Source organism: Oncorhynchus tshawytscha, linkage group LG15 (genome assembly GCF_018296145.1).
Source record: "Oncorhynchus tshawytscha isolate Ot180627B linkage group LG15, Otsh_v2.0, whole genome shotgun sequence".
Classification (NCBI taxonomy): Eukaryota; Metazoa; Chordata; class Actinopteri; order Salmoniformes; family Salmonidae; genus Oncorhynchus; species Oncorhynchus tshawytscha.
The window spans coordinates 9,552,617-9,840,974 of NC_056443.1; the positions used below are offsets into that span (position 1 = coordinate 9,552,617).

General features: G+C 43.3%; 2 protein-coding genes and 1 pseudogene across 7 annotated transcripts; 2 read left to right on the forward strand and 1 right to left on the reverse strand.

Annotated features, from left to right (window-relative positions):
- Window positions 1-8,613: 8,613 nt before the first annotated feature.
- LOC112215044 (dedicator of cytokinesis protein 4-like) lies at window positions 8,614-151,822 on the forward strand. Of its 6 annotated transcripts, none has more exons than XM_042298076.1 (52): window positions 8,614-8,797; window positions 46,874-46,957; window positions 51,526-51,566; window positions 51,867-51,922; window positions 52,373-52,493; window positions 52,891-53,039; window positions 53,495-53,579; window positions 64,008-64,159; window positions 71,441-71,522; window positions 71,670-71,730; window positions 71,934-72,066; window positions 72,543-72,631; window positions 84,753-84,878; window positions 90,231-90,355; window positions 90,993-91,155; window positions 93,244-93,350; window positions 102,125-102,278; window positions 104,176-104,273; window positions 104,486-104,569; window positions 105,406-105,506; window positions 107,818-107,899; window positions 108,237-108,407; window positions 111,572-111,764; window positions 112,158-112,294; window positions 114,695-114,829; window positions 115,307-115,405; window positions 115,784-115,878; window positions 116,031-116,106; window positions 116,223-116,323; window positions 116,430-116,488; window positions 116,609-116,757; window positions 116,950-117,035; window positions 118,344-118,370; window positions 118,654-118,810; window positions 119,315-119,408; window positions 119,554-119,702; window positions 120,337-120,423; window positions 120,529-120,633; window positions 120,940-121,081; window positions 123,493-123,659; window positions 125,227-125,313; window positions 128,892-129,068; window positions 131,528-131,611; window positions 131,745-131,864; window positions 132,056-132,180; window positions 132,847-132,967; window positions 133,158-133,239; window positions 138,419-138,528; window positions 138,761-138,833; window positions 140,551-140,670; window positions 141,904-141,965; window positions 149,320-151,822. In XM_042298076.1, exons 1-52 carry the CDS (start codon window positions 8,761-8,763, stop codon window positions 149,785-149,787), a joined length of 5,988 nt encoding a protein of 1,995 aa, XP_042154010.1. In that variant the 5' UTR covers window positions 8,614-8,760; the 3' UTR covers window positions 149,788-151,822. The 6 variants fall into 6 exon arrangements, with proteins under 6 accessions (XP_042154010.1, XP_042154011.1, XP_042154012.1 ...); XM_042298077.1 differs by having other exon boundaries at window positions 114,698-114,829; XM_042298078.1 differs by having other exon boundaries at window positions 52,373-52,469.
- Window positions 151,823-199,863: 48,041 nt separating this feature from the next.
- Window positions 199,864-208,554, reverse strand: LOC112215046 (extensin-like). The gene is made up of 3 exons (XM_024374060.2): window positions 208,458-208,554; window positions 200,691-201,561; window positions 199,864-199,933 (listed from the first exon to the last, which is right to left on the reverse strand). Exons 1-3 carry the CDS (start codon window positions 208,552-208,554, stop codon window positions 199,864-199,866), a joined length of 1,038 nt encoding a protein of 345 aa, XP_024229828.2.
- Window positions 208,555-288,064: 79,510 nt separating this feature from the next.
- LOC112214932 overlaps window positions 288,065-288,358 on the forward strand; it is a 776-nt pseudogene continuing 482 nt past the window's right edge.

The following is a 288,358-nucleotide window of genomic DNA, read 5'->3' on the forward strand; positions in this document are numbered from 1 at the left end:
TGTGTGTGTGTGTGTGTGTAACAATAGGGAAAGGCCGTGGCTAGTTGGGTGTGGAGGGGTCAGGTTGACTGGACCTGGGAATGGTTTCAACTCTCTTACAGACAGAACCAGTAGTGAGTGTTTTAACGACAGCCATCTGGCTCAGCAAGTGTGTGTGTGTGTGTGTGTGTGTGTGTGTGTGTGTGTGTGTGTGTGTGTGTGTGTGTGTGTGTGTGTGTGTGTGTGTGTGTGTGTGTGTGTGTGTGTGTGTGTGTGTGAGAGAGAGAAAGAGGACTGGAGACTGCAGGTGGGCATGGTGCTCCAGGTGGCTCTGCACCTACATAGAAGCATCCAAAATTGCACCCTATTCCCTATGTAGTGAACAGGATGAAAAGTAGTGCACTACATAGGGAATAGGGTGATATTTCGAATGCGCATTGATATTTCTCCCACTGAGCCTAAAACAGCAGGGGAGATATGAGGCTCGATATGACAGCAGCTCTTAGTCACAGACACACAGTCATAGGCACAGCCCGCCGAGCTAGGGGCTCACACTGATACTGTCAATCTGGTAAACCAGACAACCAACAATCCAATCTCAGAGAAAAACTTTAACATGCATTTTCATGTGGTCTACTTTGTGTGCTAACCCACCTTTTTCACTGAACTTCCTATTTGTGTTCCGCACCAAATGCACTGTACTATATCAAAACTCCAGGTGGGCCAAATTACATAGAGATAGACAGGCCTGTGTAGGCTACTCCTGGAGACTCTCTGAAAGACATTTAGTCAGACTGTTCAGTGCTCACACATTGACTATGAAAATCTCATATGCTCAGAGACTCTATCCACTTGTGTGTGGGTAACGGGACGCAGTGGGAGTGAGTAGAGAGGGACAGTGGACACATTCCAGTGCTAATCTCTGTGTTCTAGGCTGCCCAGGGAAGCTTCGTGGCAGTGAAAGGAGAATTTGTCGCTGCAGACAGGATTACAAGCACACACAGACACAGACTTACAAACGCGCGCGCGCACACACACACACACACACACACACACACACACACAGTGTAACGAGCCTCAGTTCAGCCGTAAAGCCAAGCTCCGGTGAAAGAAGCGGCAGCTGGAAACGTGTTAGCGCAAAGGGGGAAATAATTGGATCTAAATCCCTCCTCTCCTCTGCTCTGCTCCCTCGCAGCTACAGGGTTTTTGATGGTAAACGGTTCCAGTGTATCAGAGAAACGTGTGAACGAGATAAGACAAGAAACACCTGCATTTTCAGTCGTTTGATTCAGACAGGATGCCGGGAATTCATGTGACAAGATTTCCACCACCACCGCCAAAAACCCGAGTCATGTTTCCTTTTGAACACTCTCTATTACATGTCAAGTCAATGGGAAAAAAGGGGAAACATCCTTGGTGTATTCCATGTTGACGTTTACCATCTGAAGGCGGGAGATGTGGAAGCTATATTTTTTTAATCGTGCATGTAGATGATGTTCTGAAGTGTAGGCTGCATCGGAGGGGAGAAAAGAGACTGACATCTGCTCAGATCTGTAGAGGCACACTCTCCCGTTGTCCATGTCTCTGATTGCGTGCGTATAAATGGGCAGAAATGTTGACTGGTTTGTAGGCTTATCTCACACTCACACATGCTTTTACACTTCCTGATTCAATTACAAGCTGTGGTGTGGCCTAATCTCAGACATGCGTTGCATTCTATGATCCAGTTGGAAAATGAAGGGGGGATACAGCAGGGCTGCATCCGATATGGCACCCTATCACCATAGGGATCGGGTCAAAAGTAGTGCACTATAAAGGGAATAGGGTGCCATTTCAGATGCAACCTAGGTCTGGATAGCATTGTGATGTGTGTACCCATATGAAAAGAAATCCTATATGAAGACATACAGTGCCTTCAGAAAGTATTCTTACTCCTTGACTTAATGCACGTTGTGTTGTGTTACAGCCTGCAATTTTTTCTCTCTCACCTATCTACACACAATACCCCATAACGACAAAGTGAAAACATGTTTAAGCACATTTTTACAGTATCAATACTGTGTCAATACTATGTAGGAGCACCTTGGCAGCAATTACAGTCTTTCTGGGTAAGTCTCTAAGAGCTTTCCACACCTGGATTGTGCAACATTTGCCTATTATTCTTCCAAAATTCTTCAAGCTCTGTCAAATTGGTTGTTGATCATTGCTAGAAACCCATTTGCAGGTCTTTCACTGTCTTTTCTTCGTAAAAAACTACAGTGTAGATTTGACCTTGTGTTTTAGGTTATTGTCCTACTGAAGGGTGAATTCATCTCCCAGTGTCTGGTGGAAAGCAGACTGAACCAGGTTTTCCTTGAGGATTTTGCCTGTGTTTAGCTCCATTCCGTTTCATTTTTATCCTGAAAAACTCCCCAGCCCTTAACTATTACAAGCATACCCATAACATGATGCAGCCTCCACTATGCTTGCAAATACAGAGTGGTACTCAGTAATGTGTTGTATTAGATTTGCCCCAAACAAAACACTTTGTATTCAGGACAAAAAGGTGATTGCTTTCCCACATTTTTTGCAGTATTACTTAGTGCCTTGTTGCAAACAGGATGCATGTTTTGTAATATTTTATTCTGTACCAGCTTCCTTCTTTTCGCTCTGTCAATTAGGTTAGTATTGTGGCGTAACTACAATGTTGTTGATCCATCCTCAGTTTTCTCCTATCACAGCCATTAACCTCTGTAACTGTTTTAACGTCCCCGTTGGCCTCATGGTGAAATCCCTGAGCAGTTTCCTTCCTCTCCGGCAAATGAGAGGAAGGACCCCCTGTAACTTTGTAGTGACTGGGTGTATTGATACACCATCCACAGTGTCATTAAGAACTTCACCATGCTCAAAGGGATATTCAATGTCTGCTTTTTTTTACCCATCTACCAATAGGTATCCTTCTTTGCAAGGCCTTACAGATAAGTATATGTGTGTGGAACAGAGATGAGGTAGACATTCAAATATATATTATTGCACACAGAGTGAGTCCATGCAACGTATTATGTGACTTGTTAAGCAGATTTGTAATCCTGAACTTATTTAGGCTTGTCATAACAAAAGGGTTGAATACTTATTGACTCAATACATGTCATGTAAATATATACAGTATATAATGTCTATATATAATATATAAACACAACTTTGACATTACGGGGTAATGTGTGTAGGGCAGTGACAAATTATCTACATTTAAAATTTAAGCTGTATTACAACAAAATGTGGAAAAAGTCAAGTGGTGTGAATACTTTCTGAAGGCACTGTATTAATGGGTATTTTCTGGAGGATTATGGTTTTAGCAGGTATTACTTCTATTGAGCAGACTGGCTAATCCTTATAGGCTATTTGTGCCAGTACTGTAATGTAATGTGCTGTCTAGGTACAGTAATACAGCCAGCCTTCTCAGTACAATTAAGGCCTAAACTAAGGCCATCAGTTTTTCAGATGAAAGATCTCCATTAAAATCCTTAGCACTAAAATAGGTACAGCCCTAAAATAGGTACAGCCTACATTTAACCCTTTTACCGTGGAGCTGTTTTCATGTTGCTTAGAAAGGTCAGATACTGAGAGAGAGTGGGGGACTATAAGGTTATATCTGCATTTTAGTCCAAATGTAGCTATTGGCATAGCATTTTTGTGTTCAATTCTCTCTACCTATATAGTACTCCGAATTCATGTTGTTTAGTTAAACAGAATACAAGATAGAAATTGCAGACACTATTCAAACCAATGAGGGTTCGGAACTTTAAAGCCAATTATCTCAGAATCATCTTTTAGCAGATAAAGTCCCAAGCTCTCAACATGCACAGCTTAAATCGTAAATGGGCTCTTTTCTGAGATATATTTAGACAGTTCTATCCTGTGGTCAGAAAAAGGAAATTGCCAACTGTTAGTCTGTTACAGTAGGGCATACAGTATGATCGCCTTGGCAGACCAACACAGCATGATGTGAATAAAATGAAAGACAGAACTGCTGTAATACAGATAGAGTACTAGTCTCTTGTGATTACCTGTGATTACCTTCCAGCAATGACAAAGTCAATCAACACTGAGCAGCTTAAATTTGCTGAATTATCAAGCAAGGTGACTGGTATGATGCCTGAAGGAATTCTCTAGGAGAAATGGAAGGACATGACAAGGACGCTCCTGGGGAGAGAAGGAGACTTGAAAGGTTTGGTGCCATTTAAATATGTGTCACTGGCCATAGTCTGTCTCTACAAACTCATGGTAGAGTACAAATGGTATGGTCTCTGTAGAAAATAGTGAATAGAAGTATAGTATAATATTATGAAAAAATAGAGTAGAATAGAGTAGAATTCTAGAATAGTAGGAAAACAGTTATCTTCATCTCTTTCCTTTCCTATCCTTCCTTCCCCTCTCCTCTCCTGTTCATTCTTCTCCTCTCCTCTCAGCCAGAGCAAATGTCTCTTCTTGTTTTATGAATTGTAGATGAAAAGCGATGGTGGGTGATTTGCAGAAATGAAGCGCTGAGTGATATTTCAGGGTTCTATCTGGGTTACTGGGTCTGTGTGTGGTTCAGTGTGGTTCAGCCTCAGACATCATCTCTCTCTCTCTCTCTCTCTCTCTCTCTCTCTCTCTCTCTCTCTATATATATATATATATATATATATATATATATATATATATATATATAATCTCCCTCTCTCTCTCTGTCGCATCCTACGTGAACTATTCAAGCTATGTAACTGTGTCTTTCCAGGGACCATATGGCACCAAGCTAGGTCTAGGACACTGTGAGCCTGCAGTGTCATCTCGGTTATAGTCCACACGACCACGTGATCAGTGGAAAACACCGTAACCCGACTGATCTTTCTCTCTATTTAGTATTCTCTTCATCCTTTTTTTACTCTCTCTGTCCATCCTCGCTTCTCTGTTGTATTCCTCTGTTGACCCATGTTTTTCCTCACCATTCCTATCCCTGTGGTGGTGTTCTCGATCCATCTCTCTCCTTTATCCCCCATGTGGTCTCTCCATCTCTCCTCTTCAAAGAGCACTGGCTTACTCAGTTCACATGGGATACTCACAGTGGTATAGGACATGCTATGTCCTTGTGAGACTTGATGCTTTGATAAAGCCAGAGATGCATTATATACAATATAATACATATGATGGCAAATACCAAAGGCATTATTAATCATTTATAAATCACCTGTTATAAATAAATAGTCAACAACTTCTAAATGTCTTCACTCATTTTTATTCATGTTTTTACTTCTCCCTGGCTGACCCGAGAGGTGTGATGGAACTACATGCTGGAACCGGCTAGACTTAAGTTTCCTACCCTTAATGAAAGAGCACTACCCACCCAGATCTCTTTTCTTTACAGGGAGGGAGGAAGGAATACAACAAGAAGTTAAAAAAAACGTTTTAAAAAAAAAACTTTACCCCTAGTCTCCTCTTGTGATTATTTAATCTCAGATGGAGTTTTCCGTGGGCCCATCTCTCCATGCCCCATCGAGACATGGAAGAGACCACGGTGGCGTGTAGGGTGAACGACTTGTAACATGGCGGAAACACTGTATAAACTGTAGTCTAAACCCAGCCAGCTAGCTAGCTCAACCACCCATTTCATTTTTTTTGTTGTGCTAAACACACTTGCATTTACAGCAGTGGGGTGAGGGAAGCTAGGTCCATAAGGGGAAACCAACCAACCCACAGCCCACAGCTTCACAGTAGAACAGAGTATGAGTGAGGAGGCTACTGTGCAGCTGTTTAATAAACAACATCCATGGTTTAAGTTGCAAAGAGAAGCAAACTACACAGTTTGCAGCTGGAATTACTATTAGAGGCTATTTCAAAGGGGTTGGCGCTGCCTCTGAACTGACCTGAAACACAGAGTTGGAGGGAGGGAGGAAAACTGGGTGAGATTAGGAGGTCAGAGCTTTAAAATCATACAGATTGACTTAGTTAATTGCAGGCATTATGTGAGCTACAAACCCGACGGTGCCTTGAATTTTTGCCTCTATACTGGAGTGTCTTGCAGTCCTCAACACACTCATGCATTATTTTTGTGCTCACCCTAGGAGCAGAAGAGCTGTAAGAGGACTGGAATGCATGTCCTGCAACAGCCTTCTCTTCCATGCCTGGCATGTGAAATATGGGTTATGTCAGCCAACACGTACACCATCTGTAGTCAATGCGCAACCTCTGAATCTGAAACACCCTGGTGCCACAACACTTGGGATCTCTAGCAATATCACTGTCATATTGTTAGACCCATAGAGATTCTATGATTTACTTGTGCATTTTGTTTTTCATGTATATGTAATGGTATGGTTAGGCCATCCTTAGACCAGGGGTTCTCAAAGTTTTGGGACCCCTTTGGTGAAAGCAAATTCATCAGGGACCCCCTCATAATCAGAGCACAAGTGAGTGAGCTAAAACAAAAAATAGCATACAAGGAGTTCTACAATGACTTTGGCAGTGCATGTCAGGACGAACCCAGTCTTGGGCAATGGGAAATAACATTTTAAGGCACATTTCCTGCAATTCTACACATTTTGCCATGAGGCAGAGATAGAACCTTGCAGTTTTAAAGTTTACATTACAGTGCATTTTTGTTATTATTTTTTTATTGGGGAATTACAAGAAGTATTGAGTTGACAAATGTGATAATTGGTGGAGTACTGTGGATATCAATATCCCTATGAGCCTCCCAGGCCTTTGTTGCCCAGGGTTAACTGCACTCAGAGACATACAAATGGTATCCACAAGTTCAGGACTCTGGGGAACTAGGTAACGGGCCTTATTGCCAAAATCCCGAAGTATCCCTTTAAGAACATATATCGTAGATTCATAATATAATTGAATCTCTTCTTGTTTATTTATTTAAGTAGGCGAGTCAGTTAAGAACAAATTCTTATTTACAATGACGGCCTATCCCAGCCAAGCCTAACCCGGACGACTCTGGGCCAATTGTGCGCCGCCCCATGGGACTCCCAATCACGGCCGGTTGTGGTACAGTTTGGAATCAAACCATGTTTGTAGTGACGCCTCTAGCACTGAGATGCAGTGTCTTAGACCGCTGCACCACTCAGAAGCCTATAGGCCTATCTTCTCCATTGATGGAGACCATGAGACATGGTAGGCAACCCTTTGACAAGGCCTACAATTTGACAAGGCCTACAACATATTGGCCTTTTTCTCGCTCTCTCACTCAGACTGTCTGCCTGTCTGGCATAAATCTAACTAGCCTACTGCATCAGGCTCACATCTACCGATCCAATGACAAGGCAGTATTCCACAACTCACGAATAGCAAAGCGCTCATGTATGTATTCATAGAGCCTCACAGTGGAGGTGTCATAATACCCATAAAACCTAGCGGTCAAACAGGGAAACGGTTCCAATCATTTATCCACCATTCATTTCCCCCTAGGGGATTTTAGAAACACTTCAACTAAGGGCTGTGTTTCTTGTAGGCTTACCCTGGCATGAAGTTTTGATAAATATGTAAATCCCGGTCGGACAAGGTGACTTTAATTAATATATTTGTCACTATTTACTCTCCGATTCTAAATGCTAATTAGCATCACAGTAGACATCATGCAAAACTACAAATCCCTGCAAGCTCCCGCATGTCATTTCTAGCTAACACCTTTACAAACAGGCACTGTGTCAATTTAAAACTTGCACAAGACATTTCACAGAATTGTCCATTAAAATAAATGTTGCCAATTTATTGTTTACTACATTTAGCTAACGTTAGATAGTTAATGAAGAGATTCTTACCTTTGCCTCAATTTGGAAGTTTCATCCAGAACATCATGACATTTGTAGTTCTTTATGATAGCCACATTAGCAGCTGATTAGCATTTCATTTTTGGGTGGTAAATACAGGTGAATATATTGATAAAAGTCACCTTGTCCAAGCGAGATTTGCACGGTCATCAAAACATCACACCAGGGTAAGCCTACAGGAAACACAGCCCTTATTTTACATTTTTCTAAGGGTGCATTCGTAAGTTCACTCTGGAGTGCCAGAGAGTGTTCAGTGTGATCTGGGCGTTCGTAAATTCAGAGTGTTGTCAGATTGTCCATTCGTAAATTCAGAGCGTTTCGCTGATCCTACTGTTCTGATCTCACAATGGCAGTCAAGCACCCAAGCTAACTGGCTAAAGTTGGCTAGCTTGCTAGCTACTTCCAGACATAAATGGCAGAACACGTCACTCTGACCATTTTCTCGCCCTAGAAGAGCTGGTTAGGCTGTTTTCATGTTATCCAGAGCGTTGGTGACTGTAACTGTGCTGCTGGCTACAATTGAATTATGCTTTTTTTGTTATTCTGCGCTCTGGCACACTCTGATGAGAGTGCTCCAGAGGGAATTTACGAGCGCACCCTAAAATCCACGATGGGAAAAATGAATGGTGGAAAAACAATTGGAAACATTTCCCTGTTTGACTGCTAGGTTTTATGGGTATTATGACTCATACTGTGGTACTCTATTTCATCCATGTATTCATTATGGCTTTGTGGGACTCTGAGTCCTTTTTTTTTTCTCTCAGTTTGTTTACGTCATTCGGTTTTACTACAAACCCCACAATGCAAAGCTCCTTCTCCTCTCAATCCACTATGAAGATACAGTAGCCGCTCTCTCTCCTGCAATCTGAACAATGACTTCAGAGCAGAGGAAAGGATTTCAATAGCCTAGAATGCGTTATACAGCACGAAATATCTGCATTGAGCTGCTGTTCTCACAAATTACTTTAATGTACCAATCGTAAATATGTGGATACCTACAGAACACGAGAAATACGGCGTCGGTAAGTTTATTGGTTATATGTTTTAGTTTATTGGTTATATGTTTTAAAAATGCGGCGCTCTCGTTTACACCAAAAAAATGTAATTAGTTTCAATCTAATAGGGAATATGCTGCTGTTTCATTTTGTTACACACTATCAACATAACGACGACCACTTGTCTTTTATCTTGTAGTTTACTAACGGTTACTAACGCGTGCTTATTTCATAGGCACCACCACTTCCACGCATTTCACGAGTCTTTGCTCTTTCCATGCATTTGTAGGCTATAGGCTATGAATACATTATGGTTTTACAGCTATAAAAATGAACGCGCCACGCATGACTCGGGGCAATGGAACCTCCGTGATCAGTGCATCTCTTTGCACTCTGTGCCCGCTTAATCGCTTTGTTGGTTGTTGTTACATTGTGTCTGATAAATGAATGGTAGCAAACAAAATACGATACTCTGTGCAAAGCATTTATTTAGCACTTTATATGCGTGTATTGTGTTTACTCCTCATTGAAAATAAAATAAAGTGTCGATACGTTTTTTAAAAAACAACGTTCGAATGGAACATTGTTTGTGTTTTTGGTATTTGGAAATTCCACTGAACCTTCAACCTTGTTTATCTAGTCTCTCTCAGTGAAAATAGGGAGTGAAGCTGACCTCCTAGTGTGCATTGTTCTGAGCGGCATTGGGTGTCATCGCCACAGATTAAACGTTGAAGTGAAGCAAACACAATGCGAGTGAAATATATGCTATGGGATTCAAAAATAGTGCTATAATATCAAATCGAAGTGGGGGATATTCACTGTGCGCCCACATTCTGTCAAAACATCCTATTGAGATGCGTTCCCTTATTGACCAAAACCAGTGTTGCAAAGCATATTTATTGGTTGAAGGAGTGCATGTTTGGGATGCTTTATTCATCCCCTAACTGCTTGAAATCTCACCATTACAGAAATATTGCCATATTGTGTTATGTAGGCCTATCAGTCACACCTCTAGGTGCCTGAAGGCCTACCTTGTCTTGACCTGAAATCATGGGAACACAGTGATTCACTGAACCAGAAACTGGCCTCTGCCCTGTATCTGTTACAATTGGTTTTTGGTCACTAACTGGCCCTGCTCTTTTTTCCCCGGGTGTGTGCATGTTTTTCTTCCCTCCCTGTCACAACTGAGCTAAGAAGCCTTTGGTACTGTATCATTTAAAGACTCAAGTTAGAACCCGGCGCTTGCGGTTCAATGCATTGCCTCATTTCACAATTTCAACCTCTTTCTAAGTTCAGTCCATGGAGACAGGTGGGAGGAGGGTTGTATAACATTCAATGTATTCTCAGTGCTTAAAATGCCTTCATTGTCTTAAATTGCAAGTGAGGCTTTAAGTGGATTAAGCAGTTTGATCCTATTTTCAATAAGACTCTTTTAATTAGCTCAGATTTAGAGCCTGTGGTTGGGTAGTAAGGGGACTTCCTCCCTATGACGGTGGTGATTCTGGAGAAGAAAGACTGTTTCCTTCTTGTGCAACTCTGGTCATAAGCCCGCTGTTGTCTTTAAGTGGACCAAGAAGCAACAACACTACGTTGAGTAAATGTCGTGATTTGTCAATGTTTTGTAACTCAGGTTAAGCTTATGCACACATTGTTTGAAAATGGACAAAGAGTGCAAAAGCAGCATACAGCAAATGACATTTGGATATATGTTAATGATGTAGAGAGATGTTTGATGGATGTGAAGACATAGCCCTATGTAGAAGTACTGTAGTTGATCGTTGGTTGTTTGTTTGGATGCTTTGGGCTGCTTTGTAGGTTAAGTGGAGAAATCTGCGGAGTTCAGAGAAGACCATGTGTTTTCATCATCAAGACTCGCTCCCTTGTTTATAAATTCCTTCTGCCTATCGGTACACAGGGTGCTCCTTCCATTGAAGAGGTTTTCACTGTGTTTACCTTTTACTGAAACAGATAGTTGAGGTAAACATGCATTTAGGCCTTTCAGTATGTTTTCCTGCGTCTTTAAAGTCCTCGTCACCATGGTTTTGAATGAGAAAAAAAAAAATCAAAAATAGAATGCAGACATTCATTCGTTTGATTCAAAAGGATCCCGGCGCGCGGAACACATTGCTATTCTACAGCTATATGACGCCCAACCAGCTAATTACCCTCTGTGATCATCATTGATCACGATCACTCACTGAGGCTCAACAGAGAATGTTATTTGAGAATATTCATGTTTCAGTGAAACAGCTGTCTTCAAAACCCTGGTTTTAACCGTTTCACCCCCGGGGTCTTTAGTCTCAAGATGTATGGATGTCCATTATGTCTTTGATGTTCCAGTGGCATTGATATAGTAGCCGGCTGTATTTGAATATGATTGATATAGTATGCACTGCAAATGTGATATCCTTGAGGTCCTGTCAGTGAACATTTTAACCCCCTTTAAACTAGGGCTGGCTTCCCAAAATGGGTTGAGGTTCTTGGATCCTTGGTGCGAACCATTTGATCTCTCGCCACAGAGTGAAATTTAGAATTCCAGCTTTTAATTGGGAGGTATTGGGCTTTGATGTTGATTTGCCTTATGCATGGGAGGAGAGCCAAGGAGGAGGAGCGCCCTCTATCTATCTACCATTGATGAAATATGAATGTCCAGCAGAGGAAGACAGTGCAGCATTAAGACTCCTATTAGTACACCATTTAAGTGACTACAGGTTTGTAACCATAAGCAGGGGTGCTGTAAAATTGGATTCCTAATGGACATTGAGGCTACGGTGGCATTGCATTCTGCCAAGAGGAGAGATTTTCATAGCAAAGAGGGTTGGAATGTATTTCAGTTAAACATGAGGTGGGAATTTGAATAAAAATGTGTACATTGAGAAAGGATGGTAGACGAATGGAATAGCAGAACTGAATGTGGGGAATATTTTCACTGGAATTCCCACCTTTGGAAAAATCCACTGCATCTGGTTCCATTTGAATGCTGGAATCCTGGAATTTTCAGTGGATTATCCACCATCAGTTAAACACACAACAGCTAAACAATGTAGCTTCACAGCCTTGGAGAGAGAACATTGCCTCTGTTTCGGGAGATTGTATTTGCTGCACATGGTCTTAAATGATGATTAACAGGAAGAGAAGGGGCCTTTCTCTCCTTGTTAAGACTGATATTGCAGCCAATCAAGCATGTCATTGCTCATCATAATTTAATGAGCTGCGTTAGATCGTGTGAGTGTGTGTAATGAATATAATTTTCCAGCGAGCATTCTAACAAAATACTTTATATTTAGCATATAACCACGGCCTGGTGTTTACTTTTATAATCTCAATGTTTACCCACAGCAGCCTATGGAAACACATAAATAATCCTCAACATATAAACACCCTCAAGCGAATGATAGAATAACAGAATGGAGCGGTTGGATAGTGAAGAGCTGCCCTTGAATGGCCCTGGCCCTTGTGCAATGCATGTAGTAGAGTGGAGGAGTTTGAGGCCTGCTATGTAGTGGGGGTCTGTGTCAGGCCTGGGGCTGTCCTTCTCCCCTGGCTGCTGTCGCCTGCCCCCCTCTGGGGAGGATGTCACTGGGCCGAGGGGTGGGTGGCGGGCCCTGCCTGGCGGCGTGTGTCAGGAGGCCTTATTGTTGGACGTACCCACCCTACGCAACACCCCCTACCCCCGTGGGATTAGCAGGTTGTTTGGCAGGGTGAACGGGGCCTGTGGTCCCATTCCTTCATTATATTACACACCCTTGCCTCCTTAATGAACACCGCCCCGGGGCACAGGGAGGCGTGGCCCCACAACGCCACCCCAGCTTGTAATTGCTTCTTCATCCGCTCCCCTCTGCTGTCTTCATCCATTAGGCTTCATCTACTAGCCGCGGCCGGGCCAACACAGGCAATCATTTAGGGATGATGATCGCTGGAGGGAGTTGCCCTAGTCAATATTGGAACTCCCTGGTGAATTAGACAGGCACAGTGGGATCAGAGAGAGAGATAGCGAGAGGGGGGAGGAAGGGAGAGGGATGGGGAAAGGGAGGGAAAGAGGGAGCTAAACCTCTGACATGTTAGCCTAGCTGGTGTGAAAGGTAGACAGGGGCAACTAGCCATGTATATTTTATTCCTCCGCTCCAACAAAATATTTTTGTGTTTATTTACAATGACAATCATGCACAACACTTTATCAATTTAACATGGTTGGTGAATACTAGACTGGATTGAAAGATGCTGCTTTTAGCCTGTTTGTGCTATCCCATTACTGCAGCTCTATTTACTTTCAGTTGAAAAGACAAGAAATGTCACTCTATTCCATTTATTATATAAAAACACACAGAAAAAAACGCTGCTACTTTCCGGGTCTTATTTCTTACAAAATCAGCATGTTGACCTTTTCACCCCCTGTGGCGATGCAGCCTAACAACTGGACTGAGAGGGCATCACTATAGCTACATACTGTACATAGTACATGCATGTATGTCCTATTAATGTATTACTTAATGTACATTAAAATGACACTACTGTAAAATAGATATATTTAAAGGACAGTGCTGTGAAATAGATATATTTAAAAGCCAGGGTTTAAAAAAAGGGGTGATATTAGCCTATTCATTGTTCTGCTTCCCCTCTGAGTGATTTCATGTATTCCTTTCAGGCCTATAGGGCCTACTTATTGAACTGGACCCTATATTTAAACCATACTGATAAAAATCCTACTTTAGGTACATTGTAAGGAAGTAGCCTTCCAATTCCAGAGGTCTATCTACTGTATGGTCACCGTGGTTTCCCTGATACCAATCTGTGAACCCAGTAAGAGGTTAATGGGGCGTGTTCTATTATGAATTCCCAGGTCACGCTCATCAACACTGCGACAGTGGAGGTGGGGGGAGGGGGGGGAAAGAAATGACAGGCTGTCACCAGCGTTGTCAGAAACGAATGCTATATTCGAGACGACAATCATTGGGATTGATGTGTGAAAGGAACTATTGATGCGTTTTGAGTTTTTAGTGCACATGCTCATTTTTAAAAGGGGCAAAAAAGAACAGATTCCCTAAGAAATTGATTTCCTGGGGGGGTTGAGTTATATAGTGTCCAATGGCTGTGTAATCTCAGTCTTGCTGTATCGATCATGGGCTCTGCTTGTGTCTCAAAATGGCACCTTATTCCCTTTAAAGTGCAATACTGTTGACTAGAGCTCTATGTGCACTATAAAGGGAATATGGTACCATTTGGGTCGCAGCAGCCATTGAGACTCTGTGACCCACACAACACACCAGTCACCGTCTGAGAACCTCTTGTCCTCAGTTATTAAAAGGAACAATAAGAGGTATGTTATTCATACATTATTAATGCTTTATAATGAATTGTTATTGTTGTGGTTGCGTTGTGGTTGAACCAGGCTTTTATGTGCGGTGATGCTTGTGTTAGAGGTGTTAATACATTAATGAATGCCTAATAAAATGGGTTGTTGTGGTTGGTTGTACGAAGGTTGAACCAGCCCTTTCTATGCAGTGATGGTCCTGGTTGTGTTCGAGGCCATCGAGAAGGCTCTCTCCTCTTGGCAGGCAGAAAACATGTCAGTGTCAGGAGTGGGCTGGGAGTGGGCTGTTTGCAGAGATTGGAGGTTACTCTCCCCCATATCTTCTTATCTCTCTCTCTCTCTCTCTCCTACTCTCTCTCTCTCTCCTACTCTCTCTCTCTCATTCTGCCTGTCTCTCTTTTCTCTTTCTCTCTCTGTCTGTTGATCTGTCTGTCGGGTGGTTCTCTCTGTCTGTTGATCTGTCTGTCGGGTGGTTCTCTCTGTCTGTTGATCTGTCTGTCGGGTGGTTCTCTCTGTCTGTTGATCTGTCTGTCGGGTGGTTCTCTCTGTCTGTTGATCTGTCTGTCGGGTGGTTCTCTCTGTCTGTTGATCTGTCTGTCGGGTGGTTCTCTCTGTCTGTTGATCTGTCTGTCGGGTGGTTCTCTCTGTCTCTATCTCTCTTTGTTATTTTCTATCTTTACCCACCGCTCTCCATATCCGTCTTTCCATCTGTCTTTTTTTATCTGCTCTCCTCCCATTTGTCTATTTCGCTCCCCCTCTTTTGTCTCTTTCACTCCTTCTGTTTGTCCATTCTTCCTCCTCCCCAGACACTTCCGTAATGTTGTTGTGGTCTCTCTAGGGCAGAGAAACAGACAGAGCGACTGAGGATGGTAAAGTAGTAAAACCTCACTGGCTCTCTGTGTCGTGTCTACCTCTTCCACTATCTCTATGCATTTACCTACAGTATGTCCCTGTCTCCCCATTCGGCTCCCCAAATTAATATGGATGATCATATCTGGGCATGGAGCATGTTGCTGCTGCTATCACAAGACACACAAAGGCTTCCGTTGAGTACAGAACCCCACCACTGAGCTGGTGCCTGGCCACAATTAATTTAGGTGTTCATCTACATGAAAGAGATAGAGATCACTACCACCACAGTTGGTTGTAATCAAAGCGTATAGAACACTGTCTCTGTCTGTGTCCCAATTAAATGACACCCTATTCCCTATGTAGTGCACTACTTTTGACCAGAACCCTATGGGTCCCCTAGGATACCATTTGCGACGCACAAAGTCTCTCTTTCTGGGTTGTGTTTTGTGTTGGTAAAGTACAATGTATCAGGCCAGATGGCTTTAATGTTTCCCTGGCTCTCCATGTCCTTGGCTCCTGTTTTGTCTGTGTTGTTGAAGGGTGATGTTTGAATGCTGCTCTGGCTCGGAAAAGCAGAAAGTATGATCCATCGTCGTGGTATGATTGTACTCTAGGCTGTTCTGCTTGCCCAGCTCTCATCACTCTTTCATGTGAGTGATAATGATGTCTCTCTCTCTCTCTCTCTCTCTAAGCATCACAACTATTATTTTACCCTGCTGATTTAAAACTCTTCCCTCTCCCTGTCGCACGTACAGTATGAATAAATATATTTGGCTGCCAGTGTTTCACTTGATACTACCTGAGCTGCTAGTGAGGTGTTAGAATTCCATTCCATTAGATCAATTCACACAACACACAATATACTGTGTTAGTTTTCCGTTCACGTCACTTGCATGCACACACACACACACCACATGAATCAGCTCGATGCGGCTGGGCAGATGATGGTTTGACCTTGGCTGCTGTAAGCCATCATCTTACCTGTCAGTGTGTGTGTGTGTGTGTGTGTGTGTGTGTTAGAGGTCGACCGAATATGATTTTTCAATGCCGAGGACCAGAAAAGCCGATACCGATTAATTGGCCGTTTTTTGTGTGTGTTTTTTTTTTAATGTATTTGTGATAATGACAATTACAACAATACTGAATGAACACTTATTTTAACTTAATATAATACATCAATAAAATCAATTTAGCCTCAAATAAATAATGAAACATGTTCAATTTGGTTTAAATAATGCATAAACAAAGTGTTGGAGAAGAAAGTAAAAGTGCAATATGTGCTATGTAAGAAAGCGTTTCAGTTCCTTGCTCAGAACATGAAAACATATGAAAGCTGGTGGTTCCTTTTAACACGAGTGTTCAATATTCCCAGGTAAGTTTTAGGTTGTAGTTATTATAGAAATTATAGGACTATTTTTAAAATTTTTAATTTAATTTTTTTATTTCACCTTTATTTAACCAGGTAGGCTAGTTGAGAACAAGTTCTCATTTGCAACTGCGACCTGGCCAAGATAAAGCGTAGCAAATCGACACATACAACAACAAAGAGTTACACATGGAATAAACTAAACATACAGTCAATAATACAGTAGAACAAAAGAAAACGAAAAAAAAGAAAGTATATATACAATGAGTGCAAATGAGGTAAGTTAAGGAAATAAATAGGCCATGGTGGCGAAGTAATTACAATATAGCAATTAAACACTGGAATGGTAGATCGGCAGAAGATGAATGTGCAGGTAGAGATACTGGGGTGCAAAGGAGCAAAATATATAAATACCAGTATGGGGATGAGGTAGGTAGATAGATGGGCTGTTTACAGATGGGCTATGTACAGGTGCAGTGATCTGTAAGCTGCTCTGACAGCTGGTGCTTAAAGCTAGTGAGGGAGATGTGAGTCTCCAGCTTCAGAGATTTTTGCAATTCGTTCCAGTCATGGGCTGCAGAGAACTGGAAGGAAAGACGACCAAAGGAGGAATTGGCTTTGGGGGTGACCAGTGAGATATACCTGCTGGAGCGCATTTTCCCTCTATACCAGTTGTATTTAATTAACCGTTGACTATTGGATGTTCTTATAGTCATTTTAGTATTGCCAGTGTAACAGTATAGCTTCCGTCCCTCTCCTCGCTCCTCCCTGGGCTCGAACCAGCAACACAACGACAACAGCTACCACATCGAAGCAGCGTTACCCATGCAGAGCAAGGGAACCAACCACCCCAAGGCTCAGAGCGAGTAGCGTGCGCTAACTAGCCAGCCATTTCACTTCGGTTACACCAGCCTCATCTCGGGAGTTGATAGGCTTGAAGTCATAAACAGCGCAATGCTTGACGCACAACGAAGAGCTGCTGGCAAAACGCACAAGAGTGCTGTTTGAATCAATGTTTACCCGCCTGCTTCTGCCTACCACCGCTCAGTCAGATACTTAGATACTTGTATGCTTGTATGCTCAGTCAGATTATATGCAACACAGGACACACTAGATAATATCTAGTAATATCATCAGCCATGTGTAGTTAACTAGTGATTATGATTGATTGTTTTTTATAAGATAAGTTTAATGCTAGCTAGCAACTTACCTTGGTTTACTGCATTTGCGTAACAGGCAGTCTCTTTGTGGAGTGCAAGGAGTGAGAGGCAGGTCGTTATTGCATTGGACTAGTTAACTGTAAGGTTGCAAGGGTTGGATCCCCCGAGCCGACAAGGTGAAAATCTGTCGTTCTGCCCCTGAACGAGGCAGTTAACCCACTGTTTCTAGGCCATTATTGAAAATAAGAATGTGTTCTTAACTGACTTGCCAAGTTAAATAAAGATTAAATAAAAGGTGTAAAAATAAAATATATGTTTTTTTATTTTAAAAATCGGCAAATCGGCGCCCAAATATACAGATTTCCGATTGTTATGAAAACTTGAAATCAGCCCTAATTAATCAGCCATTCCGATTAATCAGTCGACCTCTAGTGTGTGTGTGTGTGTGTGTGTGTGTGTGTGTGTGTGATCTGTTTCCTTGCCCTGCCTGGTTCAGGGTTTGGCTCAACACACACACACAACCACAAAGCACACACACATCCTCCCTCAGGTCCTTTATATCCTGTCTTGGACATCCACAGACAAGCCAGTTTAACTTCATGTTAGTTTGACATTCAAAGGGGTTTTATTGTAATTCACTGTTGGTCCATGGCTGTTTTTCACCCAGCGAAAAGCTGAGTGGGTATTTAGACCAATTGAAAATCATTTTATCCTGGTGCGTTGGTTGAAATGGCTTCGTTCTCCTTAAAGTGAGTAGGCTACACACATGGTACTTAACAATCTACATAGGTTGTTCTGTCACACTCGTTGATGGAAGGATCGGATGAAGGCGCAGCGTACTTAGAGTTCCACATGTTTAATAAATATGCAACTCACCAAAAACAATACAGAAGGAAACTAAACGTGATGTTCTGGGCTGCTCACAGGCAGCTACACAAAAACAAGACCCCACAAACAACAGGGGGGAAATGGCTGGCTAAATATGATCCCCAATCAGAGACAACGATAGACATCTGCCTCTGATTGGGAACCATACCAGGCCAACAAAGAAATAGAAAACATAGATTGCCCACCCTAGTCACACCATGACTTAACCAAATAGAGAATGAAAAGGATCTCTAAGGTCAGGGCGTGACATGTTCAATGTTCCCAGTTGGCTTCGAAGAGACCAGAATAGAATAACAGTGTATTCTGCCATATTCCCAGTCACCTTGCCATGGTTAAATGTGGTGGTTCACACTTTCAGTTTCATACGAATGATACCATCTATCCATTGTTTCTGGTTAGGGTAGGTTTTAATATTCACAGTGAGTCCGACATCTATACACTTTATGAAAAACAACGTTTCAGTGTATTAATCCAAATTATTTTCGCAAGTTACCCAGAACATATCCCAGTTCATGTGATCAAAACAATCCTTAAGTGTGGATTGCGATTGGTCAGCCCGTCGTTGAATAGTCCTTAGCACGGGTACAACCTGTTTGAGTTTCTGCCTATATGAAGGGAAGAGCAAAATGGAGTCATGATCAGATTTGCCCCGAAAAGAGGGCGGGGGAGGGCCTTGTAAGCATGTCGGTTTGTTAGCTGTGGTCGAGTGTTTTACCCACGCGAGTACAGTCAATATGTTGATAGAACTTCGGCAGCCTAGTCCTCAAATTTGCAATGAGTCGTTAAACAATGAGTCGTTAATCATGAAACACACACCTCTGTCCTTCTGCTTCCCGGAAGAGATATTTATTCCTGTCTGTGCGATGAACTGAGAATCCTTCTGGCTGGATTGATTTCGACAGAATAGACAGAGAGACATGTTTCCGTGAAACAAAGTATGTTACAGGCCCTGATGTCTTTCTGGAAAGAAATCCTTGCCCTGAGCTCGTCAACTTTGTTATCGAAAGACTGAACATCAGCAAGTAATATACTCGGAAGCGATGGGTGGTGTGCTAAGTCAAACCAGCAGGCCGCTCTGAGTGCCTCTCCTCCACCTCCGCGATGGCCTCTGGAATCCGTTTAATATCCCTGGGGAGAGCGAACAAAGGATCTGCTTCGGGGAAGTCGTATTCCTGGTCGTAATGATGTTAGTTCTGGTAAGTTACCGCCGCTCTGATATCCAATAGTTCTTCCCGGCTGTATGTAATGACACAAAACATTTCCTGAGCTAATAATGTAAAAAAGAATACATTAAAAAAATGAAATACCGCAAAGTTTCGTAAGAGGTAGTCAGATGCCATCTCCGTCGGTGCCAGGTTCCTCCAATCCTCAATGGGTGTTCCATGCCATTTTGGGAATTTCAGATTCTCTCCGACTGCCTAATTTTTATTTTGGAGATTGTTAGTTCTTAAAGATGATCTTATAAAAAAATATTTTCTAAATACTTTGTCTGGTTTTAGTCATTTAGGTTTAAGCTGAAAACGTTTTACCATCCCGAAAAGTATTGATATTGTCACTGGGTGGTAGAGGTTTTGCCTAAAAGAGTCTGTGTTTAATTTATTGAGTTGACTATACCGCCGACTGTTACCCACTCCACTTAGTCTCCTACTTAACCTGTCTTTTGGAGCTTTTTTCTGTCTGAATGTTTATCCAACTAAACAGAAAGCCTTTAAACCATTAAGGCGGAAACCAGAATTCTGTTAGGCTTTTCCTGAATAATAATAACCCGGTTCTCTCTCAAGTTGTTTGTCTGGGGACGCTGTCTTCTCTTCCTCCTCCTTCTCATCATTGATTGAATGGGGCCTTTTTTGCATTCTTTCAGCATCAACACCAAAGGTTGGCATTGCAAAGCATTCTGGGATGCCCCTTTGTTTCCTGGCCTTTTTACTGGCTGTGAGGATTCCTTCGATTTATTCATTAGGCAGCTTTTGTATCCTTGTCATTTAACAGTCTTTGTGTTACTCAACCATGACCTATTAATTTCAAAGCAAGAGTGGATTGTTTGCTGAATATTTTCTTTTATGAGTAAGAAGTAACTTATTGAGTAAGAAGTAACTTATTCAGCAGTGGCTGACCCAGACATCCCTGTCTGGCCTCCAGTATTAGTAAATACTGTACTGAGTTGCCTCTGGTCTGGCATTTCACGTTTATACAGTATGTGGAGTGAGGGTGTAGTCTAGATCACATCTCTGTACTGTGCATATCTGATGAAGAATCTAACATGACACTTTCTTTTCACAAGGTAACTACACCAAAAAGAAGCTGCCACAGTCCGGCCTGTTATGATATTGCATATCTCTCAGACAGGTTACAGTCCAGTTCAAACGAACCTCAGACTGGAGTCATTCCTAGGGCTGGTGTCTCTTACACTTCACTTCCCGACCGATGGGCCACTGAAACCAACTGCAGTGGGACGGCTGCTAGTGAAGTGGCCCGCTTTGCCCACAAGCCCTTAACCCCACGACCCCTTTCCTCTCTCTCATTCCTTTTCATCTCCACCTGGTCCCTTTATTTGACTCCTTCACTTCCCCTCAGGGGTGAACATTTACTCCTAAGTGTCTGCGGCGAAGTGCAGTTCAGCAAAAAGTCTGCGTAATGTATACCCTTTGTGTGGGCGAGTGGGCTGGAAAGGACTGTGGCAGTCCCGCTGTGAGAGCTTTTGTGTGGGACCTTAATGCAAAGTGTTCATGTGATGACAGATGGAGACCTGGGGCTATAGTCAATGCAGCAGGAGAGGGAAGAGATACTGTATGCACAACACTGGAGAACACTTAGCCTCTATACAGCCACCTTTCTGTGTGTCAGTGGATAGGGCATAGGAGGTTTGGAGAGAATGAGAATATGGTTGGTTCCCATGGAACCTACGCCGAAAGCAGCATTGGCTTGGATAATCAGCGAGCATTCATACTTTATAGTCTGAATACAATTCTACATTTGATGGCAGATGCCAAAATGTGTATTTTCATCTTTCAATTTTGTCATCTTGAATAAGTCAATAAAATGTGACTCACCACCTGGATTTGGTCTTACGTAGCAACATTTGAAATTGTGTTTTTTACATTTGATAAAGTAGAGACTCAGAGCTACAAAATGGTATATCATCCACTGCATTTTTGAGGAACAATGTGGAAGTAATTCTGCTTTGAAAGTTGATAAACTTGTAAACTCACTTTTGAGAAAATGGCCTTGAAATGTTTTGGTATTTTAGTGAAGAGCTCTTCTTTGTCTACACCCATTCAGCATCGTTCTCACCCTCTTAAGCTTTAGCCCCAGCCATCTCAATTTGCTCTCGGAGTGTTCAGAGCGCACACTTGACGTATGGATAACATGAAAACAGCATAACCAGACTGCTGGCATAACCAGACTACTTTTTTGCAGACGTTTACTGATACCAGCCTTATTCAATGGGTGTTGTACACTTTAGCTTAAGATATGTACTGTAGCTAGCTAGCTAGGTAAACAATGAACATAGCTAGGTAAACAACGCGTAAGATCACACACGTCACATAACGTTAGCTAACGAGCCAGCTAGCTAATGTTAGCTAGTTAAACAACAATGAACATAGTGCCAAATCATGTCGTTACTACGCTGCATGAATATACCGGGAGCTAACCAACCAGGTTCAATGTTAGCTAGCTAACATTAGGCTCTAACTAACAAAGCAAACAGCTCTGGGATATGAATGATAATGTCAGCTAGGGAGCCAGCCAGCTAACGTTAGCTAGCTAGTTAACAGTACACTTTAGCTTGAAATGAAACCACTTTCTGTCAAAATTAGAAATGTTTAATATCTGAAAATGTAGCTAGCTATCTTACCTGTATACATCATCATGCATGATGTCAGGGATTCCATGCCACGGTTGCCCATGCCACGGGTGTGAAGATGTAATCCAGAGACAGGTGTTTTCTCCATCTCTTTAGATATCATACTTTAATTCCACTGATTTCAAAATTTGATCCTCCAGAAAGTGGAGAGCAAACCTTATGCAGCTCCATTACACGATACTTTAAAAAAAAGTAGCGTTCAACAGGATTTCCAACACAGACTGACCAGCTCAAATAGACAGAAGCCTTCTGTATGCCAGACCAATCCAAACTCCTCTCTAGGCATGTCCAGCCCACTCATTATCTCAGCCAATCATGGTTTTATTTATTTTTTATTTAACCTTTATTTAACTAGGCAAGTCAGCTAAGAACAAATTCTTATTTACAATGATGGCCTACCCGGGGCAAACCCTAACCCGGACGACGTTGGGCCCATTGTGTGCCACGCAATGGGACTCCCAATCAGGGCCAGTTGTGATACAGCCTGGAATCGAACCAGGGTCTGTAGTGACACCTCTAGCACTGAGATGCAGTGTCTTAGACCGCTGTGCCACTCGGGAGCCCCCAGGGCAAAGGTGAGTACCTTTAGAACTCTACAGATATTTTCTCTCCCACGCAGAGAACATGGTATTACCTGGTATTTACATGGTAATAACAGTGTCATTATTTTTTGTCCCTATTCAATTCTATGGACCCTCTCCAGAAGATACAGTAATACACAGTATGAATCTTTCTGGTTAATACTGAAGTCAAAGGCCAGGATAATAGCTTGATGATTGGATTGATATGAATCGGAATCCAGGCCATTCTTTTATTTTTTCATCAATTTACCTAAGGAATGTCCCCACTCCACTCCAGACATCCTCATCAGCACCTGCGGTGGTGTTTAAATCTCTCCTGGTTGGTTTTGACCTGGAGTCGTGCCATGATTCTCTTTGATGTTGGCCCTAATGCAGTGCAAAGGCTACTGCATCCCTCCACTCACACCACCAGTGCCACCAAGAAATAGGCCTATCCTATCAACAAGACAGCAGCAGAGAAGTGCAGAGGCTTCCCCTGAATGGATCCCCCATCCCAAGCCCAGTCAGTGTAGCACAGCTCTGACAAAAGGCCACACAGCAGCCTGTCACCCTGCCAGGCCGGATCCTACCTGCAAGACTGAGAGGATTACAGAGAGGGGGGGGGGGTCTGAGCCATCTGTAGCCCAGTGTTGGGTTTCATCCCCAGCTGGATCTGTGGATGAGAGGCTTGTGATGTGTTGCACATATTTGAGTGTGTTGGAATACAGAGAGACAGAAAGTAAGTTAACCACTTCTGTCAGTTGATCATCAAGGCCTTGTCCTATGTGGATACATTTTGCAGCTTTTTAAATTTTTTTATTTATTTCACCTTTATTTAACCAGGTAGGCTAGTTGAGAACAAGTTATCATTTACAACCGTGACCTGGCCAAGATAAAGCATAGCAGTGTGAGCAGACAACCACACAGAGTTACACATGGAGTAAACAATAAACAAGTCAATAACACAGTAGAAAAAAAGAGTATATAAATTGTGTGCAAAAGGCATGAGGAGGTAGGCGAATAATTACAATTTTGTAGAATAACACTGGAGTGATAAATGATCAGATGGTCATGTGCAGGTAGAGATACTGGTGTGCAAAAGAGCAGAAAAGTAAATAAATAAAAACAGTATGGGGATGAGGTAGGTAAATTGGGTGGGCTATTTTACCAGTATTGATGGACTCAAGGTGTGTACAGCTGCAGCGATTAGTTAGCTGCTCAGATAGCAGATGTTTAAAGTTGGTGAGGGAGATAAAAGTCTCCAACTTCAGCGATTTTTGCAATTCGTTCCAGTCACAGGCAGCAGAGAACTGGAAGGGAAAGCGGCCAAATGAGGTGTTGGCTTTAGGGATGATCAGTGAGATACACCTGCTGGAGCGCATGCTACGGGTGGGTGTTGCCATCGTTGACCAGTGAACTGAGATAAGGCGTAGCTTTACCTAGCATGGACTTGTAGATTAGTCCCGTATCATCCATATTATGGGATCGACTGCCGAATTAGCCAGGCACTGCGTTGGCATGAGGGTTGTGCCTGTTTGGCTTTGAGGAACACTGAGGAGCTCATTAAAGGTTTTTAGACCAACCCATCCATGGCCCCCAGGGAGCTGTAAAGATGGAACGACTCACATACACAAATTAGGAAACATTTCTTTTTTGGTATACGCTCTCATGCACCTCGTATTGGGGACTGTGAAGGGAGTAAAACAAAGAGGAAATTAATCACACCAACCAACCTCCCCTTTTCCTTCCATTCCATTTCCCCCAACACCTCCACATCCTCAGCCTTCTACAAAGATTTTAACTAGTTTTGTTTAATTACAGGCAGTTTGAGGGTGTAAATGGCTGCCACTGACCCAAATTCAGGTTGGAAACTGGGGCACAGATCTTTTTTTTTTTTTTCAACCTCACTTTACTTTCCTCTATTGATTTTGCCTGGCTGTGTGGGCCCCGGTCAGCATGAATAAATTAGCAGAGCTTAACCACTTTGACTCACGACAGGAGCAGCAATAGCTGCCGCATCTAAGTCGTCCAACTGAGGAAGTGGGTCTACTCAGGCATAACTGTTTTCTTTCCTTCCAATTTTAATCAGCAAGTAAAGTACAAGAATTGAAAACTCGTTCATTTCTGTTTGACTAGACGAGCTATAAACTTGAGAGTCTTTATGGAACTAAATGAGAAGCCCAGTATTAGTTTAAATCGTGATATGCCCGTGGCTGGACTGTAATTGGCAAGATTAAGATAATAGCAGCAGATGTGGGAAGTAGCTGTTTCACCGCAACTCAAAGCAGAGCCTTGAGAGATGAACTCATATGACAGCTGAGTAGCAGTTAATCATGACTATGTTGTGAGGTAGCTGGAGAATGCACACTCTCTTGGCTGTGCTGTGTTCTCCTGTCCTCTCCCCTCCCCACCCACTCTGTGGCTACTGGCTATGCCTCCTGTCTCTTTGGCTGGCTTTGACAAATTGAGTTCCATTCCTGAAGGAACTCTCATACTGAGCCAATGGCGGTCTTCGCGGTTCCGTCGTGGCTCTCTCGCACAGTTCCCCCGACCCCTGGAATAATCCGGCATGATCCACCAACGGCATGCGCCGGCAGCAGCGGGCGGCAAAATAACTCAGACAGCTGAAGCTCTTAGCCTCAGAGGAATGCTTAACCACGTGCACAAGCTCCCGATACCGAGGGCTATACTGTTGGGAAACCAGCTTAACCGTACTGTCATTTACTTTAGCCCTTTCACTGTTTCTCTCTGATACTTCGTTGAATATTATTTTGTTCAACAATAGTCCACTGTGACCTGAGAGCCTGTACTTGGTGTGTCCATGATGACCATGTGTCTCGAATCCCATTCCCATAACTGATCTACTTTAGGCCAAGGCTCATGTCCACACCACACCTCAGAGTGTGTTTCAGTGTCAGTGGGCTGTCAATGGGCCGGATGGAAGCCAGGGTGGCGGTTATTGGTTAGTCTAAATCCAAGCAAATGGCATAGCTGACTCTGGCATGCCTAAGGCTTAAAGGGCCTCTCCACAACCTTAGCTATTGAGGAGGAACACATTTTCCACTTGGGGGAAAAATGGAACACCACAGCAGCATGGATGGACTCGTTTAGTCGCTTGGTAACATCTTCTGGCAGGCAGGGAAGTGGAGGGGGGAGGGAATGTTAGTGTGACAGACAAGATAATTACATTAATTCATATGAGGGGTTTTGGTTTGGATGACACTCATTTTCACTTTTGTTTTTCACCGTCACCATATTGTATAGGCTCTGCAGTGGACTAGCTCTGAAGACACCACAGACACAGACATATTCTTAATGTAAGACAACAGCAGCATTCTCTCAGTCCATTAAACATGGTTGTCCTTCACTTCTCCTCCCACTGCTCTGTTGTAAATGGATGATTATCTATTCCAGCGCTTGTGGCTCTGGGATGTGTCCTAAATAGTGCCCCATTCCCTTGTATAGCGCCCTACTAAAAGTAGTGGACTATATAGGGAATAGGGTGTCATTTGGGATGCAGACGTTGCAAAATTGTGTTGTGTTAGTGCCACTGTGCTCACGGGCCATGGCTCGCGCTCCTTTCTGACGGGATGAATGGCTTAATGCTAAAACAAACAAACAGTGTTGGCACTCCTATAACCAGATGTATCAGATTATGATAGCTGGGGGTACTGGAACGTCTCTGACAGCATGGTGGGTGATGTAATGTTATAGGCTGCTGTGGAACCGGACACCACGCTCTCAATCCTGCTTGACCCAAATACAGTACAGATTTAGGTATACATACTAATACTCTGTTTACTGAGTAAACGTGACATCTTCAAAATGCCTTTTCCCAGTATTGTGTTTTGATGTAATTGAAACAGGCAGACATGAATAACCGTGTAACTAATGGTTATGGATGGAGACCGTCATGAAAATAAAATAACAGTCGACTATTGAAATAGGCCCACATGATATTTTATTAACTTTATTTTCATGTAGATAAACGTGACCTAATAGTGGGAGTATTTACTACGGATTATAAGCAATTGTTTTGCTAACTTAGTCTCTCTATTAAACTGTCTACATCTTCTCTTCTTTCCAACTTTAGGTACATATGGACAACGCGCCAAACCTTTCAAACCTGGCATGGTAGAATTTGATAGTGAATCTTTTCTTAATTTATACACGAATCAACGCTGATAAATAGGCTATGGACATGTTGCGTGTTTTTGTTTATATTTGAATGATAGTATGGAATGGACAATCGCATAGCTATCTCTCGCCCCTTTTAAGGAAAGGATAAATATTTGCTCTTGTGTCTGACATTCGCTGGCGGCTTTGATTGACGGGTCCTTTTACGGGTGTGTGTGTGTGTGTGTGTGTGTGAGTTCGCTGATTCTCTCTATAGGCCTATATACCCATTCAGATTCCTAAAGTAGCATGTCTGGACTCCATCTCTTTAATACGAATTAAAGGCTCCTGTCATGATTTCATATAGTAAAAGGCCTCTTTTCAGTAGCTTAGGCTACATTATTTATCTCATTACGGAAATCTTCTCTTTGAAGAACATATGCCACTGCCATCGAATTACCACAGCAGCAGGGTTTGTGACATTATGCTAATATTTTGGGACATTTTGAGAAAAAAACATCGGACTTCACGTGAATGGATTTGTGCGTCGAAATAGGAACTTTATTTGATTTTTTTTTATTTGCAGAAAGACCAACAGACAAGGTCAATAGAGGCATATCTCACACAAATTACAATGAACCTACCAGGTACAACCCCAAATCCGTAAACATGGGCACCCTCATAGATATCATCCTAACCAACCTGCCCTCCAAATAAATCTCTGCTGTCTTCAACCAGGATCTCAGCGATCACTGCCTCATTGCCTGCGTCCGTAACGGGTCTGCGGTCAAACGACCACTCCTCAGCACTGTCAAACGCTCCCTAAAACACTTCAGCGAGCAGGCCTTTCTAATCGACCTGGCCCGGGTATCCTGGAAGGACATTAACCTCATAAGTAGAGGATGCCTGGTTATTCTTCAAAAGTGCTTTCCTCACCATCTTAAATAAGCATGCCCCATTCAAAAAATGTAGAACCAGGAACAGATGTAGGCCCTGGTTCACTCCAGACCTGACTGTCCTTGACCAGCACAAAAACATCCTGTGGCGCACTGCATTAGCATCGAATAGCCCCCGCGATATGCAACTTTTCAGGGAAGTTAGGAACCAATATACACAGGCAATTAGGAAAGCAAAGGCTAACTTTTTCAAACAGAAATTTGGATCCTGTAGCACAAACTCCAAAAAGTTCTGTGACACTGTAAAGTCCATGGAAAATAAGAGCACCTCCTCCCAGCTGCCCACTGCACTGAGGCTAGGAAACACTGTCACCACCGATAAATCTGCGATAAATGAGAATTTCAATAAGCATTTTTCTATGACTGGTCATGCTTTCCACCTGGCTACCCCTATCCCGGTCAACAGCCCTGCACCCACCACAGCAACTTGCCCCCCCCATTTCTCCTTCACCCAAATTCAGAAAGCTGATGTTCTGAAAGAGCTGCGAAATCTGGACCCCCACAAATCAGCCGGGCTAGACAATCTGGACCCTCTCTTTCTAAAATTATCCGCCAACATTGTTGCAACCCCTATTACTAACCTGTTCAACAACTCTTTCGTATCATCTGAGATCCCCAAAGATTGGAAAGCTGCCGCGGTCATCCCCCTCTTCAAAGGGGAGACACGCTAGACCCAAACTGCTACAGACCTACTGTATATCTATCCTACCCTGCCTCTCTAAGGTCTTCAAAAGCCAGGTTAACAAACAGATCACTGACCATTTCGAATCCCACCGTACCTTCTCTGCTATGCAATCTGGTTTCCGAGCTGGTCATGGGTGCGCCTCAGCCACGATCAAGGTCCTAAACGATATCATAACCGCCATCGAGAAGAGACAATACTGTGCAGCTGTATTCATCAACCTGGCCAAGGCTTTCGACTGTCAATCACCACATTCTTATCGGCAGACTCAACAGCCTTGTTTTCTCAAATGACTGCCTCGCCTGGTTCACCAACTACTTCGCAGACAGAGTTCAGTGTGTCAAATCGGAGGGCCTGTTGTCTCTATGGGGGTACCACAGGATTCAATTTTCTGGCCGACTCTTTTCTCTTTATATATCAATGATGTCACTCTTGCTGGGGGTGATTCCCTGATCCACCTCTACACAGGTGACACTATTCTGTATACATCTGGCCCTTCTTTGGACACTGTGTTAACTAACCTCCAAACGAGCTTCAATGCCATACAACTCTCCTTCCGTGGCTTTCAACTGCTCTTAAACGCTAGTAAAACTAAATGCATGCTTTTCAACCATTCACTGCCCGCACCCGCCACCTGTACAGGATCACTACTCTGGACGGTTCTGACATAGAATATGTGGACAACTACAAATACGTAGGTGTCTGGCTAGACTGTAAACTCTCCTTCCAGACTCATATCAAACATCTACAATCCAAAATCAAATCTAGAGTCTGCTTTCTATTTCGCAACAAAGCCTCCTTCACTCACGCCGCCAAACTTACCCTAGTAAAACTGACTATCCTACCGATCCTCGACTTCGGCGATGTCATCTACAAAATAGTTTGCGACCTGTATGCTCTCGTCAGCTGGCCCTCGCTTCATATTAGTCGCCAGACCCACTGGCTCCAGGTCATCTATAAGCCTATGCTAGGTAAAGCTCTGACTTATCTCAGCTCACTGGTCACGATAACAACACCCACCCATAGCACGCGCTCCAGCAGGTACTGTATATCTCACTGGTCATCCCCAAATCCAACACCTCACTTGGCCGCCTTTCCTTCCAGTTCTCTGCTGCCAGTGACTGGAACGAATCGCTGAAGCTGGAGACTTCGCTGAAGCTGGAGACTTACATTTCCCTCACTAATTTTAAACATCAGCTATCTGAGCAGCTAACCTATCACTGCAGCTGTACATAGTCCATCTGTAAATAGCCCACCCAATCTACCTACCTCATCCCCATATTGTTTTCATTTACTTTGCTGCTCTTTTGCACACCAGTATCACTACTTACACACCATCATCTGCTCATCATCAACTGCTCCTCTATCACTCCAGTGTTAATCTGCTAAATTGTAATTACTTTGCTACTATGGCCTATTTATTGCCTTACCTCCTTATGCCATTTGCACACACTGTATATGGACTTTCTTTTCTTCTATTGTGTTATTGACTGTACGCTTGTTTATTCCATGTGTAACTCTGTGTTGTTGTTTCTGTCACACTGCTTTGCTCTATCTTGGCCAGGTCACAGTTGTAAATCAGAACTTGTTCTCAACTAGCTTACCTGGTTAAATTAAGGTAAAATAAAATATACTACCCACCATTGCGACCTGTATGCTCTCGTTGGCAGGACCTCGCTTCATATTCGTAGCCAAATCCACTGGCTCCAGGTCATCTATAAGTCTTTGCTAGGTAAAGCTCCACCTACAGTCAATCTCAGCTCACTGGTCACCATAGCAGCACCCACCCGTAACATGCGCTCCAGCAGATATATTTCACTGGTCACCCCCAAAGACAATTCCTCCTTTGGCCTTTCCTTCCAGTACTCTGCTGCCAATGACTGGAACGAATTGCAAAAAATCACTGAAGCTGGAGACTCATATCTCCCTCACTAACTTTAAGCACCAGCTGTCAGAGTAGCTCACTGCACCTGTACATACCTCATCTGTAAATAGCCCATCCAATCTACCTCATCACCACACTGTTATTTATTTATTTTGCTCCTTTGCACCCCAGTATCTCTACTTGCACATTCATCTTCTGCACATCTACCACTCCAGTGTTTAATTGCTAAATTGTAATTATTTTGCCACTATGGCCTATTTATTGCCTTACCTCCGTTATCCTACCTCATTTACACACACTGTATATGGACTTTTTCTATTTTATTACTGACTGTATGTTTGTTTATTCCATGTGTATATCTGTGTTGTAGTTTGTGTTGCACTGCTTTGCATTATCTTGAACAGGTTGCAGTTGTAAATGAGAACTTGTGAAATAAATAAATGTAAAAAAATTAAACAAAATGGACACATCAAAAACAACACGAAAAATGAATGAAAAGTGAAAGAAAAGTGAAGACCAGCAACAAAGTGTGGCGGAATAGTGAAATTGCACGTTTACTTTGAGTCTGATGGCCTATGTGTTAAGTTGTGTCAATATGAAAATGTGACAACCCTCTCCAATCTGACATTTCTGAATTTATATACCAGGCAAATATTTAGAGGTAATTATAACTGAAATGCTACTGATAATAACGAAGTGGAATGGTAATGGTGAACTTGCACAAAATACATTATTTTACAGATAGTTCATCTGTGTTTTTCTACCTACTGGCCAGATTCACTTTGGCTGAACAAAGACAATTCTCATCGCCCCACAATGGGAGTGAGTGCTGGAGATGCAGCTCTGGGTTGAAGTTGGCCCTAACCATATCCCCAATCATAATCTTTTAAGGACAACTCCGACACTTTTCAACCTAATTTTCATTATCTCAAAAACATTAAGGGCACCTTTCTAATATCGAGTTGCACCCCGCCTGTTGCCTTCAGAACAGCCACAATTTGTCGGGGGATGGACTCCACAAGGTGTCGAGCGTTCCACAGGGATGATGGCCCATGTTGACTCCAATGCTTCCCACAGGCGTGTCAAGTTGGCTGGATGTCATTTGAGCTGTGGATCATTCTCGATACACACAGGAAACAGTTGAGTGTGAAAAAACTGAGCAGTGTTGCCGTTTTTGACACAAACCGGTGCACCTGACACCTCCTACCATACCTCATTGAAAGGCACTTAAATATTTTGTCTTGCCCGTTCACCCTCTGAATTGCACACACAGAGGATCCATGCCTGAATTGTCTCAAGGCTTAAAAATCCTTCTTTTAACCCGGCTCCTCCTCTCCGTCCTCGTATTCCTACCCTATCCCATCCAGCTCATCCAGACCACTGTTGTGCGACACACGCCTGACCAACCCCTCTCACATTACTAATGTCTTCACCCGACCCTTTCTTATGTCTTCCACCTTTTTTTTGTATATATATGTTCATACCTTTATTTAACTAGGCAAGCCAGTGAAGAATAAATTCTTATTTTCAATGACGGCCTAGGAACAGTGCCTTGTTCAGGGGCAGAACGGCAGGTTTTTACCTTGTCAGCTCGGGGATTCGATCTTGCAACCTTTCGGGTTACTAGTCCAATGCTCTAACTTCTTTCTACCCTTCCAACCATCCTCTCTTTCTCCCCCTCCTCTTCTCAACCTCCTCTCTTTCTATCCTGGCCATCATTCGCTCTCTCTCCGCCCTTCTCTCTTTCCACTCTGACAACCATGCTATCTTTCAACCTCCTCTGTCTCTCCCCAACTTCTCTATCTCCCCCTCTTTTTCTGCCAAACATCCAACCATCGAACAAGTCATTCAGCTACGACTGATTCCTACAAAAAATGTATATCTCTCTCCAGTCTCTACCACTGGTTCTTCTGCTCGTCTGTGTCTGGGCCCAGGCTTTATTTGTATGGATGAAATATCTTGTGACCCTGGATGACTGAGTGTTTATATGGTTAGCATGGTGGTTCCTGGGCCTGTTCTCATATTGTTGTGAGCCTGGGATGGTTGCAACACTTGCTTTTTGAGCTCAATCTAAATCACAGGTTGGGATATTGTAGTCAGAGGCTGGCTAGATGAGTTGATAATAAGGTATGCTCCACTGGCTTGTTTGTGTAGCACATGCCATCTGGGTCTTGTGTGTGTGTGTGTGTGTGTGTGTGTGTGTGTGTGTGTGTGTGTGTGTGTGTGTGTGTGTGTGTGTGTGTGTGTGTGGTGCCTGCTTGTATACACTGGCTACTGTCTTCTTTGTAGGGACTTCCTCTGCCCTGGCTGTGCTCTGAGCCGAGCACCGTCTGTCTGTGTGTGTGTGTGTGTGTGTGTGTGTGTGTGTGTGTGTGTGTGTGTGTGTGAGCGTGCACTGAACCCTAACGCACATCTGAAGACCAGGCGTGAGTCCGGCTCTCCCACTGTGCGCTCTTCCTTCTGTAGCTCTGCAGTGACCAGAGCATTTCATACACTCACTGCTCTCATATTGCTCAGTACTCTACTCGTACACTCACAGCACTGTGATGCTTCGTTTGCACTAGTTAACTTCTATTGAGGCCGAATTGTCTAAATAAGCAATCGATAATGATTAAACCAATAGACATTTTCTGTCGGCTGATAATGGTGATGTTGATGCTTAGAGAGAAATACCTGATTCATCCTTTACCCCTCCAGTCTTAGAGCTGATGAGCTTTAATCGCGCGCGTGTGTTTGCATGCGTGCCCACACACACACACACACACAATATCACTTCTCGTTCTGCTTCCTATACAGAATACATGTTCACTGGGGGTAGCTGAGGTGCATTAGAGGCTATATATCCTTGCCCCATTCCCACAGCCATTCAAAGTGACAAGTTAGTCTGATCTTTATTGAAAGCTCTTTTTATCGACGTGCTAATGAGATGCAAATGGCTATAGTTTAAAGGGAATCCAAACCTCTGGGCCCCAGCTCCATTTTGTCCTGAGAATTCAATCCATCTCCTCTGCCTCCCTCCCTCGCTCTGATCTGCTCTGCCTCCCTCCCTCTGTGCTCTGATCTGCTCTGCCTCCCTCCCTCCCTCTGATCTGCTCTGCCTCCCTTTATCCCTTCCTCTCTCTCTCCCTACATCCATTTATTCATCCCTCCCTCTGTTCTACTTCCCCTCTTTCTCCCTCTCTTCCTCTCCTCTTGCCCCTCTGTCTCTTCCTCCCTCGCTCTGCCCTCTCCCTCATCCTCTCTCCCTCTATGAACCATAGGGCTAAGGGTGCTAATCAGATGAGGCAGTGATGCGGTCCTGGGGGCCCAGGGGCGAGGACACTAGCCAGCTTTGACTTGCTGTGCCGTTAACACACACACACACACACACACACACACACACACACACACACACACACACACACAAGGTGGTGGTGTTATTGTGTGTTTTTCTCATCCTGAAGTGGTGTTGGTTGTCAGGGCTTATCAAAATGGCTAATCGGTGTGCGTCTGTTTTTATATGGAATGAACAATGTAACTGCCTGACAATATTTCAGAGGCTACTGTCATGCAACAATCCAGCAGATTCACAAAAGAAAACCATATGGTCTTCATGGCTCAGTGCGGATTGAAATATGTTAGGCAATCCGCTGACACCACCCTGTGTGGGACAATTTGGGGTAGAAATATTTTCATATTTTTAGCAGAAGTGACGAGCACCGTTTTGTGGTGTTGTAATAATCCATTTTAACAAAATGATATCATACCACTTCAGTTGAGAACCCAGCTTCCACACAGACATTGTCTGCATCGTAGGGAATGAGATGATTGTAGCGTAGACAGTCTAAATTCAAGTGGGAGAAAAGGTGCAGCTACTCAGAAGTAGTGTTTCATCTTCCCTAAGGAGAGAAATAGTGAAAGTGTACAGCCTTGCTATTAAATAGTCATCGAAAACAACACTCTATTCTCCCCAGACACGCGGTTTCCACACAATATTCACACGCACGCACACACACACACACACTCCTCACAGCATATATCCCATCCTGACCAGTAACATCAGTCCTCTCGTGTGTTTAGCTCTCCCCCATTTCCTTCCCCCCCTGGTTCAGTCCAGGGCTTTTGTGTTGTGGAGGAGAGTCGAGTGCTAGTGAATCACTTTATATTAGACTGATACCAGACGGAAACAGAGAATGGGGGAGACAGTAGAATGATATGCATGAGGTCTGACAGGCACTTATCTCTCCTCCTTTCCCTCTCTCTTCATTCCTCTTTTCCCTCTCCCCTCTACACTCCCTTGTTTGTTGTAACCCCACTGGTGTCTGGCTGTACAGACAGGGCCAGGAGTCGGATGCTGTTTGTGTGTCTGGTCTAAGATCCAATAACCTACTCTCTGTCTGCTTTAGGGCTGTCCCCAACTGAAAGAAATCTTGGTCGACCTAGAGCCATCTGGTCTTTTGACCAATCGATTGGTTGAAATAGAATTTAAAAAAAGTGTATTTCTCCATAGTTTCTTCTTAACTGACTTGCCTAGTTAAATAAAGGTTACATATATAGACACACCTTATGTGTTTTAATAAAATCAACCATATGCTCTGAGCTTGTCTGATGCTTTAAGTAGGCTTGGTCGGTATCCAGATTGTCACACCTTCATACTGAGCTTGTGCTATACTGGGATATTCTGTAATACTGGCACTGAACACAAGGGGCGCTGTTTTCAAACCCCACTGATACTTAGCGTCTGCTAAATGACTAAATGTAAATGTATTAAAAAAAGTTCAAATAAATAGTTGCAACAGTATTGACTGACGGTATACCGCCTAGCTTTAAGCGCACTGTTTGATTAAATAATTAAGAAACACAAATTATTTGAGGGAGCCAGGGATCAAGATGTCAGACCCCCCTGTCAGACCCCCCCCAACTCTCTCTCTCCCTCCCTGCCTCCACTGCTGCAGATTTTACCCTTCCACTCCTGAAGTTTTTTATTTTACCTTTATTTTACGAGGCAAGTCAGTTAAGAACAAATTCTTAGAAACAGTGTGTTAACTGCCTTGTTCAGGGGCAGAATGACAGATTTTTTTGTTACCTTGTCAGCTCGGGGATTTTTATCTTTCAACCTTTTGGTTACAAGTCCAACGCTCTAACCACTAGGCTACCTGCCGCCCCATTACTGCCCCAAGTTTCCAGTAATAGGCTACACCAGTGGTTCCCAACCAGGGGTACTAGGACCCCCTGTGGTTTCTTTGCCTATCAACAGTGGATACTTAAGAAGACTCATGAGACCCTAAGCCTAATGGTAAAATGCACAAGGGGGATTTCAGGGGCACTCCGGGCATAACAAAATTCAGTTGGTGATATCGTAACCGAAAAAGGTTGCGAACCACTGGGTTACACAATAGGCCTTGTTGTAACTATATTTGAGAAGGCCAAGTAAAATGCAGGAGAAAGCCAACACGGGAGAAAGCGCTCACTGAAGATTCAGTTCAGTTCAGATTCAGTTCAGCACCTTGGAGAGAGCCACTGCAGCGGCCACTGTCAAGCATATAAAACCCATCAATGTTGTAGCATGCAACTAGAAAAACTAAGTTGGGCTAACTTACTGTTTTCATGTGGTATGTCGTATTCGTCGTCGAACGATGAGCAAATTGCTGTTTGCAGACTTTGCATTCCACTTTTTCTTGCCGTCATCCTGCCCGACTGCAGACCGTTTCTTTCATTTTGTCTTAACTAGGTCTAATATGAGTATCTAGTAGTTACCGTATGTACCGGGAAGCAAGTCTTAGGCTACAATTAGGCTCATTTGCACGTGCCGTCTGCAAAACAATCAAGTGAATGCCCAGTTTAATGAAAGGGGGATGTTTGGCATTATATGTTAATAGTAATAAACCAAACAATTTGGGAAAACATATTTGTTATAAAATGTTGCACTGTCGTTCTTACATAATATAACCATATACAATTTCAGTAGGACATATGTCTTAAGAGTGATGGACTGTGCCATCCCCGCAGCCTCCACAATGGATTAGTGTGTCTCGTGTGCCATAAAAAAAAAACAACATATATACTTGCGACTGCTCTACAAAAAAAAATCTCTGTCGAACAACAGCCTATCGACCAAACAAACCAGACGACTAAATGGGGTCAGCCCTAGGCTGCTTGACCACTTCCTGTCTGACTTGCCTCAAACATTCGAGTAAAACAAAGTGAAGAGGAAAAGTTAGTGCGACATTTCTTAAAGTCGCAAAGGGAAAATGTCACTTCAAATGGTCAACCTCACACTCTCTTACGAAGACTTTCATTATCCTCAAAACGTAGCGCTCCACAAAGATTACTCACAGGCAGGATATCTCTTATTATTATTTTATTACAAGTGTGTGGGATATTTATTTTCTCCGAGCCGTGATTTCTTGGCTGAGGCTGAAGCTGCTAAACAAGGCATCTGTCATCTCTGTTACTATGTCACTCAGACAATGGGGATTAGGGAAAGAGAGAGGGGGAGGGGGGAGAGTGGGGACAGTTCCTCACATGCCCAGTCAATGGCCCCTTGCTCACTTGTGTCTGCTGTACACGTGTGTGTGTGTGTGTGTGTGTGTGTGTGTGTGTGTGTGTTGCTCACACGTGTGTGTTTTTTTCCCTCTCTGACTGCTAGGTATTTACAACTCAAACGCCTGCTCATTTGATATCCTGTGTGCACATAATGTTTGTGTTCGCCCGCAAATGTGTATGTGTGTTCATACACGTGCCGTGGGAAGAGCAGGTTATGGATGTCATTTCATTTGAAGCGCGGGTGGAGTAGGTGGTCACTCACTCCTCCCCTCACCTCAGATGGAAGGATGGAGGGATATGGTGAACAAAGATACTACGATGCAGCACGCTTCATATAACCTCTACCCTCCCTCCCACAGAAAGACACTACGATGGGGCATGCTTCATATAACCTCTACACTGCCTATACCCTCCCTCCCACAGAAAGACACTACGATGCAGCACGCTTCATATAACCTCTACCCTCCCTCCCACAGAAAGACACTACGATGCAGCATGCTTCATATACACCTCTACCCTCCCTCCCACAGAAAGACACTACGATGCAGCACGCTTCATATAACCTCTACACTGCCTATACCCTCCCTCCCACAGAAAGACACTACGATGCAGCACGCTTCATATAACCTCTACCCTCCCTCCCACAGAAAGACACTACGATGCAGCACGCTTCATACCTCTACACTGCCTACCCTCCCTCCCACAGAAAGACACTACGATGCAGCACGCTTCATATAACCTCTACACTGCCTATACCCTCCCTCCCACAGAAAGACACTACGATGCAGCACGCTTCATATAACCTCTACCCTCCCTCCCACAGAAAGACACTACGATGGGGCACGCTTCATATAACCTCTACCCTCCCTCCCACAGAAAGACACTACGATGCAGCACGCTTCATATAACCTCTACACTGCCTATACCCTCCCTCCCACAGAAAGACACTACGATGCAGCACGCTTCATATAACCTCTACCCTCCCTCCCACAGAAAGACACTACGATGCAGCACGCTTCATATAACCTCTACACTGCCTATACCCTCCCTCCAACAGAAAGACACTACGATGCAGCACGCTTCATATAACCTCTACCCTCCCTCCCACAGAAAGACACTACGATGGGGCACGCTTCATATAACCTCTACCCTCCCTCCCACAGAAAGACACTACGTTGGGGCACGCTTCATATAACCTCTACACTGCCTCTACCCTCCCTCCCACAGAAAGACACTACGTTGGGGCACGCTTCATATAACCTCTACCCTCCCTCCCACAGAAAGACACTACGTTGGGGCACGCTTCATATAACCTCTACACTGCCTCTACCCTCCCTCCACAGAAAGACACTACGTTGGGGCACGCTTCATATAACCTCTACCCTCCCTCCCACAGAAAGACACTACGTTGGGGCACGCTTCATATAAACCCTCTACCCTCCCTTCCACAGAAAGAAACTACGATGCAGCACGCTTCATATAACCTCTACCCTCCCTCCCACAGAAAGACACTACGATGCAGCACGCTTCATATAACCTCTACCCTCCCTCCCACAGAAAGACACTATGATGGGGCACGCTTCATATAACCATATAACCTCTACACTGCCTCTACCCTCCCTCCCACAGAAAGACACGTTACCTGAGAATACAGGCCTCTTTTTCCCCTCGTTCACTCTCTCCACCGTTCCTCTCGCTCTTTCTAATTATCCTCACCCATCCCTTTTTTCTCTCCTCTTCAGATGTCGCTCTATATCTTCGTCTTTCTCTCCTCCCTCTGTCCTCTCCTCTCAGGTGGATGTGATGAGGCGTAGGCACCTGTGTGTTTTCAGTTTGCCACACCGTTGATATGCAGTACTTTGTGAAGTTACAGCATCGACACCATCACTTTTCAGTGTCAAAATGCAAAGTGAGTGAGAGTAGAACACAGAGAACTCAATGCCCCCTTCACACACAAACAGTGCACACACATACAATGCCCCCTCCACACCCCAGCCAGTCCACAGAGAGAGGCAGTAGGCAGGCAGATTAGGCCTGAAACTGAGAATGAGGTGAAGTGGGATTGCTTTGCATTGGACTCGCTCTGACCTATATTCCCCTTTAATCTGAGTCATGTATGATTTTCCTCTGCCTGGCCTAGTCATTAGGCAGGCTGTCACCATTTCACTGGTTTCACTGCATTATTTAAGCAATATGGGACCTCTGATCTGGTCAACAAAGATGAGATGTTACACTGTCATTACTGTTTCATGTTCGCCGTGACATTATGCAGGTGTTAAACAATCTGTTAATAAAAAAAAAAAAATGTTACTCTATTGTCATGTATGATCTGAAAAAAATCACCCGCTACTGTGCTGATTACAATCAGTCTATGTGGTTTATTGCAGAGATTTGGGAGCCATGGGAGCTCTTTCTTTACAAGAGGCTTTAGTTCCGTGCTAATCAAGCACTGGGAAAGATCTGCATGCTAAAAGCAGCCACAGCAGAACACTCAGTTCCTCTCAGACTTCCTTTTTAATGAGCAGAAATATAAGGGGCTCGAAAAGGGTCTCACAGGATGCTGCTGAAAGGTGGCGGACACACACACACGTTATCATGCACATGTAGACAAACACACACACGCACAATTAGCACCTCTCTAAGAGCACACTGCTCTCCGGGGCGCCGTTCAAACTCATAATCTTGCATTTTATGAATACATTCAGACCAGAGCGAACAAAGCACCAACCAAGCGGAATTTCCATTTTACTCTTTGTGAGGTCTTGCATGATTTACTTCCATTGACATTTGTAGGAGGAAGCCTATTGCGTGGCTTACATTTGTATTGATCGAACATTATGCATCCCTTTATGATGTTCTTTTGCTCACAGTTATTTGTAGTAATTACATTGTTTTTGATTTATTTATATTCCGTGCGTGGCCTTGCCACCACATGGAAGCTATACACTTATCTTTTACGAAAGCTCATTGTGAGGTGTTGCGATTCGAGGGAAGGCTATTGTTGCCAACGAGCGCTTGTTTCCCCGAGCCTGCTTATCGCTGTTATCTCGACATACAAAGGCATCGAAAGGACAACTGGAAATGGAAAAGGTGAAATGAAAGCCGTTCCTCATGAGCGATTTCGCCATCTTAGCTTTTGTTGGCCTGTCTTTTCCTCTCTAGCACAGATAGAGAGCGCCTATATATATATATCTGTAGCTGACGCATTGTGGCGCAATGTGGGTCTTCTCAGTATCGTCTGGATGCTGTGAGGCAGGCGTGTGTGTGTTAGTTTGCTGTGAGACGTGCGTGTGTGTGTGTGTGCATATACTATATGCTGTGAGGCAGGCGTCTGCTGTTGCCTCCTCTCACGCTGTCAGCCCCTGTTGATTCCACCTGCTTTAAAATGCATAGCGGCCTCTTCCGGGGTCGAAGCTCATCCCCAGGAGATCACCTTTGTCAAAGAGAGCAGAGCGCCGAAGCGCATCGCCACTTATTTAATCCCTGTCTCGGTTTTCACAGCGCTCTGTCAGATGACCAGGCTTGGCCCAAAGCTTCGTGCCCCTTTGTCTCACTGGACTGTGGTGCGCGTATACACACACACACACGCATGCACACACATACATTTCTCTGCGCCAAAGCTGCTTAGTGTGTTTGGAGGGGCTGAGGGCTGTAGGCATGTGTACTTAACCACGGGGGCTGAGTCATTGCCTTGAGTCAATAACACAGTGGAAAAGTATATTAGGAATGGGTATTTAAAGACGCATCTGTTCTCCGCATTGAAAAGAATGTCCAACTGTAATGTTTCCCTAGAACTGGGATATAATGGGTTGGGACCCATTCAAACAACGTGGTTAATGCTGGGTTACTCTGTCATGTTTATTCGCATAGCTAGAATAGAGAGTATTTTGGTCCAGAAAATTGCACAGCAAAGCGATATGAAGACGGTCTTAGACTTGGACAGACAGATGCTGTCTTTGTTTCGATTGGGGCTCCACTGTAATGCATAAATAATTATTTTTCTCTACCCGTGTCGAAGCCACAATGGCATGCCTGTACCAACTACCAGCCCTATGCTAGAGAACATTAAGGATCTGTTCAGAACGTTGAATAAATCACTGATTCTATAGGGACTTTGGATATTCTAACTCTGACAGCAGAGTTCCCATTATGAAACCCAACCGTTTCATGGTTATCACGGCAAACCCAAGCAGATGGCTGTGGTTTGAGATGTAAATTCTGCAGACGCCAGAGTATAAATAAAGCAGGACTTAACCATCCTCTACTCGCAGCCTTACATATAGCGATGGAATAGAAAAAGGAGGAGGGGAGAGGGAACGAGAGGAGGGATGGATAAGAGCAGGGGAAGAGCGAGGGATGTCACCTTCCATTTTGAATATCACTTACTGCTGATGAATTGTTTTGTAACTTCCTGCAACTCATTTGCGGTCCCGTTCTCTCCATTATTTATTAACCTGATTACATTACATTACATTATGTTCCAGTATGTGTGGTTGGTAGTAGGAATCCAACAACTACACATCTGAATAATGCAAAATGCATGCTGGCTCATTTCTGGCAGCAGGGTCAATGGACCACCCGTGTCTGTGGCGACGAATTAGCATATTAATGATGTGTTGAATAATTGATGACGGAGGAGTGGATTACGAGTGTGATTCGTTGTCGGAACACAAATCAGAGAGAAAGGGGGTGAGGCTGGGCTGTTTAATGCACTTTTTATGGAACCTTTTGAAATCAATTTGCTTGTCTGGTTGGAGTCAACTGAAGCTTGTTTTTCTGTTTTCTTTTGGCAGATACTCTCAGTGGTGTAAAGTACTTAATGAAAAATACTTTAAAGTACTGCTTAAGTCATTTTGGGGGGGGTATCTGTACTTTACTTTACTATTTATATCTTAGACAACTTTTACTTCACTACATTCCAAAATAAAATAATTAACATTTTACTCGATACATTTTCTCTGACACACAAAAGTGCTAATTACATTTTGAATGCTACCAGGACAGGAAAATTGTCTAATTAATGCACCAAGAGAATATCCCTGGTCATCCCTATTACCTCTGATCTGGTGAACTCACTAAACACAAATGCATAGTTTGTAAATTATGCCTGAGTGTTGGAGTGTACCCCTGGCTATCTGTAAATTTAAAAAAATAACAAAATGGTGCCGTCTGGTTTGCGTAATATAGGGAATGTTTTATTATTTTTGCTTCTCTTTCAATACTGATTATATTTTAGCAATCACATCACCATAATCACATCCACCATGGTTTTGTGCGTGTTTATTGTTGTCAGTTGTCTCGTTTATGTGATTCTGGATCTTCGTTTCTCCTTCGTTGGAAGATTATCCTTGAGTAAAGTTACTATTATTACTCATCTCTGTGTCCCGCGCCTGACTCCGCCTTACCCATATCACCCCGACTCTGACACACATTTACTTTTGATACTTAAGTATATTTAAAACCAAATAGTTTTAGACTTTTACTCAAGTGGTATTTTACTGGGCGACTTTCACTTTCACTTTTTCACTTTTTAGTCATTTTCTATTACGGTATCTTTACTTTTACTCAAGTTTGACAATTGGGTACTTTTTCCACCACTGGATACTCTCTCTACTAAGAACTGACTATGTATGTCTCGTTGTCTTCTCGGAATATTCTGTCTGGCACATGAAACCCAACCGTTTCATATTCTTTTAAAGTAACCTTTCAAACGTTGTTGTTGTTATGCCTGCCACACTCAATCAGGAGCTACTTACCTTTTCCACCGGGCATGGTTTGAACACATACCTAGCTAGCTGGAAACCTGATATTGCTTGATAAATTCAGTATAACCTGTGGAACCCAGTGCCTTTGAACGCAACTCAACAAACTACGCCAAAGCCTGTTTGAACCAGTGGTTTGCATCATGTTCCTATAAGGAGCTTAGAGGGAGACCGACAAAAAACAACTGTAGGATAATTTGACAGGCCTAGACTTCAAATGGCAGCATAAAGCACATGTAAGCCTAATTCACACAAACACTCTCTGTACTGATCTGCCTGCTTTTCCCCATCCACACAGGGCAGAACACTGAGAACACAGTACACAGTCAGTCTTCTCTCTGGCTTTGGGGGACTGCTTTAGGATTAGGGCAAGGTGAGAATGGCAGTCACACGTGGGTAGATTACTGGGCGTCAGTGTGACTAAGTCTCCACTTTGACTCAGGAATGGAGGATAGTTACCTACTTCCCGTTTGGACATACAGTTGAAGTCGGAAGTATACATACACTTATGACTTGGAGTCATTCAAACTTTTCAACCACTCCACAAATTACGCGTTAATAAACTATAGTTTTGGCAAGTTGGTTAGGACATCTACTTTGTGCATGACCCAAGTAATTTTCCCAACAATTCTTTACAGACACATTATTTAACTTATAATTCACTGTATCACAACTCTTGTGGGTCAGAGGTTCACATACACTAAGTTGACTGTGCCTTTAAACAGCTTGGAAAATTCCAGAAAATGATGACATTTCTGATAGGCTAATTTGAGTCAATTGGAGGTGTACCTGTGGATGTATTTCAAGGCCTACCTTCAAACTCAGTGCCTCTTTACTTGACATCATGGGAAAATCAAAGGAAATCAGCCAAGACCTCAGAAAAAAAATTGTAGACCCCCACAAGTCTGGTTCATCATTGGGAGCAATTTCCAAATGCCCGAATGTACCACGTTCATCTGTACAAACAATAGAACGCAAGTATAAACACCATGGGACCACGCAGCCGTCATACCGCTCAGGAAGGAGACGCGTTCTGTCTCCTAGAGATGAACATACTTTAGTGTAAAAAGTGAAAATCAATCCCAGAACAACAGCAAAGGACCTTGTGAAGATGCTGGAGGAAACAGGTACGAAAGTATCTATATCCACAGTAAAACAAGTCCTATATCAACATAACCTCAAAGGCCGCTCAGCAAGGAAGAATCCCCTGCTCTAAACCCCCATAAAAAAGCAAGACTACGGTTTGAAAATGCGCATGGGGACAAAGATCGTACTTTTTGGAGAAATGTCCTCTAGTCTGATGAACCAAACAAATAGAACTGTTTAACCATGATGACCATTGTTATGTTTGGAGGAGAAAGGGGAGGCTTGCAAGCCGAAGAACACCATCCCAACCGTGAAGCACGGGGGTGGCAGCATCATGTTGTGGGGGTGCTGCAGGAGGGACTGGTGCACCTCGCAAAATAGATGGCATCATGAGGAAGGGAAAATATGTGGATATATTGAAGCAACATCTCAAGACATCAGTAAGGAACTTCAAGCTTGGTTTCAAATGGGTCTTCCAAATGGACAATGACCTCAACCATACTTCCAAAGTTGTGGCAAAATGCCTTAAGGACAACAAGTCAAGGTACTGGACTGGCCATCACAAAGCTCTGACCTCAATCCTATAGAAAATTTGTGGGCAGAACTGAAAAAGCGTGTGCGAGCAAGGGGGCCTACAAACCTGACTCAGTTACACCAGCTCTGTCAGGAGGAATGGGCCAAAATTCACCCAACTTATTGTGGGAAGCTTGTGGAAGGCTATCCAAAACGTTTGACACAAGTTAAACAATTTAAAGGCAATGCTACCGAATACTAATTGAGTGTATGTAAACTTCTGACCCACTGGGAATGTGATGAAAGAAACTAAAGCTGAAATGAATCATTCTCTCTACTATTGTTCTGACATTTCACATTCTTAAAATAAAGTGGTGATCCTAACTGACCTAAGACAGGGAATTTTTGTGGATTAAATGTAAGGTATTGTGAAAAACTGAGTTGTAGTGTATTTTGCTAAGGTGAATGTAAACTTCCCCGACTTCAACTGTAAGCTTTACATCTCAAATCTGAAGGAGCTGTTGTCATATAAATCCATGGATCTCAGTCATAGTTCTGTCCAGTACTTTTATTTAAGTTTGTGACTTTTATCCCAGTTCCTGAATTCCTGTGTGTGTGTGTGTGTGTGTGTCTTTTTTTCCAGTTTCCTGCGGTCTTTACGTAATGTCTAAGTTAGTTCAGCACGAACGAGGCTGCCTGGTCAGAAATAGGAACAGCCATTTGCCCACGAGTAGATGTGTGTCACAGCAGAGCAGAGCACAGCTTGTCGTGACTGAACTCCTGCCTCAGACCATGCCGACTGGAAACATGGGCCCTGACCCTGTTTGACAGGTTCATGTACACATATCATACCAGTGCGTCTGTGGTTTTGCTATATTTGTGTGTGAAGCTTTTTTTATACCCAGTTCATCTTTTTCATTACGCTGTGGTGTGTGTGTGTGTGTGTGTGTGTAGGTGCCAGGCTTTGGACTTCCATTTGTGCTCTATCTCTTCTCTCGGTCCCCTTCTTTCGTTCCTGTGTGTGTGTGTGTGTGTGTGTGTGCGCGTGTGTGTGTGTGCGCGTGTGTGTGCGCGTGTGTGTGTGTGTGTGTGTGTGTGTGTGTGTGTGTGTGTGCTGTCCTCTCTCTCCTGCCTTTAAGGTGGCACTTCTTCCACTCCCCTGGAGAGAAAATTAAAAAATCTATTCCCGCTGAGTGAACACCTTACAAGTGCCAACATCTCTGGAAAAGAGCCATGGCAGTTAGCAGACAGACAACAGCTGGGGGATGGGTTATGAGGAAGTGATTCAGCTCTATCAAAACTCTACTCCAAGCTGCATAATTTAGTACACTGCAGCTGGAAAACTCGACTTGTAAAACTCTTGCATTAGACTTGATGTGTTTACCCTCCCACCCATGTGCCCCATGAAATGAAGCTCTCTCCAAACACTTTTCTCTGCCCAATTTCGTGATATCCAATTGGTAGTCACAGTCTTGTCTCATCGCTGCGTCTCCCGTACGGACTCGGGAGAGGCGAAGGTCGAGAGCCGTGCATCCTCCCAAACACAACCCAACCAAGTTGCACTGCTTCTTGACACAATGCCCACTTAACCCGGGAAAACCAGCCACACAAATTGGTCGGAAGGAAACACTGTACACCTGGCGACCGTGTCAGCGTGCACTGTGCCCGGGCTCGCCACAGGAGGCGCTAGTGCACGATGGGACAAGGACATCCCTGCTGGCCGAACCCTACCCTAACCCGGACGACGCTGGGCCAATTGTGCGCCGCCACATGGGTCTCCCGGTTGCGGCCGGCTGCGACAGAGCCTGGACTCAAACTCAGAATCTCTCGTGGCACGGCACCACTCGGGAGGCACTTGACTCTTCCTCATTTCCATGTTGTAGTACTAACCCTATTAGTCCCCGTCCCCGTCCCCCCGAGTGTGTCAGTGTGTGCCAGCTTGGAGAATTCTCTGACTGCTGCTGTTATCATGTCCTGTCTCTCAGAACCACAGAGAATGGAATCTGTCGACACTCCTCACTACTAACCCAGCTATTAGATGCTGCTAGACCAAAGTGCTCTGTGCTGATCGACAGAGATGTTACTCTCTTTCTCTCGCTCGCTCGCTTGTTTGCTCCCTCTCTCTCTCTCTCTCTCTCTCTCTCTCTCTCTCTCTCTCTCTCTCTCTCACTGACAGTGCTTCTCATCAGCGAGAGTCCTACTCTAAGCCTCCTCAGGTGTTGCCTCCCTCCTCTACAAGAGCGCTCCTAGCAGAAAGACCCAGGATGACATTATATTCCCAGATTATTTTCCCTCCACTTCAGCCTGACACCCAGAGGTGTACTCAATCTACCAGCAGTCAGCAGGCTATTCTCTTCTCTCTTTCTCTCTGCCCAGAGAACACTAGAAACAAATCACCGCACAGCTTCAAAGTCAAGACAGTTGTGCTCGGATTCAATTCTAGTGACATGAAAAGAGAGTGATTTTTTGGGGGGGACTGTGTGTGTGTGTGTGTCGATTTGGTGTGTGTGTGTTACCTACTTACGCACTTAAAAAATACACAGGTATTAAAATATGTATCTTATATTGTGTTTCAGTGCTGGCCAGTTTCCGAGGGACGGTCCAGCATGGCTTGCCATTGGAGATTGGGGACACGGTGCAGCTCCTGGAGAAATGTGAAGGTAACTGATAACCTCTACTCATTTCACACCCATATAAACCATGATCCCCCCTTCGAGCTTCACAGACTCACAGATGGGCTGCTACTGCTACTTGGGCTGTATGTTTCCACATTTCCTTCCCCAGTCTGTCCCTCTAGGAGTATTGTGTTGTACATGAAATGTTAATAGAGTTTCTTCTTCTTTTTGTTGTTGTACTTGATGTGATTGTGGAGGCTTTCAGTTTGCCTCTGTTTCCTGTGCCGCAAGAGGGAGAAGCCTTTGGTTCAGTCTTCCCGCCCACATTGAGCTCAGAGTGTGTGTGTGTTTGCTTGCCTTAGACACAAAGACTGAGAGCTTGTGTGTGCTTGCTTGCGTGTGTGTGTGTGTGTGCACAGGAGAGTGTGTGTGTGCTTGCTGGTGTATTGCGAAGGAGTGTGTGAGCCTCAAGGTCAAGGCCGAGGCACTCACACTCACACACCAAGGTTAATTTTTGACATAGTTTCAGGCAGAGCAGAGCAGGCGCCCGACACACATTCCTGTTTCTACCCAGCTTACTTACACAGCATTGACGCAACCTTCCTCCCTTCTCAGAGCGGCACAATCTCACTTCCTGTTGTTGCTCAAGGCCAGACAGACAGACGACAGATCCGTCTGAGATAGCTGATGATGCATTCCAAACTCACCCAAGGAAATTATCTGACATCTAGCACACAGCCATGCATTCTCCATAGACAAACATTGGCAGTAGAATGGCCTTACTGAAGAGCTCAGTGACTTTCAATGTGGCACCGTCATAGGATGCCACCTTTCCAACAAGTCAGTTCATCAAATTTCTGCCCTGCTAGAGCTGCCCCGGTCAACTGTAAGTCCTGTTATTGCGAAGTAGAAACGTATAGGAGCAACAGTGGCTCAGCCGCAAAGTGGTAGGTCACACAAGGTCACAGATCTGGATCCCAGAATGCTATAGCGCGTAAAAATCGTCTGTCCTCGGTTGCAGCACTCACTACCATTGTTCCAAACTGCCTCTGGAAGCAACATCAGCACAAGAGCTGTTAGTCGGGAGCTTCATGAAATGGGTTTCCACGGCCGAGCAGCTGGACACAAGCCTAAGATCACCATGCGCAATGCTAAGATTCGGCTGGAGTAGTGTAAAGCTCGCCACCTTGAACTCTGGAGCAGTGGAAACGCGTTCTCTGGAGTAGAGGTCGACCGATTATGATTTTTCGACACCGATACAGATTATTGGAGGACCAGAAAAAGCCGATGCCGATTGATCGGACGATTTTTTAAATGTATTTGTAATAATGACAATTACAACAATACTGGATGAACACTTGTTTTAACTTAATATAATACATCAATAAAAATCCATTTAGCCTCAAATAAATAATGAAACATGTTCAATTTGGTTTAAATAATGCGAAAACAAAGTGTTGGAGAAGAAAGTAAAAGTGCAATATGTGCCATGTAAGAAAGCTAACGTTTAAGTTCCTTGCTCACAACATGAAAACATATGAAAGCTGGTGGTTCCTTTTAACATGAGACTTCAATATTCCAAGGTAAGAGGTTTTAGGTTGTAGTTAATATAGTATTTATATTTCTCTCGATACCATTTGTATTTCATATACCTTTGACTATTGAATGTGCTTATAGGCACTTTAGTATTATCAGTGTAACAGTATAGCTTCCGTCCCTCTCCTCGCCCCTACCTGGGCTCGAACCAGGAACACATCGACAACAGCCACCCTTGAAGCATCGTTACCCAAGGGGAACAACTACTCCAAGTCTCAGAGCGAGTGACGTTTGAAACGCTATTTGCGCATACCCCGCTAACTAGCTAGCCATTTCACATTGGTTACACCAGCCTAATCTCGGGAGTTGATAGGCTTGAAGTCATAAACAGCTCAATGCTTGAAGCACAGCGAAGAGCTGCTGGCAAAACGCACTGTTTGTATGAATGCTGTTTGAATGATTGCTTGAGCCTGCTGGTGCCTACCATCTCTCAGTCAGACTGCTCTATCAAATATTAAATCATAGACTTAATTATAACATAATAACAAACAGAAATACGAGCCTTTGGTCATTAATATGGTCGAATCCGGAAACTATCCTTTTGAAAACAAAACATTTATTATTTCAGTGAAATACGGAACCGTTCCGTATTTTATCTAACGGGTGGCATCCATAAGTCTAAATATTCCTGTTACATTGCACAACCTTCAATGTTATGTCATAATTAGTTCGCAACGAGCCAGGCGACCCAAACTGCTGCATATACCCTGACTCTGTTGCAAGAGAAGTGACACGATTTACCTAGTTAAAAGAAATTCATGTTAGCAGGCAATATTAACTAAATATGCAGGTTTAAAAATATACACTTGTGTATTGATTTTAAGAAAGGCTTTGATGTTTATGGTTAGGAATGCGCACCGCATCGATTATATGCAATGCAGGACACGCTAGATAAACTAGTAATATCATCAACCATGTGTAGTTAACTAGCGATTATGATTGATTGATTGATTGTTTTGTATAAGATAAGTTTAATGCTAGCTAGCAACTTATCTTGGCTTCTTACTGCATTCGCGTAACAGTCAGGCTCCTCGTGGAGTGCAATGAGAGGCAGGTGGTTAGAGCATTGGACTAGTTAACTGTAAGGTTCCCCGTGCTGACAAGGTAAAAATCTGTTGTTCTGCCCCTGAACAAAGCAGTTAACCCACCGTTCCTAGGCCGTCATTGAAAATAAGAATGTGTTCTTAACTGACTTGCCTAGTTAAATAAAGGTGTAAAAAAATATATTATTTTAATTCGGCCAAATCGGCTAGGCCCCTTAGTTCCAGTGTAGGGAAATCTTCATGCTACAGCATACAATGACATTCGAAACAATTCTGTGCTTCCAACTTTGTGGCAACAGTTTGGGGAAGTCCCTTTCCTGTTTCAACATGACAATGCCCCCGTGCACAAAGCAAGGTCCATACAGAAATGGTTTGTCGAGATCGGTGTAGAAGAACTTGACTGGCCTACACAGAGCCCTGACCTCAACCCCATCAAACACGTTTAGGATGAATTGGAACGCTGACAGCGAGCCAGTACTAATCACACAATATCAGTGTCCAACCTCACTAATGCTCTTGTGGCTGAATGGAAGCAAGTCCCCGCAGCAATGTTCCAAAGTCTAGTGGAAAGCCTTCCCAGAAGAGTGGAGGCTGTTATAGCAGCAAAAAGGGGACCAACTCCATATTAATGCCCAAGAGTTTGGAATGAGATGTTTGACGAGCAGGTGTCCACATACCTTTGGTCATGTAGTGTATGTGTTCGGTTTGGATGAAGGGAAGAAATAAAATATGTACCATTCCACACAACTCAAAGGCAAGACAGGGTGAAGGCAAGACAGGGTAAGACAGGGTATCTATTCTGTACTAGAGAGGAGATAAGTTACTATAAAAAGGGCTTCTGCCAGTGCAGTGTCATCAAGTTGCTACTGTAGGGGATAGGTAACATATGACCGCTTCTTCTCTGACACTCTGGCCAATCAAAAACTAGAAAGAGTTCTAAAGAAAATGCCTAGCCGAGGTCCTTCAGGAGGCAAGACTACAAGTCAGTGGCAGCAGTGAGGCTCATTCTCACCTTGTCTCTAACACTCTCACCTCTAGCAATGTCACAGACAGGTGTTGGACCAAGGAGCACATTATGACCTTAGGTTACTAGTACTACTGACACTCCCTGGTACTACTTACAGTCCCTGGTGCTACTGACACTCCCCAGTGCTACTTACAGTCCCTGGTGCTACTGACACCCCCCGGTGCTACTTACAGTCCCTGGTGCTACTGACACCCCCCGGTGCTACTTACAGTCCCTGGTGCTACTGACACCCCCCGGTGCTACTTACAGTCCCTGGTGCTACTTACAGTCCCCGGTTCTACTTACAGTCCCCGGTGCTACTTACAGTCCCTAGTGCTACTTACACTCCCCGGTGCTACTTACACTCCCCGGTGCTACTTACAGTCCTTGGTGCGACTGACACCGCCTGGCTCACCAGCCTGGCCGGTGGCCACAACAAATACTGTAACACCGTACCTGGTAGGCTGCAGTAAACAGTGCAGTGACAGATACGGCCTCCCGTGATGAAGTGTTCCAGCTGGGCGTTTTGTTTTACAGCTCGGCAGCTCTACGACTGGTGTGGTCGGAGCTGAAGTGGCGATGCTTCAGTAACCCGGGGCCTCTGTCCCAAATGGCAACCTATAGCCCATAGGGCTAAAGTAGTGCACTATAGGGACTAGGGTGCCATTTGAGACACAACCCCAGTCATTTGTTTGGCAGTGATAGGCAGACATTACTTAACCAGACAGGTTTTTCTCTCCTACTCTCCACCCCCATATCAGATGCTGTAGAGATGGAATGAAATTGATTATTTGGTGGTTGACATTTTAACTGAGAGCGCAGAAGAGCCAATCTACAGAATCATAATAGGGCTGCTATCTATTAGTTCAGTGGACACACACACACAATTTGATAGAAGGAAAGATAGCGGATCTGAAAGTCACGGTGACACAATGAAAATGTGATTTTTTTTGTTGTTGTCTCCTCAGGCTGGTACAGAGGGTTCGTCCATAAGAATCCAAATGCCAAGGTGGGTGAGACTCTTTTGTGTGTTATTGAGGCTGTCAGTGCAGCTGCTCTTTTCAGATTCAGAAATATCAGCTCTCTGCTTGGTTCTGAGGGCTGTGCAGCAAGCAGGTCAATATGGAGAGGCTCATAGTTTAATAATGTCATGTTGACACATGCACACACACACATACACACATTTAATTTGTATTGATTATATGCATCATTTACACTCGCTAACCGAATGTGTTAATGGTAGTGCAGTTTAATGATACAGTTAGAATGACATTCCCCATTCATTAGCTTGTTTATTCTCTCCCCTCAGGGTATTTTCCCATGCACTTACATTCACTTGAAGAACGCCCATATCAAGAACAAAGGGTAAGTAATGAGTGCATTGTGTGTGTCTGTTTCCGTGTGTGTGTGTGTGTGCGCGTGTGTGTGTGTCTGTTTCAGTGTGTGTGTGTGTGTGTGCATGTGTGTGTGTCTGTTTCAGTGTGTGTCTGTTTCAGTGTGTGTGTCTGTTTCAGTGTGTGTGTCTGTTTCAGTGTGTGTGTCTGTTTCAGTGTGTGTGTGTTTCTGAGAAGGCAAACAGCCTTATTAGATCAGCCAGTCTGGAAGGTGAGGGAAGTTTGTGTAATTTCTGTGGAAAGAAAACGTTAGATAAAGATTAGATTAACGTCATATTAACAGAACAGAGGTTGAGTGCTTCTTCTACCAGCCTCTCATAATGACACTGCATTATTATCTGTGTGTGTGTGTGTGTAGGAGGGGGGTGTAATACTGTTGTAATTTGATGTCCTTTTCTCTTTCTCTCTCTCTGACCCACAGGCAGTTTGAGACTGTCATCCCAACAGAGGACTCTGTTATCACTGAGATGACAACCACCCTGAGAGACTGGGGGGCCATGTGGAAACGGCTCTACGTGGTAAAGACTGTTCAACACACACATGTAGGAATGCATGCAGGAATTCGCACAGACTTGCATGAATTTACACATAAACACATGCATGCAAACACGCACGCACGCATGTATGTGCATGTCCCTGTGTGTACCACACACCTGCAGAGAGGAGAATAGACCTGGGAATACCTTTCAACTACTGGGCAATGTGTTTCCCCTGCAGCAAACAGTGGAAGCTTTTTTTCTGCTTATTAATTACTAATCTTGCTTGTGTTTGTGTCCCTAATAACTATATGTGCATGTTAGACAGAAAGCATTTATTTGTGATTTTTTTTTATTGAAGGCTGACTTTCTGGACCCAATTTTTTTACTCTGAAATCTCTCGCTCTCGCTCTTGCTCTCTCTCTCTCTCTCTTGCTCTCTCTCTCTTGCTCTCTCTCTGTAGAAGAATGAGGGGGATCTGTTCCATCGGTTGTGGCACGTGATGAATGAGATCCTGGACCTGAGGAGACAGGTTCTGGTTGGTCACCTCACCAACGACCGCATGAAAGACGTCAAACAGCACATCACTGCCAGGTTGGACTGGGGAAACGAGTGAGTAGTGGAGAGAGAGAAACATTCCTGCCTCCCCAGTCCCCCAGTCCCTCTGTCTTTGAATGTCACACTCCCTCCCCAGGCACATGCTGTGCTCAATCGGTTTCCGTTCCCCTTCAAACAGACACACCACACGTTCAAACAGACACACACACACTTTTCATTTTGTATCAAACAGACACACACAAACACTTTCCACTGTGCCTCTATCTCCCGGGCATAAGGGATAAAACGACACAAACGACAGATGGCTCCTCCTGCCTCTCCTTGTCTTATACCATCCCATGCTTTGAAAGACTTATCTAATCTATCCCTGGGAGATTGGAGAGCGTGTGTGTGGGTACCCATCTACGCCTCTATGTCCTTGTGAGACATAGCAGACTTGCAGTTCTGTCAAGTGTGTCCTTTCTGAATGGTTTGATGCACTGTCCTGTGTGTGTGTGTGTGTGTTCCAGACAACTGAGTTTGGACCTGGTACCCCGCAGGGAGTTCAGTATGGTGGACCCAGATGAGATCAGCGTCACAGAACTCTTCAAACTGGTGAGTTATATGCCCAATACCAGGAACAATTGTCTGAACACTGTTCTGTTGTTACTCTGTATTTCCCATTGTTAGGTTTTAAATGAACCGAGTAAAAACTCACGGACGATTAGTAAAGCTCAAACCAAAGTTTATTCACCCAAAGGCCCAGACAGCTGAACTGACAGACATGTTTCCACCAGCACAGGTATTTAACCTTTCCTCCTCTGCTGAGTCTCCTTTACACATCTAAACATCCAATACAACTCTGTTGCTCGACAAAACTTTAGTGATATCTGTTTTTCCTCACTTCGTCTGACCTGACCTCTGCCCAAATTCCTCACTTCTCACGGCTGTCATGTTGACTTGTACCTGACTGCGGCCATTCTCCTTCCCGTAGGATCCCTGATGTCTAACAATAACATATTCTGACAGAATGTAAAAACGTTACACATTCCCCTCCCTCAGTGACATGAATGAGGATACTTCATATTTTCAAGTTTAGAAGTCAGAACCCATCACTATCCTCACCAATCCACTGTCCTACTATACCTTTCTCTAGCATTAGCCACATAGCCCTTGTGACTGCTGAGTGCGTGGCAGTATTCTTTCTGCGATTCAGGTGTGTCTTTTACTCTTTAAGGCTGAATAAAGGCACATGAGTCTCCCTTCGCCTTTCCCTTCCTCACTCTTCCTCCCCAGGCAGCGCTTTCCTGCACAGCCCCACCCCACTTCTGTCTCCCACCCCGTAACCATAGCAACCACACACCCCTGCCTGATGCTCCTATCCTGATGTGAGATGGCTTTTCTTTTCCCACACAATGTAATTGAGGCACTTAATCCTTTTTTGATAAACAAAGAAGGTACATGGGGATGAGAAAGAGGGGAGTGGGGGGGATGAGAGAAATAAAAGCCTAATGCATCTCCATTACAGCGTGTAGGATGTGGAACATTACAGTAATTCCTTAGTAACTGAGACGGAAGATACAAAGGGGGAAGAACTAAACAATTACTGTTGTCGTCATGGACGCAAAACAATAATAACATCACCATCATCATCACAACAGCAGCAGAGAACCCGTTTCATTTGTTTGGTGACAAAGGCAGATCGTTATTTGTGTCCCTCCGCATTGTGTGGCTTTATTAAGTTGCAGATAGGGCTGTTGCGGTGACTGCATTACCGCGACACCGGCAGACATGAGTCAGGACTGCAGTCAAATTCTATGTGACCGTTGTGTCTCGGTAATCACCTCTTATGCACTCTGGACATGTGTTAGTAGCACCCAACTCTATAATGATCATCAGGTCGCTAATGGCCGGGTACTCAGGACTCTATTGTCCCTCTAACCACTCTGACATCAATGCAAAAATCACATCAAAATACATGAAAACAGTATCGTGCTTTTACAACTCACCTCACTGTGATGATCAATTTGAAGAAAGATGTTCAACAGCAGGTTAAAACTGAGTGTAAAATATGGTCATTGTGGATGTTGTTTCAAAGCCTAGCACAACGAAATGGAAAGTTCTTTCTATGGTGATGATTCATTCAAAACATCCATATGCGTATTAGAGCTTATGCGTAAGGCCTATATATGAGTCCACCCCCCCCCCCAAAAAAAAAAAACAGATTTAAGATATATTTGGTACATAATTTCAGAGATACCCTACATTATATTGAATTTGTATTTGAGTTTGAATAGCCTAGTAATAGGGCGCTTTTTATATTTTCATAATGAATAGGCTAATGCATTACCTTAAGCTACAGAATATCTCACCACCGCGTTTCCATCTCCTCCCCTCTCTCCTTTCTTCAGCGCCCAGAGAGAGGAGCTGTCAACAGTTTAATGAAATACAAAAGTATGTGGACACCCATTCAAATGAGTGGATTTGGCTATTTCAGCCAAATCGAGCACACAGCCATGCAATCTCCATAGACAAATATTACTGTAGAGCTCAGTGACGTTCAACATTGCACCGTCATAGGACGCCACCTTTCCAATAAGTAAGTTTGTAACATTTCTGACCTGCTAGAGCTGCCTCTGTGTTATTGTGAAGTTGAAACATCTAGGAGCAACAACGGCTTAGCCACAATTTGGTAGGCCACACAAGCTCACAGAACGGTACAGCCGAGTGCTGAAGCAAGTAGCGCATAAAAATCGTGTGGCCTCGGTTGCAACACTCACTACCGAGTTCCAACCTGCCTCTGGAAACAACGTCAGCACAAGAACCATGGCCGAGCAGCTGCACACAAGCTTTAGATCACCATGCGCAACGCCAAGCCGACGCTAGAGTGGTGTAAAGCTTGGACTCTGGAGCAGTGGAAACACGTTCTCTGACAGTCCGATGGACTAATCTGGTTTTGGCAGATGCCAGGAGATGCTACCTGCCAAATGTAAAGTTTGGTGGAGGAGGAATTATGGTCTGGGGCCCTTTTCCATGGTTTAGGCTCCTTAGTTCCAGGGAAGGGAAATCTTAATGCCGACAATGACATTCTAGATGATTCTGTACTTCCAACTTTGTGGCAACAGTTTGGGGAAGGCCCTTTCCTGTTTCAGCATGACAAAGCCCCCGTGCACAAAGCAAGGCCCATACAGAAATGAGCTTGGTGTGTAAAAACTTAACTGGCCTGCATAGAGCCCTGACCTCAACCCTGACCTGTTTTGTTGGGAACACCTTTGGGATGAATTGGAACGCCGACTGCAAGCCAGGCCTAATTGCCCAACATCACTGCTCAACTTGCTGAATGGAATGATGAGCAGGTATCCACATACTTTTGTTCATTTTTTGTATGTTTCGTTGGGAAAACATTTTACTATTGATGTTCCTGAACAGATTTCACTTGATTTCCCAAATTAAGCACTGGGTAGCTGCAGGAACAGGGTTGGAGAGGCCATGGTATACATGGGACGAACCAGCGGGAAAGTGGCCTCCATTCGCTATTCGAGTGCATATGGTCTTTTCCCTCTTTTCCTGCCCATATGATAACGGGCCATATCTAAATCTAAACAAATTTGACATATTAATAAAGACAATATTAAATTGAGAATAGTCTGATGGGTGAAATAATGATCTCTTGATTAGAGCTGGAGAGAATAATGTGTGGTCTGAGGTAAGGAACAGAGTGCAAGATGTTTATGTGACTTTCTCAAATCGTCAACAGTCTATAGTCGTATCATGCAGCCCATACATCTTTTGATTTCTAAGGAACTCTAAGGTTGGTATCATTCACAATTAAAGTTGTCAAGCACCTCTAAATCTAGCATATAGGACCTGTTTCAAATTCACCTTTACCACTCAACATAGCTACTTCGTATGTGCACTCTAACTCCGGAATGGGAAAAATATCATTTCTATGTTACTCAGCTAAGTTCAATTATAATCTTCTTACTATAAAATCATATAATATAAAATAATGGCATGGGACTTATACGCTTGTCTTGTCAGCTAAATGAACAAGCCTACAGCCTATGGCACGAAGCATTGTCAGATAACAAACAGTAGGCCAACATATTCCAATCTTCTAAATTCACTTTCTTCATGTCATAATGTTTCTCTAGACCTGCCTAAAATAAATAATGGATGTATTGTGATGGTGTATATTCAATTGATTTATTATATATGTTTTTACTGTAGATGATCCAAAGGGCGCACGCATCAGCAGCTTGTGTGTGTGTGTGTGGATGCCTGGAGATGCTTATGATCGTGTTTATGTTAATTAACGGCCAATTACCGTGAGAACGGCAGTGTTTTGCGTGACAATAACCGGCAGACAAAATTACATGACAGCCACAAACAAACATAATTTGTTCAAATCAAATCAAATTGTATTTGTCACATGCACATGTTTAGCAGATGTTATTGCGGGTGTAGCGAAATGCTTGTGCTTCTAGTTCCAACAGTGCAGCAATAGCTAACAAGTAATATATAACAATTTCACAACAAATGCCTAATACACACAAATCTAAGCAAAGGAATGGAATTAAGAATATATAAATATGTGGAGTGGCATAGACTAAGATACAATAGATGTTATAGAATACAGTATATACATATGAGATGAGTAATGCAAGATATGTAAACATTATTAAAGTGTCATTGTTAAAGTGATTAGTGTTCCATTTATTAAAGTGGCCAATGATTTCAAGTCTGTATGTAGGCAGCAGCCTCTCTCTGCTAGTGATGGCTATTCAACAGTCTGATGGCCTTGAGATAGAAGCTGTTTTTCAGTCTCTCGGGCCTCTGCTTTGATGCACCTATACTAACCTCGCCTTCTGGATGATAGCGGGGTGAAAAGGCAGTGGCTTGGGGATTTGTTGTCCTTTTTGGCCTTCCTGTGACATTGGTTGCTGTAGGTGTCCTGGATGGCAGATAGTTTGCCCCCGGTGATGCGTTGTGCAGACCACCGTCTGGAGAGTACTGCGGTTGTGGGCGGTGTAGTTGCTGTACCACGCAGTGATACAGCCCGACAGGATGCTCTCAATTTTGCATCTGTAAAAGTTTGTGAGGGTTTTAGGTGACAAGCCAAATATATGGTTCAGTGTAAACTGTTATATATTATTATTAACAAACCTATATGTAAAGTTGCAACCGATTTCTGTCAACATTAAACTTACTTTTATCCTTTTGTTAAACCTAATAAATAACTATAAGTCGCCTCTTCACTCTTGATGTTGAGACTGGTGTTTTGTGGGTACTATTTAGTGAAGCTGCCAGTTGAGGACTTCTGAGGCATCTGTTTCTCAAACTACACTCCAATTTACTTATCCTCTTGCTCAGTTGTTCACCGGGGCCTCCCAATCCTCTTTCTATTCTGTTAGAGACAGTTTGCGCTGTTCTGTGAAGGGAGTAGTACACAGCGTTGTACGAGATCTTCAGTTTCTTTGCAATTTCTCGCGTGGAATTCCTCAGAACAAGAATAGACTGATGAGTTTCAGAAGAAAGTTCTGTTTCTAGCCATTTTGAGCCTGTAATTGAACACACAAATTCTGATGCTCCAGATACTCAACTGGTCTAAAGAAGGCCAGTTTTATTGTTTCTTTAATCAGAATAACAGTTTTCAGCTGTGCTAACATCATTGCAAAAGGGTTTTCTAATGATAAATTTGGATTAGTTAACACAACGTATCATTGGAACACAGGAGTTATGATTTCTGATAATGGGCCTCTGTACGCCTATGTAGATGTTCCACAAAAAATAATCAGTTTCCAGCTACAATAGTCATTTACAACATTAACAAAGTCTACACTGTATTTCTGATCAATGTGGTGTTACTTTAATGGACAAAAAATGTGTTTTTCTTTCAAAAACAAGGACATTTCTAACTGACCCCAAACTTTTGAACGGTAGTTTGTGTATGTATGTATGTATGTATGTATGTATGTGTGTGTGTGTGTATGTGTGTGTGTGTGTATATATATTTATTTATTTATTTTATTTATTTATTTGTTTATTTATTTATTTATATATGTAAATATAAATATAAATATATATATATTTTTTTATATATATATATATTTTTTTATATATATATATATATATATAACCCATTTTGTACCAAGTACATTTTTTATTTTTACCTATCCACATTTCTTCAATTAGGTTACAAGGAATTAAATACATTTCCTGTACATTTCAAAATATTAAGTTGTTTGCATAACATGAAATAAAGACTGCAAACCCTTTCTTTACCTAAGACTTTCACATTAACTGGTTACAATATTGTAACCAAATGGTGACCAGCTCTTTAATATCACATTACTTACGCAGATATTATTTCAAAATCCTGTACAGTCATTCTGAAAAGTACTTTTTCCTCTCATGGCTAACTACCAGGAGGAGCTTATATTCATGAGCTCACCTTGAGTGACAGCTCTTTGAAACGCCTATGCCAAGCAACTAGGATGCAGTGTTGCAGTAAAAATCCCCTCAAGCTAAATTGGTGATGCACAAAACAACTCAAGCGACATTGAAATTGCATCAACAATATATATATATATATTTACTTCTCCCATTTGGCATGTCCTTTGTGCTGCGTTTCTCAGCAGCACTGACGGATGTGTTGACTTGACAACTGTCAGAGTTTTGAACGACCCTTCCCCCCACCTTTTGTTCCATGCTAACTGAAGACCTAGTTAGCCAGTATCTAGCTAACACCAGACACAGATAAAATGGGAAACATATAAGTATATTTGCCATAGGTAAATAGGGTAAACTTTTCATTATATTTGCTAACACCCTACAGTAAACATTTGGCACCAGTAGAGTAGCTATCTAACTATATAAACCATGCCCATCTGCAAACATGCCTTAGGTAAGAGAATATATCATGTTACCAGTGGAGAATTAAAATGGGCTCCCGAGTGGTGCAGTGGTATAAGACACTGCATCTCAGTGTAAGAGGTAGCACTGCAGTACCTGGTTCAAATCCAGGCTGCATCACATCTGGCTGTGATTGGGAGTCCCATAGGGCAGTTCACAATTGGCCCAGGGTAGGCAGTCATTATAAATACGATTTTGTTCTTAACTGACTTGCCTAGTTAAATAAAGGTTACATTTAAAAAATGCTCACCTTGTCCCCTTAATAATGAATCAACAGGAGGGGGCCAGTAACTTTATGATCACATTTTATCAATGTAGAAGCAACAGTCATTTTTCATACTTTGATCAGATTTCCTTCAAATATCCTCCAATTTCTTTATGATTCAGTGCTGGCAGTGAACATATAATCATAAAAGAAGAACATATTACCTGGAATGACATTCACGCTCACGGGTGGCCAAAAGAACAAACAAAGTCACACCCCCAATAGGCCACACCTCCAGCTCTTCTGATAGGCTGCTGCTGCTACATTTCTCCCACCGCTAAGCAAAGCGCTTGAGGTGTTGAAAGCAATTTAGAAGCTTTCATCCAACTCAAAAACTGATATTGATCTGTCCAATTATTAATTTGAGTTCAGACACAAACGTAATAGAATACGGTGAACGAACCAAAGCTTAATTTTGGATCATACCACTCAGAAAAAGGCACTTCAGATGAACAACAGTGCCGTTCCTCTTTTTACAGTGAGTGTTAGAGAAAGAAACTAAGGTGCACTTGTCCAACAAAACACAAATGATTTGCATCAGAGCGTGAGTGTTCGGTTCGATGATTTCTTCAAGAATACTTGGTGGAGCATGGCGCTTGGTTCGATTCCCAAGGACCACCCGTACGTAAAATGTATGCCCGCATGACTGTAAGACACTTTGGATTTAAAGCGTCTGCTAAATGGTACATTCATATATATTATTACTTTATTGTGATCCGATCTTGGTGATTAAAAGCACCATTTATTCCACTATATTGTGCCAACCTCGCTACCGGTATTTCAGATGTGTGTTTAGGACCACTGAGTTTGTAGGTCAGAGAGCCCAGAGCAGAGCAGGGACAGTAGGGCTCACTACACTGTCATACTGAACAGTGGCGATGGGATAGTTCAGGTTTACCTAGGTCAACATACCGTCTCCAATTAGCACTAGCATACATGGAGAGAGTAACCAGTGTCACGCTATTGTGCCGACCCGAACCGTACTGGTGCAGGATACTTTATTTTCAGATTGTCCTTTGCCGCATGTTTCATGTGATAAAGGCATAATGGAAGGATCCTTATGTACTGTAGCCTTGATTATTATGTGATCTCAGTAGGCTGTATTTAACTCTCTCTCTAAAGCCCAGGGACATTTAGACTGTTACAATACTTGTTTCTGTTTCACGCTACTTGCTAGAAAATATTAAATGGTGAACCTGGTCCCCTGTAGCAGCTGGTTCGTGAGTTCGATTACCAAAAACCACCCACATGTAAAAACTGTGTGCACGACCGTAGGTCACTTTGGATAAAAGCATCTGCTCAATGGTTTGATTGTTACATATATTATGAACAATACTTGAACGTTTTGAACGGTTGAGTTACAATACCACACTACACCAGTTCCCCTCCCGTATTAAGTGAGGCAGAAACAGTCACGCAATGCATTGCCTTCCCGCGGTTGCTTAACGTACTGTGTAGTTGAGACAGAGAAGAAAGCTGCTCATGAAACTCTATCAGTTGTCACATAAGCCTATTCATTCCAGATGAAATCGAACTGGGACATTAACCCTGTTACGTGAGCCGCAGAAAACATAACGTCTCGATGCCTGCTTGTGCCCCCTCTCCACGCCTCTCTTCTCCTCCTCCTCCGTCCCAGCATCTTCCTCTGCTCCGCCTCTTAGTCCTTATCGCTGAAAGAAAAGTGAAGATGAATGCAGGGCAGGCTTCGGCAGGGACAATAGCAACCATCTGGTGGAGTGAGTGGGTGAGTGAGTGAGTGGGTGGGTGGGTGGGTGGGTGAGTGAGTGAGTGAGTGAATGGGTGCATGCAAGAGTGCAAGGAAGACTTGGACTGGGTCCTAGCTGTTTGCCACCAGTCCTTCTTTTGTCCTTGTACTGGGCACCAACACAGAGACAATTACTAAGGAAGATGAGAGTTCATTCTTTTTCTGTCCTCAGTTTATGCAAACTTGTGCAGCGAACTGTGAATAATTTGTATTAAGGCGTCAGCATGCTTCAGTTCGGCTGGCGGGTGAACCGAACGAGTGTGCTGGCATACTCCCTGAACAGACATTCGCTTGAAAAACAAGAAAAAAGCGTGAAGAGTTCTCTTTGTCCATTTTGAGATACCGTAGACGGTATACACTTCCTCAAAATAGTCAGAAGGCAACTCAAGGAATCTGTCAGTAATTTTATGGTTTTTGCTGAGGTCTTAGTTCGAGCAATTTTACATCTAACTAAGATGTTTGGTGCAGTATTTCTAAATAAGAAAATGTTAATGAAAGCTAGTCGACTCTCGTTGAATGACATCAAAGACTTTACTGAAGAATGCCTACGGTTGACCAATCACCGACGAAGGGGCGTAGACTTTGGCAACCGACTTCAGCTTGCCTCAAGAAAACATGTTGTGTGCCCGAACCGAAAAAATACATACCAAAGTCCAAAACAAACCGAAACGTCACAAAATGTCGTGATAATCTATACACAAACTCTTCCAAACTGTTTCGGCTGGGAAGCATGCGGACGCCTTTACAGTCCTACACTGCTGTGTCAGATAATAATGTAGAGATATACTGTAGATCTGGTTGATTTAATACATTATTATCCAGTGCTTAAGAGCGGATAAGGCTTGATGCTGTGGGTACATTGTGCTACTGTTCCTTCTATCCCAGTTTGACATGGCTGATTGTGTGTGTGTGTGTGTGTGTGTGTGTGTGTGTGTGTGTGTGCGCAAATGAAAGAAATATAATTCCTTTGAAGCACTCTGCGTTGTGACATCCTTCCTATAAAGGTGTAAATGGCATGTGTTGTGTGTGTGTGTGTGTATTTCCTCATGTGTGTGTGTGTGTGTGTGTATTTCCTCATGTGTTGTGTGTGTGTTATTTCTACAAAGAGGGCAGCATATTAACTGAAACAAATTAGATTTGGGCGACTATTAAGGAAGCGTGCTGTGAACGTGCAGCCTCTGGAATTAAATGGAATACGTAACACGTTTTTGGGAAAATAATATGCATAGCTTTTCCACAGCTTGACTTAAAGGGCCATTCAGCAGTTGAAACAATAAAAAAGCATTTTCCCCGCCACTGTTTTGGTAAAAAGTTGATGGATGGGTCGGGAGAAATGATCTATGGATGTTCACAAACATTGGAGTAAAATAAGTGTTCTGATGGGGTGTGACAGTTAAACTAAGCTCCTGAGGCATTTGTAAGTTATATTCTTGAAGAATCAATGGGAATCAATGGATGTTTCAACTGCTGATTGCCCCTTTAATGGGATTTGGAGCGAAAGGGTGAAAATGCAGCATAAATCTGAAATTACCTCGTTCTCTTTACCTGCTCTACTCAACCAGTTATAAAGCGCTTTCCTCAACTGAGATGAAAGGCAAACGCCAGAGTAGAAAGAACAGCTTAAAAAGCCAATGCTGCCATTTATTTTCACAGAGCTACTGTAGGTCCACTTTGAAGTATTTAATTCAAGTCAAATTAGATCATTACATTTTTCTTTATGAAGGTCAATGCCGAATAAATCAGTTCATTGAAAAAGGGAAAGTGATTCAATTGTGTTCACAGGATAATCTCTGCACTCAGAACCAACGATAAGGCTGTGTCTAGATGCTATAATAAAAGACCTGTGTTTGAACTGGCTGATGACCATCAGGGTTTTGACATGTCTAATCCTGTGTGCACACATTGCAGAGCGCTAGCCTACTGTCTTCCTGACATCCCTAGTTCCGATAATAAACAACCAGGAGACCCGTGTTTCCGCCGGCTGATGACCATCAGGGTTATGACATTTCCGACCCTTTTGACCATAACGCGCCACCAGACTAGACTGGTGTTTTTGCGCCGTCCAGATGATCTCTGATCCTGTTTGCCCACACCACAGATGGAGCACCGTCACCGTAAGAAGGAGACTCCGGTGCCGGCCAGCACGCACCACCTCTTCGTCCACATGAAGAGCCTGATGAGCTCCAACCTGGGAGAGGAGCTGGAGGTGTTCTTCCACATCTACGACGGCAGGGAGAACAGGCCACTCAGGTAAACGGTGCAACCTCTGTGACTGTATGTCCTGATACTAACACGGGTATACAACTTAGAACCAAACACTGTATTGGCATGCGTTCTCAGTGATGTGCTACTATGGATATGTTGTTGACTTTGAAGTGTGCGCTCAACGTGTAAATTGTAGTATGTGTGCCTTGCATCTGCTGGCGGCTGCCCCAAATCAAATTCAAAGGGATGAACACATTTTGTGTTGTGTTTTATTGCATTGCATTATATATTTAAGTGGGTAGGGTAAGTAGGGTCTCATGATGTTGTTTTGAAGGGAACAGGATTGACTGACCTCTGACCTTGTGTTGGGGGTCTTTGCAACTAACAATGGAATTCCATTTTGAACCAGTTCCGGCGTCTAGCAACCAGTCTATCGGTTGTGTTTTTTCCCTTGGCCTCCGTTGAGGCTACCACACTTGTAGCCAATCCTATCGGACTGTAATGCTGCGTCACAGTGAGCTGGTGGCATGGTTGAAGTGGGTAAGACCGTGTTCCTTTCATCTGACTGTAAACACAAGTCTGTCTCCAAGCCACGTCACAGGGTTTGTTTGCGGTTGGCCGTTGCTGGTGGTAGTAGTTATGAGGGAGGCACACGGGTGCTTACGTGTGAAGGAACACCACACACACGCACTTGGATAGATCCACGCGCACGCGCCTGCCCACACACACACACACACACACAGTGGCCCGTTGGTGAGAATGTTGTGTGAATTAACGTCACTGTTTCCTATGAAGAGTTGAGTGAGTCAAAGGGAGGAAATTCCATTTCAACTCGCAAATGAATCCATTCATCAGAAAAAGAAAGGGAAGTGTGAGAATAGAGGCTCAAGCGTCCTCTTTCTGTACAACAGTGTCTGACGTCTGTACCCTGGTGGCTAACATGATAGAAACTAGGCTGATGGTGATGGGATGAATGTTTCAGCATGTGCAACAGAGACGAGAAGCCAAGTGTATCTAGTCAACCATTATTCATACACAGTTATTATTAGGCATCGATAGACTGATGTCCCAGAATTCATTGTAGAGTCTGTTGTCCAGATAACTGTCAATGGATGTTGCACTGTTGTCTCATCCTCCCGGGAGCTTTTCATCCTATAGTTAGTTGCGACACTTCTTCCCCTTGTGAGTGTTGCTGTGACTAATATCACATGAGAGAACACATATTTTCACCTTCTCTGCACAAGGCTGTGTTGATGGCGTGCTTTGTCTGCCTGAACGTCGAGAGTGTGCACAGGGGAATAAGAGCAGGTTCTGAATAAAATACCTACCTGCACAGAGTGCCAGTGGGACTCACTTTAAAAAGGGGCCTATTTAAGTGTGCTCTCTTGGCTCTCTAACTCACAGCTCTGAAGTCCATGATAATGAAGGCAATTCTCACTTTCCCAGCAAGCAACTTTGTCGCAGAGTGTATAATTAGCTTCAACGGTATTATCTTAATTTTCGCTCCAACCAGCTCTCTCTCGCTGTCTTGCTCGCTCTCTCTCTCTCGCGCGCTCTTTCTTTCTTTTAAAAAGCTTGCCACTAAGCACCTGTGCCCGGTAATTGGTCCTTAATTGTAATGCCATGCCGTTTGAAATGCATTAAGAAGTAAGAGTGCTTAGCACTACGTATATCATAGCTGTCGCTCAGTTGCTTAATAAATATAAACGTAACCCCCCCGCAAAACATAGTCAGAATCGTTTGAAAGACTATATCATTTATGTGATTCTTACCTTGATATAGACTTGACGGAATTGTGCATCTTTCTAGCCCAGAGACATAAGAAACACGACGCATCCAACTTATCCCAGCCGACTGTCACGTTATATGAATTCGTTTCTCTCTATGCAAGCAGCACTTTATCTTATCTCGCCTTAACTAATTACTTTCTCTCCCTCTCTCTTTTTCTCTCTCTCTCTGGCTGGGGGCTGTGGGCTGGGGGGGGTTGTTCAGCTGTCTTCAGCTGTCTTCCTCCATTGTCTGGAAGCTCTGAGTGCCCGCTGAGTTCATCTTCCTGCCACCTATGTTGTCTTGAAGGGGAATCTGGCCGCATCCCAAATGGCACCCGCTACTTTTGACGTTGGGCTCTGGTCAAAAAGTAGTGCACTATAAAGGGAATTAGGGTGCCATTTGGGACGTGAGCTCTGTTTTTTTTTATGGCTGTTTCCAAGGCTTTTTTTCCCCCTCTACCTGGCTGACAGCCAGTTAATTAGTCCTTATGGTTGTTGTGTTGGTTCGGGGTTTGACTGGAGCCAGATGGGGGTCCGACCTGCTCTTTCTCGAGGAGAAACCATGCCAGCACCACCAGCTCAGCAGAAGCCCTCATTCAGAGTCAGACATGGCATCTGTGTTATATCTAATGACCCTAGCATGGATGCAGGCGCACACACACACACACACACACACATTCACGACTCTGAAGAGTGGATGACACTGACAAGCCATCCAGACACCGCTCTCTCTCTTTCTTTCTCTCTACTGAGCAGTTCTGTCAACATTCACTCAAGCCCCTCTCTCTCTGCTGTCATAGAAACGAATGGGTTCCCTCTCCTCTTCCACGCTCTGGTCAGTTTTAACAAGACTAGGGATGGATGGATGAGTGGAAATGGGGCACTAGCTGCTGTCTACACAATCATCTATTGTTAGAGCAGCCAGTAAAACAACAGCAGTCTAATGAGAACTGTCACAGATGGTGTAGTGGGGACACATTCACTGATAGCTTGGATGTTGATTGGTATGCTTGTGATTGGTTACAACATTTTCTTCCAATGTGTCTAGGTCAGTGGCGGTTCTAGATTGTATGGCTCCCTGGGAACCCTCACCCCCACATATCAGCCCCCCCGCCGCCAACACAAAAAAAGCACCATTCTGCACTAACGGTCATTTTTATTCAGACATTGGAACAACACAAATGAATAATCCTAACTGTAACGGTTTTCGTCGTCGGATGAGGAAGAGTAGTCGGACCAAAGCGCAGCGTGGTAAGTGTTCATGTTTTATTATTGAACTGAACACTAATACAAAATAACAAGAGAATAAATTAAACCAAAACAGTCCTGTAAGGTGCAAACACTAAACAGAAAATAACTACCCACAAAAACTCTGTGGGAAAAAGCTACCTAAGCATGGTTCCCAGTCAGAGACAACGATAGACAGCTGTCCCTGATTGAGAACCACACACGGCCAAAACAAAGAAATACAAAAACATAGAAAAAGGAACATAGAATGCCCACCCAAATCACACCCTGACCAAACCAAAATAGAGACATAAAAAGCCAGGGCGTCAGGGCGTGACACTAACCTTTAAAACTATATAAATATAAAAATATATACAAAAGTAAGACTCATAAATATCAAAAAGAAATAACAAAGACAAATAGAAACAAATATGTGTTGATTTGGCACTTGAGCATCAATACATTACCCATCCCCCAACACTGTCAACCAAGAGTCAAGACTAAACCAATTCACCTTGGTGGTGTGAAGACTGGTTTTATGTTATTAACAATTTGGCACAAACCAGAAAAAAATCCAACAGTATGTCTGTGAAACTATATATTCACAGTATTATGAATGAATTTATGAGTTTATTTGGTAGCATTTTGTAGTGTGACTGATTTTACTAATTGCATTAGTACTGTACAAAGTTAGAGATGCGCTATTTGATAGATTCCCCCGCTCCCCCTACCTCAGGCTTCCAGTGGGGAGACCTGAGGTCAACCTAACCCCGCCCCCCTCCCCATCTTGTACTTCTGAGTGGGAGACCTTCCCAGGCAGTAGCCTTACTAGCTCACAAACTAGAATCAGGGCGCCCACTCCGACAAGGTTAGTTGACCCACAGTCCCACACGGTGAAGTGATATCATTGATGTGGCGTGCAAATGAGCAATAGAAAACCGATCGCGCAAATGTCACCATTCCCAAATAATTTGCACGGGCACCCCGTGCCGCCCCCGGCTAGATGCCGCCATGAACGGCAGCTCATGTCGCCTATACCTAAATCCGCTTCTGGTCTGGGTCCTCTATGAGACACTCTCCCGCAGTGCTTCACTCTGTGAGTGTGAGTGTGTGGGCCATATTGTGTGGCTATACGGTAGTCCCTCAGACTGATTCAGACAGTCCATTGTGGAGGGATATCCCGTCTCCTCTTCCCCTGGAGACTCTGTATAGCATGGTTCATTTACCTAGCCTTCAACACACACCAGCCAGGTCATTCTGGCCCACGCTCATGTCTGGATCTCTTTCCTAATGCAATCATCGATACCAGGGGAGAAACAAATAAATGCTCCGAGCACTGCAGAGGGACTATGTGATGAGCGGGAGAGAGAGAGAGGGAGGGAGAGAAGCCATTCATTATATTTAAATGAATCTGCTGATAGGCAGTGATATGGTCCCACTAGGGACCTGCTAGTGGCCTGAAGCAACCTGATCAGCAGCCTTGCAGCTGTGTGTATGTCGTGGGGCTCAGGGATCTGTATGCACTGGAGCGGCTGGTAATTGGAGGATGAGGTTTCAAAAATGTAGTGTTAATTAGAGATTGGAGCGGGTGGGTGTGAGTGCGTGTGTGTGTGACTCCCATGCTTAATGCATAGGAATCTGTCAATCTCCTGGTTGGATTGCTGAATTAACAGGCTAGCTAGCTAACGGCCCGTGTAAGGCTATAGCTGTAGCAGCGAGGTTGGAGTTGGCTTTCTGTCCCAGCATTACAAGGCTCTTTCTCTGCTTATCTGAGGGCTGTGAAAGTCACCTAACAGGATTAGCTGGCCATTGGCAGCGGGATGGGACAAGTATGGCAGGGGATGGTGTGTGTGTGTGTGTGTCCTCTGTCTGACAGTCACTCTCCTCCCTATCCTTTCAGCATGGGAGCATCTGAGGCCAGTTCTGCTATGCTGTAGTTGGTTAAATGCACATTTTGTAGATGTTTTTGGCATTTATATATACACAATATGTATAGTAAGCATGCTATGTACACTACTGTTCAAAAGTTTGGGGTCATTTAAAAATGTCCTTGTTTTTGTCCATTTAAAATAACATCACATTGATCAGAAATACAGTGTAGACATTGTTAATGTTGTAAATGACTATTGTAGCTGGAAACGGCTGAATTTTTATGGAATATCTACATAGGCGTACAGAGGCCCATTATAGCAACCATCACTCTTGTGTTCCAATGGCACATTATGTTAGCTAATCCAAGTTTATAATTTTAAAAGGCTAAATTGATCATTAGAAAACCCTTTTGCAATTATGTTAGCGCAGCTGAAAACTGTTGTTCTGATTAAAGAAGCAATAAAACTGGCCTTCTTTACACTAGTTGAGTATCTGGAGCATCAGCATTTGTGGGTTTGATTACAGGCTCAAAATGGCCAGAAACAAAGAACTTTCTTCTGAAACTCATCAGTCTATTTTTCTTCTGAGAAATGAAGGCTATTCCATGCGAGCAATTGCCAAGAAACTGAAGATCTCGTACAACGCTGTGTACTACTCCCTTCACAGAACAGCTCAAACTGTCTCTATCAGAATAGAAAGAGGATTGGGAGGCCCCGGTGCACAAATGAGCAAGAGGACAAGTACATTAGAGTGTCTAGTTTGAGAAACAGACACCTCACAAGTCCTCAACTGGCAGCTTCATTAAATAATACCTGCAAAACACCAGTCTCAACGTCAAGAGTGAAATGGTGACTCCGGGATGCTGGCCTTCTAGGCAGAGTTGCAAAGAAAAAGCCATATCTCAGACTGGCCAATAAAAAGAAAAGATTAAGACGGGCAAAAGAACACAGACACTGGACAGAGGATCCCGGAGTCACCTCTTCACTGTTGATGTTGAGACTGGTGTTTTGCGGGTACTATTTAATGAAGGACGGAGGGATTTATCCCTTTTATACCACAGTTACCAGAGAAAACAAAGTTAAAGCAGACATTTACTTCTAGAAATAACATTTTTTAGTTGATATTTCAATTCATACTTTCTCCTCTTTTGGTTGCTAGAGATGCAACCCAGTTGTTCATTCTGTATGTTCTGTTGCCATGCTCACTGGCAATGTTCTTCTTCCTTGTTTGCTAACTAGTTACGGCTAACACAGTCAGAATTAAAGCTAAATAGCGGCATTTTGCGTATGTTACTTCTATAACAATGAGCTGATGATGCCCAATTTTGCCTGGCAAAGGGCCTTCTCGTCAGGACACGTAACACTGTTCATTACGAGGAGATCACATTGCATATCAAACACTAGGCTAGCAGCTAGCTAAATAGTTTGTTGCTAGCAAACCTTCCAATATGACGGATTAAAAAAGATCCGTTGCTGAAAACAGCTGGTCAAACTAGACATTTCATGTGGGAGGATATGACAGCATAGCGCCACTTGTGTCCTGAAATTCATGTTCATCACTCACCACGTTAGGTTATTCTCCCCAACAATATGTCTCTGCATAAACAAATCAATTGCTAGCTAGCTTAGTTTTTCTTCATTGGACCTGCGTTTACAATGTATCCAGTTTCGGTTGGTGTGCGGTTTAGCTTTCTGTAACTTTGTAGCAAGTACGGTCTTCATATGTAGGTGCATATTGCGATGTTTGCCATTTCACTGCTTTTCTTCCATGATCTATAATGTTTTTATGAATTCCCCCTTCGTCGCCTTGCCATACTGCAAAATTACAATGACATCCGACATTGCAGTGTATCCCCAATGTTATTGCAAAGCGCTTTGCTTTGTTCATTCTAATCTACACTCCGTCATTTTCCTTTCCGTTGGTTGAGAGTCCAAGAACTGGGTTAGAATCGCTCCTGAAGAATTCGCTAAATTCTATGAATATTTCAACTAGTCTGGTAGAAAGGTAGCATCATTTTCTTCGGACATGGAATTGAAGATTATTTTTTTTCTGTGTTGCCGGATATGTTGCGTACAATCTCGTCATGGTGCTATGGCATTAATTCTTCTTCTTCTAGCGTTATTTGCCACAGGGCTCTCTCTCTGTGAATACGGAGGAGCTTACCTCTGGGTTACCTCTTGTTGTACTCTTGTAGACTAATACACTACATCTGCTTGTACTCTAGTACACTACATCTGCTTGTACTGTAGTACACTACTAGGACACTACATCTGCTTGTGCTGTAGTACACTACTCTCGTGTGGGAGACGTGATCTAGTAGCTTGCTCGTTGTTTAGCCAACTCCCCTCCTCTGTCATGTTTACTGTCATCACCAACATATATTTTATTTATGGCGTGACAATGAATAACCTCTCTTCCCCTCTTCTTTCCTATTTTCTCCTCTTTTCTGCTCCTCCAGTGAGAGGTTCTTTGTCAGACTGAATAAGAACGGAGTGCCCAAGTCGCCGGAGAAGACAGAGAGACAGTGCACCCTCTTTGTGGTGAGTACTGAACTCCGCTGTGTCTTCTATGCACCCTGGGGGGTATAGAAGTCGTAGTCGTTCTGCACATGACGCTTTGTCTGTTATTGTATTGAGGATACTACCATCACCCTTTGATTAAAAATGTATGTGTTTTTCTCTCTTCAGGATTTGGGGAGCAGCGATCTCAGAAAAGACGTCTACATTGTTGTTCACATTATGAGAATTGGTAAGTTCCCAGTGCCCTTAATTAGTCAAACACTACATTTATATTGCATACATTTAAATAAAAATGAACACAGCTCTAACACAGTAATAACATAGTATTACAGTATTGCAGTAATTATAGTTAAGTGGTAACACTCTCTAATATAGTAACTACAGGGCACTGATGTACAGACATTGACTGTGTTGTCGTTGTGTTGGTTGCAGGGCGGATGGGCGCTGGGGAGAAGAAGAACCTGTGTAGTATCCAGTACAGACGGCCCTTTGGCTGTGCTGTGGTCAGTATCGCAGACCTTCTCACGGCAGACTCTAAAGACGACCACCTGCTGAAGGTTTACGCGTGAGTCACCTTCCATCATATCGAAAGTGCATTTGTACACAGAAGCCACAACTCACAATACACTTCAGTACCCTCTCACAGACAATGAAATAATGTAGCAGATACATCGTTCAGCTTTCACAGTGGACGGATTGTGGGGCAACAGTGTTGACCAGCTTACACACACACACACACAGACACACACACAGACAAACACACAGACACACACACACACACGGGTACTATTACAGCACTCTAGATACATACCCAAGGGATGATTGAAAAAGCCGTTATGGACTATTAGTAATGGTTTGACCTACATAGGGGCTGAAATGGGTGGACAATAGTCCTATAGTACTTAGCCCAGAGTTTTGACGCTTCTCTACCTCTGTGTTTCATTGGATTTATATTATAAAGTTGAGGAATGTTATTGGGCTAGTGTTATCTCGTTGACCCAAATCATGCATGACACACCACGTTTTGCCTTCGTGTTCCAGATGTACCACGGAAAGCGAGTGGTATCAAATCCACGAGAACATCATCAGAAAGGTCAACTCCAGATACAACCTATCAGGTTCCAACACGGGTAAGGAACAACCTCCCTTTTGTATTTCTCACCTCACAACTAGCGGAAATATTATACCTCTGAAATTCTGCCGAACTGAAAATACACGAGATGCGATGGATGGGAGTTTAATGGGAAGCCGATTAGCTCTCTGCTGTACAGTTCCACTGTAGCTGCGTTTGTACCACGCTGCTCGGCACAGCTCAATATGCATTGAACTGATATAAATAGCAATCCCCTCCATATGAAACTGACTGTCTGCCGTTCTCCCTAGCAACAGGTTGATGGATAGGAGGAGAACATTAGGTTTAGGCTGTGAGAGGAAATTGCAAATCGGATGGAAAGAAAGTGGATGGAAGACGGTTGAAGACATGTATGAATCTCTTCTCAAATAGGCCTAAATTATATATTGTGTGTGTGTATACTTGTCTGTGCGTGCATGCGTACGTGCGTCTGTGCGTCGTCAATGGTTCATTTCAATAGCTACCTCGCCTTATTCTTATATAGCTTGTTTACAACAATAAGATTAGTAGCTAACTGGCCTCTATTCACTCCACAAAACACTGGGAAGGTTTGTAGGATTTGGATCTCCATCAACAGAGTCTATCTCACAGACAGATCTGCAAGTCTGCTCCTATTTCAGCCTCAGCCCCTCAAAAGACCAGCGGTAATTGCATGAGGTGCAGTCACAACTCGGGGATTTGAATAAGCTGGTAGTGGAGGGAGCAGCAGCAACACAGTAATTACGATGACTGACAAAGTCATTTAGCATACTGCGCTATCTGCTGCGAATTTACATGACGTTTTCACCTGAGAGTTAATAACAATAATGAATAATAATGGTTGTCTGTTCTGAAATGTTTTAAACGTGTATTCTTCCATATATAGACACATCCTGTGTGTTTTAATCAAATCAACTATATGCATTGAGCTTGTCTGATGCTTTTAAGCGAACTGTTTGATTAAATAATTAAAGACACACAAATGACTAGAGGGAGTCCGACCGCAATTGATTTGAGTGTGCAGTGCCTGGCTCAGACTTGCTGCGCTGTGTAAAAAAGAGAGACTGCGAGTGACTGTGTGACTCGCACCCGTTGTCTCTCTCTCCTCCCTGCTGCAGCAACCACCACAGAACATCTACAGTGTGTATCGCGCTGTCCGTGTTGCTGAATCTGCAACATAATTACAGCCATTTCTGACTGAAAAGTATTGTTTTCCTGGAAAAAACATTCCCGATTCCCTCAGCCCTTGATCTCTTTAGTGAAACATGTATGCATCGCATGCACATGACCAATAGGGTCTGACCTATAGCATATCATAATCACATCAATAAATTGGTTAGTACAAACTCTGAACACTGTAACACATGGCAAATCAAATCGAATCAAATTTTATTGGTCACATACACATGGTTAGCAGATGTTAATGCGAGTGTAGCGAAATGCTTGTGCTTCTAGTTTCGACCGTGCAGTAATATTTAACCTTCCTAGGGTACGTGGGACGCTAGCGTCCCATCTGGCCAACATACAGTGAGATTGCAGAGCGCCATATTATTATTTTATTTTTTTCTTGAATTTTACCCCCTTTTCTCCCCAATTTCATGGTATCCAATTGCTTTAGTAGCTAGTATCTTCGCTACAACTCCCGTACGGGCTCGGGAGAGACGAAGGTTGAAAGCCATGCGTCCTCCGATCCACAACCCAAACAGCCGTACTGCTTCTTAATTAACACAGCGAGCATCCAACCCGGAAGCCAGCCGTACCAATGTACCAAGGCCCGCCACAGGAGTCACTGGTGCATGATGAGACAAGGACATCCCTACTGGCCAAGCCCTCCCTAACCCGGACGACGCTAGGCCAATTGTGCGTCACCCCACGGACCTCCCGATCCCGGCCGGTTACGACAGAGCCTGGGCGCGAACCCAGAGTCTCTGATGGCACAGCTGGCACTGCAGTACAGCGCCCTTGACCACTGCGCCACAGAGCACCACATTCAAATACAGAAATGCTCATTATAAAAATTCAGAAAACAAAACATGTTTTACATAGGTTTAAAGATTAACTTCTTGTTAAACCAACCACAGTGTCATATTTATAAAATGCTTTTCGGCGAAAGCATACCTAGTCCAGAACATACCTAGCCCAGAACATAGCCCAGTTGACAAATTATTACAAACAGTAACCAGCCAAGCAGAAGCGTTACAAAACTCAGAAATAGAGATAAAATGAATCCCTTACCTTTGATGAACTTCATATGGTGGCAATCTGAAGACATTCATTTACTCAATAAATGTTCCTTTTGTTTAATGAAGTCTCTTTATATCCAAAAACCGTTAGCGCATTTTCTTCAGTAATCCACAGGCTCAAATGCAGTCAAAACAATCAGACAAAAAAATCCAAATTGTATCCGTAAAGTCCATAGAAACATGTCAAACGATGTTTATATTCAATCCTCAGGTTGTTTTTTTAGCCTAAATGATCTATAATATTTCAACCGGACAATAACGTTGTCAATATAAAAGGTAAACAAGAAATGCACATGCGCATGAAAAAGCTCTGCAACATGGTAGGGCCACTCGTTCAGACCTGTCTTACTCCCTCACTTATAAGAATACAAGCCTGAAATGACTTCTAAAGACTGTTGACATCTAGTGGAAGGCATAGGAACTGCAAATGGAGTCCTAAGTCAATGGATACTGTAATGGCATTGAATAGAAAACTACAAAACCAAAAAAGGTTTTCGCCTGCTAAATCAGTTCTGTTATACTCACAGACACAATTTTAACAGTTTTCAAACTTTAGAGTGTTTTCTATCCAAATCCACCAGTTATATGCATATCATATCTTCTGGGCCCGAGTAGCAGGCCATTTAATTTGGGCATGCTTTTCAGCCAAAATTCCGAATGCTGCCCCCTACCCTAGAGAAGTTAATAACAAGTAATCTAACAATTTCACAACAACTACCCTATACACACAAGTGTAAAGGAATGACTAAGAATATGTACATATAAAAATATAGATGAGCTATGGCCGTGCGGCATAGGCAAGATGCAGTAGATGGTAACATTATATAAAGTGGCATTGTTTAAAGTGACAAGGGATAAATTTTTTACATCCAATTTTTTATTATTCAGATGGCTAGAGATTTGAGTCAATATATTGGCAGCAGCCACTCAATGTTAGTGATGGCTGTTTAACAGTCTGATGGCCTTGAGATAGAAGCTGTTTTTCAGTCTCTCGGTCCCAGCTTTGATGCACCTTTACTGACCTCGCCTTCTGGATGATAGCGGGGTGAACAGGCAGTGGCTCGGGTGGTTGTTATCCTTAATGAACTTTTTGGCCTTCCTGTGACATCGGGTGCTGTAGGTGTCCTGGAGGGCAGGTAGTTTGCCCTCGGTGATGCGTTGTGCAGACCTCAATACCCAATGCGGTTGAGGGCGGAGCAGTTGCCGTACCAGGTGGTGATACATCCCGACAGGATGCTCTCGATTGTGCATCTGTAAAAGTTTGAGTGTTTTTGGTGACAAGCCAAATTTCTTCAGCCTCTTGAGGTTGAAGAATGCGCTGTTGTTGATGCGCTGTTGCACCTTCTTCACCACACTGTCTGTGTGGGTAGACCATTTCAGTTTGTCCGTGATGTGTACGCCGAGGAACATAAAACTTTCCACCTTCTCCGCTATTGTCCCGTCGATGTGGATAGGGGGTTGCTCCCTCTGCTGTTTTCTGAAGTCCATGATCATCTCCTTTTGTTTTTTTGATGTTGAGTGTGAGGTTATTTTTCTGACAACACACTCCAACGGCCCTCACCTCCTCCCTGTAGGTCTCGTCGTTGTTGGTAATCAAGCCTACCACTGTAGTGTCATCTGCAAACTTGATGATTGAGTTGGAGGTGTGCATGGCCACGCAGTCATGGGTGAACAGGGAGTACAGGAGAGGGCTGAGAACGCACCCTTGTGGGGCCCCAGTGTTGAGGATCAGCGGGGTGGAGATGTTGTTTCCTACACTCACCACCTGGGGGCAGCCTTGCGAGGGTTAACACGTTTAAATGTTTTACTCACGTTGGCAGTGGTGAAGGAGAGCCCGCAGGTTTTGGTAGCAAGTCATGTCAGTGGCACTTTATTGTCTTCAAAGAGAGCAAAGAAGTTGTTTAATTTGTCTCGGAACAAGACATCGGTGTCCGCGACGGGGTTGGTTTTGTTTTTGTAATCCGTGTGACAGCAATATGGATGCGGTGGTCTGACAAACTCGAAACGCGGGAATGTTTGGAATAAATTTGACTAGTTGTGGAAAATACTGGAGATCAAGAAAAAGAAGGTATGGAGTAAGCGCTGCATGCATATTGTGTGTGCTAAACAGGTGCTGGTAGATTACAATATACTTTTTTTGACCGTTTGGAACAATGCTAACAACACTAAATAAATTATAAATTATAGCTTTTTTTTTTTTTGAATGCAATTTCTGGAACGGTTTAGGCCTATTTATTGTTTACGCAAATTATTCAGTGGTCGCTTTGTTATTGTTTTTTTTAAACTAAAATGCTTGATTTAATTTCAAATCACAAATGACTGGTATGCTGTGTGATAACATGAACGAGTAAAGGATTGATTGATACAGTAGCCTATATAAGTATTGAAATATAGGCCTAAGTAAGTTATGGTATTAAGACTAAACAGAATGAGGGCCTACAGCTCGATGGAAGTTATACCGGGCTGCTATAGTAAGCCTACTAATGATAATGACATTACTTATTATAATGATGATATTAATAATAATAGTAATATTAACAAGAAGAAGGAGAACAAGGAAAAAGGAGGGTTGTTATTATTAGAAATATAATTTCTTGGACAATTTGGAACAGTGTAAACAACACTAAAGAAATTATAAATAATACCAGAGAGGCTGTTCTAATGGAAAAAAGTGTAAAGCTTTTATTACAGCATAGCAAAGATTAAAAACAGCCGTGAAATTGTCAACTGCAAACTTTCAGCAAACTTTTGTGTAAGTATTTGTATGAATATAACAAGATTCTACAACTGAGACATAAACTGAACAAGTTCCACACACATGTGACTAAAAGAAATTGAATAATGTGTCCCTGAACAAAGGGGGGTCAACATCAAAAGTAACAGTCAGTATCTGGTGTGGCCACCAGTTGCATTAAGTGCTGCAGTGTATCTCCTCCTCATGGACTGCACCAGATTTGCCAGTTATTGCTGTGAGATGTTACTCTTCTACCAAGGCACCTGCAATTTCCCGGACATTTCAGGTGGGAATGGCCCTAGCCCTCACCCTCCGATCCAACAGACGTGCTCAATGGGATTGACATCCGGGCTCTTCGCTGGCCATGGCCGAACATTGACATTCCTGTCTTGCAGGAAATCACATACAGAACGAGCAGTATGGCTGGTGGCATTGTCATGCTGGAGGGTCATGTCAGGATGAGCCTGCAGGAAGGGTACCACATGAGGGAGGAGGATGTCTTCCCTGTTACGCACAGCATTGAGATTTCCTGCAGTGACAACAAGCTCAGTCCGATGATGCTGTGACACACCGCCCCAGACCGATCGACCCTCCACCACCAAATCGATCCCGTTCCAGAGTACAGGCCTCGGTGTAATGCTCATTCTGTCGACGATAAAAGCGAATCCGACCATCACCCCTGGTGAGACAAAACCGTGACTCGTCAGAGAAGAGTACTTTTTGCCAGTCACGTCTGGTCCAGCGACGGTGGGTATGTGCCGATAGACGATGTTGTTGCCGGTGATGTCTGGTGAGGACCTGCCTTACAACAGGCCTATAAGCCCTCAGTCCAGCCTCTCTCAGCCTATTGCGGACAGTCTGAGCACTGATGGAGGGATTGTGCGTTCCTGGTGTAACTCGGGCAGTTGTTGTTGCCATCCTGTACCTGTCTCGCAGGTGTGATGTTCCGATGTACAGATCCTGTACAGGTGTTGTTACACGTGGTCTGCCACTGCGAGGATGATCAGCTGTCCACCCTGTCTCCCTGTTAGCGCTGTCTTAGGCGTCTCACAGTACGGACATTGCAATTTATTGCCCTGGCCACATCTGCAGTCCTCATGCCTCCTTGCAGCATGCCTAAGGCACGTTCACGCAGATGAGCAGGGACCCTGGGCATCTTTCTTTTGTTTTTTTTTCAGAGTCAGTAGAAAGACCTCTTTAGTGTCCTATGTTTTCATAACTGTGACCTTAATTGCCTACCCTCTGTAAGCTGTTAGTGTTACGGTTTTCTTGCGGTGAAAGAGAGTCGGACCAAAATGCAGCGTGGTAATTTTGATACATGTTTAATTAACGAATAAACACAATAATACAAAAACAAGAAACGTAACGCAAAAACCTAAACAGCCTATCTTGTGCAAACAAACACAGAGACATGAACAATCACCCACGAAACACTCAAAGAATATGGCTGCCTAAATATGGTTCCCAATCAGAGACCACAATAATCACCTGCCTCTGATTGAGAACCAATTCAGACAGCCATAGACTATGCTAGAAAACCCCACTAAGCCACAATCCCAAAACCTACGAAAAACCCCAAGACAAAACACACCACATAATAAACCCATGTCACACCCTGGCCTGACCAAATAAATAAAGAAAACACAAAATACTAAGACCAGGGCGTGACAGTTAGTGTCTTAATGACCATTCCACAGGTGCATTAATTGTTTATGGTTCATTGAACAAGCATGGGAAACAGTGTTTAAACCCTTTCCATTGAAGATCTGTGAGGTTATTTGGATTTTTATGAATTATCTTTGAAAGACAGGGTCCTGAAAAAGGGATGTTTCTTTGTTTGCTGAGTTTATATGGATGATTTATTAAGCAAGGCACATTTAACAGTTAGGCTATTGATTATAGACCTAATTAAGTTGGCGTTTCCTCTCTCCTCACTAACTCCGCTGCTGCCTCTGCCGCATTGTTCTCAACACCAATATGCTGGTTAACTTTGCTATTATGCTTTGCTATTAGAAACGGAAATGCGCCAATTCAACAGCGCACTGAAGTGTTTCAGAACCTCGGACAGCGACCACTACCCAACGCGGGAGAAAGCACTTTTATTATAAAATAATATCATTTTTATTTGTGTTGCACCATTGTTCTTACATAATATCACCATATACAATTTCAGTACCATATCTTAGACTGATGAACTGTGCCATCGCAACGGCCTCCACAGTGGATTAGTCCACTCGGACAGGTGTCTTGTGCACCATGATATATATATATTTTTCTACAGCTCGAGTAAAGACATTTTGGTCGACCAACAGCCTATCGACCAAACAATCGGCTAAATGGGGTCAGCCCTAATAGCCCGGCGCCAGTTAAAATCCCAAATGAAAGATTGGCTTTGGAATGAATTAAGATGTTATTTGCTCAGTTGAATTGATAAGCGAGAAATTGGAATTAATTCCCAGACAAAGTGAACTGGGGAATGATGCTAAGTAGGAGAACAATATCCTTACAGAGATACACTTTAATCAACCATTTACTGCACTCTCTCTGACTCAATGGAGTTAAATTAATAAATTCTATAAGATGATGTTATAATCCTTATATCATATGCATATTACAGTAGTATCTAGTAGTCTGTTATGTTGTTGTTGATACCAGATAAGACATGCATATTTGATGTAAACTAAGAGGATGGGGATTCAGAATGCTTTTAAGATGTGTTGATTTTTCAGGAGGTTGCAGAAGAGTTTAGGCGGTTTAGACATCGAGGTTATTCGTGGCAGTTTCCATGCAAGATGATATGGTCCAATAACACTTCAGTGTTCAGCTCTGCTGTATTTAGAATCATCGGTACCCATGCAGTTGATAGAGGTGTGTAGCAACGTATGATACTGTATGCTTCAATACATCACTGAAGGGGAAAGGGGGATACCTAGTCAGGCTGCCATAATCAACGTCCACGTTATTGACGCCCGGGGGGGGAGTTGTTGGGGGCTGGGTAGAACGGCAGATTTTCCCACCTAATAGGCTCAGGAGTCGACCCAGCAACCTTTTGGTTACTGGCCCAACGCTCTTAACCGCCGGGCTACCTGCCACCCCGACACTTATCATGGTGTTTCTACACTGAGTGCTTCTCTTTCCATGACATGGACTGAAACCGGGCGAAAGCTACGATCCCTTATTCATGTCACTTTTTAAATCCACTTCAATCAGTGTAGATGAAGGGGGGGAGACAGGTTAACACTAGAACCGCTGGGCCTCGAGGGACCCAGTTCAACAGTGTAGATGAAGGGGAGGAGACAGGTTTACACTAGAACCCCTGGGCCTCGAGGGACCCAGTTCAACAGTGTAGATGAAGGGGAGGAGACAGGTTAACACTAGAACCGCTGGGCCTCGAGGGACCAAGTTCAACTGTTTAGATGAAGGGGAGGAGACAGGTTAACACTAGAACCGCTGGGCCTCGAGGGACCAAGTTCAACAGTTTAGATGAAGGGGAGGAGACAGGTTAACACTAGAACCGCTGGGCCTCGAGGGACCCAGTTCAACAGTGTAGATGAAGGGGAGGAGACAGGTTTACACTAGAACCCCTGGGCCTCGAGGGACCCAGTTCAACAGTGTAGATGAAGGGGAGGAGACAGGTTAACACTAGAACCGCTGGGCCTCGAGGGACCCAGTTCATCAGTGTAGATGAAGGGGAGGAGACAGGTTAACACTAGAACCGCTGGGCCTCGAGGGACCCAGTTCAACAGTGTAGATGAAGGGGAGGAGACAGGTTAACACTAGAACCGATGGGCCTCGAGGGACCCAGTTCAACATAAAGAGCGGTCATTCTGACTGCAACATTCTAACAGTGTAATTCATATATTTCATATATGCCATCGCAAAAATAATCATTTGGTTGTGTTTATGAAGGCCTTGGGTGACATTAGAATATGATTAGTATTTTATTTCAACTAACACGATAGTACTTTCATTAGTTTATGCAACTGTAGGCTATATGTAAAAAAATATATACTGTATATAAGAATAAAAATGGCTCAAATTCAAGTGATCAATCAATTTTATTAGAGGAGTGCCATTGTTACAACGATGAAACAGAAAGCATATGTATTGGAACATGGTAGTAGCCTTTTCATTATATGGACAAAATAAAAATAACCCAACCACCAAGACACATGGTCAACAGACACGCAGTCAAATGATGAAAACGCAGCCTAAGCATCATTATCAGTGCCAAGTGGCCTTGATAAATAGTGAAACTCGGCAAAAAAAAGCTACGAAGGCCTCATAATGAATATGAGTGTAGATATGACAGCAGTCAAAAATAGTCAATTATTGTCAGCTCATGTTTGTGTGCATCTTCACGCAAATGACATTCATTGGATTTAGTGTGTTGTCCCTTGTCCTAACAGTTGACACAGTTTTTTTTTTAACTTTCAATAGCTTGACGCACTTTGACATACCTTTGTTTGGTTGTAGTCTCCTATTGTCTCTTTGTGTCTTGTCATTCTTCCACACTGTTGTACCACAACAGTTGTGCAGCTGCCTTATTTTGGGCAGAGGGAGGGAGCTCCTGACTCACTTTGTTCATGGTGCCGGCCAGACTTGTTTTCTTTGCAAGCAACTTGTTCGCCAATTAAAGCGAAGTGAAGCAATGGTCCATGGGGACATTTTTTTTGCCTGCTGTCCAAAATGGATATTTTCCCCGATATTGAAAGCCATTCAGCATGTACAGTTACGCTCACTGTGTAGCCTATTCCAAGTCGGCCAGAGGAGACTGATAAGACAGCTGTGATTGGGTGAACTGATATCGGTAACATACCATTTTAAGATTAGGCCTATAATTAGAATGGATCAATACAATAGAATGGCCCCGCCCTGTTCTTCATTCACAGTCGGTGTTTACGTCGCGATGCGTCGTTCTCGTCCTCTTGCTCATCAACTCACCCGTTCTCCCCATTTCTCCCCACACGCACATCGCGTCACATCACATGATTGAAGTAGAGTTGATGTGGTGGAGTTATTTTGAAATGCACATTTTTTTCTGACCCTGGCCTCTTAAGTTGTGTTAATCAGAAGATCCAGGCGGCTTTCCATCGAATACCTTCCAGGTTGCGTCATCGATCATACTCAGTGCCGGATCAAGCTTCCCCTTTCCTGTTTCACAGCCGCTGAAAAGTGAAACGGGGACAGTTCAAACTGCATCACAGTAAAGCTGTGTGCGTTTCGTCTGAATGATGATGAATGCAATATGGATTGAGACAGCAGTTGCTGATGAATTATGTCAAACCAGTGCTGTTTGGCTCATTGAGGAGCGAGGGCACATTCATTAATTATGATTCGGCATAAAACTTTGACAGAGCCACAGTGTACGGAGTAGTTCCACGGAAACCCTGCATGTTGAAAACCTTTTTTAGTAACAGCATGTTATGCATAAAAAGCAGATGAGTCATTCCCGAAGAGGTAGAAATGCTGACTTCTACAGAACAAACCCCATTACATTTCACTTGGATTTACTTGACTGAGAACACTCGTTTCCCCCTGCTAATTCTGTGTATTTAAAGCCATCCCACCAGTCCTACTGTACAGGTATGTATCCGCTTCATTTCAATATCAACTCCAGCCTCTTACCCGTTCTGCTGTATTGCAGCAGGCTACTATACGACTGCACTAAAAGACAATCAAGTTGAGCCTCTCAGCCCTGTAGCCAGGTGACTGCACGCCTACACTCTCTTCTCCACAGGTCCTGCCCTTATAAATCATTGATGCAGGAGGCGGTGGAATAACTTGCATAATTAAAGGCCTTAAATTCATTAGTCTGGTTGTCAGGGGAACAATTAAAATGAGCGGTGGTGTGCAGTGCTGTGCTGCGTAGCGGGGCTCGCTGTGTAGATCTTCCAAACTGCCGACCAAAACCAGCCATGGAGGAATATTAGCTAGCTGCTGGCCAATTTAGAGGGAGAGACGAATGAAGAAAATATGAGAAAATCTGAAGCAGAGGAACGAGCGAAATGATATTGGTTTGAGTAACCATAGAGAGAGAATGAGAGGGAGCGAAAAGAGAGAGAAAGAATAAGCAGGAATAGAGAGATGGAGAGAATATGGAGAGAGAGAGAGAGGGTGCGGAGTCAGCAAAAGTGACAGAGAATGAGGCTCCGCAATGGGCAGAAGCAACACAAGGCTGTGTGTTGTTGTTGTTGAACAGCGGAAATGCTCCATCCTGTTGCTCCCTGTGCTCCTTGTGTTAAGTTGGTGAAAAGCCAGTAAGGAGGACAGAGGGGAGAGAGTGTCAAAGTGGTGGCAGGCAGGCTGGCAGCCCTGAATACTCTTGTGTGTTACTGTGTAGAATAGCAATGAAGCAGGGGTTTGCCTAATTGTGGCCCTGGAGTGGCTGTGAGGCTGTGCTGTGCCATGGGCTTCATCCACATGAAAGGGAGGGCAAGGCGGACATGCCCTAAGCACTGTGGAATCTCCCCCCAAACTTAATGGGTTTCTCGTCTTAGATTATTGATCAAGCCTTGACTGTGCCATGTTAAAACATAATGTGACTGTGGAAGGATTTCAGTGTTGTTACAAGACTGCTGCCTCTGTATTCCTGTGGTTTGAGCTGTGACAGGCGAATCTGTTCGAGGAATGTGTGTGTGTGTGTGTGTGTGTGTGTATGGATATTGTAGTTTGGGGGAATTAAACCCTTGCCATCTTGGGCCACAAAGTGCCGTAGCTTCTCCTTTTAGCAGGCCGGCGAAATATGTACCAGTTTCTAAATTCAAGAATATATTGACCTGAAACATTTCAGAATGACAGGATCAGTGGTCTGGTTGACCAAAAGCCTTTTCCACTTCCTTGAAAACCGGAGCAATATCTAGCATGGCATCAAGGAAATATGGAACGATATGAAAATGAAAAAATACTGAAAATAGAAGCAGGGGTTTTATTCCAAGGCCACAGTCTGCAATTGTACATCTATTGGTTGTTTTCCAATATATTAGATGGAGACGACACCGACGCTTTCTCTTTATTATTTATTCTTAAAGCATACCGTAGTCTGACTCATGTGTGTGTGTGTGTGTGTGTGTGTGCACGTGAGTCACATCTTACTACATGTCAAGTATTCAAGATGCGTCACATTAATTCTAAACATTTGTGTGGGCTTCTTCTGTTCCCAGGCCTGGCTGTATCTCTCCAGTTGCTGCACGGGGACATAGAACAGCTGAGGAGAGAGTACATGGTGTTGTTCACCAGAGGAGTGTCCATCACCAAGAAACTGGGCTTCTCTGACATCATCATGCCAGGTAAGAAACCACCCACGCAGCTAACCTCTTCTTTGGTCAAAACATAACGACGTCTGTTCTGCACTGCTTTTGCAGGTAAATCCACACGCGTGGCCAATGTACACCGCCAGCTTCACGGAAATGGTTCGCTACCACAGACGGCGAGTCACGTGGCCTGCTACAGTAGGCAGACAGGCATCGAGGCATTCAGTTACTGATCGATTGAACGTTAGAACGGGCAAAACAAGTGACCTAAGCCGCTTTGAGCGTTGTACGGTCGTCGGTGCCAGGCGCGCCAAAGCCAGTATCTCAGAAACGGCCCGCCCTCCTGGGCTTTTCACGTACAACGGTGTCTAAGGTTTACAGAGAATGGTGCGACAAACAAAAAACTGTCAGCGGCAGTCCTGTGGGCACAAACAGCTTGTTGATGAGAGAGGTTGAAGGAGAATTGTAAGAATTGTGCAAGCTAACAGGAGGGCCACAAACCGACAAATAACGGCACCGTACAACAGTGGTGTGCAGAACGGCATCTCTGAACTTTTCCTGGAAAAAGGTTAGGTCCGTTGATAACAATTGAGCAACAATTGAATGCCAGGCCTAATAAACTGTCTGGTGAGTGTGTATTGGCATGAATGACTGTACACAGTAAAGTGTACAGTAAAACTTACTTGCAAAACAGACAAAGCCATTGTTTGAAAGAAGAAAAAAAGTGATGTGAACGTCCATTCACATTAAAAAGAAACCGATTGCTGTGTGTCCCCTAGTGTTTTGCCTTCTACAGCAGCTCAAGATTTATATTCACAATCTTTGTCAGAGTCTGCTCCCACTTTCACTGTGCCCCTGGGCTAGGGATTTTAGTGTGTGTACGCTCCTGTAGGCAAAGGATTATAGTCAAGTCTCTCCAGGCTGTGTGTGTGTGTGTGTGAGAGAGAGAGTTGATCTCTCTGGGTTGAGTTGAACCCTGGAAGCCATTAGATAGAGATGTGGAGAGCTATTTGTGCGCACACACACACACACACACACACACACACACACACACACACACACACACACACACAGTGGCTGGAAGAAGACAAATTCTTCTCGTTTCCTTTCTGTGGCTAACTATTCTCTGAAGTGGATACGGACCTGTCTTCTCTCGTGCAGATGTTGCCTTGCTGCATTGTGCTACCTCTCCAAAAACCCTATTTATAAAATGTGTACCACTACTTCTCGGCTATCTCCTTCCCAAGACTGCCCTACAAAGGCTGCCTTTGAGCGTATACATGTGTCCTTTCCTGTAATTATTCTCTAGGCTGTGAAGTTAGACAGACCTCCTCAGGAGTCTGTTTTCATACGAGGCAGCTACTAGCTACTCTTGAATGTCTGTGTGTGTGTGTGTGTGTGTGTGTGTACACTTGTCTCAGTACAGGTTGAACACTTCACTGGCTCAGATAGTATTGTGTTGCTGTACCCAACTGAACTAACACTTCCCACCAGCTCAGAATGTAAGTGGGGGGGATGTAATTCTCCTTATCTCACAAAGTAAATGAAGAGCGTCTGGTTTAACTGTCACACCTTGTGGTCCGGGGTACCGGGTGATGAGGTAATAGAATAGCACATGAATGTGTTATCACTAGATGACTGTGTGTGTAGCATCCGTGTCACCCGTCTGAATCATACTGCAGGAAGCACCTGGCGTCTTGAATGCTATAGTCGCTTAGCCGTACTGTGACCATACATCCACTCTACTTACAGAGCCCCACACACTCCTAAAAGTGCAGGCGCAAGTGAAAACCAAGCACGTTGATTTATTCGTAATATTTGACGTGTTATTGTCAGCTATACGAAATATGCAGGGAGGGTGCCGCTATACGCCTTTTTTCCAGCCGTTGGGATGTCGATGTTTTTGTGGAGTGTTCATATTCAGAACCGTCAAACCCGTCTGCCCTGAAAACAGACCTGTGCCCTGTGCCAACCCTGTCACTTCCATGTCTGCCACTGGGGTGAAGAGGTCACCCTATCCTTGCTGACAGTGTGATGTGTCGATGCCTTCTCTTTGCTGTAAAACAGACTTTTCTCCTTAACGTATTTAACTCTAACATGTATGTGTATATCATACATGTAAATGACCACTGAACAGCAGGAAAAAAAATTCCAGGTTCGGTTTACGTGCAATCATATTAACATCCATATACTTAATCCGAGTGACGAGGAGGATTATTTAAGATGCTCTTTGAAGAGGTATGGTCTCAGATGTATTCGGAAGATGGGCAGGGACTCTGCTGTCCTAGCTTCAGGGGGAAGCTGGTTCCACCATTGCAGTGCCAGGACAGAAAAGAGCGTGGTCTGGGCTGAGGGGGAGCTTCCCTCCCGTGGGGTGGGAGGTCCAAGAGACCTGAGGTGGCAGAACGGAGTGTACTGCTTTGATGTTTGCAGAGAATGACAGGGTGTTATTCAGAGTCACGCCAAGGTTCTTTGCACGCTGGGAGGACTGTACTCTGGAGTTGTCAACCGTGATAGAGAGGTCTTTGAGCGGGCAGGCCTTCCCTGGGAGGAAGAGCAGTTCCATCTTGTTGAGGTTGAGCTTGATATGACGGAGCCGAGTGACTAGGTGTATAGAGAAAAGAGGGCCAAGCCCTGGGGTACACCAGTAGAGAGAGTACAGAATGCAGACACAGATGCTCTTCACGTCACCTGGTAGGAGCGGTCTGCCAGGTAGGATGCAATCCAAGAGTGTGCAGTGCCTGAAGCGCCCAGCGCCCAGCCCCCAGAGGGTGGAGAGGAGGATCTGATGGTTCATGGTGTCAAAGGCAGTGGATAGATCTAGGAGGATGAGAGAGAGTCAGCTTTGGCCGTGTGGAGAGCCTCCGTGACACAGTCTCGGTTGAGTGACCCGTCTTAAAAGTCTGACTGGTTAGGATCAAGAAGATAGTTGAGAGTGAGAGAACTAGAAAGTTGATCAGAGACGGCACGCTCAAGTGTTTTGGTGAGAAAACAAAAAAAGGGATACAGGTCTAAAGTTTGATGTCAGATGAGTCAAGTGTTTGAGGGGAGCAACTCGGGCCATTTTGAAGTCAGAGGGGGACGCAGCCAGTGGTCAGGGATGAGGGAAGTGAGGAATGGAAGGTCTCAAGAGATGGTTTGGAGAAGGGAGGAGGGGTTGAGTAGCCTGGTTGTCAGGTAGCCAGACCTCACTAGTCGCAGGATATCATCTGGAGAGAGAGGAGAGAAAGAGTTCAAGGCATATCGTAGTTGTGTGAGGGAGACAGGCGGACTTTAGAGGCCGAGTGAATGAGTAGGGGATGTAGTCAACCTTTACTCTGCAGAGAGGGAGGAGGATTATTATATGTAACTAGGCAAGTCAGTTAAGAACAAATTCTTATTTACAATGACAGCCTAGGAACAGTGGGTTAACTGCCTTGTTCAGGGGTAGAATGACAGAGTTTTACCTTGTCAGCTCAGGGATTCGATCTAGCGACCTTTCGGTTCCTGGCTCAACGCTCTAACCACTAGACTACCTGCCGATTAAGGAGAGAGGAGAAGGTGGAAAGGAGTTTCCTAGAGTTAGAGGCAGAATCTTGACATTTTAAAGTGACTTTAGCCACGTACAGAGGAATACATAGGAAGAGAAGGTAGATAGGAGTGAAAGGATGATAGGTCCTCCGGAAGTTTCGTTTTCCTAAATGTTTGCTCAGCTGCCCGCAGCCCTGTTCTGTAAGCTCGCAATGAGTCACTCAGCCACAGAGAAGGAGGGGAAGGCCGATCCGGCCTGGAGGAAAGGGGACAGTGCGAGTCATAGGATGCGGAAAGGGAGGAGAGTAGGGTCGAAGAGGCATAATCAGGAGACAGGAGGGAGAAGGATTTAGCAGATGGGAGAGAGAACATAGGATAGAAGAGGAGAGGAGAGAGAAGTGAGAGAGCGAGCGAAGATTGTGACGGAGCATGAGCATCTGGGTAGGGGCTGAACGGTTAGGGTTAGAGGAAAGGGAGGCGGAAAAAGAAGTAAAGTAATCAGAGACCTGGAGAAGGGTTGCAGTGAGATTAGTACGCAAACAGCCTCTAGTAAAGATGAGGTCAAGCATATTGCCTGCCTTGTGAGTTGGAGGGGATTGAGAAAGGGTGAGGTGAAACGAGGTAAGGATGGGAAAGAAATGAATCGATGGCAGACGTTGGGAGGTTGAAGTTGCCAAGTACGAAGAGCGGTGAGCCATCATCAGGAAAGGAGCTCATCAGGATGTCAATCTCATTGAGGAAATCTCCAAGGGCACCTGGTGGGCGATAGATGACAATAATGTGAAGCTTGAGTGGCAGTGACAGCATGGAATTCAAATGAAGAGACGGACTGGTGAGAGAGGGAGGAAAGAGAAAATCTCCACTTAGAAATGAGCAGACCTGTGCCACCACCGCGACAACTAGATGCTCTCGCACTGTGAGGAAACAGTCAGATGAAGGAAGAACAGCTGGAGTAGCAGTGTTCTCTGGGGGATCCAGTTCTCCATCACGGCCAAACAAGTCAAGGGATTGAAAGGCAGCATAAGCGGAGATGATTGGCAGTTCCAAACGCTGCCAGGGAAGCCAGAATATCACATGGGTTGCGCGCGCAGGGGACACTAAATTAGAAGGGTTGCGGCCAAGGGGTGGGGAGCATCTGTAAAAGTCTACAGGGAGAGGTCCGAACAGATATGGAAAACACACACATAGTTGACAAAGCTACAAAAGAGTACAAAGTTGATTTGTCTGTAAACAACTAGGTAAGATACTCAAGTGAGAGAGTGGTGTGGCGCCTTCCTCAAACAACTCGGGAGAAGCGTCTTTGTTTCGTCGACGTTAAGCCGCTGCTAAGAAGCCAGGGGAGACTGAAGAATTGACAATAATTGCTCATTGTCTAGCAGAGGTGGAGAATACACCACCTCGTACTAATTGCTGACTGCCCTAGGAGAGGTGAAACCGCTCCCCCTACAATACAGCCACTGATTACCAAAACAAGTAACAGATTGCCCTGCCATTGCTCTGCCCCTTGATCCTGGTTGTGTCAACAACTATCTGAAAATGATGAGCAGTCAGCAGTTCACACACCAAGTAGACCACTGGGAAGACAGGCGGCACCGCTTAAAGTAGATGGCCCCAGCTGGCATAAAGACAGTACTAGACCACAACAGACAAAGATTTTTAAAAAAGTGTATTTCTCACTCCTGGTAGTATCAGCAATCCTCTAGCTATAGAATGAAGCAAGTGACTAATGTTTTTATACTTGAAAATATAATCAACTAAACACTAGATGAGTATGCCTGTTATTTCCACCGGTAAAAAGAAGGAAGCGTCGGTTCGGTTGACCTGTATCCAGAGTGCAACATTCTTTCTGCTTGAACCACTCTGTTCGCCCTCCTGCAGGAGAGATGAGGAATGACCTTTACGTGACGCTGGAGAAAGGAGAGTTTGAGAAAGGAGGGAAGAGCGTTGCCAGGAACGTGGAGATCACGGTCTACGTGCTGGACATCGACGGCCAGGTCATGAAGGTAAGATCATCCATTCCTTACGGTTTTCCATATTACAGGCATGATTGTGTTCTCGTCGTTGTGTTTTTGTGACCTGGTTCAATCAGACTGAGCGAGGCAAATGTTGTCTAATGCTGAAGGCCTATATGGGTACAGATGAACAGGTATTGGTTGTGTGATTTATCTATCTGCCTCAGCTAGATGTGAGATGAGGATGGGTTTTGGCACATGGTGTTGGTCATTGGTAGGGTACTAGTTTTCTCTGTAAAACACTGTGGTTTCCTGATCAGACAGGATGCTGCAGCCATACGCAGAAAATAAATTTGATTCTGCTGCTGCTAGAGCTCACCCCTGCATGCAACCCTGTCACTCTCTCAGCCAGAGCGAGAGACTGAGATTGCTGTGCGTCACCGGTCCGGTACACAGTGTGTGTGTCCTGCAATCTCCCTCCTCCTCTCTCCATCTCTTGCTTTCATCTCCACTGCCTATTAATGCCGCTCTCACCCCACTCTCTCCTCACTCCTCTGCCCTCTCTTATCTACCCCTCCGCTCTTTCCTCTTTCCTCTCCCCCTTATCCCTCCCCTCCCTCCCTCCCTTCTCTCCCTACCTCCCTCTCCCCTCTCTTTATCCTCCTCCGTCTTTCTCTCTCTCCTCCAGAGTTATGTAGCGGCTGGTTCAGGGGAGCCTGGTGGGGATGAGTACCACTCCTTTGTGCTCTACCACAACAACAGTCCCCGCTGGGCTGAGCAGATCAAACTACCCATCCCTGTGGACATGTTCAGGGGCGCGCATGTCCGCTTTGAGTTCAGACACTGCTCCAGTAAGACACTACTCCACCACTACTCTGGGATAATGTATTGTGGGGGGTGTAAGAGGGTTGCGTGTGTGTGTGCGTTTGTCTGTTTCTTTGTCTGTGCCTCTGCGTGTGTTTCTGTGCGTGTATCTGCCTGTGTGCGTGTGTGTGTGGACTCCAATATATACTACTGACATTGGGAATGTAGTCAGAGTGAACTCTTATCTCTCTAAAGGAACTTTTAATTTGGGCAGCACAGCCAGTGATATTATGGTTGTGGTGTGTTTGCTGTTAACTAGGTGCTCTTTTAGCCCACTATCGAGGCTAGCCTGCCAAGAGAATAGATGACATACACAACTGAAGCACAAGTCAAAAAAACATTACAATAACTTTACCCACACCGCCGCCGCAACCTACTGTATCTCACACACATCTAATGCTAATATCTTACATTTGGTGGCGGCTCCAGTGATTGCAGTTTTAGAGGTTCTTCTTGGTTTCTATGGTAACATCTATCTGTTGAGACTGTGGGGTCAGTGTTGCCAACTATTTGTCATTGATAACTGCCATTTGCTCCTTGATTTGTCGCTAGAAGTCCCTAGATGACGTTATTCCGTTGCCACGACGATGTCACAGCACAAATTTACCTTGCTGCGGCACATCTACGGTCCCTGATGTAGTGTTTCCCCCGCTCTCCCACCTGTGCTTCTCTGCCTGTGTGGAGGGGTCTGAAAACTCTATAAAATATAGCGCTAAATTAGCAACACTGTGTGGGGCAGAAGCCGTAAGGTCAGAGGTCACAGTTGGGTCAGAGTTCAGGGGGGAGATTTAAAGAGATCTGTGGGCGTATTTAGATTGAAGAGAGTTGCAGCAGATTTCAATAGACATAATATGTACATAAACCTTTCAATTGACATTAGCATCGGACTGTCATGATATTGTAAGCTTATGAAGTATGCCGGGAGGGTGCCACTGTACAGTACAGTGTGACTCAGCTATTCACAAGCATGTGCGGACAATAATAAATAAATACAATTATCGCCCGTACATTCATTATATTTTAACTTCAAGACAAAAGCCGTTTCTGCTAGCTAGCTCATAATGTTCGCATATAAAAAATGAAGGGTTACCCCTCCCATATGAATATACTATCTTACAGCATTAGAACAAACCAGGCTTCAATTTTATCAAGATCATATAAATCATAAAATTGCAACTGACAATGTGAGTAATTCACTGGGGAGTGGACATCAGCTGTTTAACGTGACTCAGTGCAGCCAACCAGGCAGAGTTGACCTCTTTTGTTGCTTCTTAAAGCTATGACAACAATTTCTAAATGACATAGGCTGTTACTGCAATTTAAGTTAACTCAATAAAACAAGTTTAAAAAATAAGGATATGTCTATGTCTATATATTTCAGCTGTTTCAAAAACATTGCTCTGTTGTTACGATGTTTACTGTAGGAGTGTTAGGCTCAACGAGACAGTTCTATGTACACTGCCCTGCTTGGAGGGGGGACAACTGTCAGACAAATGTCGCGCGCTACCTCCTACGGTTAGTGGTCGAGACGTGAGCATTTCACAGCTTTACATTACAGTAATTAGTCTAGTCTCTGCCCCCCCCCCCTCCGATACCTCTCGAGAATCTCCTTAAACTTTCAAAAAAGGGCTTGTGCCTCAGAATCTCCTCATATTCCTCTTCCAGGCCTGTAGTTGAGCGAGTCTCAGTATGTCACCCTCTCCCACGACACCGAGGAACAATTCCCACGTGACGTCCACTCCCTGCTCTGACACTCGCGGGTGTTGTTTTTAAACCCGCTACCGTAATAAAGGCACCATTTTCCCTCACTTCCTCCAAGGCTCTAAACACAGCGATAGAGCTTCCAGGTTTAATGGATGCATAACACAGGAGACTGCCGAGGGGAGGATGGCTCAAAATAATGTCTGGAATGGAGTGAATTGGAATGCTATCCTCCCCAATTAAGGTGCCACCAGCCACATGTGATGCGTACGTCTTGCACTCTATAGCATAGCTGTCTGATTGTAGAGTACTAGAGAGTAGCGGTGATAGTGTGTTTCCCGATAGTGACGTTGGATGTGTGCGGTGTTCCACAGCGAAAGACAAAGGGGAGAAGAAGCTGTTTGGCTACTCCTTCATTCATCTGATGCAGGAGGACGGACGGACATTGCCGGACGGCACCCACGAGCTCATCATTCATAAGGTACTGTACACACACGCGCGCGCACACACACACACACACACACAATCACTTCTCACCTGTCCACCATGATAGTCGTCACTTAGGTAGGCGTTTCACATTAGTGGAGGATGAGTCGATCCACACTGTTTCATGTAAAGCTCTGTGAGACCTTGAGGGAAAAAAAGCGCTGTAATAAGCCAGTCCCATTACCATGATTGATTGTGGCTGCTTGGCTCCAGAGCGGTGGCCAGGTGAGTCAGATGCTTCAGCAATGAGGAGGCTAGCAGGATGATGAGTTATATCTGTTTATGTAATGTCCACTAACCATGAGACATGGGCAGAGCTGTGTGTGTGTGTGTGTGTGTGTGTCGGGAGGGAGGGGGAGGGGGAGAGGGGGGGTATTTTCTGTCCTCACGCATGCCCAAATACACACGTGCGCACACACACACACACACACATCACATGCTCACACTGCTATTTCCCGCTGATACTTTTCCAGTTTATACTCTGTCATAAACAGGCGCTTGCCATCCCAGCTTGTTTTCATTACTACCCCAGTAAGCTCTCCACTTAACCCATGGCCTGTCCAAAGCAAACAGCATTTAAACCAACCCTCAGGCATAGTCAATTAAACACAGCTCTGCGTTATGGGGCCTGTTGCCTGTTTTGGGCTGTAGCTCTGGGTAATTGTAGGTTGAGATCGACAGGGCTAGGGAACATAAGCTGCAGAGATTACAGAGCACACAATAGTTCTCTGCAGGCTAGCAAGGAGCTGTTCTGCGAGACGGGGAAGGCTAGTTAGCACTGAGGCTGTGGGTTAAGAGAGCGATAGGAAGGGGTACAGAGCACTGTAGGTGGTCTGTTAGTGTTATAAAAAGAAAGGCATGGTAAGAGAGCATGCACAGGTGTTGGATAGTCTGAACTCTTCGGAGACAGAGAATGAGACACAGGCAGGGGTAAAGAGGTTTTGGCCTGAAAGAGAGACAATATAATCCAAGGTACTGCAGAGAGACAGACAGGTTGTAGGTTGTCTAGACCAGTGGTTCCCAAACTTGTTGTAGTCCCGTACCCCTTCAATTATTCAACCTCCAGCTGCGTACCCCCTCTAGCACCAGGGTTAGCACACTCTCAAATGTTTTTTTTCCATCATTGTAAGCCTGCCACACACACTATACGATACATTTATTAAACATAAGAATGAGTGTGAGTTTTTGTCACAACCCAGCTCGTAGGAAGTGACAAAGAGCTCTTATAGGACCAGGGCACAAATAATAATATAATAATAATCAATAATTTTGCTCTTTATTTAACCATCTTACATATAAAACCTTATTTATTCATTGAAATTTGTGAATAACTCACCACAGGTTAATGAGAAGGGTGTGCATGAAAGGATGCACATAATTCTGCAATGTTGGGTTGTATTGGAGAGCCTTAAATCATTTTCCATACACAGTTTGTGCCTGTATTTCATTTTCATGCTAGTGAGGGACGAGAATCCACTCAAATCAAATCAAAATCAAATGTTATTGGTCACATACACATGGTTAGCAATGTTAATGCGAGTGTAGCGAAATGCTTGTGCTTCTAGTTACGACCGTGCAGTAATATCTAACAAGTAATCTAACAATTTCACAACAACTACCTTATACACAAAAGTGTAAAGGAATGATTAAGAATATGTACATATAAATATATGGATGAGCGATGGTCGTGCGGCATAGGCAAGATGCAGTAGATGGTATAGAGTACAGTATATACATATGAGATGAGTAATGTCGGGTATGTAAACATTATATAAAGTGGCATTGTTTAAGTGACTAGTGATACATTTATTACATCCAAATGTTAATTATAAAAGACGCTGTTTAACAGTCTGATGGCCTTGAGATAGAAGCTGTTTTTCAGTCTCTCGGTCCCAGCGTTGATGCACCTGTACTGACCTCGCCTTCTGGATGATAACGGGGTGAACAGGCAATGGCTCGGGTGCTTGTTGTCCTTGATGATCTTTTTGGCCTTCCTGTGACATCAGGTGCTGTAGGTGTCTTGGAGGGCAGGTAGTTTGCCCCCGGTGATGCGTTGTGCAGACCTCACTACCCTCTGGAGAGCCTTGCGGTTGTGGGCGGAGCAGTTGCTGTACCAGGCAGTGATACAGCCCGACAGGATGCTCTCAATTGTGCATCTGTAACCTTCTTCACCACGCTGTCTGTGTGAGTGGACCATTTCAGTTTGTCCGTGATGTGTACGCCGAGGAACTTAAAACTCTCCACCTTCTCCACTACTGTCCCGTCGATGTGGATAGGGGGGGTGCTCCCTCTGCTGTTTCTTGAAGTCCACAATCATCTCCTTTGTTTTTTTGACCGTTGAGTGTGAGGTTATTTTCCTGACACCACACTCTGAGGGCCCTCACCTCCTCCCTGTAGACCGTCTCGTCGTTGTTGGTAATCAAGCTTACCACTGTAGTGTCGCCTGCAAACTTGATGATTGAGTTGGAGGCGTGCATGGCCACGCAGTCATGGGTGAACAGGGAGTAGAGGAGAGGGCCACAGTGTTGAGGATCAACGGGGTGGAGATGTTGTTTCCTACCCTCACCACCTGGGGGCGGCTCGTCAGAAAGTCCAGGACCCAGTTGCACAGGGCAGGGTCGAAACCCAGGGTCTATGGTCCACCATTGTTCCTGTTCCCAAGAAAGCTAAGGTAACTGAGCTAAACGACTACCGCCCCGTAGCACTCACATCCGTCATCATGAAGTGCTTTGAGAGACTAGTCAAGGACCATATCACCTCCACCCTACCTGACACCCTTGACCCACTCCAATTTGCTTACCGCCCAAATAGGTCCACAGACGATGCAATCTCAACCACACTGCACACTGCCCTAACCCATCTGGACAAGAGGAATACCTATGTGAGAATGCTGTTCATCGACTACAGCTCGGCATTCAACACCATAGTACCCTCCAAGCTCGTCATCAAGCTCGAGACCCTGGGTCTCGACCCCGCCCTGTGCAACTGGGTACTGGACTTCCTGACGGGCCGCCCCCAGGTGGTGAGGGTAGGCAACAACATCTCCTCCCCGCTGATCCTCAACACTGGGGCCCCACAAGGGTGCGTTCTGAGCCCTCTCCTGTACTCCCTGTTCACCCACGACTGCGTGGCCATGCACGCCTCCAACTCAATCATCAAGTTTGCGGACGACACAACAGTGGTAGGCTTGATTACCAACAACGACGAGACGGCCTACAGGGAGGAGGTGAGGGCCCTCGGAGTGTGGTGTCAGGAAAATAACCTCACACTCAACGTCAACAAAACTAAGGAGATGATTGTGGACTTCAGGAAACAGCAGAGGGAACACCCCCATCCACATCGATGGAACAGTAGTGGAGAGGGTAGCAAGTTTTAAGTTCCTCGGCATACACATCACAGACAAACTGAATTGGTCCACTCACACAGACAGCATCGTGAGGAAGGCGCAGCAGCACCTCTTCAACCTCAGGAGGCTGAAGCAATTAGGCTTGTCACCAAAAGCACTCACAAACTTCTACAGATGCACAATCGAGAGCATCCTGGCGGGCTGTATCACCGCCTGGTATGGCAACTGCACCGCCCTCAACCGTAAGGCTCTCCAGAGGGTAGTGAGGTCTGCACAACGCATCACCGGGGCAAACTACCTGCCCTCCAGGACACCTACACCACCCGATGCTACAGGAAGGCCATAAAGATCATCAAGGACATCAACCACCCGAGCCACTGCCTGTTCACCCCGCTGCCATCCAGAAGGCGAGGTCAGTACAGGTGCATCAAAGCTGGGACCGAGAGACTGAAAAACAGCTTCTATCTCAAGGCCATCAGACTGTTAAACAGCCACCACTAACATTGAGTGGCTACTGCCAACACACTGTCAATGACACTGACTCTACTCCAGCCACTTTAATCATGGGAATCGATGGGAAATGATGTAAATATATCACTAGCCACTTTAAACAATGCTACCTTATATAATGTTACTTACCCTACATTGTTCATCTCATATGCATACGTTGATACTGTACTCTATATCATCGACTGCATCCTTATGTAATACATGTATCACTAGCCACTTTAACTATGCCACTTGGTTTACATACTTATCTCATATGTATATACTGTACTCGATATCATCTACTGTATCTTGCCTATGCTGCTCTGTACCATCACTCATTCATATATCCTTATGTACATATTCTTTATCCCCTTACACTGTGTATGACAGTAGTTTTTTTTGGAATTGTTAGTTAGATTACTTGCTCGTTATTACTGCATTGTCGGAACTAGAAGCACAAGCATTTCGCTACACTCGCATTAACATCTGCTAACCATGTGTATGTGACAAATAAAATTTGATTTGATTTGATTTTTTAAATGCTGAGCTGTAATCGATGAACTGCATTCTTACATAGGTATTGTTCTTGTCCAGATGGGTTAGGGCAGTGTGGTTGCGATTGCGTCGTTTGTGGACCTATTGGGGCGGTAAGCAAATTGGAGTGGGTCTACATTGTCAGGAAGGGTGGAGGTGATATGATCCTTGACTATTCTCTCAAAGCACTTCATGATGACGGAAGTGAGTGCTACGGGGCGATAGTCATTCAGCTCAGTTACCTTAGCTTTCTTGGGAACAGGAACAATGGTGGCCCTCTTGAAGCATGTGGGAACAGCAGACTGGGATAATGATTGATTGAATATGTCCGTAAACACACCAGCCAGCTGGTCCACACATGCTCTGAGGATGTGGCTAGGGAGGAATTCTTGGCTGGGCAGCTTTGCGAGGGTTAACACTTTTAAATGTTTTACTCATGTTGGCTGCGATGATGGAGAGCCTGCAGGTTTTGGTAGCGGGCCGTGTCAGTGGCACTGTATTGTCTTGAAAGCGAGCAAAGAAGTTGTTTAATTTGTCTGGGAGCAAGACATCACTGTCCGCGATGGGGCTGGTTTTCTTTTTGTAGTCCGTGATTGACTGTAGACCCTGCCACATACGTCTCTTGTCTGAGCCGTTGAATTGCGACTCTACTTTTTCTCTATACTGACGCTTAGCTTGCTTGATTGCCTTGCGGAGGGAATAGCTACACTGTTTGTATTCGGTCATGTTTCCGGTCGCCTTGCCATGATTAAAAGCAGTGGTTCCCGCTTTCAGTTTTGCAAGAATGCTGACATCAATCTACAGTTTCAGGTTGGGGAAGGATTTAATAGTCACCGTGGGTACCACATCACCGATGCACTTGCTAATAAACTCGCTCACCGAATCAGCGTGTACATCAATGTTATTGTCCGATGCTATCCGGAACATATCCCAGTCCACGTGATGGAAGCAATCTTGAAGTGTGGAGATTGGTCGGACCAGCATTGAACAGACCTGAGCACGGTCATTTCCTGTTTTAGTTTCTGTCAATAGACTGGGAGCAACAAAATAGAGTCGTGGTCAGAGTTTCCAAAAGGAGGGCAAGGGAGGGCGAGGGAGGGCTTTGTATGCGTTGCGGAAATTAGAGTAGCAATGATCCAGAGTGTTGCCAGCCCGGGTCGCGCATTCGATATGCTGATACAATTTAGGGAGCCTTGTTTTCAGATTAGCCTTGTTAAAATCCCCAGCTACAATAAATGCAGCCTCAGGATATGTGGTTTCCAATTGACATATAGTCAAATGAAGTTCTTTCAGGGCCGTCGAGGTGTCTGCTTGGAGGGGGGCTGTGATTAGAATCGAAGAGAATTCTCTTGGTAGATAATGCGGTCGGCATTTGATCGTAGGGAATTCTAGGTCAGGTGTACAAAAGGACTTGAGTTCCTGTATGTTGTTATGATCACACCACGACTCGTTAATCATAAGGCATACACCCCCGCCCTTCTTCTTACCAGAGAGATGTTTGTTTCTGTCGGCGCAATGCGTGAAGAAACCGGGTGGCTGTACCGAGTCTGATAACGTATCCCGAGTGAGCCATGTTTCCGTGAAACAAAGAATGTTACAATCTCTGATGTCTCTCTAGAAGGCAACCGTTGCTCGAATTTTGTCTACCTTGATGTCAAGAGACTGGACATTGGCGAGTAGTATACTCAGAAGTGGTGGGCGGTGTGCCCGTCTACAGAGCCTGACCAGAAGATTGATCCGTCTGCCCCTTCTGCGGCGCCTTTGTTTTGGGTTGCCTACTGGGATCCGATCCATTGTCCTGGGTGGTGGTCCAAACAGAGGATCCGATTCGGGAAAGTCGTATTCCTGGTCGTAATGTTGGTAAGTTGACGTTGCTCTTATATCCAATAGTTCCTCCCGGCTGTATGTAATAAGACTTAAGATTTCCTGGGGTAACAGTGTAAGAAGTAATACGTGAAAAAAAAAAATCCTAAGAACGCGAAGCGAGGTGTCCAAACGTTGCAACCACGTACATAGGTATGTTGTTGCAAAGGTCATCAGTGTCTTAACAGCATGATTTGCCAAGGCAGGATACTCTGAGTGCAGCCCATTCCAAAAATCTGGCAGTGGCTTCTGATTTAAATTACATTTTTACAGAACCACTTGTTGTAATTTCGATAAGGCTCTCTTGTTCAGATATCGGTAAGTGGACTGGAGGCAGGGCATGAAAGGGATAACGAATCCAGTTGTTTGTGTCATCCGTTTCGGGAAAGTACCTGCATAATTGCGCACCCAGCTCACACAGCTATATCACATTTGACATTGTCCGTAAGCTTGAATTAATTTGCACACAAAAAAATCATACAATGATGGAAAGACCTGTGTGTTGTCCTTGTTAATGCAGACAGAGAAGAGCTCCAACTTCTTAATCATAGCCTTAATTCTGTCCTGCACATTGAATATAGTTGCGTAGAGTCCTTGTAATCCTAGATTCAGATCATTCAGGCGAGTAAAAACATCACCCAGATAAGCCAGTTGTGTAAGAAACTCGTCATCATGCAGGTGGTCAGACAAGTGAAAATGATGGTCAGTAAAGAAAACTTTAAGCTCGTCTCTCAGTTCAAAAAACATATCAATTTCCCCTTGATAACCAACGCACTTCTTTCTGTATGTTGTAAAAGCGTTACATGGTTAAATTTGGTATTTGGTATTTTATTAGGATCCCCATTAGCTGTTGCAAAAGCAGCAGCTACTCTTCCTGGGGTCCAACACAAAACATGAAACATAAACTTCAGAATGACATAATACAGAACATCATTAGACAAGAACAGCTGATGGTTTCATTTTATTCCCTTGGCAGCAAGAGCCTCTCGGTGGATGCTGCAGTGTACCGAAGTGGCGTCGGGAGCAACTGCTTGCACACGCGTTACCACTCCACTATGTCTCCCTGTCCCATGGCTTTTGTGCCATCAGTACAGATACCAACATGAGCAGCAGCTACGTTTGGCTACATACGGACCCGTTAGTGGAATTCCCGCGAGAGAGTAACGGTTAATGTGATTGGATGTTAATTATTTGACATTGTGTTATTTCGCTGAACACTAGATGGTTTAATTCAATTTTTGGCAGTGAAACAAGGCTACTCAGGCGAGAAACAACCTCACCCAAATGTATAGCCCCGTTGGAAAATATAAATGGACTATTTGAAAATGTGAAGAAAAAAATTCATCACATTTTTATTTGGCGTACCCCTGATGGCATTGCGCATACCCCAGTTTGGGAATACCTGGTCCCGACCCATCTTAGTTCGACAGACAGACAGACAGACAGACAGACAGACAGACAGACAGACAGACAGACAGACAGACAGACAGACAGACAGACAGACAGACAGACAGACAGACAGACAGACAGACAGACAGACAGACGAGTCAAGACAGACAGACGAGTCAAGACAAGACAGTGGGAGAACCATTATGCAATCAAGCAGCCACTCCCTCCTTGTGGTTCTGGGCTTTGCTCTCTGCTGCCCTTTTCTATTCCTGCTCACCACCTCATTAAGAAGGCTCCCACTGCTAATAGGTCATTTCCCCTCACACAGGAAAAACAGAGAGATTAAAAACACCTTGGCCTGGCTTCAGATGCAGTCTCTAGTCTAACCTGTCTGCAAACAGAAAGGGATAGTCTACAGATGGACCGCTTTGCACAGTTTTAGCTGCCTTGAAATGTGTGTAAAAGTCCTATAATTCACAATAAATACAGCTGCTTTTGTAGCCTTGCTCTTTGAAGTGCTTCCGTATGTCTCCCCTTTTGAGACAGCCGGTTCTCTGTAGGGTTTTAAGGAAATTGCATTTGATGCCTCTTAAGAATCTTCTTGTGTTGTTTTCCATTGGTGTAAAAAAATCCACTTTACTGTCAGATAGAAGTCAGGACAAAAGCTGGAGGAAATTGGCATGGCCTAGTTCCTCATCTCCAAAATAGGGAAGAGGAATTCAGCACTAACCACGTGTAAGCATCAGAGTGGGAATAGCCTACCTGAACTGTTGTTCAGAGCATATTGAAACACTAGCTTCAAAATGCTTTCCAATCTGTGCTGATATGTTAGAAAGCATGGCTAAAACCATTGAAAGTTAGAGAATTGGAAAATGCACAGTCCTTACTTTATAGGGTCCCCAGCCCTTTGCAATATTTCATTGAAACAAAGACATTGTTGTAGTTTGAATGATGATGAAGATAATAACACATTCAATTCCCCAAACTGCATTTTCCTAGCCGTATGGAAGCAGTATCTTGTAGTGTATCAAACTCCTTAATCTTTGAGAATGCAGTTAAGTAACGAACCAAATACCGTAATACTGTAGCCTTTTTCTCCAGTCTCCTGTAGTGGCACTAACCCAGTACTGTATCTCTGCTCCTTTCAGTGTGAGGAAAATGCTAACCTCCAGGACTCTAGCCGTTACCTCAAGCTGCCCTTCTCCAAAGCCAATCTGCCCGGCAACAACCAGGCTGTGAAAGGCACCAAGGAATCCTTTTGGATCACCTCCTTCCTCTGCTCCACTAAACTCACACAGAATGGTAAGGGTGGAAGTCAAAGTATTAGAGCTTGCACCTGCACGGTAGACCGACACCTTTCCTGCACCACTGTAAACCTGCTCCAACTTTCTATGGCTCTACTATGCAGTGGCAGATAACTTACTAGTGTAAAGTGTATCCTTCAGTCTGGATAGTGGATAATCGGTCTGATTCTGATTCTGACTTGTCCGGAGTCGTTGTCTTGTCTTGTCTTGAATATTACTGTAGTATTGCTGAATTCTCAAACAGTCTACCACTCAGTGTAAATATTCTGAAACGTAAGCTGCAGAAAGTGATTTGAGGCATTGTGCAAGGAATATATCTAGTTTATTGTCTGCGGAAATACAGGTACTTCCTCACTTCCAGAAGTACAGGTACTTCCTCACTTCCAGAAGTACAGGTACTTCCTCACTTCCAGAAGTACAGGTACTTCCTCACATCCAGAAATACAGGTACTTCCTCACATCCAGAAATACAGTTACTTCCTCACATCCAGAAATACAGGTACTTCCTCACATCCAGAAATACAGGTACTTCCTCACTTCCAGAAATACAGGTACTTCCTCACTTCCAGAAGTACAGGTACTTCCTCACACCCAGAAATACAGGTACTTCCTCACTTCCAGAAGTACAGGTACTTCCTCACATCCAGAAATACAGGTACTTCCTCACATCCAGAAATACAGGTACTTCCTCACTTCCAGAAGTACAGGTACTTCCTCACATCCAGAAATACAGGTACTTCCTCACATACAGAAATACAGGTACTTCCTCACATACAGAAATACAGGTACTTCCTCACATACAGAAATACAGGTACTTCCTCACATCCAGAAATACAGCTACTTCCTCACATCCAGAAATACAGCTACTTCCTCACATACAGAAATACAGCTACTTCCTCACATACAGAAATACAGCTACTTCCTCACATACAGAAATACAGCTACTTCCTCACATACAGAAATACAGCTACTTCCTCACATACAGAAATACAGGTACTTCCTCACATACAGAAATACAGGTACTTCCTCACATACAGAAATACAGGTACTTCCTCACATACAGAAATACAGGTACTTCCTCACATACAGAAATATAGGTACTTCCTCACATACAGAAAAATACAGCTACTTCCTCACATCCAGAAATACAGCTACTTCCTCACATCCAGAAATACAGCTACTTCCTGAAGTGCAGTTGAAGACAGACTGAGTCCTTTATTCTTTAACCTATTTTATTAAAACATTCTGGGGAATTTAACACTGGGAAAATTGCTTTGTGTTTAAAGCTCGCTACATTATGAGCTGTCATCATTATTTTGAATTCGTGGATTGTTTGAATGTAAATGTGTTGTCTTATTATATACTTTAAATAGAATAGAATGACATTGTTTTTTCCAAAAGGAACTTCAGTAATTAAATTATAGCGCTTTAACCATACACCGTCATGTTGCTTTGACAGAAATGTTCTGGATTTCCCAAATCGTGATGGAAGTTCAATAACGCGTCTTCATTGCCTCTCCATGACATTGTTTGACAAGACAACGGCAAGTTGCCATTATGCAGAAACCCAGGCTACTGTGCAGATGTAGTCTGTTTGACTACAAAAAAAGTTTGCTCACTTTTTTTGCTGAGAATTGTTCTGCAAAGCAGGAAATGCAAACTTGGAGTGTATTTGAGTGTAAACATTTTTGCTGCAGGATTATTTTCCTGCTGTAGCAAACTGGCTCAAATTAAGATCCTATATCTGTATGTTTCTCTGTGTGTGTGTGTGTGTGTGTGTGTGTGTGTCTAGGTCTCGGAACCAAGAGTAGACAGTCTCTCACTACATGTATATGAGCTAACTGAGGTTTGTCCATGATGTAACGGTGGTTGTTTCTCTTCATGTGTCTCTATAGGTGACATGTTAGACCTGCTGAAGTGGAGAGCCCACCCAGAGAAGATCAATGACAGCTTGTCAAAGCTGAAAGAGATCGATGGCTCTGAGATAGTCAAGGTACCGCCCCTCCCCGGGCCCTCTATTTTCACCCGGATTGGTTTAGGATCATGTCACTCAAAGAATGTCCTGTTTAGATTGGCCTTTTTTGTGTTTGACTTGAAAAAGTCTCCTAGATGTCTTTTATAGATGTATCATAGTATTTTTCATCCACATGATCTCGTAGATATTCACTCTTTTGTATATCTATCACTCTATCTCTCCCTCACCAGTTTTTACAGGACACACTTGATACACTCTTTGGGATCTTGGACGAGAGTTCCCAGAGGTATGGGCTGAAGGTGTTTGACTGCCTGGTAAGTGGCTACTGCTTCTGTGGTCTTCTATTTCCTAGCATATTGTTTTCTCCCTCCCTGACAGCTAATCATTGGTTGATTCTAAACACTGCTGGTTGGAGCCAGGATTTGGGTGTCATGACGGCAGAACTAATTGTGTGTGTGCGCATGTGTCGGGAAGTAGACCAAGCCTCATTAGAAAAGAAGGCCTGTGCCCAATAGTGGGATACTGCGGTCAGAGAGAAAAAGTGCAATGATGCATGGTAGACACAGACAAACACAGACTGGAAGCTTGAGCCAATGGATGTGCTTAATACTGTAACTCTTCACAGCCTTCGCTGATCAATCCCAGACAGTCATGCTGCATCGCTCTAATATAGAGCTGAGGGATTGATCTGCTTGCAGTTGACTCGGTTCAATCAATCATGCACGCACACACGCGCACCACACACACACACACGCCCGCGCACCACACACACACACACACATACACACGCGCACCACATACACACACACACACACGCGCACCACACACACACACGCGCGCACCACACACACACACACTCACACACACATGCGTGCACCACACACACACACACACACACACATACATACATACACACACACACACACACACACACACACACACACACACACACAGACTCATCTCTGCTCTGTTCTCCTTTATCATGTGAGGCAATCATGTAAGATGAATCTGTACAAACTAGGCCAGTTTGTGTCACATAGGAGGCGAGGTTGAATAAATAGGTTGTTTGCTGTTGGCTAAGTAAAGAGCGTTGCATTTTGTGGAAAGCATAAAACGGTGTGTGACTGAGTCATTTCCTTGACTCTTTCAGGTCCACATCATTAACCTGCTACAGGACAGCAAGTTCCAGCATTTCAAGCCCGTCATGGATACCTACATCGAGAGTCATTTTGCTGGAGCCTTGTCTTACAGGTGTGTTTCTCTCTTTCTCCTCCTAGGGTGCATTGTGGTTGTTTTATGGTTGTCCTATGGTAATACCTACGGTATACTACCTGGTAATAATGGTGGGCTGCAAAGGTGCTTCAGTGGTGTGGATGAGTCACCTGTGGCACCCTCCTAATTATAAATTAGGATCATGTGTCCTCAATATCTCACGTTGATTTGGCCCTGCAAATCCACTCGCTGTTCCTCGTACGCTGTGCTGTCGCCTCAAACTCACAATGTGACACGCTCACGCTGTTCTGCCCTCACTACCTGCTAAGCTCTCACACTACCCATTTCTCACTAACACCCCTCTCCTGCCAGGCTCGCAGCTAAAGCTCTCACCTCTCCCTTACCTAAAATAAACTCATTTAGAGAAAGAGTGTTGCCTGCCTCTGGAATCATAGTCTACGGTGGTTTAGTTGAGTTCAGTGATTTTCAGTAGATTATAAAACTGTATGTAAATTATATATACAAAAGTATGTGGACACCCCTTCAAATTAGTGGATTCGGCTATTTCAGCCACACCTGTTGCTGAAAGGTGTATAAAATCGAGCACACGGCCAGGCAATCGCCATAGACAAACATTGGCAGTAGAATGGCCTTACTGAATGGCTCAGTGGCTTTCAATGTGGCACTGTCATAGGATGCCACCTTTCCAACAAGTCAGTTTGTCAAATTTCTGCCCTGCTGGAGCTGACCCGGTGAACTGTAAGTGCTGTTATTGTGAAGTGGAAACCTCTAGGAGCAACAATGGCTCAGCCACAAAGTGGAGCTCACAGAAGCTCAAGCAGAAGCTCACAGAATGGGACCCGGGAGTGGTGAAGCGTGTAGCGCATAAACATCATCTGTCCTCGGTTGCAACACTCACTACCGAGTTCCAAACTGCCTCTGGAAGCAACTGTTCGTCGGGAGCTTCATGAAATGGGTTTCCATGGACGAGCAGCCGCACGCACACAAGCCTAAGATCACCATGCACAATGCCAAGCGTCAGCTGGAGTGGTGTAAAGCTCACCGCCATTGGATTCTGGAGCAGTGGAAACGTGTTCTCTGGAGTGATGAATCTTGCTTCACCATATCGCAGCCCGACAGACAAATCTGGGTTTGGCGGATGCCAGGAGAATGCTCCCTGCCCGAATGCCTTGTGCCAACTGTAAAGTTTGGTGGAGGGGGAATAATGGCCTGGGGTTGTTTTTCATGGTTCGGGCTAGGCCCCTTAGTTCCAGTGAAGGGAAATCTCAGCTCTGCAACATACAATGACATTATAGACGATTCTGCGCTTCCAACTTTGTGGCAACAGTTTGGGGAAGGCCCTTTCCTGTTTCAGCATGACAATGCCCCCGTGCACAAAGCGAGGTCCATACAGAAATGGTTTGTCGAGATCTGTGTCGAAGAACTTGACTGGCCTGACCTCAACCCCATCGAACACATTTGGGATGAATTGGAACGGCGACTGCGAGCCAGGCCTAATCGTCCAACATCAGTGCCCAACATCACTAATGCTCTTGTGGCTGAATGGAAGCAAATCTCTGCAGCAGTGTTCTAACAGCTAGTGAAAGGCTGTTATAGCAGCAAAGGGGGGACCCCATCTCCATATTAATGCCCATGATTTTGGTATGAGATGTACGCCGAGCAGATGTCCACATACTTTTGTTCATGTTGTGTATCTATTCAGTCCCAGAAATAACATTGTACACTTTATTAGCTGATTATTTCCAACAAAATGGTGGTTGTCTCTTCAGTACACTATGTACCCAAGGGAAAACCAATCAACATGCAATCACAGTCCAATCACAGAAAATCAGGCAAAAACATCTCCCACACAAATGCTCAATCTGTGGAAATTACTGTACCATTTGCTCTCTCCATCATTTTTCCTTTGCTTGTACTCATAATGTCTCTTGTGATTTTGTTCAATTATCTGTAAGTGTGTGCTTTCTCAAACCTGGCCATTAATGTTAATACAGTGCACAGTGTGAATCTGAAGTGTTGTGGTCACACCATTGCACAGCCACACACAGACGTTTTATAAACCAACCCTTGTGTTCTGTTTCTTTTGCTGTGCAACAGAACACAGCCGAAGGTTGTTCAACCCTAGACATTGTTTGATCATGAACACCATCGCCATACATTTTTAACACAAAGCTTTGACATGCGTTACCTCACGCTACACCAAGGCATCTCTTTGTGTGTTGTGTCTCTGGAATAGGTAGGTGGATGCTTGGATTGTTGGTGGAAATGCATTGTGATCGCAGAGGAAGGTCGAGTTCAGTAGTTGATGCTAGATGTGTGCTTTTCACAGGGACCTGATCAAAGTACTGAAGTGGTACGTGGATCGCATCGTAGATGCCGAGCACCAAGATCACATTCAGCAGGTCCTCAAGGTGAGTGTGTGCACCTGAACGCACACGCGCACACGCATCCTCTACAGCGTGTGTTGAGGATCTCTCAGTAGCATTCATTAGTCTCTTTTCGCCCCTCTCTCTCATATTGTTGCTGCATGCAATTTCAAATAGTGGAAATACTACACTTTGGGTGTTCAACATTTCCAGAACACATTACTTTTAATGGCCTAGTAGCAACACATAATTGCAGGGACCCACATCAACGACACTAATATGTTTCCCCATTATGTTTTAATACCAGTGGTGTCTAGCGTTATGGTGGATGAGTGATATTGTCAGGGAGTAACTGGGTGTTACTTTATGTCCCCCCCCCCAGGCCACGGAGTACATCTTTAAGTACATCATCCAGTCCCGGCGTCTCTTCGCTCTCGCCACGGGGGGTCAGAGCGAGGAGGAGTTCCGCTGCTGCATCCACGAGCTCTTCATGTCTATCCGCTTCTTCCTGTCCCAGGAGAACAAGATCACCAGCCCTGTCACGCAGACACAGGTGTGTGTGTGTGTGTGTGTGTGTCTGTGTGTGCACGTGACATTGACACAGTAGCTTGACTCAGTGCAGACATGAAACATGCACCATATGATTGATAGAGAGCACTGAGGTTATCAACATTGCATCCTGGTCTGTCTTGCTTTATATGGCATAGGCAATAACAGGTGTGTGTGTGCGTGTGTGTGTGGGTGTGTCCGCGTCCGTTTATATTTCAAGCAATCCCACTTAATTCAGTTTGATTTGTAAGAAAATGCTTTTAATGGAATTTCATGCTGATATAAAGCCCTGGAGATACTTGGTCATTCATATTCATGCTTTGTCTTGGGGGGCTGCACAGCATGAAACCTAAAAGAAGAAGACTAAAACAAAGCTGCTAAACACACCCACAAATAATCTGAATTACACACAGTGTAGTGTGTGTGTCTTCACGTGTCTGCGTGCCTCTGTCTTCAGCTGATGTCTTTGTTTGTAGACACACACAGTAGTATGAGTGCGTGTGTGTGTGCGCGCGTGTGTGTGTGTGTGTTTGCTGATGTGCTTATTATACCCCAGAGACCCCTTTGTCCTCCTTCCCCCAAATAATCTTGATCCTAATCTACAGTAATACATTATTTATGTGTGTGTGTGTGTGTGTCCCTGCTCTCTTTAATAATCATCTCTCCCCAGTGGCTCTCTGTTGGCCTCCAGCCTGTCTTACCCTTGTGCCCTCCACAGATAATGTGTGGGTCTAATTCATGGTTGCACACTAGGATATAAACCACTGGGCTGTACGTGTACGTCTGTGTGTTGTCTGTTTGTGTGTGTGTGTGTTTGCTGCACACTTAGCTGTGTAAACTCCCGCAGCAGCCCTCCCTAACGGACCCAGCTGATAATGACCTGGCCCGTAAAGTCTGTCTGTACACCCCATTGCGTGAGCGACCGTTCACTCTGGCTCACACTCTCTGATGGAGATCCTTACCACACACTGCGCTGTTATTTTCACCTCGTGTGTGTTGTTATTTCACCCTGGTGTCATCACGCTGCTCCACCTTTCCTCCCTCCCAGTGCCGCTGGGAAATCATTTTAACTAGGCACAGAGGCTCTCTGTCAGAACAGCAACAGTGCACAGCAACGGAATGCACTCTTGGCACAGTCCAGTAAAAGAAATGGCTGATTGCTGATCTATTGTCATCTTGATCTACAACAGAACAGAACAATGGCTATAGGAGAATGCAGGTCAGACCACTCATAATCCATGTTAATCTGGCGCCCCCCTCCTCATCATGTATTGCACTGTGCTGCTGTTGACGGCACCACCTGGATTAGGTGCGTTGGAGGCATTAATGAATGGTGCCCGCATGGTAAACTCTCCATGATGGCCAGTGGATTGGGATTGGAGATGAACATACATTTCCTTTCCAGCCCAGTACATTAGTTTGTGAGCAGCTCTCTATGTGTCAAGGTTGAAAATTGGGGTGTAGATAGACGGAGATATTTGTGACATAAAAATCAATATATGCACAATTTGACATGACTTGTTATGCCTCTCTTAAGGGGTATATGAGGGGTATTTTGAAAACACAGTATGAGTGGAAGGATAAGTGGAAGGTAATGTTGCAGTTTTAAAGCTAATTTCCTTCAATTATACACATTTTGCCATGGGGCAGAGAGAAAGAATTGCTATTTTGTAGCTCATCTCATGCTATTCGTCACATTTTACCATGAGGATGAGATTTATTTTGTAGTTTTACATCTAATTATCTTCAATTCTACACATTTGCCATGGGGCAGAGAGAAAAAACATGTATTTTTAAAGCTCATCTCATGCTACTCTACACATGCTATAATGCTGAGAGAAAATGTTGCAGTTTTAAAGTAATTTTCCAGTGAAAAATCTCACTTTTAAATGTTCATATTCTGTTAACTTATACCTAAATAATGTTGTTGACTCATCATATACTCATATTTGTAGCCAAACACTTCAAAACCCACATCTCAAACAGACCATTTAAAAAATGCTTGCTATTTCCTTATAGAGGATGAGCTGGCCAATCAGCGGCCTACTCGCTTGAATATTTTGAATGACTGGTATATGCCCACATCATTCTGTTGTTGGGGTACGCCCACACCATACCAAAAGCTGTTTTTTTAATCATACTTAACTACCATTTTCCTGGAAGGAAAACTATTTCACTCATATTGTAATTAATTGTAGGTCATGTTTCATAGAAATCTGGAAACACTGGACAGTTACTTTTAAAGGTAGACTTTGGACAAAAATGCAAAAGTAACGGTTTTAAACTGTATAACCTATAAATGCACCATCATACCTGGTCATTTTAATTCTTAAAAACGAATTATGAATAAGATATTTGGCTAGAGAAGTAAGATTTATTATCAATCTCTACAGCTTCCGTTCCAAAAACAAAACCTGTGAAATGGCGTCAGCACATACTGGAGGAGTTACTGGCTAGCTACAGTGTCTAGCTTAGCTAACAAACTAGCTCTGTCGGTTGCAGCGCTCATGACCAGAATAACACATCGATGAACATCCAAAGGCACACCCCATTTATGTTTGAAAATTGAGAAAGTGGAGTTGGACTGTTTTTCGAGCTCAACGTCGACCGTTAAAGCTAATTTCCTGAAATGTTACACATTTTGACATTACTTATGACATGTTCATATGCTATCTGGTGGGCTATAAAACAACACAATGTGGATTAAGTCAAGGGGTATGAATCATTTCTGAAGGCACCGTAGGTTAGATATAAGGGATATCAAGATGTAACTTTTATTATACTGAAGTGGAATTGTATTTCTGTACAGGCCTAGACTGTCTAGGACCCGGCCTGTTTCTGTACAGGCCGGGTCCTAGACGATTGGTTTAAGCATTGGTTATAATTGGTTTGATTTCTCATGGGCCACATTTACTGAATATACAGTAGCCTATTTGTTACTATAGCTGTAGATCACTTTAGGTAAAAGCCTATGGTAGATAAGTGTGTTGGGGTCCTAGACCTAGACTGTATATGGTTTGAGTAACATTTTCTCATAAGGCGCATGCTGTACAGTACACAGTAGCTTATGTGTTAACTGTAAGCCACTTTAAGTAGAAGCCTGTACTACTGTACTACTGCTAGATATCTATATTTATTCCGTGTCTGTTTATGTCTGTGTGTTCCCAGGCCGTGTTCCTGCGGACGTTCCCTGCGGTGTACGGGGAGCTGCTGAAGATCTTCACGGTGAGGGAGGTGGCAGGCTTTGTCAGGGAGACGCTGGGCAGCCTGCCCGCCACCGCTCACGCTGAGTGCCCTCTGGAAACCGTCAAGCTGCATTGTATCACCAAGACCGTGGAGAGCCAGCTGTACACCAACCCAGGTAGGAACGCATGGCCGCACACACACAATATTGAATAACTTACGCAACACTCACAAGCAAACATTTGGGGGTTGTGTAGGCACACACACAAACACACATATCGCACACCCATAATTATACACATTTGCTGGTAATTACATACCTACATAGGCACACTTGCCAGTTAATTGTAGTTAATGGTAATTATATACTCACACAAATAGCTGTGGTAACATTTTATTAGCTGCTTGCTCAGTGGGCGGGCTGGGGGTTAAAATCACACCCAAGAGAAAGAGAAAAATAGAAAAACAGGTGTTTGAGCAGGTCATGCTTTCTAGTAATTTTGTGTCTGTGTGTGTGTGAGTGTGTGTGTGTATTTTCATGTTCAAGTGTGTGTACTTGTGTGTATTACAGAGTCGAGGTGTATCCTGCTCCCGGTGGTGTTGCGTCTGTTGCAGGCCCACATGCAGGAGCAGAGAGACCTGGTGATGTGTGCCCGTATCCTCACCAGCATGCTCTCTCTCATCAGGAAGGATGACTCTGTCACCACCGTGAGTACAGCTACAGCAGAGCACCATGGGTGGTGTAGTCTTTTAGGCTGCCACCTCACAGTTAATCATGGACAGACTACAAATTGTGCAAGATTTGAGGTTCTGGGTTAATCGAGATTACCTCACAGTTAATACAGTGGCTTGCGAAAGTATTCATCCCCCTTGGCATTTTTCCTATTTAGTTGTCTTACAATCTGGAATTAAAATAGATTTTTTTTGGGGGGGGGAGTTGTATCTTGTACTTTGTAGAGCCACCTTTTACAGCAATTACAGCTGCAAGTCTCTTGGGGCAGTCTTTAAGTTATACCAAAGATTCGCAATTGGATTGAGGTCTGGGCTTTGACTAAGCCATTCCAAGACATTGAAATTTTCCCCCCTAAATCACTCAACTGTTGGAAGTACACTTAGGGCCATTGTCCTGCTGGAAGGTGAACCTCTGTCCCAGTCTCAAATCTCTGGAAGACTGAAACAGGTTTCCCCTCAAGAATTTCCCTGTATTTAGCTACATCCATCTTTCTTTCAATTCTGACCAGTTTCCCAGTCCCTGCCAATGAAAAACATCCCCACAGCATGATGCTGCCACCACCATGCTTCACTGTGATGGTATTCTCGGGGTGATGAGAGGTGTTGGGTTTGCACCAGACATAACGGTTTCCTTGGTGGCCAAAAAGCTCAATTTTAGTCTCATCTGACAAGAGTACCTTCTACCATGTGTTTGGGGAGTCTTCCACATTCCTTTGTCGAACACCAAACTTGTTTGCTTATTTTTTTCTTTAAACAATGGCTTTTTTTCTGGCCACTCATCCGTAAAGCCCAGTTCTGTGGAGTGTACGGCTTAAAGTGGTCCTATGGACAGATACTCCAATCTCCGATGTGGAGCTTTGCAGCTCCTTCAGGGTTATCTTTGGTCTCTTTGTTGCCTTTCTGATAAATGCCCTCCTTGCCTGGTTTGTGAGTTTTGGTGGGCGGCCCTCTCTTGGCAGGTTTGTTGTGGTGCCATATTCTTTCATTTTTTAAATAATGGATTTAATGGTGCTCCGTGGGATGTTCAAAGTTTCTGATATTTTTTTATAACCCAACCCTGATCTGTACTTCTCCACAACTTTGTGCCTGACCTGTTTGGAGAGCACTTTGGTCTTCATTGTGCCGCTTGCTTAGTGGTGTTGCAGACTCTGGGGCCTTTCAGAACAGATGTCTACATACTGAGATCATGTGACAGATCATGTGACACTTAGATTGCACACAGGTGGACTTTATTTGACTAATTGTGTGACTTATGAAGGTAATTGGTTGCACCAGATCTTATTTAGGGGCTTCATAGCAAAGGGGGTGAATACATATACACGCACCACTTTTCTGTTTAATATATATATATTTTTTAATTAATCAAGTTTTTTTCATTTCACTTCAGCAATTTGGACTATTTTGTGTATGTCCATTACATGAAATCCAAATAAAAATCCATTTAAATGACAGGTTGTAATGCAACAAAGTAGGAAAAACGCCAAGGGGGATGAAAATATTTGCAAGGCCCTGTAGGCATTGCTCAAAAATGTTATTGTTCCCTTATTTGATAACAACAATGTGTATTGTGATCTCAATAAAGCTTTGTTTGTTTGCGTGGCGTGATAAAATATACTAGCAAAACCTGCCAGACTGACAATAGACACCAATAAATCTGGTTTATTGAACAAGTAATGAAGTAAACCGATAGGTGCAAGAACAAGTAAACAATCCAATTGGAATCCATCAATGAAACAGTGTGGATGTGGCAGTTTGTCCCTGTGAGCGTGTTAGTCTCATCGTGACCTTGACACGGTGCTGGCCTGTTTGGCTGAGAAGCAACTAATCGCACGCGCACACACACATGCACACACACACGCACACATGCACACACACACAACTCTGACAGACACACACACACACACAACTCTGACAGACACACACACACATGTGAACATGGCTAAGATGAAGTGACAGCAGGAGCAGCCAGTGTGCCAGCCTGACACTCTCTCTCATTATCACTTTGTCTGTCCAACACGGGGCTCTCTTCTCCTGTCAGGATGAGAGGGGGAATGGAGTGGGGAAATGGACTCTCTCTGCCTTGGCCTTAGTTTCCCTCTGCTGTTGCTCTGTTGCTGTGGCTCAACGAGCAGGCTGGCAATGTGGATCACACACACACACACACACACACACACACACACACACACACACACACATTGTATCTCTCTATTGTGTGTCCAATTTGTCTAAGACTGGTCTGGCTAGTATGGGCTAGTGGTCTATCTTTTTGTCTCACCTGTGTTTGCATACTGTCTGTATGGGTAATGTGTGTGTACAAACGTCAGGCATGATTATGTACCTGTGTGAAACTTAATGTGCACTTGTGTGTGTCCCGAGGAGCTGGTGGTTTCTGAGGAGGTGGATCTGATAGTGGACAGTCTGCTGGTTGTCCTGATGAGGACTATCCTTGAGATCACTAACAGGCCACAACCAGCCGGGACCAATATGAGACTGCAGTTCCAAGACATCACGGTTAGTGTGTGTGTGTGGGTGCATGTGTGTGTATCTAACTGCTGGTCATTCTAAATATAGCATGAGGTTTTAAGGTCAATGATTGAAACTGCAATTGTGGTCAAAAAGAGCCGTGCTTCTGTCCTGCTCTAAACCACAGCCGAGTTTAGAGAAAACCATTCTCTTACATTTCCATTTGACATTTTGCCAAATGTCAAACCACCTAAACAAGTAGAAAATAACCACTTAATTTCTCTCCCAGCTTGTTCAGACTGTAGTATTTACAGGTCTTCCATGGAGATACATGGTCTTCCATCTCTCTCACTGTTAGATCTAGTATATGTGGCCAATGTCTCAGATTTTAAAAGCTGTTGCGCTTCTTTCTCTCTATCTGTCTTTCTCTCTCTCTCTTCTCTGTGTGTCTCTCTCTCTCGTTCTCTCTCTCTCTCTGTCTCTCTTTCACTCTCTCTGTCTCCCTTTCTCTCTCTCTCTCTACAGGGGGAGTTTGTGGCATGCCTGCTGGCTCTCCTCAGACAGATGAGTGATAAACATTACCAGCAGCTCCTGCAGACCTTCACCAGCAAGGATGACCTGAGGGTAAGGCTACACACACACACACACACACACCACTCAGCAGAATCGGACTGATGACTCAGCTTATGTGTCATAGTCAGTAGCAGGAGTGTGTGTGTGTGTGTGTGTGTGTGTGTGTGTGTGTGTGTGCATGCGTGTGGAATGTGGAACGGTCATGCCAGGGGTTGAGGAAGAGGTGGGATGGAGAGATAGGAATGTTGAAATGGGGTCACTACGTTCACAGTAATAGGAAGGAATACCATAAATGCACACTATGGATATCATGAATGCACTCCCACTCTCTGAATACATTACTTTAGATTCACAGTTTGGTGATGTGCTGAATGGCAAATTGCTGTTAAACAAAGTAAATGTAGTGTGCTCTTTTTTTCTGTTTTTCAGGACTTCCTCTTGCAGATCTTCACCGTGTTCCGCATTCTGATTCGGCCAGAGATGTTCCCGAAAGATTGGACTGTCATGCGGTTGGTCACCAACAAGTAAGACCCCTTTTCCCCCTTGCAGTAGCTAACCTATTTGATTCAAAATGGTGTGCTTCCATTACTCATCATTAGCTGACACCTGTTTATAGTCTGGTTATAGTCTGGTTTATCAACATAATCTCATTATGCACTCTCTCGCTCTTTCTCAGTGTCATCATAACAACAGTCCTGTACCTCTCTGATGCTCTGAGGAAGAACTTCCTCAATGAGAAGTTTGACTACAAGGTAAAAGCTGCGAACATCCGCTTTGTCTTTCTTTGTTTAAAAAAAAAACAACTTGAAAAAGCATGTAGTGACCTGTCATTGACTTGCTATAATGTGGTTTAATGCGTCTTCCCTAGGTGTGGGACTCGTACTTCTATCTGTCCGTCATCTTCATCAACCAGCCCTGTCTTCAACTGGAGTCCTTCTCTCCATCCAAGAGGAAGAGGGTACTGGAGAAGTAAGTCTTCTCTCTACATGCACACTCACTAACTTTCTTCTCTTTTCACATCCTGGGTTTGGCCCTGTTCTGACCTCGCGCTCTCTGGTGTTATCTCATTGTACAGGTATGGGGACATGAGGGTGATGATGGGTTGTGAGATCTTCAGCATGTGGCAGAACTTGGGTACGACACAGTCACATTCTCGTTCTCTTCCTGTGTCACTGTCGTTGGATTCTTGCTCGCCTCTCAGGGGAATGTAGTTGATCTCTCTCTTTCTCTCCTGCTCCCTCCATCTCTCTCCAGGTGAGCACAAGTTGAACTTCATCCCGGCGATGATAGGTCCGTTCCTGGAGGTGACCCTGGTTCCCCAGCCTGACCTGAGGAACGTCATGATCCCTATCTTCCATGACATGATGGACTGGGAGCAGAGGAGGAGCGGAAACTTCAAACAGGTAATGGCCAGAGCCGTCCGTATTTTGCAGGTCATATAGCTCTGGTACTGGACTGGCTGGGACCAGCACTAGCACCCCCTGGTGGCACTTTACAGATATTGCAGTTCCACCACGACCAGACCGACTGTGCCCAATGGTGGCATCCGTGTGTTGATATAGATTGATTACATAAACAATCTGTTCTCACGTCAGGTGGAGGCCAAGCTGATCGACAAACTGGACAGTCTGATGTCAGAAGGCAAAGGAGACGAGACGTACAGAGAGCTCTTCAACAGCATGTGAGTCGGAGGGAACACGCATACAGTCACGCCGTACTGTAAACGTCGTTACCAGAATCAGTTTGTCTGTGTGTTGTATTGAGTAAGGGAGGAGGACTCGTGGAGGGATGTATGTGGGGAGGGAAGGGTGGGAAAAGGGAAGTGTTTTGAGTACTCCAGACAACCACCTCCCCTCATATCCATACTCCTTCACGCCTCCTTTCTGAGATCTCCTAGTATGTGTACTCAGGTTGGTCCCTTCACCTTGCATGCTAGGTGCTGTTGTGTGTGTGTGTGTGTGTGTGTGTGTGTGTGTGTGTGTGTGTGTGAGAGTGTTTTATTGCTGTTGGCCTGTGCAGTGTTCGTGCAATTCTCTCCCTGCAAGCCCATACATCATTGTCCCACTTTTTGTCAAACATCAATTGGGCCATTTATGAACGTTTCACCAGCTTTGAGATGTATACGCTTTATGAGCTATTATATGAGCGTTATAACTGCTTTATGAGCTATTATATGAGCGTTATAACTGCTTTATGAGCTATTATATGAGCTTTATGAGCTATTATATGAGCTTTATAACTGCTTTATGAGCTATTATATGAGCGTTATAACTGCTTTATGAGCTATTATATGAGCATTATAACTGCTTTATGAGCTATTATATGAGCGTTATAACTGCTTTATGAGCGATTATATGAGCGTTATAACTGCTTTATGAGCTATTATATGAGCGTTATAACTGCTTTATGAGCTATTATATGAGCGTTATAACTGCTTTATGAGCTATTATATGAGCGTTACAACTGCTTTATGAGCTATTATATGAGCGTTATAATTGCTTTATGAGCTATTATATGAGCGTTATAACTGCTTTATGAGCTATTATATGAGCGTTATAACTGCTTTATGAGCTCTGTAACTAGTTTGTAGACAAGTTTCAACGTTAGGTTAGAGCTCAGCATAAGGCGACATTCATTTACAGTACGTACAGTCCAGCATCCATATGATGTGTCACTGCCTTGTCCACCATCAGTGCACGTGCCGAGCACTGCACAGCTTTAGTGCCGCCACACTGCTCTCCCTCCACCACCACAGTCTTTTACATGTGCGGTCTGGATACAGCTTATTTCAGTATATCGGTCAAGTTTCTCATAACATGGGGTGCAGACACTCTTGAGCCTTTATAGCTGTACACAAGTATTTTTGTTTCATTCCGTTTCCCTATCTCCCTGACTGACATCACTAACCCTGAACTAACTTGTGTGAGTGTGTGCGGATATTATTAATCTATTAATATTCATTTGTTTTGCCATTGCGTTCCCGGAGTAGAATCCCTCTGTTTGGTCCGTACCCTAGGTAAGACACTCCAATACTCTACACACAGTGTGTTGTCCTTCTGTTAGGGAATTCCTTTACTGCTGGGAAACAGGACCGCATGATTGACAGCAGGTTGAAGAGTTTATTGCTCTCTTTTTCTGTATTTTTCTCTGACTTCTCTCTTTTTCTTGCTCTCTTCTTTCTTCTATGCCTATTTCTCTCTCTCTCTCTCTCTCTCTCTCTCTCTCTCTCTCTCTCTCTCTCTCTCTCTCTCTCTCTCTTTCTCTCTCTCTCTCTCTCTCTCTCTCTCTCTCTATTCCAGTCTGTTGAAGAAGATTGAGAGGGAGACGTGGAGGGAGAGTGGCATCTCTCTCATCGCCACCGTCACGCGTCTGATGGAGAGGCTGCTGGACTACAGGGACTGCATGAAGCTGGGGGAGGTGGATGGGAAGAAGATTGGCTGCACCGTCAGTCTGCTGGTCAGTGACAGTCTCTCTCCGCCCTGTGGCCCTTGAAGAGACTCAATCACTGCTCTCCTCTCACCATAGAAACCCCATTTATTTGTTGCCGTTTGTTCCTTTGAACTATTGTGTTAAGAGAGCAGGGCCAAAGCTGTGTTTCTGTTCCATTCCCAGTGATGATAAAGTTGCTATGATGATCGTGCTTTTTAGACCAGGGCTCAAATAGTTCACAGCCCCCCTCGTACGATACACAATGTTCTGGGTTGTCTTTGTTGCCATGCCAACCTGGGGGATTTATTTTGTGCGTGGTGTCTTTCAGTCCTGCAGGTTTATCTTACATAACGGACCGAAGCGCTTGAGCCTGAAAGCACCTGTTCATGTGGACCGATAGCACAGAGTTCATTACTATTCAGTGGCTGATAAACAATTGTGCACTTTGCTCTCTCTCTCTCTCTCTCTCTCTCGCTCTCTCTCGCTCTCTCTCGCTCTCTCGCTCTCTCTCCCCCCGTTGCTTGTCTCTAGAATTTCTACAAAACTGAGTTGAACAAGGAGGAGATGTACATCCGCTATATTCACAAGCTGTACGAACTGCACCTGAAAGCACAGAATTACACAGGTACACTGTAAAACATGGCCTGTAAATTAAGCCATGTATGACATGTGTGTGTGTGAATGCTATGTGTGGGCTGTGAGTGTGCCTGTTCGTGGGCTCAAGGGTTTGGCTTAACCATGACTATGTGGTGTTGTTGTGTGTTGTACAGAGGCCTCCTACACGCTTCTGTTGTATGACGAGCTGTTGGAGTGGTCCGATAGGCCCCTCAGAGAGTTCCTCAACTACCCCATGCAGAGCGAGTGGCAGAGGAAGGAGTACCTCCATCTTACCATTGTACAGAACTTTGACAGGGGGAAGGTGGGATCTCTCTCTCTCGCCCTTTCTTTCACTCCCTTTGTCTCCGTCTCACTCTTTCACTCTTTTATCTCTTGTTCATTTTTTCTGTCTCTCGTTCTCTCTCTCATTCACCCTTCCCCACACTCTCCATTAACAATTACCCTGGAACAGTGTCGTAATCAAAAGGGCAGTCTTACTTGAATGCTCTGCTCAGCTACTCCCATTACTTTATTTCTCTGCTGAATCATTCAAAATGTCCTCCCCCGTTATTCTTTGCCCAATTTCCCTGTGAATTCACGACCAAAGCCATCTGCTAGCTGCCGCTGCCTTGGGATTAAGACACAGCAGGAACAGAAAGCTTTCATTTCATTAGCACGGTGGCTGGGTGTTGCACCTGCACGGTGACTGCAGGTCTGCCTTGGCAGTTGGCACGGTTATTGTTAGTACACTACCGCCACCCAGTGGTCAACATTCACACTGCAGCCAGTGTCCTCTGCAGGCCATTTGACATGTTTTGTCAGCATCTCAATATTCTAAAGAGGTTTCCTTCCCTTGAATCCTTATCCTGCTAATGTGAAAGAAATGAAAAGGCGAAAACACGTTCCTATTGAGATGTGACCATTGTTAATGTGATAATGTGTTTTTGTTTCTTCAGTGTTGGGAGAACGGGATCATTCTTTGCAGAGAGCTGGCGGACCAGTACGAATCGTACTACGACTACAGGAACCTCAGCAAGATGAGGGTGAGTTACTTTATATCTTCTCGGTATATCTCCACGCTGACTGATCCCTGACCAGTTATGACATAACCTAATAGTGTTTTGTAACCTGACATTTCCTGTTGACAGATGATGGAGGCGTCGCTGTATGATAAGATCATGGACCAGCAGAGACTGGAGCCAGAGTTCTTCAGGGTCGGCTTCTATGGCAAGAAGTTCCCCTTCTTCCTAAGGGTACCGCTCTGTTTTACCACTGGTTTTGTTCATGAAAGGACCTTTTAGAGGCCATAGAACTGCTCTTGAAGGCGCGTTTGCTCTCCCAATTTCCATCTGCACTTTTAAGCAAGTTGCTAATGAAGTATATTGCCTCTTAGTTTCCTCAAAAGGACTCGTAACTATGAATTCATAACCAACGTAACACAAAAGCATTTGACCTCTAGACACTGTAGCTGTTGCAGATGCTGTAACTGTCCACTAGATGTCATGTTAACCCCTGTGCTGTCTCTGTTCTGCCTCTGATGCTCTCTGCCTCGTCTGCAGAATAAGGAGTTTGTGTGCCGTGGCCATGACTACGAGAGGCTGGAGGCCTTTCAGCAGCGCATGCTGAATGAGTTCCCCCATGCCATCGCCATGCAGCACGTCAACCAGCCTGACCAGACCATCTACCAGGCGGAGGCTCAGTGTATCCTTTATTGACCTATTGACATAGACAACATACACTATACACTACACACACACACACACTAGTTTGTTTTACTATCCTTGTGGGGACCAAACAATTGATTTCCATTCAAAATCCTATTTTCCCTAACCTTAAACCTAACCCTTTACATTCGTGGGAATTGGCCTATACGGTGGATAGGGCTACATTGAAGTGTGTTTCTTACAGAAGATATATGGAATAGATATGTATAACCATGGTAAAAAAAATGTACAGGAACAGTTTGGAGATTAGGGAAAAATGATTAGACTAAAGGTCTAAAGGTCACAACAGTTCACCTGCATTTGACATTTACTGTACTTTCCTTTCTCATTTGTTACGAAGTCTGAAAACACTCTGGATACATTCAGTAACATGATGAGAGTATTCTTGGAAAACGTGGGGTAGGTGCAACATAAGACAAAACAATTACACCGTTTTGAGTGAGAGATCAAACTAGTTGTCTCCAAGTGATCACACGCACCTCTCCAGTGTGCACAGTTCCTAAGTCATTTCCATGCTCATTTATGACTCAAAGAAGAGTCTTCAACCACAAGGTGCTTCTTTGAGCTCGCCTAGCTGTGCCGTCGACGAACCAGAACAAGCCGGCTTGTAGTTGTTGTGATTGGAACACAGCCCCGCATCCCCGCCATCTATCCCCGGGCATCATTTGAAAGCTTGTTCTATTGCCAACATGATTAGCTTTTACAAGGCAATTCAGAGAAGCGGATAGCCATTTCGGTGCGTATAGAACGTACTCATGAGTGCATTCAGATGCAAAGTCCGCAGCAGGTTTTCTTCACAATACATCAAACACAGTCTCATTCTGTTCAGGACAACCCAGGGTACAACGCCATGTCATCTTGTAACTGCACATCAAACATAGTGATCATAAACGTTGACACTGTATATTAAGAGAGTTTTACGATATGGACTATGGTGTTTTTGGCTTGTATGACGTTTAAAGCTGTATTTATTATAATCCTCAACGTCTCGTCTTCATAAATACATCGAGTCCTCTTAATTCACAGCATTTCTCTCACTCGGACAACCAAAACATTTGCACAAGTGTCCCAATTAGCAGGAGGGATGGGGACAACTTCTTGCCACGCGTGGTGCTCATGTTCAGAACGTCTGTCAAGTCAAAACCCACACAGTGCTCTGATGTCATGTATAGCATATTACTGTACAGCCACTGTGTTTCAATTTAGGCACCTGACCGAATTTGCCATTTTCAACCCGAATACGGGTACGAGTCTAATGGGTTAACCTGACCTGAACCTTTAACGACTAAACTTAACCCCTTGCCTAAAATAGCCTTTTTCCTTGTGGGGACTGGCAAAATGTCCCCTGCTTGTTAAAATGTTCCTTGTTTTACTATCCTTGTGAGGACTTCTGGTCCCCGCAAGGACAGTAAAACCAAAAATACACACACACACACACACACACACAGTGGTACGCTGCATCCCACATGTCTAGTAAGCCTAAATAATATAAATGGCATATTATACCGGACTGATTATTCCTTATGAATAAGGATATCAATAGGAGTCATATTAGGAGTGTTTCCTAACCTAACCAGGAAATTCCTAGGACCCTAGTTTTCTTACACCACACGCAGGTTTCTACCGCATTACAGCATGTCGATTTATAGAGGAGTAAACCAAAGGTATGACTCCTTCCATCTTGGTCCTGAGCCAGATCTCTATCCATGCTGTAAACACACACATGAGGACTTAGTGCGGATCGGGATCGATCCCTTGATAAAAATGCACAAGGTGTCTGTAGGATGCGGCAGCCATCTTAATGATCCCCCTCCTCCTTTTCCACATGTGATTGATGGGACAGCTGTTTGGAAGGAGCCGCTCCCGCTCTCTCTCTCTCTCTCTGAGTGTGTGCGTGTGTGTGGATGTGTATACATGCACTCCCTCTATATGTGTGTGCGGGTGTGAGTGTGTCGTCTATTCTGTGTTTGACTTTTCTCCGAGTGCAATTAGAGCAGACAAGGCCCCTCAAACAGCATTAGCATACAGCTTTGTTATCCTCATGTGTCGTTAATCATTGAGGTTCCCTGGACCCATGCCCGTCCCTATTCATATCTATGGGCTGATGAGCTCTCCCTCCACTATGCTGATACAGGCCAGTCCTGCTGCCAATGGGTATGTGTTGTGATATAGTGTGGGGTGGACATTCAGATATATGGCTACAGGATGTGATTAGCAGGAAAGGATGTATTAACACAGGAATTGGATGGATAGACCTGTGGAACCAAGGAAAGAGGGGGGTGAGGAAATTGTGTGTGTGTGTATGTGCTTGTGTTCATGTGTGTATGTGTGTTTGACCTATTGTATGCATCTTTGTGGATCAGTCATATCCTTGACGTGCTGGCCCAGACCTACAGATCTACGCGGTGAGCCCCATCCCAGAGAGCCAGGACGTGCTGCAGAGAGACGGAGTGCCTGACAACATCAAGAGCTTCTATAAGGTCAACCACATCTGGAGGTTCAGATACGACAGGCCGTTTCACAAGGGCACCAAGGACAAAGAGAACGAGTTCAAGGTGGGAGACACGCAGTGTTTGTGCACGCAAAAAAAAACCTCTCCTCTGTGCCTTTCTGTTTCCCTCTCTCTTGCCTTTCTGTCTTGCTCGTCTCATCATCTTAACTCTCCTTTCTGGACTTGTTAGTGTTCTCCTTCGATCAAATAAAATAAAATGTATTTATATAGCCCTTCGTACATCAGCTGATATCTCAAAGTGCTGTACAGAAACCCAGCCTAAAACCCCAAACAGCAAGCAATGCAGGTGTAGAAGCACGGTGGCTAGGAAAAACTCCCTAGAAAGGACAAAACCTAGGAAGAAACCTAGAGAGGAACCAGGCTATGTGGGGTGGCCAGTCCTCTTCTAGCTGTGCCGGGTGGAGATTATAACAGAACATGGCCAAGATGTTCAAATGTTCATAAATTACCAGCATGGTCGAATAATAATAAGGCAGAGGAGTTGAAACTGGAGCAGCAGCACGGCCAGGTGGACTGGGGACAGCAAGGAGTCATCATGTCAGGTAGTCCTGGGGCAAGGTCCTAGGGCTCAGGTCCTCCGAGAGAGAGAAAGAAAGAGAGAAGGAGAGAATTAGAGAACGCACACTTAGATTCACACAGGACACCGAATAGGACAGGAGAAGTACTCCAGATATAACAAACTGACCCTAGCCCCCCGACACATAAACTACTGCAGCATAAATACTGGAGGCTGAGACAGGAGGGGTCAGGAGACACTGTGGCCCCATCCGAGGACACCCCCGTGTGGGATGTTTACCCCACATCCCTCTCCTTACTCACTTTCCCTCCCTCTCCCTCTCTCCCAATCTCTTGTCCTCCCTCTCTCCACTCTCTTGTTTATTGAGTGGTTGTGTGGGTGGCTCATGGTCTTCCTCTCTGTATTACAGGTGTGTTCAGGTGTTGTTTAATTCATAGTCCTACTAATTCGACTCTGGGGCTAGGAGAGGCTGAGACATGGAGCTCAGTCTAAATATCGTCTCTCCAGACTCCACCCACCCACGCTCACTCAATCTCCATTCGTTAACCTAATTTTGTCAGGTTTATGAATTGGATATCATCATCATATCCATATCGTCCCGAGGGTTAGGTTTCCCAGTTGTCTTTTTTTGGGGTCTAGTTAGTACTTGAGAAACTGTTCAGGCCAAGTAGATTTGACATTTAATATGGAAATATTAAGTAGCATGAATCAGTTCTGTGTTGATGTGATCTCGGAAAATGATGGGACAGAAAATGCAATTTGGTTTCTAAACTCCTTGTGGATGAAAGGAAAGGTATTACTGGAATATATAAGAATCTCGTGTTTTAATTAATTTAATTCAGTGACATTGCATCATTTGCAGATCGGTGTAGACTGCTGCTATGAGAACTCTGTATCCATGAGTATGTGTACTACTTGGACATTATATGAACCAGTGCCTACACATCATATATTGACAGGAGAGAAAAGCAATGTTCTGTGCTACTCGGATGTGTGGGTGAATGTGTTTGCAGAGTGCCAGCATTAACATGAAGTGTGTGTGTGCCTGCCTGCACATGTCCGTGTGTGTGTGTGTGTGTGTGTGTGTTTTCAGAGCTTGTGGGTGGAGAGGACTACACTAACCCTGGTCCAGAGCCTGCCAGGAATCTCCAGATGGTTCGAGGTGGAGAAGAGAGAACTGGTGAGTCTCTTACACTCCTCCAATAACTTCCTCATATAACCCCATTCACAACACACTGCTTAATGCTGACCCAGCTATGTTCTAACTTTGCAGAGAGCCCAACCGAGCTCCCTGAGTGTAGACCTATATTAAAGGGACATTTCATCTCCAGCACCACCCCAACATCTACATCTGTGAAAATTGTGCATTTCTATGTTTTGTCGTAAAAAGAAATGATGGGAAGATAAGTGTTTCCAATGATTGTGAAATGTCCCTTTAAGGGAAGGGTGAAAGTTATTCATAAGATTCATAATTATAATGTTACTCTGTAACTTCTGACAGATCAAGCTGCATACGGGAAGGCTGTGTCTTAGAGAGAGATGGTGTTTGTTTTAGGGATGCACGATATATCAGTGAACATATCGGAAATATTGAAACGAGGCTACAAAGAAAACTAATGGGACTGTAGCGACTGTGTTGACGTCAAAATCGGGGGTGTGAACTAGGTTTCTATTCAAGTGTTGATCGACATGGTAATGGCTCTATAGTATTGGAGAAAAGTTGAAAAAAACTGGCCCTCCGTTACACCTTGACGTGTCATGTCGTAACGTACAGCACGCATAACTATTTCTGTCTTACAATCTCTCTCCACCAGGTGTAGCACTTCTATCATCCTTTAAAAACAAGGGGGTAAGGGGGATACCTAGTCATTTTTTGCGTCATCATTGCATGCGATTATCATTCTCAAAGCCGCTGTTTACTTCTAAGATCACTTTAGCACCGCCCTAAAAACCCGATTTAAAATTAGACACAAACCTTCAAATAGGTATGTAATCACACATCTTATTTCAATTTTTAGAGGCGATAAGGTAATAAGTTGGACAGATTGAGTGAAAAAAAGCAATTTTCCCACACCACATCTCTCCTTCTCACTATCACGCATAGTGAGAAGGGCGCTAAAATAAGGGCAATTGTACAGACCAAGGCGATGTACGAGTTTACGTGAGTTTACGTAAAAACTGCAGTCATTTTAATTATTCTTAGCAATGATTTAGGAGTCCTTGTGAGTAAGTATTAGTTGTTGCCACTTGTTGTTCGCCTATTGAAATTGAACTTCAGTTCATGAAAATAAATAGCTAGCCAAGTAAGTTAAGTAAGTTAAGTAAACACTGTTGCCCAAAGCTAACGTTATAAGCAGCCAGCTAGCGTCATCTGTCTAGTGAGGCTCCACCGGACCGGGTTATGTGTTGTGAAGCTAGCCACAATAAGGATTAGGCACAATAGTGGAAATTGCGTTTTGCCTTCAAAATAAAAGTGTGTCATTGGCAGTGATGCAAATAAATACAAATAGTATAATTTTGCCATACTTTTATTTTGAAGGCTAACCGCAAAGTCCACTATTGTGGCTAGCATCACATAGATGGGTCCGACCACTATTAACCTCTAGCGTTGAGCAATCCCGTATCTGGGAGTGTAATCATAGCCTCAAGCTCATTACCATAACGCAACGTTTCCTATTCATGAAAATCGCAAATGAAATGAAATAAATATATTCAAACACAAGCTTAGCCTTTTGTTAACAACACTGTCATCTCAGATTTTCAAAATATGCTTTTCAACCAAAGCTACACAAGCATTTGTGTAAGAGTATTGATAGCCTAGCATAGCATTAAGCCTAGCATTCAGCAGGCAACATTTTCACAAAAACAAGAAAAGCATTCAAATAAAATAATTTACCTTTGAAGAACTTCGGATGTTTTCAATGACGAGACTCTTAGTTAGATAGCAAATGTTAATTTTTTCCCAAAAATTATTTGTGTAGACGAAATAGCTCCGTTTTGTTCATCACGTTTGGCTAAGAAAAAGACCGGAAAATGCAGTCACTTACAACGCCAAACTTTTTTCCAAATTAGCTCCATAATATCGACAGAAACATGGCAAACGTTGTTTAGAATCAATCCTCAAGGTGTTTTTCACATATCTATTCGATAATCTCTCAGTGGTGGCAGTTGGCTTCTCATCAGAAGCAAACGGAAAAATACTGCAGCTCGAGATTACGCAATAATTGCGACGGAGGACACCAAGCGACCACCTGGTAGATGTAGTCTCTTATGGTCAATCTTCCAATGATATGCCTACAAATACATCACAATGCTGCAGACACCTTGGGGAAAACGTGGAAAACGTAAGCTGACTCCTAGCTCCTTCACAGCCACAGAGTCATTGGCATGAGGCGGTTTCAAAAAATGCGGCACTTCCTGATTGGATTTTTATCTGGGTTTTTTCTGTAACATCAGTTCTGTGGCACTCACAGACAATATCTTTGCAGTTTTGGAAACGTCAGAGTGTTTTCTTTCCAAAGCTGTCAATTATATGCACAGTCGAGCATCTTTTCGTGACAAAATATCTTGTTTAAAACGGGAACGTTTTTCATCCAAAAATGTAAATAGCGCCCCCTATATCCAAGAAGTTAATCAAATAATAACTGTCTTATTAATTGGGGTTATTTTAGATGATGACACATAGCTATATAGCTAGCTAACTAGAGCTACTGAAACAGATTGTCGTTTTGCTATGTTTTTGGGGAAGAACATTGTTTGCATCCATGAGCTAGCTAGCTTTTTTTATGACCAGCACTGTAGGTGTGCGAGATAACTTTAGCAGCATCATAGCATATATATCAATGAATCGTTGTGACATATGAAATACGAGTGAAAGAGTAATCAATGTGTAATAATTACGTACAAAATTTATGAACGCGTTAAATTATTATGTGACGTGCAGTCATATTCAGGTCCTGATTGGTCAATAAACTTATTTGACATGTCAAATAGTGTTAAATATTATATTCTTTGACACGCAAAGACCCAAACGGCGTTCCATAGAAGTCCTGGTTGAGAATGAAACGACTGAACAAACGAACAACGAAACAGCACGGCAAGTAAGTGAAAGAAATAGGTTTTGATGATGTTTTACTGGTAATGGGGACAGACGTAAATGCCAACTAAATAACTTTTTTGGTCAGTGTGGTGTGTGTGTAACCTTTATTTAAATAGGCAAGTCAGTTAATAACATATTCTTATTTACAATGATGGCATACCCCGGCCAAACCCGTATGACGCTGGGCCAATTGTGCGCCTCCCTATGGGACTCCCAATCACAGCCGGATGTGATACAACCTGGATTCGAACCAGGGACTGTAGCGACGCCTCTTGCACTGAGATGCAGTGTCTTAGACCGCTGCGTCCGTGTGTGTATGTGTTAACTATTTAACTGTACTAGAATGCTTAAAAGGCTGCTAAAATTTTAAATATTGGTTATCGGTATCATCTTTTTTGGCATGGAAAATATTGGAAAACAGTATCATCCAAAAATGTCATATGCACCTGGATCACTATCTTGTTTTTGTGTGTGTGTTGAGAGAGTGTGTGAGAAAAATACTTTGTGTTTATGTGGCCTGCCTTATTTTGTGTGTCTCGTCTCTACTTATACATATTCTGTTTGTGTGTGTGTGCATGTGTTTTGTGTTTGTTGTATTTCTACATAGAGGTATGCATATGTCTGTATATATACTAATATTGTATGTTTTCCACCTCTAGGTGGAAGTGAGCCCGTTGGAGAATGCCATCGAGGTGATTGAGAACAAGAACCTGCAGTTACGGACGCTGATCGCCCAGTGCCAGAGCAGGCAGATGCAGAACATCAACCCCCTCACCATGTGCCTCAACGGGGTCATCGACGCCGCCGTCAACGGGGGGCTCGCACGCTACCAAGAGGTCAGAGGGCAGTGATGATGTGACTGGTTTACATCGGTCACTCAATATTGTATGGAGACATTGTCTGGGCATGCTAGATCTAGAATGTCAGTACAGTCTGTCTTATATGTTTGTTTAAAAAGTGCGCAGACAGTAATACAGACAGTAATACGGACAGGGACAGACGGAGATGGGGACAGATGGCAGACGCACAGATGGAGACAGAGACAGCATGAGACAGACTGAGACAGACAGGCAGAGACAGACATACACCAACATTCAGACAGACAGACAGCAACAGACAGACAGCAAGAGACAGATAGCAACAGGCAGACAGCAACAGGCAGATACAGACAGCAACCGACATGCAGTCATCGACAGACATACAGCGATAGACAGATAGCAACAGACTTACATACAGCGACAGACAGATAACAACAGACAGGCAGATACAGACGGAGAGGCAGACGGAAACAGACAAACCTACAGACGGGCACACAGCGACACAGAGCGACAGGCAGAGAGGGAGACTGCGACAGGCAGACAGACATAGAACAAGAAGGAGTTCCTTCAGACACATTCAAGGGCATATAAAATCACACATTACTTTGAAATATATACTTAAAAATACATACAGTAGATAAAAGTCCTGAATCTCTGTACTCTGTAAATTAAGTGTTAAATGAACCCTTTCTTTTCTTTCCAAATCCATAACGGAGTGCCATAGCGTCGGAGCTATAATCACTCCTTTTCAAGGAGACCTCCGGCGTCAGCCAGCTAACTGTGTGTACTGTACAGTGGCTCTCGGTTGCGTAGCAACGCCACGCGTTGAGTTTGCGGCGAGGCTTAAGGGTGCCAAGTTAGCAGGGGTCTGCTCTCGTCATGACCGCCACTACCTCTCACCTCTATTAAACTGGTGGTGGCGATGATGTGATGAAGCCAAAGATGAGGATGTAACAGGAAATGAGTTTGACCTGGGAGAGAATAGCTAAGCTAGCTACGGTTGTGTTTGCGCAACGCCCACCTGTTGCTGCTTGAAGTACATTATCTGCCAGAGCTTTGATCCAATAGGCTCATTGTATGAAGGATGTGATGATATACAATGCTGCTGAATCTGTAGACTACATGATGTGACTGTTTAGATCCAGTAGGTGTCATGTACGTATATACCATGATATTCAATGCGTACATTTTATAAACATATTACTAATTTCAAGTGTGTACCATTGAGGGATATAATGATGATCTATACTATCCATAAAGGCAATGGAGAACGTCATACATACACATTTTGTATGCCTAATTCTCCATGATATTAATGTATGGAGTTGTCTTGAGGAATATTGCACACAATACACCATAAATCAGTTTCTTTATTAGGATAATGCAATTGACTTTTATGCCAATTTGTTCAGCCATAAATGAAGCCGATATCAGTATTCATATTTCGATTTATTGCTCATGGTTATAGTTCCAGCCCTGAAGGAGAATCCAGCCTGATTTAATATCTATTTATTGCCAGCATTTCATCTTTAATTGAGGTTTTATAATGATTCACAATGTCACTTGACACTTGGAGTTTCTCCTCCTATCTCAAGCCCAACCAGCACCAGAGAAAAGTCTAATTTGATGCAAATATTGGTTGTTTTTCCACCCTCGGCTATGGATTTCAGACAGTTTTATTCATACAGCCGCGCTATGATTCACTAAAACGGAATAAGTCCCTTTTTCTGTGGCTTTGGACTATCTTTCACAGCAGTTGTTTTGGTCAAAGCGACCGTGGCGTTCACAGCGTCACAGCAGGGGTCGTAAAGCTGTGTTTTGTGTCGGGGATAACGATCGGGAGATGAGCCTGCTACTGTAGCCTAGCTAGCGCTGTTACAATGTTCACATGGTGGTAATTGTGTGTGTTATTGTTTAGCTAGCGTCATGGCAAGAGGTTGCCTCTCACGCTCAGATGGTAGACACAGATAGGACCATGCCTGTTTAGGAGGGGGCTTTGACGTAAGCAGTGAGCTCCTCTCGCCTTTTGAGTCCCCCCCCCTCCCCCCATATCTCTCTCTGTCTTTTTGGAGATAGCCTGCCACAACGTCCTTGTGAGGGAGACCAAACCCTGCTTTCTCCTTTGTGGCGACTCTTCCTCCTTTGCTCTCTTTCCACAGAATATTTTAAAAGAGATTTTGAGTTGTTGTTCATTTTCTGATGTGTTTTTATTGTGATGCAGATTAAAAAGCCTCGACTCTAATCTGCACTCATCTCAAGGGTTGCAAATATCAACATCAGTGAATATGCAACAGACACACTCATAATTATGCAAAGCATGTTTACATTATGAATATTATTTCTTCATTTTTGTCTTTTGCCCACAAAAAGATATATATATATAGAGAGAGAGAGATAGACAGATAGATAGACAGACATACATGCATGGTGACACAATGAGGTAAACTGAAAGCATACAATGAATTGTGTTCATGCAGGCGTTCTTTGTGAAGGACTACATCGTGAATCACCCTGAGGATGGGGAGAAGATCGGACGACTAAGGGAACTCATGTTCGAACAGGTCAGATTCCCGACGTTGGAAAACGCTAGCCCCACTTTACTAGGAGAACTGCTTAGCTTTTGTGATGATATTTCATCTGAAAGAGATTAACGTTAGCAAACAAAAATGCACCGTCTCCGACTCCCCCCTCCAGGCTCACATTCTGGAGTATGGCCTGGCCGTCCACGAGAAGTTTGTTCCTCAGGACATGAGACCTCTACACAAGAAGCTGGTGGACCAGTTTCATGTGATGAAGTCTAGTCTGGGGATCCAGGTTAGTGAAGGCCACTCAACAGGAGCACCAATCTCTAATCCTCAAATGGACCTTCATCAAGCCTGTGTTAGCGCAGCCATAACTCATGCTAGCATAAACAATTGGCCAATCACAGGTTTCCCCTCCCTCTTCTCTTTCTCTCTCTCTCTCTCTCTCTCTCCGTTTGCCCTTCTCTCTAATCCCCACCCCAGGAGTTTCCAGCATATGTGCGCGCTAGCCCCGTGCACTTCACCAACGGCAGCCCGCGTAGTTCATGCAGGAACTCGGTCCCCAACATCATCAGCCCAGATGGCGCTCGCGTGGTGGCCAGACGCAGGTGAGAAACACTGTCCTCGTCTCGCTTTATCTTTTTTCCCCCTCTTCCTCTCTCTCTTCACACCCTTCCTCATACTATTTTCTTTCCTCTCCATCTTAACTTCTCTTTTCCCTTTCTGTCTGTGCATCCTCTACTCCCCCCTCTATCTCACTTCCTGGTATGGCACCATATGGGCGTAGGTGGGCAGACTGGCACCTGCAGTGAGCTCTCTGTGTGTGTGCTCAGTGACCCTGCCAGTCTCTACCTGTGACATCATACCTCCATCCTACCTCTTCACGAGCGTAATGAGGCATAGACATACACAGCCCAGAGTGAAATAAACACACACACACACACACACACACACACACATCCAAACTCAATCTGTCCTCTTAAAATCGACAGCTTGCTAATTTAAAACTCACTAACAGTTACTTGTGATTTAAGGAGAGATTATTTGGCTGTGATTTTCTTCTGAAACCCAAATATTGTGCCTTTTTATGAGAATGATATGGTATTATGTCAGATGAATGCTCAACCACATTCTGAAAGTAACGGATCTTATTTTCTCACTCTCTTTCTCTCTCTATTTTTTTCTCTCTTTCTCTCGCTCTCTTTCTCTCTCTCTATTTCTTTCTCTTTCTCTCTCTATTTCTCTCTCTCAATGTGTGTGTTATGTTTGATCAGTCCCCTCACTTACCCGGCTGTCAACCGCTACTCATCGTCATCGCTGTCATCTCAGGCCTCCAATGAAGTGAGCAACATCACAGGGCAGTCGGAGAGCTCTGATGAAGTCTTCAACATGCAGGTACAATTCCAAATGAATTTACCCGCAACCTCCCTTTTTACCAGAGTGAATTCCTTTTTTTTTGTGTGTTTGCAAAAGCTCACGTGAGAAAGGTACTGATTTGGATAATTTCAATTCCCCACACGATCCTGGCTGTCTATAATTCTTAACTTGTCAGTGATATTGTTGATGTAGTTGTTTGTCCCTGCAGCCCAGTCCATCTACCTCAAGCCTCAGCTCCAATCATTCTGCCTCTCCCAACGTGACCAGCTCTGCTCCGTCCAGCGCCAGAGGTAAGACGAGCAAAGAGAAGGAGTAAGAGAGGGAAAGAGAGTGTGAGAAAGTGGGGGGGAGGTGAACCCAATGAGGAACAAAAATAAAAAATATACCACCTATTGGAAAGACACCACAATGACCCAAAACACACTTGAATGCTTTCTGGCCTTCCACACAGTGCTTGGTGGCAAACTATCTGACCATCGTGTCGGAGAAAAACAGACTATTTACAGACTCAAGGAGCACAGCCTGGCCATAGAGACCGGCCGTCACAGGCGGATCTGGCTACCCAGAGAGGACAGGCTGTGCACACTCTGCCCTCAAAGAGAGGTCGAGACAGAGCTGCATTTCCTTTTCCACTGCGAGGACTTTGCCGACATACAGGCAATTTTCTTCTGCAAAAAAAAGAAAACAAATATGACTTTGAAAGAAAAACATTGGGAGAAAATAACCTCTCTAGAAGGAGAGAGAAAGAGAGAGAGAGAGAGCGAGAGAGAGAGAGGGGGGGAAAAAATAAAAAAACAGCTCATATCATATCTGAAATAGTATTAGTACTTGCACTGGGAACAATCTGTATTCAGACCAAAATACTTCACTGAAACAGAAAACGGTGTCCTACTGGAGGACATCAAGAAATCACTGGATGAGGGAAACGTGGTCGTAGTCTTGGTCGTAGTCATCCGTGACATGAACACGTCCTTTGACATAGTTAATCACAGTGTACTGATCTCCAAACTCCACATGTTCAAGTTCTCAGACAAAGCCATACGCTGGTTTGGTTCATACCCCCAGAAATTCTGCCACCACAATATGAGATTTGCTTTGTGCATGTAATTGCGATAATGTGCTGATATGTGATTCAATGTCATTTGAATTGATTATGCACGACTTTCTTTCCTTTTGTGTTCCATAAAAGACATTCTAGGGACGGTTGTTGACAATTTGCGTTCGATAGAAACACCCATCGGACGATTGTTTGTTCAATGTGTCCATGTGTTTGCACTTGTCCCCATCCAAATAAACCAAACAACAAAAGAGATGAAAATAGACAGAAAGAAATAGCACGAAGGAGGAGAAATAAAATGATTACCGTTTTGTTGTCATGTAGTTAGATTGGTAAGAAACTAAGTGTTGTGTGATTGAAAAATGTATACATGAATGCACACATGGGAGAAAGAAAGAGAGATGAAATGGAGACACAAATCAAATCTTGAGAGGGTGCATTGTTGATTACGCCTGTGAATCATAGAGAATGTCTATAAGAAGCTTGGTGCCACAGCCGGCCAGGTCAGGAGGTTCTCTAGAGGATTGTGACTATCTAATCGCTCCTCCAGCCTCTTATCTCCCCTCGCTCAGACACTCATGTGTTTCTGCCCGACGCAGATCATAAACATAAGAATACATGGAGAGAGTTCTGGATGCCTGTACACTCCCCTTGGCAGCTCCTGTGCAACCAGAAGGACCCCTATAAAGCCACTGCCAGGACCATAAAGTGTTTAGAGAAGTACAGCAAACTGAACTGCCTGTAAGATTCCCATATGATGTCCATTCTAAAGCTAATTGCCAGATAATGTGTAATGGAAAAGGATCTATGGGCAGCCAGTGATACGCTGTAATCGTTACTGCCTGTAATGTGTTTGCGTGTATCTGTGCACACGTGTGCGCGCGTCGTCTGTGTACACATTATCCCTGGAATGAGTGTCTGGCGCCACCACAATCTGACAGCCAGCCCCGCAGGACAGGTCTTTTATGTGCTGAGGTTAGTGAGATGGAAACAGCCAGGGTGGAGGATGTGGAACAGGGAGCTGTTGGTTGGTCGATGGTTGTTGACTGCCAGCTTCTATGTTCGTTTATTTGTGTGTATCGCTTGTCTAACAAGACCACCTTTTGCACTTGTGTTTTTTGTGTCATTATTGGTTTAACACCTATTCTCACACCCCCCCCCCCTTCCTCTCTCTGTTTCTCTCTCTCTCGCTCTCTCTCGCTCTCTCTCGCCAATAAAACAAATAACACAACGCGTCTCCCCTATCTGATCTCGTTAACCTAGTTAAAGCATATGTATATTGTAACTTCATCCGACTGCTACGATTGGATAGAGCGAGGCTGTAACTCACCTCCTTTTCACATCTCCTTGCATCTCTCTCCATCGCTCATATCACTTAGAGCTGTTTACTGATACTATGAGAACTAGCGTAATGGCGATGTCATTTGCTACCAAGCCATAAATGTGTATAATATCTAACGATGAGAATGAGGGTGGGGGGAAAAATATGAAACGATGATGCATGTTCTGTCTGACTCAAGTCTGTCCATTAGGCATTTTAAAACACTTCCTTCCTTTAAAACACTTCCTATTACGACAATCGTCTAATCCAACTATGAACGGACAGTTTACGGATACGATTATCGCTGGTCAGATTAGCACACCAGTAAATAACTAACGTTACACCGCAAGTCAGATGGCTCGTTGCAGAAAATGGTGCATGTTCAAAATGATAACCAGCTAACGTTAGCTAGCTACATTGGCAAAGATTATGTATATACTGACAAGATACATGTCACTCCGCCCTTACAATCGTTGTCCACAAAGCAGCACGGTGGGCTGTAATTCCTGTCTATCCTTTTTTTGGCTTGGTGGATACATCTAATTTATTGTCATCTTCTTTTGAATATTCAATGAGGGTTGATGACAACCACGTGTATTCAATGGAGAGAGATGCTAAGCTACTAGCCTTAAAGTTGCCAGGATGTCACGTGTCCTACTTATCAGTACACTCGTAACAACTTAAGCATTACGAAACATCTATTAGATTAAATAAACATTACGTAGCAAATAAGCCATACATTTTTTTGTTGACCAAATTCCACACTCATTGACCTCCATACAAAAGCTTCCTTGCTTGGTGGGTAAAACATCTAATTAAATGCCACCAGATGGAGGGAAGGAGATATTCCGCCGAGTTGAGCCTCACTCTTCCTCTCTGCCATTAGCTCCTATCTGATATCTTTGCACCATGTTTATCTAGCCAGCTAACTAACATAGTAGCTAATATAGCTAGCTAGCTAACACCACAGATGAAAGGGTTAGTTATTGTAATCTTTGCTAACAGGTCACATAGCTGCTTAGCTAAGTTGCTTATTGCATGCATGTCAAGGGCACATCAACACTAGCCTTATTATTAGTGAATTAACTAAACTAATATTTGCAACAGGAGTTTGATTTTGGTCACTGTGTCAATTCATCAATTTCTTAATAATGCAACTTTCTGTTGGAGAATGAGCTAGCTTTGCTGCTGCTGATTTGCTTCGGCATTGTGCAGTGCTCGTGGCTCAGGCAGTGAATGGCAGCTGGCATAGCAGCAGCTTTGCTATGTAGAGGGACTATCAGAAAAGCCGACATAGAGAAGGGTTGATAGCCTATAGACTAGAAAAGGCCAACATCGGCCCGATATATCATCTCAGACGATTATTGGTCGTTCTCTAATATGTAGTAATGTACAGTACCAGTCAAAAGTTTGGACACACCTATTCATTCCAGGGTGTTCTTTATTTTTACTATTTGCTACATTGTAGAACAATAGTGAATACATCAAAACTATGAAATAACACACGTCGTAACCAAAAAAGTGTTAAACAAATCAAAATATATTTTATAATTGAGACTCTTCAAAGTAGCCACCCTTTGCCTTGATGACAGCTTTGCACACTCTTGGCATTCTCTCAACCAGCCTCATGAGGTAGTCACCTGGAATGCATTTCAATTAACAGGTGTGCCTTGTTAAAAGTTAATTTGCGGAATTTATTTCCTTAATGCGTTTGAGTCAATTATTTGTGTTGTGACAATAGGGCTACAGAAGATATCCCTATTTGGTGAAATACCAAGTCCATATTATGTCAAGAACAGCTCAAATAAGCAAAGAGAAACGATCATTACTTTAAGACATGAAGTTCAGTCAATGCAGAAAATGTCAAGAACTTTGAAAGTTTCTTCAAGTGCAATCGCAAAAACAATCAAGTGCTATGATGAAACTTGCTCTCATGAGGACCGCCACAGGAAAGGAAGACCCAGAGTTACCTCTGCTGCAGAGGATAAGTTCATTAGAGTTAACTGAACCTCAGATTGCAGCCCAAATAAATGCTTCTCTGAGTTCAAGTAACAGACGCATCTCAACGTCAACTTTTCAGAGGAAACTATGTGAATTAGGCCTTGATGGTCAAATTGCTGCAAAGAAACCACTACTAAAGGACACCAATAATAAGAAGAGACCTGCTTGGGCTAAGAAACATGAGCAATGGACATTAGACAGGTGGAAATCTGTCCTTTTGTCTTTCTGATGTGTCCAAATTTGAGATTTTTGGTTACAACCGCCATGTCTTTGTGAGACGCAGAGCAGGTGAACAGATGATCTCCGCAGTTCCCACTGTGAAGCATGGAAGAGGAGGTGTGATAGTGTCACCAGCAAAGCACCCCCTCACCGTCTGTGATTTATTGAGAATTCAAGGCACACTTAACTAGCATGGCTACCACAGCATTCTGCAGCGATACGCTATCCCATCTGGTTTGCGCTTAGAGGGACTATCATTTGTTTTTCAACAGAACAATGACACAACACAACTCCAGGCTGTGTAAGGGCTATTTAGCCAAGAAAGAGAGTTATGGAGTGTTGCATCAGATGACCCAGCCTACACAATCACCTAATCTCAACCCAATTGAGATGGTTTATGATGAGTTGAACTGCAGAGTGAAGGAAAAGCAGCCAACAATTGCTCAGCATGTGAGAACTACTTCAAGACTGTTGGAAAAGCATTCCAGGTGAAGCTGGTTAAGAGAATGCCAAGAGTGTGCAAAGCTGTCATCAAGGCAAAGGGTGGCTACTTTGAAGAATCTCAAATATATTTTGATTTGTTTAACACTTTTTTGGTTACTACATGATTCCATAGTTTTGATGTCTTCACTATTATTCTACCATGTAGAAAATAGTAAACAAATTAAGAAAAACCATTGAATGAGTAGGTGTGTCAACTTTTGACTGGAAATGTATGTATGCCTGTAAGACTGTAATGTCTTTTGTTAATGTTTTTAAATGTATGTACATTTTAAAGTATTTTTCGTTATGTGTTGGACCCCAGGAAGACTAGCTGTCACCAATAAAATCTACATCTAAATCTCTCCTCTCTCTTCACCTTTCCCTCCAGGTTCTCCCCAGCTCCAGGACAAACACAAGCATTCCAGAGAGAACTCCTGCCTCTCTTCCAGGGAGAGACCCGTCAGTGCCATCTACCCCAATCCCCTAGACCCTGCACAGGTGAACACACACAAACAAATCAATACTCAGACAAGTACAGTTATAATACCTTAATTAAGATCTCTGCAGTCTGAACCAAAAGAGCTCTTCAGCCGGCATGAAATGTCACTCATAGTATGGATTTCTCTAAGTTAAGACTGTAAAACCTGAACTCCATATAAGTCAAAATATCTTACTCTCCTTTATGGATTTTGTAGCTTCAGTATTGTGCTGTCCTGTTTGCTTTTTCTAGAGGGCAACCCCTCATCAAATAGGTGACACCACACTACCCCGAAGTGATCCTAACCTTTCTGCACCAGACAAAGGTAAAACATGTCTCATTGTCTTGTATGTCATCTCAGTCATTGTCTCCATCTCTCTTTCCAGTACATGAGTATATAAGCCCAAAATCATTACATCACCAAAGTATCCTGGGCTATGTGTCGTACCAAGACACTAGCGGCCTGCTAAACAGTCGCTTCTCATCCCAGTCAGTCAATGAGATCATAGCTGTGGTCATCTGTCCGGACATGAGTGTAGTTGACAGACTGACCGGTATAGTTGACAGACTGACCGGTGAGAGTGTGACAGACTTTGTCTGGAGAGGAGACATCTGCTTCAATGACAGCCTCTCCCCATGAGGTCTATTCCTTCTCAGCTCCATCAGTATTCACAGTCAACAACAGACATGCGAGGAATCCCAAATGGCACCCTATTCCTTATATAGTGCCCTACTTTTGACCAAGGCCCATGGGGCTCTGGTCGAAAGTAGTGCACTTTATAGGGAATCGGGTTCCATTTGGGACACACGCACACATTAAATTGATGCTTTTTATATATTAATATCAGAACGCGTGAAAACACGTTTATTCCCCAAGGGTTGATGGGATACACCTTTTCGGAAGGTTATCCATATGTATAAATGCATATGTGTGTCAGTTTTTTATCCACAGATGCCTGTTTTGTATATTTTGTATATTATATAAGCGCTTTATATTTTTACATATTCCAGTGGGGCGGCATTTCAAATCTAGTTTGGAAGGGCCCTTGTGTAATTAAAAAAGCTCAGCTGTTTGATTGCTTTCTGTGAAACTTCACTGAAGGTTAGAGGTTCAGGGAAAATTAACTCATGAAATTAGTATTTTATAGAAAATATAAAACCAATGTGGAACTTTAATATACCTGTTTTTTTTTTAATCACGTCGATCCACAAGCACGGTGGTGTGCCACTTTAAGGTGTCGTCACTCAGCTTAAGTGGAAATGCGCAAACCTGCTCTTTTACACCAGTTTGTGGAAGAATGAACTTAACACAGGAAGAGCACCTTCATATTAACAGGAGACAACAGGGAAGTGTTATTTACAGTGTGATTTGTCTCACTGCATTCTAAACAGCACAGCGAGGGTTTAACATCAACTAAAACTTGTCAGTTGCATGATATTCAGTACATAAGAAGATTGAGGTGTGGTTGATTGTTAATAATAATAATTCATAATTTGTATTTTCCTATATAACACATATGTATGTATGAATTGGAAAGGTGTTTTTTGCATATCACACTCTCTCTGAGACACCCTCGGAGAGCCGGGGTCACACCCATGGTCTGCCATTCAACGGCGATCATGGAGCAATTATGATGAAGTGCCTTCCTCAAGGGCACATTCATAGATTTTTCACCTTGTCGGCTCGGGAATTCAAAACTAGCGACATTCCGGTTACTGGCCCAACGCTCTTAACTGCTAGGCTATCTGCCACCCCCACAAATTTAAGGTGCAGTCTGTCAAATCTCCACCTGCCCATGCTTTATATTTAGGCTAAGAAGATCTTGAAATGTAGTAACTCTGTCATAAATGATCAGTTACAACACCCGACACGAATCCCTACCTCTGTTACCAAATGTTCTGTTATTGACTATGATTACATTCTAATACAGATCTAGATTCTAGTCTACATCGTCTGAAGTGTTATGATATGTTGTGTCGTGTTGTAACTCAATGAGCAGTGATTGATGCATGTCTGTCTATATGTTTGTACACCAACATAGTGAGAACCACCTTCAGTAGCCGGAGTCTAGACAGTGTAAAAGAGGTCAACAACACACAGTTCTCTGACACTGTGGGAAAGTTGCTCTGTCCCCCTGTACCTCCTAGGCCACCATACTCAGGTAAACCAATCAGAACACTCGACCAATGAGGAATGGCACTAATCCTTTCCCCCATATTTTGACACCTGGTGCTTCCACCTGCTCTCTTACAAGGCTCGTTGTTACGCTGTCAACTCTCTGCTAGAAACTCAGCTGCTCTCTTCTGTTCCTCCTGGTTTGCTTCTATAAATAACTTCTCCTTCACATGATGTACACATACTGTATAATAATGGTCTGTATTCTAGCCTGGGTGCCTGTCTGTTTCTGCTCTAGCCAACTTGTTATTATCCTGCCAAAGGCAACCATCTAGCACTGTTGAGTACACAAATTGTCCAGTACCAAAACTATTTATTCCTTCGACTTATTGTAAATTGACTTGCCTAGTTAAAAAAAGGTTAAATAAAAAATAAAAAACTTTATTTTTTAAACTTATGAACAATAATTAACTATCTGACCAGCTTTGGTACAGGAGGAAAATCAAAAAACAATCTATATGATTGACTTTGATGATGATTGCAGAAGAGTTGCTATAGACAAATAAATTGGTCAAGCTCACGTCATAAAGCCGTGAGTACGTTATGAATGTCTTATCTGAGGGGACAACCAGTCTAGATGGCATATTTTTCCTCTGCTATACCGCCTGCTACTCTATAATCCAAACTATATATAATAACTATAACCAGTTAGACTCAACTATACTATAAGATTGTATAGATGAGCCTTCTCATACCATCTCCATCCACTTTAATCTCTGTGGTGCTTCAGGGGTTTATTAAATCCCCAAACAGCAAGCCTACAAACACACACACACACATGCAGTGCACACATACAAACAAACATATACACACACAGCGCACACATACACACACAAACATACACACATGCAGTGCACATAACTCCCAAACTCCCACTTTTCAAGCCCTGAGCCTGACACTTCCAGTAAACTTAGACGTATGTTATTATATTTTTTTAGTTATGTATTTATTTTGTGATTCACTAGAGCTGACTTTTCCCCCTGTTGTTGTGTTGAATTGAGTGTTTTGCCCTCCAAAGAGTAGCTGTTGGATGTATAAACAGCTTAGTGCTCGCTAAGGACCCGATTATTTGATTCATAGATGCCCATACCTACTGAAGTCCTCAGCTGTGGAGGGCTCACTCCAGTGTCATCAAGTCGACTAGTACAAAATGGTGGCAGGAGTTAAACGTGCCCTCTTTTCTTTCTTTCTCTGTTTCTCTCCGGTTGACTGTCAACAGGCTCTTCAGCCAAGACTATGAGGTCGCAGTCCCCTCTCCCAACATCCAGATCTCCACAAAAGGTTGGTGTTGTGGTGTGTGATTGCATTTGTGTCCTCTAGTGTTTTTCTGATGCTGCTGATCTGAATGTACTGTGCACTACAAATAGGGTCAGGAGGACAGCATGGGATCAGAACCCCGAGTCCTTTATTCCAACAGTAGATGACTAATTTGATCCTGTTTGCCTGCATGCTTGTCTGAATGTGTGCGGGTTTGCGTACATACATGCATGCTTGCATGTGGTACGTGGTGTATGTATTTGTGCATGCATGCGTCCATCTGTGAATCTGTGGTTACTGGGCTGTGACAGATGACACTGATCCGGGTTGGCCAGCCCAGCTAAACAGAACTCAGCTGAGTCCAGGGCCCTGAAGGAGTTCTCTCAGTATAGCATCCTGCTCACCACTTAAACCACACACATTCACAAGTTTAAGTGCCAGGCATTAAAATGGTTTAAAAATACTTATTGAGGAAGTGGAACGGATTTTAGAATGAGGATTCAGGAGGTGAATGAGAATGGACCGGATGAAGCCAATGGCTGCAGATGAAGGATCCAGGGAGTGGACTCTGTAGGGTTTGGCTTTGAGTCTCAAAACATCATCTCCAGTTCTTGATAGTTAGGCTGCTGTGGTGATGGCAATCACTCCTATGAGATCCTTCGAAGAACCTAAAAGATACTAGATAAAAGGTAGAGAACGAGCAATGCAAGACTTCAAAAAGGCTAGTAACACCACACGACATGCACTGCGGAACAGAGAGGAGTCTGATTAGCAATGAGTAGCAGCAGCTGATGCTTGTTGAGTTGCTAGGGAGCTGCGTTCAAGGCAACAGGTTAAAGTGTTGCATTCAAGTCTGGTCCTCTCTCCTGAAGTTGTATTCTTAACACCATAACAACCCTATGTCTCCCCCACTCATATACCAAGAGGAAGAGCCTCTTCATTATATATCCCTGAACCTGGTACCATATTTTATTAAACAACTGCCCTGTACCTTTCCTATAATCTTTTATGGTTTGTTAGCTGGCTGCTGGTGAATATATTCTGTTGAGGGTTGAGGCCAATGGAGCTGTGTATGTACAGTTGAAGTTGGAAGTTTACATACACCTTAGCCAAATACATTTAAACTCAGTTTTTCACAATTCCTTACATTTAATCCTAGTAAAAATTCCCTGTCTTAGGTCAGTTAGGATCACTACATTATTTTAAGAATGTGAAATGTCAGAATAATAGTAGAGTGATTCATTTCAGCTTTTATTTCTTTCATCACATTCCCAGTGGGTCAGAAGTTTACATACACTCAATAAGTATTTGGTAGCATTGCCTTTAAATTGTTTAACTTGGGTCAAACGTTTCGGGTAGCCTTCCACAAGCTTCCCACAATAAGTTGGGTAAATTTTGGCCCATTTCTCCTGCCAGAGCTGGTGTAACTGAGTCAGGTTTGTAGGCCTCCTTGCTCACACACGATTTTCAGTTCTGCCCACAAATGTTCTATAGGATTGAGGTCAGGGCTTTGTGATGGCCACTCAAATACCGTGACTTTGTTGTCCTTAAGCCATTTTGCCACAACTTTGGACGTATGCTTGCGGCCATTGTCCATTTGGAAGGCCCATTTGCAACCAGGCTTTAAATTCTTGACTGATGTCTTGAGATGTTGCTTCAATATATCCACATAAGTTTCCTGCCTCATGATGCCATCTATTTTGTGAAGTGCACCAGTCCCTCCTGCAGCAAAGCACCCCGACAACATGATGCTGCCACCCCTGTGCTTCACAGTTGGGATGGTGTTCTTCTGCTTGCAAGCCTCCCCCTTTCTCCTCCAAACATAACGATGGTCATTAAGGCCAAACAGTTCTATTTTTGGTTCATCAGACCATTGTACATTTCTTCAAAAAGTACGATCTTTGTCCCCATGTGCAGTTGCAAACCATTGTCTGTCTTTTTTATGGCGGTTGTGGAGCAGTGGCTTCTTCCTTGCTGAGCGGCCTTTCAGGTTATGTCAATATATAGGACTAGTTTTACTGTGGATATAGATACTTCCGTACCTGTTTCCTCCAGCATCTTCACAAGGTCCTTTGCTGTTGTTCTGGGATTGATTTGCACTTTTCGCACCAAAAAACGTTCATCTCTAGGAGACAGAACTCGTCTCCTTCCTGAGCGGTATGATGGCTGCATGATCCCATGGTGTTTATACTTGCGTACTATTGTTTGTACAGATAAACGTGGTACCTTCAGACGTTTGGAAATTGCTCCCAAGGATGAACCAGACTTGTGGAGGTCGACAATTTTTTTTCTGAGGTCTTGTCTGATTTCTTTTGATTTTCCCATGATGCCAAGCAAAGAGGCACTGAGTTTGAAGGTAGGCCTTGAAATACATCCACAGGTACACCTCCAATTGACTCAAATGATGTCAATTAGCCTATCAAGCATCGAAAGCCTTGACACCATTTTCTGGAATTTTCCAAGCTGTTTAAAGGCACAGTCAACTTAGTGTATGTAAACCTCTGACCCACTGGAATTGTTATACCGTGAATTGTAAGTGAAATAATCTGTCTGGAAACAATTGCTGGAAAAATTACTTGTGTCATGAACAAAGTAGAACTTCCGACTTCAACTGTATGTATGTACACTACGTGAACAGCTTTCTCCTGGCATCTGCCAAACCCAGATTCGTTGGACTGACAGATGGTGAAGCGTGATTCATCACTCCAGTCCACTAGCAGCGAGCTTTACACCACTCCAACCGACGCTTGGCATTGTGCATGGTGATCTTAGGCTTGTATGTGCTGCTCGGCCATGGAAACCCATTATTTGAAGCTCCCGACAGACAGTTATTTTGCTGACGTTTCTTCCAGAGGCAGTTTGGAACTTGCTGGTGAGGGTTACAACCGAGGACAGACGATTTGTATGTGCTACACGCTTCAGCACTCGGCGGTCCCGTTCTTTAAGCTTGTGTGGTCTACCACTTCACAGCTGATACGTTTTTGGTCCTAGACGTTTCCACTTCACAATAACAGCACTTACAGTTGACCGGGCCAACTCTGGCAGGGCAGACATTTTACAAAATGACTTGTTGGAAAGGTGGCATCCTATGACGGTGCCACATTGAAAGTCACTGAGCTCTTCACTAAGGCCATTCTTTTGCCAACGTTTGTCTATGGAGTTTGCATGGCTGTCTGCTAAATGTTATACACCTGTTAGCAACCGGTGTGTCTGAAATAGCTGAATACACTTATTTGAAGGGGTGTCCATATGCTTATGTATATATAGTGTATGTTAGGGCTGTCCCCGACTAAGAAACATCTTGGTCGACCGAGAGTCGTCTTCTTTCCACCAATCGATTGGTCAAAATGTTTAAACTTATTTTTACATATTTAGACACACACCCTATGTGTTTGAATAAAATTAACTACATATGCACTGAGCTTGTCTGATGCATCAAGCACACTGTTTGATTACATAATTAAGACACACAAATTACTTAAGAAAGAGCCTGATGGTCATACTGTGTTAAAAAACAAAATGTGAGTGCCTGTGTGACTGGCGCACATTGTCTCGCTCTCCTCCCTACTGCAGTGAAAAGGCACCACAGCACAGCAAGTGTTTATTTATTGAGCTCTCCGTCCTGAAGCTGCAACATCATGTCAGCCATTAAGTTTCTTACTTGTTTCTGACTGAAAAGTTCTGTTGTCATTAATTTGTTTAGGAAATACATTCCCTATTCCCTCAACCCTTGCTCTCTGGTGAAACATGTAAGCATCACATGCATGCAACCAATAGGGCCTGACCTATAGCCTATCATAATCACATCAATATATTGGTTATAACAAACTCCGAACACAGGACGAAGACGTGAAAAAGAAACTCGAATTGGGCAAATGTTTACTGGTTGTTCAGGAGGGAAAGGGGAAGTCAGATCTGTGGAAGACATTTGACTTAGTTGTGGAAACTGCTGGATCTCAAGAGGAATGGAGCAAGCGTTGCATGTGCTTGTGTGCCAAGCAGTTGCTGTTAGATTACAATGTAATTTTCTCTGACATTTTGGAACAGTGTTAACAACACCAGAGAGTCTGTTCTAATGAAAACATATATATATATATATATATGCTATATATACTAAAAGCAGTTGCATGCGTTCGTGAATTGCGGTTTATTTATTATTTTGGCTGATTATTCACAGCTCCATTTGTTTTTTCATTTTTTTCATTTTAAAACTAAAATGGTTGATTTGCTTTTCAAAGCATGAATGTCTCGTCTGCTGTGTGACGGCATGGACGAATGAAGGATTGATTGATAGACACAGTAGCCTAGATATTGAAATATAGGCCTAAGTAAGTTATGGTATTAAGACTAAGCAGGACACGCTCTTAGGCCTACAGCTCAATGGTGGTTATACCAGGCTGCAACACCAAGCCTCCTAATGATAATGACATGACTTATTATTATAATGATGATCATAATAATAATTGTAATAATTACAATAAGAAGGGGATCAAGAAAAAGGAGGATATAGGAACGAGAGCTGCGTGCATATTACCTGTGACAAACCGGTGCTGTTAGATTACAGTATAAATGTTCTGCCTGCTTGGAAGTGTAAACAACACTAAATATTTTATAAGTAATACTAGTCTGTTCTAATAAAAACAAACTAATGTAAAGCCTTTATTACAGCATAGCAAAGAATAGTGAATCTATGAAATTGCTTTCTCCAACATTTTGCCTTTGAATGAGGCTTGGTTCTCACGGAATCAGCAGGCTATTAATCAAACACTCAAACAGGCAAGAGAAGCAATATCTGTCTTATTTCTGTAGATATATATGGATAATTTATAAAGCCAGGCACATGTAACAGTTAGGCTGTTGATTATAGACCTAATTAAGTTGGGATTTCCTTCTCTCCTCACATCTTAGACAGTTAGGCTAAGGCAAGGGCTGTTTCCTCGTCTCTGCTGCTGCTGCTGCCTCTGCCGCATTGTTCTCAATCCCAATACGCTGGTTAATTTTCTATTATGCACATAGCAACATAGGGAAATGCGCCAATTCTACGGTTCACTGGATTATGTTTCAGAACCGCGGACAGCAACCGTATCCAATGCGGGAGAAAGCACGTTATTATTATATACACTACCATTCAAAAGTTTGGGGTCACTTAGAAATGTCCTTGTTTTTGAAAGAAAAGCCTTTTTTACATCAAATTGAAATACAGTGCAGACATGGTTAATGTTGCAAATGACTATTGTAGCTGGAAACTGCAGATTTTTTATGGAATATCTACATAGGCGTACAGGGGCCCATTTATCAGCAACCATCACTCCTGTGTTCCAATGGCATGTTGTGTTAACTAATCCAAGTTTGACATTCTGCCTAGAAGGCCAGCATCCTGGAGTCACCTCTTCACTGTTGATGTTGAGACTGGTGTTTTGTGGGTACTATTTAATGAAGCTGCCATTTGAGGACTTGTAGGGTGTCTGTTTCTCAAACTAGACACTCTAATGCACTTGTCCTCTTGCTAAGTTGTGCACCGGGGCCTCCCACTCCTCTTTCTATGCTTGTTAGAGCCTGTTTACGCTGTTCTGTGAAGGAAGTTGTACACAGCGTTGTACGAGATCTTCAGTTTCTTGGCAATTTCTTGCATATAAAATACCTTCATTTCACAGAACAAGAATAGAATGACGAGTTTCAGAAGAAAGTCTTTTTCTGGCCATTTTGAGCCTGTAATTGAACCCACAAATGCTGATGCTCCAGATACTCAAGTTGTATTGCTTCTTTAATCAGAACAACTGTTTTCAGCTGTGCAAACATAATTTCAAAAGGGTTTTCTAAGGATCAATTAGCCTTTTAAAATGATAAACCTGTATTAGCTAACAACGTGCCATTGGAACACAGGAGTGATAGTCTCTGATAATGGGCCTCTGTACGCCTATGTAGAAATTCCTACAATAATCATTTTCAACATTAACAATGTCTACACTGTATTTCTGATCAATTTGATGTTATTTTAATGGACAAAAAAGGTGCTTTTCTTTTAAAAAGCAAGGACATTTCTAAGTGACCACAACATTTTGAACGATAGTGTATATTAGTGTTGCACCATTATTTTTTCACATACTATAACCATATACAATTTCAGTATCATGTCTTGATGATGGACTGACATTCCCGTGGCCTCCTCAATGGATTAGTCCACTGAGACAGGCGCGAATCAAACATGCGTGGAGGTGTGTGCCTGACTGAATACCTGTGTGTGTGTCGAGGGTGTGTGCCTGACTGAATACCTGTGTGTGTGTCGAGGGCGTGTGCTTGTGCATCTCTATCTGTTCTCCTACTAATGCTGTTGAGTGTTCTGACAGTACTTTGAATGTCTGTGTGCTATATGGTTTCTCTGTTGGTTGTCAGGCAGTATTGAACCACAATTGAATTATCTTCCCCCTCTATGTCGTCTCATGTTCTCATCCACATTGGCTTTCGCCTGTCAGATAACTCTGCTAATGAGCAATTTATTATCTAGCACCAGCCTGCATGTGGCAAGGCAGTTTAGGAGTGACATTTTAACAGGATTTTACAAATCTGCATTGAGAAATTCATCTTTTTTGTTAGAAAATAAAATTCAGTTTGTCTTTGCACTAGCAGTTTTTTATAAGTGAGGCACAAACAGCAACACAAATACAACGCCTTATGGTTGTGTGTGTGTGTGTGTGTGTGTGTGTGTGTGTGTGTGTGTGTGTGTGTGTGTGTGTGTGTGTGTGTGTGTGTGATAATGGGGCCTGTTGGAGGTCTGCTGAGGGGTCTTCTTTGATAGTGCTGTGAGGGGCAGCTCAGCACTCCAGGCCTTTGAGATTTGTGGGGAATATTAACATATCAACGAGCATTTAGCTTCAGTCTTGTTGAGAGAAGTTACATGAATATTTCGAATTGTCAGACAGAAACATGAATTTGCTGCGTCGCAGCACGACAAACTGTAGCAAAAATAACATATCAATTGTCCACTCCACTAAATCCAATTAAGAGTAACAAGATATAACAGTATTTCCATGTAATTTCTCAGAAAACATTTTGACAACGTATTGTATTCCTCACGCTGAAACTGCCGGATATTGTATTTCTCCGTCCCAATGCACACTGACGTATGATGAGGTGGAAAAAGCACTGTGGCACTGTCAATCTGTCTGGTGTCTTATTCTTATGCTTCATAGGCTTTATTGTTCCTTCATGCTATACCTCATTAGGCTGTGAAGCACACATGTGCAGTCTTAAGGAGATTGGTACTATTTCTGTTTGAGCGATTGGCTGTGGTTGGTTCTCTGTTTCTGATTGGTTCTCTGTTTGGTTCTCTTTTTTCTGTTGTGTTTCTGATGGTCTCTCTGTTTCTGTCTCTCCATAGAGTTCATTGCCGCCCTTCACGCCCTCACCCACTGAGTGCCAGTCGGCTGGTCTGGTGTCCAACTCGCCCGTCCTCTCCGGTAGCTACAGCAGCGGCATCTCCTCCATGAGTCGCTGCAGTGTGTCCGAGGCGTCGGGCACCGAGGCAACCACTGGAGACCACCCCGCCCACCAGGGGCCCACCATGCCCAATTCGGTCTCCTCGGGCTCGGACGAGCTCATCCGCCGCGAGAACAAGACGCCGCCGCCCTACAGCGTGTACGAGCGCTCCAACCCTCGTAGGCCGGTTCCCCTGCCCCACAGTCTCTCCATCCCTCCCAGTGTGGACCCCCCGGCCCTGCCCCCCAAGCCCCACCAGCTACGCACTAGCAGCATGAAGCTGGTCCCAACTTCGGACCCTCGCAGGGCCGACGGGGTGCCCCACGTCCCCAGACCCAGACCTCTCCCCAGGAAGGTCTCCCAGCTATAGGCTGGGTGAGGACCTACAACCTTAGTGGGTTGATGGGTGACACCACTGGCGCGTTTTGCACTTTTTACACTGTCTTCTCTTCAGTTTGGTAATCCCAAGCTCTGCCCAAGACAGACTCAAGACTCGTGAGTCGGTCTCATTGTGAAGATCTTTTTTCGAAAGGGCTTTGCAATGACTGACTTTGTCATTCCGCACTTTTAGCTCCAGTACAGTAGTAGGTTCCACACAGTAAATTGCTGCGTTTATCAGAAGAAAAATTAAGACAACGAATTTAGGTGTCGATTTTTTGATAGATGTAATAGTCCCAATATATGTATATATTGGTTATATATAAGAAGTGTTTTGCCTTAAGTATTGGAAACAGAGTCTTTTATCCATGAGTCTTGCACGTTTTTGAAGTACACTGTACTTTTCTATATAGCTAAAAGGTGCTAGAGTTCTCATGCATATGCATTTCAGTTTATGGTAGTAGCTGAGGGTGTGTTCACATACATCAAAAATGGTACCGGAACAGGAATGAAAGATTTACCTATTTGATCATTCTTTCATTGTCATGACCATTTGAAAGTGCTGTGTAGCTAAAATTGACGCCTCGTTTTTATTCTTGGAGAATTGTAGTTGTAACAAGTTACTCAGAAATCCACCCCTTTCGTGATATTGAATCACTCAAATCTCTTGACCTTTCTTCAAGCTCTACTCTAAGCCATAAAGAGCTCCTTCCATCTTTGAAATCCACTTTCTTAGACCAATGCACATGTTTCCAAGAATCCATTGTTCTTGCATCTGACATGTGCCACTAAATTGAAGGCTGTAGCTCTAGTAAATTGTCTGTAGCTCTTATTAATTGGAGGCCATTGCTGTAAGAGGGGCCAGAGATGTGGACACACCCTAACCCTCCTGCATGGAGTGCAGTATGTATGTGGTGGTGGATCCTTTGGGGTTTACCAAGTATTGTGCCAAAGGAAGATGTACTCTATGTACTGTATGCTGTAACGACAAACTAGAATCCTGAACCTGGAAACTGGAAACTGGAAACACTCCATTGACTAGACCAGCTGAGTTTGTACTAGCCCACAATGAAAACAACAGACTTTGAGACAAATCCAGTTATTAAGATGAAAAGTCATTGTGGGGGGTATATGAATGACAACTGTTACAAGTAAGGAATGGGGATATGAGATTAGCACAAATGAGTTTGAATCTGCGTTAACAGTGGTTGCATCACCAAGGACTCACTCTACCTCTTGAGTTGTTATCCTGGCGACCACAATGGGCATTTGAAGTGCAGTATGTATGGTGGAAAAGATGCCCGCTTTATGCCACCCAGTAACCGCCGGCAACTCGTACACACACACACACACGAGGGCTGCTCTTCTATTTGAGAATCTTTTTAGAACACCATTTTTCAACTAATCATTGTATGGTCACGCTTGTACAGTACAGACGAGTGAGTTAGAGGTGTTGTCTCCGTTTGACATTCGCGGTGGACAGAGTGTACTGGTATCGAGTCCTCTTCTCCTGTTCTACGGTATCTAGGGAGTCGTCACGTCAGGTGGTTTCTTGTCAGTGTTTTATGAAGAGAAGACGACACTGTTTTTTTGTAATAAAAAGTTTTTAAAAAATGTGCGTAAATATTGATCACTTAATTCAGTACAACGGTTTTCAGAATTAACTTGGGTATGGTTTGTATGTTTCACTTTTGTATGTTTCATTTCCTTTTTAATTAGTTGTGAATTGTTTGGATCAAATATTCACATTAATCAGTACTTGAGAAATTGTAAATTATATAATGATGAGATTGTTGTAAGTATGCCAAATATACTACCTTTTGTGTATTACTATTATTGTAAATATTGTGTTTTTAACAAAGTGTAGCTAATACACATTTACAGCTTTGAATGTTGGAACAGCAAATTATTGTTATAAGTGTCAAAAGAATGCTGTTTTAGTGAGTGTAGAAGTCTATTGTAATGCATATCTACACCTACGGTAACACATTTACATGCTCAATAAACTGCCCTATGTAATAACATTGTGCTCCAGCATACCTCTAAATCATTCCCAGCTCTAACCTGTTAAAAACAATTCAGTGATAATTACTTCGATAATAGTTGCGTTGTACAGTGAGGGGGAAAAAGTATTTGATCCCCTGCTGATTTTGTATGTTTGCCAACTGACAAAGAAATGAGCAGTCTATAATTGTAATGGTAGGTTTATTTGAACAGTGAGAGACAGAACAACAAAAAAATCCAGAAAAATGCATTGGCAAAAACGCATGATGTTTGGCAACTCGAACCTTCAACTCCCTCCACAGATTTTCTATGGGATTAAGGTCTGGAGACTGGCTAGGCCACTCCAGGACCTTTAATGTGCTTCTTCTTGAGCCACTCCTTTGTTACCTTGGCCGTGTGTTTTGGGTCATTGTCATGCTGGAATACCCATCCATGACCCATTTTCAATGCCATGGCTGAGGGAAGGAGGCTTTCACCCAAGATTTGACGGTACATGGCCCCGTCCATCGTCCCTTTGATGCATTGAAGTTGTCCTGTCCCCTTAGCAGAAAAACACCTTCGCATAATGTTTCCACTTCCATGTTTGACGGTGGGGATGGTGTTCTTGGGGTCATAGGCAGCATTCCTCCTCCTCCAAAGACGGCGAGTTGAGTTGATGACAAAGAGCTCCATTTTGGTCTCATCTGACCACAACACTTTCACCCAGTTGTCCTCTGAATCATTCAGGTGTTCATTGGCAAACTTCAGACGGGCATGTATATGTGCTTTCTTGAGCAGGGGGACCTTGCGGGCACTGCAGGATTTCAGTCCTTCATGGCGTAGTATGTTACCAATTGTTTTCTTGGTGACTATGGTCCCAGCTGCCTTGAGATCATTGGCAAGATCCTCCCATGTAGTTCTGGGCTGATTCCTCACCGTTCTCATGATCATTGCAACTCCACGAGGTGAGATCTTGCATGGAGCCCCAGGCCGAGGGAGATTGACAGTTCTTTTGTGTTTCTTCCATTTGCGAATAATCGCAGCAACTGTTGTCACCTTCTCACCAAGCTGCTTGGCGATGGTCTTGTAGCCCATTACAGCCTTGTGTAGGTCTACAATCTTGTCCCTGACATCCTTGGAGAGCTCTTTGGTCTTGGCCATGGTGGAGTTTGGAATCTGATTGATTGATTGCTTCTGTGGACAGGTTTCTTTTATACAGGTAACAAGCTGAGATGAGGAGCACTCCCTTTAAGAGTGTGCTCCTAATCTCAGTTTACCTGTATAAAAGACACTTGGGAGCCAGAAATCTTTCTGATTGAGAGGGGGTGAAATACTTATTTCCCTCATTAAAATGCAAATCAATTTATAACATTTTTGACATGAGTTTCTGGATTTTGTTGTTGTTATTCTGTCTCTCACTGTTCAAATAAATCTACCATTAAAATTATAGACTGCTCATTTCTTTGTCAGTGGGCAAACGTACAAAATCAGCAGGGGATCTAATACTTTTTTCCCCTCACTGTATGTGTACAGGTTGAGCGATCACAGCCATGTTTATAGTGATCTTATGTGTACTCTAACGTGACATGATTCAGGATCAGCTTCGTGTCGTCAAAGTCATTCCCACACAATGCAACGATAATCGTGTACCGAGGGACCTCAAGGTGATGTGGTAATAGTTTATGAGGAACTGGTGCGTGATCAGATAAGACAATGTGCGCACACGGGGGAAATGTTCCTTTAAACCGAACACATCTAATGAACGTCTCCTCTTTAGTCTGCTGGGTGAGTCGGTGAGCCTGGATGATGGTACTCTTCATAACATCACATCACCGCCAAGAGGAGTACCCTTCACCGGATCAGATAGACGCAGTAATACAGTAATTGTGTCTGAGGCTGGTAATTTGACAGTGTTAATCGTGTCAGAAATGAATTTCCTCTAATCCTGAAGACTTCTCGGAAGAGAGAACACGTATCTGGGTACCGGAGGAGCGATTAACGTGCCTCCGTTCTGGAACCCAGGAGAATGGGTTGTCAGTCCTACCCTCAATGGGCTTGTCAATCATCCTCACATTCAGCTTTCACTAGCAAGAAGGAAGCTTTCGTTTCATTCCTGGACTGAAAGACGGTCTCAGCAGGTTCGGGGAAAGGTTTAATCATTATGTACAACAACTTTTTGTTACTAGACAAAACTAGACATCCTGTGTTAAAGTGAAAATAGCTTAATTGTAACAGAGCTAATAGCTCGAAGGCACGACCGCAAATGATATAGAAATGTTGTCAACGAGTGTGGCTTCCAAACAATCACTATAACATAACACCATACATTTTACCAATACGTCATTCAAACTCTAGTCTAACTCAGCAGAACAGTTTAGCCTCGTTATTTGGATGCTAAACATCCGACATTGAAAAGTGTTCCATAGGTGCTAAAAAAAGAATTAGCGAGGGAAGGCAGGTTTTAATTTAACCTTGCCTCGGGCACATTTTGAATAACACACAACCCGAGAGAAGCCCTTGGTGTTTTCTCTCTCTGTGCTAAATCTCCCTGGAATAGGAAAGCTGGAGCAACCCGACGGTGCACTGAGATCCGGCTTTTCAGAGTGGAGGGAATTTTCAAAGGAACCTGAATAATTGATCTTCTTTTTTTTATCCGTCTTATTTCCTATATCAACTTTGTTGTGCTCCTGGCTTATGGGGATTTACCTGACAGCTTCAAGTGCTCAGTGTCTTCTTTTTTTTCATGCCAGAATGAGTGAAGTTACATTTTTAGTGTGTGCTGTTCTCAGTGGAAGAGTATTGTCTCTACTGTGTAGAGATTTACCTGGTAGCTTCAAACGGTTAGGCTGTTAAGGATGTGTGTGAGAGCGAGAGAGAGGGGATTGTCAATTGGAGACTTACTTGCCTGGATAAAGTCATGTTTGTGCGTAGAGTGGCCTCGCTGAAATGGCCAATGCATTTATAAAGGCAGTACTTTTTCAGTAATGAGTACACAGTACCAATACGCCTCTTTAGAGGACACGTGAAGGTCTTAGACTATCTCATAAAGAATCAGCAATCATGGGAATCCAATGGGAGTCCTGTGCAGTGCCTACAACAGCACAAGGACTACATTAAAGAGACATTGATTGGTAAATTACCAGTAAAAAGAGCACAAAGGAATGGTTGTCTTGGTAAAAGGACACGTGTTGAAGGGCATTGTTAACTACCTCTGTCTGTCCTGGTTGGGGCTAGTCTCTTAGCATGCCATTGAGATTCCTTCCTGTATGGTTGACTATTTGAGTGTTTGTGCAAGTTCAATAGCCAGCTGTGTTTATGTCGTCAGTTCACAGCAAAGATTATTATGCCATCGTTCTCGTTGTATTATTCAGAACACTTCTGTTTGTTATCAGAGGACCGACACAGACAGAGAAGTGGCTTGGGGGGTAGATGATCGTACAGAGGTAATTTCACTGAACTCAAAGAGAGGAAAATAACAGCTCTGGATGCACCATATTCATCACAATGGCATGGTGAGAGGTGTAGCACCCTCCACCGGGCACTTGAACCTGGACTTTCATTATCTCACTCCCCATCCTCTTCGCTTACTCATCGTCCAAGGGCACCAGACTAGAGGCCCTGTTTACCCTGCTCCAATACCCACAGCGGACCCTCGTCTCTGGCCATGTTGACACCTCCTCCACCCCCCTGTGCTGCTGAGAAGCTCCAGAGGGACCCCTTTATCTGGAGCTCAACACGGTTGAAAACCAAAACACATCTCTTCCTCTCTCTCTCTCTCTCGCTCACTCTCCCTCTCTCCCTTCCTCCTCCTTTCTCTGATGATCACCTTAGTTCTGCCTGGGTGACCTTGCCACAGCGATGCGCAGATGAATAAACATGAGCCCGATGAAGCCGGTTGGGGATTACAGGGGTAGGCATACGTCACCTAAACACTAACAAAGTGTAGAGTACAGAGTCACCGCTGTAGCGTCACACACTCATTAACTTAACCAATCAGGAGGAGCTGTAAGACACTGTAAGGTGTTACGACTTCAAAAGCCGTACTATAAAAGATATTAAGTAAAGCGACTCAACCATTGAATACAAGTTCATGGTTTAGACTCGAGTTTGAGTTATAGTCGGGACTAAATGGTTTAGTAAAGTGACTGAAAGCTTGAAAAACAATATTTCAAACGGCAGGATCAACTCAAACAAACTGTGTCATCAAAACAGTAGGCAGAAGAAGAAAAAAAGCCATTCTCTGTTACCCCAACCCCATCTCACTTCTGATATTGCATTGTGATTGAACACGTACCAGTAGTGGCAGTGTTGTTTGAGTAGGGAGGGATGGCTGCTGTGGACCAGAATATTTGAAAGGCTCTGGTGGGAGTGATATACTGCTTGGGTACACATGGTTTGATTTTAGTGTGACAATGACTTGACTGCGCTGAGGGCTTCTGTGAGCTTTCCCATGAGTGATTATTTTGTCCCCCATAAGGCTCAGGGGGGCATTCACAAAGCATTCCTATGGATTTTTCTGGTCATGTCATAAAATTGTATGTGGCTGGAATCATGACTACTGTTTCTCATTCTTCTCCCTACAGTTCTCCTCTATTAACTTGTTATCCTGTTTTGATGGGTCTAATTGAATCAGACAATAAGCACTGCATATAAGGCAGTAATACGCTTTGAAAACACCACAGTAACATTGTAGGACTCTAGTACAATGTATTATAGGGATACTACTGATAGCCACCCACCCAACCGGTAATTTACCAAAGTTACCAGCATCTTCAGTAATTCTGTGTTAATGAAGCTCTCATCAGGCTAGATCAAGTGCTCCAGGCCACCACCCAGACTAGCTAATCGATAAGGTATCCCCCCCAATAATTCCTAAGCCTCAGCTTTGTCCAACACAGGGTAACATGCTGATGGGGTTGTATTTGTCTACTGTTTTAATGGAGTTGATTTCACTCTGTGTGTGGTGTGGATTTCCGATGTGTGGTATAGTGGAGTGAATGTATAATGTATTGGAGATTAAACCCAAGGTCTTTCTGCTTGGATAGCATATGGCAATGCTATAGAGAAAATACCTCATGTGATTTCAGAGTTGTCTCAGTCGATTACAGCTCCACATTTGGTGGTTTATGAGCTGATTAGAATATCATGCAGTGCACATTAGCCACGATGGCAGCCTGGCAGGCTTGGCATAACCCATTGGCCTTCTAGACTTAAGGAATTTATGTGGATATCGTTTGAACAAACTTTGGGTGATTCCTCATGAAACTAGAACAAAAAAAATCATGATTTGGGGGATTTTCACTAAATGTGGTCCATAGAATGGTCCTTTGGAGGAAGGATTGTTGAAATATATTTGACATTTGTCACTCCCTGATCTGTTTAACCTGTCCTTGTCTCCACCCCCCTCCAGGCGTCGCCCATCTTCCCCTCTTATCCAGAAGGTTGCAAGTTCAAATCCCCGAGCTGACAAGGTACAAATCTGTCTTTCTCTCCCTGAACAGGCAGTTAACCCACTGTTCCTAGGCCGTCATTGAAAATAAGAATTTGTTCTTAACTGACTTGCCTAGTTAAATAAAAGGTAAAATAAATAAAACAATTAAAAATCCCTTGGGTATGTATGCTTGTGTTTTCTGTCTGTGCATCTTGTCTGTTCAAGTCAACCAGCGTTTTGTCTTACCTGAAACTGTCATAGAATAATTGGACCAAGGTGCAGCGTGAGTAGAGTTCCACATTTTAATGACAGTGAAACTTCCAAAACAACAAAAATATAATGGTCGTGAAATACGTCTCGCACATAGGCACTCACACAAAACAATATCCCCCATAGCAGGTGGGAAAAAGGACACACTAAGTATGATCCCCAATTAGAGGTAACGATTATCAGCTGCCTCCAATTGGGAACCATACACACACACACACCAACATAGAAATATAATACCTAGAAACCCCCCTAGTCACGCTCTGACCTATTACACCATAGAGAACCCTGAGGGCTCTCTATGGTCAGGGCGTGACAGAAACCTGATTCATTTCTATCTTAAAGCATAATTGAGAGATTATTTAAGACCTCAAAGTGTTTAATCTGTAGTTGCTACAAAGCAAAACATGCTGTCATGAGAAGCTTTACTGTTTGCTCTGTAATATGAGTTGTTTTTTTATTTCAATAACAATTGTCTTACATTAATCTATGAATCTAAAAAAATATAAACGTGCTTATTGAAAATAAAAAAATAAAAAATGTATTTGTAAAATTTGACATTGTTGAACATAGTATACTGTACAGTCAAATCAAAGTTTGAGAGTGGGATCTCTGCTAGTTTTAAACTTATGGCCCATTTTATACAGAGAAATTGGCATAGTAGGCAATGTAACCAATTACAGTCCTTGTTTTAATTGTAACTGCGACATCCTGCAAATATCCAGCAGAGGGTGACCATTTTGAATCCATTTTCACATTCACTCTATTGGTAAGGCATTCGAATTGGATCATAACTCTAAAAGGAGCAGAGATCCCACTCTGGGACATTGATATGCCGGTAGAGTATACTATGTTCAACAATATATACAAACATTTGCCAATCATTATCATTAATATTCAGATTTTTCAATATTCATACATTTATGCAAGAAATGTGTTAATGAAATCAAAATACTATTAATAATACAGAGCAAACGATAAAGCTTCATATGACACCGATTTTGGCTTTGTAGAACCTACAGATGAAACATGGAGTCTTCTAGAAGGCCTGGGTAAGGCCAGAATGTCAAAAGTATTCCAACTTCAAGTAATTATTTATCAATTATACTATACACCTGTCAAATATATGTCAACAATCCTTCTTCCAAAGAACGCTTCACTGGATTACATTTGGTGAAAATTCTGCAAATCATGGTATTTTTTTGTTTTAGTTTCTTGTGTAAACGATGTTAATTCAACCAGTGTGTACCCAGTTGGGTGTGTGTGTGTGTGTGTGTGTGTGTGTGTTAGGCGGCCTGGCCAGACCAGCAGGGAGGGTCCTGCTAAGCACCAGCTGCTAGCTGCCTTTCACACCGATTCCCACCAACTGTGAGCCCTGAAATATTTACAGTGGAGGCAGCTAGCGTGTTTTGATAGAAAATTCATTTTCAGCTCAGATCAATTTTTTGGGCATCCCTCTCTCTTCCTCCCTCCTCCTTCTCTATTCTCTCCCTCTCCCTCCCTCTCTTCATCTCCTCCTCCTTCCCTCGCTCTGGCCTCCTAATCGTGTTATGAGGAGTCAAGGAGGTAAATAAAGAACAACCCTGGTTAATTGCTGGAGTCAAGTCTGTTTACTTTCCTGCCTTTGGTGGAAATTCATTTTTGGCTTCATGTGTGTGAGGTGATTGGTACATGGCATAGCGCATAGACATATAATGAATAGATTATATTTCCATGGCAGAGCGCATAGACATATAATGAATAAATTATATTTCCATGGCATAGCCACAATGGCCAAGTTTTTAATGTGATCTATAGACTGATATAAAGTGATGTGAGTCTAGCTTGATCATCTCAGGACCTGTCGTCATTCTACCTATTATCATGGATGCCATAGCTTCAGCATGCGATGTCAGAGAAAGGTGTACGCAACCCCTCTCTCGCTTTTTCTGCCTATCTCTCTCTCTTTTGCATTTCCCTCCCTCCCTCCCTCCCTCCCTCCCTCCCTCCCTCCCTCCCTCCCTCCCTCCCTCCCTCCCTCCCTCCCTCCCTCCCTCTCTGGTTTTATCAGGGTCTGGCTGGCTTAGAGAACAGCTTCTTAAATGTCAGGGAGGGAAGACGGCACCAGAGGATGTTCTGGAATCAAAACTCCTTCCCCCTACTCCGCTTTACTGAAATGAATCTTGCTATCTCGCTCCAGTCCAAATGTTGCGACAATAAGCAGCTAGCCTGCTACAGGTACAAACCAAAACCCACAAGCACACTGTTAAGAGTAGATCTAGATGAAAAAAGTTGAAGTTGAAATGGACAGTGATGGACTTTGCGTGACCCTGTGGAGTATAGGGCACAGTGACACATTGATTTAAGAAAGCCTGGTTTCTCAGCATGGCTGGAACATAGAGCTAATTAAGTTACATAATATAGTGGGCCTCACCTTTCAGTTCTATTGAGTGAGGTCATGTGGCCTGTTAAACGATTGGACGCTTCGGGAGCCAGGGCACAGGGGTTTCCATGGAAATTAACTTTGTCAAATGCTAAAGGGATTAGTGGGCCATTGATTAAACCTTTTGATTTCCTCCCTATACTGTACATGAGCAGGAATGCACGCACATGCACACACACACACATGCACACACACCCCGAAACCCTCAGGGGAACCATAGAATGTCGGAAAGTAGCATGGGGCCTCCCGAGTGGTGCGGTGTTCTGTGCTAGCTATGCTAGCTGTGCCAGTAGAGATCCTGGTTCGAGTCCAGGCTCTGTCCCAGCCGGCCATGACAGGGAGACCCATGAGGTGGTGCACAATTGGCCCAGCAACATCAGGGTTAGGGGAGGGTTTGGCCGGCAGGGATGTTCCTGTCCCATAGCGCAGTAGCGACTCCTGTGGCGGGGCGGGCACGCTGTCACAGTCGCCAGGTGTACGGTGTTTCCTCCAACACATAGGTGCGGCTGGCTTCCGGGTTAAGCCGGCGTTGTGTCGAGAAGCAGTGTGGTGTGGCTGGGTTGTGTTGTGTTTCGGAGGACGCACGGCTCTCGACCTTCGCCTCTCTAGAGTTTGTACGGGAGTTGCAGCGATGGGACAGGACTGTAAACTACCCATTGGATACCATGAAATTGGGGAGGGAAAAAAAAACAATAATAATAATTGAAAGTAGCATAGATTCGATATCTCATTTGATCAGAATGCAGCATATTTGGTAATTACTCTAACAGCATTAACAATCAAAATGTTTTGCCACAAATATAAAGTATGTACAGTAACAGCATTCTACCTGTAATGGTAGTTTAGAGCTGCTACAGTGTGGGTTGTTTTATACGCCTTCAGGCCATTGTATGATTGTATGTCCTATATCAGGGTTTCCCAAACTTGGTCCCGGGGCCCTCCCTGGGTGCACATTTTGTTTTTTGCCCTAACACTACACAGCCGATACAAATAATCAAAGCTTGGTGATGAGTTGGTTATTTTAATCAGCTGTGTAGTACTAGGGCAAAAAACAAAACGTGTACCCAGAGGGGGCCCTAGGACCAAGTTTGGGAAACCCTGTCCTATATGATTATGGTGTGTCGCCAACCAGGCCTACATTCCAGGAAATGATGTATTCTTTTGTATGCAGGACCGTTTCTATTTCCCTTCAGAGAGGAAGTTACAGTAATGCACTGAAGTGGAGTTGTCACGCCACAATAAACAGAGGCATGCGAGGACGATCGGCAGTACAATTGATAGTGATGATGGCAGGCCAATAAAAGAAGATGTCTGGGCCCAGTGGAAAACTGCTTCTCATCCCACAATGCATAGCATGATCCCCACGGGTGGGGTTGAGTCAGAGCCAATGGAGGTGTGTGTGTGTGTGTGTGTGTGTGTGTGTGTGTGTGTGTGTGTGTGTGTGTGTGTGTGTGTGTGTGTGTGTGTGTGTGTGTGCGCGTGCAGGCAGGCATGTGCAGGCGTGTAGAGGAATCCATCCTCAAGAGAGAGCCTTTGGGACCAGTCTCACTCTCAGAAGCTCATCTGTTCACGTACCTGTGATGCCTCCGGTCTACTTACCAACATGTAACCGCTGCAGGAGGAAAGAGGAAGGAAGAAGGGAGGAAAAGACAGAGAGGGAAGGATGAATGAGAGATAAATACTGTAATGCAGTATGAAACTACAGTATGTACAGTTAGAACACACACACCAGCCTGGGGCATCTCTCTCCTAGTGTTCTTAAAGTAGAATGGGCCCAGGGACCCTAGGGCAGACGACACTGAATCCTGGGCTCAGTATCTAACACAGCAGGTATAGGTCAGGGTACAGGAGAGGTGGCATTGACATGCGAACCGAACAGGCCCTTTATTCACTTTCCACTCCTCCTGGCATCCCTGCCTGGCCCTGGATGAGAATAAAAGTTGTCCTGTCTGCGTTTGATCTCCATGTTCTCCACAATTTCATGATATCACAGCCTGTTGTGACACAGCCTGGGATCGAGCCTGGGTCTGTAGTGACGCCTCAAGCAATGCGATGTAGTGCCTTAGACTGCCGCGCGACTCGGGAGGCCTGATCTCCAATTCTAATAGAAGAGGCATGGAACAATGGGCATGTTTTTTTTGTGTGTGTTTTTTTTTCTCATCTTCCAAGGCTCTGGCTTTATGACGACGGCTTCTGTGACAAAGGCTAATTGTGTTCGATTTGGCCAGTCGCTTGCATCTGTTGGAGCCCTTGCTTTGTTCATAATATCGCTTGAATTGATCTGTTGGAAAATGAAAAGGCAATAATAGGCAATCAGATCCGAGTGAGGCATGAGGAGTTGCAACGTTTTTTCATTATTTGGCCCCATTCCAGTGATTTCTCTGCCTTACACCAACGCCAGCTCCTCACCTAGACTTTATCGTTGAAAGACACGTCATTTCGTTTTAAGTCTTACCGTACATTTTCATAATTTTCTCTTAATCTCACTCTACAGTTAGATGGGATTATCCCCAGAACCTCAAACTATGTCTCCTCTTATCCTGACTCATCCATAGAGTACCAAAGTATGATTCATAATACCCATAAAACCTAGCGGTCAAACAGGGAACAGGGATTTTTAGAAACGCTTAAAATAAGGACTGTGTTTTGTGTAGGTTCACCCTGGCATGAGGTTTGCATAACCGTGTAAATCTCTCTAGGGCAAGGTGACTTTTATCAATATCTCCTGTATTTACCCTCCCAAAATGAAATGCTAATTAGCTGCTAATGTGGCTATCATAAAGAACTACAAATGCCATGATGATCTGGACGAGATTGCCGAATCGAGGCAAAGGTAAGAATTTCCAGATGAACTATCTAATGTTATCTAAATGTAGTGATGAATAAATTGGCTACATTTCTTTAAATTGACAATTCTGTGAACAGTCTTGTGCAAGTTTTAAATTGACACAATACCTGTTAGCAAAGGTGATATGACGTGCAGGAGCTTGCAGGGATTTGTAGTCTTGCATGATGTTTACTTTGACGCTAATTAGCATTTTCGAAGCCACGAATAAATAGAGCCGAATATGTTGTTAAAAGTCACCTTGTCTGAGAGAGATGTACATAGTTATCAAAAACGTCACGCCAGGGTAAGCCTACATGAAACACAGACCTTAAATGTTTCTAAAATCCCCTATGGGAAAAATGAATGGAGGAAAAACAATTAGAACCATTTCCTTGTTTGACCTCTAGGTTTTATGGGTATTATGACACCTCCACTGTGGGTCTCATTAGCCTTTTAAGCGGTGTAAATGATATCATGTTGCTTGCTTAGAAAGTACCACTTCTACCTGATTTGGCTCACACCGAGGCTCAAACCCAGGATCTCTGCCTTGCTAGCACAAGTGACCACCCTCCCGAAGAGCCTTACCAGTCAATGCGACCGAAATGTCAACAATCTGAAGCGCAAGTGGTGACATCCCTTCAGGATGAGGAGTAGGTTCACACATCCCAATGTGCTACACAAAAACAGGATTTGAATTGTGAAGCCCCCGAAAGACCAGCTAACATATGGCCTGCTTAAGGTATCTATCTCCATGGATAATATAACCTTTAAAAGTTTAATTTTGACTCAATCATCAAGGGAATGGCTCAACCTAGATACTGTAGCTCTTCAACCGAAGGTAGATCCCCCTTCAAATGTAACAACTGTGATATATATTGCATAGGGATAAAGTCAAGAAAAGTGTGTGTGATATGAAAGAGAGAGGGGATGTAGAAAAACAGTTTGAAATAGCAGAATATATCTCTCTCTCTCTCATGCTCTCTCTCCATTCATCTCAACCCCCCCCGCTCTACTCTCTCTATATCTGTCTCTTCATATCCTATTTCTCTCTTCGTTCTATTCTCTCTATTCCTCACTTTATCTCTCTTTCTCCATCTCCCCTCTACAGCTTTTAAAAAACAGATTAAAAAAACACATTGTATCACAGCACCTCTTCTCTTTCTAAATATCTAATTTAACTGTAATGTAATAAGAATATGTACACTATCGTTCAAAGGTTTGGGATCACTTAGAAATGTCCTTGTTTTCCATGAAAACATACATGAAATTAGTTGCAAAATGAATAGGAAATATAGTCAAGACGTTGACAAGGTTAAAAACACAGATTTTTAATTGAAATAATAATTGTGTCCTTCAAACTTTGCTTTCGTCAATGAAACCTCAATTTTCCGCAATTACAGCCTTGCAGACCTTTGGAATTCTAGTTGTCAATTTGTTGAGGTTATCTGAAGAGATTTTACCCCATGCTTCCTGAAGTGCCTCCCACAAGTTGGATTGGCTAGATGGGCACTTCGTACCATACGGTCAAGCTGTTCCCACAACAGCTCAATAGGGTTGAGATCCGGTGACTGTGCTGGCCACTCCATTATAGACAGAATCCCAGCTGACTGCTTCTTCCCTAAATAGTTCTTGCATAGTTTGGAGCTGTGCTTTGGGTCATTTTCCTGTTGTAGTTGGAAATTGGTTCCAATTAAGTGGCGTCCACAGGGTATGGCATTGTGTTGCAAAATTGAGTGATAACCTTCCTTCTTCAAGATCCCTTTTACCCTGTACAAATCTCCCTCTTGGAGGAGGGAACACAACACCCAACTACAACTCAACTCCCCTTGGAGTGAAACAAGATATATGATTGTAGGTGTGGGTAAGGATGACATAGGTAGAGAATATTGCCGTTTACAGGGAATTTATTCTTCCACCACCAAAGCACCCCCAGACCATCACATTGCCTCCACCATGCTTTTGACAGATGGCGTCAAGCACTCCTCCAGCATCTTATCATTTTTTTCCTGCGTCTCCCGAATGTTCTTTGTGATCCGAACACCTCAAACTTAGATTCATCTGTCCATAACACTTTTTTCCAATCTTCCTCTTTCCCGTGTCTGTGTTCTTTTGCCCTTCTTAATATTTTATTTTAATTGGTCAGTCTGAGATATGGCTTTTTCTTTGCAACTCTGCCTAGAAGGCCAGCATCCAGGAGTCACCTCTTCACTGTTGACGTTGAGACTGGTGTTTTGCGGGTACTATTTAATGAAGCTGCCAGTTGAGGACTTGTGAGGCGTCTGTTTCTCAAACTAGACACTCTAATGTAATTGTCCTCTTGCTCATTTGTGCACCAGGGCCCTCCCACTCCTCTTTCTATTCTGTTTAGAGCCTGTTTGCGCTGTTCTGTGAAGGGAGTAGTACACAGCATTGTACGAGATCTTCAGTTTCTTAGCAATTTCTCACATGGAATAGCCTTCATTTCTCAGAACAAGAATAGACTGACAAGTTTCAGAAGAAAGTCTTTGTTTCTGGCCATTTTGAGCCTGTAATTGAACACACACATGATGATGCTGCAGATACTCAACTAGTCAATAGAAGGCCAGTTTTATTGCTTCTTTAATCAGAACAACAGTTTTCATCTGTGCTAACATAATTGCAAAAGGGTTTCCTAATGATCAATTAGCCTTTTAAAATGAAAAACTAGCTAACACAACGTGCCATTGGAACACAGGAGTGATGGTTGCTGATAATGGGCCTCTGTACGCATATGTAGATATTCCATTAAAAATCTGCTTTTTCCAGCTACAATAGTCATTTACAACATTAACAATGTCTACACTGTATTTCTGATCACTTTGATGTTATTTTAATGGACACAAATGTGCTTGTCTTTCAAAAACGAACTTTTGAAAAGTAGTGTATTTACTGTATGAATAGTGTGTAAATAGTATTTTTGTGGTCTCTTGGTGTCTTTCCTACATACGTATAATGTATGTGTACATTTTATGTGGACCCCAGGAAGAGTAGCTAATGCATGTGCAGTAGCTAATGGGGATCATAATGAAGTAAATTAAACTCCACTCTCTCTCAATTCAATTCAAAGGGATTCATTGGCATGGGCAACATATGTTAACATTGCCAAAGCAAGTGAAATAGATGAACAAAAGTGAAGAAAAAAAAACAATCACAAAATGAACAGTTAACATTACACTCACAAGTTTCAAAGGAATAGACACATTTCAAATGTCATATTATGGCTATGTACAGTGTTATACATCCTGTGTCATACATCCAGTGTTATACTTGCTGCTCTTTCTCTTATCTGTCTCATCCTCTCCTATCTATCTCTATCCCTCTCTTCATCTGCTCTTCTCTCTCTATCACTCCCCCTCTCTCCTCTCCTCTTCCAACCCTGTTTGTGTGTGTGTGTGTGTGTGTGTGTGTGTGTGTGTGTGTGTGTGTGCCTGTACAGCCTGTATGTATCTGAAAGGCATGTGGCTGCCAGCGGGTCCTCAAGTGCTCCACTCATTTTTCTCTCCAAATTTGATTCTCAAAGAAGAAATGTTATATTATGCCACCATATCCTGCTGGAGGAGATGTTTAATGTTTTTAGTGTTGCTTCTTTCCTTCTGTTCAGTTCCCTTTCACTGAAAAATAGATTTGGAGCTAACATCAGAGAGTATTTCCTCATTCTGTTTTGATTGGGCCGCCTGTCATTGTCTTTGTGTCTGTTTGTATTGGGTGCGATCAGAATGAATCAATGACTTGTCCATCTAGAATACTTCCTGGAAGTATGTGTGTGTGTGCATCCATATGTGTTTGTGTGTGTAACCTCTACCAGCTCCTCACAGCCCTAGAGACTGAGATTTGATTGAGTGATGCCACAGACCCTCCAACCATTAGACATACACCTAACTGCCAAGACAATGGAAAAACTAGAGTCGATGAGGGATACAAAGTATATTGAAAGCCGGTGCTTCCACACATGTGTAGTTCCTGAGTTAATTAAGACTTTAACATCCCATCATGCTTAGGGTCATGTATAACAATGCTGGGCAGGCCATTGTTTTGGTGTCCATGGCTATGCCCCCATAGGATGACAATGGCTTCTTTCACAGGGCATGAGTGGTCACTGAATGGTTTGAGGAGCATGAAAATTACGTATATCACATATCATGGCCGTCTCAGTCACCAGATCTCAACCCAATTTAGTTTCTGGAGCGGTACCTGAGTTAGCGTTTTCCACCACCATCAACAAAGCACCAAATGATGGAATTTCCCATGGAAGAATGGTGTCACATCCCTCCAATGGAGGTCCAGACAGCTTTAGAATCTATGCCAAGGTGCATTGAAGCTTGTCTGGCTCGTGGTGGTCAAACACCCTATTAAGACACTTCACAGTGCCCTCCTTAATTACGGGGACGGTAACATTCGTACATTTTTTTTTGTCCAAATACATTTTGTCCCCTAACATGGGGGGGACTATGTACAGAAGGTGCTCTACTTTTGAAACGTTTCACCCGATATGTATGAAAATACCGTCAAATTAAAGCTGCCAGTCTGTACTTTAACCTCATAGTCATTGTTTAATTTCAAATCCAACGTGCTGGCGTACAGAGCCAAAACAACAAAGAATGTGTCACTGTCCCAATAATTACGGAGTGCACTGTATGTTCATGTTTCCTCGCGCCAGGTAGCCTGGCAGGTAGCCTGGCAGGTAGGAGCGTTGGGCCAGTAACTGAAAGATTGCTGGATCGAATCCCCGAGGCACCGGCGATTTTGTCGTTATGCCCCCGAGCAAGGCAGTTAACCCCCAACAACAACTGCTCCCTGGACACCGATGATGTCGATGTTGGCAGACCCCTTCACCTCTCTGATTCTGAGAGGTTGGGTTAAATGTGGAAAACACATTTGTGCAAATGAATAGGTATCCCCCTTTCCTTTATTTTGTCAGTTGCCTGTATATATCACATTGATCTTTATTGAGCATGACCAACAAATATTTGTTTCATGCATCTGACTTTTGTATTGATCTACAGGACGGTAGCTCTCCAGGAACGAGGCTGGAGAGCCCTGATCTACAGTAAGGGTCTCTGCACCGGTGTTCAAACATGTGAACTACCTCCACCATCCTCCTCTTACTTGTGTGCAAAATGTACGGCAGAAGTGTTAAGATTCAGATCACTGTCTCGTTACATAAATGGGTTTGCCCAGAGGAGCAGCCAGCGATTAAAGAGAATACGCTCTTTTTAATAACGTTCACACCACAATCTGGAGGCATCTTGTTTTCTGCTCACGCTTCAGACCAACTGGAGAATACCATGACCCCATCTCAAAGGCTGGCTGTTTGTTCTAATTGGTTTAGACGAGGGTAGTTCCCAAATCGCACTCTATTCCCTATATATTAGCTACTAGGGACCGTAGGGCTCTGGTCAAAAGTAGTGCACTATAAACGGAATCGGGTGCTATTTGGAAAGCAAACAAGTGAAAAAGAGGAACCCCTTGGGTACAATTTGAGGTTGGATGGAGATGCTTGCATTCATATCTAAGGTAGTTTGAACTCAATTAAGATATGTATGTATGGTTCTTCTGGTTGAATTTGGTGGCTGGAAGAGAAAGGAATTTCCTCACTGACTATCAATTGGTTTTAATGGCTGGACCTTAACATACAGTAACCTGTCATCGGAATGACCCTGTTTTGGTGCTTGGTAACCGTGTTGTAATAGGATGAATCTACAGGCATTGAATCAGTGACATAATAATTAGTTATTGCCTTACTTTGATGTGAAGACATGAAACAATTGGACTATGTGACAATGATTCGAATAACAGTAAAATGTTTTAACTCGTTAAACAAATTAAAAAACATTAAGAAAAATAATAACATAATTCAATTTTACGTTGACAGTTGGTGAATGCTTAAAAACATACAGTTGAAGTCGGAAGTTTACATACACTTAGGTTGGAGTCATTAAAACTAGTTTTTCAACCACTCCACACATTTCTTGTAAACAAACTATAGTTTTGGCAAGTTGGTGCGGACATCTACTTTGTGCATGGCACAAGTAATTTTTCCAACAATTGTTTACAGACAGATTATTTCACTTATAATTGACTGTATCACAATTCCAGTAGGTCAGAAGTTTACATACACTAAGTTGACTGTGCCTTTAATAAACAACTTGGAAAATTCCAGAAAATTATGTCATGGCTTTAGAAGCTTCTGATAGGCGAATTGACATCATTTGAGTCAATTGGAGGTGTACCTGTGGATTTATTTCAAGGCCTACCTTCAAACTCTGTGCCTCTTTGCTTGACATCACTGGAAAATCAAAAGAAATCAGCCAAGACCTCAGAAAATAAATTGTAGACCTCCTCAAGTCTGGTTCATCCTTGGGAGCAATTTCCAAACATCTGAAGGTACCACGTTCGTCTGTACAAACAATAGTATGCAAGCATAATCACTATGGGACACCATCCCAACTGTGAAGCACGGAGGTGGCAGCATCATGTTGTGGGGGTGCTTAGCTGCAGGAGGGACTGGTGCACTTCACAAAATGGATGGCATCATGAGGCAGGAAACTTATGTGGTATAAGTATTGAAGCAACATCTCAAGACATCAGTCAGGAAGTTAAAGCTTGGTCGCAAATGTGTCTTCCAAATTGACAATGACCCCAAGCATACTTCCAAAGTTGTGGCAAAATGGCTTATGGACAACAAAGTCAAGGTATTGGAGTGGGAATCACAAAGGCCTGTCTAGAAAATGTGTGGGCAGAACTGAAAACGCGAGTGCGAGCAAGGAGGCCTACAAACCTGACTCACAGGAATGGGCCAAAACTCACCCAACTTATTGTGGGAAGCTTGTGGAAGGCTACTTGAAAACGTTTGACCCAAGTTAAACAATTTAAAGGCAAGGCTACCATATACTAATTGAGTGTTTGTAAACTTCTGACCCACTGAGAATGTGATGAAAGAAATAAAAGCTGAAATGAATCATTCTCTCTACTATTATTCTGTCATTTCACATTCTTAAAATAAAGTGGTGATCCCAACCGACCTAAAGACAGGGAATTTTTAGTAGAATTAAATGTCAGGAACTGTGAAAACTGAGTTTAAATGTATTTGGCAAAGGTGTATGTAAACTTCCGACTTCAACTGTACACTGTACAGTAAAAAAACAAACAGTCACAGTCACTGTTAAATGGTGCTGTCGTCTACTGCCTCTCTTTGTAGAATTCTAACAGGTTTCAGAAGTCACAAGGTAAGAGTGTCCATTTGTGCGTGCGTGTGTGTCTGTGAGCAGAGAGAGGTTTGGAATATACTTGCCTTTCAGTAGTCTGAGTAAAATCTGCTCAGTTTCTGAGGTTGTGGTGCTTTCTGGATAGAGAATGAAAGGAAGGGTGAAACAGACATAGAGAGAGAGAGAGCCATGGGCATGAGAGGGAGGGAGAAAGATTGAGAAAGAGAAGAGGAAGAAAGAGCAACAGAAAGAGAGACAGGTGGGCATGAAAGAGAGAGAGAAAGGGAAAGGGGGATACCTAGTCAGTCACAGTGAAATGCTTACTTACAAGCCCTTAACCAACAATGCAATTTTAAGAAAATACCCCCCAAAAGTAAGAGATACGAATAACAAATAATTAAAAAGCAGCAGTAAATAACAATAGCGGGGCTATACAGTATACAGGGGGTACCACTACAGAGACAATGTGCGGGGGCACCGGTGTCGAGGTAATTGAGGTACCGCTTGCCATGCGGTAGCAGAGAGAACAGTCTATGACTAGGGTGGCTGGTGTCTTTGACAATTTTTAGGGCCTTCCTATGACACCGCCTCGTATAGAGGGGCTGGGTGGCAGGAAGCTTGGCCCTGGGGATGTACTGGGCCATACGCACTACCCTCTGTAGTGCCTTGCAGTTGGAGGCCGAGCAGTTGCCATACCAGGCAATGATGCAACATGTCAGGATGCTCTCGATGGTGCAGCTGTAGAACATTTTGAGGATCTGAGGACACATGCCAAATTTTTTCAATCTCCTGAGGGAGAATAGGTTTTGTTGTGCCCTCTTCACGACTGTCTAGGTGTTCTTGGACCATGTTAGTTTGTTGGTTATGTGTGTGAACGCCAAGGAACTTGAAGCTCTCAACCTGCTCCACTACAGCCCCGTTGATGAGAATAGGGGCCTGCTCGGTGCTCCTTTTCCTGTAGTCCACAATCATCTCCTTTGTCTTGATCACGTTGAGGGAGAGGTTGTTATCCTTGCACCACACGGTTTGGTCTCTGACCTACTCCCTATAGGAGGAGGTCAGGAGGTCCTTTCTCATCGTTGTTGGTGATCGTTGTGATTGTTATGTCATCGGCAAACTTAATGATGGTGTTGGAGTCGTGCCTGGCCATGCAGTCATGAGTGAACAGGGAGTGCAGGAGGGGACTGAGCATGCCCCCCTGAGGGGCCCCAGTGTTGAGGATCAGATTGGCAGATGTGTTGTTACCTACCCTCACCACTTGGGGGCTGCCCGTCAGGATGTCCAGGATCCAGTTGCAGAAGGAGATGTTTAGTCCCAGGATCCTTAGCTTAGTGATGAGCTTTGAGGGCGCTATGGTGTTGAACGCTGAGCTGTAGTCAATGAATAGCATTCTCACACAGGTGTTACTTTTGTCCAGGTGTGAAAGGGCAGTGTGGAGTGCAATAGAAACTGCATCATCTGTGGATCTTTTGGGGCGGTATGGAAATGTGGGTCTAGGGTTTCTGGGATAATGGTGTTGATGTGAGCCTTGACCAGCCTTTCAAAGCATTTCATGGCTACAGACGTGAGTGCTACAGGTCGGTAGTCATTTAGGCAGGTTACCTTAGTGTTCTTGGGCACAGTGACTATGGTGGTCTGCTTAAAACATGTTGATATTACAGACTCAGATAGGGAGAGGTTGAAAATGTCAGTGAAGACACCTGCCAGTTGGTCACTGTATATATCAATGATGTTGCTCTTGCTGCGGGCGATTCCCTGATCCACCTCTATGCAGACGACACCATTCTGTATACTTCCGGCCCGTCCTTGGACACTGTGCTATCTAACCTCCAAACGAGCTTCAATGCCATACAACACTCCTTCCGTGGCCTCCAACTGCTCTTAAACGCTAGTAAAACCAAATGCATGCTTTTCAACTGTTCGCTGCCTGCACCCGCACGCCCGACTAGCATCACCACCCTGGATGGTTCCGACCTAGAATATGTGGACATCTATAAGTACCTAGGTGTCTGACTAGACTGTAAACTCTCCTTCCAGACTCATATCAAACATCTCCAATCTAAAATCAAATCTAGAGTTGGCTTTCTATTCCGCAACAAAGCCTCTTTCACTTCACTCACGCCGACAAACTTACCCTAGTAAAACTGTATGCTCTAGTCGGCTGGCCCTCGCTACATATTCGTCGCCAGACCCACTGGCTCCAGGTCATCTACAAGTCCATGCTAGGTAAAGCTCCGCCTTATCTCAGTTCACTGGTCACGATGGCAACACCCACCCGTAGCACGCGCTCCAGCAGGTGTATCTCACTGATCATCCCTAAAGCCAACACCTCATTTGGCCACCTTTCGTTCCAGTTCTCTGCTGCCTGTGACTGGAATGAATTGCAAAAATCGCTGAAGTTGGAGACTTTTATCTCCCTCGCCAACTTCAAACATCTGCTATCTGAGCAGCTAACCGATCGCTACAGCTGTACATAGTCTATCGGTAAATAGCCCACCCAATTTTACCTTCCTCATCCCCATACTGTTTATATTTATTTACTTTTCTGCTCTTTTGCACACCAATATCTCTACCTGTACATGACCATCTGATCATTTATCACTCCAGTGTTAATCTGCAAAATTGTAATTATTCGCCTATCTCCTCATGACTTTTGCACACAATGTATATAGACTCTCTTTTTTGTTTACTCCATGTGTAACTCTGTGTTGTCTGTTCACACTGCTCTGCTTTATCTTGGCCAGGTCGCAGTTGCAAATGAGAACGTGTTCTCAACTAGCCTACCTGGCTAAATAAAGGTTAAATAAAAATAAAATAAAACATTGGCTGCGGAGAGCGTGATCACACAGTTGTCCGGAACAGCTGATGCTCTCATGCATGTTTCAGTGTTACTTGCCTCGAAGCGAGCATAGAAGTTATTTAGCTCATCTGGTAGTGTCGTGTCACTGGGCAGCTCTGGGTTGTGCTTCCCTTTGTAGTCTGTAATAGTTTGCAAGCTCTGCCACATCCAACGAGCATCAGAGCTGGTGTAGTACGATTCGATCTTAGTCCTGTATTGACGCTTTGCCTGTTAGATGGTTCGTCGGAGGGCATAGCGGGATTTCTTATAATTTTACGGGTTAGAGTCCCGCTCCATGAAAGCGACAGCTCTACCCTTTAGCTCAGTGTGAATGTTGCCTGTAATCCATGGCTTCTGGTTGGGATATGTACATACGGTCACTGTGGGGACAATGTCATCGATGCACTTATTGATGAAGCCTGTGAATGATGTGGTGTACTCCTCAATGCCATTGGAAGAATCCCAGAACATATTCCAGTCTGTGTAGGCAAAACAGTCCTGAGGTTTAGCATCATGCTTCGTCTGACCACTTTTTTATAGACTGAGTCACTGGTGCTTCCTGCTTAAATTTTTGCTTGTAAGCAGCCATCGGGAGGATAGAATTATGGTCAGATTTGTCAAATGGAGGGCGAGGGGGAGCTTTGTACACGTCTCTGTGTGTGGAGTACATGTGGTCTCAAGTTTTTTCCCTCTGATTGAACTTTTAACATGCTGATAGAAATGAGGTAAAACTGATTTAAGTTTCCCTGCATTAATGTCCCTGGCCACTAGGATAGCCGCCTCTGGATAAGTGTTTTCCTGTTTGCTTATGGCGGTAAATAGCTCATTGAGTGCGGTTTTACTGCCAGCATCGGTTTGTGGTGGTATGTAGACAGCTACGAAAAATACAGATGAACACTCTCTAGGTAGATAGTGTGGTCTACAGCTTATCATGAGATACTCTACCTCAGGTGAGCAAAACCTTGAGATTTCCTTAGATATCGTGCACCAGCTGTTGTTTACGATTATACACCCCGTGTCTTACCAGAGGCTGCTGTTCTATCCTGCCAATATAGTGTATAACCCGCCAGCTGTATGTTATTAATGTCGTCGTTCGGCCACGACTTGGTGAAACATAGGATATTATAGTTTTTAATGTCCCGTTGGTAGTATATACCTGTTTCAGTTCGTCCCATTTATTTTCCAGCGATTTAACATTAGCCACTTGTCGCATGATCCTCACAATGCACCCCGATGTCTTTCTGCGAAACCTCAGTTTCTTTCTCCAGCGAATGACGGGGATGAGGGCCTGTTTGGGTGGTTGGAGTATATCCTTCCCGTCCGACTCATTAAAGAAAAATTATTTGTCCATTTCGAGGTGAGTAATCGCCGTTCTGATGTCCAGAAGCTCTTTTTGGTCATAAGAGACGGTAGCAGCAACATCATGTACAAAATAAGTTACAAACAATGCGAAATAACAAACAAAATAGCACGGTTGGTTAAGAGCCAATAAAACAGCAGCCCCATCCCCTCCGGTGCCATCTTTCACAGTCTTACAGAGATGGATAAAGCGAGAAGGAGGAAGAGAGTGAGTGACCAGTTCGTCCTCTAGACTATATTTGTCAGTGTTGTGTCCTGATTCGTGGAATGTTGTGTTGTGTCTTTATCTTTCTCCCTTTTCCTGTGCATCCTTCACAACGTGTCTCGATAAGTGAATGAACACAGCTTCCTGTTCATATTTAGACCCCGCTGCTGGGAAAGAGAGGACTCGTATCGCTGCACGTTGCTATAGAAAATGTCCAGAGGAAATCCTAACAGAACCTGATGTTCCCAATTACTCGATGTAGGGAGATTCTATTTTCTATCATATGTTTTATCCTATTTTCTATCCTGTGTGTTAGAGTCAGTAGTTGAATGTCACTAATGCTTGGGATCTGTCCTTCCTGATGGCCATTAGATGCTGTTGTGACCCATTTATGTGTTGTTGTTTAGTCTCTCCCTGTGTGTTTTGTCTGTGTTCTCTGCGCTGCCTGCCTGTCTCTGTGTGTGAGGCTCTAGCAGTCCTCTCCTCTCCTTCAGGATGACTCCATCGCTCACTCTCCTCAGACAGACAGAGTAAGCCCACCGGGGAGCCTGGTAGCAGCCCAAAAATAGGCCTGCCCAGGTCTCACACTAATCCTCAGACCCGCGTGAGAAGATGAGAAGGAGAGGATGGGATGGAGAGAGAAAGAGAGGGTGGGATGGTTAGAGAAAGAGGGCGATGGATGGAAGGGGGGTGATAGAGTGTGCGTATTTGTGTGAGAGAGATAAGGAGATTGAGGGAGGGAGATAAAGAGAGAGGAATGGATGGATGGAGAAAAGGAGAGATGGAGAGAGAAAGGAGGGGAAGGGCTGAGAGAGACTTTTATGGCATCTCGCTCCTCTCGTGTCATCTATGGGGCAGGAGAGGAGACAATATTGTTGTCGCCAGCATGCTGCGAGTGACCGATAGGTGTTACTTTAACTCCTGTTGCGATATTGTTTGGGAAAATCACAGCCCTGCAGTGTTTCACAAGAAATACTTTGCTCTTGTCGGAAATACCGCCAAAGAGCAAATGAACCCCAACGGTTTTCCTTTTCACTTTGTTTGTTTTTCATCCTTTTACCCAAAACAAAAAAGTCTGCCCGTTTGCCACTTTGTCAGAAGAGAAACTTGCTTAAGGTGTGTTCAGTCAAGTCTGCTGTTTTTTTTTATTTTTTAAAAAGGCCCTCCAAACTCTATCAAGCTTGTTACAGATTCAGTGAGTGTATCTGAAATGGCCAACCTACTTCAGCCAAAGATGGCGAAAGAGAAGGGAGAATGAAAGAGAGAAAGAGAGAGCGAGTAAGAGAGCGCGAAAGGGCAAACTAAAGCAAAGGAGAGAGAGAACGAGAGATAGAAAAGAGAGACAGACCTGGAGATTTGATTAGCATGTTCTAGTGGCCCAGTCCCTAGAGATAAGAGCTGTACAACTAGCTAGGACCCTCTCAGGAGGGAAACTGACTGTCCGCATACCAGCTGCAGGAGGATTTGTCTATCACAAATGGAGTAGCACATTTAAAGTACTAGGGTCCCTGACCTCTAGTTTCCCCCTCTGCATCAATGACTGCGAGCGGCCCTTAGGATGTGTGTAGTGACCGTAGAGATTCTCTTTAACTTGAAGTAACTGTATGTGTATAGTGTCTGTTTAACTTGCTTTGCACACTGAGACCCAATGGTCTGGTTCAGTGTACAGGATCTCAAGGGGACTGTGGTGAGACGGGTAAGACACAGGGGATGTGCTCTGGTTCCTTTCTACCTGACACCTGGCAAGTATAATATGTGGAAGGAGGAACTTTACCTATGGCTTGAGTGGAAGTAGTGATTCATTTGGACAGAGTGTCTTATCCGTGCGTTCCCATGTACAAGGATTCTGACTCCCCATCCTGAGAGAGTCTGTGTGTCGGCCTGTGGCCCTGTCGAGCCTCAGGGTGTGTGTGACCACTCTAGCTGTCTTCTCACATCTGTCTCCTCAAATGAAGCCTTCCTCCAGTCCCCGTAGAGGATGGACACACACACACACACACACACACACACACACACACACACACACACACACACACACACACACACACACACACACACACACAGACAAAGCCCCTGGGCTGACATGTATCGAGCTATGGGTAGTTCAGTTGGGGATGAGCGCTGGGTCAAGGAACAGACTGACACACACGCAGACACATGCTCAGGCGGACTCGCACACAAACATGCACACACTGTATGTAAACAGACACATGCTACAAGCAAACTCACAATCACTCATGCAAAACACACACACCCACACAATCATTGCACACGACTGAATGAATAGTACCTACACATATGCTTCCATAGACAATGTTCACCTTTCCCAGAAATCAGGTAAGACAGCTCCAAGAAGACCGTAGACAGTGAATCATATTTCTCTCTGTGTTCTGCACATGACATAAAAGAGAATAGTGTGTACTAGATCTTACTCCACATTTGTATTCCTGTCAATATGCTGATTTCTTCTTCTGCACGCGAGGCGGACGGCTTCCAGGTTTAATTTGTTTAGTCGTGTCGCTCAGATCAGAGGCCCCGGAGAACAGAAGACCTCGCTGTCTTTCCTCTTACACTACAATGCTTTCAACACAAGTAGGATCTGCTTTGTTACTCTGCCATGCCATGAAACTCACTCTCTCATGTATTAAACTGAAGTGGAAAACCCTCTGAAAAAGGTAAAGTGTAAGTGTATTCTGAGAAATGATATGGCTTTCTCTCTCTGTGTGTGTGTGTGTGTGTGTGTGTGTGTGTGTTGTGGGGGAGGTGGCTCTGGTTGCGAATGTTAACCTGAAATTCTCCATTATTTAGAACAACCTATTGAATCGTGTTGCAGTGACAGTCAGTCCTGGCTGTTTTACACAGTGGCACAATGCAGCGTGTGGCCTTGATCTCCCTCCAGGTGACCATTAGCATAACTGTCAAACTGTGGCGGACTCTATTTCACTGTGGCAGACTCTATTTCACTGTGGCAGACTCTATTTCACTGTGGCAGACTGTTTCACTCTGGCAGACTGTCTCACTCTGGCAGACTGTCTCCACACTTAACACTCTTTGTTTAGAAGCCCTGTGCAGAGCCAAATGTGTCTGCTTTGTAAGAAATGGACTCTGTAGTCCCATGCAGAACCCCTACCCAGCACTACCCAGCACTACCCAGCACTACCCAGCACTACCCAGCACTACTCAGCACTACCCAGCACTACCCAGCACTACCCAGCACTCACACATCTGGTTAGTTCTTTTTAAATAGATAAACACTAATGAACTGACGGTTCCCAAGCTCTCGCTGCTTTCATAATTATAATATGTGGTATATTGTGTTTCTCTTTGGTGTGCTGAACCATGGCAGCAGAAGACTAATAGACTTGGTGGCAGAATTATGTTTTGGTATTTTGCCATTTTTCTATTTCCTAAACTGTGTTGGGCCAAGAGGTCTATCAGCATCCAGCATTACAATTGGCATATTGCTCTGCATATTTATTTTGAGGTACATGTTGTTCATAATGATAATGGCAGCCTATGGCGGATGTTATAATCTCTCATATACCTGTTACGAAGAATTGATCAATCCATTGCTGATATAAGTGACCTCTCGTGAAGTCTCAGTGAAATGTGAGCTATACTCCTCACCTCATCCATTATAGCCCAAAGATGGCAGTGTCTCCCTGCAGGGTGATGTGTAGGCTAGGCATTAGGCATCGACGGGCAGGTCAGAGAACCAGGACATCTATCCCCCATTAGGGAGCTCTGCCTGACAAAGTGTGCAGGGCGCCACAGGCGAATACTAATCTATCCGATTTGTATGTGTTTCTCGCCGGCTCACTATTCAACACAATTGCATTCATTTGGCAGAGGTGAAAACAACCCAAACCAACAACAGCCAATATGTACTGTGGCTACTATTTATCTCCCTCTTGTTTGCTGCTTGAGAAGTGGATTTATGGCTAGAGAGACACAAGGATCACATGTTCAGACGTACACAGGGATGCACAAACACGCACATATACGCATACACACACACAAGTAGGCACATGTAAACATTTTTTTTATGTACACACTTTCTTCACTTGCTCATTTGAAATGCACTTGCATCGCAGCATGCAATTTTGAGTTTCAAGTTGAAAGGCTCGAAGAAATGTTTTTCTGTTTAATTTGACATGAAAATCCTCCTACAACAACGCTGTCGACGCCATTTCTTATTGATATTTGTCTGTCCGTGACCCAGTAACTTCTACGCACGTTGCCAGCATACCCGTGTCGAGAAACATGTTGTATCAGAAAACCCATTTAAATATGAAGTATTCAACACAGCCACTTGCCATGAGGATCAAATCTAAATGTGGGTGACTTTGACAATAATTAATACATCAACAACATTCATTGAATCTGTATTGACAGCTATAAACACCAGGGATTTCCTTCAAAAATAAAAAGCTTGTTTCTTCCCTGGATTTTCTGTCTGAACGAGTCTTATCTGGCATTTCCATTTCAAATAGGATGTTTGCATACTTCTGGAGATGCCTAATTCCCACACATAATTGATATTCTTTTTTTTTTAAAGCAAATAGTTCAAGGGAACTGTGTGTCTACAGAGTCATATTTTATGTTCAGACAACCCTTCTTAATTTCTTCATGTTTTCCCCGGCCCACGTTTTGATAGAGAAAAGCAGAAAAGCGTACTGCCATTGGTCTCTTCCATTGGTCTCTTCCATTGGTCTCTTCCATTGGTCTCTTCCATTGGTCTCTTCCATTGGTCTCTTCCATTGGTCTCTTCCATTGGTCTCTTCCATTGGTCTCTTCCATTGGTCTCTTCCATTGGTCTCTTCCATTGGTCTCTTCCATTGGTCTCTTCCATTGGTCTCTTCCATTGGTCTCTGGTCCATTGGTCTCTTCCATTGGTCTCTTCCATTGGTCTCTTCCATTGGTCTCTTCCATTGGTCTCTTCCATTGGTCTCTTCCATTGGTCTCTTCCATTGGTCTCTTCCATTGGTCTCTTCCATTGGTCTCTTCCATTGGTCTCTTCCATTGGTCTCTTCCATTGGTCTCTTCCATTGGTCTCCGTATGGGATTTGCTCAATGCTCTTTTTGTGTGTTTTTGTCATCCTTTTAGCGGAAGCCATTATAAACGTCATGTATTCTACATGCTGCTGTGAGCACCCTCATCTGCTTGCTGCCTGAAAACTGATTTCCCATGCAAAGCATCCTTTCCAATCTGATGGATATACAGTAGATCATATAGATATTATATTCCACCGGATAAGAATACATGCTGGCAGAAATGAGAAGTGATATGTCATTTTCCGCATTGCTCTATTGTTTGTGGCATGTTTTTACCATATAAATTAATACGGTGATGTCACATTAGCCTCTCACTTAGCCTAGCTCTTTCCCGTTTCCCATAGCATTTACCAGATACATTATACCACGTACATTATTCTGATATGGAACGACAGGAGTATTTTCTAGTATGCAATGACAGCAAAAAAAAAGGCAATATTATTATTATTTATTTAGTATTGATTTTGGTGATGTTTGTCGAATTTTGGAAAACAGTCAACAGCCATGCTTTTGCACATCCTAATTAAGCTACTAAAAAAACATTGAGCATCGAGTAAAAGTTATTCCTTGAATTCCCTTCTTTCCTTTAGAAATGTAATGAGTGTCGAACAAGCCTGTCTCAGTCTGAGACTCATTAGCTGATGTGTAATGGACATGCTCAAACTCTTAGTTTTTCCACTGCTTCCTCCCTCCTCCTCCTAACGCCAACATTGCTGAGCTACCACGGCACGCCAAGCGATACTAAAACTGAGGCGTTTGGCTTTTTCTCGGCCTCGGAAACATGACAGAAAAGGTTTTAGGCAGCTTTGGGAGGCTTCTGAGCCACCAATCTCTGCTTTCCAGACATGCAATGCATTCTGGGATGAATCAGAGCTGTATGGTGTGGCAGCAGGATAGAGGAGGGTGAGGAAGGGAAGGCTCCATGGCTGGATCCAGAGTATTGTTCCCTCAGCTACTGTTAATAAACAGGTTCCTGACTGGGAAGATTGGGAAAATTGGTCCCAGGTGGGAGCCAATTTCCTTGGTGGTGGTGGTGCATGGTGGTGTTCCCTCTAATGAACAATGATACCCTAGTAGTGTCTGTGTTTGGGGTGGTTGTCCAACAAGGAATCTTTGGCCCCTAATTGTAGTGATTTTATTCTGGACACTCATGTTCAGAAAATGATGATGAATGATGATGAGATTTGATGATATAGTTCATTATACGGTAGCCAAACTAAACCCACCGTCTAGGAGGGTCCTGGTTCATACTTCCTATTCATTACTGTACTGTACAGTCTTACATCATCTATACACAATGAGTAGGGCCTAGCCCATATGCTAAATATTTTATAGATCTTAATTCATATTTATTCACACTCATACATTAATAATTACGAGGCATACAGCGACTTAAATATTGCGTGCATTCTATTGCAGGGTGTTCATGATGTGAGTGGACAAAATGTGTTTATGAATAACTAATGTTCTGTTAAATCGCTCTGCCATTTTATCTATTAATTTGCGCCAGAGCAGAAAATGTAATATTGATGACTTTTTTTGGTGCTGAAATATGTATGTGCAAATCATAATATTCAGTATACTACTCACCTTCACAGTCAGGTATCGGTGAAAGAAAGCATCGACATCTGACTTGAGTGAATATAGATAACATGATGGGCTTGTAGTCGGGATACACCTAACGGGATACGCTAGGTGTTAACTAAAGTTGACAGATTATTTTAATTCCACTGTAGATACTAGCTGTCACGCCCTGGCCATAGTAAACTGTTTATTCTCTGTGTTGGTTGGGGCGTGATAGTGATTTGGGTGGGTCATCTAGGTGAATTTGTATGTCTTTGGTGGCCTGATATGGTTCCAAATCAGAGGCAGCTGTTTATTGTTGTCTCTGATTGGGGATCATATTTAGGTAGCCATTTCCCCATGGTTATTTGTGGGATCTTGTCTACGGATAATTGCCTGTGTGCACCAGTAGCTTCACGTTTCGTTTCTGCTTGTTTGTTTTGTTTTGCTGAGTTTTGTTTTATTAAAAATATGTGGAACTCTACTCACGCTGCGCCTTGGTCTACTCCTTTCAACGAACGTGACACTAGCTAATAAATACCTTGTGAGTGTATGTATACGGTAGAGATATTTCCACAGGTTCCCACTGTGCCAGTTCAATACAGGCTTAAATGCAAGGTTGACCTATTGTTGAGCAAGAAAATGAATTCCATGCTGCGACAGTCTACCACGTACTGACCATTGCAATTCAAGACGTACTGAGAGGGTTCTTCTCCATGTACTATCTACATACTACATACTATTCCCTCTCATATAGATAGCAATACACATGTTGATTCTCCATCATTTCTATGGCTGAATAAATAACAATATTTTTTGCTGTTATATAGCTAAAGAAGATGGCGCCGACAGAGATGGCAGCATCGCGACTAGCTCTTAGGAAACGTTGCAGTATTTTTATGTACTATTTTGTTTTTAACATTATTAGCTCAGGAAATGTTTTGTGTCGTTACATACAGCCAGGAAGAACTATTGGATATTGGAGCGGCGGTAACTCACCATAACTACCAGTATTACGAACAGGAATACGACTTCCCTGGAGCAGACCCTTTGTTCACTCTCCCCAGAGCAATTTAACTTATTCCAGAGACCGACCCACAAAACAGGAGAGGAGAGGCACTCGAGGCGGCTCGCTGGTTTGACATAGGAGGTGCGCACACCACCGACTGCTTCCGAGTATATTACTTGCTAATGTTCAATCTTTGGATAATAAAGTTGATGAGCTTAGAGCAAGGATTTCTAACCAGGGAGATATCAGGGCCTGTAACATACTTTGTTTCACGGAAATCTGTTTCTCTTGGGATCCTCTGTCGCAGTCAGTGAAGCCAGCAGGATTCTCAGTACATCGTGCAGACAGGAATAAATGTCTATCTCTCCGGGAAGCAGAAGGGTAGGGGGGGTGTTTCATGATTAACGTGGTGTAATTCTAGGAACAAACAGGAACTCAAGTAATTTTGTTCACCCGACCTGGAGTACCTTACAATTAAATGCCGACCATATTATCTCCCAAGAGAAATCTCCTCCGTCAACCTCTACGGCCCTCAAAGAACATCACTGGACTTCATGCAGACTGAAAACAGCATATCCTGTGGCTGCATTTATTGTAGGTGGGGATTTTAACAACACAAATCTGAGGACTAGGCTGCTGAAATTCTACCAACATATTGACTGTCCTACTCACGCTACTAAGACTCTCGACCATTGCTATTCAAACTTCCGGGATGATTACAAGGCCCTCCCCCGCCTTCCTTTCAGGAAAAAATCTGACCACGATGCCATCTTGCTCCTCCCGTCCTATAGGCAGAAACAGGAAGTGCCGTGCTTCATACTATCAAAACGCTGGTCTGACAAATTGGAATCCACGTTTCAGGATTGTTTTGATCACGTGGACTGCAATGTGTACTGGGTAGCATGCGAAAATAATCTAGACGCATACACGGATACGGTGACTGAGTTCATAAGGAAGTGTATAGGAGATGTAGTACCCACTGTGAATATTAAAACCTACCCTAACCAAAAACCGTGGATAGATGGTAGCATTCACACGAAACTGAAAGCGCGAACCACCGCATTTAACAATGGCAAGGCGACTGGGACTATGGCAGAATACAAACAGTGTAGTTATTCACTCCGCAAGGCAATCAAACAAGCTAAACATCAGTATAGAGATAAAGTGGAGTTGCAATTCAATGGCTCGGACAAGAGACGTATGTGGCAGGGACTAGAGACAATCACGGACTACAAAAGGAAAACCAGCCACGTCGCAGACACCGACGTCTTGCTTCCGGACAGGCTAAACACCTTCTTTGCACGCTTTGAGGATAACATAGTGCCACCGATGCGGCCCTCTATCAAGGACTATGGGCTCTCCTTCTCCGTGGCTGACGTGAGTAAAACATTTAAGTATGATAACACTTGCAAGGCTGCCGGTCGGGATGGCATCCCTAGCCGTGTCCTCAGAGCATGCGCAGACCAGCTGGCTGGTGTGTTTATGGGCATATTAAATCTCTCCCTATCCCAGTCTGCTGTCCCCACATGCTTCAAGATGGTCACCATTGTTCCTGTACCCCGGAAGGCAAAGGTAACTGAGCAAAATGACTGTCGCCCCGTAGCCCTCACCTAAGTGCTTTGAGAGTCAAGGATCATACACCTATACCTTACCACCCACAATTTGCGTACCGCCCCAATAGATGATGCAATTGCCATCACTCTGCACACTGGGTCCTGGACTTACTCACTCCGCTGATCTTCAACCCTTGTGTCCCATAAGGGTGTGTGATCATCCCCCTCCTGTACTCCCTGTTCACCCATGACTGCGTGGCCATACACGCCTCCAACTCAATCATCAAGTTTGCAGACAACACGAGCAGTAGGCTTGATTACCAACGATGACGAGACAGCATACAGGTAGGAGGTGAGGGCTCTGGGAGTGTGGTGCCTGGAAAACGGTCTCTCACTAAGTGTAAAAAAGACAAAGGAGATGATCGTGGACTTCAGGCAACATCTACATCGACAAGACCGCAGTGGAGAAGGTGGAAAGCTTCAAGTTCCTTGGCATACACATCACTGACAAACTAAAATGGACCACCCACACAGACAGTGTGGTGAAGAAGGCGCAACAGCGCCTCTTTGACCTCAGGAGGCTGAATAAATTTGGCTTGTCACCTAAAACAGTCATTGTTTTTTTTACAGATGCACAATTGAAAGCATACTGTCAGGCTGTATCACCGCCTGGAATGGAAATTTCACCGCCCGCAACCGCAAGGCTCTCCAGAGGGTGGTGCGGTCTGGACCAGCGCATTACCGGGGGCAAACTACCCGCCCCCCAGGACACCTACAGCACCCGATGTCACAGGAAGACCAGAAAGATCATCAAGGACATCAACCACCCGAGCCACTGCCTGTTCACCACGCTACCATCCAGAAGGCGAGGTCAGTACTGGTGCATCAAAGCTGGGACCAAGAGACTGAAAAACAGCTTCTATCTCAAAGCTATCAGACTGTTAAACAGCCATCACGAGCACATTAGAGGCTGCTGCCTATAGGCTTAGACTAGGAATCACTGGCCACTTTAAGGAATGGATCACTAGTCACTTTAATAATGTTTACATATCTGGAATTACTCATCTCATATGTACATACTGTATTCTATACTAACCTACGGTATCTTAGTCACTTAATAATGTTTACATATCGTGCATTACTCATCTCATATGTATACACTTTTGTTCTATACTATTCTACTGTATCTTAGTTATTTCCACTCTGACTTCACTCGTCCATATGTAAACTCAGCAAAAAACTCTCACTGTCAGCTGCATTTATTTCAGCAAACTTAACATGTGTAACTATTTGTAGGAACATAACAAGACTCAACAACTGAGACATAAACTGAACAAGTTCCGCAGACATGTGACTAACAGATATTGAATAATGTGTCCCTGAACAAAGGGGGGGATCAAAATCAAAAGTAACAGCAGTATCTGGTGTGGCCACCAGCTGCATTACTTACTGCAGTGCATCTCCTCATGGACTGCCCCAGATTTTCCAGTTCTTGTTGTGAGATGTTACCCCACTCTTCCACCAAGGCACCTGCAATTTCCAGGACATTTCTGGGGGAATGGCCCTGGCCCTCACCCTCTGATCCCACAGGTCCCAGACATGCTCAACGGGATTAAAATCCGGGATCTTAGCTGGCCATGACAGAACACTGACATTCCTGTCTTGCAGGAAATCACCCACAGAACGAGCAGTATGGCTGGTGGCATTGTCATGCTGGAGGGTTATGTCAGGATGAGCCTGCAGGAAAGGTACGTACCACATGAGGGAGGAGGATGTCTTCCCTGTAATGCACAGTGTTGAGATTGCCTGCAATGACAACAAGCTTAGTCCGATGATGCTGTGACACACCCCCCCAGACCATGACAGACCATCCACCTCCAAATCGATCCCACTCCAGAGTACAGGCCTCGTGTAATGCTCATTCCTTCGATGATATATGCGTATCTAACCATCACCCCTGGTGAGACAAAACCATGACTCATCAGTGAAGAGCACTTTTTGCCAGTCCTGTCTGGTCCAGCGACGGTGGGTTTGTGCCCATAGGCGATGTTGTTGCCGGTGATGTCTGGTGAGGACATGCCTTACAACAGGCCAACAAGCCCTCAGTCCAGCCTCTCTCAGCCTATTGCGGACAGTCTGAGCACTGATGGAGGGATTGTGCGTTCCTGGTGTAACTCGGGCAGTTGTTGTTGCCATCCTGTACCTGTCCCGCAGGTGTGATGTTCGTATGTACCAATTCTGTGCATGTGTTGTTACATATGGTCTGCCACTGCGAGGAAGATCAGCTGTCCATCCTGTCTCCCTGTAGTGCTGTCTTAGGCATCTCACAGTACAGACATTGCAATGTATTGCCCTGGCCACATCTGCAGTCCTCATGGCTCATTGCAGCATGCCTAAGGCACATTCACGCAGATGAGCAGGTGTTTGGTGTTTGGTGTTTTTCAGAGTCAGCAGAAAGGCCTATTTAGTGTCCTATGTTTTCGTAACTGTGACCTTAATTGCCTCCTTTCTGTAAGCTGTTAGTGTCTTAACCATTCTACAGGTGCACATTCATTCATTGTTTATGGTTCATTGAACAAGCATGGGAAACAGTGTTTAAACCCTTTTCAATGAAGATCTGTGAAGTTATTTGGATTTTTAGGAATTATCTTTGAAAGACAGGGTCCTGAAAAAGGAAAGTTTCTTTTTTTGCTGAGTTTATGTAGTCTTAATTCATTCCAACAATTTGTGTGTGTTGGGTATATGTTGTGTAATTTGTTGGATATTATTTGTTAGATAGAAGCACAAGCGTTTCGCTACATCCGCAATAACATCTGCTAATCACGTATATGTGACCAATACAATTTGATTTGATTAATGTACAGTACAATACACTTCACTTGAAATGTATATATTTCGTTAGACTGTGGTAACCATAAAGAAATGTACTATCTAGGCTAGTGAGCGTTTATGTTGCTGTTTCTGTCCTAAATACTTTACTCAGACAGAGGGAGAGAAGTTATGGGTTTGAACCTTGACCTTTTAGAATTCCCATAACACACCTCTAGTGCTCCACCAGTTACCACTCAGTGTGAAACATTACACCCAATAACTTTCTCCCGTTCAGGAAACCTGCCGGCTTCCAAGGGCACATCCTAAATATTGATTGCTAGGTGTGATTGTGCTTCATTTTATTCCCTGGTCGTTTTGCGGCGAATTGCGTTCATTCTTCAAAAGTTTTAATTGAGAGTGTTAATTGCCAAAAGCACAATAGGGGAGGGCCAAGTCATAGCTGAATGTAAATGAGCTATTAATATGTTGTCGGCCAGGCTTTATTGCTCATGTTGCTGTGTATTTTATTCATAAGAGAAAGGACGAGGGGCAAAGGGCCCAGCTAGCAGCTTCTGAAAATACCAACGGAACGACAGGAAGGGAGAACCTGAGGTTGTTTTGTTCTTCCGCCTGAGAGAGAGGGACGAATCGTGAATCCCGGATCCTCGCCCCGCCTTGGGCAGAACAAACCATGCTTATTAAAGGGGATCATGGCGGGGTGGAAGTGGGTCCTTCAGTTCTTTAGATCCTACAGCGCTGCTACTTCTCATACATGGTGGGTACGTAGCTTCGGAACTAATTTCCAGTAAATCTCTATCTCCATGATTGTACTAATTAAATCGCCCCATGAGAGGTTTGCCCTTCTTCTCTTCTTGCATTCACGATCCAACCGCCTCCTCTTTTAAACACTGTGGGGTTATGAGTCAGTCAATGGGCTGAGCTGAGACAAGACCAGCATTAATGTGTGAAATTAAGCAAGTGTCCTCACTTTAAGTGGGATTTTAACTTGCTTCCCTCTGATTCTTGAGGGGATTGGATGTGCCCACCCGCGTCTCCATGAGATGCACATCAATCAGCCCAGTGGTTGTTGTTGATGAAATAATTAGCTCCTGAACGAAAGTCCACTGCTCACACATTACAGATCAGCTCTCTCACCCTGAAACAAAAGGTGAAGGTGGTGTGTTTGGATTGATTTCCTGTGCGGAGATATGCAGTGGGGTTTGAAATGAACGACTGTATAAAAACAAATCATTCAAGTGCTGAGCTTTATTGTAAGCTCAAAATAATGGGGAAATTATAAACATTTATAGTAATACAATTGCTCAGGAGAAAAATATTTTGTTGAAAGATTCTTTAGAATAAAGTAGTCAAAAGTGTACTATTTGGTCTCACATTCCTAGCACGCAGTGACTTCTTCAGACTCGTGCATTTGCAGTCCATTTTGGTTAGGTTACAGATTAGTTTGTGGCCAATAGAATTGAATGATAAATAATGTATTGTTTCATTTTGGAGTAACTTTTGTTGTACATAAGAATAGAATATGTTTCTAAACACTTCTACAATAATGGGTATGCTAACATGATTATGGATAATCCTGAATGATTTGTGAATAATGATGAGTCATAAAGTTACAGAGGGTCGAAGATCATATGTCCAAGACATGAGAACCTCACCTGTTATTGGTAATGATGAGCCATAAAGTTACAGAGGGTCGAAGATCATATGTCCAAGACATGATAACCTCATCTGCTATTGGTAATGGTGAGGTTTGCATGTCTTGGGAGTATGATCCTTATTCCCCGTGTTTTTGAGCAGTCATTATAGCTCAGTATTTGAATGATTTATTTTATACAGTCATTATTGCCCATCTTTATCGAGGGTGTCAATAATTTCAGACACCACTGTATATCTGTGGTATACAAGGAAGTTAGTTCAGTGATCTTTCGGTAATATTTGTAGTTTACACCAGTGTTATCAGTGATATGCCATGTCTGTCAACATACCAAACATGCCTAGGGGTGGTTTTAACACGGTAGAGGAGGATAGACCGGTGTAGCATTTAATTCTGGGAATACAAATCTAAGGAATGAAACATCAAACAGTAATTTGACATGTCTGTCAGAGCAAATACTGTGAGAAGGGAACTACTGTAAGATTGAATGTATCTGCACTGCTTGGTATAACAGGCTAGCTACACATTTGACACATTGAGGCCACGCTGAAAGTAAATATTCAGAAACCGTCAGATAAAAAAGTCAAATCTACGTCTTAATGTAGTTGTTTCCAGAATACGTTGATGTGGATGCCTTATCCAGTATTGTGGTTTTCAGGATAGAAAAAGGGCCAGATTCAATTGAATTGATCATACATTAACACATAACAGTGTTTTCTTTGTATACAGAAGTCAGTCCTCACAAATGTAGCAGAATAAGGCACATGTTTTAAACAGTATACCACAAAGGTAGGATAGATTGCATCAGGACCTTGGACAGCTGTGCATAGACATCAGCGTTGTATTCCAACAACTACACTCAGCTTAAACTCAGAACATTTATTCACGTTGGAAACGGAATTGAATCTAAACAAAATCAGGCCCTTGGACAACTGCACACAGCTCAAACGTCTTACAGCTGTTTGTGTTCGAAATAGCCAACAGAGCTATTGACATAACACTCGACTTATCCCACTTATGTAAAACTCCACTGGTCAGTATTTCTCCTCTGACAGAACTTGTTCGGCCGCCACTTGTCTGAAGTCATTATGCTTATCTCCATGCAGGAGGTGCACCGTGTTGAGCCCCATATCCTATCCTCAGTGGCACACAGCAACGCTGTCCCTCCAGCCACAGATATGTTGATTTAGCGCCTGTGTGCGCGTGTGTGTGTGTGCGCGTGCGTGTCATGGTTGGCCAGAGGACCCTGGTGGTTTGATATGAAGAGGTCACACATTAAGATGCATGCGTGCACAGTCAACACTGTAATCCCTTAATAAAGAGAAGGGCTTTGCTACGATTAGACACCTCCTGAAGCACACCTCCTGAAGCTATGTCCTTTTCTCCAACCACTATCTTTGGCATTTGATATCGTGTTTGACTGAGAAGTGTGGTAAAATGCTTACAGCTGTTTAGTCCGTCCAATAGCATTGACATTTATCATGTCTGGTTGAGAAATGTACATTTTGCTACTTTGAGCAAGTTAGGCCTAACTAACTATTAGTTTCGCTCTCAGCTAGCGGGCGCTAATATATTAGCCGGCTAGCTAGCTGAACACTCATTAGAAGCTTGTCTGTTGTCTGCATTTTGTACCGAACTAGCGAGTTTGTGTTGTTTCTTACTTTTCATTCTGTTAGTGTTTTTCTGGAAAATGATAGGCACTGATACTGTGGATACAAGGTTGACTTCTCTTTCGGCTAACCGGCACCCACTGTACAGCATACTGTTGGCTAGCGATCTAACTGTGCACAATGTGGCTTGCCTAATTAAGAGAAAAATGACCATTTTCTACCTGCTTTTCAGTTTTTCCGGTCAGATCTTGTCTGGTGTGGTACTACCAGTGCCTTGTTTAAACAGGTAAATGATGTCCTTCTCTTGTGGCAAGAACAGGTAAGATGAGGAAGAGAATTAGCCTCATAAATGATAGAATTCCCAACGTGGATTCATAATGACTAATGGCGTGATTTACTAAGCATTTGTACCTGTTGTTCTCAGACGGGAACATCGTAAAAGACCAAAAGCTTGATGTATGAAACATGTTCACTTGAATGTCATTCATTCTCTTAATTCACCTCCAAATAATACTTTCAAAAAAGTTTAATCTTAATCTAAAATAACTGGCTCAAACATGGGACTAGAGTGAACAAATTCAGTTTGCAAAAATGAACTTCCACTGGAGGGTTTGTTCTGAGTATTTCATGTGGCTGAGAGACTTTCATCTTTGTGGAGAGAACTCAAACACAGACATTTGTGTTCAATGACTTGATCAGTCAATTTTCAGTGTTTGAAATGTTTGCCCTGAAAAATGTATCTCAAGGTTTTAGATAAACTGTGTGTGTGTGTGAATATGTGTGTGTGTGAATATGTGTGTGTGTGTGTGTGTGTGTGTGTGTGTGTGTATGTCAGTGGAGACTCCTCAGTGAATTCATAAACATGTAAGTTGTAAAACATTAAAAATGTACTAATTTTCAGATAAAACTATGGTAAATATAATCACGTCACCAAATAATTGATTAAAAGACACTCGTTTGCAAAGGTCTACAGTAGTCTCAACAGCACTTGGTGTAGCCGGAGGACAGCTAGCTTCCGTCCTCCTCTGGGTACATTGACTTCAATACAAAACCTAGGAGGCTGATGGTTCTCACCCCCTTCTATAGACTTACACAGTAATTATGACAACTTCTGGAGGACGTCCTAAAGCCTATCAGAGCACTTGCAGCATGAACTGACATGTTGTCCACCTAATCAAATGACCAGAGAATTAATCTAGTACTGAAAGCATGGACAGACACATGGACAGACAGTGACACACTATGTGGACTTAAGTTGTAAGTTCATAGGCTAGGTTGGCTCAACCTCATGATGGGCATAGGGATTATTTTTGTATCATTTAGTAGCCTAAACCTATCACTGTTATATTGAACTGGGTGAATGGAATAGTAATGAGAGTCTTCCAATGTGCTGTAATAGAAATAAGGCCATGATCATGAAAGAAAAAGCGTCCTCCTCATCTTAAATGGCATTGACCCCCACTGGTGTGTGTGTGTGTGTGTACGGTGCATGTGTGCATGCTCGCTTATGTTTTCCCTCTCTCTCTGTGGTTACACACTCTGTAGGTGGTTAGGCAGCAGTGGCTGGAGGCTCACCTCCAGTCAGATTTCAGGTATTTATAAACCGGCGGTGAAGAAGACAGATCACCAGCCCTCAAGCTGCCTGTGTCCCATCGTTCTCCAGTCTAGGCCAGCCTTCAAACATTCTCAGTCACCACCAAACGACATTCACATCGCTTTCTATTGTGTTTCAATTTCTGGCTGAGTAAAGAGTCATCATGGAGCGCTATTCTCTGGCAATTTGTAGTTAGTCACGTCCCATTGTATTTCGAATAAAGCTTTACGTTGTGTCACTTTAAATACCTTCCCCCTTGCATTTACTGTAGCCGGCTGTCTGCCACTGCATATAGGGTTCCATATGAATGTGTGTGTTGGTGGAACCACACGGTACGGACAAATATAGGCTCGAGGTGAGCTGTGCCTGAGCTAGCAATAACAAGTGACAGGTATAAGCATGTGTCACAACAGAGAGGTACCTCGTCAGGTGACTGGCATAAACACTTAAACCGTATATTTAATCTGGGAGCCAGTGACAATTTTGTGCTGTGCAAGATTTCTATGTCACAGAGCGCGAGATATACAACAATATATTTTGAGCAATAGTTTTACCAAAAGAGTTTAAGTAAGCAAATGTAATCAGTTTCTTACTCTCATGGGTTGGCCAGTTTCTCTGAAATCCCATTCAAGTTTTGTTGTCAGGCCATGTTTTAAGAAATGAGAACATCTGGTTGAACCCCATTTGGTTAATCCACGCAGCACACACACACACACAACACACACACACACACACACACACACACACACACACACACACACACACACACACACACACACACACACACACACACACACACACACACACACACACACACACACACACACACACACACACACACACACACACACACACCATACACACACATATACTCCACATATTGGCAATGACCCTTGTGGGTTCAGAGGAATGTTCTCCGTATATGATGGATAGTCTCCCATATCCTTGGCCACTTTAAGACCCTTCCACTGTGGATGCTCTACAAAAGAAAGCACACCAGGGACAACAATGCCTCTTCACATCCATAGAGTACTAAATCTCCACTATGATTCAAGTCCAGAAGAACAAAAACCCGCAGGGAAGGAGGGAAAATAAAGGCGCAATGGGGTATAGGGAATATACAGCTATTGAAGCGAAGCCGTTTGAATATAACAATGGAGTATTGCTAGGCTATGATGTAGCCTCAGTTGGCTGTACCAAGCCCACAGGTATTATTTCATATTTCATATCATTTGAAGTGCTTGTAGTCAGTTGCTGGGTCGTGCACACACTGTGCATCATTCAGTGAACAGCGTAGAGGCTTATGCTCACTTAATGGTGTGGTTTGACTGTGTTGGATGGGATGTGTTTTCCCTTCTCAAGAATTCTGACTGGGTTGTGCAAGTGGGTTGGGCACTTCCCCATTCCTGGGCACTTCCCATTTCTCTCTCCTTTCATCCTCACCGATACCTGTACCTTTGCTGCCCTGCTGCTGTTAGAGAAGAGGGAGGGAAAAGAGAGAGAATCGAGAAGGAACGTTTGGAGCCTAAGTCAGGGGAGTCTAAGTATGGATGAGAGTCTGGATGGCTCCTATGGAATTTGATGTAATTCTACTTAAGTCCATCACCCTCCTTGTTCAAGGAGAAGCAGCTGAACCCCACAGGTCACAGAAAAGGGAGGAAGGCTGTGGGATATGAATAGGCTCATTTCTATGTTCTGATGAGCGATGCTGTCCTGGGTTTAGATCATCCCTCACTGAAAGAGAATACAGAGCACGTCTTTTACCTCCACCCTTAGGAAGCAGTCTCGGAAGTCCGCCTCCAATGTCCGTCCAGTGGCTACTCGTGGTCAAAGGTAGAGATAGAGTAAATGCACTATTTATAGAGTAAATGCACTAGGTGCATGTATAGAGTAAATGCACTAGGTGCATGTATAGAGTAAATGCACTAGGTGCATGTATAGAGTAAATGCACTAGGTGCATGTATAGAGTAAATGCACTAGGTGCATGTATAGAGTAAATGCACTAGGTGCATGTATAGAGTAAATGCACTAGGTGCATGTATAGAGCAAATACACTAGGTGCATGTATAGAGCAAATGCACTAGGTGCATGTATAGAGCAAATGCACTAGGTGCATGTATAGAGTAAATACTAGGTGCATGTATGAGTAAATGCACTAGGTGTACATGCACTAGGTGCATGTAAATGCACTAGGTGCATGTATAGAGCAAATGCACTAGGTGCATGTATAGAGCAAATGCACTAGGTGCATGTATAGAGTAAATGCACTAGGTGCATGTATAGAGTAAATGCACTAGGTGCATGTATAGAGCAAATGCACTAGGTGCATGTATAGAGTAAATGCACTAGGTGCATGTATAGAGTAAATGCACTAGGTGCATGTATAGAGTAAATGCACTAGGTGCATGTATTCATGAACAATAAAGCTGAGAAGAGATACGCGGCAGAGTTTGACCATATCTGATTCTTTAGATGACCTTATACGCGAATGGACTATAGATACAGAAATGGCAATGGAGTATAATGCTGCTAAATTACTAAACTGTATTATGTAGAAATGAATTGGCCATCTAGTCCCAAGACGATGCACTAGTCCCGGCAATGGATTATTATTTGACGAGGACCCACGTTTGAATAAATGCATGCTCCTCCAGTTTAAATTGGTGGTGATTTGCTGTTTTGTCTGCGTGAGTAATAGCGAGAGCTTTGCTGTTGCAGAGCTTCACTGCAAGTTTGCACAGCTTTTAACGAGATCTTGAGAAATATAACTCTGAATTATACACCTTATCTCCTCATTTAAAATACAACAAAACCCTTCACCACCGAACGGCAATAGGTCATGGTTGTGATCAGGAAGGAGTGAAATCGTTGCTATGCCATTATCATCATGGGAGCATTTTATTATTTCAAATGCTTCTATCCAGCCGCTATGTTTGTCCCGTTGTGACAGCTGTGTATATATAACCTATGGTAATTTAGTCGCGTAGCTGTTCTCCAAAAACACCTGGGCTCCTATTTTGGGCCTGATCGTCTGCAGCAGAAAGGATGCTTGAACACTGTGTGTATGTGTGCGATTATTGAGGAGATGTTATACTACCATTATGCTGCTGTTCATTGATTATTGATCGCCATTACCATTAGTATCTATCTATTTATCCTGCTACTGGTCACTAGTACTCCTGTTTACATGTATATGAATTACCATTAGTATATTATCAAAAAGTATTTATATTTTCCTGCTACCAGTCACTTTTTTTGTTGATAAGTTTACACACACACACACACACACACACACACACACACACACACACACACACACACACACACACACACACACACACACACACACACACACACACACACACACACACACACACACACACACTTATACTTTTGTAGGCACACTCACCACCACGCACACACCCACCCACCACTTAATGTATGCTGCTTCCATACTGTTTACTATTACTATTATTATTATTATTATTATTATTATTTATTTATCCTGCTTCCGATACTTACTCCTAATCCCTGCCTACATGTACATATCCACCTCAAGTGCTCCAGTATCCCTGCACATTGTACATTTGGTACTGGCACTGATCTTACATAGCTTACATTCTTTATCTTTTTTTCCTTTCTTATTTCTTATTTCTCGTGTTGTTGTTGGTTTTTTATTAGTTATAATATTTTGATATTGAATACTACACTGTTGGGTAGGGCTTGCAAGTTAAGCGTTTCACTGTACTGCATGTGGCAAATAAAACGTGAAACTTGAAACTTGAGAGAGAGAAAGAGAGCCTGAGAGCATGTGTGTGTAAGCGCCTAACCGTCAGCATGTGTGTAAGCTCAGTGGTTTTGTTTTCAATGCTAATGTAGGCACCTGGCTTTTGAAAGTGAAAAGTGGAGATTCTTTACTTAAGCATGGCCCCGTTTGGCCTTGAGATCTGAAACTCATTTCACCATAATGGCTCTATTCCACAGCGAGCTCCCCTGGGAGATGGTCAGCTAGCTCGCTTCGTGCTCTCGTTCTTCCTCTCCTCCTCCACGGAAGTGAGGGAGAAAGGAGGGGAGAGGGTGGACTGTACAGTACTACAGTGAGTGAACTGATGGGGGGGGGGACAGTTATTATGCAGACATTATTATATATCTCTCCTCGAGAGCAGGGACATGTCAGTGGTGGGTCTGTTCATTAAAGCCATTAAATTATGACTTGCCGCACAGGGGCCAGCCCAGCAGGCCCACACCACACACACACACCTCAAACTCCTTATTTCTCTCTCTCGACGTACAGGTATATACACTCTTGATCTGGCTCCCTTTCGTTCCTTTTTTCTCTCTCTAGAACACTTTCAATCTCTCTCTCTCTCTCGCTCACACACACACACACACTTCCCCTGCCCCCCTCTCCCCCCCTCTTCCTCCCCCTCTCTCTCTCTCTCTCTCTCTCTCTCTCTCTCTCTCTCTCTCTCTCTCTCTCTCTCTCTCTCTCTCTCTCTCTCTCTCTCTCTCTCACTCATGGTGCAAAGAGCGGTCCCAGAGCCAGAGCACCTGCCCAGGCTTAACTATGATTAATGCTGAAGGGAGGACCAGGTCTCTCCTGGTGTCCCATCACTGAGACCTCTGTCTCCTCTGTCTCACACGTACCGGGACTCAGCATATCAGACCCCCCTTTCAATCTTTGGCTTCACAGGCTCCTGGTATCTTACATATCATTCCTGTCTTGAAAACATTCCCAACCCTGTCTGTTGCTGACTTTCTTCTAGGTGTTTAAGAACCTTTTGAATGACAGTCCCATTGAGATACACATATTTCATGTGATATTATAGTGTTTTTTTAATCCTATGGATTGAATAGAAACCATTGAATCATTGATGAGTACATAGACTGCACGCAGGTCATGAAGAACCATCTAAATAGAGATTACAGTATATACATCACTTAACAGTATTCTATTCTCGTAAACTCTAATTTTGTTCCCACCGAAGGGTGATGCTGGAAGTGGGAATGCGTTCAGCGGTGTGAAATATGGAATGTCACAGGTACAGTAACACCACGTTTGTGCGTAATCGACGGTGAGAAACGGATGATGGAGACATAGCGGCAGCAGGTGACATCGCCTCAGCACCAGATGCTAGGTGTGAAAGTACATCACGTTTCATATTCACTAAAACCTCTATGAGTTCGACCTAAACGTTCCTTTCAATCCTGAAGCAAATAACCACCATTTCCCATTCACTTTTACAAAAATTACCATTACCATTATTTCTAGAACAGGGAACATTTTATGGACGCATTTATCCTTTTTTTACAGTTCCATTAAAAAAGGAGATGGCAGTTCAGGTTTATGGATGTGGCCAGACCTAAGTAGACGATTTGTCATTGCAGTCTCTCTGTCATAACAGCTCTCTCATCGGTCTTGGTATTGCAGCACTCAGCAATCAAGGCATTGGTGGCCATTTTTCATTCTGTTGCTAGGGAAACAAGTGTCACGCCTGCTCTTGCTTTCCCTCTCTGGCGCCAGGCTGCCCTTCATTACGCACACCTGTCACCATCATTACGCGCATCAGCGCTCATTGGACTCACCTGGATTACTTCACTTTGTTGATTGCGTTCCCTATTTCTGTCTGCTCCTCAGTGTGTTCCCTGTGTCAGCATTAATGTTATTATGTGTTCATGTCCAGATGCTGCCCTGTCCTGTTCCATTCCGTTGTTAATTAAATGTTCACTCCCTGTACCTGCTTCTCGTCTACCTGCGTCGATCCATATAACAAGTTGAGTGTGTGTGTGTGTGTGTGTGTGTGTGTGTGTGTGTGCGCTTGCATGTGTTTCATCCAAACATCCCTGACATCACAGGGTTCCAGGCATTTTCAAATGTATACTGCTGTTTGTATGTTTATTGCGTACTATAATGACAAGTTACATGTCTACATACAGAAGACAAAACACATCTCCTATAAATCAACCACAGCTTAGTATCGCGCCTAGCCTACTGAATCATGTTAATGGAGTTCAACGCTTCGAGGAGATCTAATAACTCTGTTCTTACTGATTACAATAAACATTTGGTTACTGAAGAATTAACTGAAGTTGTGCAAACGTATTCCTTTTCCACCCTAGAAACACATGGAACTTGTCACCATTTGAATGCAGTCAACACAATCTTAGAAGCTGTGCTCCTGCGCCTTACTATGCTTTAACTGTTGAACCAGTGATTTCCTGTAGCTTTGCTATTGATTTGTATTTGCATAGTTATTTGTTGATGGATTCAAAGCCGGTGGTACTCCATTGACCATGCTTCCATAACGTGCACCCGACATCCTGGGGACAGGGACGAACGCTGAATATCACCTTGGATCTCGAGTGACCTGGTTGACTGCAGTGTGAGTGGTAGCCTGTGATTGAGAGCTGTGCTGTGTATTTAGTCATCGCTGTGCATAATAATGAACTTCATAATGTCCCAAAATCATTTTTTTCTCTTCCCTGTATCCTTCAGTTACACAACACTCAACTAGTTTGGGATTATGTACAGTGTGTACGGTGTGTGTTTGGGTTTAGATTGTTTGACTGAATCCACAGTGACACAGGCACGTGATTTGATTTCAAGGGTAAATTTGATTTAATAATCCCTCCCAGACTCCCTAGGGTCACAGTGGTGGTTTGGCCCACACCAACCCCTCTCTCACTCAATCTACCTCTCATTTTGTAGTGATATACAGTTCCTCTGATCAATTCCTCTCTAGATTATCTTTGTTTAACAAGGTTTCAGTTTCTGACACCAACACATGTTTCTGCTCCAGTAAGAATTGAGCACGTTTGAAACCTCAGCTTCATTCAGCTCAATCCTCTTCCACAATAGAGCCAAACAACAAAGGCACTAAATGGATTAGTGTAGGTGATTATTGCCATTGTCACCAGTCAATAGCGTGTGTTTGTCTTGTGTGGCCTTTCTCTTTCATGGTTTGAGTGTGTGTCTGTGTGTGTGCGTGTGTGTGTGTGTGTGAGTGTGTGCCTTTAGAGTGCGTGCGTTTGCGTGGCGTGCCTTGGGGGGACAGCCTTGTAAGTGATTTGTGGGTGAGATCCTCACTTGACAGTGTGATCGAGATGAAGGGATGAAATAGAAGGATGGAACAACATGAGGAGGGTGAGGAAGGGGGATTCTGCCACAAATGGCATTAGTGACCTTCACTGTGGGGTTTGAGGAAATTGGCCAGAATGAAGATGGACTGTGTGCTGTGTCTGCCGGGCTGCTTGGCCACCAGCCTGGTCTCATAAACTAAACATAACATAGTAAAAGTAAATCCGTGACACCAAAATTAGTATGATATGTTACTTTTGGTATGGTTACTTAAGACAGATGGTTACATAAGGCAAAAGTGAAAGTAGGGTGGATGGCTGAATGTATAATGCGAAAGTCTAGCAACCCAAAGGTTGTGAGGTCGAATCATGGGTAATGTCATCATTTTAGCTACTTTGCAACCCTTCCCCTAACCCTAACCTTAAACCTTTAACCTAACTCCTAAACTTAACCGTAACATTTACCCTAACTCCTAGCCTAGCTAAGCTTAGCCAGCTAGCTAACATTAGCCACCTAGCCATCTAGCTAGAATTTGTAACATGTCATACGTATAGCAAATTCGTCACATATTGTACGTCTTGCAAATTTGTAACATATAGTAATTTTTGCAAATTTGTAACATACAATACGAATTGTAATTCATAACATATCATGCGAAATGGGTGATGGACATTAATACAATTAAAATGAATACATACCATACAAACGTAACATGTCATACTAAATGGAGTGGATCGGATTTACATGCAGAATCATACGAAATGCTCTGTGACCTGGTTGTGGCCACAGATCAGTCACACACAGGAGTGTTGGCAGGAGGAGAGGTGTGGGGGAGGCCCCCACTGCCAGACCACAGGCCTCACATGCATGGAGGAGAGAAAAAGAGACGGAGAGAGAGACAGCGAGAGAGAGATACAGGGAGAGAGAGAGATACAGGGAGAGAGAGAGATACAGGGAGAGAGAGAGATACAGAGAGAGAGATACAGAGAGACAGAGATACAGAGAGAGAGAGTGATAGACAGAGGGATCCAGGTGAGAGAGGTATCTATAAATAAGTGCAGACCCTGAGGTGCAGATTCTCTCTGGGGTTTAGTACAGATCATTATGTGCAAAACAGTGGGTGGACTGGGCAGTTGGGAGGGGGATAGACTGCATATATATACAGTATATATGACAAGCATACCCATAACATGATGCTGCCACCACAATACTTGAAAATACAGAGGGGTTTCAAATCAGAGACAAGGTTAGAATATTGCTGTCCATCAGTGATTCCCAACCAAATGTACTGAGCTTGAGCAATTTTGAGAAAAACAATGGATATGTGTTGCCCTAAGAGTTGTGCAATGTGGCTAGAATCTTATATGAAATTATTCGCAGCTGTAATGTCTGCCAAATGTGCTTCCACCAAGTATTAACTTTTGGGTGTGAAGACATACGGTAGACAGTTCTTCATTTTGTATTTTTTCGTAATTCATTTTGGAATAGTAGATCTACTTGAGTCCCTGTTTAGATGTCATTTTAAGGTAGCAAAAATGTGAACACTGTGCACGGGGTGTGACGACTTTAACTAGGCACTGTGTACCACAGGAGGTTGGTGGCGCCTTCATTGGGGAAGACGGGCTCGTGGTAATGGCTGGAGCGGAATCAGTGGAACGGTATCAAACACATCCAACACAGGGTCTCCAGGTATTTGATGCCGTTCCATTCGCGCCGTTCCAGCCATTATTATGAGCCGTCGTCCCCTCAGCAGCCTCCACTGCTGTATACTATACTATACTATACTATACTATACTATACTATACTATACTATACTATACTATACTGCTGCTGCTTGCCACTTTAGAGGTCACCTGCAGCTCTGCTATATTGCACTCAAATAGTGCCACAGAGGCCCTCCTCTCCTCTATCTCTACAGAGTCTTTTGTCTTTATGGAGTGGCAAATCACATGGCTGTGGTGGGGGGTGAGATGGTCTTGTTTTAAAGAGCCTGATGGTTGGAGAAGATATGGTTGACCTGCAGCACTTGATTGTATGCTCAGGTCATGTTTGCCGCTGTTGCTCACCTTATCTGAGCCATTCCTCCTCCTTATCAGTTCAATTCAAGGCGTTTTATTGGCATAGGAAACCTGTGTTCACAATTGCCAAAGCAAGTGAAGTAGATAATATACAAAAGTGAAGTGAACAATACAAATGCACAGCTAACATTACACTCGCGGAAGTTCCGAAAGAGTGAAGGCAATGGCATCTCTCTCTTTCTCGCCTCGCTCTCCCCTCCATCCTCTCGTTTTCTCTTTGAGCTTGTCAAAAAAAAATCGAGCCGAGTTCGAGAAAGAAAGTCCTGCTGACTTTAGTTTTCTTTATTTCCATTTAGGCAAATGGTCAAATCACACCAAATTTCATTACACAGAGTAGACTGCTGGAAATGAAACGTTTGACAGTCAACTTGGGTGAACGGCGCGGGGTCTTGGGTGAACGGCGCGGGGTCTTGGGTGAATGGTGCGGGGTCTTGGGTGAACGGCGCGGGGTCTTGGGGCGCGGGGTCTTGGGTGAACGGCGCGGGGTCTTGGGTGCGGCGCGGGGTCTTGGGTGAACGGGCGGGGTCGCGGGGTCTTGGGTGAACGGCGCGGGGTCTTGGGTGAACGGCGCGGGGTCTTGGGTGAACGGCGCGGGGTCTTGGGTGAACGGCGCGGGGTCTTGGGTGAACGGGGTCTTGGGTGCGCGGGGTCTTGGGTGTACGGCGCGGGGTCTTGGGTGAACGGCGTGGGGTCTTGGGTGTACGGCGGGGGTCTTGGGTGAACGGGGTCTTGGGTGCGGGGGTCTTGGGGGGTCTTACGGGGTCGCGGGGTCTTGGGTGAACGGCGTGGGGTCTTGGGTGTACGGCGCGGGGTCTTGGGTGAACGGCGCGGGGTCTTGGGTGAACAGCGGGGTCTTGGGTCGGGGTCTTGGGTGAACGGCGCGGGGTCTTGGGTGGGTCTTGGGTGAACGGCGCGGGGTCTTGGGTACGGCGCGGGGTGTGCGGGGTCTTGGGTGAACGGCGCGGGGTCTTGGGTGGGTGAATGGGCGGGGTCTTGGGTGGGTCGGGGTCTTGGGTGTACGGCGCGGTCTTAGGGGTCGGGGTCTTGGGTGAACGGCGCGGGGTCTTGGGTGAACGGCGCGGGGTCTTGGGTGTACGGCGCGGGGTCTTGGGTGGGTCGGGGTCTTGGGTGAACAGCGCGGGGTCTTGGGTGAACAGCGCGGGGTCTTGGGTGAACGGCGCGGGGTCTTGGGTGAACGGCGCGGGGTTGTTGAACTCTCACTTAGTGTTTGCGAGCGCTCCCCTCTCTTGTGTTATTATTTGAGAAGACAGAGACAACACTCGGCCTGATTAGTGCTGAGAATAAATGATCAGTAATTATGCTAAGTGCCTCCGTGGGAATATTTTAGAGGAGTACAGAACAAAAAAAGCCAAATCTCCAACAGCAATTAGAGCGCAAGAGAAGAGATACTTCTCAAGAGACTTCTCAAGGAAATGCAATCATTTTAAAAAGGCACTTCATAGCAAAGAGTGTCCCACTGAAGTCTTTGAGGGGCCACCGTGCTCTCTGTGATCTCTCTCCACTTAATTGATCAGTTCATCTCATTGATTGGCTACGGAGTCCACACTTCTGAATACCCCATGTATACGTTTGCCTGAATAGAAGACCAGGAAGGACTTCAGCCATTCAGGTCCTCAGTGGTTCCCCATTACTGTCTAAAACAGCAAAAAGGTAAAGCGAGACGCAAACATCTAGAAACAATCCACGTACTGTACAGCCCGCCTCTTACGCACCGGGACGATTTCTGTCAAACATCAAAGAGGAAGAGGACATCTTTATCTTGGAAACACGTGTGTTGCATCACTAATTATGTTTCATCATTTATCACATCGAAGAATAACACTTTCCTTCCTAGTCCAAAAACTGTACGATATAATATGGGGGAGATGTGTTTATTTGATTCGCAGCGAGATTAAAAGCTGGTTATCATTCAATTCCTTTCAAGTCGCTCCCTCTCGCTGTCATTTCCAGCTAATTAGATTCCAGCCGGGGTGCCAGTGGCTGGCGCAGGTTGACGTTTATTGTCACGAGTCTTGTCCTGGAGGCAGAACTGAGCCATTTCTCCCTTTGATAGGCCAGCTGCAAAGTCACAATTGTCTATATTGTAAAAAATAAAAAACGTTTTAAAGCGTTTTGGTCTTAATTTAAGTTTAGGGTTAGGCATTAGGGTTAGCAGTGTGGTTAAGGTGAGGGTTAAGGTTAGGGTTCGGTATAAAATCAGATCTGATGACTTTGTGGCTGTTGTAGCTTGTGACCACCACAGAGCTGTCTCCAGAACAAGATTCATGATGAAAAACGCTAACCTGCGTGGCGTGTTGCTGTGTTTTGGCAGGCTGACGGATAACAATTATAGAGTGTGACCTTCCTCCCTTTGTTGTCCCTGTGACAGCCAACAGCTTCTGCTGCTGCTAGTACTGCAGCTATCCTAGGAAGGAAATGTTCTTCATCAGATTACTGTACAAATAATCAGTGGGTTTTACTGTAGGCTATGTGGCAAAAATGCCGATGCAAAAAAATTATGTATTTGTACATTCCCATATTTCACAAGAATATTTGATGGACTGTTACTTTTCGTTCTGTCCACCTCACCCTCTCTGTGTGTGTGCAGGTGTTCTTCCCGCGTGTGTGTGGACGAGCTGTGGCTATACTCAATTGTATGATAACTAAACGCAGCAGGGCACCAGGGCCTGCGGTCAGACTGCTCAACAGTTTAAATGGCTGTCAAGCCTCATTGCAGATCCCCACTGTCAGTCCTACCTCAGCGCTCCTGTCACTGACCTCCCATCTCTCTTCCCTCTCTCTTAGATGGGCATTTCAACACTGTGTGAAAACAAACCTCTTGTTTTTTTTTGTTGTCTTTGGATGAGGAGGAGAAACTAGGTCAAACTAAAAGGCAAACCAAGTAAACCTCTCATCTTGTCTTGTGCGGGGGGGACAGCTACTTTGGTCTTTTAGCTTTCACATAGCGGTTAGGAGGGGATTTGCACAATGGTGCTTGGTGTGTTCATGGTAACTACTCCACTCAATGAATTTTGGTGAGAGGTACAGCAAATACTGTTTGGTTTGATACAATCTACACCAGGGGAGGCTGCTGAGGGGAGGACGGCTCATAATAATGGCTGGAATGGAGTGCAGTGGATGGAATAGAGTGAACGGAATGGTATCAAATGGTATCTACACTGAGTGTACAGAACATTAAAGACACCTTCCTAAAATTGAGGTGCACCCCCCACTTTTGCCCTAAAAACAGCCTGTCGGAAGCGTTCCACAGGGATGCTGGCCCATGTTGATTCAGTTGTGTCAAGTTTGCTGGATGTCCTTTTGGGTGGTGGACCATTCTTGATACACACGGGAAACTGTTAAGCGTGAAAAAACCCAGCAGCGTTGCAGTTCTTGACACACTCAAACCGGTGCGCCTGGCACCTACTACCATACCCCGGTCAAAGGCACTTCAATCTTTTGTATTTGCCGTCCAATCCACGTCTCAATTGTCTCAAGGCTTAAAATCCCTCTTTAACCTGTCTCCTCCCCTTCATCTACACTGATTGAAGTGGATTTAACAAGTGACATCAATAAGGGATCATAGCTTTCACCTGGATTCACCTGGTCCGTCTATGTCATGGGAAGAGCAGGTGTCCTTAATGTTTTGTACACTCAGTGTATGTCAGAATAAAATATTTCCCTAAATCTCAAATTACACATTTGACTAATTCAAATTGATGTCTCTTGATTGATTGGTGATATGTAATCCAAAATACACATTTTCCTTCTCTCTTTTTGCAACATCTCACCTCTGTTTGAGGGAGGAGCTACTGTACTTAGTTTAGTGAGAGAGAGAGAGAGAGAGAGAGAGAGAGAGAGAGAGAGAGAGAGAGAATATTTTTTTTTTAGTTTTTATTAAACCTTTAATTTTTTACTCAAGTGTTAACATAAATTTTGTAATTCCTAAACAAAAATAAATACATAACATATACATTCAACTTATTTCATCAGCAAAAAATAATTTCCCCTCCACAAAACAAAGCGCTCCTTCGTAGGCCCACTTCTCCTCAAATAATAGGAGATCTTTTACAGCTGAAAAGAACTCAAAATCTACTTTTATTCTTGCTTTCACTAATCCTTTAAAAACACATCTTACATCCTGCCCATATCCCGTTTCTATCTTATGTTTCCTACTCAGAAAAATTGACATCTTAGCTTGTCCCAAAATAAAATTTAACATTTGACATTTTCTTTTCTGTTGTTTACTATATTGAAACCCCTAAATAAAAACAGTGTTATTGAAAAACTCCCCTACAGCTTTAAACAAAGATTCCAGCATTTCCATTAGAGGTTTTATCCTCTCACACTCCATAAAACAGTGAAAAAGGGTTTCTCTTATATTACAAAAAGGACATCCATCTCTAACATCTGAGTTAATAACAGATACAAAAGCATTAACTGCAATGATGCCATGTAAAACCCTCCATTGCATATCACCAGTACCCTTTTGTAACGGTGGCTTGTACAGTGCTCTCCATGCTGGCTTTACCTTGTCATCAATGCCCAATTTTACCCTCCATGGAGTGTCTTTTCTATTTTTCAATTTATCTTTATTCAACACCTTGACACACACATCTGAGAAGGCCTCTGTAAAATGGAGGTACTCCCTCCCTAGAAATCTGGCTACTATCAACCAGAAATAAAGCCTTCTTTAAACCTAATCCTCCAACCCGCTGTAATACAAGACCTGCCACCCCTCTCCACACCACATTTTCCGGTCCATAAAGCAACCTTTGAATAAACTGAAACCGGAAAGCAGCAGCCCTACTAGCAAGATGTACAAGACCTTGTCCCCCCTCCTCTTTTGACAAATACAAAACACTTTGTGGAACCCAGTGATATTTATCCCAAAAGAAATCCACAATAATTGCCTGTATCTTAGCCAGAAGGCCAGATGGTGGTTCTAAAACTGACAACCGATGCCACAGTGCAGATGCAATCACATTGTTAACTATAATAGTGCGCCCCCTATATGACATACGAGATAGTAACCAACGCCATCTCCTCATCCTCCCTTCCACCATTTCAACCACCCCACTCCAATTTTTTTCCATAGTCCCCTCATCTCCTAAGTACACTGCAAGATACTTAAAACCTCCCTTACACCATTCTAGCCCCCCTGGCAAAGCCATGATCCCTCCAGACCATTCTCCAATCTGTAAAGCACAACTCTTTTCCCAATTTACCTTTGCAGAGGATATTCCCCTAAAACATCAACCATTAGACTCAAGCTATCCACCTCTGCTTGATTTTTCACTAACACAACTACATCATCAGCATAGGCTGAGAGACGAATAGGAGGAACATCCTCTGAAAAGTACACCCCTGCAATGCGACTTCTAATGCTATTTAGTAGTGGCTCTATAGCAATGGCATATAACATTCCTGACAAAGAACATCCCTGCCTAATACCTCTACACACTTTAAAAGGAGCACTCAAACCACCGTTAACTTTCAATACACTTTCAATGTCACCATATATCACCATTATCACGGCAATAAAACCAGAGCTGACCCAAACGCCTCAAACGTGTGCCATAAATATTGATGTTCAACTCGGTCAAATGCCTTTTCCTGATCAATTGAAATTAGACCAGCATCCAACCCAATAGCCCTAGAGACGTCCAAAAAAATCACGAATCAGAGAAATGTTATCCCCTATCTGCCTGCCAGGAACACAGTAGGACTGATCCGTATGTATGATTTGCCCCATCACCTCCCTCAGCCTGTTGGACAAAGCCTTTGACAATATCTTATAATCAGTGCACAATAAAGCCACCGGCCTCCAGTTCTTCACCTCCCTCGGGTCACCCTTTTTGGGCAGTAGGGTGAGGACAGCCCTTCTGCAGCTTATTGGTAGTAACCCTCAGGTTAAACTATCATTAACTATTTCTAACCAATCCTCTCCCAACATAGCCCAAAAAGACTTAAAAAAGTCAACGGGAAGCCCATCAATGCCTGGTGCCCTTCCATTTTCCATGCCTTTTAATGCAGTGTATAAATCCTGCAAAGATAATGGTTGCTCAAGCTCAACCTGAGCTTTTGCAGCCACCTTTGGGAGCCCATCAAAGAACTGCTGTGTCACTGTTTTATCCTCTTTGTGCTGCCCTCTTTCTAATTTCACTAGGGCTAGTGAGCTCTTGTCCAACAGCTGATTTGAGACAATGAATAATTTTTCTTTGTCCATTCTTTTTCTCTAAACCAAAGAAAAATTTGGATGAGGCATCCATTTCAGATATTCCCTGAAATTTACTTCTCGCCAATGCCCCCTGTGCTCTGATACCCAGCAGGTCTGCCAATGCAGCTTTTCTCCTCTTGAGGGCCTGAGTATGGCCTCGATCTCCTGTGGTCTCAACCAACGTCATGAGTTCCACTATTTCAAACTCTAGGGCTTTCATTGATCTGGTGATATCCTTGGTGACATTCCTCGTGTATTGATTACAAAATTGTTGAATCTGGATTTTCCCTATATCCCACCACTGTTGAAGGGATACAAAACTGGCCTTTTGAGACCTCCACCTCTCCCAGAAAAAACTGAAACAGTTCCTGAAGTGAGCATCACTCAATAAAGTTATATTAAAATGCCAGTATGCGTTTTTGGGTTTTACATCGTTAATGAACACCACCTCTGTTATTAAACAATGATCAGAAAATCCCACTGGGGTTATCACACTTGATTTACAGACCTGAGATTGATGCTCAAAAACATAAAACCTATCTAACCTGGCCATAGAGATGATGTTCTCTCTCACATGCGCCCAGGTGTACTGGCTTGTTCCTCCATGTTGACTCCGCCAAATATCACACAGTTCATGTGTTACAATGAGGCGTTTTAAAAAAGTCCTTGAGGCTATATGAGGTTCTTGGTGATTTCTATCTAAATCGCTAACTGTGCAGTTAAAATCCCCAGCAATAAATAAATAATCTTCTTTGTTACATTTCTCAATGGTATTTGATAATGTCTCTAAAAAACATACCCTCTCAACTGTCACCACTGGGGCATATACATTTATCAGACACATAGTGATGTTTTCATACCTTGCTCTAACTTTTAATAACCTCCCCTCAACTACCTCTTCAACCTCATATGACAAAGGCAATTTGTCTTTGTCAAAGGCATATGACAAAGGCAATTTTGAGAACAAGATAACCACACCCCCACTTTTTGAGTTTTTATGACTACACACCACTGTCCCCCCACTCCTGTTGCCACATAACTTCATTTTCCAAATTACTATGCGTTTCTTGTAGAAACTTTGTCACTTCCCTTTCCCCTAATTAACTCATACACCATGGCTCTTTTTTTACCATCTCTTGCCCCATTTACGTTTAAAGAAGAAATCTTAAAACTGCTCATGGATGAAAAAAAAATACAGAGGAAGATACAGCCACCACATCTCTTTACAGAGTTAAAACTGCAACTGAACTCTTTCATTTTCTTTAGAATTTACATCACTTATCACTCTCGTGACCACTTTCTTGAGTCAAGCAATTTCAGGGCTTTTCAAACTTCCCCCTGTAATTTTTGACATCAGAAACTTTGCTGATCCAATAAACAATTCACGTTCAGGGAAAAAATCAGTTACATTGTAATCCTGCATATATTTCTTCCCTTTTGTCAACTTCAGAAATTGACGTATCTTCTCGATCCCATACCTCCCTTCCACCCCATTTATCTCACCATATTGTTGTGACGCGTCAGATGACTCACTCTCGCTATCCTCCCCAGAAGAAAACTCCACCATCTCTACAACTTGTTTATCTTCAACTGATATATCAATCTCTACCTTTCTCTTAGAATTAGACCCTTCACCACCCCTTAAATTCTTCCTTTTACTCCTCGGTATTTTGAAAACATCCGCTTCCTTTTCCGTTATTTCAATCTCCTCTTGACCTCCAATTTCATTTTCCAGCACCACCTCAGCGAAGGCAGTCGCAATCTCACCTACTGTTTCCCCTCCCTCTTTGTTCTGATCTACCACAATTGCCCCCGTATCCACAATGCCTTCCTCTCCTACTTTTCCAACCACATCTGCCCACCTTCTCTCTTCCCCTGCACCCTTAGCATGTTCATCCCTTCGCGGTGGTGCGTTAGTTGCACCAGCACTAGAGCTACTACCAGGCTCAGCGCGCTCATTCTCGGGACAACTACGCACCAAATGCCCCTCTCTTCCACAGCCAAAGCATTTCATTGATTCAGTAGATGCATAGAAGACATAATCAAATCCATCAATCTTAAAATTGAACGCTAAATTCAGTTAATCTCCGTCCTTTTTTAAAATCATATGCACTTGTCTCCTATGAGACACGACATGTTTCAACAACGGAGATTTGCATCCAAAAAGAACCTTCTTTATTGTAGATACGATTTGACCATGGCGAGATAACTCTCGCTCCAACACTTCATCTCTAACAAATGGTGGCACGTTAGAAAGTATAACTTTCTTCGCCGGATTCATAAGCGGAAATACCGGCGTCTGTGTCTCCCGCAACACAACACCCCTCTCAACTATCTTATTCACCTTTTCAATTGAATCTAAGAATATCACTACAGCGCTATTCATCCTTGAGGCTGATTTGATGCTATCATACCCAATGATAGCACCCACAGCCAAGCTACATTCTTCCACTGAACACCCGGCCGCAGCAGGAATCTTTACTCCATGCCTCCGACTAAGTTTTTCAAACTCAGCCCCACCCGCTGGTTGTGCCCTCGCGAAAAACCAACCTCAAAGATCCCACCACCCCTATACGTGCTTAGTGATAGTTAAACAACACACCCTTAAAACAACTAAACCAATCAATATATACACATATACATACCAAAACCCAATAGAGTGAAAAGAAATTCCATTCGCTCCCACAATCACTCCTGCCCGACGACTCACTCCCAGCATGCACTCCGACGAGAGAGAGAGAGAGAGAGAGAGAGAGTACCTGAGAACGGCACACATTAGGAGCGTAGTGGATTCTCTAAAAGCTAGCTGCAAGAGGTGGCATAGCTAAATGAAGAGAAGCTGAGAGGACATGATCAACTGTGGCACTATGTGTTTACTCATTTCACCCGTTGATCCATTCAGACTGGCTATCAATGTGCTTTCCAACCCTGTGAGCAGACGGGGCACTCAACCATGTGATAGGGGTCAATCTCTGTGACCTCAAGTCATGGAGAGTTGACCCTGAGAGCCTGGAGATCTGACCTCTTGTCTGAGCAGGTCAAATTTATCTTACCCTTAATGTACTGTAGTACATGCATTCACACTTTCCCTTCTCAAAGTCATAGATAGAATTTACCAGGAGAAATATGTCTAACGCTGTGAATGAATAACACATGACAAAGAGGCTGTGTTTTGCCTTTGCTAGTATTGGTAGGCAACTATGGAGAGACACATATAGTACAGGAACATTGTGTCCTTTTATTCCCCAGCCTTATATGGTGGAGGAGCTCTGAGATCACCTCAAGCTTTATCTGATGATGAAAAAGGCCCATCGGACACCATCGATCTTAAAACAATGTACACGTGCACACACACACACACACACACACACACACACACACACACACACACACACACACACACACACACGCTTTCCTGCAACACACTAACCTCCAACCAACTCCTCTCCCACACAACACCTACTGTTGATAGTTACATGCAGTACAGTATCTCTCTCTCTCTGTTTCTCTGTCACTCTGTTTATATCTATGTCTCTATGTCTCTCTGTTTCTATTGGTCTCTGTCTCTGTTTCTATCTGTCTCTTTCTGTCACTCGGTCTCTCTGTCTCTCTGTTTCTATCTGTCTCTCTCTGTCTCTGTCTCTCTGTCTCTCTGTCTGTCTGTCACTCTGTTTATATCTATGTCTCTGTTTCTATCTATCTCTCTTTGTCTCTTTGTCTCTCGGTCTCTCTGTTTCTATCTGTTTCTGTCTCTCTGTCTCTGTCTCTCTGTCTCTGTCTCTCTGTCTCTGTCTCTCTCTGTCTCTATCTGTTTCTATCTGTTTCTATCTGTCTCTCTGTCACTCTGTCTCTCTGTCTCCCTGTCTCTCTCTCTCTCTCTCTCTCTCTCTCTCTCTCTCTCTGTCCATCAGTCTACAGTAGTTTGACTGGCTGGTGGTTAGCTGCGGTACAAAGAGTACAAGCGCCGAAACAACAATACAATAACGGGCATGCTAAATAGGATCGATATATGCGTGGGCCTCAGCCTCTGCGTTTATGTGACAAGCGTGAGGCGTATCGTCTCTGCTTGCGCCAACAGTTAACAAGCTCTCCAATCCTCCCCCATCTATAAGGATATAAATCAATACACAACCAGGTGTTACAACAGGCAAACAGTGACTACAGCAAATGTACATAATTTTTGTGTTGATTCAGGAGTTAAATTCACTCTGTAAGAGTGAAATTAACACTCAGTGGTGTAAAATAACCTCTAGTGTTGGTGTTTTTTTGGGGATTGTTTTTAAAATCTGTGTTTTTCATGTATATACATTATTCTAAACGAATCCAATTGGTTCTTTAGATATATTGCACCTCTTGCTGAAACGGTTGTTACATTTTAAATTGTTTAGCTCGTCTTCTTATCAACTTTCTTAACCTTGACAGTAACCAGGTTTCAATCCAACCTTTTTTCTCCTAGTAAAGTACGTGTCGGATACATTTTTCTATGACAGGCCAAATGTCGACAAAACAAAATGCGCTAGACAAGGTGGGATCTCTTCTGTCTGTAAAATGAATTAATGCGAGAAACGTAGGTGGAAACACTTCTACTCCTTCTACTCCTTCTACTCCTTCTACTTCTACTCTGCGTAAATATTGACATAATAACCATCATATGCAAACTTGGAGTCACACGATGACATGTTGTGTGGTCCTCCCATTAGGACTCGTCAGGAAACCACGCAGACTAGGCTGCAGACAAAATAAGTTATGGTGAACTTCACAGGGTGGTGAAAGGTGACATGATCATGGATGCTTGGCTGCCATTTGACAAATAAAAATAGTCGAGCTCTTTTGTCCATAATAATCTAGTAAAGCGAAATCCTGGACACTCAAATTACTATGATATGTTATGTTTGGTATGGTTACATAAGACAGATGGTTACTTAAGGCAAAAACTAAAGTATGGTGGTTGGTTGGGGTGGATGGGTGAGCGTATTACTTTTCAACTACTTACTACTTTTTTAGCTACTTTGCAACTACTTAGCATGTTAGCTAACCCTTCCCCTAACCCTAACTCTAACCTTAACCCTTTAACCTAACTGATAAACTTAACTCTAACCTTAACCCTAACCCCTAAACCCTAGCCTAGCTAATATTAGCCACCTAGCTAGAATTCATAACATATCATACGTTTTATAAATGATTTACATATTGTACATTTCGCAAATTCGGAACATATCATACGAATTGTAATTCGTCACATATCATACGAAATGAGTGATGGACACCACAAATGAACGCATTCCATTTACATGCAGAATAATATGAACTGCTCTGAGACCAGGTCGGGAGGAAATATGCCATGATCTAGTGGCGAACACTGCGCAAGTTAATTTCACTTCACTGTGCTGTAGGTCACTGAATTCATTTTCCGAATGGCAATTGGTGTAATTTCTCAAGGGACTTGTTGCGAGGGGCGGCTTGTATTTCCCCAGATTTCCTACAACCTACAAGGTGTGAACGAAACCCTCTTGTTTACTTACCCCCCCCAAAAAACAAGAATCCAATCAAATCAAATGTTATTTGTCACATGCGCCGAATACAACAGGTAGACATGCTTACTTACAAGATAAGTAAGAAATAAAAATAAAATCAACAAATAATTAAAGAGCAGCAGTAAAACAACAGTAGCGAGGCTATATACAGGGGGTACCGGTACAGAGTCAATGTGCGGGAGCAAAGGTTAGTCGAGATAATTGAGGTAATATGTACATATAGGTTGAATGGGGCTCATTATTTATAGTAGCATGACAATGACAATACAAGAACAGTACATACAGGTCTTTAATGTCAGTATAACTCCCTGTAAAAGTGATCTTCGGATGTCCCTCGCTGACTAAACTAGAGGAGTAGAAAGGACTCTCTCATACTCTCACCCTTTTCCCCTCTCCCTTTCTCTCTCGCTCTCTCCCTCGCTCGCTCTCTTTCTCTATCCTTTTCCCCTTCCTTCCTCTCGCTCTCTATCTCCATCTCTCTTCCTCTCCCTCGCCACCTCTCTCTCTCTCCCTCCTGCTATCTCCATCTCTCTTCCTCTCCCTCGCCACCTCTCTCTCCCTCCTGCTATCTCCATCTCTCTTCCTCTCCCTTGCCACTTCTCTCTCTCCCCCTCAATCCCCGGATTAAATCGCTCTCTCTCGCCCAATTTCAATTTCAATTGAAGGGGCTTTATTGTCATGAGAAACTCTCTCTCACTTCCTCTACCTCACAACGTCTCTCTCTCCCCCTCACTCCCTGGCTAAACTCTCTCTCCCTCTTGCGCCGACAATCACTGGCTAAACTCTCTCGCTCTCTTACTCACTCACTCACACACACTCATCTCACCTCCCAGCCCATTGTTGCTGATCTTATCTCTCTGTCCGATGGGAGGACCAATGACCCTGGAGATCCCATTGGCAAATTAGATGTACAGGTCTAGTTCTGATGACATGCTTAATATGCACAGAGGGAGAAGGACTAGAGTTAGTTAAAGTACTATATTGACTTTAGGAAGGAAATCCAGGCATGACATGACATCATATTTGATAGAATGCTCTTTTCTATCGTTTGTCATTTTGAAACGGACAAGTTCCGCTGTATTGCCTATGGGTTACTCAGCATTTATATTAGGGTTGAGTTCACCGAGCTTAAAGTCTAGACTCAGCCAATTGGCCTGTAGTTTGAAAATAATGTACAGCCCAGTTTCTCATTATACGCAGCAATTAGGCATGCGGCTGCTTGGGCAACATTTTTCTATATTCATTTGTTTTTGATCAAAGGCCAGAGTGGCATGGACTCCGTTGACGGGTCCATTACTTATGCTCTTGGCATTTCAGAAAAGGCAAAGTTGTCCAGTATGTACTTTTAGCAAAGATTTCCTGTCAACGTTTAGGCAAACGAGTTTCCATGAGCGGGCGATCTCGAAACTTTGTAAACAGTAAATTACCCCTGGGTACAACGGCAGTGACAAAGTCAGCCTGCTGATGCACTGGGCTGCTGCACCTGTGATTGACAGCCAGCGCTGAGCCTGGCCATGCTGTTCAGATGGATTTAGGCTCATGGGACTGAGGCCTCTCTCTGTCTGGTCCAACCTGCTATCCTGTGCTGGAAATATAGACCTATTATATGTTTTCTATCTGGTGAAAGCCTTGATTCATATCACCTCTCTATATGGTTGCATTGGCCCAATGCTTTGTCATAGTACTGACACTGGAATAATTGTCCACTTTTACTTGAATTGGATTGATATTGTGCCCCCCCCCGTTACACACATACCTACTCACTCCATATCCATGTTGATTCCCTTGACCAGGTATGATTAATCCTCAAACGTCTTTAAATGACGATCTGACTCCGAAGAGAGGGAGGATTTGACCCACAAAGGGCTTCAAGTAGACAGAAATATAATCCCCTCTAATTTCTCCCTCTTTATTTCGCCTGCAGTTGATCGTTTTCAGGTTAAATGTTAATTGGGAGGAAGCCCAGAGCTTCTCTTCTTTTTAATGACTGCACCTTTCATTTCATCTTCTGCTTTGACAGCGCCTTAGCAAGTGGATTATTCCACTGGCAGAACAAGATTATTTGCAGCTGAAGACACAGTTGTAAAGATAAAGCAATCAACAAATCTTCTGGAAGACATTTTCTAGACTAGAGCACTAAAACGGGTAAGGTGAAACTGGATGTTGTTTAGATGCTCGACTACAGTTATACCGACCTCGGGATTTCACTTTCAAGGCAGTGATCATTCGTAGGTCATTTAATATGCAGCATGGATACTGAAATCGGTGGATACCCTTCTGAAATCAATTTGAAGCACCCTCATAAAGATTTGCTACCGAGCTACATGATATGTGTGTGTGTGTGTGTGTGTGTGTGTGTGTGTGTGTGTGTGTGTGTGTGTGTGTGTGTGTGTGTGTGTGTGTGTGTGTGTGTGTGTGTGTGTGTGTGTGTGTGTGTGTGTGTGTGTGTGTGCGTGTGTGTGTGTGTGAAATAGAGAGAACAAAGAGGGAGAGAGAGAAACATATAAACAGAGAGGGAGTCAAGATGAGCATATTGCGAGTACATTTTTTATTATTTCAGATGAAATAGGTTATTGGTATCCCGGGATGGCTGGTTGAATGTGGATGTCATTACAGTACAAGAAAGCTTTAGATCTAGTTTGCCTATGGACTTAATAACCTCTCATCCTGCGTCAGTACTGCCTCATAGTGTTATAATGCATGGAAAACATAGGATGCTTGGTCTCTGGCTTCACGCCACATACACCGGGTACTTTAAACACTGTGAATTTAATTTAGCCTCCTCTGTTCCTTCCTCATCCCTCGTTCATTATACCTTGCCTATATAACATAATCCATGTTCCTTTCTTTCCTCCCTGCTGTCTTCTTTCCATCCATCCATCCTTTCTTTCTTTCTTTCTTTCTTTCTTTTTTTCTTTCTCTCCTTCATCACAGAACCATGTGAAACGTGGAGGTTCATAAGATAGGCACCATTAGACACAGCTAGTGGTCAGTAAAACTATGATTGCCTGATATGGCTTAAAAGCCAACTGAAAGATATTGGATCACATAAAATCGAGGTGAAACACCCTATAGCAGTGATGTGCAGTCGGGGTAGGCAGGGTTGGCAGTGCTTACCGTGTGATAATCTAATATAAAGAACTGTTATGCAAAGGCAAAAAATATATATATAATGATGTAAAAAAAAAAGCAATTGGGTGGTTTTTATGCTTAAAATCCCAGAATTTGGTAAAACTGCATCACAACCTCAGGAAAGGCTCCAGGGTGTGCCTTTTCCCCCAATGCCCTCATCCATTCAAATTGTTGAAGCGCGTGCCTTTCCTGACTTCAGTCACTGTTAATGGACACGGTCAGCTTTTGGGAACAAACGGATCGATCTGCCGTTAAATGAGCAGCAAAAACAAGTTACCATCCACAATTGCAATGCAAAGGTAAAGCAAAACTGTGATATTTTGAAGGATCGTTTTAGAGCAACATGATACATAGGGAAACCAGAGTTAGCATGTCGCGGTAATGACGAGAGTACAAGCACTTGTAATCGTGGGAACTATGTGGAGTTATTGTATACTTTCGCTGAAAAAGACACTTCAGGTACATCAAACAGAATAAAGATTTGATTGAAGCAGTCAGTGATGTGATTCGAAAGGACATTAAAGACGAGATGAATACAGACACATTTGTTGCATTAGGCGTCGATGAGGCCACAGATGTTACAAACAAACACCAGACGTCTTAGACTTTGCTGTGGCTGAAAGCAAAGTCAAGGAGGAGCTTCGGGGATGATGGGAGCGATGACAAATGACCTGTGGTGATTATGTGTCGGTAGTGTTGGGGAAGTACAACTGCGCCATCCATGGCCCTCATGTCAATTGAGATTAATAAAAGAATAAAGACGATTTCTACAAGGCTGTCACCGAGAGGTTCACCCTGATGGACGTAAAAGTACTACGAAAAGTAGTAAAGGTGAGCCTAAATTGCATTTTCTTTTGCAGGTTAGGCTACTGAACATGAGTAGAGTGCTGCTATTCCATTCAGCACCACGGAGTTAACCTGTAGGCTATCATATGTGCGGCCCCCCAAGGCGCAGCCCATTCAGCCATGCTGAATACTGGCCATGACCTCAGAAACCTTTATAAAATATTTTCCTTTGAAGCTAATTTCCTCATTTTTGATATGATCTATATTTGAATGGCTTTAATATATATTTCATTTCCCAAAGCGGTCTCACTGTTTATGGCTTGGATTTGCGCACAACATCCCGTTGATGAGCTTTTGATTCATCAAAGTATACCTTTTTTGGATGAGACCCTTTTTAATATATCGAAAGGCATTTTTTTGTCATTTAGATTGTTGATATGGACATTTCATTCAAACCTTATTTATTATACAGTACCAGTCAGAAGTTTGGACACACCGACTCATTCAAGGCTTTTTCTTTATTTTTACTATTTTCTACATTGTACAATAATAGTGAAGAAATCAAAACTATGAAATAACACATATGGAATCATATAGTAACCAATATATATATATATATATATATATATATATATATATATATATCTTTTATATTTGAGATTCTTCAAAGTAACCACCCTTGCCTTGATGACAGCTTTGCACACTTTTGGCATTATATTAACCAGCTTCATGAGGTAGTCACCTGGAATGCATTTCAATTAACAGGTGTGCCTTGGTAAAAGTTAATTTGAAGAATTTATTTCCTTCTTAATGCGTATGAGCCAATCAGTTGTGTTGTGACAATGCAAGGTTGGTATACAAGAAGATACCCCTATTTGGTAAAAGACCACGTCCATATTATGGCAAGAACAGCTCAAATAAGCAAAGAGAAATGACAGTCCATCATTACTTTAAGACATGAAGTTCAGTCAATTTGGAAAATGTCAAGAACCTTTAAAGTTTCTTCAAGTGCAGTCGCAAAAACCATCAACCGCTATGATGAAACTGGCTCTCATGAGGACCGGCACAGCTTTAGACCCCCGATCTTTCTGTGCCATCCTTAGTAGTCAGACATAGGGCTTTTGAAACCTCTCCAAGACAGACAGGCTGACAGATAGACAGCGCTGTGATACAGTGTGGTTGTAGGCCGTCTGTTCAGTAATTGATCCAGTGTGGCTTTACCTGGCTGGAGAGAGAGACTGTGTCTGTCTACTGTCTATCTAGCACCCAGCAGGACTAGGCTGACTGTCTCTCTTTGTCTGAACCAACAGACAACCATTAAAAGCTCATTACCAACAGTTCTGGAGAGGATTAAAATGGTCATGAAAGCGAGAGAGAGGAAAAATGATTTCTTTCATCAATTAATTGAACTCTCTGAGAAGTACTTGTTTGAAAGTTCTCGACATCACAGAGGAGCAGACATTTGTTCTTTTCTTTCTAAACGAGTTCTGTATAACCTTGCTTAATTGTTTAATTAAAACAATGGGGTTCCATTTCCAACGTTTTTCTTTTAATCTTAGCTATTTATTTTAGAGAGAATTTAATGGAATGGTGGGCGGGTATCTGTTTTAATGCATGTTAGGACTCTTTTATTATTTGCTTTTATGTTGGAACTGCCTTCTTGGTCTCCCTTGAACAATAATAATTACGTTAATGGTGAAGTTCCTGGTTTACTTCCTGATTTAAACCATACTTCTTGCTTTAGACTAAAGTGAACAAAAAATTGTAACAGTGTCATGTGCTAAGTTATTAGTGCACCAATCTCTCTTATTACTTTCCCAGTAATAAGGTGGGATGGGGGTGTTGACAGCTCACCATAAAAACATATCTATCTGTGATTTATCACACCCTCCCAGCTTAACAGCTGCTCATCTCAACACCATATGGAAGGAAGTCTTCAGGAAAAGGCATGTGGGCCAGGTCCAGAAACACCCCTAGACCCTACTGCCTCCTCCCTAGGCACTTTATGTACATGTTTAATTGGTTGAAGAGTTGGCAATATGGTTGTAGCTGAGCCTCTGATCGCTAAACCCCCCCCCCCTCCCCCTACCATATTGATCATACATATATACTCCTTTCACACCAGTGCCTAGGGTGTATTAGGTGGGGGGGGGGTGTATTGGTTGTTTATGGACAAAAAGTAATAGGTTGCCTCGTTACAACTAGTTCCCGTTGAGTAATAGCCTGCTTGGTCCAGGGTGATTATTCACATGTAAGGATGTGTAGCCTCCAGCCAGCTAGCAAAAAGCTCATCTCAGGTAGGAGTGAGAACACCTGGACTAACGCGTGGCCTATCTCTATGAGATCTCATCTGTAGCTGCCCAGCGGGGTAGCCTGCCTCAGCCTCACACAGTTAGCAAGGTCGGCTACGCCTGATTTCTTAGAAGGGAGCACCGTAGGGGGCTAAATGTTCCATGTTCCAGTTCAGCTCTGTTTTTTTCTTCTATGTGACTTACTTAATGCTGCCTTTGACACTCAATTCTGAGCTGCCTTTTGTACATAGATTCCTGCTGTTTGTAGCGATCTCCGGTAGCTAGCACCATTAGTGCCATTTACTATGACCTTGGCTTCGATTGGATTCAGGCTTGACAACACAATAGGGCATAAAGGGAATGCACTTAATAAAGGTCAACTGTCCTTGAAAGCCAACTTCTTCTTTTGAAAATGGCTTCATGTGGCATCAATATGAGTCAGAAACATTTACTCTAGTGTCAAAATGAACTACAAAGTGAAAATAGGATCATATTGGTCATCAAGTCAATCTCGTCCAAAACTGAGTTTTGTAAGCGAGTTCGTCACGACTTACTAGAGAGTTGGGTATGAATGACTTCGGGTTAGTGTACCTATTTAACCCACCAACGTTTATGGAATCACCTGGATCAATGAAGGACAACAATATGCCAACTCAAGAGGGCATGAGTAGTTGCCCAATAGTCATCTTTGCTCGCTATATGTTTATTAAGTGATGATATTTTATTTCATTCACAGGCTATGTACAAAACCTGCTGGATTTATTGTTCAGCAGCGTGGTGGGAACCCCCTTACCATACCTGGAGCTGTTACAGAAGGCTGAGGCAGTGGCCAGACACCAGAGTAATGGAAGACACTTAAATCAGGTTGGTCACATTTGATTGGTCAATGGTCAAAATACTTTCTGTCCTGGAATTTACCTAACCACCATTTGTAATTGGTGCTGTGTGCAGCATACTGTATTTGTGTCTTGTATGTTGTAAAGAGGTGCCAATGGACTATTCCTGGGCCCGAGTGAGTAATGCCAACCTGTTAGTGAGCATTTCTCCTTTGCCAAGATAATCAATCCACCTGACAGAGGTGGCATATCAAGAATCGGAATAATTTACTTCATATTAGCCATGGCCAGTAGAGAAACAAACACTTCCTGTACATTCTTCCTCTGTATAGTTTTCTGAGTTATCGTTCTTGTATTTGTCAAATGCAGCAATATATTTAAAAAGGAGGTTATAGGAAGCGTTGGGGAAGCTAGGTAGCTGGGTGTTATCGTTGGTGAAAAACCTTTCCTCCACAAAACACAATGTCCACGTCAATTCGTCCACAGTGTCTCCGTTACGCCGAAACATGCCCAAACTAGTGGTGTGGAGAAATCTCCCCCCGTCATCCCTACCATCCATCCACTCACCCAGGGAGCTTAGTCAAAGTGTTGTGCTTGTGGTTTCTGAGGTGGTCAGCCTCCATGACCCTAAACCCCCAGCGATCTACACTGAGCTCCAGCTTCCAGCCAAAACCTTCATGAATAGATCAAGGAAGTCTCATAGACTCCCCCACAACCATGCGTACATCAGTCTCTCTCCAAGGTCTGCGGGACTGAAATGGGGAGGACTGACAGTCAGACAGGAAGCAAACAAGCCAGGCCTCTTCCTGATCAATAATGTATCTTTACGACCAGACTATTTGTCACAGTGTTTTCCAAGGCGGCTACTGTGGAAACAGCGTAGCTGTGGATTTGTTTACCGAGAAAGACAAATAACGGGTGATAACGTTGCCAAAGCAACTCCGTGTCTGATATTGTGACTTCCCCCTCATTTTATTGGCAGTCACATTATAAACAGCTTCTAAATGCCATCTAATCAAAACAATGGCATAGAAACACAATGTCATCACTATTAGCTCACATTCCTATAGGAAGATATACATGTATGTATGCAAGAGCATGTCGTTTTTTCATCAATGCTCATTAAGAAATGCTAGCGATCATGATTGAAGGTCAACAAGAGTTGTCTTGGGGGTGTGGTTTGATATGTGGGTTTCTTGGGTTTGTCTTTGAAATGCATTCCAGGTGACTACCTCATGAAGCTGGTTAATATAATGCCAAAGTGTGCAAAGCTGTCATCAAGGCAAAGGGTGGCTACTTTGAAGAATCTCAAATATAAAATATATATATATATTTTTTGGTTACTATATGATTCCATATGTGTTATTTCATAGTTTTGATGTCTTCACTATTATTGTACAATGTAGAAAATAGTAAAAATAAAGAAAAAGCCTTGAATGAGTAGGTGTGTCCAAACTTCTGACTGGTACTGTATAATAAATAAGGTTCAAATGAAGTTCGAATGGGTTTGTAACCCAATAGTTAAACAAGTACACACACACACACACACACCAACACTTTACATCTTGCGTTTATATTTTTGTTCAGTGTACATCACGTTACTTTTTTCTTTAATTGACAGAATCTGAGGTTGATGTAAGTTTTGGGGCGTATTAGAAGGCAATTCTGTATGTGAAAAACACTGCACCAACACACACACAGTCTTGTACAGCTAACCTTGTGGGGACATACAATTCAGTCCCATTCAAAATCGTATTTTCCGTAACCCTAACCTGTACTCTTATCCTAACCATAACCTTAACCCAAACCCTAACCCTAACCTGAACCCAAAAATCTAACCTTAACCTTAACCCTAACTCCTAACCCTAAAACTAACCCTAGCTCCTAACCCTACAACTAACCCTAACCATCAATTCATGTAATTCTAACACTAACACTGATTCTAACCTTAACCCTAAACCCCCTAGAAATATAATTTGAACTCGTGGGGACTAACAAAATGTTCCCGGGTGGTCAAATTTTGGTTAATTTACTATTCTGGTGGGGACTTCTGGTCCCCACAAGAATAGTTAAACAACACACACACACACACACACACACACACACACACACACACACACACACACACACACACACACACACACACACACACACACACACACACACACACACACACACACACACACACACACACACACACACACACACACACACACTACTTCAAGCAGCTTGTGACAAACCAAGGCTGAAAGGCCCCTCCATTAGCGAATCTCTTCACCAACCACCCAATGAAGCTAAATGGCACTCTTGCCTTAAATTCAGCCACTTTGGAGAAGTGGGGAAAACAGGAGTGTCAGCAAAACAAAAGCACAACTCTTCACAGTTTCTTGTCTCAGACCCTGAAGAATACATAGTTGCCATGTTTTGTGTGCACGTCCGTTTGTGTGTGTCTCTGTGTGTGTCTCTGTCTGTGTGTGTCTCTGTCTATTCGTGTCTCTGTCTTTGTGCGTGTCTCTTGTGTGTGTGTCTGTGTGTATTCATGTCTCTGTCTGTGTGTGTCTCTGTCTGTGTGTATTCGTGTCTCTGTCTGTGTGTGTCTCTGTCTGTGTACGTGCATCTTTTTTTCTTCAGGCCAGCTCCTTGAAAATAATGAAGTGTGGCTGCTCTGTATCTGCAGAGATGGCCTTCCCTGTAAGGAGAGACGTATGACACAGGAGATAGAAAGCCAGTACTTTTAATAAAAACCATCCCTTTTTGTCACAGCCAGCCAGGGTGAAGCAAAAAAGCATTTGCTCGATGCCAATAGGAGATTTCTTTTCTCGTTTCTCTCCCCTTTCTTTTCTCCCCTTTCACTGAAAGTAGAATGCAACAAAATGGGGAGCCAGCGCCTCAGTGCCACTGTCATTTTTATCTTCCAAATCGTTTTGTCTCCTTCGGAGGGGCTGACCTCTCCCGCTGTACATTTTCAGGCTATCGAGTGGCTCCCGAAAGTCACACTTATCATCGGTAAGAGATGACTTTGAGCCATTTATTTCCCACAACCCCTTAATGACAATGGAGGAGTCTGTGGTGGCAAAGGTGTTATTGAATTCAAACACTTTTTTCACTGCTATAGGGCCAAATTGTAAGATCTGCCACTTCTTGAAGTATCTTTTAAAAATGGTCTGATAGTTCAAATAATAATAATTTGGCAGGTACTTATATTTGTCCTACTTTACACATTCAAGTTTGCCCCATTCACGTGTGAATTATTTGCATATCCCAATGCCCCTGAGACACCCTCGGAGAGTAGGGTCGTGCATGGCCAGCCGTTATCAATGGCAACCAAGGAGCAATTCGGGTTAAGGGCCTTGCACGAGTGCATACCTTTGTCAGCTCGGGGATTCGAACAAGCGACCTTTCGGTATCTGGCCCAACGCTCTAACCGCTAGGTTACCTGCTGCCCTGATAATAAACCAGAGGAGGTGTAGCAGGAGAGGGGGAAAGTGAAGGAGGAGGGTGGAATGCGGTGTTGTTCCAGATTGATAGGTTGCAGATTGGTCATAGGTGGAAATGTCTGAGGAGAGGACTGTGCCAGTTCTAGCTTCAGGAGGGCATGAAACAGGATTAAAGAAAGCATATCAACAGGCATATAAACATCCTTATAAGGTCACAGTGTTACTTGTGAAGTGTAATTTTATGTAAATATCCTGTAGGCTATCTTGGAAACCGATCCTTGCTATATCTGGCTGTTTTTTTGACGGTGTAATTACAATATGGTACACAGTTCTTACAAATTTGATACTGTGCATGTTTGCAGTTTTGTGTTAATACACATCGACACAGCTTCAGGCCATGTTTCCCTCTAAAAGAAATATGTCATTTTGGCAAGATGAAACCTCAAAAGCAATTGCTTCAGTCAGTACAAACATCAAGTAAAGTAGAACATGTCCCATGAGTGAAATTGGTTCTTGACTTTGAGCGACTGATTTCTCTCTGCGGTGTGTCATTTTTCAGCTGGTGTGGTCTGTCTGTGGCTGCTGAGAGGGGTCGTTTCTGGGAAAGATGTCTTGAAAATAGCCATTAGACCCCTGCAGGGAGGAATCCGATTTGGCCTACTGGTGACTTGGAAGACTTCCTTCCTGCCTCACTTTTCTCCTGAGGTATAAAGTGAGCCATTAACCCCTGTAGTGCTTTTCTATGACTTTCAGGTAGAAACAGATGCACATTCACTCATACGGGTACAGACACAGACACACACGCACACCTATTGTACTTCACTATTACCCAGGACCCTACAGCTCCATTTACATCTAAAAGGAAAAAGATGCAGCGTTACTGTGTGTGTTGACGCACGCAGGAGGAAACTTTCCAACCTCTTTTGCTTCCCTTGGTCCTAAATGGTAGGAAATCCAATCGCTGCAGTGGGGCGGCGTGAAATAAGAAGCTGTGGTCACAGACTAATATGATCTGTCACAGCCTGTTGGATGGAAGCAATACGCTGCAGCGGATTGGCTTACCCTGATAAGCTGAGGAGGCCTTTCTTTTTCCCTCAGATGAAATATGTGTGGATGCCACAAAGGTAGCTTCTTTTCCAAGTCCCAATGTAATACTTTTTAAGAGAGCCCCCTCCCTTCTCACTTCTTCCATCCATCCCTTCCTCCCTCCTTGTCCTCGTCGCTCGTCTCCTTGGCTTCTACCACTGTATCTGTATCTCAGATGGGGTTTTTTTTCCACGCCGCAGGCAGACATGCCCACTTTTAGATTAGCCTGCCACTGTCGTCTCACCGCCTCTCATGTTGTTTTCATGGTTGACAATCCAAAGTGGATAGTATGTTAATTCAAATGGGCTCTCACTCCCTTAACAGGAAGAACTAAGTGCAGAAATATAGGAGCCCAGGCAGACACAGCCAAGCACAGGAGATACTTTTGTATATATATATATAGTGTATGTGGACATCCCTTCAAATTCGTTGATTTGGCTATTTCAGCCTTACCCCTTGCTGACAGGTGTATCAAATCGAGCACACCGCCATGCAATCTCCATAGACAAACATTGGCAGTAGAATGGCCTTTCTGAAGAGCTCAGGGACTTTCAATGTGGCACCGTCATAGGATGCCACCTTTCCAACAAGTCAGTTTGTAAAATGTCTGCCCCAGTCAGCTAGAAGTGCTGTTATTGTGAAGTGGAAATGTCTAAAAACAACAATGGCTCAGCAGCGAAGTGGTACTGCGAGCCCGGGCCTAATCGCCCAACATCAGTGATCGTACCTCAATAATGCTCTTGTGGCTGAATGGAAGCAAGTCCCCGCAGCAATGTTCCAACATCTAGTGGAAAGCCATCCCAGAAGAGTGGAGGCTGTTATAGCAGCAAAGGGTGGACCAACTTCATACTAATACCCATGATTTTGGGATGAGATGTTTGACGAGCAGGTGTCCACATACCTTTGGTAATGTATTGTTTCTATCAATATGATTGCTAGTTCAATCGACAATTAGAATTTTTGCATTAGTTTAGTTACTTTGTAGATCTGTTTTTGTAGTTTTGAAGGTCATACTCTGTCTGTTCTTTGGTATCATTTCACAGCTTTCAAAAATACTGCCCAAACATTGTCATAGTTTAGAAATGGCAAGCTCCAGATGAAATAGTGATTCATTTGCACACCACACAGATGCACAAGAGCAATCGCATCTCCCCAACTCTGATCACTGAACAGCACCATGAGGTGAATTCACAAGTAGAACCCCTGGTTCCATGTTTACAGTGCACATTGATTTACATCTAGACGTAATATGTTGCTCCATTGATTCTTCATTATAGTAATTCCCAAAAGTGTTTTAGTGTGCTATGGCAGTGCAGGGGTACACAATTAATTTGGAGTTCCATTAAAACAGAATCATTAAAGGCATGGCACACAACATTTCATAATTAAAATGGCGTCAGGAAAGAAACTAAACGTCTAACGTCTCATTAGTATTGTGACTCTGTTTTGTTTTCTTCTGCCTGACTAAGTTAAGAGGAAGGTTTCTTAAGTAAGCAAGGATGAATGTCATATGTGGCTGCTTCTCTAGCTGTCTGCCTTGTATTTTGTAAGCGCGTGAGCCACCGTTGAAACAATGGGTTTATTAGGAAATACATCAATATTAAAACATGACCTAGCAAGGTTTTAGGTCATGGAAAATGGAAATGTCTTAATTGCATAAAGACTCTAAACACATTCTTCAAATCGTATTAACATAAACATGAGTGGGTTCGCAACCTGTTTAAAAAAAAAAATTTTTTTTTTTTTTTAGAACCACAAACAATTAACCTTCGGCCAACTCGTCTCACGACGCTGAAAAACATTTCTCGTTGAACATAATTGTTTATCATAATTTCAGATATGATATCAACTATTAGAAACGCAGCAACACACTGCAGGGCTATGTTGGAAAGAACCCAAGATATATCTTTCTCTAATGAAACGGGAAGAAATCCGATCACTGTTTTTCGTCGATACCCATGGCGTCATGGCGATGCAGTAATGCCACAGGAAAGATCCATATGGTGATAATGAGATGCAATTGATTAATTAATCTTCTGTGAAAATAGCTCTTATTCTAAGAAATTGAAATAACGTAGGGTTGATTTCTCCAGGCATGATTAATGGTGCTTTGGGGAGGTGTCTAGTGGTATTTACACAATGCACACAATCAACAGGGAGGAAATTAGCTATTTCCAAAGCACTCTCTGCAACAATGATTATTCATTCATGTTGATGTGTCGTCCCTGATTATGATGTATGATGATTAAAGGGCTTGGTTATCAGTGCTCTGATTACATCATGCCACATGTGGTTGGGGGGGTGGGGGGTGGATAGGGAGTACGTGAATGAACCTGCTGCTATTCTACTATATGTTTGTATGTAGCGATACTGTACTAGACAGACCCAAATTGGGCACTAGCCTGTTTATTGTGATTGTTGCCGTAGGCCATCAATATTCAAGTGATGTCCAGTCAAGTAGGGACTAGCTGTTCAACATTTGTACAGCCGGGCCTATCTTGCTACCCTGCATTTTAGAAGTGCTGTACTTGTTAGCGTGAGTGTGATTGAATGACGGTATAGGGGCACTGGGGGGGGGGGTTGAGTGGCTTGGGCATATAGGACATACGCCATTGGCGGGCTGATTAGAAAGCTGGTAGAAGAATGGTAGGCCCAGAGGAAAGTTTATTCCTCCCTCCCCTCTCCTCTCAGACCTCCGCTGTGGGGGTCGTCCTTCACCATGTGGCCCTGTTGATTATTAAGGGCTTGTTTGAAGGGCCTGGCGCCATGCTACTGTGTAGTCTGTCTCAAATGACGCTCTATTCCCTATATACCTGTACATGCAGTGCACTGCTTTTGACCAGGACCCATAGGGCTCCAGTCAAAAGTGGTGCACTATCTAGGGAATATGGTGCCATTTGGGACACACAGCCAGAGAGAGAGGGGAAACTTGGGAATGGAGTGTAGCTTATTACCGTGTAAGCACACACACTCTCTAGGGAGCGAGGATATCCAAAACATGTCCTCCACTTTTTCTGACACTGAAAGGTCACTGTATGATTTATGCGCCTGTTTTGTAAGATAGATGGTGAGCTTTTGGTTTCAGGCACTTGACCGATCAAAATATGAAAAATGAAAATTCAATTCAATTCGTAAATGTATTTACAAGGGCAAATGTGAGATTAAGCGGTTCCCGGAGTTGTTGTTTAAATAAAGTGAGGTGTGTGTGTCCGTGTGTGTGTTCTGTTTGTGAATGTATGTGTGTGTGCCTGTCTGTGTGGTTTTTTTGGGATGCATTCTTTGTGTGTGTGCGCACACATTCACTCTACACATTTGTTTTTCTTCCATTCGTTCATGACTTGGGCTGATGTTAGTTTGCCACAGGCAGAATCCACATGACAGAAGTCCATGTTGTTGGATACCTTCTACAACACCAATCACTGGGGGAAGAGAGGGATGGGAGGTTTAGTTCTTAATGGCTATAGATGGCCTCACTGACGTTATAGTAGGTGACAAGGTACTCCATTGCAGGTCCTTCATAACGGCACCACATTGCTCTTAACCACATCAAGTCATTTATTTTCAACTCTGCATTTCTGAATTTTAACATGCGCTAATGAATTTGGGGCTTTTCCCCCGTGGACTGTTCGATGGGTGTTGGAGTTTCACAAATAAACCACCTAGAAAGATGTATGGTATTATTTTTAGTGTAGCATTTAGCAGTACAAATTCTTCTGCATGGTTTGCATCATTTACATAAAAGTTGCACAGGGAATACACACCCTCACACAGAGATAAAGAAGTGAATCTGGATGAACCTCAAAATAAATCCCAGCTGCTGGGTAAAATACATGTACATCACTGTATTAAATCAAGGGAACATACTGACATCTCATTGTCTGATCCTCTTAGAGGGATTTTTACAAAATGTAGATAGATATATATATATATATACACAATCATCCTGTTACTGATGTGACAGGGGTGTGCCCCAACATGCTAATTAGTGAGACTGAGAGAGACAGATCTGCTCAAAACTTGGGATTCAAAGTGTTCATTCCTAAGTGTTAGCTTTTCCTGTGATGGTTTAGTGCATTTTGCTACAGCACAGCACTGTATGTCATGATTTGGTGGTATGTTGACTTTCTCCCATATCCGAGAGTAATCTAAAGTACCGTTCTGTACCATCCATCCCAGCACTTTACAGAGAGATGCTGCCATGCACGGATGATCAAATCAAATCAACGTGTATTTGTCACATGTGCCGAAGATCTAGCTGCTTTTTGGGGATGGCACCCTTGGGACAGAGGGGCTTAGTGGTACGCTTCCCGAAATGGAACGGAAAAGGAGACACAACCCCAGCCCTCCTCCTCCTCATCCTAATGCACCATCTCCTTTTCCTCAGCCACCTGACAGAGAGCTGGTCCCTCTGCATGTGTCAACACCATGGAGGCCATGCTAGCTGCTCCTCTTCCCCACTGAGCAACACTGAGGTGCATGTCAGGTCAATTAGTGATACTGCGCTTGCATTTGCCACCTGACTCTTTTCATCAGTGTGTTTTTACTCATGCGGCGTACTAGCTGCTTGCCGAGTGTGCCGTCACTCAACCTAGCATTAGCCTAGCCTAGATTAGTGCAACATAAACCAGCTTGTGTTTCAGCAACCACGCCGTGCGCAGAGTGTCGATTAACCCAAGTACTAGCCTAGCTGTCATGGATTTGAGCTTTTCACTTTTCCATTGCGGTAGAATGACTTTTTTCACATTTTCCATGGAGGGTAAAGAAGAGTGACGGTTAGTAAATGTTTTGATGTGGTGAGGTGCTTTGAAGCCACAGAGAGGGGCAGTTGCAGTTCTGTTCTGTGGGGCCTGGAGATAATATAGAATGGATTTGAAAGCGTTTCTGCATTGCGGGCAAGGTTGGGTTGCGGCGGCGTTGCTAGCTTGTCCGTCAGGCGCTATTCGGCCACCTGCCAGGGTCCTCACGACAGAGTCACACATGGCAGATCAAAGCAGCTCATCAGCCCTTTGTTTTATTGGGTTTAATGTGATTTTCTGTTTATTTATGCATATGTAATTGATCTGAAGGTATTACCGTCTAATTGACATCAACTGGGTGATAACATTCACATGGCAGGCAAGCAGCAGCTGGTGCTCTGCTCTCAGAGACAAGATATTTCCTTGTTGTCAACAAAGTAAAAAGTGAATTAATCTGCTTTACCTTTAATAGTCTATAATGCAATTATTATGAGATAGTCCGTAGTAATTTAATTCTATGGTCATAAACACTTTGGACTACATTTTATTGTCCATAGACCTAGCCACTGCTTTTCCCATTTAATGCTTAGTGCAAGGTCAATGTTCCTATCTTGAATATGGTGCAGATGTTTGAAACTATCCTGCTTGTGGGCGTACACCCTGCTTCACCTAAACATTACACCGAACACCACATCACAGCGATGGATGGCCATGTGTCTTATTGTTCCACAGCATCGCTACAGAGCTTTAGCCACCTTAACAGGGGAATAAATCTTGCTTCCCACTCCTCAAATGGTGTGATCGTCTGTCACAGTCTTTCTCATCCGGTGTGCTTTATTGGTTGTGGCTTACGCCTCCAGATATTTATATATTTTTACAGCACATACAGAGGAACGGAAAAAAGGAGGGAGCGAGGGAGCGGCCAAGCTCAGCTCAGGGAGTAATGGTGTGGAATGCTGAGGAGGAGGGATGTGTGAGGCTTTGGCGGCGGACAGCGCCCGTATCTATCGTCTCCTGTTTAAAACCTCTACCTTACTGGTAATGGCTGCTGGCCGCTAGGTGGGTGCAGCAGAGGTTGCGTTATGTCGGCTGGAGGAGATGAAAGATATGGGAGTCAGAAAGGCCAAGCTAAGAGGTTACTTCTCCCAGCTTGGTCTCTCCATTCTTGGCTGGGGCCTTGGCATTTTGCCTCTCCATGCCAGGGCTGCCTGAGGAAAATGCCTCAAATTGTTCCCTCGGAGGTTCTCACCTGTGTGAGGAGAGGGTAATTCACTCATAACAACGAGGTACTGAATAGCCAGACTGGTTAATGCTTCATTTGTGTGATATCATATGGTCCCCTTACGCCACAGATTCACCTATGGATGATATATTTTAGATGAGAGAAGATATATTACAGGTAATACAACATATTACACTATGTTCCTCGGTCAGGTGAACGGTGCCATAAACACAGTGACTCCTGCTTGTGTTAATGTATTATAAACGGTGTTATTTATTATGTGAAACCCAGAGACTAAGCTCACAGTGAGTAAACCCTGACCTGACCGTACAAAATGATCCATGTTCACCATGACAATGGCATTGGTTCCACACACCGAACGAAGGAAAAATATCTTACATGGGGAACATCAAGCCGTCATCATACATTCGGAAACAATGGTGAAGAAATTCTAGGTGACAGCCTGGAACGAATGCATGGCAAGGGCTATTTCTGTTTCACTCTATAACTGTGGCTCTTTTGTTGCTCTGTGGCTTTGTGTGCTTTTCAGTGCTCCGTCCCATTCACAGGCGAAATTACATCTTCTGCCTCTCGGCAGCAAGACGCCGTCTGTCTCATACCATTTCATACTCTAAATACTTAAGCGAGATTCGGTCCATTTGCCGGCATCAACTGTAACCATCTTCAATTTGTCGAAGGCTATTTGGCTGCCTTAGTACAGAGAGAGATAATTGAATAGCATTCTTGCTGATTTTTCATGTTACCTTTTAAGGGACTTGGCTTGGAAAGCATTCACTCCCCCTTTGATGCAAAGGGCATTCATGGAAGGGGCATGAAAACCATATTGGAGTGAGCTCTGTACTCTAGCACTTATTGTTTGTGTGAGAGGACAGAGAGTGCTGAGGCAGAAGGCTCCGGCTTTATAATTCCATACCACCGCACACGTAATCAAGAGGAGGGAATATAATTTTACTTGACAGAATATTGAATATTCTCCCTTTCCCTGAATAGCAAGTTATTAGAAAAGCATTCAAGAGTTATTTGATGTAATTGCTACAATTAGACCACAGACATACCCCACCAAGAGTCATAAATATTGAACAAGTTGACTATGGTGCTTATTGATTTGCACAAATAAGATCAAATAGAAGTCAGAAGGAGAAAAAAACACATCGATCTCAAATATATACACAAACATTAAACACACTCAATACATTGGCTACATATTTACAGAAATAAACTTCTGCACAAGCCAATGAAGCGCCCTTCCTGCTAATGAACGGTCAGGGATTTTTGTTTTCAAGAGCTGGTGCCAGACCAAAAGACTGAATTTTGAAAGAGTGAATACATTTTAAAGATGGAGACCGCAGTGGAACAGAACTAGCCAGGGGCTTGACTTTACTGTACTGTAAGTGTCTGAGTTAAATATTTGTCATGCCCTGATCTGTTTCGCCTGTCCTTCTGATTGTCTCCACCCCCTCCGGGTATCGCTTATTTTCCCCAGTGTATTTATCCTTGTGTTTCCTGTCTCTCTGTGCCAGTTTGTCTTGTTTGTCAACTCAACCAGCGTTTTTGTTTTTCAGCTCCTGCATTCCCAGTCTCTCTTTTCTCGCCCTCCTGGTTTTGATCCTTGCCTGTACGGACTCTGAGCCCACCTGCCTGACCAGTCTGCCTGCCCCTGACCTCGAGCCTGCTTATCGTCTTGTACTGTTTGAACTCTGATCTGGTTACTGAACCCCTGTCTGTCCTGACCCCAAGCCTGCCTATCGCCTGGTATTGTTTGGACTCTGACCTGGTTTATGAACTCTCGCCTGTACCAGATCTGCCTCTTGCCTACCCCTTTTGTCATAATATATATCGGAGCTCAACCATCTGCCTCCTGTGTCTGCATTTGGGTTTCGCCTTGTGCCCTTTAATATTATATCAATGCACGGTAGATCCCTTTTCAGTGCATCACAAACTGGAATTAGTGTAATATATGAACTGTACTAAATCTAACAGAGCTATTGTACTGTCGATTGTGCCACCATGATGAGTGTGAATTTAGTGACCCTGTGCAGAGAAAAGAAGCACAGCTTTACTAGTCGGGTGACGGATACTCAAATGGGAAAGCTTTGTAAAGATTGGCAAGAACATCGGGTTGGTGATGTCTTTAGGTGCTGTACAGCATTTTGATGTGTGGCTCCAAAAATGCTGACAAATTCTTAATTAAATGTCCCCTCTTTTCATTGAACTGAAGTGACGCTTCATTAATTGTGATTGTTCACCCACATGATAAATACAATAGACAATGGCTGAAGGAACAATACAACACAGATACAAAGTATTTCTCTTTCCACTTAAAAGCAACGGAAAATTTGTCAAAGCCTAAAGAGTTTAATGAATTTTCAGAACGGTGTTTAGAATTGGGTTAGATGAATGTTTGAGCTTACACCATCAATTAATATTTGACCCATTGTGCATGTTGTGCTCCAAAAACTGGGCTTGCATAGCATTGCCAAATCCTTAAGACTTTCATGTTTGCTGAAATATCATTTCTATTCCTTTCAGCTGCTTTAGGTCGACTTGTTGTTTGCCATTTCTGTCAACTGTGAATTTTCTTTGGTGTTTGTTTTACTTTGTGTGTCGTTTGCTCTCCCCATTTACAATATCTCTGTCTCAGAATATAAAAAAAAAACGATGGATTTTTATTAAGGTGCCACAGTGTGACTCAGGGAAGCTGCTCGCTGATGGACAGAATGACTTCCTGGAAAATGTATTTCTCCCAGATTGCCACTCGTCTGTCTGTCAATCAAACGGGACCCTTCACAGCTTGCCTTGATGATGAACACGGCTTGCATGTGTGTCCTACAGCACTCCAATCAAATCAGCTAATATCAATATGGAAACAGAAAGGGGAGGGGTTACTTATTCCTTTGACGGTAAAGGGCAATGGTGGTTTGAATACTGAGGTATAATAAGATCTGAAGACTGCATCCAAGATGTCCAACCTTTTTTTTCAAGCTAATCTACTCTCATTGGCATACCCCTGCATCCGGTTTATACAGACCAACATCACATGCGCACTAGCACTCAGTGTGCCCAGGGAGCAGCATAAACAGCGACGACATCATCATGTCCTCAAAAAAACATGGCTGTGAGTGATGAAAAAAAATCTGCCTCAAAGACAATAATTTGAATAATTCAATGGATGTTTTGTGCACAAAGGTGATGACTAAAGTGTCTGATTAGGAATGTTCAAATCTGATTTATCTATTTGGCCGTGTTTGGTAATAGTCTTTTAACCTGCAGTACCGAAGCAAAACTGTAGGAGCAGTCGAAACCGTCCTTCTAGACCGGAGCTGGCCCCTTGAGTTTGAATGCCATTGACACATGGAATCAGGTCACTATTGATTTGATGATAAAGGTCCAGCAGTGGGAGAAGAGGATAAAGAGAAACCTCATTCTGTCCAAGTTTATATTCTGTCTAATAGGCAGGATAGAGGAGCCAGGCATTGACATGGAGACATCACACCAACATAGACTACATACTGCTTGAGTGGCATCTCCACTTCCTACTGTACTCATTCCCACTGCCAGAGACATTACAGTGGCTGCACCAGTGATGGGTACTGGAAAGAGCATGCTTCGCAGGCACTGGGATTGATTGAAATTACATTATAGTGTGCTGCTCATACAAGCTGGGGCAATAATAGGCTAGCATCGCTGGAACTAGCACACTGAAAAAGCCTACTTCCAAAAGAAGGACAGATCAGGTGGATGTTACAGTATGTGATCGCCAGTCTTTGTGAGGACTTGAATAATGCACAGTACACAATAGCCTGCCCGCCCTGGTACTGTGATTTCTCCCAGCCATCTACTGCTCTGAGGGGTGGCAGGCAGGCAGACTGGTGGCAGCGGGCGGGCAGGACTGGTGGGTGGGCATCTTGCGTGTGAAATGCTAAGTGCTCCTGCAGGTGAAGTCTATTCATTCCCAGCGTGCCACCCCTTACTGCTGACCAGGACCTATTTCACAAAGGAGCTGGGTTGGGGTTTGTGGAACAAGGGAGGGAGGGAAAGAGGGAGAGTGCTTTGCTTTGCCTCAACCTATTTAATCGATTACGCCACTCAGCTTTTAAGCAGAGCTTTCAAATGTGACTTTGACTTAAATCCATCATGTTGACATTCCCAGCCTTCCTAGCTCTCACAAAGGCAGTGTGCTCTGCTCCTGCTTCACTCTGCTATGACTCTCTAGGTGGCACAGAGAGCTTTAATTATGTCCAGTTCCATTTGCACCCACAGTACCTAGAAAAGGTAGAAAATCAGTGAAAGCACAGAATAGAAGTAATTATCCCATCAGGGTCTTTAGCATGGAAGATGTATGCAGAGAAGAGAAGCTCCCTTAACCCTGAGTTAGAGACTGAGACCGAGTTAGAGACTGAGACCGAGTTAGAGACTGAGACCGAGTTAGAGGCAGAAGCGAAAACACCCATTCACGTGATTAATACATGGTTATTATGCACTTCAGAGATTACATGAAGAGAATCTCTCTCTTAACGAGAGTTTGTTTATTTGGCGGACAATTTCTGAGTCTGTTGTGCTGTACAGTACGTTGGGATGATGATGACTCACATAGGCCAGACAGAGATGGGTCACTGCATGGGCTAATGAGAAGGCCTAGCTCTGCAACAGCAAAGCTCCATCAACCAACTTCCACTATGGGTGGATTGGAGCTGCTTCCCTCTTTCCATTATCAACCCCAAATAACCACTAAGTAATCAGAACATATTGTCTGTCTACACTGTATGACCGGGAAGGAAGAAAGACTAGTCTATGATCGCTAGTTTCTCTCATTCTTTTCGACTCTCTCACTCTCTCTCTCTCTTTCTCTCTCTCTCTCTTTCTCTCTCTCTCACGGTACCTCCTCCTGGCTAGATTGGCCTTTTTCTCATATTGCTTGTGTTTAGCAATCAGAATAAATCAAGGCATCTGACTGGTAATCGTTCTGACTGAAGCGTGATGACAATGAACGGATGCATCTGTTATGCCTGTGTAACTGGCTATTATGTTGTGCTCCGTGATTGGCCCTATTCCTATTTCCCACTTCAGGCTCCTGGATGCTACCTGCCGGGTTTTGTTTTGTGGGGTGATGGGGGAAGACAGGGAGGCAGCCAGCTAATTCAAGTCATCACAAACACTTTTCAATAGGGATTTGTGTTTTGCAGTGTCATTCTGTATGAACGAACTTAACCAAGCTTTTAATCATTGTTTGTGTATCTGTCTGCTTTCGTTTAAGTCACCTGGCAGCAATTTGGAAGGTGTGCAACATTACTCAAATTAAAATGAAATTCACAACACCTCAAACGCCCCCATAAAGCTCTATTAGATCATACTGTAACATGGTCGTTTGTGACTCTGAACAATATAGAGGCACTGTAATATCTACCATTTCTGCTCTATCAAGTCACACAAGATCTTAAAGATGTGACTTTTGCACTCCTCGTGAGAAATAGTTGAGTTATAAAATATGCACGTCACCTTTGGCTCATTTAGAGAACCATCTGTGTACTCCCTGGAAGAGTGAGGGGAATTTTAGGCCAGGTCAGTGTGTCAGAAATCTCCTACACACGCATCCACACACACACACATACATATACACACACACACACACACACCCTTCTCTACCCCTCTACCCCACGTAGTCCTCTCTTGATGAAACAGGCTGCCAAACTCTCTTCAAAAAAGACCCTCAACTATGAAATGTTCTCCCTGTTCCTCATTCCCTATGAAATATGAAATGAAGATGAATTATCCAGAGCACCTTCTCATCTGAAATGCTATTATATGTACAACGAATGACGAGGGCATACAAGGGCCTGAACACCTAATTTGGGCGCTGTCTGAATCATTCTCTGGGATCACACCCCAATGTATTATTGATATATTAAATATTTGATATTGTTTCATTATTGGCTTCACGTACTTGAGGCATTGTGAATCATCACAGGTGGTAGTTTCTTACTCGGAACAGTGTTTAAATCTGTTATAGGGACTGAAGTGTTTTGGTATGAAGGAATATTTTCAGGTTGCCAGTGTACTGTATATACTGCATTGCAATTAAACTGTAGTGTTAAATCTTCATTTGGAAGTAGTTGCACTATGGGAAGAATTTTATGACAGTATCAGTCATTCTGTTGCATTGCAGCCCTTGAAACGTTGATTTTACAGCTAAACCTTGAATAAAAAACATGTTTATTTATGAATATCTTCCCTTTATTAACCACTGATGCATATGTATGCTCATTTAGTATTGCCCAGTAAGGTGCTTTTTAACAGCTATCTCTCTACTCTCACCGGCATCATTTGCATAAATAGGGATATTTTAAAATGTCAGTATGAAATTAAGCCACCTGACGAACTCATTTACTGGGAGATACAAGACCATTAAGTTTATTAGACTGGCTGAAAATACTCCAGCGTGGGAGGGAGGTACTTCACGTTTGATTCATGTCGTCTGGCCCCGGTTTTTACATTTCTCAGTCAGTATGCTTGGCTTGTTGAATAAAATGTACTGGAGTGAAGACTGTGGAGAGACAGCAAAGACAGTGCCACAGAGTCATATCCCAGACAGGCCCAGCCGAGCTATTGATGTCTGCCACCCGAAAGGCTTGGAGGGGCCTGCGAGGGGATGAGAAAACCTGCTCCGTTTACTCGGCATACTGCTTGAAGGAATCGCTCTTTGTTTGATCTCACATGGAGCTTCATGTGGGAAAGATAACTCGTCTCCCTCTGTAATGCTCAGCCCTGCCCAGCTCACTCTCCTCGCCTTGCCCTCGCCCCAGAAAAGTGAGAGGAAGACTGGGGGATGAAGAAATGGCAGAAAAGGACTTATGAATGCCTCTCTCTCACTCTCTCCACGTAGAGGGGGGTAAACAATGCTGTTTACACAGAGGGTGTGTGCAGACTTGGCTGTGTGTGTTCATTTTATCTCATCTCTCTCTGCCTCTCGCTCTCCTCATTCTCTTCCCTCCGTTCTCTGCCTTTTAATAGAGAGACCCTTTGTGCTGACTTCTTGAAAGGTCTTATGGGTGTCAACCTGGCGGTAGTGGGTAATTGCATTTAGCAAATTGGAGGTAATATCTGATCTCGCACAAATGACTGTGACAAACGTCTCTAGTTGTCACTCCACTGACATACGGTCGTCTACTGTTTCACTTTGCAGATATTACTTCGCCTTACTGTGCTGTGGGCATTTATGTTCCGGTTATTTTTGCCACAACCTTACATGTACTGTACATGCGCATATTGAGAAACAATGCTGACATTTTGTTCTAGTTGAAGCTCCACCAGGGAACTTGAAACTGAGAAAGGCCTGGGGGCCTGTGGCATCTCTACAGTTTCACATTTATCCAAGCTCATTAGTGGTTCTTTCATTCATATAACAGCAAGAGGGCCTATGGTTATTCTGACTTAATGCATTATTTTACTTCATGCTTTTACCTTCTCTAACTACATGGGCTTCTTAGCACAAAATAATGTTTTGCATATTCTTGTTAGTGCTTTCACAACACAAACTGGCTTATTTGAGTTCTGGAAGCCTTCTTGGAATACCTGAGGTACTCTAATTCCTATTGGCAGAAGCCTGTGATTAAGAACCTCTATAAAGGTTGCTCAGGTTTTTCACATCTTTACATCAAAGCTATCTCTCACAAAGGACTAATGCAATGCAACACATTGTGGGATCTCTCTGTAGACGGATATATACGCTGGTGGAGGTGTTTCTTTCTAGAATGGCAAGGTGTGTGAATTTCAAATGGAGTTGTTTCTGGGCAGTTCCACGGTACCGGAATTGCTCTCAGACTCAGATTTTTTATTTCAAATGTGGGCCAAACAAAAAACATTGATTTTCAAAGTTTAACAAACCATACAACTCCATGCACAAGGACTACTTTTAACAGTTTTACACAGAACATTTGACAAAAACACATTCACTGGAAGAGCTATGCAGATGAAAAGTTTGCTAAGATATTTTCAGTAAAATCTCCCTCAGTTTTACATGTGACCATGTTTTCCAAAAACTCTGTTAAATACAGTATCTGCTCTGTATTAAGATTCAGAGATGTATGCAGAAAGAATGGGGTGTCAGCCAATGTTCCCTCTAAACTGTGTAAGTGCGCGGGCGCTCAGTAGCCCCGAGACTGCCACGCAGCTCCCCTAGGACTGCCTTGCAGAATAAATATTAGCCCAAATATTAGCCCACAGAGAAGCGCGAGATTGAACATCAAGTCAAATCAAAGTTTACTTATCACGTGAGCTTAATACAACAGTGAAATGCTTACTTACAGGCTCTAACCAACAGTGCAATTTTTAAGTTAAAAAAAAGGTATTAGGTGAAGAATAGATAAGTAAAGAAATAAAAACAACAGTAAAAAAGACAGTAGTGAGGCTACATACAGTAGCGAGGCTATAAGAGTAGCAAGGCTTTATACAGGCGGGCTGATTGAGGTCGTATGTACATGTAGGTATGGTTAAAGTGACTATGCATATGTGATAAACAGAGAGTAGTAGTAGCATAAAAGAGGGGGTGGTGGGTGGCGGGACACAATGCAGAAAGTCTGGGTGGCCAAATGCAGATAGACGGGCTAACTGAGGTAGTATGTACATGAATGTATAGTTAACGTGACTATGCATATATGATAAACAGAGAGTAGCAGCAGCGTAAAAGAGGGGTTGGGGGTGCACACAATGCAAATAGTCTGTGTAGCCATTTGATTACCTGTTCAGGAGTCTTATGGCTTGGGGTTAAAAACTGTTGAGAAGCCTTTTGGTCCTAGACTTGGCGCTCCGGTACCGGTGGCCATGCGGTAGTAGAGAGAACAGTCTATGACTGGGGTGGCTGGGGTCTTTGACAATTTTTAGTGCCTTCCTCTGACACCGCCTGGTATAGAGGTCCTGGGTGGCAGGCAGCTTAGCACCAGTGATGTACTGGGCGGTACGCACTACCCTCTGTAATACCTTGTGGTCGGAGGCCGAGCAGTTTCTGTACAAGGCAGTGATGCAACCTGTCAGAATGCTGTAGAACCTTTTGAGGATCTGAGGACCCATGCCAAATCTTTTTAGTATCCTGAGGGGGAGTAGTCTTTGTTGTACCCTCTTCATGACTGTCTTGTGTGTTTGGACGATTCTAGTTTGTTGATGAAGTGGACACCAAGGAACTTGAAGCTCTCAACCTGCTCCACTACAGCCCCGTCCATTTAAAACCCAAAACATATTTCACCTTTATTTAACCAGGTAGGCTAGTTGAGAACAAGTTCTCATTTACAACTGTGACCTGGCCAAGATAGAACAAAGCAGTGCAACACAAACAACAATGGTGTTGAACGCTGAGGGCACTATGGTGTTGAACACTGAGCTGTAGTCAATGAATAGCATTCTCACGTAGGTGTTCCTTTTGCCCAGGTGTGAAAGGGCAGTGTGGAGTGCAATAGAGATTGCATCATCTGTGGATCTGTTTGGGTGGTATGAAAATTGGAGTGGGTTTAGGGTTTCTGGGATAATGGCGTTGATGTGAGCCATTACCAACCTTTCAAAGCACTTCATGGCTACAGACGTGAGTGCTACTGGTCTGTAGTCATTTAGGCAGGTTGCTTTAGTGTTCTTGGGCACAGGGACTATGGTGGTCTTCTTGAAACATGTTGGTATTACAGACTCAATCAGGGAGAGGTTGAAAATGTCAGTGAATACACCTGCCAGTTGGGCAGCACATGCCCGGAGCACACATCCTGGTAATCCGTCTGGCCTCGCAACCTTGTGAATGTTGACCTGTTTAAAGGTCTTACTCACGTCGGCTACGGAGAGCGTGATCACACAGTCATCCGGAACAGCTGATGCTCTCATGCATGCCTCAGTGTTGCTTTCCTCGAAGCAAGCATAGAAGGAATTTAGCTTGTCTGGTAGGCTTGTGTTACTGGGCAGTTCGTGGCTGTGCTTCCCTTTGTAGTCTGTAATAGTTTTCAAGCCCTGCCATATAAGACAAGTGTTGGAGCTGGTGTAGTACAATTCAATCTTAATCCTGGATTGACGCTTTGCCTGTTTTGATGGTTTGTCAGAGGGCATAGCAGGATTTCTTATAAGCTTCTGGGTTAGAGTGCCGCACCTTGAAAGAGGCAGCTCTACCCTTTAGCTCAGTGTGAATGTTGCCTGTAATCCATGGCTTCTGTTTGGAGTATGTACGTACAGTCACTGTGGGGACGACGTCCTCGATGCACTTGTTAATAAAGCCAGTGACTGATGTGGTGTACTCCTCAATGCCATCGGAAGAATCACAGAACATTTTCCAGTCTGTGATAGCAAAACAGTCCTGTAGTTTAGCATCTGCTTCATCTGATCACTTTGTTTATAGACTGAGTCACTGGTGCATCCTCCTTTAATTTTTTCTTATAGGCAGAAATCAGGAGGATAGAGTTGTGGTCAGATTTACCAAATGGAGGGCGAGGGAGAGCTTTGTACGCGTCTCTGTGTGTGGAGTACATGTGATCTAGATTTTTTTCCCCTCTGGTTGCACATTTAACATGTTGATAGAAATGAGGTATAACTGATTTAAGTTTCCCTGCATTAACATCTCCGGCCACTAGGAGCACCGCCTCTGGGTGAGCGGTTTCCTGTTTGCTTATTTCCTTATACAGCTGACTGAGTGCGGTGTTAGTGCCAGCATCCGTCTGTGGTGGTAAATAAACAGCCATGAAAAGTATAGATGAAAACTCCCTTGGCAAATGATGTGGTCTGCAGAGCAACATCAATTTACAGAAATTCTCATAATAAACATTGATAGAGATACGACTATTATACATGGAACTTTAGATAAACTTCTCCTTAATGCAACCACTGTGTCAGATTACAAAAAAACTTTACAGAGAAAGCAAACCATGCAATAATCTGAGTACAGCCTTTAGACAACAAAGCAGCCAAAAAGATACCCGCTGTCGTGTCTTTACTATCATTAAATTGAAGACTTAGTTTTTATCAAAGATTCTCTGTTATTAGTATTAAGCGATCAAACTGATTAATCATGTAACTGTAATTAACTAGGAAGTCGGGGCACCAAGGAAAATATTCAGATTACAAGGTTATGATTTCCTAATATAACCTTTCAGATATTTTATATCTGATCAAATAGTCTTCTGATTAATGAATTATTTACTTTACCTCACGTTAGTCGCATTCCAAACGTCGTAAATTGTTGGTTATCTGCATGAACCCAGTCTTCACTATGAGTCATCCATACATCAATTGTCTTAAATCATTTGTTTATTACTAATTAAGTAATTCACAGAAATAAACAAGCTTTAAAAAAAATAAGCATAAACAAACAAACAAGGTAAATATGGTTACAAGAAATGATAGGGGAATGTGCCCCTAGTGGGCTGAACCGGCATCGCGGCTTGGTGGACAAAAAGGGAAGTGGGGGTCGACTGAGAAGTCACTAAAGATTTAATAATTATAACAATTGAAATGTTAATCCTTTGCAGATGAACGCTCACTCATTCGGGAACAATTGCAATCAATATATATATTTACGCTCAGTGTGTCGACTTGATTGCTGTTAAAAAGTTAGTTTCTGTTTGAGAGTTTCATTCTCTCTCGCTCTCGCTCTCTCTGTGTCTCTGTTAGAGCGTATAGTTCAGAGTGACACTCTGTCATTTGTTATAGGTTGGATGTTTTGGCGGTTGTCGTTCTTCGCGTGCAATGATACCGAATTCCTAGCTGCAGACTAGTAATTAATATCAAAGACTTGTTCTTATTCTGTCGGTATCGATAGTCTAGTAGTTTAACCATGTGCTATGGTTAAAAGATTCAGCAATGGTCTGCAACCTTCGTCCCCTCCTAATGGAGAAAAACATGGTCTGCTGATAATTTCTCAAAGTTGGGTTTTATTTAGAATTTTTATTTAGAATTGCAGAAAAGGGGCTGTCCCAGGATTCCTGACCCTAACTGGGCGGTCCTCTGATTTAGTTACACTCAAAAGGGAATTGGAGTTTCCTTCATTAAACAGTCGAAAATCACATTGTAAAATTGTGTAAACAGTATCATACTCACTCATTCATCTTATACAACAATTAGATGTAAACCTCATATCTGAGGTTATTATATAAACAGCGTTATGGTAATGTGGCTACACCGTCTCCCATGAGCTTCCCCAAGTTGTAACAAACAGACCAGTTCGTATCTGGATTCTTCACCAATCTTTTATACTTTCTCCGGAGCATGAAATTTGTTCGGACCTCAAGTTCTGTGAGCTGGAAGAAATTCCTTTGTTCTCTATGAAAATTCACTCTGTCTCTTATACTGTGTGGCCATTTGGCAGGGTCTTCTCCTCGGGAATTTACGACCTCTCTCCGACCACAGCAGCCTAGTTGAAGGAAGCAAGGGGGAGGCAGGGAGAAGGGGATGGGCTTGCTGTACCCAAAGAGGGCAATGTCATGACATACCCCCCCTGGTGGTTTGGATCTTATTTGTCCTTATTTGTCAACATAAAATCATGAACACGTGATGTCCTGTTTGTAGATCATCGTTGCAGTCCCCTCTGGTGGTTGAACTTGGTAGGCTTCTCTGAAAGCGGAGCAGTCCACCACAAAGATGGCAGTTGATGTCCAGTTGGTGATCGCCGTTGCGGTCCCCCCTAGTGATGTACCTTGGTAGGTTCGCTGGAAGCTGCAAAGTACCGAAGGGAGGTCCAGGGGATATCCTGGTTGGTGATCGCCATTGCGGTCCCTCCCCCCTCTTGTGGTTTACCTTGGTAGGCTCTCTGACAGCGGGGCATGCCGCCACAGGGATGGGCCGTGGGTGTCCGGATTTGGGGTCGCCGTTCAGGACCCGTCGCCTGGTCGTAGTCCAGACTGGAAGATCTGGGCAGTAACTTAGGCAGATGTTAACCACGCACACACACTCATGAAATATACAGTGCCTTGCGAAAGTATTCAGCCCCCTTGAACTTTGCGACTTTTTGCCACATTTCAGGCTTCAAACATAAAGATATAAAACTGTATTTTTTTGTGAAGAATCAACAACAAGTGGGACACAATCATGAAGTGGAACGACATTTATTGGATATTTCAAACTTTTTTAACAAATCAAACACTGAAAAATTGGGCGTGCAAAATTATTCAGCCCCTTTAAGTTAATACTTTGTAGCGCCACCTTTTGCTGCGATTACAGCTGTAAGTCGCTTGGGGTATGTCTCTATCAGTTTTGCACATTGAGAGACTGAAATTGTTTCCCATTCCTCCTTGCAAAACAGCTCGAGCTCAGTGAGGTTGGATGGAGAGCATTTGTGAACAGCAGTTTTCAGTTCTTTCCACAGATTCTCGATTGGATTCAGGTCTGGACTTTGACTTGGCCATTCTAACGCCTGGATATGTTTATTTTTGAACCATTCCATTGTAGATTGTGCTTTATGTTTTGGATCATTGTCTTGTTGGAAGACAAATCTCCGTCCCAGTCTCAGGTCTTTTGCAGACTCCATCAGGTTTTCTTCCAGAATGGTCCTGTATTTGGCTCCATCCATCTTCCCATCAATTTTAACCATCTTCCCTGTCCCTGCTGAAGAAAAGCAGGCCCAAACCATGATGCTGCCACCACCATGTTTGACAGTGGGGATGGTGTGTTCAGGGTGATGAGCTGTGTTGCTTTTACGCCAAACATAACGTTTTGCATTGTTGCCAAAAAGTTCAATTTTGGTTTCATCTGACCAGAGCACCTTCTTCCACATGTTTGGTGTGTCTCCCAGGTGGCTTGTGGCAAACTTTAAATGACACTTTTTATGGATATCTTTAAGAAATGGCTTTCTTCTTGCCACTCTTCCATAAAGGCCAGATTTGTGCAATATACGACTGATTGTTGTCCTATGGACAGAGTCTCCCACTTCAGCTGTAGATCTCTGCTGTTCATCCAGAGTGATCATGGGCCTCTTGGCTGCATCTCTGATCAGTCTTCTCCTTGTATGAGCTGAAAGTTTAGAGGGACGGCCAGGTCTTGGTAGATTTGCAGTGGTCTGATACTCCTTCCATTTCAATATTATCGCTTGCACAGTGCTCCTTGGGATGTTTAAAGCTTGGGAAATCTTTTTTGTATCCAAATCCGGCTTTAAACTTCTTCACAACAGTATCTCAGACCTACCTGGTGTGTTCCTTGTTCTTCATGATGCTCTCTGCACTTTTAACGGACCTCTGAGACTATCACAGTGCAGGTGCATTTATACGGAGACTTGATTACACACAGGTGGATTGTATTTATCATCATTAGTCATTTAGGTCAACATTGGATCATTCAGAGATCCTCACTGAACTTCTGGAGAGAGTTTGCTGCACTGAAAGTAAAGGGGCTTATGTTTGAAGCAGTTTTTGATTTGTTAAAAAGTTTGAAATATCCAAAAAGGTTCCACTTCATGATTGCACTTGTTGTTGATTCTTCAAAAAATACAGTTTTATATCTTTATGTTTGAAGCCTGAAATGTGGCAAAAGGTCGCAAAGTTCAAGGGGGCCGAATACTTTCGCAAGGCACTGTATATACAGTGGGGCAAAGAAGTATTTAGTCAGCCACCAATTGTGCAAGTTCTCCCACTTAAAAAGATGAGAGAGGCCTCTAATTTTCATCATAAAAAATCCAGAAAATCACATTGTAGAATTTTTAATGAATTTCTTTGCAAATTATGGTGGAAAATAAGTATTTGGTCACCTACAAACAAGATTTCTGGCTCTCACAGACCTGTAACTTCTTCTTTAAGAGGCTCCTCTGTCCTCCACTCGTTACCTGTATTAATGGCACCTGTTTGAACTTGTTATCAGTATAAAAGACACCTGTTCACAACCTCAAACAGTCTTAGTTATTGTCCTGCTGGAAGGTGAATTTGTCTCCCAGTATCTTTTGGAAAGCAGACTGAACCAGGTGTTGCCTGTGCTTCGCTTCATTTCATTCATTTTTATTTTAAAAAAACCTCCCTAGTCCTTGCCGATGACAAGCATACCCAGAGCACGATGCAGCCACCACCATGCTTGAATATATGAGATTGGTACAGATGTAGGATCTTAATTTGATCACTCTTTTGTTGCTGAGATTTTTCCTGCCCAGCAGGAAATGCAAACTTGTAGTGCATTTGAAGTTTAAAAGGCTTCTAACGATTGTAATTTCCACGTAGAAATGACAGACTTGAGGATTTTTGCCCTAACAGAAAATGTCTATTAATTATAATCCACATTTCCTTTTACTGTAGGATTATTTTCCTGGTGTAACAAGCTGGCTCAAATTAAGATCCTACATCTGTACTCAGTGATGTGTTGTGTTGGATTAGCTCCAAACGTAACGCTTTGTATTCAAGAAATAAAGTTAATTTCTTTGCCACATTTTTACTTTAGTGCCTTATTGCAAACAGGATGCATTTTATGGAATATTTGTATTCTGTACAGGCTTCCTTCTTTTCACTCTGTCTTTGAATTTTTATTTAACCTTTTTTATTGGTTAAGACCAAATTCTTATTTACTATGACTGCCTACCCCAGACAAACTCGAATGATTCTGGGCCAATTGTGAGCCCTGTGGGACCGGTTGTGATACAGCCTGGATTTGAACCAGGGACTGTAGTGACGCCTCTTGCACTGAGATGCAGTGCCTTAGACCGCTGCGCCACTCGGGAGCAAATGTTAGCATTGTGGAGTAACTACAATGTTGTTGATCCATCCTCGGTTTTCTCCTATAATAGGCAATCAACTTGGTAACTGTTTTAAAGACACTCTTGGCCTCATTGTGAAATCCCTGAGCGGTGTCCTTCCTCTCCGGCAACTAAGTTATACTGTAATTACATTCATAGTTTTGGGCAGTCTACAGGGATGACCTATGGACTTCTAGGAAGAAAACTGGTGAGTGCTGTAGAGTCAAAGGCCTAGAAGTAAATGTTCAACTTTACTAAGGCTGGTATTTTGCTTGGACCCTTAATTAAGTGATCCTAGCATAAATCCTAATTGGATGTTCTGTTGTGCATGTGCGTTTATGCTTACACAAGCGCGCATGTCAAGGGAGGAAAACCAAGTATCCTGGCAGATTACAACTTGTTCAGAATGAGTCTGATTTTCAGGTCAATGCCTGGAGGTCAGTCAGAATTGGTGTCAAGGGAGTCTGTAGTAGTTTTTACTACAAGTCACTGTGTCTTCCACTATTGTAGTGTCGATAGGTATGAAGTCTATTTCATAGCTATGTTATCCACGGAGGAGCTAACCTCACTACTGAAGTACTCTTTAAGTATTGGACCAGTCGTACGTGGTGTGATCATGGTTAATGATTCTAATAATTTTCCTCCTGAATGGAGGATTCTATTTATTAGTGACATGTGTGTTAACCATTGGAAGAGTGCACTGGAGATTCCCTTCCATGTGTGGCACTATGGAGTGACTCCTTTGTCGCTGTTGTCAAGGGTAATTTGATTGGTTAGGTCTCTAACCTTCTTACTGATTGTAGCTGGACTGACTGTTGCTGGTATTGGTACTGGTGCTCAAAGGGACCAGTTATCCTACCGATTTATTCTGAAATATTATACTACCAGAACACATGATTGGAGCATTTTACTAGTTGTATTGTAGTTGAACCTACACATGGCAAGGAATGATTATTGTTGCCTTTTGTTTTGGAGGTGGACAAGTCCACTGGGCTTCCTTTACGACCAGTGTGGTACACCTCAGTACTATCTTAGATGTGTTCTAAGATAAGTCTAGGGGCCTGTCTGCTCCTCACTGTTCTCATAGGGGAGTTTACAACTAGATTTGATTTATGCTCTGGCGGCCTCGTACGGTGTTGTCCGTAGTCTCGACCCCCCACCCACCGGCCTTGATGAGGCTCATCATGGGTCTGGGCTACTATTCTCCCCCTTTGTGTTTCCGGACCCCCCTACCAGCGGGTGGTGTTGGTGTCTGAGGCTCGGACCCTATGTACGAGTTGTCAGCGGCCGCGTTGTTATAATAATGGCTGTAACCTTTCAACCAAATGTCCTGGTGTTTGTGCTTCAAAACGCTCAGTGGCTGTAGAGGCATGTCAGTCACCACCGCGTCTGCGTGTGGCAACCTCTTCAGTACCTGCGAACTGAGACGAGGATATCGGTCTGTGGTATCGCAAAGTGTTTCACCAGTGGGAGTCATCGGGTCAGTTGCTGGACTGACGCCATTAGTGTCATTGTAAGGGGTGACAGTCCCCAACAAAGTGGAAGGCGTATCATCGGAAGCAGTGTATACTCTGCGCATCAATGTTTTTCTTGTTGAGACGGCCGCAGTGCTTGCGGAAGTGTCCGAAGGGCAAGAGGATTTCATCTCAACTACCGTATTGCAGGACTGCAAGGAGGAGGGAAGTTGCTTATTCACAGAGACAGCTGGCTCGAAATCATGAAAAGAATGGTCAATCAGGTTGGCTGATGGAATGTGTCGAAATATCGTAATGTCTCCTTGGATCGGATTCTGCCCCAAGAGGTTTATAAACGTCTTTTTCCCAAGGGGTGCTTTCGACAGATACCCCTCGTGAATGACTGCATTGCAGCAAGCGTTAGGGGAAGACAGTGTGGTCAGTGGAGAAGGCACGGTGGCCTGTGACCATGCCTGGTTGGTTTTCCAATCCATCAATGGGAGTAACCGGTCCATCAAGTCTACTCCAAGTAGCAGGGTTACAGTTTCGAGGCTGGTAACATACACAGGGTGAACGAGCGATACGTCCTTGAAGTGTAGTTTCAGCATGACCCTCAGTGTGAGAGGCGAGATAGTCTGAGTGACCCCTCGAAGTGTAGTGTCGCATCGTTCCACTTTTAACCAATGTTTAGTTGGCTTCAAAGCCCTTTTGAGATCATCAAACAATGTTTGAGAGATGAGTGATATTGTCGCACCCGAATCAATTAGCGCATGACAAGTTAAGCAGTCCTCCAGGACTGTTTCCAGGTATGGCCTTTTAGATTCGGGGATAGTGGACATATTCCCCACAAAGTTGAGTGGTCGTTCGCAATGACGTTTTGTGCCATTTCTGTTCAAGGTGGAAGCAGACTGACTTTTCAGATTTTGAGTGGGCTTGGCGTTTGACCTTTTTCTTCGCAACCTTTGTATCAGAGTCTATAGACAAAGCCCAGGGGCTTGTTTCTTGATCAAGCGGGCCCTGGATAGGGTCTTGAATGAGAGCGGGAGAGATTTGAATTTTAACGTCCTTGCTATGAGTGTTAATTCCGGCGGACCTGGTGTCCGGTAATTCCCCGTCTAGTCCTTGTGACTTATCTTTGACCCTTTTCTCAAATTGTTCTCACTTTGGTTCTTCCCGTAGTGGAACTTCTGGAGAACATTGGTCTACCTTTTGATTGTCCTTCAAACCTTTGTTACCCTTGTGCTCTGACACTTTTTGTGGGTTGGGTGCAGGAATGTAGCGAACAGGTTGATTGTAGCGGTAGTCATGTTGATGGCGACGTAATTTACAGTTATTTCGACCGCAGAGGTTATTGGAATCATGGTTTTGTGGTAGAAACTGTTGTTGTGCGTCATCTGTCAACACTCCAATACCTGATAATGCACCCTCTAATTGAAGTGAGTGCTCCTGGTCAAACTTCAAAACCGAGTGGCCAGGGCTCTTAGCATTGTGAACTTTTGATGCCTCAAAAGCTGTGCTTGCAAGCTCTCTGAGTTGTAAGATAGGCAAGCCAATGTGGGCGGCAGGGCCCAAGTAGCTAATGAAGGTAGGATGCATGTTCGACAGGAACATTTGTTTGAAAGGTAACAGGTCTTCCATAACTGTTTCAGTGAGTAGGCCAAAGTAAGCTGAACGAAGCCTATGGTAGTAAGCTTGTGGGTGTTCGTTCCGAGCTTGTTTAACAGTGTTAGCCAGTGAGCTATCATGTTTGCGAGTCACAGAACCACTGAATTCTAATTTCGAAACTGTGGCAAGTTTAGCGTAGTCGTTTAGCATGTGTTGCTGTTGTAGACGAATGAATCTTGTCACGTGTCTATTCGATGTTCGCTTCAACAGGTAAACCCTGTCAGAACCCGTAGCGTTTGGGTAGCCATCCAACGCGTCCTCTATGTCCGCTAGGAACGTCTCAGTATCGTTTGGCTGACCTGGAACAGGGTCAAAAATGGGGATATTCTTGATGAGTTTGTCAAGGTATTCCGCGCCAAGCGGGAGGAGAGGGTTGGCTTCATCCTGTGGAGAGATTGGGGCCGAAAGGCCAAGAGGAGAAGCCAAGCCTTGTTGTTGTTTTTGGCCAAGAAGCGCAATATTACTCAGTGCCGAATGGCCAAGAGGAGAAGACTGAGGGACACATGAGGGAGGCAAGGTCTGAAACCTATCGTCTTTACTCCTGTGAGTACAGGGCTCCGGTTGCTTGGATTGGTAGTCAAGCTGTAGAGCGTGACCATTCTGGACTTCCTCCAGATGGTACCTAAGGGTGGTATTCTGCTGCATTGCAGAGTCCACTTGAGCGCTTATAGTACTGATTTTGGACACGTGAGTCACACTTGCTCCTTTTGGTCTCAAACTTACCTGTCATGGTTTGCAGATAGAGGTCTTGAGTACGGAGCGAGAGATTCAGTGATGAAATTCCCTCCGCTTGCTTAGAAATCAATATTTCCATCTTCATCACGTGAGTTCTCTCATCATTCATTTGGTCAGCGACTTCAATGAGTTCTGCTGATTTGTCATCCAACTTTTGTCATTGTGTTCATTAACTGATCGTCTTTGGTCTGCAGCGTTTTGAGTAGAACTGTGTTACTTTGAATAATGTTCAACAAAACAGCCTGCATGGTATCAAGTTGAGCGCTCCTGTTTGTAGATAAATCTTCAGATTGATCTAGTTTGGCGTGGACATCATCCAATTTAGTTTTGGCTAAATCGAGTTGTTCCTCTATGTCACAGGAAGGCCAAACAGATCATCAAGGACATCAACCACCCGAGCCACTGCCTGTTCACCCCATTATCATCCAGAAGGCAAGGTCAGTACAGATGCATCACAGCTGGGACCGAGACTGAAAAACAGCTTCTATCTCAAGGCCATCAGACTATCACTAGCCAGCTACCACCCGGTTATTCAACCCTGCACTTTAGAGGTTGCTACCCTTTATACATAGACGTGGAATCATTGGCCACTTTAATAATGGAACACTAGACACTTTAATAATGTTTACACACTGCTTTACTCATCCCATATGAACAGTTTATACTGGATTCTATTCTACTGTATTTTAGTCAATGCCACTTAGACATTGCTTGTCCTAAAATGTATATATTTCTTAATTCCATTCTTTTAATTTTAGATTTGTGTATTGTTGTGAATTGTTCGATACTACTGTACTGTTGGAGCTTGGAACACAAGTATTTCGCTACACCTGCAATTACATCTGCTATGTACACTACTGTCACGTCCTGACCTTAGAGAGCCTTTTTATGTCTCTATTTGGTTTGGTCAGGGTGTGATTTGGGGTGGGCATTCTATGTTTTGTTATCTATGATTTTTGTATTTCTATGTTTTGGCCAGGTATGGTCCTCAATCAAGGACAACAGTTCAAAAGTTTGGGGTCACTTAGACATTCCCTTGTTTTCGAAAGAAAAGCACCAAAAAAAATCAAATTGATCAGAAATACAGTGTAGACATTATTAATGTTGTAAATGACTATTGTAGCTGGAAATGGCAGATTTGACATGTAATATCTACATAGTCGTACAGAGGCCCATTATCAGCAACCATCACTCCTGTGTCCCAATGGCACGTTGTGTTAGCCAAACCAAGTTTATAATTTTAAAAGGCTAATTGATCTTTAGAAAACACTTTTGCAATTATGCTGAAAACTGTTGTTCTGATTAAAGAAGAAATAAAACTGGCCTTCTTTAGACTAGTTGAGTATCTGGAGCATCAGCATTTGTGGGTTCGATTACAGGCTCAAAATGGCCAGAAACAAATACTTTCTTCTGAAACCCGTCAGTCTATTCTTGTTCTTAGAAATGAAGGCTATTCCATGTGAGAAATTGCCAAGAAACTGAAGATCTTGCACAACGCTTTGTACTACTCCATTCACAGAACAGCGTAAACTGGTACTAACTAATAGAAAGAGGAGTGGGTGGCCCCGGTGCGCTCCTGAGCAAGAAGACAAATACATTAGAGTGACTAGTTTGAGAAACAGATGCCTCACAAGTCCTCAACTGGCAGCTTCATAAAGATGCCGTATATGCTTTATCCAACATTTTGCGGTTACATGAGGTCGCCCACACACACTTTAATCATTTGGATAACAAAGCATTTAAAGCATTTAGAAGATAGAAGCTGCCTGCATTTGTTAATTTGGCTAGTGTGCAGTCTGACAAGGTAGCATAGCCTACAATACATACTGTAGTTAGCATGGTAGTGCCTAATTCCTTACAAGGGAGAGCAGGTCATGTCCAGACTTTCTTGGTGACCTCAAGTACTCATTAACTCTGTCTTTAATGCTTTTTTTGGTTGCATCAGTCATGGACAGAAACTTCTGAGACACAGGTATTAATGATGAACACCCGGAGGTGTAGAGAACACTATTGTTCTAAATTCAATCACCTTCTTCATCCTCATCATTCAGTTCATTGAAATTCTAATTTGAAGTCGTGCACAATTATCGGTTTCTATTTGGTTTATGTCGCCCATTCATTGTTAGTTAGAGACACATTAGGCCTTGGGACCCAAAAGCATAATCAGTGCTCTAACTCCCCCTTGCGCTGGTCTGGAGCACTGAAGTAGTGACGCGGGGTACCTTACTAAACCACAAATGACCTCTAAGTCCCGCAGCATAATCGCAAAACTTTTAGTTGAGCAACCACTGTATTTCCATGTTAAAATGTCATGGGATACATTTTCTCCATTGTTCTTGATGGTAGGCCTCTCTGGTAGGCCTACATTACGATCAAAAAGCCACAGTAGCCAACTTGGCTGCTGTTAAAACTGTAATTTAAAGCGGGTACAGGCTCAGTGTTCCCAGTAAACACGCCTGAATACACAGAATTTTCACAAATTTGAAGTCTGCACTCAGCAGACCTGAAATTTGCTCTAGGCTTAAAACATTTTAAGGGAACATTGGTGTCAGCTATGTCATGACACATTGACTTGGAAAATTTTGGTTATTAAATTACAGTAAGTGAAGTGGATTTACACCCAGTAACGTAATTGCGGTAACGGAATGTCCTCATTTGTTTCTGATCTGTACTACACAGAAATTCATAATTATGGATATGTCATTCTCTTCATGATGACGTATCTTAAATAGGTACACAAAGGTATAAATATGCAATATCCTTCTTGACATATTTGGGTATTATTCTACACACTGTCTCTTATTTCAATGAGCTCTGCCCCCAAACAAGTCCACATTTTGCCGTAGCAAAAATCATAGTAATCACAAACCATAGTTGGGTTCAAAATTTTGGACAGCTCAGTAAAAAATATCTTATAGATATGTGTGTTTTTGGTAACAGAATTTCAAGGCACAAGGCAATGTTTCTTAAACATTGGGTGGGCAGAAATATGTGTTAATATTAGTTGGCAGGGGTCTTTACTTCAACATTATTCTATTTTTATGTATGTTTTATACCTTCTTTAAATACTTTTTCTGGTAGATATTTTCTAAGAACCCCTTTCCTTCTGTTTGACAGAAATCAAAGCCTTTGCTTATTCCTATTTTTTGGGGGGATGGAAAATGGTTGGAAAATGTTTACTGTGTATGTTTTAATTTCTCCAAAATATAGACTCTTAGCTTTCATTTGACACCCAATTTGATTTGCCCCTATGAACGTCACATGTTGGTGCCCATGGGCACTGTCGTAACACAGTTGATATTGCAGCTACACTACTACACTACTGGTTCACCAGTGTGAACGAAATCGCAAACCGCTGTTGTCCCCTAAAGATGATAATCTGTTTGCATCTGGCAATTTATTGTCTGTCCAGTATCCAGAAGACCTGTCCCCAGAGCTTCCTATACAGTTCATCTCTTTCCGTAACGTGTTGAGGCCAGCCATTAAGGAGAATGCGAGAAGCTCAATTAAAGATCTTGCCAAACTGCTGTATTTTAATAACCACTCCCTTCTGCCCAGTTTCCCTGACGTTGCTACGGCAATCAAGCTGTTTTTATCATCCCTGTAACTGTTGCTTCCACAGGGAGATCGTTTTCTAAACTAAAACTCATAAAGAACTACCTAAAAAAGCGTTAGGCTCTCGGTCTGACATGCGCTTTTGAGCACCTGAGTAGGCTCTACTCATTGCACTGGCACCATCGTAGCCTTGACGATGTCATGGGTTCACCGATATCCCCCATACACGCTCAATCAGTTCATCTATTTTATTTTCAGTCACAGTCCTGAAGCCCAAGATACAAACACTTAGCTTCCTAGTACATATGCAAATTAAAAAGGTTTATGAATGACACACATGGGCCCCCAGGGCTCGTATCTGTTACGCCATTGCTCATGGGTCCTTTTGACATGGAAATGACCTTCTTTGTACAACAGAAAGGTGTGCAATATTTAAGCACTACATGATCAAAGCACACTTTTGCTACTTTACGCTATCCATTACTCTAAGCCTAGGATACAGTGCATGTCAAGCAGTGCTCTCACATTGTCTGCATCTCAGTATGTCTATATCCACTTGTATTGTGAACTGTAGTAGAGATAGACCCTGCATGTAGAGCAAGTGAACGAACAAAGCGAGGGATCTTTGTACCTGTGTGATTGTGCCCTGTGTGTTCCCCACTCCTCTAAGCTCCTCCCCTCATGTGTGATCTTTAGATAATGTGGCCAGGCTGTGTCCATCTTGGGGAGCACCATGCCTCCTCGTGCTGGTGATAATGACTGTTATTGTCAGGAGAGAGAGAGTGTGTGTGTGTGTGTGTGTGTGTGTTTGAGTGTACATGTGCGTGTGTACTTGCGTGCACTTTTGTGTGTTTGTGTGAGCGAGAGCAGCTAGTGGGACAGCAAGGAGACATGATTGAGCAAGGCTGTCAGTGAGGAAAACAAAGTACGTGAAGCTATAATGCCTTCACTACAGGGCTGCTGGATAGAAAGAACACAATGTTCAGAAATAGCAGGGATGTGGATTTAGTACACTGGAGTACATAGCAATGGTATCTGAGCAAATGGGAATTCACATTTTATGAAGAGCATTCTGACTCTTCTTCAGGATATACCGGGAAAAGACATCTGAATATTTGCATTCCATTTGTCCTTTTGTTAGATTGACCACTTTTGTCAATTTTTCAACAAGTTATTTATATGCAACTTCTCGAAACATGATCTCTTTCGTACTCCACTGAGCATGTCAATCACGACATTAGATGTGATTTGGAACATGAATTTAAAACCATTATGTACATTCTACCTCCATGAGTATTCTGAGTCTGAAATGATAACAGTTCAAGAGAACGATTAAGTATTCAGCCCGCTGTCATCGCCAACACTTTCTGGCATAACATTAAATCAGTCTATTGACAGTAGCAGGCTAAAGGTTAGCTACTGCAAAAGAGAGAGTGTTTTTTCTCATATTGTTGTGGTCTGTGCTGAGGGGACCAGGGCTTTGGTGGTACTGTCATCAGCAGGAAGAAGAGCACCTGTGACAGGTGGACAGGAGCCAGATACACCCCAACAGAGCAGGACAGGCTTTAGGCACTGTTCAGTCACACAGCCATGGGGGGATTGGTGTGTGTGCTTGTGCGTGTGAGTCTAACGCAAGGAAACTATTGGCAGAGATGTTATATCTTAAATATGCTCACTCTGTTGTCGCAGAGAACAAATTGTAATGTATTCCAGGTTTAAAAAGGCTTCTATAGTTTGTCATTTCCACTTTAAAATGTCAGATTTGATTTATCCTAACAAAAAATGTATCAAACCATACAAACATGATAATCCACATAATAATTCCCTTTTCCTGTTACTGCAGGATTATTTGCCTGCATTGAAAAACGGGTCAAATTAAGATAGAACACCTGTATATAGATTTAACAGTATGAGTACCTCGATTGCATTTTTTTCTCCGTTCAATCTGAGTGACAACAGTCTGCAATGGATGCCAAACTAATGCTCGTCTGATGAAGAAGGAGTGGACCAAAGTGCAGCGTGGTCAGTGTTCATGATTTATTTTCAAAACACTTGAACAAAGAGCAAAACGACAATGAACAGCTCTTTCAGGTGCAGAAACACAAAATAGAAAATAACTAACCCACAAAACACAGGTGGGAAAAAGCTGCCTAAGTATGATTCTCAATCAGAGACAACGATAGACAGCTGCCTCCGATTGAGAACCACACCCAGCCAAACACAAAGAAACAGATAACATAGAAATAAAGAAACTAGAATGCCCACCCTAGTCACACCCTGGCCTAACCAAAATAGAGAATAAAACCCTCTCTATGGCCACGGCGTGACACAAACAAGTTCAGCCTATCAGAACGGCACTTGCTGTATGGTGGAGGGTATCAATCTGCAGCAGCATAAAGGGTAGAACCACAGAGACCGACAGACACACACAGCAGCATCAGCAGCGTCAACACTGCACTCCATTTCATCAGCTTAGCTCCTCCAAGATGCAGCCATAACACAAACACGCACACACAGACACACACGCACACAGACAGACACACAGCCTCGTGTATATACCAATAGTCTCTTCACTTATCTTCAATTTCCTCATTTGACGGCTCCATATTTCCAGAGGATGGATCAACTCCTGTTTTCTAGCCTGCTGCCAGATGAAAAAGTAAATCATTCCTGATACATCAAACTCCTCATAAAAAACCTTCACTGACTTAATCAATGGCAAGGTCCTAATTAAATGCTGCTCCAATTTTCTCGTTTTATATTCATACGTGCAGCCTATAATTTTCTGTATATTTCAGTCAGTTCAGCTCATGTTCCAGGTTTTCTTCTGAACCCACTTCTCCTCCGTGCTGTCTAACTACCTTTTCTCTCCTTTTATTGTGCCACAAAGGTGAAACTCAATAAATGTCAACCTCAGTATGGGCCTGGCTTTTGTTAGAGCGATCATAGATTTAGAGCTCGCAATTATGTCACAGCACCGAAAATGTATGAAATGCTTTCTTACATGGGAACTGCCTGTCATTTACATAATTTTAATTTTGCTCAAAGTTTTTTTAATGGACATATCCATACTGCTCCAGTCACATTTCATGGCGCATTAGCCGAAAGTGAAACTCTTGTAAAACTTCCAACACCGAGCAAGTATGTTTATTGCCTGATCCATATGCTCATTTTTCATGCTATGCTTTAATGACTATATTACTGAAGCCATTCTTCGTCCCAAATGACACACTATTCCCTGTATATGCACTACTTTTGACCATGGCACTATAGAGCTATATAGGGAATAGGGTGGGAATAGGGTGTTATATTCCCTATATAGGGAATAGGGTGTTATTAAGGATGCATCCATGCAGTCTGCTGTGCTTGAACCTCTCTGGGATATTTGGGACGGTAGTGTCCCACCTCAACAACAGCCAGTAAAAGTGCAGGGCGCCAAATTGAAAACAACAGAAATCCCATAATTAAAATTCCTCAAACATACAAGTATTTCACACCATTTTAAAGAATAAACTTGTTGTAAATCCTGCCACAGTGTCCGATTTCAAAAAGGCTTTAAGACGAAAGCACACCGAACGATTATGTTAGGTCAGTACCTAGTCACAGGAGTCACAAAAAGCAGAAATAGAGATAAAATGAATCACTAACCTTTGATGATCTTCATCAGGTGACACCCATAGGGCTTCATGTTACACAATACATGTATGTTTTGTTCGATAAAGTTCATATTTATATCCAAAAATCTCAGTTTACATTGGCGCATGACATTCAGTAGTTCCAAAACATCCGGTGATTTAGCAGAGAGCCACATCAATTTACAGAAATACTCATAATAAACATTACTAAAAGATACAAGTGTTATGCATGGAATTTTAGATCCACTTCTCCTTAATACAACCGCTGTGTCAGATTTTAAAAAAGCTTTACCGAAAAAGCACACCATGCAATAATCTGAGTACAGCGCTCAGACAACAAATCAAGCCATACAAATATTCGCCATGTTGTGGAGTCAACAAAGTCAGAAATAGCATTATAAATATTCACTTACCTTTGATGATCTTCATCAGAATGTAGTCCCAGGAATCCCAGTTCCATAATAAATGTTTGATTTGTTCGATAAAGTCCATCATTTATGTCCAAATACCTACTTTTATTTTGCGCGTTTAGCCCAGTAATCCAAACGATCAATGCGCGATTGCTTAGTTCAGACGAAAAGTCTAAAAAGTTCAATTACAGTTTGTAGAAACATGTCAAACGATGTATAGAATCAATCTTTAGGATGTTTTTATCATATATCTTCAATAATGTTCCAACCGGAGAATTCCTTTCTCTTCAAAAATGCAATGGAACGCAAGCTAACTCTCACATGAACGTGCATGGTCAGGTCATGCCACTCTGACAGACCACTGACTCATTCAGCTCCCATTTCCCCCTCCTTCACAGTAGAAGCATCAAACAAGGTTCTAAAGACTGTTGACATCTAGTGGAAGCCTTAGATAGTGCAATTTGACCCCATAGACACTGTATATTCGATAGGCAATGAGTTGAAAAACTAAAAACCTCAGTTCTCCCACTTCCTGGTTGGATTTTTTTCTGTTATACTCACAGACATCATTCAAACAGTTTTAGAGACTTCAGAGTGTTTTCTATCCAAATCTACTATTTATATGCATATTCAAGCTTTTAGGACTGAGTAGCAGGCAGTTTACTCTGGGCACCTTTTTCCAAGCTACTCAATACTGCCCCCCTGTCCCAAAGAAGTTAACACAGCAATTTCCTGGCTAAAATGGTCTCCTCCTCCTCTGTAATTCCTTCATCAGTGCTGCCTGTTTTTATACACTGGGTAAAGTGGCTGCCGCACACAGTGGATGTTCAGCGGAGCGTTGCAGTGTCAAAGCGGTGTGCGCTTCAAATCGTTGGGTGTCCTGTCATTCATGTGGTGTGAAGGACAGCAGAGAACATAGAATCTGTGGTTTGGAGATGAATGGCCGGGCATTTCCATTATCACGGTCCTTGGAGACGCCAGGAGGGTGGCTTGGGCCGGGCAGAGTTGCCCGAAAATAATGTACTGCGGTGGGGATGCCACACAGCAAATTGGCCATTGTTAGCTAGTGTTGATTTTTCAGTGTAGCATTTCATTGTTAATTCAGGTATTATATTAACTCTGTAAGTGTTCAGTTAACACTCATTGCTCTAAAAGAACCCCATTGTTGGTGTTAATAACCAGTTTTAAACAAAAAAATACACTGTGCATTATCATATTTACCAGCATGCTCTATTGTTGGTTTATTTTTAGAATTGTTTCTTTCAATATTTATGTTTTTGAGCTAGTTCTAGTGCAAATGCTAACTAGGGTTAGCTCATTGACTGCATCGATTCTACATTGATTGTTTTAATTAATTTTATACTCAAATATAAATAACATACATTTTTCTACACTGATCAAATGTGACTTGCAGAACTGAAAATCTTGAGGCAATTGTATTAGGGTAAAACTAGGCCCTCAAAATAAAGCCTTATTAAATATTTGTTGTAATGTGTTAAATCATTTAATTTATTAATGATATATTCACTTAGGAGCTCACTTGGTAAAGGTCACAGGACTGCAAATCTATGAATACAACAACCATGTCTCTGACACTAACAAATACATTCATGCATGGTAACCAGTGCCACACCAATGTGTCGGAGGAAACACTGTACACCTGGCGAGCGCAATGGGCCAAGGACATCCCGGCTAGCCAAACCCTCCCCTAACCCGGACAAGCTGGGTCAGTTGTGTGCCGCGCTTCAAACCACACGCAGAAACATTCAAGTGGTTTCCACAAGTTCATCTGACTTTGGGGAAGTAGATAAAGGGCCAAAGTCCCAAAGTATCCCTTTCACACGGGAGAATTTGCTGTTCAGAGATAGGGATCCTACTACAAGGCCTATTAACTAGCCTAGTTGTACACTCATTACGTATACATTTGCATTTTGGGCAAATCTGGAATTTGTTAGAGATTAAATTATTTAAACATTTCACAATGGAATACCTTGACATTGATCGGCAACCACAGTCTTATTAAGAAGCTAAAAGTACTCTAAATCACAATGCTTCATGATTGTGTATCTATCTACTCAGGCCTGTAGAAGTGGTTGGCGAATGCTTGAAAAACTCCCCCAGCCTCAGTTGATTAATCAGTGTTTAATCAGTGTTTAGCTGCTAACAGCTGTGGACATCTTTCCTCTCATTTATTCAGTTTGAACACCCAGTCCGTCACGCTCTCCCTCTCTGATCTTCAACCATTATATGTTATTATCCCAGTGAGTTTATTTTTGTTCACTGTGTTTGTGTGTGTGTGTGTGTGTGTGTGTGTGTGTGTGTGTGTGTGTGTGTGTGTGGGGTGTGTGTGTTTGGGGGGGCATGCATGCAGTTGCGTCATGCTCTTGGGGGCACAAAGGCCCCCAAATGTGTCTTTTTTTAATGTTACATTTATTACTGAACTTAATTTTTAAGCCCACGATTTCTGATTTATAAAAATGACCTGTCAGCTATTTTGCAGAGGGGGCATATTAACTGGACCAGGCAAAGAGTAACCCCCCCATTCTCCCTTGTAAGTGGTTATTTCCAAAGTGCATGGGGCAAAGAGATGCCTAGGCCTGATGCCAGATACTTTAGTCCGTGCAGGTTTTTCAGTTGAGGAGAGAGTGTAGATTGACACACATAGCGTTTGTTTGCACATTTTGTTACGTTACAGCCTTATTCTAAAATTGATGAAAAAACATGTCTCATCAATCTACACACAGGACCCCATAATGACAAAGCAAAAACAGGTTTTGGAATTTTTTGGCTAATTTATAAAAAATAAGAAATCTAACTACCTTATGTAAATAAGTATAAGTATTCAGACACTTACCTATGAGTCTCGAAAATGAGCTCAGGTGCATCCTGTTTCCATTGATCATCCTTGAGATGTTTCTACATCTTGATTGGATTCCACCTGTGGTAAATTTTATTGATTGGACATGATTTGGACAGGCACACACCTGTCTATAGAGGCACAGATCTGGGGAAGGGTACCAAAAAAATTCTGCTGCATTGAAGGTCTCCAAGAACACAGTGGTCTCCAAAGTTTTTGATAAGGTAGACCATTCCATTCTTGTGGGCCGGCTATGGAGTATTGATGTCTCTGAGGGGTCTTTGGGATGGTTTTCTAACTACCTCTCTCAAAGAGTGAGTCAGAAAAGCTGCTGTCTCAGCCACTGCCTGTCACCAAGGGAGTACCCCAAGGGTTGATCTTAGGCCCCATGCTCTTCTCAAATTACATCAACAACATAGCGCAGGCAGTAGGAAGCTCTCTCATCCATTTATATGCAGATGATACAGTTTTATACTCAGCTGGCCCCTCCTTGGATTTTGTGTTAATGCTCGACAACAAAGCTTTCTTAGTGTCCAACAAACTTCCTCTATCCTTAACCATGTTCTATACACCTCCAAAACAAAGGTCATGTGGTTTGGTAAGAAGAATACCCCTCCTCCCATAGGTGTTATTACTACGTCTGAGGGTTAAGAGCTTGAGATAGTCATCTCATACAAGTACTTGGGAGTATGGCTAGACAATGCACTGCCATTCTCTCAGCACATATCAAAGCTGCAGGCTGAAGTTAAATCTAGACTTGGCTTTCTCTATCATAATCACTCCTCTTTCACCCCAGCTGCCAAACTAATCCTGATTCAAATGACCATCCTACCCATTCTAGATTACGGAGACATAATTTATAGATCGGCAGGTAAGGGTACTCTCGAGCGGCTAGATGTTCTTTACCGTTTGGCCATCAGATTTGCCACCAATTTTCCTTATAGGACACATCACTGCACTCTATACTCCTCTGTAAACTGGTCATCTCTGTATACACGTCGCAAGACCCACTGGTTGATGCATATTTATAAAACCCTCGTAGGCCTCACTCCCCCCTATCTGAGATATCCACTGCAGCCCTCATCCTCCACACACAACACCCATTCTGCCAGTCACATTCTGTTAAAGGTCCCCAAAGCACAGACATCCCTGGGTCGCTCCTCTTTTCAGTTCGCTGCAGCTAGCAACTGGAATGAGCTGCAACAAACACTTAAACTGGACAGTTTTATCTCAATCTCTTCATTCAAAGACTCAATCATGGACACTCTTACTGCCAGTTGTGGCTGCTTTGCGTGGTGTATTGTTGTCTCTACCTTCTTGCCATTTGTGCTGTTGACTGTGCCCAATAATGTTTGTACCATGTTTTATGCTGCTGCCATGCTGTGTTGCTACCATGTTGTTGTTATGTTGTGTTGCTACCATGCTGTGTTGTCATGTGTTGCTGCCTTGCTCTTGCTATGTTGCTGTCTTAGGTCTCTCTTTATGTAGTGTTGTGTTGTCTCTCTTGTTGTTTTGTCCTATATTTATATTGTATTAATTTGTTTTATCACAGACCCCCGTTCCCGCAGGAGGCCTTTGGCCTTTTGTTAGGCCGTCATTGTAAATAAGAATTTGCTCTTAACTGACTTGCCAAGTTAAATAAAGGTTAAATAAAATAAAAAATAAAATAAAAGAAATCTCAAATGGATGAAGTTAGGAACCCCCAAAACTCTTTCTAAAGCTGGTTGCCCGGCAAAACTAAGCAATCGGGGGGCCTTGGTCAGGGAGGTGACCAAGAACCCGATGTTCACTCTGACAGAGCTCCAGAGTTCCTCTGTGAAGAGGGGAGAACCTTCCAGGAGGACAATCATCTCTGCAGCACTCCATGTCCTTGAGTGGCCCAGCCAGAGCCCGGACTTGAACCTTATCGAACATCTTTGCAGAGACCTGAAAATAGCTGTGCAGCAACTTTCCACATCCAATCGGACAGAGCTTGAGAGGATCTGCAGAGAAGAATGGGAGAAACTCCTCAAACACAGGTGTGCCAATCTTGTAGCGTCATACCCAAGAAGACTTGAGGATGTAATCGCTGCCAAAGGTGCATCAACAAAGTACTGAGTAAAGGGTCTGAATACTTATGTACATGTGATATTAGATTTTTTTAAGACATTTGAAAAAATGGATAAAAACCTGTTTTTTCTTTGTCATTATGCCCTCTCTAAAATAATGGCTGCATGGCATGTGTGTGTGTGTGTGTGTGTGTGTGTGTGTGTGTGTGTGTGTGTGTGTGTGTGTGTGTGTGTAGACCTGTAGTCCTCACAAGGAGAGTAAAACAGCAACAATTCAGAGAGGTAGGGACATTTCGCCAGTCCCAGCAAGGAAAAAGGCTATTTTAGGTTAAGGGTTAGTTTAGGGTTAGGGATTATGGAAAATAGGATTTTGAATGGGAATCAATTGTTTTGTCCCCACAAGGATAATACAACAATAGTTTTCACCTTTACCTGTACTATTTGAAATGAATGGGGCCTCATTCAACAATAGTATCAAGACACATACTCCACAGCTGCTACTTTATTCTTTGGGGTAGAGAATATACTCTATATAGTTTAAATCATATAAACGGTAAACCACACACATATCCTTGCCCACAGCATATATTATTTAATCCATAATGGAAGTTCCAAGAGCCTATACTCTCTTAGAGGGCAACCCTTGTGAGAGACCTCCACATGTTCTCGAAGTGTGAAAAATTGAAAACTATTTTCTGGTGGTGTTATTTCTTAGCCTGGTCTGGACCTGGCTTCAAGTCCCAGCTGTTGCTATTTGCTGTATTTTTGCCTTCTAGCAATCTGTGCTCAGTGGGGATATGGGAGTCTTGCTTTGAAAGGTTTTTGCCTGAAGATAAATTGGGTAACCTTCTTCTGTCATTAGCAATACCTTTTCCACCGGTGAACACATAGACATTGGGGGCAGAGAGAGAGCAGAGAGCTGAGGTTGCACAGGAGTTGCTGGTAATTACCGGGTCAGAGCTTTAAACAGCCAAGATACCGAGGCACGTTCAACCAAGACATTTCCGTGTCTGCAATCCATCAAGGCTCTCTTTTTTATAGTCTATAGTCTACTGTGTCTGGACATGTTTAAATGTCTAAACGAACACTGTCTCTTTTTGTGAAGAAGTCTCAACAGTGACTGTTTCTTCTGGGATACTGCTTTGGGGTATATGTCTTGATCAGCTGACCCAGAGAAGTTAGGAGGTTAAGGCTTGGCCCCGGCTGGGCCTCCAGGAGGTCCAGGAAGCTTGGCAAAGGCCCACTCCGCTCTCCAAGCTCTCTTCCTAGGGAAGAGTCACGATGACAGGCCCTTCATTAGCAACTTTGTACTGGAGACCTGGAAGGCCCCGCACACAATTAATGTTTCTGTGATGGATTACATGGGTGGATTGCGAACAGCGAACATGTCAGTGGGAAAAAGCAGCAAGAGGATGAATCGACTCCCCCGCTCTCGTCCTTTCACTCTCTCTCTCTCCTCTCCCTCACCCCCTCCCTACCCGATCGCAGCACCACATCCTCGTTGACTCTTGCTGATTAAAAAGTCACAATATTTACAACAAGAGTGACTGCAGTTTAGGGAGGTACTATAATAATATAATACTACTACTAATAATAGAATTATAATATATATACTGTATATATAGGTAAATTAGCCTCATGCTTTTCCTATCTTACTAATTCTCCCTGAGCTCTCCATCCCGGAATAGATGCTGCCGGGGCTTCTGACAAATGTTAATCTTTATTATGATATTCGCAGGTGGGATCGGGACGGTTTTTAGCCATAAATCAATTACATCATTAATGATGCAGAAAGCACAGAGGAAATGAAGCCCTGCTGCTGGAGCTGCATCATGCTATGAGGCTCACTATTGGTATGCATCTATTCACCTCAACTATAAAACACAATTCAACATGAATGCTTATTACTTTGCAATGAATATGTTTTTTACATAATAAGTTGGTGTTCTCTCTCTCTCTCTCTAGTAGCTCGCAAAGGTGAGTGTTATAGGGGTCAATTTGATTCAATAGCTACAGAGATGTGTGTGGTTAGTTGCTTAAAATCCTCTCATTTGGATCTTTGCATGATGCAGTTTTGCAGACATAATATATTAGCTACAGTTGAAGTCGGAAGTTTACATACACTTTAGCCAAATACATTTCAACTCAGTTTTTCACAATTCCTGACATTTAATCCTAGTAAAAATTCCCTGTCTTAGGTCAGTTAGGATCACCTCTTTATTTTAAGACTGTGAAATGTCAGAACAATAGAAAATAGAATGATTCATTTCAGCTTTTGTTTCTTTCATCACATTCCCAGTGGGTCAGAAGTTTACATACACTCAATTAGTATTTGGTAGCATTGCCTTTAAATTGTTTAACTTGGGTCAAACGTTTCGGCTAGCCTTCCACAAGCTTCCGACAATAAGTTGGGTGAATTTTGGCCCATTCCTCCTGACAGAGCTGGTCCCATTGTGTTTATACTTGTGTACTAATGTTTGTACAGATGAACGTGGCACCTTCAGATGTTTGGAAATTGCTCCCAATGATGAACCAGACTTGTGGAGGTCTACAATTATTTTTCTGGGGTCTTGGCTGATTTCTTTTGATTTTCCCATGATGTCAAGCAAAGAGTCACTGAGTTTGAAGGTAGGCCTTGAAAAGCATCCACAGGTACACCTCCAATTGACTCAAATGATGTCAATTAGCCTATCAGAAGCTTCTAAAGCCATGACATCATTTTCTGGAATTTTCGAAGTTGTTTAAAGGCACAGTCAACTTCTGACCCACTGGAATTGTGATACAGTGAATTATAAGTGAAATAATCTGTCTGTAAACAATTGATGGAAAAATGACTTGAGTCATGCACAAAGTAGATGTCCTAACCGACTTGCCAAAACTATAGTTTGTTAACCAGAAATTAGTGGAGTGGTTGAAAAATGAGTTTTAATGACTCCAACCTAAGTGTATGTAAACTTCGGACTTCAACTTTTCCCTTTCTCATTAAGAGTCCAAAACAACCATACATTTTTAGTACTTCCTTGAGGCAATGTATCACCACAAACAAATGAAAACAAAACTAATTGCCATACACTCCATGTTTTAAGATGAGATCAAGTGGGCTCAAGTGGTCTGACATTTAGCCTAATTGCAACCGTAATAAATATTTATTGTGTTATACAATGTTTGTAGTCAATCATCTTGCAAGGAAGAGTTCCTCTGATGATTCTCATTGCACCAAGCACTGTTTTGAACTTAAACTTCATTTAAAAAAAAAAACATTTAATTGATGATTGCTGTACTCTAACTGAAAACTGTATGCAGTATATAACTTCATCCAGTGACCTTCGAACTATCCATGCCATTCATCCCGCTATAGCTCCGTCTAATAAGATTTCCAACCAAAAAGCTCTCAGCTACAGTCTAGTGATCCTGCATAAGGAGGATGTGACTTGCTAAATGATATATTTACTTAGAAAAGTAATAAAGCGCTGCCTAGTGTCTGGCAGAGCTGGAATAGATTATGCAGTACAAGCTGTTTTCCTGCCTCTCTTCCTCCCCGCTTACTGATCATGTCATCCATCAGGTAAACACCGAGAAACCAGACGACGACGCCGTGATGCGTTCACACAACATGTTTGGAGGCCCCCTGTCTTCCCATGAAACGTAAAATGTGTGTTTATATCCACACAGGGATATCGTCTTCACACTGCAGACACGTTGTCTCTCTTTCCACCTTTGGCTGTCCTTGTATTGTGCCAACGAGTCTCTCACCTTCTTCTGATCAAGTCTGGTTCTAAGATGATAGTTTTCCCATACTTCAGTTATCCGGGTATTTCGTGCAGAGCTCGCCAACTTTATTTTACCTTTATTTAAGTAGGCAAGTCAGTTAAGAACAAATTCTTATTTTCAATGACTGCCTAGGTACAGTGGGTTAACTGCCTGTTCAAGGGCAGAACGACAGATTTGTACCTTGTCAGCTCGGGGGTTTGCAACCTTCCGGTTACTAGTCCAACACTCTAACCACTCGGCTACCCTGCCGCCCCACAACTGCTGTTGTATTTCCCTTCGAAGGGAATAAGGTCATATTCAAGCTGAATCCTTTAGAATTGTTCATGATATTTTTCCTTCATGCTGCTTCAATTGACTTCAAAATACACAATGTAACCGTGCATATTTTCTTGCGGAAAACATGTCAACATCCCGTTTGAGTCATCACACAGCGTAGTCTTACGTAGGAACACACATGTGTACCCTTTGTGATTGATGTGCTGACCGGTTTCCCATGACCGCTGTGATGTCTATGTTGTTTTGAGAGGAAAAACATCCCTCGTTTGTTCACAACACGTCGTGTCAAATGGATGTTAGTTAAAATTTCAGAAGAACATGTCCCTCCAATCTAAAAGGCTTACCAATCTAAAAGGCTTACCAGTCTAAAAGGCTTACCAATCTAAAAGGCTTACCAATCTAAAAGGCTTACCAGTCTAAAAGGCTTACCAATCTAAAAGGCTTACCAATCTAAAAGGCTTACCAATCTAAAAGGCTTACCAATCTAAAAGGCTTACCAGTCTAAAAGGCTTACCAATCTAAAAGGCTTACCAATCTAAAAGGCTTACCAATCTAAAAGGCTTACCAATCTAAAAGGCTTACCAATCTAAAATCTAAAAGGCTTACCAATCTAAAAGGCTTACCAATCTAAAAGGCTTACCAATCTAAAAGGCTTACCAGTCTAAAAGGCTTACCAATCTAAAAGGCTTACCAATCTAAAAGGCTTACCAATCTAAAAGGCTTACAAATCTAAAAGGCTTACCAATCTAAAAGGCTTACAAATCTAAAAGGCTTACCAATCTAAAAGGCTTACCAATCTAAAAGGCTTACCAATCTAAAAGGCTTACCAATCTAAAAGGCTTACCAATCTAAAAGGCTTACCAATCTAAAAGGCTTCTAAAAGGCTTACCAGTAAAAAAACAACAACAAAACATTTTCCTTGTCATGGCATGAAATGGGCATCGAAGGAGGCTTGATGTTTTATTAGAACCACCTAAAACTGTTTACAACAACTGTGAATGCTTAGACCTTCTGTTTGCTGCTTCTCATGTTCAGTGTTGCATCAGACCTCAATCACGACAACTAATCCTTAGACTACACCGTGTAAACCGGTGTAGCTGCTTCTCATATTCAGTGTTGCATCAGACCTCAATCACGGACAACTAATCCTTAGACTACACCGTGTAAACCGGTGTAGCTGCTTCTCATATTCAGTGTTGCATGCATCAGACCTCAATCAGCTGCTTCTCATATTCAGTGTTGCATCAGACCTCAATCACGACAACTAATCCTTAGACTACACCGTGTAAACCGGTGTAGCTGCTTCTCATATTCAGTGTTGCATCAGACCTCAATCACGACAACTAATCCTTAGACTACACCGTGTAAACCGGTGTAGCTGCTTCTCATATTCAGTGTTGCATCAGACCTCAATCACGACAACTAATCCTTAGACTACACCGTGTAAACCGGTGTAGCTGCTTCTCATATTCAGTGTTGCATCAGACCTCAATCACGACAACTAATCCTTAGACTACACCGTGTAAACCGGTGTAGTGCTTCTCATATTCAGCTGACCTCAATGTCATATTCAGTGTTGCATCAGACCTCAATCACGACAACTAATCCTTAGACTACACCGTGTAAACCGGTGTAGCTGCTTCTCATATTCAGTGTTGCATCAGACCTCAATCACGACCGTGTAAAACTAAGTGTTGCATCAGACCTCAATCAGACTACACCGTGTAAACCGGTGTAGCTGCTTCTCATATTCAGTGTTGCATCAGACCTCAATCACGACAACTAATCCTTAGACTACACCGTGTAAACCGGTGTAGCTGAGTCTTGCGTGTCAAACTCCCTCTTTCTTCGATTGGTTCAGTCTTGCAGGCAATCTCACTCAAGGCCTGGGGATGAGCAAGATGCTCAGGAGAGGATGATTTCTCACCCCCCCTGTCTCACTTTGCTGTTGAATGTATCCTCCTGTATGTGAGAAGGAGAGAGAGAGAGAGAGAGAGAGAGAGAGAGGAAGAGAGAGAGAACAGGAGACAGTTAAATTGACAGTTCATGACTAATGTTCAGCTGTCTGCTTTGGCAAATGTGACAGGAAGAAGCTCCATCCTGAAGTTACACAGCCGCTAATTGGACACACACTGAACGCAAGCCAACAACGGATTCATTTAAAACAAATTAGCCAACGTGATAGCCTTAAATTAACCTGAGCTGTTTCCCCACGACCCAACCACGTCTATTTTTTCCACCGTCGCTCGGCAAGATTCTACCTGATAATGTAGCATCAGTCTCGGACTCATTTCGCATTCACAGTGAAAGAGAAGTGTGAAGGTATTGTCTTTTTTTTTTAATCAGTCAAATCACACCACAATGTTGAGTAATTATAACATTTATACAAAAGTCACAAAAGATAACGCATAAACCTACCTCAATGCAACACCTTCACACATGAGTTCATAGATGCATAAATGCATGAACGAATTAACAAGTGATGATGACTTCTAAGGCATTATGAAGGATGAGATAGACACAGAGCTGTAATGCTCAGTGGAAAAAAAAGGAATGCCTCTGTTCAAGACGTCATTTACCAAAATGAGATTCCGGTTTAAAAAAAAAATGTCCATTAACTATAATCTAGAAAATAATTCACCTTTCCTGTTGTTGCAGGATCCTTTTCTCAAATGCAGATCCTACATCTGTACTGAGATGTTCAGTACAGATAGATACCACACTTTTCTTTTATATTCTTCTGCCTTTTATGAGGGCCTGTCAGCATACATGAATACACACATCAAACACACCACATTGATAGAAACCTGTTTCAAGGGCTGTGCACATGAGGCAGGACGGGGTCCAGATAATGAACATGGTTCAGTCAAAACAGGGTTGTCAGAAGCTAGGGGAAAAATACATGTCTGATGAGGACAGACAGACTGGATTCTCCTCCTCCTCCCTCCTCTTCTCCACCTGTCCTCCTCCTCCCTCCTCTTCTCTACCTTTCCTCCTCCTCCCTCCTCTTCTCCACCTTTCCTCCTCCTCTCCCCTCAGTCGGATATCAAAGGATCAAAAAGGTTATGAACTTGCACCTGCCATATAGTAGAGACACACAACCGGCAACCATCTGCACACACACACACACACGCACGTGCACACGTGCACACGCTCACGCGCACACAGGCACACGCACACAGGAGGAAAGAGACATGCTTTCATGATAGTTTCCATCATCTGGCTTGGGCTCTTTGAAGACACGTTCTGTCATTTTTTTCCCCTCCCATCACACCATACTGGTTCTTTCACCATTTCTTTAAGTACACCTGTGACATTTTCTGTCAGCTGAACCCAAAGACCTTTCTGTGTCGTTCTCCGTGTCACATCTGAGACGTCTCACTGCGATTTCAAAATATGATTCACCATACGGCTGGCTCACTCCTCACAGGCTAGTCTGGTGGGGGAAGATATGGTGCTCATTAACATACTTTCCCCCCTACTAACAGTGCCTTCACAAAGTATTCACACCCCATGACCTTTTCCACATCTTGTTGTGTTACAGCCTGAATTTAAAATGGATTCATTTGACATTTTGTGTCACTGGCCGACACACCATACCCAATAATGTCGAAGTGGTATTGTGTCTTTAGAATTTTTTACAAATTAATTGCAATTTAAAGTTGAAATGTCTTGAGTCAATAAATATTCAACCCCTTCGTTACGAGATTCCTAAATATGTTCAGGAGTAACTATTTGCTTAACAATTCACATAATAAGTTGCATGGACTCTGTGCGCAATGATACTGTTTAACATGATGTTTGAATGGCTACCTCATCTTTGTATCCCACACATACAATTATCTACAGTATGAGGTCCCTCAGTCGAGCAGTGAATTTCAAACACAGATTCAACCACAAAGACCAGGGAGTTTTTCGAATGCCTCTCAAAGAAGGGCAACTATTGGGAGATGGGTAAAAAAAAAAAAACAGTCACTACAAAGATATATAATTAGTTGCTGGAGAGGAAGGAAACCGCTCAGGGATTTCACCATGAGGCCAATAGTGCCTTTAAAACAGTTACAAAGTTGATTGCCTATTATAGGAGAAAACCGAGGATGGATCAACAACATTGTAGTTACTCCACAATGCTAACCTTTGCTCCCGAGTGGCGCAGCGGTCTAAGGCACTGCATCTCAGTGCAAGAGGCGTCACTACAGTCCCTGGTTCAAATCCAGGCTGTATCACATCCGGCTGTGATTGGGAGTCCCACAGGGCTCACAATTGGCCCAGAATCATCTGAGTTTGTCCGGGGTAGGCCGTCATTTGGTCTTAACCGATAAATAAAAGGTTAAAATAAAATTCAACGACAGAGTGAAAAGAAGGAAGCCTGTACAGAATACAAATATTCCATAACATGCATCCTGTTTGCAATAAGGCACTAAAGTAAAAATGCGGCAAAGAAATTAACTTTATCTCTTGAATACAAAGCGTTACGTTTGGGGCTAATCCAACACAACACATCACTGAGTACAGATGTAGGATCTTAATTTGAGCCAGCTTGTTACACCAGGAAAATAATCCTACAGTAAAAGGAAATGTGGATTATAATTAATAGACATTTTCTGTTAGGGCAAAAATCATCAAGTCTGTCATTTCTACGTGGAAATTACAATCGTTAGAAGCCTTTTAAACTTAAAATGCACTACAAGTTTGCATTTCCTGCTGGGCAGGAAAAATTTCAGCAACAAAAGAGTGATCAAATTAAGATCCTACATCTGTACCAATCTCATATATTCAAGCATGGTGGTGGCTGCATCGTGCTCTGGTTATGCTTGTCATTGGCAAGGACTAGGGAGGTTTTTTTTGTTGATAAAAATGAATGGAATGAAGCGAAGCACAGGCAACACCTGGTTCAGTCTGCTTTCCAAAAGACACTGGGAGACAAATTCACCTTCCAGCAGGACAATAACTAAAAACACAAGGCCAAATCTACAGTAGAGATGCATAGCAAAACAACATTAAATGTGGCCTAGTTAGGGTTTCGACTTAAATCGGCTTGAAAATCTATAGCAGGACTTGAAAATGGCTGTCTAGCAATGATCAATAAACAACATGACAGAGCTTGAAGAATCTTCTAAAGAATAATTAGCAAATGTTGTACCATCCAGGTGTGCAAAGATTTATCCAGAAAGACTCACAGCTGTAATTGCTGCCAAAGGTGATTATAACATGTATTAACTCAGGGGATTGAATACTTATGTAATCAAGATATATTAATGTTTTATTTTTAATTAATCTTTTACAAATGTTAGAATTTGTCTTCCACTTTGCCATTACAGAGTATTTTGTGTAGATCGTTGACAAGAAATGACAATTAAATCCATCAAAATCCCACTTTGTAACACAACAAAATGTGTAAAAAGTCAAGGGGTGTGAATTCTTTTTTAAGGCACTGTAAATCCTAGGCAGATGTCATTAGAATTTATAAATACAGTAAAACTCCTCCTCCATGCCCTTTTGGGGTTTGTTTGTTGTAAAGTCCCTCTTTGGAAAGCTCAGACTCATCAGTATCTCCCAGTATATCATATTCCATTTTGCGAGCCCACGGTGGACTGTTTAATTGTCCCTGAAAATCAAATAGGTTTGGTCCCTGAGGGAGCATATAATTGCACACGCCTCGTACATAAATCAGCCGCTTAGGCCGCTGGAAGGTGGTGGTGTGGTGGCAGTTATATGGAGGCTTGGCTGCGCCACATGGCTGTCGGGAGGAAATGGAACTGTCGGAGGCATGAAATAGTGTGACAGCCGCGTCACTTTGAGGCTGCTGCTCCTCCATTTAATTATCATACCGGAACAAAGAGTGTCCCAGCTGGCCTGCCGCTGCCATGCGTCTCCCCTGGCTGACACTGCCCATGTGGGAGTGTGTTTTGGGGAGGAGTGTGAGGGTGGATGTGTTTGTGTTTATGTAGATCATGAGGAAGGCAACAGGTACCACCATACTGCAGCTGAAGCGGTGTGTGTTTGTGTGTGTGCGTGTGCGTGCATTTCTGTGGATTTGAGTGTGTGTTTGTGTGTGTGCCTGGCACAAGGTCAACAGGTACAGCCGTACTGCAGAGGGAACTCACATGTGAGGAAGGTGTAGCTTTTTTCTGTAGCTCACATGGTAACCAAGAGACTACTATTCAGTCAAACTAATGAGGAGTCAAATCAATGTGAATCTGCAGAGAGAGAGAGAAAGAGAGAGAGAATGTGTGTGTTTGTGCATGCTTGTCTGTGTGTGTGTGTGTGTGTGTGTGTGTGTGTGCACTCTCAGTCCACATTTACCGGTCCCAGGGTCTTCTAAGGTAAGGCTATAAGAGCCGTAGCTTAGAAATGTGTTCCTCTTATTGATTTGTGTGTGTGTGGTGTGCACTCTCAGTCCACATTTACCAGTCCCAGGGTCTTCTAAGGTAAAGTTATAAGAGCCGTAGCTTAGAAATGTGTTCCTCTTATTGATTTGGGTCTGGTTGTAACCTCATATCAGGGCTTGCAACGTTCTCCACCGCATTAAGCCCCAGCTCTAATTGAACTTCCCTGGTCCTATTGCTCTGACATGTCAAAATGCATCAGTCAGTTTAATGGAGCTGTGAGATGGAGAACAATTATTACTGGCTGGAAAGCCTGTGACCTTGTAGGAACGACTGAGCAAATCCTCCTCTCCCTTTTCCATGTTCCTTGCCCAGACCAGCCACACTAATTGCCACACGAAGAGGAGCTAACAGCGTATCAATGCAGCAAAGCATCTTGTGTTAGTGTGACCTACTTTGCTGACCACGTGGGGCCATACGTTTGTTTTAATTAAAAGCCCAGGTAAGTTGCAGTCAAGGTTAGATGATGGACATTGCATAAAGAACCTGAAACACTGAGTAGGCATTAAGTACACAAATATACTAGCCTAAAATAATGTATAGTAATATCTTTATATTAGACCACAGCAATCAAACATTTCGACATTTGATTTTTGAGTGGCTTTTTTAAAGCCTTTCTGGATATTTTATTATTTTATTTTTTTAATCAAAAGCCAGGGGGCTACTCTTTACTGAGGTTGACTTTGATATTCCTTTGAAAACATGTTTCTCTGGCTCCTCTGAAATACAAAGAGAGAAAGTTGGAAACCATAAGCCGATTTCAAAATCCTCTCTCCTGCTCCGAATCAAAATGGTCTTCCTTTGAACGTTTTAGACAGGAAATTGTAAACCGTTAAAAAAAAATGTCATTTTTACAGTACATTACTGGCAGCACAGTAGCCAGCAGATTACTGTAAATGTACAATAATATACTGCCAGCGCGGAAGCCTGTAAATTACTGTAAATTTCCAGGACCTTTACTGTAACACAGATTTACAGAATATTACTGAAACAACTAACTACAGCAACATATAACACATAACACAGCAATGCTGTATTTATAGAATTTACAGTGCATTAACAGAAGCACAGCGGTTAGTAAACTGTTGCAGATGTATAGTGCAGGTAGCTAGTGCCAACAACGGGCAGTATTTCTGTTACATGTATTTGATATATGTATTTCAATACCTATTTTGTCATTTGTATTTCACTGGCCTGAACTACAATTCATGTGACCTATTTTGGACCAGTTTAATTAGAATACATGTATTTTCTATTTTCGACTACAAATGCATACTTGCAAATAGCCCGCTTAACTACAACATTCTCTGTACCAGTAACATAATATTTCTACTTCCTATGACTGTGGTATGTTCTTGTTTACCTTTAACACGGACTCTAAGTCAGTCTGGATAAGAGCGTCTGCTAAATGACACCCAGCAGTTTGCTTTCCAAATGTTCATTTTTAACATTTACATTTTGGTAATTTAGATGGGGATTAAGAAATCATAGGCCCCGGGGCTTTGTTTTTCCAGTGGCACATTGACTCACCTACAATAACGATGAAGATGAAGCCATAGTCTACTCACGGTGATGGCCGATCCGCTCGTTGTGGCAATAGCCTATCTCAAGATGAGCTGCTTTGAAAAAAAGTGCTGCTGTTAGCTACAAATTGTGAGTTGTTGAGAAAACATTGTTTCTATTGGTTCTACAGACAGATTAGTCTTCTCTTTTCAGCAGTAGGCATTTGCTTTCCAAACTGTACGTTTTTCGCACATGAAAAAAAGGCAAACAGACAGCCGCAGTTCCCATTCAAATCAGGACTGGCATCTATTGCTGGTGTACCAATGAGTTTAACAGTCAAATAGCCAGGGTGAGGCTACAAAATCCTTCAATGGATTATACGCAGCAAGCTGTAGCCTATATATGGCACACAATGCTGCCCAAACTGTGGCCTTCCCGACTGTAGGCATACAGTTAACTGCCAAAATAAAGGAAACACTTGCTTCTTGGGCACACCACTGACCCGGGCCCAGACGGCCTGGGTCCGACAGCGGCTTCAGCCCCGGTAAAACCCCTGCATTGATCTGGCGCTGCATTTAGCAGATGCTCTAATCCAGAGCAATTTAGAGTCAGTGCATTCATCTAAGGTTGATAAAAACCTCATATCAAAGTCATTAGAAAGAACAATGGTCTACGGCATATCCTGTATTTGTAACAAGACTCCTTTTGAATGTATCTTAGCCTATCTCTGGCTAGTCCATGTTATGTTACCGTAATATTCACAGTAACTAATCACCAGCTTCTTATACATTACTGAAAAATGCAGAGCAATGACATTACAAAACTGTAAAATTAGCCTGCTATAGTGTAAGAAAGTAAATGCTACTGTATTCATGCTGGTATTTTACTGTAATTATATGGGATTAGCGCAAGCAGGTTGGCTGCTAGGCATTTTGATATTACAGCATATTTATGAACATTTGGTGTTTTATATCACTTGCACTTCTTGAGGCCTTAGCAAAGGCTTCCAAACCGGATGTGATTACAGGGGCAAAAGGAGACTGCGTAATATTCAACCATTAAAGGTTTAAGACCCACTGTCACTTATTGTCCACAAAATATATTCAATAACAAATAGAGTCACTTAGAAGGCACGCCTCAAAAATATGTTAAAGAGACAAGCATTTCTTTCCCCTCCCTTTCCACAATGCACCACAATTTACAGAATGCTGCAGTAAATGATACGGCAGAACAGCAATACAGTACTATGTTGTTCAATTGCATTTTAACTACAACATATGTATTACAACATACCAATAACTATTTGGTGTTTCATATTACCGACACTTGTAGAGGCCTTCACAGAGGATTCTAAATCTGGCAGAGACTGCGGGGCGAAACACATCAAAAGGGACATGGCTAAACACTCAACCATTAAAGGTTTGAGACTTGCTGCCACTCTGATCTATCCCCTATGTACATTTAATTGTTAGGGAACTACTACCACATATCACTTAAATTGGTACCTCACTCTTACTTACAAAGGTGCAACAAGTATAGCCTCTTATAAGGCACACCTCCAAATGTGTTAATGAGCCAGAGATTCTTTCGCTGCTCACAACATTTTCCCACAATGCACCGTAATTCACAGTATGATAAAAACAGATAATACAATACTTTACTGTAAAATGTTATTGTAACATTGCATAATGCATTGTTCTGTACAGTACTATAATACAGAATTACAGTAGCTAACTAAAAGTTTGCTGTAAATTTACAGCAATTTGTCACAGTGTATGTACTGTAGTTGGCAGCATCTCAGATCTCACCCCCTGCAGATGAATCACTGGGCACAATGCAAATAGACTGTGGCATTTGCGCATCACTCAGCCATGCCATCTTGGTGAGGAAAGAGAGGGGATATTGAAAGTGTTTGCTTACACAGCACTGTTTACCACAAATCATTTATCTACGTGGACCCATAAATCCTTGAGATATTTCTACCTCGGTCTATATGATGAAAACTTCTCTCTCTCTCTCTCTCTCTCTCTCTCTATACAGTTACGAACTATCATTGAGTATGATGTCTGTATGATGTAAATGTCTCTCTCTCCCTCTCTTTCTGTCTCTCTCACACTCTCTCTCTCTCTCACACACTCTCTTTCTGTCTCTCTCACACTCTCTCTCTCTCTCTCACACACTCTCTCTCTGTCTCTCTCACACTCTCTCTCTCTCCCTCCCTTCTACAAGAAATTAGCAGCGTTGGCACGTCCTGTAGGGTTTTCTTCCTTCTCGTTCTCCCTCAGACGGACAGATGGATGGAGTGACTGACTGGGGGAGATTGTTGACCTGTCTGATCTGTCTGCCTCGACGTGTTGACCTCAGCAGCCTATACTTGTATCAGGATCTATGAAATGCCATCTGGCCACTGGGTTCTGCCTGGCCCTCAGCAAACATTGACTCTGATAGGATCATCAGCCTGTCGCTGAGATGGCCATGACAGCTCTCTGTGCGTTTTCTTGTTTTTTTTTGTGCATGCGTGCTTACGGTGTGTGCTTGTGCCTGCGTATGTGGGTGTGTGCATGTGTAAGTGCGTGTGTGTGTGCTCTGCAGGCATGGGGTTATCTCACTGATGTCGGACACTGGAGAGGTTTAGCTAGCTGCTGGGGCGCTGGCCACACACACCACACACATACCTGCATGAGAAACAGCGACTGTATCTTATACCTGCCAGTGTCGTCTGTCCTTGTGTGAAGCACCTACTGTTAATTTACCCTATGTGGCTTCTGTATGGTTGTGCCAATGATTGTGGTGCTCTGTGGTTTGTAAGCAGAAAGCACACTGTTCTCTGTGCCTGTAAAATATATTATTCTCCATTAAATGGCTGGTTAAATAAAGTTGAAATATAAATAATTAAAATACCCTGTGGTTGGTTGCCCTATGGTTGCCCTGCATACCAGTCTACACCAGGCAGACTCAGTCTGCCTGTGTACCGTACGGTACATGTACTACATGGTGGTAGGTTGTTGATACATTGTTTCATGGTTGTTGGTAGGTACAGTGTGTGCCCACGGATGTCTCCTTTGCTGTTGCTCTGTCTGTTGATGTAGATGTTGGGCTCTGAGGGCATGTTTCTAGTTTCTAGAAGCTTTGGGAGGAGCTGGTGCAAACCGCTAATGGATCTTCACACACACGATAACGCAGGAAGTGTTTTTCAAACAGAGTCCCTCTTTTCAAACCTCCAACCTCCAGCCAGCCAGCCTGCTTCATACATTCACCCAGCTTGTTGCTTTTATCACAGGTGTTCTTTAATGAGAGTGGTTTATTCACTAGCCCCATCCTGAATGCAGCATCCGCAAGGCAATCACTGTTTGTCTCTTTCTCCTGAAAGGATTGCATTCTGCCTCCCCTTTGCCTGAGCACTTTGTATCATAAGCAAAATAAGCAACTGCATAATTATTTGATTTGCAATTCAGTGGCGACAGTTAGGGGAAACGGTCTTGCCAACATCAAGTCTGTGAATGTCTAATAGGAAGAATAATAAAGAGTATCAATATAACATATAGTCTAGCCTATAGTTATGATAATAAGGGACGGACCTATTTTCATTATCATGTGAATTGTAAAGATGGCGCCGCAGGAGATGGCTGCCGTTTTACGATCCTGTAACCAATGGTCCCATTGTGTATGTTTTTTAGTTAATTTGTACGTAATGTTTCTGCCACCGTGTCTTATGAGGTTCTAGATATCAGGACAGCGATTACTCACCCCGTGCTGGAGGAATACTTTTTCTTCAACCTCAGGACGAGTATGGAGAGCTGACTCAGGTGACATCAAATCCCGGACTCGCTCCGTCGGGCGGATGTCGTGCCTCGTGCACCAACTCCCTCATTACTCTCTCATCCAATCTCCCCATTAACTCCTTCACTGTCTCTGCTTCGCTCCCTTCGCTCACCTCCAATTCCACCCCGACTGGCTCTGGTACCATCGGCGGCTCCTTTACGGTAAGCACGGGGAGTTGGCTCAGGTGACTCCTGACTCTGCCACACTCCCCGTGTGCCTCCCCCCAAATTCTTTTGGGGGGCTGCCTCTCAGGCTTCCTTCCTTCCTTGTAGTGTTGCCGCTCAGCCTTAGCTGCCTCCAGTTCCTCCTGCGGACGGCGATACTCTCCAGCCTTTGCCCAGGGTCCCTTGCCTTCCAGTATCTCCTCCCATGTCCATTTCTCCAGATAGCGCTGCTCCTCCTTACCACACTGCTTGATTCTTTGGTGGTGGGTAGTTCTGTATCGACTGTTGGTGGAAGAAGGTGAGGACCAAGGTGCAGTGTGGTACGTGTTCATCTTTTTATTTGGAACTGAACACTGAACAAAGAAAACAACAAAGAGCACAACCGAAACAGTTCTGTCTGATGCAGAAGGACACAAAAACAGAAAGCAACTACCCACACCACACAGGTGGCAAAAGGCTACCTAAGTATGGTTCTCAATCAGAGACAACGATAGACAGCTGCCTCTGATTGAGAACCACACCTGGCCAAACAACACAGAAATCCAAAACATAGAAAATGAACATAGAATGCCAACCCTAGTCACACCCTGGCCTAACCAAATTAGAGAATAAAAGCCTCTCTATGGCCAGGGCGTGACAACAGGTCCCTAGCGGGCCAACACAATATGACACGTGATACACAAAATGGGGGTTTCAAAAGAGAGAGAGAGAGTGAGAGAGAAACACACACTTGGGTGCATTTGTCAGCTATGCTGATTTGAACCCTAACCTTGCAACCAACCTGCCCTCTCTTATGGGTCAGAATATAATGATGTAATTACGTGTTGAAGGTCTCCGATGGGTGTCTCTGTGTGGACCGGATTCAGACTTCTCTGATGACGATCCGTCTTCGGTTACCGAGTGTAACTCTCTGTTTCTCCTCACGATGTCAGTGTCTTCACTCTTAGTGATCGGTTTCCTCACCCTTGCTCTGAAAAGGGATTTTCAGAGAAGGGCTAATCAGCCGTGTGGAAGGTTCCAGCGTGTGAAGGAAAACAGTGTAGAGTCCTTAGAGATTGGTGACCGTTTGGTCCTGCTTGAATTCACCCCCTTTAGATACAGCTACTCGTCCGTAGCATAGGTTGTTAAAAGGTTCCTTTGTCTTCTTCAACCTCGTGTTGCGTTTTGGGTTTGCTTACCACTCAGACCTTGGCTGCAGCTCAGGGTCACTTAGTCTAATATGTTCATTCTTAACTCACATGTTTTATACCCTCAGGACAGAATTGGGCATTTCCGACCTTTTAGTGCAATTCTCTGGGTGTACCAAGTTACGAGGCAAAGTCTGGATTTTACTCAGATCCAATTTCACATTTCATCTTCACAAAAACATCCTCTTTGATCTGGACATTTTCCACACAACGTAACAATATGCAAACATCAGGCACATATTAGGAAAACGCTTAAAGTTACAATGGTTTCATTAAATGGTTTCATTGTAACGTCATCCTTTAACTTTTAATAACAACAAAAATGACGTTCATTTTCATATTCCATCTATCGTCATTACCACCATTGTGGCTGACGAAACCTATTGTCCCAAAGTTCATTTATTGCATGTTAATGTTCTGAGGCTGGTTCTCCTTACTGAGAGGACAGAGGAATTTTGTCTGCTGCCTTAAGATTTACAATGGGTGTGAGGTGTCATAAAACCCTCCCATCTCCATACCTCTCAATCTCTTCCCCTCTGGTGGGTGTGAGAGATCTCTCTGCAGGATTGTGGTCCACGGTAACCTGACCCGAGCAGGCCAGTCATGACAGGTAAGACAAGGGGTGGCGATCTATGTATATTTGTAAACAAAAGCTGGTGCACAAAATCTAAGGAAGTGTCGAGGTTTTGCTCGCCTGAGGTAGAGTATCTCATGATAAACTGTAGACCTCACTCTTTACCTAGAGAGTTTTCATTTGTATTTTTCGTAGCTGTCTACATACCACCACAAACAGATGCTGGCACTAAGACCGCACTCAATGAGCTGTATATGGCCATAAGTAAACAGGAAAATGCTCACCCAGAGGCGGTGCTCCTAGTGGCAGGAAAACTCAAATCCGTTTCACCTCTTTTCTATCAGCATGTCGGGAAAATAAACTCTAGACCACCTTTACTCCACACAGAGAGACACGTACAAAGATTTCCCTCACCCTCCATTTTGCAAATCTGACCATAATTATATCCTACTGATTCCTGCTTACAAACAAACAACTATAGCAGGAAGCACCAGTGACTTTGTCAATAAGAAAGTGGTCAGATGAAGCAGATGCTAAGCTACAGGACTGTTTTGCAAGCACAGACTGGAATATGTTCCAAGGATTCTTCCAATTGAGGAGTACACCACATCAGTCACTGGCTTCATCAACAAGTGCATCGATGACTTAAAATGCATTGTTGGTTAAAGGCTTGTAAGTAAGCATTTCACTGTTGTATTCGGCTCATGTGACAAATAACATTTCATTTGATTTGAATTGTATCAATCCCATGTGATGTTCGAAACCTACCACCTCAGTGGATATGGAGAATGCAGCAATGACATATACAGTTAAAATATTAGCGACATTTGTGAATATGACAGAAAATCTATTTTGGTTATCATAACAAAAGCCCACCTCTTTGCTGAGCGCCTGGAATCCAGCTACTTCAGAATATTTGTTAATTTGGCATTGAGCTTGATTTCTTCTTTTTTTAAACTATTGAGTGGGGGATTGAACGAGTGGTTACAGTCAGAGTTGGGGTAATTTTCTAGAGGAGAAGGCCAAACAGATGCAAGTAGCTACTTCTGAAATAACAGAGGGAATTGTGGTCATATAGGGAGTCACTGAAGAGTTATGTTTTTTTTCCTTTCGTTTTTGTGATTCAATGGGGATAGAGTAGAGCAATCATTTTCTGAGTTTGGGATTGAATGTGGATTGACACTGGGTCGACATTCAACATCATAGCTCCCAAATAGATCCTTTATTGTTTAACCGACATCTGAAAACATCCATTCGGCATTTTCCTGCATTCCTCCTGTTTTTTATTGACCCCAGTGGGTGTGTGTGTGCGTGCTACCGCGTTTGCTTGGCAAATAAACACACACTCCAAGACTTAGTTGATTCCGATGGCTTATTTTGACCAGAGTTAAATGAGATATCTGTTAGGAGATTGGGTAATAGAAATACAACAAGAAGCTCCAATAAGATGCCAGCCGGTTTGTTGTTTTCATTTGAGGATGTCCTGTCCTGATTCCACTGGCTGATTGGTTATGTCCTTTTACAGTGAGCTAGCTCATTTATCCGCCCTGCAAATAAAAAGCTATTTAGCTCTCGACTGGTCCCTCTGCCATAGCCATTTGGCAGGTGGCACAAGCATAGCGCTCCATCAAAAACAAATCTATAAAGGCAAATAGAAGGAGTGGGGCCTGCTAGCCCACTGTAATACAAATGGATGTGTGATAAGGCTCCTATCCCATCGCACCATCAGGGTGTAAATGTGTTGTTGTGCTTTTCTGTCAGGCTCTGGTTTCCCAGAGTATGATTGTTTGTGTTGTAGCTATATTGAGTTTAACTAGCTGATCTGACAAGGACCAACTCGCAGGCTAGAACTAGGGTCTGTTGTTTTTTCTAGACCATGCCATGGTCTAGAAAAACTCCTGTTCCTATTTGCTGCATGATATACTGGGTAAATATTCATACTGACATGTACAGTAATGATGTCACATAGCTGGAAAATTTCCACTCTGGGCTCCCGAGTGGCGCAATAGTCTAAGGCACTGCATCTCAGTGCTAGAGGCATCACTACAGACCCTGGTTTGACTCTAGGCTGTATCACAACCGGTGGTGATTGGGAGTCCCATAGGGCGGCGCATAATTGGCCCAGCATCGTCCGGGTTTGGCCGGAAATTTGTTCTTAACTGACTTGCCTAGTTAAAAAAAGGATACAAATATTTTATGGAAGTTATTATAGACTTTAAATAATTCTGTTGATGCAACTGAACTATTGCCCCCTCCAACATGATTTATTTACTCCTACTTATCAAATTCTTGCATTTTTCATTTTCATGCGGACTGTTGCGCCAACGGATTTAGTACCAGCAGCCAAGCAGCAGTAAACATGTAGAGTTGAAGTCGGAAGTTTACATACACCTTAGCCAAATACATTTAAACTCAGTTTTTCACAATTCCTGACATTTAATCCTAGTAAAAATTCCCCTGTCTTAGGTCAGTTAGGATCACCACATGTCAGAATAATAGTAGAGAGAATGATTCACATTCCCGGTTTTGGAGCAGTGGCTTCTTCCTTGCTGAGCGGCCTTTCAGGTTATGTCGATATAGGACTCGTTTTACTGTGGATATAGATACTTTCGCACCTGTTTCCTCCAGCATCTTCACAAGGTCCTTCGCTGTTGTTCTGGGATTGATTTGCACTTTTCGCACCAGGGTACGTTCATCTCTAGGAGACAGAACGCGTCTCCTTCCTGAGCGGTATGACGGCGGCGTGGTTCCATGGTGTTTATACTTGCATACAATTGTTTGTACAGGCGTTTGGAAATTGCTCCCAAGGATGAACCAGACTCGTGGAGGTCTACAATTGGTTTCTGAGGTCTTGGCTGATTTCTTTTGATTTTCCCATGATGTCAAGCAAAGATGTACTGATCTTGAAGGTAGGCCTTGAAAAGCATCCACAGGTACACCTCCAATTGACTCAAATTATGTCAATTAGCTTATCAGAAGCTTCTAAAGCCATGACATAATTTTCTGGAATTTTCCAAGCAGTTTAAAGGCACAGTCAACTTAGTGTATGTAAACTTCTGACCCACTGGAATTGTGATACAGTGAATTATAAGTGAAATAATCTGTCTGTAAACAATTGTTGGAAAAATTACTTGTGTCATGCACAAAGTAGATGTCCTAACCGACTTGCCAAAACTATAGTTTGTTAAAAAGAAATTAGTGGAGTGGTTGAAAAACGAGTTTTAATTTCACCAACCTAAGTGTATGTAAACTTCCGACTTCAACTGTAGGTATATAGGGCTAATTGCACCCTTTCTAAGTGGTACTCGTTTTCAACCACTAAATACACCCTTTCTAAGTGGTACTCATTTTCAACCACTAATTACACCCTTTCTACGTGGTACTTATTTTCAACCACTAATCATACCATGCCAAAACCATGCCGTTGTTATGCCTAAGATTGAACCTTCCTCACTTCATTATGCAATCGTAATACACAGGCATGCACTTTTACATTTTTGAGGGGGAATAAATGATAGATAAACATAACCTGCGTGTGTGAACGACAAACACACGTCTCACTGAAAAGCCATCAGCGGCCGAACCGCGACCTGTGATTCAAGGCAATAAACTAATCCAGTTGGCCAGAAAATCCAATCAAACGCAATTACCGGCCACTTCTGGTGTTAGGAGAGGGAGCACGCAGGCACGCACAGCACTAGGCATGGTGATTTACTCTCTTAGTTGTACCTCATCAGGTACCATGTAGCTGACTAGCCGTTCCTCTTGCTTTTATGCACTTTTTCAGCAGTGGGCTGCACACTGGCGGGTACCACTTTTATGTTCCCTGGAATGGGATGCTGCTATCGTGTCTGCTTGGATGGAAGGCAGCTCATTTCACATTGGAATTCAAATGTCCCCGTATCACTTCCCCTTAATAGTGACATCTTCAAAGCTGTGTCCTCAGACAGCCTTTACAGAGGAATATATTATGTACTTTTTCCTCTTGCGATGTCACGGCCGATGATAATAAATTGTGTGGGAAATGCAACCAACCTGTCTATCTGTCATAAAAAGACCCGGGTGGAAATTGTCCAGCTATGTGACATCAGTTCTTAAAAATGTCACTCTAACGATCAGCATAGGCCGGGCGAACCAAGCTGCTCCTTACAGCCTTTGAATCTGATTTGAGTGCGGCGTCTGATCCATCTTGATGAGGTCCCGAGAGGAGAAGAGGAGCGACGGATACCTGCCCTGTCAACAGAAGAAGAAAGCTATCGTACATGGCTCGTCTTCTTCAGTTGACATCTCAAGCACCACCCGTTGGCGTTTGATGCGCATGAAACACCGTCACTTACTAGCGATGCTCAGCTGAATAGCCTCTGTTTGGCAATAGGAGTTGAGTTGTGCAGCAAATTGCCTGGGATATCCCCAAGTGTTCCCAGCAGCTCCATTGTGGGCAGGAGAACTGAGAGCCATGTTTTGTCCCCCTCTCCACTGGTATTTTGCCTAATTAGGACCACTGAGGTCTGGGTACAGTGGAGCTGTATGGCATGTTGGACTGCGCGGGGGGATCTAAGGCCCTCAGGTAACGATTCAGGAGATTATTATAGGATAAAAGGAAGAGACGACAGCTCTGTTCACATGCTCAGGGATGACTCGCTGTATGGAGACCTCACTAATGCAAGGGAGACGAGCAACAGACGGAAAGAGAAAGAGAGCGAGACAGAGAGGCAGAGGTAGGAAAGAGGGATGTGTAAGAGAGATAAAGAGAGAAATCGAAAAAGACCAGCATTTCTCCAGAACAGTTCATTTGTTTTGCGGCAGTGAACCTGGAGGATGGTGAGGATGTACTAATGAGTTTACTGCACGGTGTGTGTCTATGTGAGAAATACCATGTGTGAAAGTGGGTGTGATGGTGGTGGGAGGAGAGCGGGAGTGGAAGTGTCAGTGTGATCTCACCTGATGTCATACCTGTCACACTCAGACGCATGGCAGAAAGGGTGTGGGGTGTGGAACCCCTGTTACAGTTTAGTCTCATGAACAGCATTCATCGTGCTACATGTTTATTCCCACTCTGCTTTCTATCTCAAACCATCATATGCAACAGAAATAACCCCTGTAGTTCCTAAGACTCATCAAAATACATCTGGGTATCTTCCTCAACAGCATAGCCAACACCCATCCCCCCCCTCCCCAAAAATCTTTGACCTAAAATGAAATAGAGCTGAAGGTGAAGCCAGTTAACCAGTCTCGACAACCTTGTATTTTCCTTTTGATTTCTGCATAAAGAGGAAGTTGTATACAAATCATTCATTATCTGGCATGATCTGGTGGGTGGGTGTGTTTCTGTCTGTCTGCATGTCAGTGTGTGTGTGTGTGTGTCTGAGTTTAGGCCCTTGTCTTGCTGTGCTGTCAAGAGCATGTGCTCCATTCAGACCCCCTCCGCGGGGGCCCTGACCTGCAGCCTCAGCGCTGACGAACATTGATTGGCTGAATTAATTTGTTGTTATCAGATGTTCCTGAAGGCCACCGACTCCTGTCTGTTTCCTCCAGGGCCGGATGGGAATAGGGGGATGGTTGCCTTTGTAGATCACACAGAGAGTGCAATCTGTGCTCAACACTCTCTCTCTCCCCTCAAAGGGCAGATTATAGGGATGGTTCTGTGCCAGCCAGGGACATGTGTGGCTGCTATACGTAATTATATATTACAGCACACTAATTCATATTCTTTGTTTTATATCACTTGCACAGGCCTTAAGAAAGGCTTCTAAACTGGCAGTGACTGCACAGAAAAACTGTAGTGACGTTATGCTCGGTACCGGAACTCCGAGGCATGCCTCGAAATCTCGAAGCAGCTATCTTCGAAGCAGTGCGCCGATTCGTCTATCACTTTATCATCGATGACGTCCGAAGCTTCGTTTGATCACATGCTTTTTCAAACCGTGTGTTGCAAAATTTCGCCGTGGTTCCGGGAAGCTTTTTTTCGATTCCAAGCTGCTAACATACACCGACCTCTACTGGACACTGTACTTACAAATATAGTTAGGATTTTGTACAAAATCTTTCACTGACCGGTAGCTTAGCAGGTAGAGTAGGGAACTATAGCACATCGAGGGTATGAAGTCAAATCCCATTGAATGTACACTATTTAAAAATGGTTCCCTCTGCACTTTTGTTCAAACAATTTGTTTTATTTAGTATAAGTTTCTGTCTTAAGAAACCTAAATAATGCCATGGATTTTTTTATTTATTTTTTAAATAGTCAACTTGAAGGAAAAAAAGGGAAGCTTGATGAAAGATACAAACCTGGTATTCCAACTCATTAGAGGCTACTGAAGCCAACGACTTACCGCTGTGGTGTTGTTAAAACAATGGAGACAAAAATACCTCGATCTGATAATCAAACGCTGCTATTTATTGCTGACTAGCAGATGTCACCGATGTGCACCGTGAACAGATAATGAAGCCCAGAGTAAGGAACCGTTTTCGGGAACAATTTGGTGTAAGCGCCGTAGCCTTTCAGAAAGCCTCGGTTTCCCGTCATTACAAAACTCATCAAAAGGACATGCCTTAGTGCTCAACCAGTAAAGGTCTGATCTGTCCCCCACATGCATTAAACGGTTAGAGAACTACTCCCGCCTTTCAGTTAACAGGTGTAACAAATAGAGACACACCTCGAACTATGTTCATGAACAAAAAAAACAGGTATGGCACTGTATTCTGTGGAGTGCCCTGAATTACAGTAAAATACTGGCAGCACAGCAGCAGCCAGTAAGTTACTATAGATTTACAGGACAACGTTTTTAGATTTTCAAAAAGACTGTATGGTACTGTATTTTGTGGGGTACAACATTCTCACTAACGGGTGCAACACATATACACTGTTAGCCCATTGTTGTAATTTTATTCCAATACAATTTAACAATAAAGTACTGCATTGCAGTTTTGCTGTATGTTTACTACAACATTCTGTCAATGATGGTACATTGTGGGGAAAGAATCACTGGCTCATGAACATATTTCGAGGCATGCCCAGAGTGGCAGCAAGTCTTCAACCTTTACTGGTTGAGGGTTTTGAAAAGTCCTTTTGGTCTGTTTTGCCCTGCAATCACATCCAGTTTGGAAGCCTTTGTTTAGGCCTCTTGAAGTGCAAAGTGGTATAAAACACCAATTATTAATAAATATGATGTAATATAATAATACCTATCAGCCAATCTCCTTGCATGTAAAATACCAATATTATAATTACAGTAGCATTTACTTTCTTATAGTAGAGTAGGCTAATTTGACAGTATTGTACTGTACTGTTGCTCTGATACTACTGTAACTTGCAGGAAGCTGGTGGAAAGTTACTGTGAATATTACAGTAACGTACATCAAAAGGTATATTGTTGTTAACACAAAATACCTTGACATTTGGGTCACTGCTCTTATCCAGAGCGATTTGCATTCAGTGCATTAAAACTAAGGTAGATAAACAACACCATATCACAGTCATATGAAGCAATACGATTATGATACCGTTACCGAGAATGTTGTTGTAGTTAAGCGGGCTTCTTGCAAGTTTATTTTTGTATTTGAAAATACATGTATTCTAATTAAATTGTTACAAATACTTGAATTGTTCTTCAGGCCAGTGAAACACAAATGTCAAAATAGGTATTAAAACTACTGAAATACCTATATCAAATACATATATTGTAAATACTGTCCCTCGTTGGCACTAGCTGCCTCTGCACTGTGAATCTGAAACAGTTTCTAACCACTGGGCTTCCAGTAATGCAATGTAAATGTTGCTGTAGTCAAGTGTTATAGTAATATGATGTAAATTTGTGTTTCAGTAAAGCTCACGTAAATCTACAGGGATTTACTGGCTTCTGTGCTGACAGTATTTTACTGTAAATTTAAAGTAACCTACTGGCTACTGTGCTACTGGTAATTTAATGTAAAATGTCAATCTTTTTTTTTTTTACAGTGGAGAGTCCTATATGTTGTTGTGGTGCAAATACAGTTGAAGTCGGAAGTTTACATACATATACACATACTCTTCTTAGAAAACTCTTCTAAGATGGTGTAGCCGTGTCCCTTGTATATATCTTTTTCCATCATTTTCTTCGCATATCTTTTAAAAATATTTTCCTAAACCTCAACTTCTAAATACTCTCCTGCAACCCGCCTCACCCAATGTGGAGTGGATCTGCTTTTTTCGAAAGTATTTCTATTTACTTTGGAATCCCTCAACTGAAGCCAGCTACCTACCGACCAGCTATCAGTTAGCAAACCATTGCTAGCGGTCATCAGCTAACCTTTAGCTCGGAAAGCTTTCGCCAGTTCGAACAACGTGACTCAAACCAGAGCATAACGGACCTATTTCTCTCCATATCCCCGGATTCCTATCGCAAACTCTGAGCATTTCCATCTGGATCTTTGCAACTAGCTAACCGCAATCCCAGGTGACCACTCCTGGCTAGCGTTTCCATCCCGGAGCATGCACCAATTACAGCATGTGTTTGTGTGTGCATGCAACACATGCAAGCAACACCCCAGATTACAGATACTTTTGAAATATTAGATGACTACTTCTTGGATTACTTCTAAAACCTTGAACATTGAAACTTAAGTTTGTTCCAGCTGAGTGAGTCTGACCAAAAGTCAGAGACCACTAAAATGACCACTCTTCTTTCACTCCCAGTAGCCTTTATGGCAGTCGGCAAGAATAAGAGGCTGACCAAAGGTGTCAAAAAAGGTGCAACAAAGAAGATTGTCGACCTTTCCCCAAGAAGGGCTGGTATGATGTCAAGCCACCCGCTAGGTTCAACATCCGCAACATTGGCCAGACATTGGTCTCCAGGACTCAGGGAACCAGAATCGCCTCTGATGGTCTGAAGGGACGTGTGTTTGAGGTGAGCCTTGCTGACCTGCAGAACGATAAGGGGGCCTTCTGCAAGTTCAAACTGATAATCAGACGACGTGCAGGGTAAGAACTGCCTGACC

Bases quoted from the DNA above. Each gene is read 5' to 3' on its own strand.
- LOC112215044 (XM_042298076.1), top strand. From the start codon at position 8,761: ATGTGGATACCTACAGAACACGAGAAATACGGCGTCG. The intron at 115,406-115,783 runs GTAAGGCTACAC...TCTGTTTTTCAG, and splicing joins CCAGCAAGGATGACCTGAGG to GACTTCCTCTTGCAGATCTT. The intron at 129,069-131,527 runs GTCAGAGGGCAG...GTGTTCATGCAG, and splicing joins GGCTCGCACGCTACCAAGAG to GCGTTCTTTGTGAAGGACTA.
- LOC112215046 (XM_024374060.2), bottom strand. From the start codon at position 208,554: ATGAGCGCGCTGAGCCTGGTAGTAGCTCTAGTGCTGGTGCAACTAACG. The intron at 201,562-208,457 runs GTGGGCAGATGT...CGTTCACCCAAG, and splicing joins GGTGCAGGGGAAGAGAGAAG to ACCCCGCGCCGTTCACCCAA. The intron at 199,934-200,690 runs GTGTGATTTGAC...ATTCCGCTCCAG, and splicing joins ACTCTGTGTAATGAAATTTG to CCATTACCACGAGCCCGTCT.